Below are 288,358 nucleotides of genomic sequence, written 5' to 3' on the forward strand. Positions count from 1 at the left end.
AACAAATGGAGATTAAGAAGTGACATGGCTGATGTGTTTAAAATTACAAAGGGAATTAGTAAAGTGGATCCCAATAAGGTCTTCAACGAGAGTATGGGACTTGATTGTCAGATTTTGCACAAATGTTAGAAAGTTTGTCTTCAAATAAAAAAACAGACACATGGAATAAATTATAAAGAAGTGTTGTAGAGAACAGACGTTAAGAACTTTTAAATCTCAACCCGTTATTATTTCAGGTGAATACAATCAATGAGCTTGTTAGGCTGAATGACATGTTCTCATTGTAATTGCTCAAGTTAAAAAAAATTCAATCATAAAAGGAGGTTACCTTAAAATATGGCATTCATTAAGAACAAGATGGCATGGATGGAATCCTAAAGTAAATTCTGTACACATTTGCCAAATTAAGTACAAGGAACAAGTCACCTAGTCATGTAATCAAAAGTATAACCATGGAAACATTCAGATTTTTTTTTTACGTATCAGTTGAACAGGGATTGAATATCCTGTCCTTATCTAAGCCTTTTCTTGTGCTTTTATATAGTAAACCAGTACAAACTTCACGGTCAATCGTTTTTAATTTTAAATTGTTTACCATTTTAAATTTTGACCCCAACTACCTTTGTCAACCAGAAGTACCAGGACTTAAAAGCTGTGCATACTACACCATTTGACAACAAGTGATTGTCAAGCTTTAATTATTTTTTGTGTTCCAATACTGTATGGATCCTTCTGTTTGTACTTTGTTAATGCTGCATTTTTTTCTCTGCCTTTCTGTTTGAAGAAGAGATACTTTCTATTTTCTTCATTCTACTGTATGTTCTTCTTCTTCTTGTTATAAAAAAACATGTATTTTTTTACATGTCCAACAAAGAAAGATTTAAATAGTGTTTCTAACTGCAGTATGCTTTTAAGTTTATTACATGTATGTGGCCATAATGCACTCACACAATTCTTTGAGCTATTTAACTAAAAGCCAATAATCCTTTCAAGATCATTGTGCTTTTAAATAACTTAATCTGGTTTCTTATTCAATACAATGCACATTATGCCTTATACAATACTCTTTCTAAAATCTGCTTCTGACCCTATTCTGTGCCCTAAGTAAATGCTGAAATGCAGCTATTAAAAAAAAACTAATTATGAAACTGAATTACATACAAACTTATTGAGATCCCAAGTCTAACGTGGGCACAAACAATGCACATTATAAACAGTTTTATACCAAATCAAAAGAAGACACTCTGCTATAGTTCTATTTCAACAAATTTAACATATAATAAAGAGTACATTTTAATATGTGAAAATAAAAATGAAGTTTTTAAATATACAATTTAATTGAACCTTTAAATGATTCCATAAAAAATGCTCAGTGTTTAAGTAAACCAAAGCCAAACTCACCTTTAATAAAAACAGATTAGTTCATGAAGAAATAAAGATAAGTAGAGACTGTAGGCAAAAACCTGCTGTAAAAATCTGGCGGCAATTTCCGCATGTACAGGATATGAAAGATCATACAGATATAAGTTACAGATAGACACCTTATAAATGGAAAGCATTTTAAGGAGAGAAAAAATATAAAATACTGTATACTGCATTCAACACATGCCTATTTTAATACTTAAAGTTTTCAAAATCTTTTCTTATTACTGAATGCGAGTTCCCTTTAAAATCCTGATAATTTTGGCTAATTTATGCCTTCATCTTAAAAAATCCAAGCAAGGACTAGGCACACTGCACACCACGTACAGCAATTTGGACAAAATACAGTAGTATGTCAAGAGGATGCAAATGTTCCATTTTTAAGAATATTCTTTCATCAGCAAAGGTCTCTATTGTTTTTGAAAAAATACTTTGCTTCATATTAATAACATCACTAGTTAGATAACTCTTTGGAACTTTGTCAATAAAGGCATTAACATACTTACTGATAAGAGGCAAAATATGAGCTAAAGGCATGTGAATTACATGCTTGACAGGTCTGTGTCAATACGGCGTACTTTTGTTTTTCCATAGGATTATATAATTTTACAATAGAAGAAATACTGCACATATAAACATATATGCTGCATGTATTAGGTTGTTTAAAAACATACCCTCTTATTAGGAGAGTAACGGTTGGATATAACTATATTTCAATTAAAATATTACACTACAGATATAACTGCCATTTTCAAAAGAGAAAAACTGTAAAGACACCTGACAAACATGTATCCAAATAACATGAAGCTCTTGATCCTTCAGAAATTGGCAATTTGCAAAAATCACACATTAAAGAATTGCCTCTGGATTGCTTTAATTTGGAAATGAAACCATTTTTGGTTTAACTTTTAATTGGGTTTTGCTCTGCTCATATCAACAAAGCTCATCCTCTCTGCCAGAACTAATTTTTTTTTATTTCAGCAATACAGAATTTTCAAAATGTTAACTAAAAAAATAAAAAAAACAGTATTTGACTTTAACTAAACAAAAGCCAAATCCAAAGATGAATGTTAGCGTCACATAACTCAAATGGAATGATCATTTAGAATTAAAGGACAACATGGTACAAGTAATTACAAAAATAATTCATTCTTCAGTTATGTTTTCTCTAGTCTCAAAATACAAGAATTCCTCTAAAATGCTTGACTTTGAAACCACATGTTAAGAAACACATCTTTCAAGTTGCTGGGAGAGTATTTTCTCATACAAAGAGAATAATTTATTAGTATTATACATTTGCCACTTTGTAAACATTTTGTGAAGTCTCTCGATGTCTTGAAACTTCGTCGTATCCACTGGCCACAGAGTTCTTGGACAAATCGTCCATTTGTGCAGTTGTCCTGATCAAACCTTTCTCAAGAGTTCCGTTTTTAACTATTTGTATTGTAGGAATTAATTTCTCATTTCTATCATCTAGAATTTCTGAAACTGAATAGGGTAAATCCTGAAAAGAAAGAAAAAAACCCCAGAGTATTATTGAACAGTTTTGTATATAAACAAAAACCATTTAAACAATGGAAAATCTAAGTAACTATCTGTGTAAATATGTTGCCATAATACTTCCCACTCCAAATACGTATTTCAAGATTACGAGGCAAATGCATTTTTAAGCTTTCCACTGTCTTATTTTGTAATTGATGGCAACATTGAAAATGAGCAAATACTCTTTTGAGGGAAAGTATTTTTTTTTCCAAACTACCAAAAAAGTAAACTCTCTTTATTTTATTATTTATATATGTAGATACTTGTAAACATACAAATTGTAACAAATGTTAAATTAAGGCTGAATATAACTGAATTATTCTTTAATATTGTGATATGACAAATTCCAGCTTGGATCTTGAAAGAGCATTGTGCAATGTGAAGTTAATGTCTACTATGGGAAGTTTCCAAATGGATTACAACTTAGCTGGTTGTATTAGACAGTCTGCAAGAAAGTAGGCAACAAGGCTGACTTCTTGGAATATAATGAGGAAGCTAGCTGTTTAAATTAAAAGTCTATTTTCTTGTTTTATGTAAACATCACATATAGGAGCTACTGGAGAAGGCACACTTTTTAACTATTGCTGATAAACTGCTTTATGCTTTTATTTTTTCTGTACATTACCTTATATAATAAATTAAATTATAGGCATGTGAAGGTAATAGTGCTAATGAACTTATCTTTATTGTATTGCACATTGCATTCGAAAACTATTCTGCCCCTTTCACTTTTTTCACATTTTCTTATGTTGCAGCCTTTACAAGAATTATTTCACTTTTTCAGGGCTAATTATATTTTTCCCAGTTTTGGCCCAAGGCTTAATATTTTTTCAAAAATGTCAGTTTTCTGAAAAGTACACAAAGTAATGGTTTCACACATAAACCAACACGAAATATTTATTTATGACAAATGTCCCTGTGTTTTATGTTCCATGAGCCTCTACACTATGTGAAGTCACACGACTCTTACACGGCATAGCCCTGCAAAGGTATGGAAAAGTTAAAAGCAGCTAATGGTGTGCACTGCCACATTACACTGCTTGCAGCATGTGTTACACTGGTGCAGCTGTTTCAGGCACCTGTTCTTGTATACTGTAACTGCTGTGGCAGCTGGCAGCTAGGTGAAGGCTGCCAGTGGCCATCTTCGATCAGCTGTCTTTAGGCAGCTGCTGGTAGCCATCTTTGTGCCGCCAGCGGTAACAGAATGCAGCAACAGACCTCTGGAACAGCAGCACCATTGTAACACATAATGCAAGCAACATACTGCTAGAAAACAGAGCAAAACTATAACTTAACAGGTGGTTTTGTCGACGTGTACAGTTGATTACCACCATCTACCCTTGGATGTCGATTAATTTCAACATCTGCCTCAACCCTGTCGACATCTCTCCGAAAGAGTTAATCTTTTCTCATATTAAGTAACACTCAGTATACCAGAATCACAAAGCAAAAACAGGATTTTAGAATTTTTAGCAAATTTAATAAAAAACAAAAAACTGAAATATCACACTGACACATGTATTCAGACAGGTATGACACTAGAAATTTGATTCAGGTGTATCCTATTCTATTGATCATTTTTAAGATGTTTTTACACCTTGTTTATAGTTCACATGTGGTAAATTCAATTGATTAGGCAAGACACACCTGCCTATATAAGGTCAACTGACAATGTGTATCAGAGCATAAACCAAGCCATGGGGTAGAAGGAATTGCCTGAAGAGCTTAGAGACACAACTGTGTCAAGGCACCAATCTGAAAAAGGCTACAAACATTCCTGCAGCATTGAAGGTTCGCAAGAGCACAGTTGCCTTCATACTATAATTCTTAAATGGAAGAAGTAAGGAACAACCATGAGATCTTACTAGAGCCGCCCAGCAAAACTGAGCACAGGGGAGAAGGGCATAAAATTCCCTGGTCTGATGAAACAAAGATAAAACTGTTTGGCATTAATTCTATTTTAAGCATCAGGTCTGAAGGAAACCAGGCATCACTCATTACCTGCAATATAACATTCAAACGGTGAAGAATGGTGGTGGCAACATCATGCTGTGGGGTTGTTTTTCAGTGGCAGGGACTGGATACAGAAAAGGGTTAATCACATTCAGCGATGCTGGTAATTATTTAATACAATTAACAAAGCAATGTAGGCCAAGTGAGGGATCTCTGTTTCATTTTCTGGCCAAGACAACAGAAGTACTATTCCATGATCCTTTAATAATGTAAGAATAATACAAGATTGTTATATGCAAGTCTCTCATTCTATATGCAATCTGAAGCTTGTAACCTATTAGTTATTCCCTGTTGTGTTGTGAAATTTTGCATATAAGTTGATACATATTTTGTATTATTTTATTTCTAACTTTTAACACTAATGTCTATCATTGATAAGAACAGCAATGGTTTGATAGCTAAGAACCATTCCTTTGTAATTTTACAACAGGGTTGGGGGAAGTGCCTAAAATAAGTTTGGCAAGTGATTCTCTGCAGGACTCTCACAGTCAACACCCACAGGAAACCCAGACTGCCTGGCTGGCAAGCTTCACCTTAACACATGGTTTTGGGGGCAGGTGTGAAGGTATTCTCTGCCCCATTGGTCTGAAGTATGGGTGTTTGGAATTGGCTTGTATCAGAAGCCTTTAAGTACCATGAATACCTATTGGCTGTAGGGTGTGGACAGAGAATCTATAAATTTGCTTGCTTTACCCCTCCCTAGCTCTCTCTTACAAACATCTAATGAAGAGCATCTGACGCACCATGAACTGAAAAGGACAACACAATGAAGAGCACAGCTCAGCAGCCATATTGAGACAGGCACGAGACCTGTTCTAAAGAAAGCTGACCAAAAATTAGGACTTAACTAGAGACAGTTTAAGTAACTAACAAGTCTGTGTGCCGCCTGAAACTACACATCAGCATTTATCAGGTTGTATGGTTGGCAATATTCAAATGAGCTTTGCTTATTGTTATTATTTGTGAATATTATCAATAATACATTATTTAAAGTGTAATTTAACTCCTGCTTGTCTTTTACTACACCTAATTGCCTTATGTTATTAATGTAGAAGAGAATTTGGGGAGAAGTTATATAGTACAGTACCTTATAAACAGTGGTTAAGTCTGTGAGATTTGAGGCATTCTGACAAAGACTACATATCAATAATACGAAAGAGGAAAGTACAGTAATATATTGCTCTACCAAGACAAAACATTCCCTGAAGAAGGTCGATTTGTAATATACTGGTATTTCCTTTTTTTAGTTTTTGCTAACCTAAACTTTAAATTTAAACTTCAGGCAGTTTACTGCTTATCTTTTTACCATTTTAGGTCTTTCTTTAATTGTATTTCCACTAATTAAATTCAAAGAAAAACTGGAAAAACTGAGGTGTTCTAAAATGTTTTCACTGGTAGTGTACGTGTGTGTATATACATCTCTTATTTTAGGAGCTTGCCTCATTCTTTGCCTTGGTTGCATCTGGAGGTACTGCATTTTCTTTGTAAGGTTCAAACACACTGTGTTGGTCCTCTTGTTGCTAGCAAAATCATGTCTTTAGGGTAACTGGTAATCAGTTAATTGCTATTTTCAGTAAGACGGACATGTGACCTTTCTCAGTCTGACTGTGCACTTGCTATTCTTCAGCAAGTTTTGGACTAATAACAGCACTGTCTAACTCCAATACAAACAAGTTCTCCACCCTTCCAATCAAGCCTAGTTGCCCTTTGGATTGCTTCAAACTCTGCTATAGCCACACCCTATAAGCTATGGGTTATGGAGAGCCAAAGTTACGGCCAAGTTGAGAACTGTAAAGCTTGATTGGAAGAAAGGTTCTAGGTCTTACAAGGGTTTTTAGAGAACACAATATAGGTCAGTTTCTCGTGTGCATGTAAGACCATCCTTTTGGCTGACCTCTGGTGCAAGTTCTGTTCATCATACAGTCCTTTGTTCAAACCTTGCTGGTCTGCTGTTACTTCCAAGTGATGTCCTTGTGATATTGCTTCTTGTGATATTGATGATCTTATTAGATAATGTGCAAAAGTCTGTATTCCGACGAGGGTCCTCACCACTGACACTGAGACTTTTTAGCTGGCAATAGCACTGTCTGGCAGCAGCTTTTTGAGCCAGGTCCTTGTGTACTAGGTGAAGCAAAAATTGATAATGTCAGTTTGCCCTGCATGGGAAACTAGTCAGGGTTGAGAGGAAGCTGAAAAGAGAAAAGATCATAGATATCCTCAATGAAAACCTGCTCCAGGGCACTCTTAACTGAAGACTGTGCCAAAAGTTCACCTTCCAACAGGATAATGAACCTAAGCACAAAACAAAGGCAACGCAAGAGAGGCTTAGGGTTAACTATAGGAATATTCTTGAGTGGCCCACCCAGAGGCCAAACTTGAATCCATTTCAGTATCTCTAAAAAGACCTAAAAATAGCTCTCCACTGACAATCTCCATCTAACTTAACAGAGCTTGAGAGGATCTGCTGAGAAGAATGACAGAAAATCTACAAATCCTGATGTGAGAAGCTTGTTGTATCATGCACAAGAAGACTAATTTCTGCCAAAGGTGCTTAAACTAAGTACAGAGGAAATGGCTTGAACTTATGTGAATGAGGTGTTTTGATTTGTATTTTTAATAAATCTGCATAAATAACTAAAATCATTCTGCCGGTGCTTGAGTGTTGCTTGATGTGGAAAAAATTATTTAAAATGATTTTAGCATAAGGCTGCAACAAAACAAAATGTGAAAATTTGATAGGAGTCTGTATGCAAGAATGTGCACAGGTAACTACTGTTACTAACTGGTAAAGTATTTTTGCTTGTAGATGATAGAGATATTCAATTAATATACTGTATATATCGCAAAAGCTGTAAAACAAGTCATGCAAGCAAACATGTCAATATTTTGCTTCTTTTTGTTGAAAACACAGGTTCATTATTATATTCAAGTTTACATTATTCTCATAACTACAATTCTTACAAAAAGTGACTAAATTTTTAATAACTAAATTAATTTGTGTATTTGTTCACATTTAAAAAAAGGTTATCAAGACAAACCTTGCAGTTCTTGATCTGTAAATAGATAGATTCAGCTTTACAAAGTACCTCTTCAACTTCTAGCTTCATTGAAAGTTCATTGATGTGCTACATGTAAGACACAGAGAGTTTAATCAAATCAGTATCCATGGTGACTTGTTGTCCTATTATAAGATAATCACAAAATAAAACACAATCTTATTAGTGAGGTCTCAAACATCCATTGGATAGGAATAATACTTAATGTTAGTATTTTGGGACCTGATACCCCTATTCCTCTAACTTAGTCTAATTTTCCTACTATAATATTATCATTTCTGTAATATTACCAGATTAAAAAAAAATCTAAACAGTCTAATTCCACGATCCTCCATTACTCCTTTACTTACAGTACATCCAGGTCACTTTTAATAAAATGAATGTGGCTCCCAGATTTAATTTTAATTCAAGGATTACTTTTTCCTCATTAGCCTTGCAGTGTATTGCAGCTAGTTTCATGATTTTGAAATGCATTTTGAAATGCTAAATATACCTCTCTTAATATTATATACATTATTGACATCATAGGACTATGTTGTTTTATCTCCTTCTGAACTGGAATATTATCATTAGACTTTTTTCTCAATTCTATTTGTTCCTGGCTTTTCCTGTCACCCTTAACCTTATGGCTTCCCATTCAATACCCTATTCCGAATGTCATTAATGAGATTTTCTTCTCAAACATTATTATCCAGTCCTGCAGACTACACATGATAGATTATATTATGTGATTCAAATGTGGAATCTTATCAAAGAATGACTTGGCTGTGCGTTAAAAAGGGATCTCTTAAATGTTACAAAATGCTGTCAGATAGAAGAGGAAGCAAATTTGCTTCTTCGTTATGAGCTCACTAGATGCATGTATGTACAGGTTTCTCTGTTTAACATTGTTAGAATTACAATCATTTTTAAAATACCACTGAGTCCTTTCCAACTCTATTTTTCATTTTTCTCAAATTCTTCCCCATTCTCTAAAGGTTTGTGTACTTCTCCTAAAGATACCTTCTATAATGTCTCATTTAACTGCTTAAGTCAGAAAAACTGACACTTGACCATTAACTTCACAACATTACCCCTTGTTGGATTTATTTGACATTTGCATGTGCCAAAAATCCCTATCAATTTATCTTGCTTTTGTATTGACTTTGAATTCAGCAGACTACAGAATTAAATATTATAAAATTTACTTGATGCTTTATGCCACCTATAACCGCTCTGCCTACTTGACACCACTCAGTTATAGAATGAGTTATAGACGGCTCTACTGGCAATTCCTATAATATGTTTATGGACACATAATTTCTTGAAATAATTTTACTGTATTGGACTTGCATCCTAAAATACAAAAAAATGTTAGGAAACCAAAAATAATATCTGAATAAACAACATATTTTTCTTACTGTAAGATACTTCAGTAAGATTGTATGCATGAGCGATGACAATTCTTTAATAAACAGAACCTCTGTTAGATTTACTTTCAGGGCTATGCTGGCAGAAAAATTAAGTCAAAAAAATGAAGAAAAAAATGAACAACAACAAGACCAAAACAGAAGTACTCTCCCCCTCTTTATTCAGGAGTTAATGTTTATGAGAAGGTGTGTCTTCTTTGAGTATGTATATTAAGCCTAAGAATTTCAGCCAACTTTACAACTAGCTATTTAATTAGATGACACATGCCATGGAAACTTTTAATTCAGCAAACTTAATATTCAATAAAGCCTGATGCTATTCTCTGATTCAAAGCTCAATTAAATGTACAACCTAACAGTGTGACAGTTACACCATACTGTACATTTTCTTTTCAGAAGGTTCAAAAGAATAGAGTTGCTTTCCTGTACCAACAAATGTGTACTACGCATCTCAAAAACAGCCTTTCATGCTTTCTTAGATACCCATTTTGTTTTACAGACTTGTCAGCAATATTAGTCTGATCACTTGGCTATCACACAGGTTCCAAACTCTGCTGAACACAACTGGTACATAACAACACATCTGCAGCTGCATGTGGATGCCTGCCTGTTTAGTATTCATTTGCTCAGAGGTTGATGCGCTTTAAAATCCTGGACAGACAAACGGATAGCCACGGTACCGTTTTTTAATAAATAAATGAATGAAGACCTTCTGTAAATATGCAAATTATACCCTGGACAAAGAAAGAAAGAAAGAAAGAAAGAAAGAAAGAAAGAAAGAAAGAAAGAAAGAAAGAAAGAAAGAAAGAAAGAAAGAAAGAAAGAAAGAAAGAAAGAAAAGGCTAGGTAGGTTGGTCAGTTTGTTCATTAGTTCATTAGATCATCTGTTTATTTTTCTCTGCTCTACTCTACCACCAATACCCTGTATTGCTGACATAAGGAAAAACAGACTTATGGACCCAAGTTCAATCTCAGATTTATAGTGGCATAAATGTTATGCCAGATTCTGAACCTACCATTGCGAATCATCAAACCAGCCTTTTGTTTTTTACCTAATCTTCAATTGGCCAGCTTTCTGTAGCCTCATCTTCCTGCTCTTGGTCAAAAGAAAAGGAACCCAGCACAGACTTCTGTTGCATCTATGAACAGACTCACCCATTCCGCATACCTCTGTTACAAAAAGCTGTTATTTGAGTATTTATGTTTTTTTTTCTTAGCTTGATAGCTTGAGTAAATTCTCATTTGACCTTTAATTAAAAGGGTATTTTTGCTCACAGACCTACCACTCACCAGATGCTTTTTAGTTATCTTGTAAACTCTATATATAGTAGGGCATAAAAATCCCAGAGGGTAGCTGTTTCCGACATGCTGAAATTACCACATCTAGCTTGCACAATCATGTCACAGTAAAAGCTAATTAGATTCCACATTATGTGCTTCCTTATATTTGATCGAACAACAAAAAATCCTTCACTGCAGCTGTAATGGTTAATCACATTCTATAAGTCCTTCTTAATATGTTCAGGTTTTTCATTTATCAGACACTTCTAATACCTATTTTACCCAAATCAGGACAAAATCAAAACATCTAGGTAGAAGATCTATGAATATGTGAGATTATATCACTTCAACATCTCATTTATATTTCCATCTTGAGTTGTCCAAAGATAAAATGAACTAAGGTCTTTCTAACAAATTTGACAGACTTAATAAATTTTCTTCAAAACTAAAATAAGGATAAAGACTGGACAATACATTTTGTGTTACGTACGATTACAATAATGCTGTTACGTACTAGAAATTGTATCTTCCTTTCTCTAATATTCTCTTTGGTCTCCTTTTAACTTTTCCCTGTGACCTTGTGGGTCCCAGACTTTAAGTGGCTGTAATAGCACTACATTAATTTGTTTTCTTATTCGAGTGGTTCACATCATTTTAGCAAGGGAATGGGCAGAGATTGCTCCTTTCTCTCTATTTACAGTAGTGTGTTTACTTATAGTTATACTTTCTTACACACAAAAAAACAGTTCACCAATATACTGTATTGCAAACATATTTTAGATTTGATGATCTTTAGAAATAAAATTAGTTTGTTAGTTCAAAAATGGCCACCTGAGCATACTTTGGTAAATGAACAAAAAATGCTAGGGTTATTACAAGATTTCAGGTGAACAGACGTAATGTGATAAGATGTTTAGGTGTAAATGGTTCAAAAGCATGAAAGTAAACATTCCAAAATATAACACACAGTAAATGTGATATAGCTAGATAGTCACCACTACCAAAAGCTGAGATTAAAAAAAAAAGCAGCAGCAGAAGAAGATATAAAATATTTTATAATATATATTGGTCATCCCCATGGCAACAGTCTGCTCTGAATATACAGCCTCACAAGTTCTGCTACATCTCTGGGTTCAGTGCTTTAGGAGAGAGCACTGTTGTAACTGACTTAGACGCTACTACCCAGAGGGCTCTGAAATAAGAAAATATTGGGAAATATTTTACACCTAAGGATTTCTCACATTGTACTTCTGTTTTTTCTTGGCTTCATGGGAATAAATTAGAACAAACAAGCAAGCTTCATCATTTTGGATGCCTTAGTCTGTAATTCTGTTTCTTCATAGCTTTAAAATGTAGGTCAATAGGGACCTAAGTATGCACTATGCCCGCACTAATCCATCTAAGTTCATCTGACCTAGAACCAGAAACTCAAGAGAATTTTCTCACCCTGCCTCCAATCAATCCAATTTAAGTCAAGTAATTGGAAAATACTTAATTTTACTACTTGCTAGAGAGAAAGGATGAAATCAATGCCTAATAAGCCTGCCTTAACTGAAGACTAAAAAATTTAATAAATTCCTAATGTATTCAAATCTTGATGCCTATTTTCAGAATGCAACAATCTGATCACAAAAAGATATGATAATAATGACTGTCTATTTTTATAGTTGTTTAAATGTTCCTTCGTTATCAGCATAAGAGATAAAGCTGAAAAAGTCAAGGTCAAGAGTTCAGTTTTCATCACTAACCCATTATTAATCATTATTCTAGAAAAACTAAAGTAAGTGAACAATGAATGGATTTTGTACACATGACAATTACAGGTTGTTTTTTAATCTTTTTTTTCCCTTTGGAGCATAAACTGACCATTGAAAGAGTTAACTTTTTGTTGTATCAATGAAGATACTAAAGGAAAAGAAGATAACTAAAAAAAATCCAATGCATATAGTCTACCTTGAGAATTTCATTAAATCCATAATGTTCATCCATTATTTTCTGCTTTTCTGAATCCAGTATGGCACAACATACTAGTAAATGAAAGTTTTTGCAAGGTAGCCCAGTCCACATAACCTTAAAAGAAAAGGTGTATGTTAAAAAATAAAGCAAGAGAAAAAAAATATTTTCATCATATGTATTAACACTAGAATTACCAGAGCCTACGAGAAAACTCGGAAATCCGGCCCACCTTAAATTCGTTCACACCTCTCCGTCAGCGTCTTTTGTCCTGTAAATGTGGCGATTAAGACAAGCAACAAGCAGCCTGCTATTCCATCTCCCACTGTCGCAGAACATTCACTAAGTGCTCCCAGCTCATGCCTTGTTTGATTATCTGGGAGAGAACAGCTGGAGTTTAAGAGTGGAAATAATAGATCATTATTTGGAACACGTGCATTTCATGTGTGTTCCGTTTCTACAGTAATCTGTGTAAACACATTGTTAAAACAGAAACTTTTTCATATTTTAGTAATAAATGTTACAAAATGTAGGCATAAACTATAGAATGTGTCAAGCCTGAAGTCCAAAGATCAAATACACACTCTCACAAAAAGTTCAAGGACGATACAACAGCTTCCATGGCGTAGCGGAAAGATCTGCTGACTTGTAGTCAAGGGGCCACCGGTTCGATCCCCATTGCCGCCTATATTTGCCATTTTCAGTAGTGAGCTGCTCTTATTGTTAATATTATACAGTACACACATACATTTGGTTTGTGTCTGTAACAGACCATGTACAATTATAGTACTGTACTTGTAAAAGTTACCTTTTTTTTCACTTTTATTCTCTCACTCATGATCACAATACATACTACCGCCCTAGGGATCTGAACTGGACATTCTCTGATCTGGAGGGATAAAAGCTGACACACAAATGCTGATGAATCTTCCTTCTTCTTATCTCACCGTCACTTTATTTTTTTTTATTCAGTTTTACTGAGTGTTCCTGCTCAAGCAGAATTAGTATGCACCTTATAGTGTCAAAAAAAACAACAAAAAAAAAACAAAACACAGACGTAGGTATATATAATATTTTGAAAAAATCATTTTATGACCTGAATAGTACTAATCAGAAAACAAACAAATGCAATATTATTTGAAAACGAACTGCGTCAGAGCGGGTGTGAATTTACGCTGGCGCTGTCACTTAGAGTCAGATCAGGACAGGCGGGAATAGGTGTTACAGCGTGATCGTGATTGAGAGAATAAAACTAAAGAAAGCTAACTTTTACAAGTACAGTGGTACCTCGAGTCAAAACCATAATTCGTTCCAAAACTCTGATCGTAACCCGATTTGGTCGTGACCAGAAGTAAATACAATTAATCCGTTCCAGACCGTACAAACTGTATGTAAATATATTTCCTTTAAAGATTTTTAAGCACAAAAATAGTTAACTCCAGCAGTTCACGCCCAGATAATCAAACAAAGCAAGTGCTAGAAGAAGTTCGTGAACGTTCTGCGACAGTGGGCGATGGAATAGCAGGCTGCTTACTGCTTGTCTTAATCACCACATTTACCGGACAAAAGACGCTGACGGAGAGGTGCGAGCGTTTTTAAGGTGGGCCGGATTTACGAGTTTTCTCGTAGGCTCTGGTAGTTCTAGTGTTAAAACCATTTTTATATTATTTGTATATTTTAGGATAACCAACCCTTCAAAAAAAAAAAAAAAAAATAATAAAATAAAAAAATAAAAAATGTTTCATTTACATTGCAATTAAAGCACCAATATATTGATGAGGCAATATAAATCTATGAATACAATAAACTAACAAATGGATAGTCAAGGAAAGCATTACCTCCCACAAGCGCATTGTATTAGGAAAACTGAATTCTCTCTTGAAGAGTATTAGTAACCATCGGAAACAAAAATACAGGTATCCTGAGTCCTGTGATTCTGAAAGTTAAATAGAAAGAAAACTTTATTTAAATATACTGTACATTATTGAAGAACACTTTTTACGCTTCATTCATAGAATGATATTTACACAGGCCCAAAGCACTGGAGTCACCCCAGACAAATCACAAAGCCTGCATGGGTTTCAGCTGTAGAAATAGGAAAACGAATGATACTGTACTAGTGTTAGGTTAAAGGCATCTAGCAAATAATTAAAATTTCTATTTCTGATGCTTTTCAAACTTCGAATCAATGCAAGTTGACAAACGTGGAAGTCAGCTATGCCAATTTCCACCTGTAATGTATGGAGATCATTTTAATTATTTTGTTTATTTTTTGACATGGGCTGTAAGAAACTGAAAAATTACAAAGAAAAACTAAGCATACCAATGCCCCCACACTGGTAAAGTAAGTCAAGTTCTCTTTCACTGAGTTTTTGTTTTTAAAAGTAGAGGTACACACCAGCCAGAAAACAACTCTGTGTTAATGCTTGTTCACTCATCAGGCACTATGGAAATGGCAGGGTGCTCCTGCATGGCTGACCAGATGAAGCCATGCAGTCACACCAAAGCAAAGAAAGATTTTACATCACTTGTCAGCATATTGTGTGGTCATTTACTGCTACACTGAGTGCAGCCTTTAAAACTGACTTGGCAAGAACAGCTTATGTGCAGCCACACTGAATTTCTTTATGACGAGTGTTTATGCTAATTGGCAAAACAGTGGAGTACCTCTTCTGTAAAAAATTAAACAATTCAGTCTGAGTCCCACCTCTAGAATCTTTAGGTGCTTGGTCTTTCTCATTTTGCATTTGATCGGAAGAAAAGGCCGCAATAAAGTTTTAAATATTGCATAGTTTGTGAGCCTGGTAGCCATCCACTGACATAGGGAATACATTGGCTTTTAACCACCCAATTTGATACAGCAGAGCTTTTAGCTATGACAGAACAACCACAATAACACATAATAAATATACTTGCAAATAACACACCCTATGATTCAAATACAACACTCTCAAGCAGTGTGGAGACAGCGCAACATGTTGTGCAGCCACCCTTTTGCTAGACTCCACAAAGTTGGCAAAGCATTAAACTATTTCTCTACACAGCTTTTCCTTTCAGCACTAAGATTCTCCAGTTCTTTAAAACAGAGACATAATACCTTCTGTGTAGATGGTTATGTGTCTTTCAGCATTTTCTTGCATAAAGAAGAATGCACACAAGTACGCGGTCTTAAGTGGATTTTTTAAATTATGTACCTTCACATAGAAAGAGTAGTGGCTTAACAGCAAAGTATGGTCAGTATCCACATTCAAATCAGAACTCTCTTGTACTCAAAGCATTCCTGGTTCAATATCTTATTTTTTTCATATTATTGTGGGAATCTCTAATGCAGCAAATAGTGAAGATTTTGTGTAGCTCATGACTACCGGAACTGTCCTCCTTTAACTGGGAAAGCTCTAGGCAGAAGTGTGTACAAAGTTTCCAAAAGAAAATGGCTGCACCTAATTTGCTTTCAAAAATAAGTCAGGTTTTGCAACTAACACAGACTAGAACTAAGATGGCAATTTATGATTAAATTAATATTTAGGTGAGGGTGGACTTTTCTGGGTTCCAGGGCCATGAGGTTGATCCATTACTGAAAAACACTTTTCCATAGACTATCTATAAATGGCCAAGAATTATTAGTAATTCAGTCAGTAAGTGAATCTTTGACACATAGCTTTATATATACAGTGCTGTGAAAAAGTATTTGCCCCCTTCCTGATTTCTTAATTTTTGCATGTTTGTCACACTTAAATGTTTCAGATCATCAAATAAATTTAGATATTAGACAAACATAACCCAAGAAAACACAAAATGCAGTTTTTAAGTGATGATTTTAATTTTTAAGGAAAAAAAAAACTATCCAAACCTACATGGCCTTATATGAAAATGTAATTGCCCCCCTTGTTAAATCATGAACTACATGTGGTTAATCACATTTTTTGGAAAGCTGAGTTCAATTTCACTAGCCACACTCAGGTCTGATTACTGCCAGACCTGTTGAATCAAAAGATCACTTATATAGAACCTGTCAAACAAAGTGAAGTAGGCCAAAATATTCCAAAAAGGAAGACATCATGCCGTGATGTAGAGAAATTCAGGAAAAAATGAGAAACAAAGTAATTCATGTCTATCAGTCTGGAAAAGGTTACAAAGTAATTTCTAAAGGTGACAGCCATTTTCCACAAATGGAGAAAACATGGAACAGTGGTGAACCTTCCCAGGAGGGGCCAGCCTACAAACATTTTCCCAAGAGTGCAACGATGACTCATCGAAGAGGTCACAAAAGAACCCAGAACAACATCTAAAGAACTGCAGGCCTCACTTGCCTTAGTTAAGGTCAGTGTTCATGACTCAACCATAAAAAAGAGACTGGCCAAAAATGGCATGCATGGCAGAGTTCCAAGACGAAAACCATTGCTGACCAAAATGAACATAAAGGCTTGTCTCACTTTTGTCAAAAAACATCTTGATGAATCCCAAGACTTTTGGGAAAATATTCTGTGGACTGACAAAACAAAAGTTGAACCTTTTTGAAGGTGTGTGTCCTGTTACATCTGGTGTAAGAGTAACACAGCATTTCAGAAAAAGAACATCACACCAACAGTCAAACATGGTGGTGGTAGTGTGATGGTCTGGGGCTGCTTTGCTGCTTCAGGACCTGGACAAGTTGCTGTGATTGATGGAACCATGAATTCTGCTCTCTACCAAAAAATCCTGAAGGAGAATGTCCGGCCATCAGTTTGTGACCTCAAACTGAAGCATACTTGGGTTCTGCACCAGGACAATGATCCAAAACACACCAGCACGTCCACCTCTGAATGAACACTTGCAAGATTGCATCGAAGTGCACTGTGCCAAAATTTTGAGTTAATAAAGCTTTTGTAATAATCATAACCTGCATGCCTTTTTCCATAAGAACAGCTGTAAACCTATTTTTGCCAACTCCTGATATATATATATATATATATATATATATATATATATATATATATATATATATATATATATATATATATATATACACATACACTCACATACTGTAAGGGCGTTAACGTGTGAATTCTTGTGAAGGATTGTGGGGTGCTTAGCCTATTCTGGCATAGCAGCTTTGCTGAGTCTGCCTTTAACCTTTAAGATTCCATCTTTCAGGACTGGGTCAAGTTTGTAGATTTTTCTACATTTCTTTACATGGAGATTTTAGTGCAAGGCTTTAATCTCTTCTGGATAAGCTTGTAATTGACTGAGGTGAGCAAGTTCCTTTTCTGCTTTATACAGGTCTTCCAAAGAAGTTGGCTTTAACTTCATTGTTGATTTGTAGTCCTTCAAATGTTCTGTGATTAGTATTTTTTGTCTTTCTGGGCTATGTCCAATTGGCTTACCATATGCCTTTCTTTCTTCTTTCAGATGCAATAGCGCTTCTTTGAATTTAAGGAATCATGCAACTGCTTTCTTTAAGCTTAACCATTCTGAGTAGTAATTCAAAAGTTCTTTTACTGTTTAAGTTTTCTCTTTGGCACTTATTGAGTTTACTACACAGCCTTTGATTTCTGGATCATTGTTAATATCAAGTCCCCTTCGCCTGGTCTCTTTGGCTATTCGTGTTCTGGCTATAGCAGGAAGTTCGGGCTTTGAATCCATGTTTTACTTTTGATGAAGCTTTCTATGGTAGACCCTCTTGATGCCTGGTCTGCTGGGTTTAAAGCAGATGTGACATATCTTCATTTTGAGGGCTGTGAGTGCTCCCTAACTCTGTTGACAAGAAAGGTTTTGTAGTGTGCACTTTCATTTGCAATGTACCTTAATAAAGTGGTGCTGTCCGTCCAAAAGGTTGACTCTTGCAGGTGAATTTGCAGTTCATGTTTTATCATCTTGTCTATTTTGACTGCTGCCACAGCTGCTGTTAAGTTTAAAATTGGTATGATGACAGGTTTCAGTGGTGCCACTGAATTGATTTCCGCATTAGAAATGAATAATGTCTGTTATCTTCTTTACTACTTCAGAAGCGTCTCCAAAATGGTGCATTTGTGCAGACAATATGTGACCAAATCCAATTGGTTTAATTGCAATCCATAAGTAGCTTCAAATAGTCCATCGATTTTTTCCATTGCTGGGTGCATTTAACTTCCACTTCTTCATCCTATACAAACTTCTCTTTACACAGTTCCCTTAAAATAAGTTTAGCAGGCAATATCACTAGTGCTAAAAATCCAAATGGATCATATATTGAACTGACCACTGACAGAATACCATGTCTTGTAGCAGGCATATCTTGCACCTTTACCTGGAACTTGAAACTGTTGGCTTGTGTGAATCACTGAACGCCTAAGGCTCTCTCAACTGGTAACAAATCAGGGATTATGTCTAAGTCCTTTTGATCAACAGCCCTGTCTTCTTCAGGTATGGACAATAAGACTGCTTGGCTATTACTCACCCATTTGGTAAGGTGAAATCCTCCCTTGAAACACAGGGCTTGAAGATCTTTGGCCAATTTTATGGCTTGCTCTTCTGTAGCAACTTACTTTAAACAGTCATCAACACAGAAATTGTGAAACTCAATGTTAATTACTTCTTTAGAAGCTGTGCCTCTGGCATCCTCAGCTGCTCATCTTAGAGCATATGAAGTACAATTGGGTAGCACCAAAAAGATGTACTGTCATTTTGTATTCCTCTAGTCCATCATTTAGATTACCTTTGGGCCACCATAGGAAACAAAGAAGATCAGTATCTTCATCTGGAATTTTCACTTGGTAGAACGCTGATTAATATCTGCCATTAGTGCAATTGGCTGCTCTCTGAATCTTGTAAGAACTCCAATGAGAGTGTTAGTTAGGTCAGGTCCTTTCAGCAACTATTCATTCAGTGAGTACCCTTGGTAAGTGGCCATACAGTCAAAAAAAATTCTCAATTTATTTTTCTTTGGATGATATACTCCGTGGTGTGAGATATACCACACTCTCTCTTTTCTGAGTGACAACTGTTCTGTGGGTACCTTAATAGCATATCCTTTCTCTAAAATGTCTTTCATGAAAATTTTGTAATCCTCATGAAACATTGGGTTCCTTTAATGTTTTCTCTTCAGGCCAATAGCACATTGCTCTTCAATGCAATGATTGTTTGGCATTTTAAGTGTCTCATCTTTAAAAGGCAGATTAATTCAATAGTGTCTGTCCAATAACTTTGCAGACTCTGAGATTATGCACATGAACTCAGTGTCCTCTTGTGACATATCCTCTTTCTCTTTGCAGCTGTGCTCTGGAATGTCTATTGTATTGCTGGAGTAACATCTGTTCTATTTCCATTATTGACACAAGATTGAGTGTATAACTTTGCAGTCTTTCACTATCTGTCCCCTTTATTAAGCCATTAACAATCTATCCAATAGTCCTCTTCACAGCATAAGGATCTTCACCTCTACTGTGCATGACTTGCCATGGCTCTAGGGATGTTTGTACCTAATAACAAGCCAACTTCTGCCTTTATCTATGGCAGATACGTCCTTGAGATAGGACCATCTTGTGATATCCTATAAGTTTGTGTGTAAACCTCTGGCAATTCGATAAAAATGTTTTCTTCTACTCAACAGACTTATAACTCCGATAAAACAGAACATTTTACTAGTTTCTATTTATTTACTTTGTCCCTGTTTACAGTGCTTACATGGTCTTAGGCCTTTCTTCCAGGAATATTTAACTGATCTTGCAAGCTTTCTGTGCAAAATGTAGTTGTACTGCCACAGTCTATTAGAGCATATGATTCTATACGTCTTTCACTCGTTTTTGACTTAACTTAAACTGGGACCACAGCTAGGACACTCTCTTTACCGGCCCCAGTGGCAATGCACATCTTTAATGGTTCCACAGAAACATATAAAGAAGAAACATTCTTCCTTTCTGACTCAGTGTGCTCTTTTTAGGAGGTGTGGCTTTATCATCGGTAACCATTTTCTTGTTAATATACAAAATGACTGGATGCAAATGGGAACATATATGGCACTTCATTTTTTCTAACCAGTATTTACTAAGATGTCCTTGAACTTAAAGCATAATCCTTTAGATTTCAAAAAGTCAATTCTACTTTCATATTTTAGTTTCTGGATTGCACTGCATTTGACAAGAGCATGACTGGCATTGAAAATAGACAGGGCTTACTACATGCAGAGCGACGGGCATTAAGCAAACTCCTGTCAATCATGAAGAATCCACTGCATCCACTGAACAGTGTCATTTCCAGGCAGAGGAGTAGCTTCAGTGACAGACTTTTGTCACTGTCTTGCTCCACTGACAGACTGAGGAGATTGTTCCTCCCCCACACTATGCGACTCTTCAATTCCACCCGGGGGAGTAAATGCTAACATTACTCAAAGTTATTGTCTGCTTTTACATGCAATTTTATTACTATTTAATTTAATATTTTTTTTTGTATCAGTATACTGCTGCTGGATTATGTGAATTTTCCCTTGGGATTAATAAAGTATGTATGTATGTATGTATCTATCTATCTATCTCTCTCCACCTTTTTGACTGAGATGTATGGGTTCTCCTTTTCAGCAGCAGCAGCAAAGCTTGTAGCAAAACTGCCTTTTCTCAAGCCAGTATTCATTGGAAACTTCCCTTGATCAGTCTTGTCCTTTTTCTTCTTAGAGGTAAGGCTTTGAGGTGCTGAGCTGTATGCAGGATTCAAGGCTATTGTAGCTTGTTCTTCCAGAAAGTCCACTAGGTTGAAGAGTCATGCATCTTCTCTACCTTCAATATTTCAAGCTACACGTTGCCACTGTCCTTGCAGTTCTTGTGGAAGCATTAAGATTATGGTATGAATGTTTTTGCTGCTTTCAAATTCATATCTGTCCTTCACACTGGACATAACGCTCATACAGCTGCCAAGAAAGACAGCATAATTCCATAGACCTGCTCCATTGTCCGACTTTATTTGCTTTATGTATGCATCTGCTGTCTGTAGTTGGTTTCCATAAAAGCTTTCAAGCTTCTTCCTGGCCTTTTTGTAACCTTACGCTGGTGGCAGGTATCTATAGCCTTTTAACAATTTCATGCGGTTAGCCTTTGGTAAATTGTGCTAAGAAGTCTAATTTATCTTGGGGGTTCTCCATCACCTCATCAGTAGCACGATCAAATGCTATAATAAAGTCCACATAGTCCATTGGGTCACCATCAAATACTGGGACCTTCCTTTACAGTACATAAGGTACTGGAACCGCCTTTTGCTGTTCATAATGTTCTTGGTGAGGCTCATATTTACTTTCATTAGTATATAAAGGACTAAAAATACTTGCACCATATGACTCTTCATTCATGTCATTTGGTTTTTCAAGAACATTATAGGGATTTGGATTACTTGGAATGTGACTGCTGCGGTGGGCTGGCGCCCTGCTCGGGGTTTGTTTCCTGCCTTGCACCCTGTGTTGGGGGAGATTGGCTCCAGCAGACCCCCGTGACCCTGTAGTGAGGATATAGCAGGTTGGATAATGGATGGATGGAATGTGACTGTGTCCATTAAGTGCACTCAGTCTTACATTGAATTCTGTAATTGCTGCTTCTAGCACCATTTGATCTCTTTTAGCCTTTAGCTGTGCCTCTTCCAAATCAAGAACCTGTTGCCATTTTGCAGCTTTTAACGCGAGCAAGCAGTACTGCGTCTGTCGCTTCTTGTGCCCTGATGACACTAACAGAGGTAGCTGCTGAACTTTAAGTTTTTGCAGATACTTGAGAGACACTGTCAGCAGGAATGACATCGTCAATAAATCTGTACCCTTTGAAATGGTTTGCAGAATCGGGAGGCGACTTGTGAAGGCTTTTATTTTGAGGAGTTTCCATAATCCAGCCCACCGTCTTTCCAAGAAACGCATGTAAAGTCTTCACTTTAGCATCAGAACCTTTATGTAGTCTTTTTCATTCATCTTTGTCGCTTTGCATGGAGAGAAATTAATCATTTAGCTTTTTATATTCTGTTCTCAAGGCATAGAAATCTGTCTCAATAATATTGCTTATTTTTTCACAGTTATATTCATTTTTCCTTAGAGTCTTTACATACTCTATCAAGCTGAGTAGCTGTACATATTTTTCATCTACTTCCGACTGAAGATCAACACATGGTTCTAAAGGGTTGGCCAGTAACATACATCTGGAGATTAACCTGGGCTGTGCTGGTTTGTTGAGCTTCTTGCTGTCATCATAAACATTATCCCCCACTATTGTCAGGATGACCACTCTGGCTTGTGCATGGAGATGTCAAGTCGATCATGCACCAGGACAGGATCACTTTAAGGTATTTAAGTTATTTTATCTTAGTTTATACAGTCACACAAGGAGCGCTTGCAATTCTTTCAAATGTTCAATACTGATCAATGTGCCAAAGCATGTAAAGGTTAAGGTACCTTTCGAAATGTCGTTTTCTTCCATTACAAACCGATGTCAGGCTTAAACAGGCTGGTTTCAAACTTTTCTTGTACACTTCAGTTGTTCTCTATACTAGAAGAGGTTTTACTTCATATTCCGTAAGTTCTTAATGTACGCCACTGCACATTCAATACAGCAAGTTGTGTTACATATTATTGGGCATGTTAAGGCAATACCAGTTCAATTCTGCTTATGGGGTTTATAAGAACCTCTCTTAGACTATGCACTTTTTTATAGGCAAACATTTAACTAAACAAATACTTCTACCTACTTGACATAACCTAAATTACTAGCAAATGGCTCTTACAGTACATTTTTTATCACAGCATATTATAATGAGACCATTTTGGACACTTGCATGGCAATTTGTGAAATTATGTCTCATAATATTTATTTTCAACCCGAAGTGTCACAAACTGAATGCAAGTCATTAGGGTTATGTAATGTGTATTATGTTTAACCTAATACAGGTAATTCAGGTCTTATTCCTAGATTTAGCTTTCTTAGGGCTTGTTTATACTTCACGCTCAGAACGCGCATGCATACACATCATGGCTGCCACGTGTTTCCAGCGTTCATTTGACGCGCCCTCTGAGCAGGTCCTCAGAAATTAACGCGACGCGTCCTCTGAGCAGGTCCTCAGAAACTAATGCGACGTGCGCAAGTTGCAATACCAGCAAAAAGTCGGGGGACGCAGTGTGATTAAAGTTGGAATGTGACGTCAGAGTCTCTGTTTACTATCTACATGTGACAGAAAGTCGCTATGCGGATCCTACGAGATTGATGTGAGCACTTCGATGCTTGATGAATGGTTCGATGTGGTGAAGCAAAATGGCGACATACAGATGCATTTGTGGTGTTTTTATGTTTAAGCATCGCATATTCCCCATCGTAATGACACAATACATTTTAAAAGTCTCACATACCATCTTTTTTTTTTGCAACTTCACAACAGCAACATAATGTACAGCCATAGAGAAAAAAAATTAAGGACATCGTGAAAAGGTGTATTTTGTGATTAAAGTGGAAATTTCAGCTTTAATCTCAACATGTCCACTTTAACCTCGTATTTACTTTATTATTAAAGCAGACTGTCGTAAACGTCATCCCAGTTTTTAATCACTACGAGCTTCTGGGACTTCCTCCTGACCTGACAGCAGTGGCAAGCAGCAATAGATCACCACACAGAACACATTAAATGCATGATATTCCAACTCTCTGCACATTTAGAATCCTTAGATTAATACTTGATATCCCTTTCATGATGAAATGCATTAAAATATGTATGCTACATTTTACAGATAAATCGTTAATTTCATTTAAATAATGAATACTGTTAATAATTACAGACATGGGGGTGACACAGTGGCGTAGCGGTAGCAATGGTGTCTCGCAGGGAGTCATGTTGCTGGTATTCCTTGCTTGGAATTTACATGTTTTCCTGCTGGGTTACCACAGTGTGCTCCAGTTTCCTTCCAAAGATATGCAGATTTGGTGACACTAAAATTAATTTAAAGGGTGTTCCAGGCAAATCACAACACAGAGAAGCTGAACCTGTTCTCACCGTGATAATATGTCGCACTTCCACCTGGTGGATTCTTACAGATTCATGTAAAGTACATGTGCAAGTATAAACAGTAAAACACTTGCGTAGCAAAAGTGTCCTCTGCAGCATACGTCGCGTGAAGTATAAACCTGGCCTTACTGTTCTTGATCAGCCCAAGTAAATTGGTATCTTATGTAAACATGATGACTAGCACTACTGTATACTGGACTGTGTGAAAAGCAAGAACAATGTGGCACCAGCAGTTTTCAGACTAAATAACTGTTAGGAAGTTTCTTACAGAATAAGTCCAAATTTGTTGGATAAATTGTATTAAATACAAAGCTGCTATTAAAAATGGCATCATAAAAGAGTGTCCTGTTTGTCAAAGTGTTAATGGGTTATTTATATTCCCAAGAGACAGCATCATTCAAAGATCTGTTAATGTGATTACAAATTGGCATGGGTCCATGATGCCTGGAACAGGGCCATTCATTAAAATCACTGTCAGCACTTATAAGAGCTTTACGGCACCAGATGTGTGCGTTAAGGTTTATATAAATATGCTCGTAATTATACATAAATGTGTGCATAAATAAAATTTAGGGATGTAAGGCAGCAACAAAAAGTGGAATATCTTAAAAATAAAAATATCAAAAATGAGTACCTAGATAATTCCAGAAATTGAGGTCTAACAAACGTAGTAAAGTGCTGAGCTGAACAAGCTGGGACTTCATACCCTGCATTTGCTCTTCAAAGTTATGATGCTGTAAATAAACAATTCACAAAGTAACTATTATTTTAATTTGCTAGTTAAGGTAACCAAACATATATATACATACAGTACAGGCCAAACGTTTGGACATTGAATGTGTTTTCTTTTTTTTCATGACCATTTACAGCACTCCATCACTCTCCTTCTTGGTCAAATAGCCCTTACACAGCCTGGAGGTCTGTTTGGGGTCATTGTCCTGTTGAAAAATAAATGATCGTCCAACTAACCTGACTTCTGCACAACACAACTGCTGGTCCCAACCCCATTGATAAAGCAAGAAATTCCACTAAATAACCCTGAGAAGGCACACCTGTGAAGTGAGAACCATTTCAGGTGACTACCTGTTGAAGCTCATCGAGAGAATGCCAAGAGTGTGCAAAGCAGTAATCAGAGCAAAGGGTGGCTATTTTGAAGAAACTAGAATATAAAACATGTTTTCAGTTATTTCACCTTTTTTGGTTAAGTACATAACTCCACATGTATTCATTTATAGTTTTGATGCCTTCAGTGAGAATCTACCAATGTAAATGGTCATGAAAATAAAGAAAACACATTGAATGAGGAGGTTTGTCCAAACTTTTGGCCTGTACTGTACTGTATATATATATGTATATATATATATATATATATATATATATATATATATATATATATATATATATATAAATATGCAGACATAATTCCATCATTTACCATTTTACATATATATTGGGGAAAAACAAAGACACATAATTGCCATAGCTACTCATTTGAAAACTGACAATTAATTAAAAACATGCATTTATAAATCTATCAGCATTCTAGCAGCTAAATGGCTTTACTATGTGTGCAATGAGAAAGTTTCAGTTTAGTGATTTTCAAGCTCAACATCAACAGAATCATAATGCTTTCTGTTGTCTTTATGAGCTTTAATCAGAGGATAACAAATTTTGCCATGACTAACATTTTACTTAAATGGCTTCGTTCCTTTTTGTATCCCTTCTGAAGGATCAAAATCATCACATAAATTCGTAAATTAAACTACACTTTGCACTTATGGTTTGGTGTAAAAAAAAAAAAAAAGAAATCTAAATGTCTCTTATAATAATTACGCACTTTTAAAAATAACATTTAAAGTATGTTCATCTAGGCCACTAAACTTTTCAGTTATTTATACTATACTACCATTACACTTCAGCCCTTAAATGTAAAATGTTTTAAAACTGGAATATTTACCAATTATTTTAAAATAATAGGTCCCTGTTTGTCCCTGAAGTGATGATGTATTCTATAAATGGTGGTACATAATATAACTATTATGTAATTATGTAAAAAATTACTTAATATTCTATTTTACTGTCTACATCTATAACTATAAATGTACTTTCTGCCTGCTTTATTTGGCAATCAAATAGCTACAGTGTGCAAAGGCTTTATTATAATATGCATACTCTGATAATAATATTGCATGTTCTTTGAAAATTCAGTCAGTTTTAAAAATTTATTAAGTAAATTTATTTTAGAACTTGTTTTCTGTACTGTCAAGACAACAAAATGTGAAATTTATTATTCTAAAGCATAAAAAGGCCCATTACCACTTGATCCATAAATGAAACAAAGCACCAGAAGGCATCCACTTCATTTTCCATTACATAGAGAATAGGTGAAAGTAAATCACTCATTCCTTGCACATATCCTAATGGAAAAAAAAAAAACAACTAATGTTAAACTGCAAATGATAAAAAGGTCTTTGAGTAGAAAAATGGCTAGTTCTGAAATAATTCTTATAGCTGTATTAAATTTGGAACAGGGAAACCAATAAAAAAAAATTAATATGTTTTCTCATTTTATTTTCTCTCAATTAAATTATATGTAACCTAAAAAATATTCAGACTTTTGTATTTTACATTGACAGGCTTAGAATGCTACACACCAAGGTTATTATAGATTTTCCTTTTTATATTAGTTTTTAGTTCTATATTTTTTCTGACCTTACTTAACTATTCAGTTTAGTTTTAGTTTTCCTTCATTATATATTTTTAGTTTTAATGTAGTTTTTATTTCACAGAGACATTTCTAATTTATTTTTATATCTATTACTTTACGTTTTACTTTTAGTAATTATGGCATGTTTAAAGAGCTACTATGGAGTTTAGTTTTGTGTCGCAATCAGAAAGAACTTAACACTTAAAGGTTTTGGATATAGTATTAGTGGAATGTTAGTGGAAGTTTATTATACCACATGGTTTACTATCTGGTTTTGTTTTTGTCTGATAAAAACAAGAATAATCAAAACCAGATACTGAACATGAACAATTTTATAATTTTAAAAATATTTTCTATGTCATTTGTACTGAACAAATGTACGCTGACCATTGGCACTTTTCACCTTTTCCTTTTATTGCCCAGAATGGTCCAATCTGTAATGAAATGTAGGTGAATTTTAAGGTTTGAGGGGTTTTAACTCTAAATGTCTACAGCACACAACATATTCTGCTCCAAGACAATGTGCTTATGAATGCCTTCAAAATTGCATTCAAAAATCTCCCATACTGGACTTTGATATTTTCTACCAGCCACATTGACCTCTGATTTCATCTCAGGCACATGCAATTTATAGACAGAATTATGCCACCTGCAGGCCTGAAAAGATCAAAAATCATAAAATTCATTCTCCTGTGTTCTGACAAGTGTGATCCTGAAAATCATGGGGGTGTGCAGACCCCACTAAACTCTATTGAGGGAAACAAAGAAAAAGCAAGCATGTAGTGTGAAGGTTAGAGGGTAATGAAGCTTAAATAGGCCATGCACAAGAACAGTAAACCCTTAATGAGCAGAGCAAGAGCAGGTAATAGGAGAATGGACGGGCACAAAACGGCAGAAACAGAATCTGGGCTATGGAACAATATATGCATTTTCTAAATCCGCTTATCCAGAGCAGGATCGCAGGAAACCTGGAGCCTACCCCAGCAGGTTTGGATGGAAGGCTGGAAAAATCCCTGGTATGCAATACGTATGATATGGCTGATGTCAAGAAAAAAAGAGGATATGATATTTCAACTAGCTATTTTGAGAGAGATGGAAAAAACTGAAAAAAGGGGTACTGATATTTTAAAACATAATTCTGCCACCAGATTATTTTCACAATATCAGGTAATTTGAATTGTGAATGTAAACTAAAAAAAGATAAACTAATAAATATAGAATAAATACAAAAATAAATTAGTATGTTTAGTTTTTCACTAGTTGGCAGATCCTCTCCGCCTACCGACGAGAAGTTCAGTGGAGACATTGCCAACTCAGGAATTTTACAAGGTTTGCATCATTTTGTTGTTAAACAATTTTTTTAAAGCAGAAGTGATTGGTCAGTAACAATATACTGATCTTGTACTGTCAGTCTCTCGATCAGTGTCGTTTTATTTTCAAAAAAGATTTCCCCTGTGCAAAGTGGCAGGCGAGTAATTGTCAACAAAACGTAGACACCTGAGAAATAAACTGACACGTTACTCACTCGTGATTTTTCTGTCCATATGGTAAAGGTTTCGTTGACCAGCACATTCCTATTTCAGGGGTTTGAATTACATGTTGATATACAAGAAATGCAAAGAAAGGCGGCACAGTAAATCGATTTCTATTTGACACGCTTTACGCGCCCGTATTCAGCTTGCTCTGTCACCGCAAATGCTGTGTGAACACCCGCCCTCCGTCACCAGCCACTGTTCATTGGATGAATATATGCGGGTGGCTCGTGGTCGATTAGTTTCTGTTTTAGAGTTAAAAGTTACAAGGGTTAAAGACTAATGGCAAGAATATTCATTCAAAAATAAAAACTAAAAATATTTTTAGTAAATAATTATTTTATTTCAGTTAGTCTTTCCAGCTACTTTAATAGTTTCATTTAGTTTCAGTTTTTAATTTTGGTTTATTAAGTATAGTATTTCAGTTTACGAAAATGTTTTTGTAATAATAGTTTCAGTTTTGATTTTAGTTTTTACTATAATTACCTTGCTACACACATTATCAAATACAGATTAAATACTAAACAAAGACAAAAATTAAAAAAAAAAGTGCAATCAAACTTAGTGCACATGCAGGCACAATGATGCTTTTTTTTATTAATAACTCAATAAGCGCTTAATATTTGTCAGTTGAACTTACCAAGATCAAAATCATACATGCAGTATGTCATCAGAATATCATGAAGTAAAAGCAGTCCTGGATTATCTGTACCTTCATAAAATGTGTTGGTCCGATCAGTTCTGTTGACATCTTTCTCTGTCAATTTAAAAACAATGGTTAAAAACATCTTGTTAACAGAAAAGCAGTATTAACTTGAAAAGCAGAAATACATCACCATATTATAGAACACATAACCAGCCACAGTTTTGATTAACATTATCACAGCACACCAGGTTTAACAGGTGCTTCCCACAATTTCCTTTCTAAAATTCAATCTTCTGACATCAATTGCCTAAACTTCTATTCACATCTACTTTAGTCTCTTTATAATGTCATTTCTGCCACCTCCATAATTGGACACATCTTTTTTCACTCTTCACTGAGCTGTTCACATGTCCAAACCACTTAAACATGTTTCTTCTCAACAACTGATGTATCTATCACATCTACACTAGTCTTTTCACTCAACTCTGCATTCTGTATTTCTCAGAGAAAAATCTGTGCATGAATTCAATCATTCTTATTTCAGTCTTTTTTATTTGTACATTCTACCTTAATTAACCATGTCTTTTTCCTATAAAACATAACGTGAATAAACTATTTTCCTAATGCCAATGACGTTGCCTTAGAAAAGATAAAAGGAGCCACCCCTGAAACATCCATTATGTCATCCTTGCTGCCATTGGTAAGTCAGCATCTGCAATGATGTTCTACATATTACTTTACTAGTAGGGATTTGGTACTCAAATTCTTGGCTTATAATGAAAACTGATAATGCCAGTATGATACTATTTTAGCCAGTCCCGATATATGTATTTATACATTTTGTTTATGCGCAAACTGCAACCATTTTTCTGTACAAACTGATGTTTTAAATGAGCATAGATAAAGTAAATTATGTGATTTTTTCCTTAGAAGTTTTTTTCCAGATATCTTACTTTCATAAACAAATCTAAGAAAACTAAAGTACACTCAACTATTTTATAACTGTGTCAAATGGCAGCATGGTGTATTGTACCTGTGAAGGTCAGAAGACTGGAATTTGCTTTTAGGTAGTCTAGATTCCATGTCTCAACCTTCTCAAATGACTGTTAAACTGACAACTGATTGCCATAAATTCAATTGTTTTCACTTTTAGTTTTAATGTGGGCAGTGAAGCCCATTAAGACAACTTATTGGACTCATATTATAATACGTATTATAAAGTGACCTATTAAACAAATGTAATTTCTATCCTTTCAGACATTCTGTGCAGTACGTGACATTTAAATTGTCATGTCAACAGAAAGGTACTATTTTCTGTTTCACCAATACTGAGGTCAATGTCCTCAAAGCTGCAGGTCATTTCAATGTCATGCTTACTATATGTGAGAAACCTGGGAGGCATGAAGGGGCTGGAATGAAATAGGGTGCATCAGGAACAAACTGAAATCATGAAGTTGACCTAACAGTAAATTGTAATGGAAGAAATTTACACCAAAAAAAAAAAAAACACAACATCATCCACAAGAATTTAGGTTCAAATGTATTATTTATGTCAGATATAAAGCAGTATTATTAGTATAGTACAAGGAATTTCTTATTTGCAAGTCTTAAAACAATGAAAACAGTATAAAAACAACATAAGACACAAATACACTGCTTCACTAAACTATTAATGTGTGTGGTTAAAATGTAAAAGAGCTTTCGTTTTATTAAAGATTAGCAAAATACCCACGCTTCGCAGCGGAGAAGTAGTGTGTTAAAGAAGTCATGAAAAAGAAAAGGAAACATTTTGAAAATAACATAACATGATTGTCAATGTAGTCGTTTTGTCACTGTTGTGAGTGATGAGTGTTGCTGTCATATATATATATATACATACACACACACACACACACACACAAATAAACATATATATATATATATACATATCCATACATATACACATATATATACACACACACACACACATATATATATACATATCTACATATACATATATATCTACATATATACATATACACACACACATATATATTATAATTATATATTATATTATATTATATTATATTAAATGTATCCATCCATCCATCCTCTTCCGCTTAAGCAGAGAGGCCCAGACTTCCCTCTCCCCAGCCACTTCTTCCAGCTCTTCCGGGAGAATCCCAAGGCGTTCCCAGGCCAGCCGGGAGACATAGTCCCTCCAAAGTGTCCTGGGTCTTTCCCGGTATATATTATATATATATATATATATATATATATTTATATTTATATATATATATATATATATATATATATATATATATATATATATATATATATATATATATATATATATATACACACATACACTCTTTGGGGTGCGAGCAACTGTTGCTGGGGGTGCCAGAATCCATCAAGGAAGAAAAATTAAAAACATTATTTGTACAAAATCTTAATTTATTTAAACATTCCTAAATATTTTAATTGGGCAGGCTATTTCGTATCAGTGCAATACGCTGTTTGTTAAAACGGATGACTCCCGCTCTTACGTGCAAGTCTGCGTGGATATTATGAACTATCGTTATCTGTTCAAGTTCTATTTCAATTTTAAATAGAAGGAATTTTTATTTAGTTGACAGAAATATCTTTGGTAGGAATGTAAGTTAAATGTAGGCATCATTGCATAAATTTTTCTTCACCATACAAATGTAAAGAGTAAATTCACCTTACATTCCAACCAAAGGTATCTGTGTCGACTAAATAGAACCTGAAAAGATATATTTTTTCGAATGTGATCGTGCAATTCAGATCGAGTTGACGCGCACTACATTGAGCCGGCGTGCTATTGTGGTTTCGCCTGCGTGCCTCAATAAGTCACCCTCCCCTCGCTCTTACTTTTTTACCGTTCATCTAATGAATACACTGAGTATGGCTTTACCAAAACAATCATTGATGGCGAATAAAGTATCCATTATTCATAAAGTTTCAATTGGTGATCTGTCTTTCTGCGTTAACCACATATTTTTTCATACGTCTCAAACCAAGGGGATGCGAGGGTAAAATGAATCGGGAAGCGCTCGTACATACTCAGTGCACCCCCTCTCGGTAATCGAACCTCGGACGTCGGCGCTAGAGGCGAAGCCTCTACCATTGCGCCACAGCGTGTGGTTTGTCTATTTGAGAGTATGTAAATCAGGGTATATATACACATACATACATATATATATATATATATATATATATATATATATATATACGCAGCTTCGCAGCGGAGAAGTAGTGTGTTAAAGAAGTTATGAAAAAGAAAAGGGAACACTTTAAAAATAACGTAACATGATTGTCAATATACAGTAATTGTTTTGTGAGTGTTATGAGTGTTGCTGTCATCAAGGATTTGATTATCATTATTTCTTTCAATCAGGTTCGTATTTGTAGGATTTGTTGTGTTCAAGTTACATTCCGTGTTTGTCAATCGTTGTAAAGATAACAGGTTTCATTCATCGATTCGTTTCTTACTGCAACAATAAACAGCTCGTCTTCCTCTTTATCTGAGATGTGACACACTGCATGCACAGGTTTTTTTTTACACTGTCTTCCTTTAGCGGGACATTGACTTTTTCCACAGTGTGCTTTGTTTCCGCAGTAGCTGCACTTATGAATATGCTTGTATGTATCACACGCTTCATATTTTTTTGCTGCCTTCTCAATTGTGTAATTCAGTTTTTGTTCAGCACTCTTTGGAACTGTTGCTTTTTGTCTGTGCACTGCGTCATTTCATGTGAGCCGCTTGGTGTACATGCATCGAAGGTTCCCAGCAGTGCTGGTGCCATCTCGTGTGATGTCCATGGCTGTATTTAATGTTAGCTAAGACCCGGCTCTTAAAAGTTTCTCTTGCAGTTTCGCTGAGTATGTGCCAAACACCACCCTGACCATCTGATCTTCCTCTGCATAAGCACAGTCCTTCACCCGTGAATATTTAGCAGCAGTGTTTCTATTGGATTGCCGCTGACAAGACAGCCTTATATGGGCAGGCACTAAATTACGTGGGAGGCGTAACTCTGCCTCCCACGGGCATCGAGCAGAAGTCTATTATAGTATAAGGACGAAAAAATAGGTTCCAGTTATGACCATTACGCGTAGAATTTCGAAATGAAACCTGACTTACTTTTGTAAGTAAGCTGTAAGGAATGAGCCTGCCAAATTTCAGCCTTCTACCTACACGGGAAGTTGGAGAATTAGTGATGAGTCAGTGAGTAAGTGAGTGAGTCAGTGAGGGCTTTGCCTTTTATTAGTATAGATGAAAACTATTTTTTTTTTTAATTTATAGAATTTACTGCATTCAAGATAACAAAGCCAAGTAACTGATAAACTTAAAAATGATTGAAAAACTATAGGTAAACAATTGTAATAATTTTCAAAATGTAAGTGCTTCTTTTGAAATAAGCAACTACACAGCCATGCAAAGCAATACAGCAGCTAACTCAAAAAAAAAGTTAAGTAGATATGCCTCTACGCAAAACAAAATGAAGAACAATACTAGACTACTATTTTCAGTGGCACTTTCTTAAAGTTATTAATTCAGAAGATGTAAAGAACAAAATTGTTTAGTGTTAGACACTGATTAAAATGCCCATGAGCTACTGCCATCATTATATCAATCAGGTGACATTTGAAAAACACAGCAGCAGTAAAGCTAGCTGTATACAATTCTAAATGCCAGAATAAATCTTCTCTTTGAATGATTATCACAAAAAGACACAAAGCATAAAAACGAAATATTTCCGGGAAGCATCATATTCTTTAACAAGGTAATCATGAGACTATAACAGAATTGTTACCTTGTAGAAAAGTTTGAAATACAATCCAACTGGAAGATGTAAATTAAAATTACTTATCAAAAATGTATTTCAAAGAATCAGATAAGTACTACAACATTCTTAAAAATCTAGTTAAATTTTTTGCTGTGCACTTCAAAAAATAAAAGCAGACATCAATTATCCACAAAAGTTCACCCATTTCTATACATCTACTGAGAAGCAGTTCTTCAGTTAAGCATCTACAGAAAATGATTTATTTTGACTTTGGAAATGTACTGTTATAGCTTAAGAGTTCACATTAAAATACTGACTGGATAAATATGTGCACAAATTTTTTGGCAAGCAGAAAATGATAACTTTCAAGGGGATTGGATACTTTTGTACACCACTGTTTATTGCATTTGTGTAGTCAGCTGCTAACATTCTTGTACACCTTTTTGCACAATGCTGCATATTTATTGTATGTTTACTGTTACATTTCCTAGCATACTGTAGATACTGTCTTAAATAATGTTCTTGTACTTGTACACAGAACAGCTTTACATAAACCATACTCTTATGAGTGCTGCTACTGTAGACTTAAAACAATCATATGAATGCTGTGTATTTACTTTTATATTTTTCCTTGCATACACATTGCCTAATCTAGATGTTCTTGTAAATCACACTTTGTCTCTGTTACATGGCCCTTTGTATCTTGCACCATGGCCCTGACTCAATGTAATTTAATCTCTATATATAAACCAGTATATGGTTGAGATGGTAATAAATAACACTTCAATAACTGTCCCTGTCACACATACAATGTTGCAAAATTCTCATGTTAACCATACTAGGAATTTACTGAGATTCACTTATTCATTGAAACCACAGTGACCCAGCAACTTCTCAGGCCAAGTGATTTCACACATGAAATTTTCATCTAAGAAAAGAAGTTGTGGATTATGAAGAGTGTTCAAAATGACTGAAATTTACGTTCTTTTTATGCTTTTGTGAGCATCAATTGTTGAGTGATATGCTTGTTCGATTAGTATGTTATAATTACTGTACTATACTGTACCTGAATCACAAAGATGAAGTTGACAGAGGGTCAAAAATGCTATAAAGATTCAAACATGAATGTTAGGTTATTTTTACTGTTTCAGAAATCTGCATTAACCTTAGTTCCACATGCTCCATTTGCTAATGGGAAATAGCCGCTGTAAAGAGCAAGCAGTCACAACTGCATCTGCAACTGGGCTCAATAGTTTCCTTGTTGGTTTAGATAGAAATGAATTTTAAATAATGCACCTTCTTCCCATTTACAAACACTTTTCAAACATCTAACCTTAGAAAATAACTAAACTTTTGTGAAATGATTGAGCAATATACTAAGACATACTGTATAAGATTGTTTTACTTGAATAAATATTAGCCTACATATGTGAGGACACACTGTGATGTTCTTTGTGCTTTACCGAGCAATTGTCTTCCTTTGTTCATGCACAAAAGCCCCTTCCAATCACCAGTCCATCTGATGACAGGAAGAGAGAAATAGGAGTAAGTACTAGGCCAGGCAGAGAAGCAATTGTAAAGTGATCAATGTAGACAGGCCCAGGCAGACATAATTCTTTGTTATTCTAACTGTATTATTATGTGTCTTGTGGCTCCTTATCCCTGTGCCTGTTTCTTAAATTTTTTAATAAAATCCTTTTTTTATACTTTACCATCTGTTGCTTGTTTTTAAGAGTGATTGGCGGGTTGCTAGCTGTCTGCTCAAGAGCTGTCCCTACAGGCTACAAAATCAAAGAGCAACACAAAGCCGACTATAAAATTCATACCTACATAACACCATTATAGGTTTAGTATCCGTTTAAGTATTCAACTACACAGACAACATATTGCAGTGGCTTGCAAATAATAAGCAACAAACATTTATCCTGTGAAAGAAAATTTAAATGCTTGCAAGCTACTAAGGGTTAAAAACTGTTTTATTATAACGGCAGGTTATTCATACAGGTGTCTGTCATAAGTCATAAGACAGGCTGCAGTAAAGTGACCTAGGATAACTTCCTTCTTTAGGAATGCGTCTGTTAGACACAGGAAAGATGACCTTTCCTTCTTTGGGGCACCTCTTGATACGTACACAAAAAAGAAATGGTTGGCCGATTTGCGTTATATAAGATGAAATGCTTAGATGCTGTTTCATAAGTAAGGGGGAGGGAGGAAAATTAATATTAAAACCCAATTGAAAAAAGGGGACTTTGCTCTTCTGCTTTGCAAAGCATGAATCCATGTACTCATCTATGACTGAATAAAGACTGATTGATTGAACTATTCCGGTCTTCCTCGGGGGTTACTACCACAATCCTAAGTGCCAAATTTTGCATTTTTAAATCGGTCCCTTCCTAAAAGAACAACAACATGAAAAGTAACATAAATTATAATCACATGAAGACCTATGCTGCACTAACTCGAATATAGTATTGCCAGAAAAGCTCCTACTTTAAAGACAATGGAATTCATACAAGGTTAGATGACTAGTCTGCTATAATATCAAAATGCAGATGAAATAAATCTCAAATTACTCCAAAGCCTAATGTCAGTTATTCTGGTCATATGTGCACAACATACCAAATTAACCATTTCTGGAAAGATGTTTTGTAAACAACAGTGAAGTGTGCTTAATTGGGACTACACTTTTTAATTGAAGTCTTACCCCCAAAACACCCTTAATTAGTGGCCATAAGTCCTATCTTTAATTCAGAATTGCATTCTCATTTAAAAACACTTCAGCAATATGCACCAAAAATCTTTCTAGAAATACTTTATTTTAGCAACATTAAAAAAATGATTTTTCTATCAACCGCAAAGCTTTATGAGAGATCAACCCATTCTTTTCCTCTTATATAGAAATACAGGCAAACTGCAATCAGAATAAGTCTATTCTTAGAAAATTGCATGAAATGAATGAATACATATACACAAAAAAGCAAATAAAAAAAAATTTACAATCCTAATATGGCAGTCCTATTTTATTGTACTACTGAATCACAGTAACTTTAATAAAGTTGTCAAACCAGTTCTTGTTACTATAGCAGGTCTTTAAATTAGTAATTGAAAAATAAATAAAATCTTAAATCAAGCTTTTTGGCCAGAGTACTAAATGAAAGGAAATAAGTGAATACAATCTTAAATATGGAAATCTTTCTTTTAAACCAAAATTTTTGGAAGCATTATTTAATGTTTTTTTTCTGCTAATATTTTTACATTTTTATAGTATGTAACATAAATGGGAGTTACATATGAAAGGCAAGTGAGGATATGAGATGGGAATGCAGAGGCCTCACATTGATTATTGCAGTTACCTCTGCCATTTGTTCTAACACCACATTGTGCTATATTAAGTGTGTCATATTTGAAGGGATTGTGCATGGAGTGAAAATCTACCCAAAGGCCCCAATAATTCTTTTTCCAGGATCCACATATGAGGAAAAAAGTGAGAATGTCCATCTAAATCCTTTTCAGTGACATTCTAAGCTGGGTTTGATTTTTGCATTATCTGTAGGAGACATTGCATAGTAATGCCAATCACTAAAGTGAAGGATATAATGAATAAACTAGTTTAATTAACAACATGAAATCAGAGCATGATTTATTTTTTCTTTTTCAAAAAATTTTATAGGGCTGGAACAGACACATTATTCCCCATAACTGCCTGGAGCACAGTATATGCCTGAAAAACCAAGAATTTCACTAGATATACACTGTAATATGTCTGTCTGGGAGATTGCCAACCGGGATCCCGAGCAGTTTCATTGTGTGGTGGGTGCAGAAATGCGATGTACCAGTGCATGCTCCCAAAACTGACCTGACACTGTAATTATTGTATTATACAGTACTTTAAACCTTGACACAACTTTGTAAACAGAGATATGATGTCATTAAAGTATGATAGGCACACCAAGACAAACTAAAGAAATGCAATTGAAATTACTATCATGTTTGTTAAAGAAAGGAATCGCTTATAACTAGTTTGACTAAGATTACATACTCGCATTGTGTCATCTAGAATAGGATTGTGACACTGGTTACATATTTCATTAATCCTATGACATCATTTTCTATATGGCATTACAGCTGCAAATAGATCTAAGGGCCTGTTTATACTTCACGCTCAGAATGTGTATGCGCATGCATCATGGCTGCCACTCGTTCCCACAGTTCATTTGACGCATCATTTGAGCACTTCCTCAGAAATTAACGCTATGCATTCGCAATTTGCAGTACAAGCAAAAACGGGCACAGCATAATCAAGTCAAATGGGAACATCAGAGTTTGTTTACTTGTTTACATGTGACAGCAAGCCACTTTGCATATCCTACAGGATCGATGTGTGTGCTTCAATGTTTGATGAACGGTTCGATGTGGTGATGCCGACACACAAATGCTTTTGTGGTGTTTTTATATTCAAGCTTTGCATATTCCCCAATGTAATGACACAATACATTTTAAAGGTCTCACATACCATCTTTTGTGATTTTTTTTTTGTTCCTTCAAAACAGCATCAGAATGTATAGCAGTGTATTTGACTCACAGAGAAAAAAAAAGAGAAACAGTGAAAAGATTTATTTTGTGATTAAAGTGGAAATTTCAGCTTTAATCTCGAAATTTCCACCTTGTAATTTGCAATCTTGTAATTTATTTTATCATCAAAGTAGACCGTCATAAACGTCATCTTAAAACTGACCCAACATGCTTCTGGGGCTTCCTCCTGAACTGACAGCAGCGGCAGGGAGCAATCGCCACACAGAACACATTAAATTTATGATACCCCAGTCCTCCACACATTTAGAATCCTTAGATTTATTCTTGATATCACTTTCATGATGAAATGTGTTAAAAGTAGGTATGTTATATTTTACAGATAATTTGTTAACTTCACTTAAATAATGAATACTGTTAATAATTACATATATGGGGGCAGCATGGTTTGCTTGCAGGAAGTAATATCTCTGGTGTTCCCTGTCTGGAGTTTGCATGTTTTCATAGTGGATTTCCAGTGTATTCCGTTTTCCTTCCAAAGACATGAAGGTTTGGGGATATGGTGATGCTAAAATGACGCTAGTGTACGTGCGTGCTGCTATGCACTTTTTTGATGAGCTGATGCCCCGTCCAGCTTGCTGGAATGGACGTATCCTTGGAACATCCATCCTTTTCATAGATATTGTGACAAGTTTTCCTCGCAATTTAATGGATGTTTCAGGTAATTCACAACACAGTGAAATGTTTTCTCATCGTGATGATACCTTGCAGTGCCTCCTGGTGGAATATTCCAGACTCACGTAAAGTACGTGTGCAAGTACAAACAGTACAAAGCTTGCGTAGCAGAAGCGTCCGTAGGAGCACGCGTTGCGTGAAGTGTAAACTTGGCCTTAGGCTGTTGATTAAGTAAGCACTTTTGAAGCACTTTTGTCCTGGAGATGCATTTATCCACAGATCACAAGATGAAATCTGGCACTAGTTAATGGCATCACTTCTACTGTCATGTATGCATATACCTTCAAACAGAACATAGCATCCACTGAAAAAGTTTTCAAGGAATCACACTAACTAGAACTAAGGCATAAAACTTTCTTATTGGACATGAGCAGTTTACCAGTCAAGAATGGCATATTTTTATTGAGTAAAACCTGAAGCAAACTGACATGTCAAAAGAATATAAAAAAAACCAAAAGTGACTTCTTTGTGTGGGCAGACAATAATGTACAACTGCTTTTGAATGTTACAAATGCACTGTGAATGCTGCCAAAATAAATACACCAAAATATTTGAGTATATCAAGGAACAATACCTGACAGTAGATGAAGAGAAGTTATAAAAGGACTATCCCACACTAAAGATAAGATCATAGGAGACAAAACTGAAAACAGCACCTGACAATCATACTTCAGCATTTTCAAAAAGCAAAGTTTTCCTTGTCCTCACTGGCATTTGAGATCAAAGTTTAAGGGCTAAATAGTTTAAATCTTAAGAACATAAATTTGCCAAATGAGAGAAGACCATTCAGTTCATCAAGAATGTCTGTTTAGCTAATAGCTAAGCTGTCATAGTATCTTATCAAGATTTTTCTTAAAGGTTGTTAAAGTTTCTGCTTCAACTCCATGTCTCAGTAGTTTATTCCAGAGTCTCACAACTCTTTGCATTAAAAAAATCGTCCTTGCTTCAGTTTTAAATTTACCTCCCCTTAATTTCCACTGATGTCCTCTAGTACATGATTGACCCTTAAGCCAAAAGAATGTTACTGGATCTAATAAGAAATGGTGAGCAACTTCCCTGAAACAACTAATGGAAGAGCTAGGGACTGAACCCAAGACCTCAAACATGGAAAGCATGTACTCTGCCACTGAACTGTTTCCCCTGCTTATAATGTTTGTTTGGCCAATTTTTGATGACCCTCAATTTCATAATTATTTATTAAAATGCATTTAAATTGCAAAAACTGAAATGTATTTTCACAACCTTTAATTCTTAAATACACTTTTAACTTAATGAATAAGGAATTTTAAAGAATATTGTCTATTAAAAAAACAAGAACAAAAAGAAATATTTCACACTAAGACAAAAAATGTGAATGCTTAAGTGTGTTATTTTTCAGTCTACACTATAATTTGAAATTACCTATTAAGTTTTTGTAGTCTCTCAATCTTGAATTTCTTTTTTCTTGTTCTTCACTTATAGATTTCCACTGCAACTTCATTCTGAAATACTCATCACTAAAAAATTATACAGACTGAATCACATTTTATTTTTAAGAACACACATTTTTAAATCCATTCAGCATCAGATATAAAGGGAATTATTAAATAATTTTAATATCTATTCATCTCGTTTTTACACTTTACTGACAATTGAACAATAAAACATTAGAAACGCTTTCCTGTCGCCTCATATCACTATTGTGAAATAATCTAATGCAACTGTAATTCATTGGCTCTATGGCTCTTTCCTCACAAAAGACAATGAGCACATAAGTTAAATTAAAATTAAAAATACAAAAAATGTATAAATAACTGAAAGCAGTGACTGTGTAACTGCAGAAACTGAAATAATAACTATGCAAAGCTGAAAAACAATTTCCAAACATAAAAAAAAGTAAAAAAATACTCACGTTTTTCTCTTTTGCAGATCCTTTCTGTATTCTTTAGTGCTATCCCAAGGATAATAACCCAATAAAAACTTCCAGGCTTCCTTTCTTGCGACATGACAAAGTCCCTAAGAAAGTCAGCTCTTTTAATTAATAATGTAGCAAATGAAAATCAGGATGTTTTAATTCTATTGTCATTAAATTTTTGATGATATTTTACAAATGGAAATATATCTAGCAAAATGAATGCAACTTTTTAGCATACATTAACTATTTTTATGCAAGTTGTATGCTATATCGTTAATACAGGTGAAAGTGAAAGTTGATCAGATAACAATTCTGACTGTAAGAGGACTCTTTGGATTGTAAAGTGTCTGCCCCAGTATACTGTAACAAGAGGTCTTCTTGACTAACTTATAATTCCAGTTTACAATAGGAATGAAAATCTAATTGCAAAATGTACTGTACACAACATTTTTTTTTGAAGAAAAAAACCTGTAACACATTTGCATTTAATACTCCTAGCATGGAATTAATTTACATTATAATTTCTATGGTATGTGATTAAAGAAATATTTACTTCTTACTCCAACCCCGAGTCTAATCCTTAACCCATGAACTTTAAAGTAAAACCATGTCACTAAATTAGATGCAACAGCACACACTTTTATTAACACAGTGCAAATTATTTCAAAAATTGTATAGTATCCTATACAATATCCAGTAGAACTTTTATTGCAAGATGATTTGTGTTTTATTTTCAGTATACAGCACTTGAAAATAGAGAAGTCACATAAACTGATATTTTTGTACTAATTAGCTAACAAAGTTTCAAAAACATAAGTGCCAACTTGTTTACATTGAATATCTATTAACATAAAATGTCCAATACAAGCATTAAATCTGTATCAATATTACCCTATGAAAGGAGAAATGTAACTGAAATAAGTTCTCCATCGAGCTATCAATATTAGTAAAAACACAGTGATTTGTTAAAATTATATAAATAAGTAAAAACTTGGAAAAGAAAAGAACTTATTTATTGTATAATGGGAATATGAACGGTACACGATGGGCAAGAAGATCAGGGGCTTGCTGTGCATGTTCAATATCTGGGACTAAAAGATTGGAGCTAGGTGCAAGAGAGGGTCTTAAACCACAGAAGCCTGCCACCTCCCAGCGCCACTGTCAATTTCTAAAGCCACCACATGTTTACATCAGTGAGGGCAACTTTCCTATGTTATTAATTAGCTCAAATGCTGTGTTACAATAATAATCTGCAGATAATATTGTTTAATCAGTTTAATCTTATGTATGATTACATAACTGCTTTCCCCAAAACTGACTTTTGTTGTGCTCTATTAGTTAACTTATCTAAAGTAGCAGGTGAAGGGCACCGCAGAGACCTCACATGCATCCACAGTTACACATATTGGAGTGTTAGATGTGGGAAAACTGGCAACTTAACAGTTGTAGGAAGTAAATATTGAGGTAAAATTCAAATTAAGTGGCTATTTGACTTTTCTATACTGGCTATGACATAATCAGCTGCATATGTTAATACCAAAATAAAATTAATTTAGTGTTTATATGCTTCGAAGGATAAGTTACATCTCCCAATTAATACAACATGCACTGTGTTAACAGAGTCATGTAATCAGTGAAACATGCTGTTAGCAGAATAAGCAAAAGAGCATACTTCATGGCTGAATTATTGAGTATAGGTAGCGACAGGCAAAGTCATTTTCTAATTCTGGATTTGAACGCAGGCATAAACACATGCACATGCTAATATAAATCAGGTAGATCAGGACAATATTACTCTTTATAAACCCTATGCTAAAATCCCCTCAATATTATATTTCCCTTTGTTGTTACACTAGGGGGAATCCCCATTACTGCAATTGTATTAAAGTTCAAGCCTTGCACTGCATTTTAATATTTACGAATGTCAATACTAGTTTACTTAAATTATAGTTGGATAACCTCTTAATGGATTCAGTATATCGTTATTTTAAAGATTTTGTTACGATTAGTATTTATATATTTGCAATATTTAAATACAGAAAAATACACAATATTGCTCACTTCAATAATGGATTAACTTTAATACAAAGCCATCAAACAGAATATCTATTATTGCTGTGGTTTCAAAGGATTCAGCATTGTAAAATTTCACTGGTACTGGTATCAAATACAGAGAATCTTGTATTGACACATCCCAACAGGTTGCAGTGGAGCAGTAATAAGTGCTGCTTTTCTAATAGTTTCAGAATCATCAGCTCAAATTACTATATCTACACAGTCTCTGAGGGGATTGCACATGATCACTGTGGATTTTCTCCTGGCACTCCATCTACCCTCCACATCCCAACAGCATGCACATTACATTGATTGGTGAGTTTGGCTGGGTGTGGGAGTTGTTATGACTTTTAATAACATCCCAGCAAATACTGATTACTGCCTTGCATGGAACACTTTTGAAATTCAACTATGCAGCTCTATATTTGGATATGCCAAGTTTACAAAATGAATGAGGTAATGAGTATTTGCATATGTCTAAAGTATGAAAGAATTGATGAAATACTTAGATGCTGTTTCATAAGTAAGGGGAGGGAGAAAAATGAATGTTAAAGCCGATTGAAACCGGAAAACTTTTGCTCTTCTGCTTTGCAAAGATTGAATCCATGTAGTCATCTATGACTGAATAAAGACTGATTGATTGAACTATTCCTGTCTTCCTCTGGGGTTACTTCCACAACAGCATTATGTGTTTGGCCAATGGAAAATATGTTATACAAAAACAAATGAAATTCAATGGAATATTGTTACTTTAGTGGAGACTGCAGTGTTCTCCTTTGCCGGAAACAACAACAGTAAGGATTTTTTAATTTAAGAAGAGACTATCTCTTATAATAGTTCATTTAAATCAACATTAAAGCACAAATAAATACAGTACATCTATCCATCTATCCTCTTCTGCTTATCCGAGGTCGGGTCGCGGGGGGAGCAGCTTGAGCAGAGATGCCAAGACTTCCCTCTCCCTGGCCACTTCTTCTAGCTCTTCCGGGAGAATCCTGAGGCATTCCCAGGCCAGCCGGGAAACATAGCCCAGTCCCTCCAGTGTGTCCTGGGTCTCCCCCGGTTGGACATGCCTAGAACACCTCACCAGGAAGGCGTCCAAGAGGCATCCTGATCAGATGCTCGAGCCACCTCATCTGACTCCTCTCGATGCAGAGGAGCAGCGGCTCTACTCTAAGCCCCATCCGGATGACTGAGCTTCTCAGCCTGTCTTTAAGGGAAAGCCCAGACACCGTGCGGAGGAAACTCATTTCAGACGCTTGTATTCGCAATCTCGTTCTTTCGGTCACTACCCACAGCTCATGACCATAGGTGAGGATAGAAAGGTAGATCGAGTGGTAAATTGAGAGAAACTTTGCCTTACGGCTCAGCTCCTTTTTCACCATGACAGACTGATGCAGAGCCCGCATCACTGTGGTCGCCGCACCGATCCGCCTGTCGATCTCACGCTCCATTGTTCCCTCACTCGTGAACAAGACCGCGAGATACTTGAACTCCTCCACTTGGGGCAGGATCTTGCTCCCAACCCTGAGAGGGCACTCCACCCTTTTCCGGCTGAGGACCATGGTCTCGGATTTAGAGGAACCGATTCCCATCCCAGCCGCTTCACACTCAGCTGCGAACCGATTCAAAGAGAGCTGAAGATCACGGCCTGATGAAGCAAATAGGACAACATCATCTGCAAAAAGCAGTGACCCAATCCTGAGTCCACCAAACCGGACCCCCTCAACACCCTGGCTGCGCCTAGAAATTCTGTCCATAAAAGTTATGAACAGAATCGTTGACAAAGGGCAGCCCTGGCGGAGTCCAACTCTCACCTGAAACGGGTTCGACTTATTGCCGGCAATGCAGACCAAGCTCTGACACCGGTTGTACAGGGACCGAACAGCCCTTATCAGAGGGTCCGGTACCCCATACTCCCGGAGCACCGCCCACAGGATTCCCCAAGGGACACGGTCGAACGCTTTTTCCAAGTCCACAAAACACACGTAGACTGGTTGGGCAAACTCCCATGCACCCTCCAGGACCCTGCTAAGGGTGTAGAGCTGGTCCACTTCTTAAAGAGGGGGACCACCACCCCGGTCTGCCAATCCAGAGGCACTGTCCCCGATGTCCATGTGATGTTGCAGTACATATTGTAATAAAAATACAGTACATAATGGACTAAAATCAAAACAAAAAGTAAAAGGTCTAGAAACAAATTAACATACCCCTTTGAAAATACTGTGCTTTATGTAATTAACGTTTTGCATTTTTCCCTCATTGTCCATATTTGCATTCCAGTCCTCAAGAGTCACAGGCTCTTTCCTCTGGACGTCTGGCCTTGAACCTAAGTCAACCTGCAAAGAAAAAAAAAATATATATATATATTTCTTGGTCTCCATAACTATAAGTCAGTCTGGAAAAACAATCCTATTAACAAAAGCATTATATGGAAGCTATGAATTTGAATGAAACATATTTGATCCAGATATGAATTGTCATTATGTCTTGTGTCAGTTGCCATTCGCAAACAATAAGGATGCTGTTTTGTAATTTGTACATATTAACAAATCATTTGTAGGAAAAGTTTTTATTACATTTGTGGAAAGAGCTCAATCAGATGGAGTATCAGATTTCACACAAAGAAGATAATACAGGCAGTCCCCGGGTTACGTACGAGATAGGGACTGTAGTTTTGTTCTTAAGTTGAATTTGTATGTAAGTTGGAACAGGTAAATTATTTTAATAAATGCTATTGTTGACCGACTGTAACCAAGTGTGATGCCACTGAATGCTGGAGTTTCACCTCTCTCTGAACTTTTTATTATTTCTACTTTATTTTCCATGGTGATGGTTTTTCTCTTCTTTATTGTATCACCAGCACTTTTATCAGATTTGTGTTTCAGAGACATTGTTGAAGGATGAAGACAAAATGTTAAGATCAGCTCTTCTGCACAGCACTGTACACACTATCACAGCAGGAAGGCACCCCTTGTCAACATGTCTGGTGTACTGACGACAGACAACTTCCTGCTACGTACGTAACAGTACAAGCAGGCTTGCTACTGAGAATGAATGGGGGTGGTGTGGGGCGATTCACCATTCGCCCACCACACAGTCACCTCCACTTGCATACAGTATGCTGCCTGTAGCGTCTGCCAACTGAGAAAGAACAGGGTGCGGCCAAAGGCAGGTAGTGAATCGCCCACCACCACCCCCATTCGACAAGCAGCCACCCGAGGCACACTAAACAATGCTGCCCCCCGCCGACCCATTCACCCTCAATGGCCTCCATTCAGCCACAACCGGGTCAACACTTGCAACATCACTAGCCGCCCACCGAGAACGAACGGGGCAGTCAGGGGCAGTCAGGAGCAGTAGCTGCGGTGGCGTGGTGGGTGGGCAGCGAACCGCCCCATTAAGCCTCCATCCTGCACATGAGCGGTAGCTGTGGCCCCCAGGTCACCGCTTGCCGCACACCCAGCCGCCCACTGAGAATGAATGGGGTGTGGCTCCCACCGCCCCATTCACCAACCGGAGCCGCTCGAGTGACATTACCCTGCGCAAGCAGCAAAATCGCCCCCAGGCCAAAGATGATGGAGCAGCAGTTACTGAGGAGCCTGTGTCGTGTCCCCCAGACAAATGATGGAGCAGCTGCAGCCCCGTTTGTAAGTCGTTTGCCGAATGTCCGTAACTTGGGGACTACCTGTACATACATGCATTTTAAAACTTTCTTAATTCAATTAATGATTGAAATCACCAGAGCCTAACCTAGCAGAGCTGGATGCAAGGCAGGAAATAACCAAGCACAGGTTGCCCATCCATAAGATCACACACACATACACCCACACTAACAATACAGACAGTTTAGAGTGTCTATTTAACACAACCTGCATGTCTCTGTGGATGCGAGAGGAAATTAGAGTACCCCGAGGCTAATCCATAAAGATATAAGAAGAATATACAAGGAATCTTAGTGGTCATATCGCTGTTCTCAAGCAGACAACACAAATAAAGCAGCTGAAAAGACAAGCATCACTGCTCAAAAAAAAAATGACAGAAACATTTAATCATCACAGCCCAACATCAAGTCAGTTAAGCTTTAGTGATATCAATTTGTCCAGTTAGGAAGCATAAGCAACTTGCTTTGGTGCAAATGAAAGTGACAACAGGTACACTGTAGAAACAACAGCGAGACAACCCCCAAAAAGGGAATGGTTTTGCAGGAGGTGGCCAAAGACAATTGCTCTCTCCTAATTGATTCTTATCTAGTTCTGCTATTGTCCTTGTCACTACTGGCAGCATGAGGCAGTACCTGTAGCAGATTCAGATTGCACAGGTAATCCAGCTCCACCAGGATGGCACATTCATATGTGTCTTCACAAGAAGGTTTGTTGTGTCTTACAGCACAGTCTCAAGAGTATGGAGGAGATGGGCCATTAAACATGTATAGCTGGACAGTGCTGTAGGGCATCAGCAGGATGGTTATCTGCTCCTTTCTGCGAGGATGACCAGGAGAAACACTGCTAGAGCCCTACAAATTGAACTCCATCTAGGAACTGATGTGCATGTTTCTAATCAAACTGTCAGAAACAGACTCCATGAGGGTGGCATTAAGGTCCAACATCCTCCAGTGGAACCCGTGCCCACAGCCAATCACTGTGCAACTCGATTGGTATTTGCCATAGAATACCATAAACGGAAGCTCCACTATTGGCGTCCAATTCTCTTCACAGATAACAACAGGTTCACACTGAGCATATGTGACAGACCCGAAAGAGTCTTTGGATACTATGGTGAATGTTATGCAGTCTGCAACATCATAAAGCATGACCAGTTTGGAGGTGGGGCAGTGATGTTCAGGAGAGGCATATCCTTAGAGAATCGCATAGACCTTCACATGCTGGGCAACAGTGCCCTGATTGCTCTTAGATACCGGGATGAAATCCTCAGAGCCACTGTCAGACTTTAAGCTGGGAGGAGATCATAGGACACCATCAGCTGTCTCATCAGGAGCATGCCCAGACATTTTCAGGCACAGGTATACAGGCACACGGGGGCCATATACACTACTGAATCACACTATGAGTTGCCATGATAAAATTCATACAATTTAGATCAGCCTGTGATTTCAAGTTTTGACTTTAATCTTCGGTGTAATGTTGCATCCAGCCCCCAATGGGTTGGTGATTTTGTTTTCCACTGACAACTGTTGCATCTTTTTGTTCTCAACAAATTAGAAAGCATTACTCAGCAAAGAATTCCCCTTGAATATTTCATTAATCGAGATATGACTTAAGTGTTCCCTTAATATTACTGAGCAGCACATACTCCAATATGCAAGAACAGATCCAAAAGGCTATTATTTAAGCAATTCCTGAAAATGAGTGTAAATAATGACAATAAACTTGAAATTCAATGATATGCTGCTTACTTACCTGAGAGTTAAGGAGCCAGTGGAAGAACTAAGAACAAGGTTTGAAGCAACCATGTGCAGGGCATATTGGAAATGATATGCATATCTTACTGTATCTACTTTATTTATCTATTGTAGAATGAGGTGCATGGTTTTCATCTGTATAAAGAGGACAAGAGCTGTAAACATTTTCCAAAATAGAACACTAAGTTAGCAGGAAAAACAAGGGATACAAAGATGTTTTAAGGTAAACCAATAAGTAGTCCTTCCTCCCATGCTAATACTTTTAACTGCTTTCAAAAATTTATCCTATAATAACATTGAAATTTACAGAAAATTGGATAAGTGGGACATTGGCCACATGGAACATTCCAACACACTGAGCTTGAATAAAAGTAAAAATTTTATTTGTGCTGAATCTGCATGTAAGCCCAATGTCTATGTCAGTTTCCTCTGGTTTGAATCTAAACTGACCTACATAAATGACCAGTGTTAGGAACTTGACATAGGGCTCCATTCAGATATGTTTTCTGCTTTGTTTTACCTCTTACCCATAGATGCAGACACAAATATCCTTGTTAACTGTAATTCTCTGTATATTTTCAGTTACACTAGTTTTATTGTTGAGGGTCAAAGACAGCCCAAACCTATTTTGGTATGTATGGATATAATATACAAGGAACTCTTATATTCAAGGGGTTTTACTTGATAAGTTTCATAATGCACTCAAATCTCATTGTGCTTGTTACACAAACGTCATCATTTAACATACATAGGTTCTGAGTTGTCAGTTCTAGCAGTGTGTGGAACCTCTTTTGGCCTTCAGAATAGCATGAACTCGTCTGGGAATGGACTCTTAGAAGCTAGATGTGTCATTCAGGAATGTTGTACCATGCAGAAATTATTTCAGTTGCACAAACTTACTGCAAAGAGACCTTTCCGCCTCATTCTATATGTGCCTTGTGATATGGTGCATTATCATACAAGAAATATTCATCTTAGTGTAAATAACCTTTAGTCAGAAAATGGATGAACACTGTCAGAAACCAGGTTTGGTTACACTTTGCCATTCAGGCATTCTTCAAGTGGATATCAGAGCCTCTACTGAGTTTTCAGAATATATTCTGCACACCATCATCACACTTACAACACTGGCCTGTAGTGTTGAAATGGCTTGTGCCCAATTCTGGTTCTGCAATCAGCATTATGCAAAAGGAATCTTTTGTCCACTCCTCAACAGACCAGTTTTGATGCTTCTGTGTCCACTGAAGACACACTTCCTTGTTTTTCGCAGATCACATCAGCAATGGACATGGTCATTGTAGCCCATTCAAGACAAATTCCAGTAAGCAGTGCTTTCTGAAATAACATTCTGCACACACATGTTAAATCTGGATGAGATATGCCTGGTGGTGGCCCATTTGTTTACTTGTATAATTATCACCATTCTCATTTCTTACATAATCCACAAGCCATTTTCATTCATGATATTTTCTATCACTGCAACTTTTTTGACTTTCACACCATTCTTGGAAAACCCTTGAAATGGCTGTACCTGAAAAGTCCATGACAGCAGCCAGCTGGAAGGAATAACCAACATGCCCAGTGCTAATAGACATTCCACTTTCAAAGTCACTAAAGGTTACTCATTTTCCCTAATCCAACATTTAAGTGAATACTAACTGAAGGCATAAAAATTGGTCTTCATGATTTATATTACATGCTGCCATTGTGATGCATGACATGTTAGAATATAGAATTTATATGATGGTGGGGGATGTGACTAAAAATCTGGCAGCTCAGTGTCTATATAAAAAAAATAGTAAATGAATAATCTCTTTAAAAAGTAAAAACAGAACTATGTTAACTGTCCCAATCTCCACATTCATTACATTAGCAAACTTCCATTTCTGTGTGTGACAATTGTTTCCTTTAACCACCGTTCTTTTATTATGTACTTGTATGTAACTTTTTTTGCACAAACCAGTTTGCTGCTACGCATTGTACCCTGCATACAGACAGCCCTAGCCAACAAAACAGTCAGAAGTAGTGAGTGAACAGTTTAAGACTGAAGTAGAACAAACTTAACCATAGCTGAATACATTGTCAGTTTGGGAACTCTGTGATTTTCTTGTTAACTACAACAATAATGGAAAAAGATATTTCAAAAATGTATTGTATTGTGAACCAAAAATTAAGATACATATAGGCATGTGCGATATACATCGTTTACGATTATATCTTAATTGCTGTTTAAACGATGTGTGAGATTAAATTATCGAGTATGTAACTGGCTTTGCAAAAAAAAGAAACATAGTTCATTCACTAATGTAACAGTATAGACCACTGAGCATGCACAAAGCAAGTTGCGTAGGCGTGCACATCCAGCAAGCCGCAAGTTAGCATTGCTCCCTGCCTCAAAATGAGTGAACAAACAGCGACAGATGATAAAACAACCTTGCCATCTACATCGTCAGAGTTAATTGCCAGACGTGGTTCATTCTCGCTCGCATGGCAGTGGTTTGGTTTTGAAAAGACGGCAATCTGCAAACTATGTGGTAAATCAGTTGCCGTTAAAGACAGCTCAACAACTAACTTGTTTCACCATTTGCGAACTGCGTACAGAATACAAAAAGCTTAAGGAGTCAACTGTCCAGCACAAGTCTAAAGTAACCAAGGTACAAGCACAAAAACACACTCAGCAAACTTTAGCAGACTCATTCTGCAAAAAAAGTGCTTTACAACAAGAAAAGCAACAGATGGCATGACATAACAAACGTGGTCACCAATTACATCGCAAAAGATATGGTGCCAATTCAAGTAGTTGAGAGAGATGGTTTTAAACATTTTTAAACTTTTGAATACTTTAGACCCAAGGTACACACTGCCTGGCCGAAAATATTTCAGTCAAACAGCTCTGCCTAAGTTGTATGATTCGTGTTGCCAAACTCTGACGCATAAACTGCAAAAGGTTTCACATTTTGCCACAACAACGAATTTATGGTCAAGCTGAACATCCGAGCCATACCCTTCCCTGACGGTGCATTTCATTGAAGAAAACTTGCAACTGCAAAGCTTCTGTTTGCAAACATTATACTCCCCACAAGATCACACTGGCGACATCACTGCACAAGGTCTGAAAGATGTGCTGGCATCATGGTCACTGCGAGAAGACCGCATGGTTTGCATGACAACAGACAGCAGTGCTAATGGTGTCAGTGCACTACGGATTAATAACTGGAAGAGGCTACCTTGTTTTGGGCATAGGCTTCATATTGTGATTGGTGAGTAATTTGGGGTTCCTCTATAAAATGCAGTTTAGGTTAAATTGATCTTATTTATTATGACGTTTAAAAATACAAAAAGACCTGATAAGTAAAGCTATAGATGACAAAAATATAATTGAATATAATTTCAAATAATACATTATCTTGGAATTATCGTTATCGTCAAAGTCCCAGAAAATATCAAGATATTTTTTTTCCAATATAGAAGAGCTGTTGATCTGAAGTTGGAGCATTGTGTTACAAAAATAAAGTCATCACTGCACATGTAGTGATCAAAATTTTTATGAAGTTAAAAAGGGTTGTTTATATACTGTACATATTTAGATTAATAGAAATAGGCATGGAGATTACACAGAGCAACTTAAAAACAAAACTACGAGTACGGAGACTTACTCGAGTAATAACCTCAAATCCTGGCTCTTCCTGGTGGTTAATTTCAAGTCCAGGTATTGCTTCATTCAGTAAGTCTGCCATTTCTGTTGGTGGTCGTTCTTGATGTACTTGATCAGATCCTTGAAATGCATCAATTAGGTACTTTGTAACTTTAGAGAAACTACCCATTGTTGTTGTATAAGGATCTTTCTTAAATTTCTAGAAAAAAAATGTCAAACATTAAATTAATTTGAGATTAGAAAAAAATAAAAGAAACAAGCAATTCATCTAATTTAAAAGAATAACATTATCAAAACATTTCAGGTAATTTAAGCCAAGATGTTTGCTGTCTTCTACAGTAACATCATGAGATATATTAAGTTAGGAGCTGAGCTGCTCGAAAAAGGCTAGAATCAGTGGAAGCGACATGGAGAAGAAATCCATACCAGATATAGACAGCAAGAGAGGCAGAAAGAGATAGAGAAATAGATCAGCAAAGGAAAGAATGATCCCTGAAACATTTTTTTAAGTAGCAGAGTACTGCAAGAAGTAACACTCTTCGTTGGTATGCTCCAAGTCATGAAAGTAGGATATCCGTTAATAATAATAATAATTATACATTAATAATAATAACATAATATAAAATTTTATGTATATAACATCTTTCCCTAATTCAAAATGATTCACAGAAATTCAGAAATAACAGTGTAGGAACAACACTAGATACATACAATATAATGTCCGTAATATAACACTAAATAAAGATAAATACAGGATATACTAAACTTTTAAAGAAACATTAAGACACAATAAACAAGAGTAAAATACAAAAATACAAATAGTATGAGAAAATCATGAACAAATAATATAATTTGCGGAATAAACACAAGTCATCCTGAGCATCTTGGGTAAGTTAAATGCCTTTCTGAATAAATGTGTTTTAAGTTGTTTTTTAAAAAGAATATGTTGAGTCTGTTATCTCATATATTAGGGTAGGTCACGTCAAACTCTGGGTTGAATAGAGATGAAGGCTCTGTCACCTATAGAGCACAGGCTAATTTGGGGCACTCAAAATTAATGGACCTTAGTGGGTGAACAGGAACGGAGTGATGGAGGAAGTTACTGATGTAGTCTGGTGCTACACCTTTTACAGTTTAATAAGTTATTAACAGAATGTATTCTTCAGTCATGTAAGATACAGGAAGCCAGTGAAGGAAGAGCAGGGTTTCTGTTATGTGCTCGCTTTTGCGGGTCTGTGTAAAGAATCTAGTAGAGAGTCTTAAACCAACTTAAGCTGTAATAACAGATAAGAAGGGGCACATGTGAGATTTAATAAAAGCATAAGCAAGATTCTTAGCATTGGAAAAGGAGAGGAATGAGCCAACATGGGATATGTTACGGGGGTGGAAAAAAGAAAGTTTCTTATTGTGATTTATGTGGGTAAAATAAAAAAGATAAGAATCAAAAATGAATGTCTAGCACATCATCACCAAGGGTGACTGTAAAGGAGCAAACGTTAGTAAGCAGAGAATTAGTGCAAATTAGCATGACTTCAGTTTTGCTGCAGTTTTAAATTTTAAAGTTATATTCCATACAGTTTTAAATTTCACTGAGGCACTGGCTCTATCTCACTCCTGCATGTCTTCTTCTTTTCTTTAACCTCCATACTCTTTCTCTTTTCCCCTAACACTCGCACTTCCCTTTTTAAAGTGGGGTGAGGTACAGCTGCAATAATCACAGCTCCAGTGCTAATGAGGGACACAGGCGAACCTGCACGTGTGCATGAAGTGCTGGGCAATCTGTTCCCACATCTCACTGCTCAGACCACACTACCATGCCCCACCCGAAGACGCAATTGTCAATTATTATTTACTTATTTAAAACCTGCCAATCAGCCATGGACTGCCAATCAGCGGCAGACCTCACTTTACCACAGCCCCCCTCATCTTGTCTTGAGCTATGAGCTGTTGTAATGTAAATGTAACTTGGATGTAGTCACCTCAATTAGAGATGCAAACACATTCGATTTTTGCCAAGTTCCAGTTAAACCTAGCATATCAGGGTTGCAGTCTGTAATGAGTTCTGACAGTACTATTTGCTTTGACAATGACAAATTTTGTGTTAAACAAAGCACTGTTAGCAGCTAAGAGTTCTTTGTACACACATCCACATCCAGACTTTATTTCAATGTAGCACAGATGTGGCACACTGACACCCTTATTCCCAAAACCCTCTTTATGATATATTCCAGAACAAGTGCTGCCGGTGAACTTCACAGTTGTATCCCGATAATGGCACCGGCCCAATTCTCAGTACAAAAATTTGGGGTGCTGCACAATACCAATGTCTTTTAGGACATTTCAGTCTGACCATTTGCTCTGGACAAATTGTTTAATATGCAGAAGTTTATTGTGAGAGTATTTCAGCATAGTGGAAAGCCAGTACTTATCTGAGAATGGCAAGCCAACTAAAAGACAAATTAGCAAAGCAGGGAAGGTGAGAGGCAACCACAAATCAGGAAGAAACCCACAGAAGCACAATGATGCCACTGGAGGTTTGATCCATCACAAATGTAGGAAATAATATAAGATACATGTAAACATAATTACCACAGCTCAGTGGTTACTGCACAAAACAGTGGACAATCATCAGATGTGATCACCCTAGAACTGCAAGCCCCCAAGAAAAGCTGATGGCAAAGGGACAATGATCCACACAAATGTCATGAAACAGAGCGTGAAATACATAAAACTGCAATCAAAGGACCGATCAGGTAGACACCGCTCCCCATAGTAGTCCCCATGGTAGAAATCCAAATATGCTCCCTGAAGTGAAGTAATTTTAAAGAAAGTAGCTCAGAGATGAACATTAGGAACTTTTAAAATGTTTGTTTCCTGCCAGTGTTAGTTGAATTTGGAAGAAAAAGACAATAATTTTATAATACTTTAATAGCAGAGCGGAAAAAAGAAGGCAGGTAAGCAAGAAAATAATAAACAGTTGTTTAGGAAGGGTAATCAAACAGGAGTCCCATGGGAAAAACAGGCCAGCTAGTCTCTAAATGTTATAGAAATCCTGATACCAATTAAGACAGGTGTTTGGTTCTAGGTGTTTTATTTGCTTACTGTGAGTTTATGTTTCTATTATATTTCTTTGCTATTTTTCCAAAATGTTTTCAGCCAACAATTATATTCAAGTCTGTAAGCCATTTTGCATTCAGGGGATAAAACTAAACAAGTCCTTGTGATAACTATTTAACATAAACAAAATGACTCCTCATTTTAAAAATTTGATTTCGTGTTTTTTCTTGCATGTGTCCTCTGTGCAGCAATTCACTATTCCTGTATAAATACCTGTATAAGGCCAAATGTGGTGTCATCAAGTAGATTCTCAAAGGATTGTGAGAGACCTTTGCTGTTGTTGTTGGCAACCAAAACGTCCTTCTCAGGAGACCTAAAAAATGAATAGGAACACTGTTATTTGTCCCATTGTATAAAGCATCATGAAGTAATATAATTACCAAACTTTGCATATAATCATTCCTAGGTGTATTACACCACACAATAGAATTAACTTCAGTTAATGTGTGCCTATTGAAATATATTGTTGGATATATCACCTTAATTGTTTTTCATCTTTCTATGTTGATATTTAATAAGAAAAATTCAGCAGCTTTGATTGTATGAATAAAAAAGGTTTAAAATAACAAACATGCTGAATCAATTTACATCTGCTTTCTTTTTCAATAATGTTTACATGAATGGTAAGTTGCCTGTGAATGGCGTTCAGAAAATGTACTACCTACCTACCTACATAATGTTCGGGACAAAGACACATTTATCCTTGTTTACCCCTCTTCTTCACAGTTAAAATTACAAGTCAAACAATTCAGACATGATTAAAGTGTACATTGTAGACTCTAATTTAATTGTATTTGCATACATTTCCTTCACACCATGTAAAAATTACATTTTTTATACACTTCTGTTCTTCCATTTCAGGACACTATCATGTTTGGGACAATTGGCATCATAGGTGTTTGTAATTTATCAAGCATGTTTCATTGCCACATCAGTGCAGGCATATGATATCTAGGCTTGATTCTACCTACAGACTACCTCTGTAGTTGTCATTGTTCAAAATGAGGACAAAACCTTTGCCTATGTAAATCAAAGAAGACATTATGAAGCTGAAAAACAAGAATGGAGCCATTAGAGACATTGGTAAAACCTTATGATTACCTAAATCAACTCTCTGAAATATCATTAAGAAGAAAGAATGCACTGGTGTGGTCAGTAATCACAAAGAGACTGGTAGGCCAAGGTAGACCTCCACTTCTGATGACTTGGGGCCTCATGCATAACGCCGTGCAAAGAATTCAAACTATAACATGGCATACGGACAAAAGCAGAAATGTGTGTATGCACAAAAAACTCCAGATGCATAAACCTGTGCGAACACCAACTTCTTCCGGTACATAAATCAGACATAAAATCTGTAAGCTTAAAATGCCGATTTTTCAAAACTTTTAAGGAACATTGAAATATCTTCGTAGTACATGTTTAATTCGTGCAAGCAAAGAAGTAGGTCCAGATGGAGTATCGCCATGACTGTTGAAGGCCTGTGCGTTGGAGCTGGGGAGTCCTCTATAGCGCATCTTCAACCTGAGCTTGGAACTGTGGAAAGTCCTGAGGTTTTAGAAAACATCTTGCATCACCCCAGTCCCAAAAGTATCACGTGCTGGTGAGCTGAATGACTTCAGGCCTGTCACCCTGACATCACATGTGATGAAGACCATGCAGCGGCTGCTGCTTCACCACCTGAGGCCAGAGGTCTGCCAAGCCTTCGACCCTCTGCAGTTCACATACCAGGAGAAGGTGGGAGAGGGGGATGCCATCCTCTACATGCTACACCGATCCTTCTCTCACTTGGACAGAGGCAGTGGTACAGTAAGAATTATGTTTCCGGACTTGTTCAGTGCCTTCAACACCATCCAGCCTCTGCTCCTTAGGGACAAGCTGACAGAGATGGGAGTAGATTCATACCTGGTGGCATGGATCATGAACTATCTTACAGAAAGACCTCAGTATGTGCGTTCTGGGAACTGCAGGTCTGACATTGCGGTCAGCAGCACAGGAGCACCGCATGGGACTGTGCTCTCTCCGGTCCAGTTCAGCCCATATACATCGGACTACAAATTCAACTCGGAGTCCTGCCCTGTGCAAAAGTTCGCTGATGACACTGCTATTGTAATAATAATAAATTGGACTGGACTGCCAATACTGATGATCTGTGCAAGGGAGGACAGAACTGACTATACTTCCTTAGAAGGCTGGCGTCCTTCAACATCTGCAATAAGATGTTGCAAATGTTCTATCAGACGGTTGTGGTGAGCGCCCTCTTCTATACGGTGGTGTGCTGGGGAGGCAGCATAAAGAAGAGGGATGCCTCATGACTGGACAAACTGGTGAGACGGGCAGGCTCTATTGTAGACATGGAGCTGGACAGTTTGACATCTGTGGCAGAGCAACGGGCGCTAAGCAGGCTCCTGTCAATCATGGAGAATCCACTGCATCCACTGAACAGAATCATCTCCAGACAGAGGAGCAGCTTCAGCAACAGACTGCTTTCACTGTCTTGCTCCACTGACAGACTGAGGAGATCGTTCCTCCCCCACACATGCGATTCTTCAGTTCCACCCAGGGGGGGTAAACGTTAACATTATACAATGTTATTGTATGTTATACCTGCCTTGCACTCTTCACCTTGCATTTTTCAACTTGCACTGCATTTTTATTACTATTTAATTAATATTGTTTTTATCAGTATGCTGCTGTTGGAGTATGTGAATTTCCCTTTGGGGATTAATAAAGTATCTAACTATCTAATTATTCCATCCATCTATCCTTCCCTTGTTGCGCCAGCCCCAGCAAGAATACAGCACAAGGCAGGAACAATCCGTAAAGAGGGTGCCAGCTCCTCACTAGTGCTGCGGCACCGTGTCCTCACATGTTTAATTATTAACAACATAGATTATTTAAATGAAGTTAAAGTTTTATCTGTATAATATAATAAACATATTTTGCTGCATTTCATCTTAAAAATGATATTGTCATCATATGTAAATACGCGCTTTATAAAGTGGCTCAAGTTGTGCAATATTATAACAATATCGTAAACTTACAGTGAAGTAAGTGTACTTATAAGTACAAAGCGTTCTACAAGGAGTAATTATTGGACTAACTGAGTGCATTTATAGTTCTTGGGATGAAACTGTTTCTGAACCGCAAGGAAAGGCTCTGAAGCGTTTGCCATATGAGAGCAGTTCAACAGGTAGCATTGCTGAGGCAGCATGTGCTAGATGCTGTATACCGATAATTCTCTTTCCAGTCAGCTGCTGTAGAGCTGTGATTCCCCACTCAGATACAGTGATAAAAATACTCCGAGCGGTGCAGTGAGAGTATTATGGAAAAAGATGATCCGCTGTGGCAACCCCTAACGGGAGCAGCTGAAAGAAGAAGAAGAAAAAGGTGCAGTGAGAGTAACAATGCTAAAGCAGCTATGGTATTTAGAATAGTTTGACCATTCTGTGGACCATTATATTGTTACAGGTTAATTACAATCCATCCATCCATCCATACATTTTCTAACCCGCTGAATCCGAGCACAGGGTCACGGGGGTCTGCTGGAGCCAATCCCAGCCAACACAGGGCACAAGGCAAGAACCAATCCTGGGCAGGGTGCTAACCCACCGCAGGACACACACAAACACACCCACACACTAGGGCCAATTTAGAATTACCAATCCACCTAACCTGCATGTCTTTTGCTTGTGGGAAATGCAATAAACTAATAAACAGTATGCTGTTAATTTCAGTGTATTTATAAAACCGCATCAGGGATGTGGATCTAAAAAAGAAAGGGAAACCACGCTGGATCAGTAGCACTGCTTTGACGCTAGGTGCCACCAGTTTGCAAAGCCGAGCGGAGAACTTGCGTATGCCAGGGTTGGAGCTACTGTGAAAATGTGCGTGACCTTATGCCAAGTTTAGGTTTTATACATCACGATTTGAACGTGGAAACGTTTGTACGCAACACTTTTGTGTGTATGCACCGTTTATACGAGGCCCCTGATGACAGAAGAATCCTCACTGTGGTAAAGAAAAATCCCCAAATGCGTGTCTGACAGGACTGAAACAGCCTTCAGGAGGTAGATGTGTGTGGCAGAGATGACTTCATGAATAGAAATACAGAGGCCACCCTGCAAATATGTAATTCACTAGTTAGCTTCAAAAACAGGATGGCCAAATTACATTTTGAGAAAAAGTACTTAAAAAAACCTGCAGAATTCTGGCAAAGGTCTTTTGGATAGACAAGACAAAGATTAACCTGTAACAGAGTAATGGCAAGAGCAAAGTGTCCAAGATCCAAAGCATACTTGCTCATCTGTTGCCAAACTATATTTAAATTAAGTTGAGCATGTCTTCCACATGCTGATAACAAAACTTAAAGGGATCAAGATGGCTACATTAGAGGCATGACAGAGCATCAACAGAGAAGATACTCAGCGCCTAATAAGTCTATGAATTGCAGACTTCAAGCAAACAATGAATGCAAGGAATATGCAACAAAGTACTAAATATGACTGCTTTAATATACCGACCACTGCTATGTCCCAAACATTATGGTGCCCTGAAATGAGGGGGGAACCCTGTATGAAAGTGTTGTTATTTCAACATGGTGTGACAAAAATGTATGTAAATGTCCCTAAATGCAAGTCTGCAATGTGCACTTTAATCACATCTAAATTTTTTGATTTGTAATTGTAAACCGTGGAGCAGAGGGGTAAATCAAGAATAAATGTGTTGTTGTCTTAAACATTATGGAGTGCACTGTATATGCCAATGTATTATTTTACATTTTTGTGATACCACTTTAACAAAATGTGCTCTCTTTTTATTATTTTAAATATTATTTATTGGCTTCACTGGAATGTTGAAATTCTGTATTTGGCTTCATTACTATTAAAACTAGTTTAAAGCATACTGGATTAGAAGTCACAAATGAATGCCTAAATACAGTAAAACATGGACAAACAACTCATAAGCATATATTTCAATAAGGAGAATTACATCTCATACAGAGTGAATTTTATAATCGCATTTAGTATAAAACACTAGGAAAATACACAATCCTAAACTGCTAAATGACAACACTAAAGTGTAGGAGTACCAGCACAAAAGTCAAACTGTCTTTCAACCCAGTACCATCCAAGAGTTTAAGAAATAAGAAGAACAAAGTTAAGCAGGTGTGACTGCAGTTTCAGAGAGGTGAAATAGTGCATTTCTGTTTTATTCTTTGGGGAAATTTATTTGAAAGGAGAAAAAAAAAACAGGAAAGTAAGTGATCTTACAGAGTCATCTTATTTCAAATCCGTCTGCCATTCAGGGTGACATAATTTCTCCAGTTTGCCTATAAAGCAAATGACTGTTTTTTTTTGCTGATATACAAACAAACACAAGTTAGACAGATATCAATATAAGCATCCAAAAATATCCCCGAAATTATGGTTCTCACATCATTTTAAAGTAAGTAAAAACTGAAGTGTCAGTTTCAGAGGCAGCTACCCTGTTTCAATAATAAATGCCTCCAGCTGTCCACTCCTAAGTGTGAATACTGTTAAACTAGCTTATAGTATACTGCAGCTGGTAAGTAAATGCTTGGTAGTCACATTTGTGTAAAGTTGGTTCCTAGCCTGATTTAGTAATTTGCATTAAAAATATATGGATCAAAGTAAACATATTATAAACTGATACGTAACAGTAACCATACTGGTCATTATTTCTTTCTGCAAAAATCTGTGAATGCAACTATATTAAATATTTATTAATTGATCCAAATCTACCAAAACCTGCTTCATCTGATGATCCCACTAATACACTTTTAAAGAGTTAACAAAAGTCCTTAAGACAAATTTTACTGAAAGTTCTTGTTTTTACAACAATTTGACAATGGAACTCAAAAACCTGTTCAGAAAAGTGTGAAGACTGGATCACACAACACAATTGGACTATCAGAATAAATATGATATACCTGCATAATGTCCCTATGTGGAAGAGGACGATCACCTGGATTGCGGCAACTACCGGGTGACAATACTGCTCTCGGTGCCGGGTAAGGTCTTTGCTAGGGTCATCCTCAATAGGATCCATGATCACTTGCTCACCTACCAGCGAACGGAGCAGTCTGGTTTTGTCGATTTTTGAGGCATTCGACTCAGTTGACTGAGCTGCCCTGTGGGACATCATGAGACTTTGCAGGATCCCTTCAGGGTTGCTGGATATCATGGCCGGCATGTACACATCTGTGTTTTTCCCAGTTGATACCGGGGCTTGTCAGAGGTGTGTTGTGTCACTGCTGAGGACCCAAGTGGCTGGACCAGGACAAGGGGATACCCACATAACACCTGGCTGTGGCAGATAGAGGGTGGGACTAAACTGCGTGTCTGCCTGGGGGGTTGCCAACCAGGATCCCAAGCTGTTTCATCATGTGGTGGGTGTGGCAATGTGCTGTACCAGTGCATGCTTCCCAACCTGACCTGACCTGCATAATCTAATCTTAACCACAGAATCTGGGGAAAACATTTTAGAAAGTAATAAACACTGCCTTTAATTCCCTCCAGTAACTCAAATATTTTTATGTTATTTCTTTTGCATCAATTTTCCATATCCAGTAGTTATTTTTTTTTTACAATCACTGGTTCTGTTGTAGCATAGTCTTTATCTGCACAAGAAACATTCTTTGCAGTTTACTTAGTTCAATCTTAATATTCAATATTTCAACATTAATTCTGCTAGCCAAGGTTTATGTTAATGTTGCTTCAAAATTAGTGATAAAAAATTTCTACTAGATTGCCATCTAACCTGCCATTCATAACCTCAGGCCTCCGCAACTTGTTTAAAGGCAAAATGCCAGTATGATAATCAGGATATACAAAATTAAGTGTTGAAAGCCTTACAATGGAATGAAAGTACTGTAGATTGAAGTCAGCTGAAGCAACCAACATGTGCAGTAACCCTGTCCAAAGTATTACCTAACTCTCCTGTCAAGTAACAAAGTCAATGCTTTTACAACTTTGTGGTCACCTTTATTTATTTTCTTCTTAACTACCAAAATGTAGTCACAAAATAAATTTCACTGCAGTGGCACAGCTTAAAACAGTAAGCTGTTGTCAATAGTTTAAAATACATGTCTCGCAGAATAAAGATTATTTAATAAAGATATAAAAATAAGCACAATGACCATATTCTAGAGTTCCCAAATAGCCAAACGTATCAAATAAATAGTACCATGTGCACAACACACAGAACCACCACAGGGGCACTCTAGCCAGCCCAACCTTGACACAGAGAGATGCTAGGCATAAGTGCACCACATGTTTTATTTACAAGTGGAGAAGTACTTTCTCCTCAATCCCCACACCAGCACAATATGAAACACCAATATACAGTTCCAAAGCCCTTTCTTTCCTTCTCTTTCTCGTCCTCATTCCACTCCTCCACGCATAAGCTTCGTCCCTCTTCTCCCCAAGTGAAGTGAGCAGGCTCCTTTTATGCTGCTCCTGGGAGTGCTGCAAGTGGCTTGTTAGTCAGATCTGGAATCACTTCCAGGTGTGCTGGAAGCCCAATGTAGGACTCTGCAGCTCATCCTGGTGGCCTACAAGGAAACCAACAGGGTTGTCCAGAACTCTAAATCCCATAAGGCCCTAAAGAAATCCATGGAGCCACAGCAATGTTTGTACTGTAAACCAATATTAAAAAAAAAACAAAAAACTAAACTTCTTTTATTGAACTCTATTGAATTCTTTTTTAAAATAAGTAATTTTCAATGTTATCCTTTTTATTACACATCAGTCTTTACATTATGAAAATAAAATGGCTCAAGATCAGGTCTACTTTTAGGTTTATACAATGTTTTATATACTGTAGTTGCAGAAAGGCTATTACATGTCAAATCCTGTTATAGTGAATACCAAATATTTATTCAACCAGAAAGGGCCACTGAAGATAATAATGTGATGCAAAAGATACTTAATGCCATGCCTATACTTTCACCAAGTCTTTGGAACATGGCGACAGTCTCTTTCTTATGTATGGGGAAATATACATTACCCAGACAGGAGACCAGAATGATGAAAGCATATTGGCCAGCGGGCCACAAAAATATCTTTGTGTGTAGCCGGCAGGAAATAATTGTCAGACCAGCAATAGCTGGGAACTGTGAGTTATTCTATTCCCAGTATGCTAGGTGGCAGTGATCTTCATATAGAAGCCTAGTCAGGACACCCGCAGTTGATGCTTGGGAATTGAAGTGTGGAAGTGCAGCCTTGTTGGGATCCCTACATACTGATAGACAGTGCTGTCGGGGCAGGACTTCCCTATATTTCTTATGGCCCAGAACTGTTTCCCAGAGGATATGACATAGCACCGGAAACACCGGAAACACTCCCAGACCGGCCTAAAAGGAAGCCAGCTGCCACACATGGACGAGTCAGAGTTGTGAAGCAGCAGACAACACTCGGTGGAAGATAGGAGGAGGACTCATTTTTTAAATTATGTATTTTCATTGTGCTTGCGCAACTGGTCGAAGAGGTGATTTGGAAAGGTGTTTGTGAGGAGAATAAAAAACCTTTATTTTATCCTACAAATGTATGGTGCTTTACTGTGTCTGTGTTTTGGGACTCTCTGGTGCCCCCTTGTGGTCACATTTGTTAGACCAAAAGAAAGTGATAGTCTGTTGCTAAATTTCCGGTCTCAGGCAGTCCTATCGAGGTTCAGTGATAGAGTAGGTGCGACATCATACAGGTAGAGCTGAATTCGGAGTCTGTGCTCCACCGAGCATCCACATGGGTAGTTGTGTCATGTGCGGATACTGTACTATTTGAGTTTCATAGTTTCTTCTCAAAGTTTTCTCTGCAATGAACAAAAAAAACTGAGAAACAGCTTCAGTTTATGCTGGAAAAAAGTTACATCTAATGTCTCATTTTCAAATAACATTTTTTTGCAGTTTAAGAAGTGATGTTTTTTTATATACAGGTATTGTCAAGCTTGGTTACAGAATTGCATGACAGACAGGAAGGCAAATTCAGGTTTCCATTGAAATTACAGGTACTTACTGAATTACTGAACAGAGAAGGCAGGTACAGTCTCAGGACTTTGTTCAAAATAGGAGCTGTTACTTTAGTACTCTACAGTAGTACACAAGACAGGAACCATGACATAGGGGCAATCATCCTACTTTAGCTCCCATCTTCAGATTATAAGAACACCAGCAGCTCGGAATCACCACTGTGGCAGACCAGGAAGAGTGGGAGGAAGAGCAGGTCAAAGCCCAGTGTTAAATGTTCTAAACATTGTGCAACAAGTATGTTACATGGCCAGCCTAATCCTGCAAAGGACAACCAATTGCTTTACCCCTGGTTTACTGCTTATCAGATGAAGCAGAGCAGCCATGTAGCTGTTCTTGCACTGCTGCCATTACAGATGGCGAATTGCCGGCGACCCTAGTCACAATAGTGTATATATTTTCCCCATATTTGTTATAACGAAATTTCTCTTAAAATATTTTTATGGTCCCCTGAATTTCTTTACAATGGGATTTCACCTGTATTATTCCACTATACCACTATTAATATAATCATTTTGTATTACATTTAAAAATAATCCTATTTAGGTACATTTTTGTTTACATTAAAAATCATAAAGAAACATTTTTTTAAACTTATTTGATGATAAAACAAAATTACACTGATCCTCAGAAAACTACACTGGAGAGTGAAAGCAGAAGACTACTATTTCTTCATTTTGCCCACTTCTATGTGGAATTAATGTGCTTGATTAACCTTCCCCATACAGCTCAGTCCATCCCTAGTCAAACATCTTCCATTACATCTTTTTTAACCTTCTCCGTTCACCTCCACTTTGGCGTCTCTTGCATTCTACTTCTGCTTTCTTCAGTTTCAGCAATTACAGTGTTGTTTAGTTCACATATAACAAAAGCACAATAAAACATCACATCACACAACCCATATTAGTGCTGCTATTATAATTTATTTTTTCAACACTCTCACAGCAAGAACTGGATGTACACAAAAATATACACATAATTTCTTAACTTGGTTGTACTTGCAACTGAATAGGGATGCAAGCTCCACTGTAAATAAAGTGGTCAGCATTCTATTTTGTTTTATGTTCTCCCATTTTAACTGCTTAGTTATGTTTATATCCTCATAAAATAACTCATTGTCTTTCAATTAAAATATCCACAACAGACATTTAACTATGATAGCCATCAGTTACATAAATAACACTGACATTCATCAGTGGCTATATGCCTCACTCATAAAAGCGGAGTGATCAGACATACCTCAGCCACTAAGTCAGAAAACTAATAAGCAGATTGTTTTTGAATATGATGTACATGTACAACCATAATTTCAGAAAGTTGGAACACTACAGACAATACTAATGAAAACAAAAAAAGAGTGATTTGTAAATTAAATTCACCCAGTATTATATTGAAAACACTACAACAACATGTTATTTGATGTTTTACCTTGTGAATTTGTCTTGTGAAAATATATACTCATGTTAAATCTGAGCACTGCATCATGCTCAAGAAAAGTTAGGACAGTCAAGTTATATTACCATTTCTTTTAATAACAGTAAACACATGAGCACTGAAAATATGTCTGTTAGTTAAGTAAATACAATTTTCCCTAATTTATCCATTATGCAGGTCTTCAGTTGCACATTGGATTTTAGACCTGACACTAAATGTAGGGGTGTACTTATGTTTATTTAAATTATAAAATGGACTACAAAAAGTAAATTTGACATGATGTTTGTTACATCACCATTATCTACTGAATATACAATGTTCAAACAAAAATCAAATCTTGGTATGTCAACAAATGCTAAAGAAGGAAAAACATTTCAAGGGGTACTTTTTCAAATGACTGCATATCTACAGCATTTTTTGGCATTAGCATATTGTTAGTAGGGATGTCATAATACCAGAATGTTGGTATTTGACACCAGTACCAGTGAAAATGTATAATTCTCTATACCTTTCGATGGCACTGCAAAAACAGAAATCCCACTCAATGACTTTTTATCTCCATTTATTGAAATGAAGAGTGCCTTTTTCTGTAATACAATATAAACTATATAAATATTAACTGTAACAAAAGATTTAAAACATTGGCATACCCATGATCCAAGAATCATTTAAGTAAAATAGTATTGGCATGCATAAAAATCAAAATACAATTCAGAGCTTGAATTTTGATGTGTGGGAGAGATGGTAATAGGATTTCAACACAGGGTTTATAAAGCATGATAAATCATGAACTACGTGATTTATCGTAGCATGTGCACATTCTAAACTTATTCTCTTGACATTATCTGGCCATAACTTAAAACAACTGCTTAAGATGTATAGTAAATATAAAAACTTAAATATTATTATATATGTACTGTTGAATTCATAGATTACAAGATAATTCAGGATATTCTATTTAATCCATCTTTTTAAAGCTGTTTTTGTAACAGATTCAGGGTACATATCCAATGGTTCAAACCTCTCTAAACGTTACCAATATTATCCTATTGTACTTTTTATTAAGAGATTTGCAAAAGGTTCGTCAATAAAATAAAAGTCAAATGCCATAAAATACAAATTATGTACTATGTAAATACACCTTTGAAGCAGAAGTCCCCATTTCCTGAATACCCAAAATTGAATTCCGAGCTACGGCCACACTTTGCTTGAGTGTTTAGCTTAACACTCATTTTCAGCAGCCGGGGTGGAAGCGTCCACAAGATAAACTTTCTGAGGCAAACGCGCAGACAATAGCATTATTTCTATTCCCGGCTGAAGAAGACCTAAGAAATACTATATAACAGCCAAAGAAACCTTGTATTATTATTATTTTATTAAATTTAACAGCTAGCTATTTATATTCAAGTCAAACAGAAATTAAACTAACATTGATTTATCCCTCCAAATCCTTATCCTAACACTTTCATTATTAAAAACACTGATAAGAACTTTAATAAATGCTATCTGTTTTTAGCTTTAAAATGATAGTGAAGCAAGTGCATGCAAGTGATGAGACAACTGGCATGACATTTTCTCCAAAGATCAGGCAGAAAAAAAACATACAGCTCTTGAGGGGAGGTAGTAGGTTATGAACGTATGCATCCTATTTCACAAAAGCCAGGGTTAGTGACAAAGTGCAAGTCATTCATTTTTGTGCCCTAGATGTGAAAAAGCATATAAGGCAAAGAAATTATTTTATAAAAGGGCACTTTTTTGCATGAGCTCTAGAATAGAAAAATGTATTAGTATGTTATTCCCCTTTATATCTTTTTTTAACTGGGTGAGGTGTTGAAAATTTCCTAAATGTACTCATAATAAAAAGTATAAACAATTCTGCCAATGAAATGAATGTATTAATGCAGCTATCTGCCATTCTTTCAAACACATTTAAAAATAAATAGGAATCTCTTCACAAGATATGAAGCTGTATTATTAAGCATATGCTCAGCTTTGGTCCTGCTTCTTTGTATCTCACCTGGTTTCTCATACATCACTAATGACTCATAAAATAAATAATTTTCTCATCACTTCCAGTATTCACTTAGTTATAATTTATAAGTTGGCTGAAGGCAGCATAACTGCTTCAAATAACTTCATTACTAGGTAGTCAACTATAACATTCTTGCCTACATTATCTTCTAACATTAACTTTTTTGGTTTAACAATAACATCCAAATGCATGAAGATGTCTTTGCTTAAAGGATTCTGAATTTGAAGTTTCAACCTAGAGCTGTGAGTAAAAACTGTTAAAAAACATTTAGCCCATTTGATGATGAAATCCATTTAGGAGAAGAAAAAAAAAACACTTAGCACCTAAGGGCCATTTGTAAGTCTGCCACTTCCTTGAACAAGTCATTTACTTCTTGGCATTTACTATAATGCAAGATGAACGTACACACTTGTAAACTAAGAACTATCATACTCTGCATTGTATAAGTAGATCTTGTCTACCTGAATACAGATGACAAGTTCACAAACATTTTAGAGGAACAGTGCAATCCTTGTGACCTTCCAGTGCTCAGCAGAGTGCTCTAAAAATAAGCTAAGAATTAAACCTCCCAATTCTGAGGTACTGTAATTCAACATTAAGTTCGTAATTGTGTGTAAAAGTATGCACGTTTGTAATTGTTTATTAAAAACTTTTACCAAATTTCATGGATTTTAACATCCCCAATTATTTAAAATTGTATTGATTTTATTAAAATCAAATAACATTCCATATACAAGTTTTACCAAAAAAAAGAAAAAAGAAAAAAAAAAGGTTAGAAACAAATCAACCCCCACCTCTGAGAAAGAGAGCTAGGCCAGCAGTGTAAAACTTTATGCTAGTAAAGATAAGGATAGATAAATTAATAGAGGAATAAAGATAAATGGAGTAAAAGAGGGGAGAGGACCTTCTTCCTCTATATACCTGTAAATGCTTATTCTAAAATGTTATTGATTAGATTCTGCCAGGTTTTGAAAAAGTTTTGTACAGGTCCTCTAAGTGCGAATTTGATTTTTTCCAGTTTCAAATAGTATATAACATCAGTTGCCCACTGACTTAGAATAGGTGAGTTAGGATTCTTCCAGTTGAGCAAGATACGTCTATGTGCCAGTAGTGTAGTAAAGGTAATTACAGTTTGTTTGTCCTTCTCCACTTTAAGACCATCTGGAAGTACCCCAAACACAGCTGTTAGGGGATTAGGAGGGATTGTGACACGAAGGGTGCTCTGAAAAGTATTTAAAGATTTTGGTCCAAAATGATTTTAATTTGGTGCAGGCCCAAAACAAACTGTAGCGTTCGCAGGTTGGATCTTGCCCTGGAAACATTTTGGACAATTTTAAACGAGAAAGTTGTGCTCGATATATAATTTTGAATTGAATAATTGTATGCTTTGTGCATATGGAGCTCAAGTGAATTCTGTGCATTGCTACTTTCCACTCCTTTTCTGAAATGTTAAATAAGAGATAATTTTTTCACTCTTCTCTTGGACCTTTGAAAGAGAGGGACTGTAAAATAGTTTTATATATTACAGAAATGCTGTCCGAGTCCTGGAGACTGAGCAATATTTTTTTTCCGGTATAGAGATAGGTGGGAGGGGAGGAAAATTGGGAAGAATCTGTTTAACAAAGGTTCAAATTTGAAGGTAGTGAAAGAAGTGTATTGCTGGAAAGGTACATTTAGAGCGTAATTGTTTGTAGGATACAAAGCCGTTACCTATGTACAGATCTCTAAGTGATTTAATCCTGAATGTTTTCCAGGCATTAAAAACTGTATATGTTTGAGAGGGTGGAAAAAGGTGGTTCTCGTGCAGACGTGCCACAGATAAAATCTTCTCTATCTTAAAATACTTTCTACATTGGTTCCATATTCTGATTGAGTGAAGCACATTTGGGTTGTTAGTATATTGGCGATATCTTGTATTTATTGGGGTGCAAAGCAAGGAATATACAGAAGTACTGCAGGATTTTATTTCTATTGCAGACCAAGCCTATGCATGTTCATCTATTTGTGTCCATGTCCATGTTTTATAGTTTGTGTGTTTGCTGCCCAATAATAAAATTGAAAGTTAGGTAGAGCCAAGCCACCTTTCACCTTAGGTCTTTGTAGGGTCGCCCTTTGGATATGTGGATGTTTTGAATTCCAAATAAATGAGGTTATGGTTGAATCTAATTTCTTAAAAAATGATCTATTGATGTATATTGGAATGTTTTGAAATAAAAAGAGAAGCTTAGGAAGGAATCTGAGACCAGAAATCTTTTGAAATTCTGTTAATGCTGTTAGGACTGCAGGCACAGTACTTTGTGGGTCTGATATATACAGCACCATATCATCTACATATAGAGAAACTTTCTGTTCCAGTCCTTCTCTGATAATCCACTTTATCTCAATAGCATTTCGACAGTGAATTGCCAGTGGCTCAATCGCGATTGCAAAACGCAGTGGTGAAAAGGGGCATCCTTGTCTGGTACCACGTATTAGTTTAAAGTAGTGTGGACTAATGTTGTTAATACAAACTGAAGCTTCTGGATTGGTATACAGTGATTTGATCCATGCACAAATGTTCGGGCCAAACCCAAATTTCTCTAATGCTGTAAAAAGGTAGCTTCATTCAACCTTGTCAAATGCCTTTTCTGCATCCAACGATATCATCATCTCCGGGGTGTTTGACTTTGTTGGTGAATATATTACATTAAACAGGTGACGAAGATTGGAAGCTAAGTGTCTGCCTTTAAAAATCCAGTTTGGTCTTGTGATATTACTGAAGGCAGCACTTTCTCTATCCTTCTAGCTAGGACTTTGGAGAGTATCTTAACATCATTATTCAGAAGTGAAATTGGTCTGGTCTGTACGAAGCACATTTTAATAAGTCCTTATTTTATTTAGGAAAGACGGTAATTCATGCTTGGCGAAATGTTTGAGGTAGAATTTTTTTTTCCTCTATCTTCTGTAAATGTTGCTAATTGAAGGGAAGCTAGCTGAGTTGAGAATTTCTTATAAAATTTGGCAGGGTAGCCATCAGGGCCTGCTGCTTTCCCACTTTACAGTGAGTTTACAGCATCTAGTAATTCTGATAGTGCCAGATGTTTATCCAATTCCTCTGCACTAAGAATATCTATTTTTGGTATCTGCAACCCATCCAAAAATGCATTAGATTGTGTCTTGTCTTCTTTAATCTCAGTAAAAAATAAGGATTTATAATAGTCTCTAAATGTGTGCATTATATTTTATGGTCAATCATTTTGTCTCTCGGGTGGCATGGTGGTAGTGTTGCTGCATTGCAGTAAGGTGACCTGGGTTCGCTTCCCGGGTCCTCCATGCGTGGAGCTTGCATGTTTTCCCCGTGTCTGCTGGGGTTTCCTCCAGGTCCTCCGGTTTCCTTGCACAGTCCAAAGACATGCAGGTTAGGTGCATTGGCGATCCTAAATTGTCCCTAGTGTGTGTGTGTGTGTGTGTCCTGTGGTGGGCTGGCGCCCTGCCCTGGATTTGTTCCTGCCTTACGCCCTGTGCTGGCTGAGATTGGCTCCAGCAGACCCCCGTGAACCTGTGTTAGGATATAACGGGTTGGATAATGGATGATTTTGTCTCTGTTTGTGTTGGTGATTGCTGATATTGTATTGTGAACTTCTTACTTGTGGATTTGTTGAGCTAAGATCTTATTAGCATTCTTTCCATGTTCGTAATAATGATGTCTTGATTTAACTATGAGTTGTTCAGTTTCTTTAGTTGTTAAGAGGTTGGACACCTGGCATGTTCTTGATCTATTCTAGCAATTTTGTTGATTAACTCTGATACCTTATGGTTTCCAATTTATTTCTGTGGGAAAGATATAAGATAATCTATCCTCTTAAGAAGATTGTCAGGGTTTCCCAGAGTGTTCCTGCAGAAACCTCTCAGGATGTATTTGTCTCTAAAAGAAATTGATTCGCTTGGATATAAATTCTGCACAGTGGTCATCTGCTAATAAAAGTGGATTAAGACGCCATCTGCGAGATGAGTATAACAATAATGTCGTACTTACAAGATTTAATCATCGGCAAGAAGTTGTTATCTACAAAGAAATAATCAATTCTTGAGTAGCAATGATGCACTGGTGAATAGAAGGAATATTCTCTTGAGTTTGGGTTTAGCAATCTCCAAGAGTCTGGAAATGGATGCAAATACATTTTGCATGAATTCCCTATCATTGACATTGGTTGCATAAATACTTATCAAAATCAATTTACAGTTAAATAAATTACCTATGACAATCACATATCTCCCTTCCAGATCAGATATTACATCTGATACTACAAATGAGACTTCTATGTATAAGAATTCCCACACCTCAAGTTTTCTTTGTAAAGCTGGAATGGAATATTTGGCCTGTCCAGTCTCTGTGCAGCCGAAACTGATCCTTGCTTAATAAATGGGTGTCCTGTAAAAATACTATTTTAGCGTTCAGACCTGTTAAGTTAGAGAATACTTTAATCTTTAACTCTTTAATTCATGATTCAGGCCTTTAACATTCCAGCTCACAAAGCTAACTCTCCAGTCTTGGAGACATTGCTTCTGAACTTTTCTTGTCATGTTTTAGTCTTAACTGAAAATAAGACAGCTTTGACCTTAATTTCTAATTTTCCCAGGAGTTATTGCCATGAAGCCTATTTTTACGTTGGGACTTATAAGGATTAAAAGGATAGATTAGAGATAGCTTGCTCTCCTTTCTCTCTGCCCCAGTCCCCCTACCCCACCATTCAGCCTCCCCATGTGAGGCTGAACCCCAATTCCCAAAGTCACAGTCCTCTGACATACCTAGAAACAGAGCATGTCCAAAACAAAACAAGCTCCACAGCAGTGGCATATGAGGAATAAAATTGAGATACCTATTGCCAATACAGTCCAACTGCTATAAGCATAAAATGTAATCTTCAGCAATCTTGAGATAGTAAAAAAGTAAACCCAGGGAATGGTGTTAAAAAAAGTGGCCCTGGATAAGCATAGTAAACCCTAATAATACAATAATAACAATAACAATAAACCAAGGGTGTGATGTTAAACAGTCTCCTTTAGAAGAGTAAAAAAAGAAGGAAAAAAAGGAATTATTGAGTTCTTCCACACATACATACATATATGCTGTGGCAGACAACCAGGGATCTTGCCCCACCGGGATGCCTGGAAGGTCAGACCACGAGAGGGACACTGTTTTTCCCTGGGCGTAACAGGGCAGCCCCCCTGGATTCTATCAGGGCCACAGAGAACGAGCTGGGGAGCTCAACCCTATCAGGACTCATGGCCACCACCAGGGGGTGCCTGGACAGTTCTGAAGCCCTGGAGGACAGCACTCCTGCCACACCAGGAAGTGCTGTCAAACCAAGAAACAGGTAAACCCGGAGTGCTTCCAGGTGCCCCTGCACAACACCAGGAGGTACCGCAGGGAGATCATCGGGAGTACCTGAAGCACATCCGGGTGCGTTATAAAAGGGGCCACCTCACTCCATTCGGGGAGCCAGAGTCAGGTGGAATAGGACGGAGCTTGCAAGAGAGGAGTGGAGGCGACTGAAGGAAAGGACTGAGTACTGTGTGTCAGTTAGCAGAACTGGATTGTTCACTGTAAATATTGTAAATAAACCGTGTGTGTTGTGGACATCTGGTGTCGTGTCTGTCTGTGTCCGGGCTATCTTTTACAACGTATATAATTGTAATTAAAGCATAAAGAAAAAGTGGCCGAGAAGGGAAGAGGATGTATAATTACAGTACCAGTATCCATGCCATGGCAGGATGCAACTCACGATTGCATTTCAAAAAAGTGTTGGGATCAGTTTTCTTAACTCTTTTTCTGCTTCCTCCATATTGGTAAAGATGTAATGTTTGTCTGGAATATCCATTTTCAGCTTGGCAGGGTACAAGAGGCTGTATCTGATCTCAGCTTTCCGTAAGCGCTGTTTAATGTTGTAAAAAGCTGCACGTTTAGCAGCTGTTAAGGGTGAGAAATCCGGGAAAATGCAAATGTGGTTATTTTCAAATATTATCTCTTGTTTCTGTCTGAGAAGTGACATTACATGTAATTTAAATTGCCATTTTTTGAAGCACACGATAAAACTCCTAGGTTTAGAGGTATTTGATCCCCCCTAAGCTGCTGCTATTTCGGTGTCTGATTTACACTCCTCTCCAATTATTTTGAAGAATAGCCCAGTTACGAATTTCACTGGGTTTGGACTTTCACAATTCTCTGGGAGACCATCGATTCTAATAGTATTCTTTCTGCATCCATCTTCCAGTGTGGCAAGTCCGTCTCTGAGCTTTTTGCATTCGGAAGTTGCAGCCGTTGCTTTCCCATCAGCCGTAGATGCCAGATGTTTGGCTGTTTCAATTCAAGTTGTGAATGTTTGCTTAACATCCCCTATTCCAAACTCTCTTTTCCGTTTATTTTTTATCGGTTTATCTTTTTCTTTAAAACATATGGGTTATCATTTGATTTAAAACTGCCTGATTTATTTAACATTTCCATTCTTTAGCAAAGGCTTGACTGTTTACTTACACTGCATTGTTCTTTTACAAACAACATATGACTTCCTTGATTGCAGTTGGATCTATTAGTATATATAACAGTCCCCCAAAACCATTAATTTGGGTTAAGAAGTTATCAGAATGTTTTTTTTTTTATTATTTCAGTGTCATGGCTACAAGAAAAAGCACTTACAGACTGGTCAGTGCAGCAGGCTGGCAGAGTAAGCACTTATTGACCAGGAGGGGCCAGATACAGAGAATGAATGTGCAAGAAAGAAATGCAAAGCCTTTCCACAGCCTTCTGGAAGACTTTGTTCAGTCCTGCTTGTGGGTTTAAACTGGACTGCTGTGATTTCTGGTAGGCATCTCACAGTCCAGCACTATCAGCAGGTAACGAGAGCCTGTGTATGGATGAGGTTAAACAAAGATAGGCAAAGCTAGGGGAGCTAATACATGAATATTAAATTAAGAATAATCTGCACAGAGTGACCTAGGAGAGTTTGCATGATACATAGAGTTTGTGGACATGCCAAGAGGAGCAATGAAAAACCACTTGCTGGAAAAATTACAGGGAATCAGAAATACATCTGCAAGTGTATGAAGTGTAGTGAAACAGTTCTACATTTACATGGAGGGGATAATTCGAGGTTCAGCTCCAGCATCCAGGTGTGTATTTCTTGTTTTGAAGGTGTTCCCCTTGGATCCCCACGGTAAGGAAATTTGCTTAGCCACTCTTCAGTTAACAGATTGCCTGTGTTTATCAAAACCATATGTTCACATAAGTACATGCCACTCTTTCTGTGTGACATCTCATTCTGTTCCGCCTTTTGCCAATACTTGTTACATCATGTTAGCATATATTTAAATATTTCCAGGTTGCTATAGAAACAAATCCAATATGTAAACAACATGACTTGACACCTAATAATTGTCAAAAGATGTGACTGATTTCTCACAAACTCTGCAACTATGCCCTATTAAGACAGGAAAACTTTTTCATGCAAACCTTATGTTAATGTGCTCTTGTTGATTTATGCTCATCTGATGTAACTTATTTTTCCCTCTTTTCTAGCTGATAAAGCCATATTTATTATATTCCAATGAACTTTATATTGTTGTGTTGAGTATTTGTGTATGCTTCTGAAATAAAAACCTCAATGATCTATTCTGTGGAAAATGTTAAATATAGTAAACACACACGATTGGATTTTCTGTCTCATATATTTTTTGACTTTGGGATATTAAACCTCTCCTTTAACTCCTAACAGGAAAATCATTTTATGTCTCCCTGAGCCATAATTATCTTCTTGTCAGTTTTCTTCTTACTTATTTACTGTTTTGGCTTGGTTTTAGAGAGGTTGGAGAAACTGAAAACTGCAAAGTGTTACAAAACACATCATTGCTAATTTTCAATCTAAAAGTTTTCAAACCATATTTTTTACATGTATGTTTGCTTTCATTTTCTCTGCTTATTCTAATTAGATTTTAATGTTTAATTTAAATTCATTTTTAATTAGAAGACTTAATTAGGAAGAAACAAGGCATCACTAATTAAATAGGGGGAGTTGCATATTGTTTTCTCAATTTTCGATGCAAGCAAAACAATTTTAATCTTTTTCTACAGAAATGATAGAAAACGATTATGACAGCTGTTTCATAGGAAAAATTCACATCACATCAATCAGAGGCAGAAATTTAAACACTTGAGATTTAGAAAATACATTGACAGCACACAAATAACCAACACAAAAACCTAAAATGAAATGGAAGACCAATATTTACTTTAGAAGGCAGAGTTGTTAAAATTAAATGTTAACCACTTATTTAAACGTGAAAATTAAGTACATTTAAAGCATTTACAGATACCGGGCATTTAAAATCTAAACGAGATTTAGTGAATATTAGGCAACTATATAAAAGAGGTGACTGGCTTGTGCCAATTAACCATATGTCAGTAAGCTTAACATGACTCACTGGTAGATTAATGGAAGCAATTATTAACAAAAGATCGAGCATTATATGTCAAGAACATATGGGTTGGCAAACTGTATATTTTTCACTAAGATGATGGAATTGTATAAGAATGCAACAAAAGCATATGATCAGAGTAATGCATATAACATTATTTATCTTGATTTTGAGTAAAGCTGTTGGTAAGGTACCACATGAAAGTTAAATTGGGAATTCAAAATGCAGTAAGTTGATGAATGCAAATGAATGCAAAATTGGCTTAAATAATGGAAACAAGAGATTATTTCAAAATCTTTTAGAACTGTTTCACAATTGACTAAAGTTAAATGTGATGTCCCACAGGATTTAGCATTGGGGATATTGCTGTTTTTTAATATGTATACAGTATAAATTATCTTGATAAGAATACAAATAACAAGGTGGTTAAATTTGCAGATGATTGCGGCACAGTGGCACTCCTGCCTCGCAGTAAGGAGACCTGGGTTCACTTCCCGGGTCCTCCCTGTGTGGAGTCTGCATGTTCTCCCTGTGTCTACGTGGGTTTCCTCCGGGTGCTCCGGTTTCCTCCCACAGTCCAAAGACTCCAGAATTCTGGCTCAGAATTTCAAGCTGATGTCTCTGTGGGGTTTGCATGTTCTTTCTGGGTATAAATGGGATTTAATGAACATTCTGATTTATCACCTCAACCGAAATCAATTAATGTGTATAAACAAGTCAGTGAGTGTTAAGTGTGTGTCCTGTAAAGGTCTGAAAACCTCTCCAGTGCTGGATCCTAAACATAAAGATTTTGATACTATAACAACCAAATATAAGATAAAATAAAGAAGGGGATGGGGAATTTCAAAATTATATGCATCAAATCAAAAAAAAAACAAATGCAAAAAAGAATAACATAAATTAGCAAAAGAGAATAAACCACTAGGGTTATTGCATTAGTAAAAGTAGATAAATAAAACCAAGTGATAAAAAATATAACTGCCAAATCAAATAATCAAAGACCTAATCAACTGTCTGAGAGACATCTACTAGTCCAAGTTAAAATGTATTATTGTGTATAAGGTACAATGATGTTTTTACTAGCATGTTTTACGATACCAAAATAGACAATGGATACAAACACAGACAGTGGACACAACAGCATAGATTAAAAGCAAAATAAGCAGCTGCTGAGAAGTCTTTAATTAGTTTTTTTGGATAAAAACTTTTCATGAACCCAGGGGTGCAACTAACTGCTAATGTTCTTGTAATGTGATGGTGCAAGATTGCTAATGTTAATAATTCTACTTGTCATTGTAAGGAAATGGATATGACTGGTGTCCTGAAGTGGAAGGTGCAGTGTGCCAGTAATAGCCTGTGCTTTGTTATCATGAGCTGAACAGGTGACATACCAGGATGCCATGCTGTCATTGATGTCTAAGTCTAGCATGCACTTTTAGAAGGTGAACAGAATAGATAGAGAAATCTGGGCTTTCCTTGGACATCTGAAGAAATAAAGCTACTGGCACCACAGTGTAAGAAGGTGAATCTCTTCTCTGTAAACTGTGTCATCACTGTTGGTAAAGCATACTTATAATTGGGGTGGGGGGTTGGGGGCCATCCAAAACTTTGGAAGTTATGTCTGGCCACACAGTCATAGGTGAATGAGGACTAGAGATGAGAGTCCAGCCCAACACATATATAGATAACACAAACAGTCAAAAACAAGATAGTGTAATATACCAAGTAACAATCTAGAGATCTCAGATGGCCTTAGGAATGGTGTTCTAAGTACTCTCAGTCTAAAGAGAATGAGAACAAAAGAATGAAATCTTTTACTAATTCTCAGCTTACTGTAAGACACAGCATTTACAAAAAAGGGATTTGTTAAGTATATATGGACGTGCTTTAAAAACCCAGCCACAGGGGATGCACAAACCAGTGTGTTTCTTCATGCCAGTCCCAAGCCTGGATAAATGGGGACAGTTACGCCAGGAAGGGTATCCAGTATAAAATTTTGCCAGATCAAAATGCAGACAACAATACAGATTTCCATACCGGATCTCTTAAAGGCCTGAGTTAATAACAGCCATCACCAGTACTGTTAGCCAACAGGGTGCTGGTAGAAATTGGCCTACTGTTGGCCAAATAAAGAGAATAAGAGGGGGAGGTCATGTCCAGAGTCAGGAGGAGAGGAGGAAGGTAAAGAGAGTGGACATAAAGGTAGGAACTTTGAATATTGGCAGTATGACTGGTAAGGGGAGAGAGTTAGCTGATGTGATAGAGAGAAGGAAGGCTGATATATTGTGTGTGCAAGAGACTAAATAGAAGGGAAGTAAGGCCAGGTGGATTGGAGATGGGTTCAAATTGTTCTATCATGGTGTGGATGGGAGGAAAAATTGGGTAGAAGTTATTCTGAAGGAACAGTATGTCGAGAGTGTTTTGGAGGTGAAAAGAGTGTCACACAGAGTGATGATTATGAAGCTGGAAATTGAAGGGTGTGATGATGAATGCTGTTAGTGCATATGCACCGCAAGTTGTATGTGTGATGGATGAGAAACAAGATGTCTGGAGTGAGTTAGAGAAAGTGGTGGAGTATTCAAGTGACAGACAGTGGTGATTGGAGTGGATTTCATTGGACATGTTGGTGAAGGGAACAGAGGAGACAAGGAGGTGATGGGTAGGCATGGTGTCAAGGAGAGGAATGCAGAAGGTCAGATGGTAATGGATTTTAAGAAAAAGATGGGCATGGATGTGGTGAATATGTCTTTTAAGATGAGGGAGGAACATAGGGTGATCTACAAGAGTGTAGGAAGATGCACACAGGTAGATTATATCCTATGCAGGAGGGTCAGTCTAAATGATATTGTAGATGGTATAGTGGTGGCAGGGGAAAGCTTTGTTAGGCAGCATAGGATGATGGTCTGTAGGATCCACTGTTGTATGAGAAGTTGGACACTAAAGAGGGAGAAAGGGACCTGTACTGATTGGCTAGACAAAGGAATCCAGCTGGGAAAGACGTGCACCAGGTTAGTGTGATAAAGGATAAAGATGGAAACGTACTCACAAGAAAGGAGAGTGTGTTGAGCAGATGGAAAGAGTACTTTGAGATGCTGATGAATGAAGAGAACGAGAAAGAGAGAAGGTTGGATGATATGGAGATAGTGAATCAGGAAGTACAACAGATTAGCAAGGAGGAAGTAAGGACAGCTATGAAGAGGATAAAGAATGGAAAGGCCGTTGTTCCAGATGATGCACCTGTGGAAGCATGGAGGTGTTTAGGAGAGATGGCAGTGGAGTTTTTAACTTGATTGTTTGATGTGAGAGGATGCCTGAGGAATGGAGAAGATGTGTACTGGTACTGATTTTTAAGAATAAGGGGGATGTGCAGTGCTGTAGTAACTACAGGGGGATAAAACTGATGAGTCACAGAATGAAGTTATGGGAAAGAGTAATGGAAACTAGGTTAAAAAGCAGTATAGTTTCATGCCAGAAAAGAGCACAACAGATGCAATGTTTGCTCTGAGGGTGTTGATGGAGAAGTATAGAGCGATCAGAAGGAGTGGTATTGCGTCTTTGTGGACCTGGAGAAAGCACATGACAGGATGCCTTTAACAGGAGTTGTGGTATTGTATTAGGAAGTCAGGAGTGGCAGAGAAGTATGTAAGAGTTGTACAGGATATGTACGAGGGAAGTGTGACAGTGATAAGGACTGCTGCAGGAGTGACAGATGCATTCAAGGTGGATTTGAGATTACATAAGGGATCGACTCTGTGCCCTTTCTTATTTGTAATGGTGATGGACAAGTTGACAGACGAGATTAATCAGGAATCCCTGTGAACTATGATGTTTGCTGATGACATTGTCATCTGTAGTGAGAACAGGGAGCATATTGTGTAGACCCTGGAGAGGTGGAGATATGCTCTAGACAGGAGAGGAATTAAGTTCAGTAGGAACAAGACAGAATACATGTGTGTAAATAAGAGGGAGGTCAGTGAAGTGGTGAGGTTGCAGGGAGTAGAGTTGGCGAAGGTGGATGAGTTTAAATACCTGGAATAAACACTAGAGAATAAGGGGAAGTGTGAAAGAGAGGTGAAAAAGAGAATTCAGGCAATGTGGAGTGGGTGGAGAAGAGTGTCAGGAGTGATTTGTGACAAGACGGTTATCAGGAAGAGTGAAACAGCAGGAGGTGGCAGAGTTAAATATTAAAGGATGGATAGGATTAGAAATGAATACATCTAATAAATACATTAGAGCAGGGGTCCTCAATCCCAGTCCTGGAGGGCCGGAGTGGCTGCAGGTTTTTGTTTTCACCCAGTTGCTTAATTAGACAGCAATTCTTGCCAACAATTTAATTTCATGGCTTGTTAGTGCTTTAACTCTGCTATGTCAGGTAATTCTCATATCCCAGATTTTCTTCCCCTTTCTAAGGATATCATCCAAATGATTTGAAGGCTAAAATGGATGAGGAATTCTCAGTCTCAGTTTTTCTCTTCACTTTCCTTCCAAATATTTAATTAAACCCAATAGTGCACAATAAATACACACAGGTGTCAATGGTAACAAGCTAAATGGAAAAATGCTAGTCTCTTTTGTCATGTGCATGTTATTGCTAATTAGGAGCAATAGAAAACCAAGAATACAGCTGTTTAAGACTAAAATAAGCAATAAGGGTTCAAAATCTTAATGAGCAAGACAACCAAAGTGAAGCAGAAGTGTTACTTGAGCAATAAGTGATTCTTATTAAGCAATTGAGTTGGAGCAAAAACCTGCAGCCACTACGGCCCTCCAGGACCGTGATTGAGGACCCCTGCATTAGAGAGTCAGCTCAGGTTTTTTGAGACAAAGTCTGAGAGGCGAGATGACACTGGTTTGGACATAAGCAAAGGAGAGCTGCTAGATATACCGGGAAAAGGATGATAAGGATGGAACTGCCAGGTAAAAGGAAAAGAAGAAGGCCTACAAGGAGGTGTATGGATGTGGTGAGAGCGGATATGAAGGTGGTGAGGATATGGAAAAAGATGATCCACTGTGGTGACCCCTAATCAGAGCAGCCAAAAGAAGAAGAAGATGATATGGAGGTACTTTAAAATTATCCCACAGAGAAACAAGTAAATTCATATTTTACATGGTATCCACAAAGAATCCTATGATACGATCTAGGGATGGTCCGATCAGGTTTTTTAAGGCTGATTCTGATCACCGATTTCATTCTAGTTGATCGTCCAATTCTGATATTGATTCTGATTTTTTTTCCTTTATACCTTCTACACTAGCATCTTGCATAACCAGACAAATAGAAGTTTTATTTCCTATATTAAAGTGTATTTTTATAATTAAACTATAGATCACAGGTATTAACTGTTCATTTTTTATTAACAAAATTAAATTCTGTAAGCTTACTGTTCCGTGAAAATAAAATACTAAAATAAATAAATTTTTCTTAAAATACATACTTTAAATAATAAAATATGTACAAAAATATTCAAATGTATAATACATTTGACATAAAACAAAATAAAATGCTGCTCATAATAAAATGTTAAATTGCTGAGTTTTTTCAAGTAATGTACCTATCTGAAACACGTTTTAATTAAAAACAGCAATTTTCACCATTTCTCTAACAACAAAAAACAAGATATTCTCACACAATCAATTCATTGATATTGGCAATTAAACACTGCTTAAATGTAAATATATATGCACTTGTACATCTTAATCATTTTAAATAATTAATTGCACTACAGCTTTATGTTGTTAAAATATACATTTACTATATTCATACAGGTGTTTTTTTCTTCAGTGTATAAACTAGACATTCGTAAGGTGTAATTATAAAATATGAATTTTACCATTTTAATTATTTAGTACTTGTTTTTTACCAAACTGTATACTGCATGACACACAGCAACAAATAAAACAGTACAAATCTTTAAAAAAAATCCTATTGTTTACTAATCTGGATTTTCAACTTTGTCTTTATCTTTTTTTATTCTAATTAAAAGTGTAAGCTGCTGCATTTTAAACAAGCATGCTGTACAGACTCAAGCAGTGCCCATTTTAATTTAAAGGACAAAATAAAGGTCTGAATTCCTTAAAGTAGCTAGTTGCACAGGACGACTTCAAAGATATTTTGTTTCAGTTTATTACGCCACTTTCTTTAACGTAAAGACTAATATACCATTCACCTCTCGTTCACTGATAAAATAAGCTTCCATTCACTGCTCTTTATTTACACTGCAGGAAGTTTGCTGCTGCAAAAAAAAAAACCTGGCTCAACTTCTGTAATACCTTGTGAAAAGGAGCACTATGACTAAATAATATAGTCAAGAGCAGGGATTGAAAATATTGCTTTTTGTGATTGGCTTTTTTACTGATCATGACAGGGTCTTTTTTTTTATGTCAATTGGCCAATTTCGATCAGTGGCCAATCAATTATAGCATCCGTAATTAAATCAAAGGATCCACTGTGTGCTAGTGATGTATTCTATTGAACTCGAACAAAATGAACAATCAGCAAAGCAAAGGCATTCACATGTAGGTAAGAACACTTTTACACAGTTGAAATGGTAATTTACTACTAGAAAGATAAGAGTTGGAACAAATTTATAAAAACAGTACATCTTGCCTGAAGAAGCCTGAGTTGCCTCGAAAGCTTGCATATTGTAATTTTCTTAGTTAGCCAATAAAAGGTGTCATTTTGCTTGACTTTTCACTGAAAACAATAGAAATGTTAAATAAACTTTATTTATGAAAAATGAAATGTGGTGTGGCGGCTGTACAAAGAAAAAAAGAGATTTTTCTTTTTTATTTGAAATTGGAAGTATAAGCTTTCAAAAGCACACATTAAGCAAGATTTGACTTTAAATCATGTTTTGCTTAGTGGGAGGACTACAGTTAGTACAACACCTGTCATAATGTACTGAGTAAGCTTCAGAAAGTGGGCAACATAATATTTGTTTCTTTAATTTCACATAATGTCAAAGATGCACTGCAGGACCTCCCTTATCCAGGTGAGTTGGACTTTGGAGGGTGTGAAGCAACACTCGGATGGTGGGGGGGAATTGGATGGGGGCAGTGTGGTGGTAGTGAAAGAAAAGTATCGTGGAGAGAGAAAACTTTGTGGAAGAAGTGGAGTAATAAACCTTCTATTATTTGAACCCGGGACTCTGTGCGTTCGTGTTTGGGGTTTTGGGGCTTGCTGATGTTCCTGATTCCATTACAAGTGTAAAACAAAACCTGAATTAGGTTTATATGAAGTCAGTGAGTCTATAAAAGGATGGACGGGGAAAAGGTTCATTACGGTAGAAAAAGATCAAGTTTGAGGGAGGATGGGAAGGAGAGAGAGTGAGAGAGGGGGAGGGAGGGAGAGAGAGAGAGAAGGGGGTTTCTGACTTTTAATAGTAGAAACGTAGAATTTCTACTTATTGCAAAGCCTTTGATACAAACAAAGAAGAGTTATCATCTGCCCCCTTTTTTTATTTTTTAACACCTTGAAATTCTGTATTAGTGTTCACCCATAGGCAGAGTGGATGAAAAGCAATAGAAGAGATATAGAACAGGTGTTAAGGATATCGTTTTTTGTAACAGTGCTTTTGTAACAATGTTTTTTTGCATTAACATTGGCTTCAAGAGTGCAACAGTTTTTACCATGTTACAGTTTTTGATGAAATTCAAACCTATGGAATGTGGTGAATAAGTAGTCCCATTCAATTTTATCAAAGTCTTTTTAGAAATGAAATTCCACTGGGTGTTCAGATAATGATAAAATTATATTAAACAGATAAGAAGATTAAAGAAAAATTGCCTGCCCTTAATAAATTCTTTCTGGTTCTGTGAAAGAACAAGAGCTTTTATCAGAGCCATGGGTCAAAATTAATCTATATGACTCACATTTTAGATTTTCAGTTTTTTGTTTTAACACAAAAAGATAAAAGAAACCTACAGCAATATTTTTGGTAGTACCTCACTTCTTAACACAATGTTATTAGAAGTCAGAGTTAAAGTGACATCCTTCCAGAGGCCCCTCTGCAAACATATTAAATCAGAAGGTACAAAATGGACTCAGGCAAGGACAAACAACTTTAATCAAAGGAATGACATCTAGGATGGACAGAATAACTTGCCTATGAGCAGGCATTGATTTTGTAATTTGAAGTGACTTTAATCCAATGACAAGAGGTCAGAATTCTTTCTTAAAAACTAGCTGCACCCATTCTCTGGAAACACAGTTACAGATTCTTTAGGGATTCACTCAAGCTCATTCTCAAAACTGACCTCTCTCAGAAACTAAAAAGCAAATGAGTCTCTCTCTCTCTCTCTCTCTCTCTCTCTCTCTCTCTCTCTCTCTCTCTCTCTCTCTCTCTCTCTCTCTCTCTCTCTCTCTCTCTCTCTCTCTCTCTCTCTCTCTCTCTCTCTCTCTCTCTCTCTCTCTCTCTCTCTCTCTCTCTCTCAAACTTGCAATACCTTCTCTTTGTTGATCAGAAATCTGAGATCCAGCTTGACATGCCAAAGCTGTGTTCCGGTAGGCTGGAAACACTGAGAAGAAGCTATCACTTCAAGAAGGAAATTTCAACATCTAAATTCTTGTGCCAGAAACAATATCCGTATTTTTCCCTATGAAGATGCAGATGCCACAGCATAAGGACAAACAGCAGAAGGCAAGTTGAGAAAGCGGCATCACAGAACACCACAAACAAAGGATCATGCAGCAATGAGAAGAAGTGCACTCCAACGCAACAATCTACACTTGTGAACAGAACACCGTGTTCCCGTTTAATAACATGCTTTAACTCCTATCATCATGAAAAAGATATCATGCATACATCTCAATATTTTAATTATTCAAAGAGCTGTAATATCAGGAATGTAATGGATTCTGTGTTCTGTCGGAGAAAGAACAGAAGCACGTAGTGATTCACATACATAGAGCACGTTGAAGATCAAATACAAAACAAAGCATTTAACAGGCTACTTTAGTTACAATGGGATTTGAGAAACTAGTAAATTAAACGATTTTAATTTGAAATTTATGTTCTATTTTAATGACAAAATAAACTATGTGATTAAAGTGGATATTTCCACTAGAAGTTAACATTTCGTGCTTTTTTCCTACTCTGTGCCATTTTTTTATCACTGTACCCTAATAAGCTTCCATATGACACTCAGACACTGGGCTATGTCTCTCCTTTTCATGGCGACTTTGATATGTGATAACTTCTTTTTTTATGTCAGGCACTGTGCGACTTTGTGAACTTGAGCTTGTTTCTCCAACACGCTATGTCACTCGATCAACTTCCTTTTGTTGATTATACCACTGTATAAACCAACAAATAGTATGTTTTTCTTTGCCTCCACTTGGTATTTGCTGAAATTCTTATATTTTCCCTCTTGCTTTTGCCATTGCCTTTTCACAGAACGCTGAGCTTAAGGTCAATTTATATTGATTTGCATATTGAAAGAGGCGTAATTCTGGGAGGAGATGGGGCGGGACAGAAGGCGCGTGCACATGCATTAGTTTTCACACTGATCGGGATTTATGGAGTGGAAGAACGCGGAAGTTGGAGTACGCACGGATTCCTGCATCTGGAATTTTCTGTGCGTAAGCACATTTCAGCTTTTGTGCTTTCGTCATGTTATAGTGTGAATTCTACGCACGGCGTTATGCATGAGGCCCCTCGACGTCCACAGAAGACAACATTGGTGGATGATTGCAGAATCATTTCCATGGTGAAGAGAAACTCCTTCACAACAGCCAACCAAGTGAACAACACTCTCTATGGGGTAGGCGTATCGATATCCAAGTCTACCATAAAGAGAGGTCTGCATGAAAGTAAATACAGAGAGTGCACTGCAAGGTGCAAGCCACTCATAAACCTTCAGAATTGAAAGGCTAGATTGGACTTTGCTAAAGAACATCTAAAAAAGCCAGCACAGTTCTGGAAAAACATTCTTTGGACAGATGAAACCAAGATCAACCTCTACCAGAATGATGGCATGAAAAAAGTATGGAGAAGGTGTGTAACAGCTCATTATCCAAAGCATACCACATCATCTATAAAACACGGTGGAGGCAGTTTGATGGCTTGGGCGTGCATGGCTGCCAGGGGCACTGGCACACTAGTGTTTATTATAATGTGACACAGGACAGAAGCAGCTGAATAAATTCTGAGGTGTTCAGAGACATACTGTCTGCTCGAATCCAGCTAAATGCAGTCAAATTGATTGCGTAGCATTCATGATACAGATGGACCCAACACATACAGCCAAACCAACCCAGGAGTTTATTAAAGCAAAGAAGTGGAAAATTCTTGAATGGCCAAGTTAGTCACCTGATCTTAACACAATTGAGCTTGCATTTCACTTGTTGAAGACTAAACTTTGGACAGAAAGGCCCACAAACAAACAACAACTGAAAACCACTGCAGTAAAGGCTTGGCAGAGCATTAAAAAGGAGGAAACCCAGCATCTGCTGATGTCCATGAGTTCAAGACTTCAGACTGTCATTGCCAGCAAAGGGTTTTCAACCAAGTATTAGAAATGAACATTTTATTTTCAGTTATTTAATTTGTCCAATTACTTTTGAGCCCCAGAAATGAAGGGATTGTGTTAAAAAATGCTTTAGTTGCCTCGCATTTTTATGCAATCGTTTTATTCACCCCACTGAATTAAAGCTGAAAGTCTGCACTTCAACTGAATCTGAGTTGTTTCATTTAAAATTCATTGTGGTAATGTACAGAACCAAAATTAGAAAAAGTTGTCTCTGTCCAAATATTTATGGACCTAACTGTATGCTTAACTGTCTAGTCTGTCTGTATCCACTCCCTATTTTTTATATATATATATATATACACATACAGTGCATCCGGAAAGTAATCAATGCACATCACTTTTTCCACATTTTATGTTACAGCCTTATTCCAAAATGGATTAAATTCATTTTTTTCCTCAGAATTCTACACACAACACTCCATAATGACAACGTGAAAAAAGTTTACTTGAGATTTTTGCAAATTTATTAAAAATAAAAAAATTGAGAAAGCACATGTACATAAGTATTCGCAGCCTTTGCCATGAAACATCCTGTTTCCCCTCATCATCCTTGAGATGTTTCTGCAGCTTAATTGGAGTCCACCGGTAGTAAATTCAGTTGATTGCACATGAGCACAAACCAAGCATGAAGTCAAAGGAACTGTCTGTACCCTCTGAGACAGGATTGTCTCAAGGCACAAATCTGGGGAAGGTTACAGAAAAATTTCTGCTGCTTTGAAGGTCCCAATGAGCACAGTGGCCTCCATCATCCATAAGTGGAAGAAGTTCGAAACAACCAGGACTCTTCCTAGAGCTGGCCGGCCATCTAAACTGAGAGATCAGGGGATAAGGGCTTTAGTCAGGGAGGTGACGAGAACCCGATGGTCACTCTGTCAGAGCTCCAGAGGTTCTCTGTGAAGAGAGGAGAACCTTCCAGAAGGACAACCATCTCTGCAGCAATCCACCAATCAGGCCTGTATGGTGGAGTGGCCAGACAGAAGCCTCTTCTTAGTAAAAGGCACATGGCAGTCTGCCTGGAGTTTGCCAAAAGGCACCTGAAAGACTAAATTTTCTGGTCTGATGAGACAAAGATTGAACTCTTTGGTGTGAATGCCAGGCATCACGTTTGGAGGAATCCAGGCACTGCTGATCACCAGACCAATACCATCCCTACAGTGAAGCATGGTGTTGGCAGCATCATGCTGTGGGGATGTTTTTCAGCGGCAGGAACTGGGAGACTAGTCAGGATAAAGGGAAAGATGACTGCAGCAATGTACAGAGACATCCCGGATAAAAACCTGCTCCACAGCACTCTTGACCTCAGATGGGGCGACGGTTCATCTTTCAGCAGGACAACGACCCTAAGCACACAGCCAAGATATCAAAGGAGTGGCTTCAGGACACCTCTGTGAATGTCCTTGAGTGGCCCAGCCAGAACCCAGACTTGAATCCAATTGAACATCTCTGGAGAGATCTTAAAATGGCTGTGCACCAACGTTTCCCATCCAACCTAATAGAGCTTGAGAGGTGCTGCAAAGAGGAATAGGCAAAACTGGCCAAGGATATTTGTGCCAAGCTTGTGGCATCATATTCAAAAAGACTTGAGGCTGTAATTGCTGCCAACAGTGCATCAACAAAGTATTGAGCAAAGGCTGTGAATACTTATGTACATGTGATTTCTCAGTTTTTTTATTTTTAATAAATTAGCAAAAACCTCAAAGTAAACTTTTTTCACGTTGTCATTATGGGGTGTTGTGTGTAGAATTCTGAGGAAAAAAATGAATTTAATCCATTTTGGAATAAGGCTGTAACATAACAAAATGTGGAAAAAGTGATGCGCTGTGAATACTTTCCGGATGCACTGTACACACACATTATATATATACTGTATATATATATATATATATATATATATATATATATAGTATATAGTTATCATATTTCTATAATTCTTGTGTGTATCAATAAATTTTATTAATTTGTTTGTTAAAAAGATGAAGACCCACCTTCTACAACAGAAAAACGGAAGGTAAATAAAGTAGGAGCCTTACCAAATTAATTGCGGGCATTGCCAGAGGCAAAACAGATAATTAATCAAGTTAAATCTCTCCTGCTTTTCTACACTCCACAGGCATTTATTTCTAGCATTAACAACTTTAGGCACACTTACTGGTTATTCCAGTGGAGTACTCACCTAGTCTGTTAAGGAAACTATCAGGGACCAATTATTTATAGATTCCGATTGTATAATGTTGCATAACAATTTTAATTATGCTATTTATTTTACACTATTTAACAGATATGGATTGATAAGAGGTATATATTTTGGTTATAAGGATAGTAAAACCCCCTCTTGGTGTATTAAAATCTAATTTATATTGTCCTCATATCCTTTTTTTTTTTTTCGGACTCTGATCATCTTGAGGAGGGCTTTGGTGACTAGAATGCTCAATTGGACATACTTTCACCAGTTCCTCCTAGAATTCGAAGATATCCCAAGTCCAGCCAAGAGATGTAATCCATCCAGCATGTTCTAGTTATGCCCCTGGTCTTCTTCCAGTAGGCTAGGCCTGGTACTCCTCTGAAGGGATGTGCCCAGTAAGTATTCTATTATTATTTGAATTTCCCCTTGGGATTAATAAAGTATCTATCTTCTTATCTTCTTCTAACTATTGTACATATCCAAATCCACCTTATCTGTCACCTCTCAATCAGAAGTAGTGTACCTACTTCCAAGATCCACCCACATGTACTCAGCATTTCTATTTGTAATCTCAAATGTTCAGTTACGTTTGCATAATATCCATTGTACAAATGGTTCAGTGATTATTATTTATGTCTTATATATTTAGAAGGTGTCTTTACCTAATTACTTATAAGATGAGAATTAATTAGAATTGTCAACATTTACTTAGGATGGCATTACCTAAATATAAAATTGTCTTTATGTGCAAATTCATATCCTGTTAAAAAATGTAAGGCTTGAAATTGATGGTATAAGTTACTACTTAAGTTTGTTTTCCTGCTTACTGAATTGTTTTAAATTCCAGCTGATAAAACTGAGTGGATGAACATACCAATGATGTCAATACTAATGAAAATTTAAAAATTAATTCTGATAATGTATTTTATCACCTTAGTAAAATAACAAAATATCAACAAGATGTTAAATCCATTAAAATTAAAATGCAACAAGGTATTGCAGTAATATATTTTTCTAATCCAACAACAGAGTAACAAGGAGCCACTATGTGAAAAGCAAGAGCCATCCTGGTTGGGGGTGCAAATCTGTCAACGATATATTCATATAGTGCTGGGTGGTATACCGGTTCATACCGAAAACCGTTTTTTATTTTTGTTATGATATGGATTTTTCTTATATCGCAACACCGGTTTAAATTGCCTAAACAACGTTCGGAACATGGCGCAGCAAACTGTTCAAGTGGGGACCTTTTTTCACTGCTACACCGCTAATCACAGAGTTGTTGCCGGGGACTCTTTTTCACTGCTACACCGCTAAATAGGTAGTGGTAGTGTAGGTATTGAATGGTGAAAATATACAGAGAACATTCTGAAATTGAGGCTGCAGCTGACACTAAAGTTGAACATGATGACACATAAGAACTTTTGCTGAAAAAAAAGGAGTCAAGTCCTTTGCCTGGAAATACTTTGGTTTTAAAAGGTCGGATGTGGACCATTATGTTCAAATGTGTAAATACTGTTCCTATACTACTGGATAATACTGCAAACCAAGTTGTACTTGTTTTATTTGTTTTCAATACAGTGTAATGTACCTGGGTACTGTGTAATAGTGTAACGACATGTTGACTTTATTCTCGACGCTTATGACAAGATTAAAGTCGACATGTTGACTTTATTTTCATAATTTGTCATTAAAGTAGAACATCGTAAACTAAACTTGATCGTAAAATTAATAATTAATTTACTAGATTTTCTCAAACCCCGTCATAAGTTATACAGCACATTAAATGCTCAATGTGAAATGTTTCCCAAGCCATGTTAAATCTATACGTGCTTCTTAAACTGACTTCTTCTTGTACTAAGGAGCCGCCGGCAGCGATCGCCACACAGAATACATTCACTTCATGATATTCCTGCTCCCTGAAAATTTAGAATGCTAAGATAAATACTTGATATCATTTTCATGATAAAATGCATTAAAGCATGTATTAATCAAGTGGGGGCACAGCGGCATGGAGGTTGCACTGCTGCCACGCAGCAAGGGTGTCTCGGGTGTTCCCTGCCTTGAATTTGCATGTTTTTCTGGTGGGTTTACTCTGCGTGCTTCAGTTTCTTTTCAACGTCATGTAGGATGTGGAGTTTTGTTATGCTATATTAACTATGCTAGTGTATGTTTTGCTCGTATTCACCCTGCGATGTGCTGGCGCAACGTTCAGGATTTCCTCCTGCCTTGCACACAGTGCTTGCTAGGATGGGCACAACCTTGAATGGATGGCATAATTAAACATGTATAACGAAGATTTTTTAAAGTTCTGAACACTCCATGGGCTTAGTTTATAACAAGTTTTAAATTCACAAAGAAGCTTATCATGTGGTGATTGGTTATTTGGAGAAACAAAAAGGAAGGATAGGAACTGGGGTGTTGGTACATCAGACAGACAGCACATGTGCAATAAAGAAAGCCCGCTCAGAACAACATCCATTGAATTCTGTGTTTGTGTCTCCAACCACCAGATCACAAACCCAACATTTACACAATATTTAACTTAAACCTTTGCGATACCCATTCATACATCCAGTTTTCTGAAGCCTCGTCAGACCTGCCATAAAGTTCTCTACACTGAATGTATACCTGGGGATCCCTTACTGCGAGGGAGCAACACTACCACCTCACTGCTGTGCATGTTTAATACCTGCTTTAATGCATTTCATCATGAAAATTATATCAAGTATTTATCTTAGCATTCTAAATTTTCAGAGAGCAGGATTATCATGAAGTGAATGGATTCTGCGATGTGATCGCTGCGAAGAAAGTCAGTTTAAGAAGCGTAGTGATTAACAACTGGGTCAGGAAACACAAGACAAAGCATTTAACGTGCTGCATTAACTTATGACGAGGTTTGAGAAAATCTAGTAAATTAAACATTGATTTTAGGATGAAGTTTAGTTTACTACAGTTTACTCGACATATAGTGTGTTTTTTTCTTCCCTGTGTCATATTTTTTTTCTTCACTGTGGCCCTAATACGATTCCGTAGGGCTATACAACAAATAGCATTATAAATGCAAGTTGCAGTTTTATTATTTATGTATATCGCTTAGCTTGAAGCAACGTCCATATTAATGCAGTTTGCCTTAATGATGGTTCAGTTGGTAAAGATGTCTCACTAAGTTGCACTTGTTTTATTTTATTTTAATTTGGTGAATACTGTGTAATGCAGTCTTGAAGTAATAGTGCAACTATCAGTAATAATACTATTATTTATTTTATTGTTATTAAGTAAGTTACTTAAGTAAGTTTAAATATTATGCAGTTTAATGATGGTAAAGTTGTTTAAAAAGTCACTTTAATGTGTCAGTGGACAGAGATTGTTAACATTAACAGAAAGTGTTGTTGGTTTGCAAAAAATATTTACTATTTATTCCTTTTCCAAGACATGTTCAGTGCAATACAACTTTTGACAAGCACCTCTGGATATTTTAAGTGTAAATGCCTCTTTGGATGGTTGAAAATATGTTGTCAAAAATTATAGTTTAAGTTGTTTGCAAAATTTGTTCAATAAAAAGGTCCTATATTTTGACTGAAACTGTCATGCAATGTGATTTATTGTCTTCATTAGTGTCACCCTCTTGAAAGTTATCACTTTATGGGGCCATGCAAACCTGTATTAATACTTGTGTGCAGATTAAAATGGTTTTTTGTACAATGTACAATACTTATAACAGTGGAATAGGTTATTCTTAGCCAGTCTACTCCAGTAATTGCAGTGGAAAATGTGGTTAACATCCACTCACGCATAGGAAAAATACCATTGAATACCGTGAAACCGGCATAACTTAGAAAAATACCGTGATATAGAATTTTGGTCATATCGCCCACCCCTATATTCATATATGAATTCCTATTCTTTAGAATAGAAAGGTGCACTATCTTCCGGCAAAAAGTTATTGAATGAATCAGTTCCCTCTCTTTCTTCCCCTGGGGTAAAGGCTGTTATGATTAATCATTTTATTCTGCAAGCTCACTCATGAAAAAAAATTACAATACGATTATTGTAAAATTCATAAACAATAATATAAAAAAGCGTTTTCCTTTTTTTTGTAAAATAGAATGTGTACAGTTTCCCATTAAAAAAATCACATCATTAAATTTTTACATCTTCTAGATGACATAGGTGATATGTCTTTTGACTGCCAGTGTGCATGGTGCTACATGGTGCACAGAAAGGTGAAGGAGTAGTTATCATTTATCATAAATAATTTAATCCATGTTTAAGCAGCAAAATATGTAATAAAGCTTTTTAACCAAAAGTAAAAAATACAGATTTGCAAAAGTATTATACTACACTGTGTGCACAATTATTAGACAAGTTGTATTTTTGAGGATTAATTTTAATATGGAACAAACACAGTGCTATCAGTCAATCCAAAATGTTAATAAACCTGAAACCTGAATGTTTCACAACGGAAATGTGAGTGTGAACATCATCAGGGGAATACATATGTGCGCACAATTATTAGGCAACTATTAGTGTGCAGATTTATTATGCAACTAAAGGAAAAATGAAAATTTTCCCATCTCACTTGTTTATTTTCATCTGTTATAGTGAGAATAATAAACAAACACCTCAAAATTTACAAATAAACATCTCTGACATTTCAAAAAAAATAAATCAATCAATCAATGACCAATATAGCCACCCTTCTTTCCAATAACAGTCATAAGCCTTTCCATTCATGGAGTCTGTCAGTTTCTTGATCTGTTGACGATCAGCTTTTTGTGGAGCAGTGACTACAGCCTCCCAGACACTCTTCAGAGAGGTGTATTGTTTTTCTCCCCGTAAATCTAGCGTTTAAGAAGTGCCCACAAGTTCTCGATAGGGTTTAGGTCAGATGAGGAAGGGGGGCCATGTCATTATTCCTTCATCTTTAAGGCCTTTACTGGCTGGCCACGCAGTGGAGAACTTCGATGCAAGTGATGGAGCATTGGCCTGCATAAAAATCATGGTCTTTTTCCTGTATCACTGTTTGAAGAAAGTGTCTTCGAAAAACTGGCAGTAGGTTTGGGAGTTGATTTTGAGTTCATCTTCAATGCAAAAGGTCCAACTAGCTCATCTTTAAAAATACCAGCTCATACCAGTACCCCACCTCCACGTTGGAGTGGAGCTCTGTGCCCATTACTGATCCACAGGTCCATCCATCTGGTCCATCAAGAGTCACTCTCATCTCATCGGTCCAAAAACCCTTTGAAAAAAAATCTGTCTTCAGATATTTCTTGGCCCAGTTTTGACGTTTCAACTTATGTTTCTTGTTCAGTGGTGGTTGGGTTTCAGCCCTCCTTACCTTGGCCATGTCTTTGAGCACTGAACACCTTGTACTTCTGGGCACTCCAGGTAGGTTGCAGCTCTGGAATATGAAAGTACTGGAGGATAATGGGTTCCTGGTAGCTTCACGTTTGATTCTTCTCAAATCTTTGGCAGCTAAATTGCGTCTTTTGTTCTCAACACGTTTCTTGCGACCCTGTTGACTATTTGCAACAAAATGTTTGATGGTTCTGTGATCACACACCAATATCTCTTAAATCTCTTTTTTGGCCCATTTTGCCTGAGGAAAACTAGCTGCCTAATAATTCTGCACACCTTGATATAGGGTGTTGATCTCCTTAGGCCACACCCTCCCTCATTACACAAATACACATCACCTGACGTGCTTAAATCCAATAAGCATTCAAGTTAATACAGCTTGGAGTTGGAATATACGCATTAAAAATGATGATATGGTCAAAATACTCACTTGCCTAATAATTGTGCACACAGTGTATATATACTTTCTGGACCAGCTGCTATTCTTACTATCCGCTTTAATGTAAAACAACTGTTGAAGGACAAAAATGATTGCTATGTCAGTCAAGAAAATATACTTGGTTTGAGTATTCCACAAGTCACTCAAACGGCTCTGGACTATCGACCCTGGGCAGCATGCCATCCATCACAGGGCACGATGAGTTCATTTCAAATAATAGATTAAACTAATCCACACAGACATGGGAAGAATGTGCAAATTCCACTAAGACAATGACTGGTGCAAGAGCTAAATCTATTATTGGATCCTATTTATTACTGTATATCATGCAATTATTTGGAATTAAAATTGCCGAGAAGCTAGGCTTTCATGAGCAATGCCTTGAATGTGTCAGAGGTTATACCATCAGAATGTGTGTGATGTGGGGCAGCATTACATTATACTGATGAACTCTACTCTCTACATAAGTTGTAATCATTCAGTTTAAAGTGAAATAACAAAATCGGAAATTGCTTCCATATATTAATATTTAAAATGCAAGTTTTTGTGTTAGTAGGATGCTGCATTTCTAGCTGCCACTGACATAGCCCTTCACTGCAAATGAGAACCAAGTGTTGACAACGGAACCAAATCTGTTTTTAAAAACTAATGTTGAATTATATTCCGTATAATGCATTGATCCTCTTTTTTATCCCAAGTTTGAAGTCACAATGCATGGAACACATAATGTTAGCCATTTAATGCAGACTTTTAGTCTCCATCTGATAGCAAAAAGACTTTTACAATAAGGAAATGAAGGGGTGAAATTCAATCTAATAGGTAATTATGGTTTGGTAATGGATTTTTCCACAGAGATGTAAATTAAATTAAGTCATACTAATATCTATGCAAGTAGTCTTCAAAAATTGCCTACATTTAAAAATTTTACATCCTTAGTATTTAATTCTATAAACATTAAAAAAAGGTATTGCTTCTGGATGAACCCATAAGATTTAATCTTACTGTATGAAAACACTAAATGCAATTTCTTGGAAAGCAACTATAAACTCCGGTGTTGCTAGATTTTAATTAGCCTATATATTACAAAGAATTTCAGCACTACATGTCTAGTTCATGAAGTTTTCCATACTTTTGTTTTAACTGTTGATTAGTGAGAAAAATCTGCATTTTAGTTTCTAAAGATACTTTTTTATGTATTTGTGAAACACTGAGCAACATATTTTGTTCTTCATAAAAAATATAGATATAACCATAGCACACACAAAATAACTACGCGCTCACATATGATAACTTTGTATTCTACATTATACACAGAATCAATGATAAACAATTACTATTATGTGTAACAAAGCAGCAGTGACGGCTAAAGATTAATACTTGAATTTGTGCTTTGGGCTATAGCATGTTCTATGGAGACTCTTCATTACAAAGAAGATTCATTCTCAGAAGCTTTGTTAACTTAAGTATTAATTACAAAATTACAGCCCAGGGTCAAGATACCCCCCTCTCCCATGAAAAAAGCTGATCCATATAATGAAACCAACATTTTACTTGTCATATGCAGTAGATATCATTGTTTGTCACTCCAACTGGCATATATAAGAAATATCTTAATAAAAGGTCATAATCATACTTAACAAAATTGTCCAAAAAAATTAAATCACAGTTTTATTTATAATCCAGTCTGGTGCACAGTGGTTAGCACTGTCATTTTCTACAGTTGGCAAAAACTCCCAAACCTGACCTGCACCAAAGTGCTTTTCCAATTCTGTACAGTTAGTACAGTAAGTATGCTGGTGACCCTTAGTGAAGTTTGTTTTGTTTTTTTTTAAATGGTTCATTCAGAGTGTGGTTTAAATGGTAAAACCATTTGATATTATTGGTCAATTTATTAAACGTATTATTCACATATTGGACATTTCTTGGCAGGGAAATTTATTTAAATAATTTTATTTATTGTAATTTTATTGATTTATTTTTTCACCAAAATATTTTTGGATTTCTGTTTGGCTATAGGCACGATGTTTTGTGATTTCATGTTCTACTAGTTTCTTCTCTAAGATTAGATTTTTTTATTGTTCTCTGATTTTTATTATTCTATTATAAAAACAGTTGTAATAGTTCTATAAGTGTTTCTTAAATAAACAGCAACTGCATCCTTTCATCTGATTCTTTTCATTGATCATGGGAACAAATACATTTGAAACAGAAAATAATCACAGTTTAAATCACAATTACAACATTGGTCAAAAATACTGCAATTCAATCTACTTTTCTAAAATAGTACAGCCCAAAGAATATGAAGATCCTCAGACCGACAGCTTTAGTCTTCTGTATCAATGTCTTGAGGGATTTTTTTCTTTGCATATTAAGCATACTCAAGTCGGGAAGCGGGAAAATGCTGGATCCCTCATAGTAATCAGGACCCCTCCAGTAAGCATCTAGCAACTTTGCCTATTTGTAAAGTAGAGAAACTGGAGAATAAAGGGAAAGGGAGTCAGAGGATCTTAAGTCACTTTTCGTATAACTTTCAGCAAGATTTCAGTGAAGGAAACATTTTTTTAAGCTTAGGTAAAAAAAAAAAATAATAACTCTAAGACCCATCATTTAGTTCTATCTTCCTTGTTTCCATTTTTTAATTTGAAGTCTGAAACACCCAAACTTAAGAATATATTATTCTCTACAATATGATGAAGATTTCTTTGACCGGATTAGCCTGTTCATAGTTCATCAAATGTGTATCTGTTATAATTTCAGTAATTAGGGTTTGCATGACGTTACACAGAACAGGCATCTGTTGCAGCAAAAAACTACTCAGCTCAATCTTATCATGCTCATCGATGGAGACCATACCTGGTGTGGATGAGAGTGCCTAATTATTTGCATACACTGAATAAAACCAACAGATTCCATTTAATGAAATTTTAAATGCAGGAGTATGAAAGACAAAGGTTAAAGTCAACAATGGAGGACAGACAGCACAAGTTAAGGGGTCATATTCTACGAGATGTTACATGAAACCTCCCAAATGGACAGAATTCTATCATTGCCACAAATGCAGGACTGTCACAAGAAAGTGTGCTCTCTCTCTAGTACATTTTAACGAAGTCGAAAGATACGTTTATCGTCATGCACATACAGCTTAGTTAGATTCTAAGATTCATAAACATATTGTTTTACCAGTCAAACGCACAGAATGCAGAGTAATTAAATTTGTCAAAGGGGCAATACTAACCCATCTCCATTAAATAAATGATAACTCTGTGAACATCAACGAAGAGGAAATAAGGATATTTAACAGTTAACAGTTGGGCTCCATAAAATCCACAGATCTTGTATGCAAAGACCTATTAAAATGGTTGTAAATTCTTAGATGGAAAAACAAACTACTATACATATACCTCAGTCTGAGTTACAAACTTTCCAAAGACCCTTCATGCTCTCTGTATAATTAACATGTACTCATGCATGATTTCAAACAGAGCAAAGAACTATTCTATCTCAATGAGCACATTTTTACACTGTAATAGGAAGACAATCATGTAAGGGCTTTTTGCCTTTTTTATGGCTTTGGAAACATTCAACTAAAAAATAAATACATTAGGCCAGTAATGAAGATTATGATTTTAGTATGATTAGTATGTGTCCATGCAACTATTGAAATTTACTTCAGAATGGGCTATATTTTTATTGTTCAGAGGAAATTCGAGTTAGGGTAATAAAAGAATCATTTAATCAGCCGTAAAGAATTGGTTTATACTCACTCATTTAGTGACACATATTTCTTAAGGCAGTCTACAAATGCTTCGCTCCCTCCTTGATGAAAATGGAGATCAGGTAACGAAGTGTCATCTTTGAGGTAGATGGTTAAATGTGACCAGCCCTCCTTCTTTACTTGCACTGCTTTAAGGTCACACACATTAAAGAAAAAGGCCCATTTGCTTCTTTCATGGGCATGATTTGATGCACCTGGAAAACATCCAAAATTATACTTTAATACAAATGGAAATAATGTTCACTGGCATTTTGAGTAGTCAAAAAATTCCGATGTTTACAAAAACAACACTGTACTGTACATTAAGGCAAAAGACATGCAAGGCAGCACAGTAAGTTACTCATTTCTAAACAGAAGTAATATCAGGAACAGTAACAAATAAATAAATGCCCAAAGGCAAGCATAAAATATAGTTCTAATAAACACAATGTCAAAGATATTTTTTTTAACTTGAGAACCTAATTGCTGTCTTTTTAAAGCCAGGAAAAACCATGACCCAATGTAAATGACTTCATTTCATAATACTGTATATCAGAGGCTTAGGAGCGATACTTTAAAATACGCGAACATAGACCTGACAAGTTGAACACTATTACAGCAAGTGTTACTGTCACCCAAAATCTCAAACAAACAAAGTTAATTTTCTATTCTATTTTGATGAATAGGTATTTCTATGTAACAGCAAATGGACCAAATATTTCTTATGATCAACTTGCATTTGTGGGCGGCACGGTGGCGCTGTGGTAGCGCTGCTGCCTTGCAGTTAGGAGACCCGGGTTCGCTTCCCAGGTCCTCCCTGCGTAGAGTTTGCATGTTCTCCCGTGTTCTGCGTGGGTTTCCTCCGGGCACTCCGGTTTCCTCCCACAATCCAAAGACATGCAGGATAGGTGGATTGGCATTACTAAATTGGCCCTAGTGTGTGCTTGGTGTGTGGGTGTGTTTGTGTGTGTCCTGCAGTGGGTTGGCACCCTGCCCAGGATTGGTTCCTGCCTTGTGCCCTGTGTTGGCTGGGATTGGCTCCAGCAGACCCCCGTGACCCTGTATTCGGATTCAGCGGGTTAGAAAATGGATGGATGGATGGAACTTGCATTTGTCTAGCCATTGACTAAGTGAGATGTTTAAACTGCAGGTCAGTTATATATTTGCACATTCTCTCTTAAGTGTTCCTGCCTGTAATGCTACCCAGCTGGTGGTGAATCTCTCCTACAAATTGCTTGTTTCAGCTAATTAAACAGATGCACAAATGCAGTGAGTTCTGTTACTTGGGGATTTCACTGTATTAAAGCAAATTCACTGTCACATTCCATAAAAATTCAATATTTTTGAAAGATGACATTTTACCAGTACAGCTCCATTTACAATTTTTTCCAGGGTTTTTAGAAATTAGAAGGCTGTGAAATGAGGGTGATGGTATAAAGTAAGAGGTTTTACTACCTGCGATACTTACAACTGATCCTCAATGCAAACACAAATATACTATTGCTTTTTTTTTCCGCAACAAGGTAAGAGATATTGACTTTAGATGGTGGTATTTCCTGCATGACCCAAAAGAGAACTATAAAATACAGTGTCTACTATAGCTAACTATAGAAATAGACAGGGGCTAAGGGAAAATGGCCCTCTTTGTAATTTAATATCTGCATTTTTTCACAATGTTATCCTTTTTTCCAAGACTATGCTAGTGTGGAAAAGACACTACATTTAAAAAAAAAAATCAAAAAAGTAATCTCTCCAAAGATACTGTACTAGAGCGGTCAGATTGAATCGCTAGTACAATAAAAATTTTCTGGTTCAATGTTGTATTATGCAAAGACTTTCTCATTAATGCAAATTTAAAATAACTGCCAAAATCCTGATTTTTCTTTAAGTATTATCATATTTTAATCCTCAAATTTAAAAGTGTTTTTAGTGACAGCCATGCACAATTAGCTACCTTAGCCAACTCGCAGCGTCACACAATTAGTCTCAGTCTTGGTTAGCTGCTGGCTTGATACATAATGACTAAAACAGGCATAATTAACAAATATTCAGGCCACTTTATTTCCATTTTGTGTTGTACAGGAGAAACATAAAAGGCTCCGTTTAGTTTAATCCATTCTATTAATTTTTGATAGCTAGCCCCGGCCAACAGCATTCAACATGCATTCCGTGCTACAAACTCAAGTCAGGTCTATACACTCTGGATTAATACAAACTTAGAAGAATCAATCTGAAAACCACACTTTCAATTTCAAAGTTATTCATGCACAGTAGTATTTTCAGATTGTCTTATAAAAGTTTATAATACACTGAAATGGTAAAAATCGCAAAAAATCTTTATCATTGGGGTGGCAGTGGCTAGTCATCCAAGAATGCTATTTAATTATGGAGCAAACCAGAAGTAAATCGAAATGCCAAAAGAATATGTGAAGAATGGCCTTTTCTCATCTAATTCCTTCTAATGTTCTAATTTGACCTTATGTTTTCTGGCCTCATAGTTCAAAAAAGCTGCCTAGCTGGGGAAAAATAAAATAACAACCATGCAAACTCTGCTTAAGCAATCATGGGCAATTTACTCTAGCCCAACTTTGTACACACAGAGAATCAATTTTTTGCTTGTGGTTTGCTAAACTGAAACTTTCTGATATTCACCTAATAGAATTTGATTAATTTGATTTGACTCACTCTTTCATTCTGCTTCACTTCAATGTAATTAATCTGTACACATTTTTGGAGTAAAAACTGGAGGAAGGAACTGAATGCCTACAACACTGTTGGTTAAGGCACAATGCCTTTACCACATCATTGCATTTCCTTTCCAGTCATGTGCATTCCACTAATTATGTCCCATCCCAGAATTACAGTTTATCACTTTACTCAGGCATATTTATTTCACCTCTCATATGCTCACTTCACAGTATATTACCATTTCACAAGTGGACAACAGTTAATAATGCATTACTGGACAGAATATTTATATATTGTATTCTTATAGACTACTTCTACTAATGTATTATTATGTTGGGCAGCTGTGTTTGAACCACCACCAAAAAGTGTAGGCGCTTCATTACCTTTAGTGAACATCTGTCTGTATCATACTTCCTATTGTAGTGCGCAAATACTACAAAACAATACTATTTAAAATTATAGTCAAAAAGTAATGTTCACCTTAGATCCAAATATGAAAAAAAATATCTAAGAAATACTTCATTTGTCAGTACATTTCATTCAAACACAAACCAATGCAAGATTGTAACTGCAGGCCACACTCACAAATACAACTTTAACTTTTGGTTTTGAATTTTATTTTATACGTACAATTTCAAGCTTACTTTGTCCTTCAGTTTTATTACTAATTTCTAGATTTGTATATCAACTCCAGCCTTGTCCTGAAAAATATTTTTATCTTGCTCAAAAAACTACATCTCATTCTAATAACATATTAAGACCTATATAGACTATTTTATTAACAGCTGCAACAGTGATGGTCTTTTCTTGCCAAGATCAAATGTTAATGATCTTAATGAATGCCACTACTATCTAGCAGAATGTAAGAATGAAAGGGGAACAACTTTTTGGACTGAAAATTAGGTTCTCTCCAAATACTAATCATTCAATGCAACATCAAGATCCACAATCACATCAGAATGAACATACTCACGGACCTCGAGAGACACTATAGTGTTAGTGATGGGGTATGAGTAAAGACAAACAATAGCTTCCAATTCTTATGAAAATCAACAAAAACCTGGCACAGACTCACAACCTTGGCAGTAACACTGAAAAGGACAAAGGAACACTTCCACATTATGACTGTTGAATTACTGTTGTAGCGACTTACTTATGGGCGGCACGGTGGTGCAGTGGTAGCGCTGCTGCCTTGCAGTTAGGAGACCCAGGTTTGCTTCCCAGGTCCTCCCTGTGTGGAGTTTGCATGTTCACCCCGTGTCTGCATGGGTTTCCTCCAGGTATTCCGGTTTCCTTCCACAGTCCAAAGACATGCAGGTTAGGTGCATTGGCGATTCTAAACTGTCCCTAGTGTGTGGGTGTGTGCGCGCACTGCCCTGGGTTTATTTCCTGCCTTGTGCTGTGCTGGCTGGGATTGGCTCCAGCAGACCCCCGTGTAGTTAGGACATAGCGGGTTGGATAACGGAAGGATGGTGACTTACTTATACTTGTTATATAAGGCAAAATCTTACCCTTAAAATCTAATTAAGTTTTATTTTGCCTTCCTGGTGCAAGGAATAAATTTTAGGAGGCCCCAGGCCCCTCATGGACCCCGTGATCATCAGAGGTGACTGTGTGCAGAAGGTGCAGACCTATGAATACCTGGGAGTGCAGCAGGATGATAATTTGGACTGGAATGACAATGCTGATGTTCTGTGTATGAAAGGACAGAGCCGACTATACTTCCTTAGAAGGCTGGCGTCTTTCAACATCTGCAATAAGATGCTGCAGATGTTCTATCAGACGGTTGTGGCGAGCGCCCTCTTCAACGCGGTATAAAGAAGAGGGATGCCTTACGCCTGGCAAACTGGTGAGGAAGGCAGGCTTTATTGTACGCACGGAGCTGGACAGTTTGACATCCGTAGCAGAGCGACGAGCACTGAGCAAGCTCCTGTCAATAATGGAAAATCCACTGCATCCACTGAATAGGATCATCTCCAGACAGAAGAGCAGCTTCAGCGACAGACTTCTGTCACTGTCCTGCTACACTGACAGACTGAGGAGATCGTTCTCCCCCACACTATGCAACTCCTCAATTCCACCCGGGGTTTTAAACGTTAATATTATACAAAATTATTGTCTGTCTGTTATACCTTCATTGTTATCACTCTTTAATTTAATATTGTTCTTTATCAGTATGCTGCTGCTGGAGTATGTGAATTTCCCCTTGGGATTAATAAAGTATCTATCTATCTATCTAAAAAAGCTTGTAATAATATATTAGGTAGACTCAATTTTACTGCTGATATATTTTTGAAAAGCATTATTAGTAATAAATAAATAAATGGATGAATCAATAAATGTATACAAACCGTCAACATTTGAAGGTTTCTTTTTGAAGGAGACTGTATTTAGCATGTCCCACTCAGCCTCATAGCTGAGTTGATTGTCAAGATTCTTATGAGACATTTCCTTGGGACTTTGTGTCCACTGCACAACTGAACTAGAATCCTATATTTGAGAGAAAACAGTGAAACATTCAATTAGTTTGAAATGATGCAAATAATGATGACAAAACATAATCAGTTCTTTCTTCAGACCATTCAGAAAATTGCAAGACACTAGCATTGATCAGAGAAATATTGTAAAGGGTTTTTCTCAGTGAATATGCTCTGTTTGCCAGTGACATTGTTCGCTGAAACATTTCTAACAAATTCACTGTGTGGCCGGCATAGACAATTTATTTTGTTCCAGCGACAACCCCCTACCCCACACCCCACCCCCCTTGATGTTTTGCAAGGCCACTGTCACATCACACAGGGGTAGCTGTCATGTTGGATAGGAATGTCACTATTGAATTGTGCATGCACAAAACTTTGATGTATGATGCATACTCCATCTTTTACTTTACAGTGAAGACCGTGATGGCACTACCTGATCTGTATGTGATTAAAAAAAATATAATAACTTGCAATATTATCATTTGAGGGGTACATTACCCAACAATAATGAGAAATTAAAGAAAACACTTATTTGTGCTGCATGGTTTCATTGCAAGTGGTGTCTTCATTGCTAAATTAAGCTTGCTATGCTCCTCACTATATAGGACGGGACCGATAGTGACAGCCACTGTGTGGCACAGCCACTCAGTGCCCCGAGGACTGTAATTCTGTGGGTGCACAGGGATCACCGTTATTTATTTGGCTGTAGTGATTGATTTTCACAGGTACGTTCCAGCAGGGTGAGCAAATGGCGATACAATGCTGATCCTTACACCTCAAAGATCCGCATGTCAGACTTGTGTTCATGGAGTTCCAGTTTTTGGGACAGTGATTGGCTGTGCCACACAGTAGTTTTTGAAGTTGCGCAGTGGTTAACACTGCTGACTCACATTACAGATCACATTTTTGAACTACCCGACACCTCCACAATTTCAATAAACTTACTAATCAGCCTAATGTACACGTCTTTGGAAACACGTCTGCATAGTAACCTGCACCCTGAAGCTCTGAAACAGGAGTATCAACTATTGCTTATCATAATTCAGTCTTGGTAAAAGTCTTCCCTCTTGAAAATGAAAAGTTAAGAGGAATTATTCTATTCCTTTATTGCTTGTTTATTTCTGGTTGCAATCACAGGTACCTATCAAGTTAACAACCTCTAACAACCGCAAAAGGATTTTGGTGTTTATGTTGATATAAAATTTCCATCATTTCAGTAGTATGCAAAAACAAAAGTGTGCAATTCTTGTCATTATGCTAGAAAAGACATAGCACAAGTAGAAGCTACACACTAAAATTGCATCCCTGGATTAAAGGGAATATTGTTTTAACAAGCTAAGTGAATTAAAGCTCCTTGCAACGGAACATTATCACCAAGTATTCAAAAATGCATCAATTCCTGAAAAATGTGTTAAATAGTGAATCCCATTTTCAAAGAAACCAATGAAAAATTATGGGAAGTTTATTTAACAAATTCTTTCTTTACTTAAGAAACCATGAAAACAAAGCATAACATAAGAGAAAACAACAAAGCAAGTATAACAGCATGTTCCAAAGGCACGCCATGAAAATCAGCAGTAGACCCATACCTAACAAATGTATCTGAGAAAGACACTGGGATAACTCGGCCACATTTTAACTGACCAAACTTACAATGATACTACACAAAATAGTTATTACCCGAGTGGGACACAACTGGGAAGGAATTAGTATAAATCGTGAAATATGTTTTCCTAAATCAAGACTCGTCCTTAGAAATGTTGTGCTTGCTGCTAACTGATTATGTTTACCATAAAGGAAGCAATAAACTATGTAACCACTCCTACTGATCAGTCAGAGAAACCTCTTACATTTTTATTTTTATTAGTAAGGCATCAAGCCCGCAGCATAATAGAAAAGATGGAATTGAAATCACCAAGTGCTATTATGGAGGTCAACTGCTGGCATAAAATGTTATGCAGAAGAACTTTGCATTTATGAGTAATGTGGATAAAAATATTGAATATTCTTGGAATTCTAAAGCCACACAATGAAAACATTGCAAGATGTTGCAGTATAATGCTGATGAAGTATAAAATACAAATTATATTGCTGTGCAATATAAGGAACAGGATGTTAAGTAGAACCATAAGCAAAATAAAACATATCTTTTCTTTTTCAGTCATCAAAAGAAGGAATAACAGTTGTAACCCAGCAAATGTTTGTTTCAGGCTTTTTTATCCTCTTTTTTATTTTTTTCTTCTAATCCTAATATGAGCTTTTGTTTATCTTCATTCTCAACAATATTTCATAATGTGCTACATGTTTCTTGGTTGATAATTTAAACCTTACTACTTTATCAAGTAAGCAGCAGAAAATGTTTATTTTTTATGTTGTTCAGGATACACAACCCAGCCACAGGGGATGCACATACCAGTGTGTTTCTTCATGTCGGTCCCAAACCCTATATAAATGGGGAGGGTTACGTCAGGAAGGGTATCCAGTGTAAAATTTTGCCAGATCAATATGTGGACAACAATATGGATTTCCATACCAGATCGGTCGAGGCCTGGGTTAACAACAGCCACCACCAGTACTGTTATCTAAAATTGGGCTACTGTTTTCCAAAGAAGGAGAAGAAGAGGAGGGATACATGTTTGGAGGCAGGAGGAGAGGAGGAAGGTAAAGAGAGTGAGGAACTTTGAATGTTGGCAGTATGACTGGTAAGGAGAGAGAGATAGTTGATGTGATGGAGAGAAAGAAGGTTGATATATTGTGCGTGCAAGAGAGTAAATGGAATGGAAGTAAGGCCAGGTGGATTGGAGGTGGATTCAAATTGTTCTATCATGGTGTGGATGGGAGGAGAAATTGAGTAGGAGTTATTCTGAAGGAACAGTATGTTGAGAGTGTTTTGGAGGTGAAAAGTGTGTCAAGCTGGAAATTGAAGGGTGTGATGATAAATGCTGTTAGTGCATATGCACCGCAAGTTGTGTGTGTAATGGATGAGAAACAAGATGTCTGGAGTGAGTTAGAGAAAGTGGTGGAGTATCCAAGTGAGAGACAGTGGTGATTAGAGTGGATTTCAATGGACATATTGGTGAAGGGAACAGAGGGGATGAGGAAGTGATGGGTAGGTACGATGACAAGGTGAGGAATGAAGAAGACCAGATGATAGTGAATTTTACGAAAAGGATGGACATGACCGTGGTGAACATATATTTTAAGAAGGAGGAATACAGGCTGAAGTACAATAGTGGAGGAAGATGCAAACACGTAGATTATACCCTATGCAGGAGAGTCAATCTGAAAGAGATTGAAGACTGCAAAGTGGTGGCAGGGGAAAGTGTAGTTAGGCAGCATAGGATGGTGGTCTGTAAGATGACGATGGAGATCAAGAAGAGAAGAAGAGGGAGGGCAGAACCAAGGATCAAATGGTGGAAGTTGAAAAAGGAAGACTGCAAGGTTGAGTTCAGGGAGGAGGTAAGACAGGCACTGGGTGACACTGAAGAGTTGTCAGATAGCAGGGCAACTAGATAGATAGATATAACTACAGCAGAAGTAGTAAAGGTGACAGCAAGAAGGGTGCTTGGCATGACATCTGGACAGAGTTAGAAGGAAAGGAAACCTGGTGGTGGAATGGGAAAGTACAGGAGATTATACAGAGGAAGAGGTTGGCGAAGAAAAAGTGGGATAATCAGAGAGATGCAGAAAGTAGACAAGAGTAGATGGAGATAAGGTATAAGGTGAAGGGAGAGGTGGCAAAGGCTAAAGAAAAGGTGTATAATGAGTTGTGTGAGAGGTTGGACACTAAGGAGAGAGAAAAGGAACTATACTGATTGGCTAAACAGAGGGACCAAGCTGGGAAAGATGTGCAGCAGATTAGGGTGATAAAGGATAAAGAAGGTAACATACTCACAAGCGAGGAGGGTGTGTTAAGCAGATGGAAAGAGTACTTTGAGAGGCTGATGAATGAAAAGAGAGAGAGAGAGAGAGAGAGAGAAGGTTGGATGATTCTGTGATAGTGAATCAGGAAGTGCAATGGATTAGCAAGGAGGAAGTAGACAGCTATGAAGAAAATGAAGAATGGAAAGGGCGTTGGTCCAGAAGACATACTTGTGGAAGAATGAAAGTGTTTAGGAGAGATGTCAGTTTTTATCCAGGTTGTTTAATGGAATTTTGGAAAGTGAGGTGTTGAGATGAAGTGTACTAATACCAATTTTTAAGAATAAGGGGGATGTGCACAGCTATACTAACTAAGGGGGATAAAATTCATGAGTCACAGCATAAAGTTATGGGAAAGAGTAGTGAAAGATAGGTTAAGAAGGGAGATGATGATTAGTGAGCAGCAGCATGATTTCAAGCCAGGAGCGTATGAGGGAAGTGTGACAGTGGCGAGATCTGCAGTGGGAGTGACAGATACATTCAAGGTGGAGGTGGGATTACATCAGGGATCAGCTCTGATCTCTTTCTTATTTGCAATGGTGATTGACAGGTTGATATGCTATATTAAACAGGATTCCCCATGGACTATGATGTTTGCTGATGACATTGTGATCTGCAGAGAGAGTAGGGAGTAGATTGAGGAGACCCCGGAGAGGTGGAGATATGTTCTACAGAAGAGAGGAATGAAGGTCAGTAGAAACAAGACAGAATACATGTGTGTAAGAGCTGAATTCTTAAACCAACATACTGGTGATCCCTATTATGTCTCCAGGACCAGGCCAAGCAGACTTCTTGCTGTCAGCATTAAGAAAAATTCCTCCTTCGCCTCCATACCTGCTATCTATACTAAATCTGGCTTGATTTTTAATGATCCCCAGATAATAAATAATAAGTTCTTAGATTACTACTCTATACTATATACGGATAACTCTGATACCACTCGCTCAGATATTAAATCATTCCTTAAAACCCTTTTATTCCCGTCTCACTAAGGAAGACGCTTCTCTTCTAAATGCTCCCATCTCTTTGTCTGAACTTAAAGAGGCATTAGACTCAATGAGTACAAACAAGGCCCTTCTCCTTTTTGAGATAATCTGTGCAACCAACTCCCCTGGCCATTTGAACCCTAGTACTAAAATTACAGTTATTGCTCTCATTTTGAAACAAGGTAAAGACCCTACTCTGTGTCAAACTTACAGATCCCTCCCTTCATTAATACAGATACAAAACTGCTAGCTAAAGTCATGGCCCGCCACTCACAGACCAGTCTTTTATACATCCATGGTTAGCCTTGGATAACAGGAGAAGATTTCTGCATGTCATTAATTCAGCTCCCTCCCTTCCTAACCCTGCTGCAATCCTTTCCCTGGATGCCAAAATGTGTTTTGATCGCATGAACTGGCAATTTTTATGGCAAGTCACGTACAGAATGGGCTTTGGACCAAGTTTTATAAATCAGGTGAAAACTCTTTACTCCTCTCCAGTTCTCTTGTCTAATTCCAATATCTTTTGTCCCTTGTCCATTAGTAGGGGAACTAAGCAAGCCTGTCCATTGTCTTGTTTACTCTTCAACCTATCTTTCAACCGCTCACAATTGTCATTCATAATTCCCATATTGTAACTGCTATTAAAATTTCAAATTCTAGACATATAATATCTTTATATGCTGACAACATCCTTCTCTACTTAGGTAATGCTCTGAATGATAAGCCTTATACGCTAGAACTGTTCAGGTGTTTTGAAGCCCTGTCCGGTTACAAAATTAATTGGTCTAAATTATCTCTTTTGCCGCTTAATGATATATGCTGTCAATTCTCCCTACCATCTATCATCCCTATATTTAGCAGTATAAGATATTTGGGAGTTGATACTACTGCCTCAGTCTCAGACATATCATCTAATAACTATCACCACACCTTCACTGATCCGAAAGCCTCCATAAACACCTGCTCCAAAATCACCCTGCCTTTCAATCTCATTTGGCCATTATAAAAATTAATAATGTACCCTGTTTAAACTTCATTAACTCCATGTAGCCTCTTCCACCTCCTACTAAATATTGGTCCGAAGTTAGGTCACTGATCTCAAGGTTCCTCTGGAATGGGAAGAGACTAAACCTTATCTAGGTGTAGTACTGCGTGACCTAGAACTATACCACTGGGCTTTACCTCTTCAACCTATTTGACACGGCTGTGACCTCCCCCTTATCCACTTCTGAGGCTCGCTATAGAATCCTCCCTTGCTTTCCTACTTTCTCTTCAGGGTGCTTAGTTTACCTCCTTGAAGTCTAAAGCCACCAAACGTCTCTTGGGACCTATTTTGCTGTATGCTATCAACATCTGGCATTGTATGGAAAAGTTATTTGCACCCACTGGAAAATGACAGTCTCTCACACCCATATTTCACAACCCTCTCTTAACTCTCTTAATAGGTGGCTGGTCCTGTGTAGTATCTCCCTGGCAGCATGCTGGAATTACTGTGCTGGAGGATTTGTTTAATAGTCTGGCGCTTAAAATGTTTCACTCTTTAAAAACATATTTTAATATCCCTGGTTCTGGTTTCTTTCTCTACCATCAACTCCCATCAGTTCTCTGAACATGTGAGATTTCCCTGTCTACCCCACAACCAAATCACTCATCGTACTCCCTGTTTTGTTCTTTCCCAAGAAAAATACCTGTCACTACCCTCTGCTCTTTACTTTGCAAACATACTATAAACGTCTGCCCTTGATTTCTGTTTGGTCCAGGGAACTTTCTCCTCTTCCTTCACTCCTTTCATGGGAGACCGTTCTCTCCAATATAAGGTTTTGTTCTAGAAACCCAAACTACCAGCACAACCAGTTTAAAATTCTAAATACTCTAACCTACCCCTGCTGCAAGCAGTTTCTGGTGGGCCTCAATGATGACCCAATTATGTTCCCTTGGTTTACCTGGCACTTTTCTCCACATGTTGTGGCACTGTCCCCCGCTGTCTTTTCCTTTTGGACACAAGAATGTTACCTACTGTTTTCCTTTCTATCCTGCAGTATTCCTCTGTTACCTCAAATCTTTCTTCTTTTAGACCTTTGCAGGCTTCTGCTCAAACTCTCTGAAGTCAAGTTATTCTGTCTGGGTATCTTGGAGGCCAAACTAATTATTGCCTCCCACTGGAAGACTTCTGAATGTATCACTGTCAATAACTGGCAGTCCTCCTTCTACAACATTCAGAGTTGTCTACAGCATGGATTAATGATGCTTCCATTAGGGTAATTATAGCTTGTAACTCCTTTTTTTTTTTTTTTTTTTAAATCCCTTGACTTGTGCTGGGTGGGAGAGAGTGAAAGAAGGTGAAAGAGGGTAGGAGTGGGTGGGTTGAATTATTTTGTATGCTATTTCCATTTGTTGATACAGCATATCTTGTGAATTTGTCTTAACACTAGAATTACCAGAGCCAATGAAAAAACTTGTAAATCCAGCCCACCTTGATTCCCTCCGTACCTATCCATTAACCCTTTTTTGTCTTCTAAATGTGTCGATAAGCCCAAGCAGCCTGCTATATCATCCTTCCACCGCCTCAGAACGGGCAAGAAATTCTACCTGTTCCTGCCTTGTAGCACTGGGCGGTATGACCATAATTCTATATCACGGTATTTTTCAAAATTATACCGGTTTCACGTTATTCTATGGTATTTTTTTCCCATGCATGAGTGGATACTAACCACATTTTCCACTGCAATTACTGCAGTAGACTGGCTAAGAATAATCTATTCCACTGTCAACACAGAAAAACATTTTAATGTGCACACAAGTATTAACACAGCCCAATAAAATGATAGTTTTCAAGGGGGAGGCACCAATGAAGAGAAAGAATCAGCTGCAGTCAAAATATAGAACCTTTTTATTGAACAAATTATGCAAACCACTTAAACTAAAATTGACAACATATTTTCAACCATCCAAAGAGGAATTCAGACTTAGTAAAATATCCAGAGGTGCTTGTCAAAAGTTGTATTGCACTGAACATGTCTTAGAAAATGAATAAATAGTAATTTTTTGTAAACCAACTACACTTTCTATTAATGTTAACAATCTTCGTCCACTGACACATTAAAGCGACTTTTTAAGCACCTTTACCATCATTAAACTGCATAATATTTAAACTAATAAATAATAAAATGAATAATAGTGCAACTTCCAGTAATAATACTATTACTTCAAGACTTCAAGCCCAGGTGCATTACACAGTATTCACCAAATAAAAATTAAATAAAACAAGTGTAACTTTGTGATGACATCTTTACCAAAAGAACCATCGATAAGGCAAATTGCATTAATATGGACCTTGCTTCAAGCTAAGCTACAGTATATACATAAATAATAAAACTGCAAGTTGCATTTATAATGCTATTTGTGGTACAGCCGTACGGAAGCGTATTAGGGCCAAGGTGAAGAAAAAAAAAATACGGACACAGTGAAGAAAAAAATACTATATGCCAAGAATAAAGTCGACATGTTGACTTTATTCTCGACATTTCCACTTTACTCTCATAGTTTATTTTGTCATTAAAGTAGAATGTCGTAAACTAAACTTCATCCTAAAATCAATGTTTAATTTACTAGATTTTCTCAAACCCTGTCATAAGTTAATGTAGCACATTAAATGCTTTGTGTTAAGTGCTCCCTGACCCAGTTGTTAATTGCTACGGGCTTCTTAAGCTGACTTCCTCTGCACTAAGCGGAGGCGCAGGCATCGATCGCCACACAGAATACATTCACTTCATGATATTTCATCTCTCTGAAAATTTAGAATGCTAAGATAAATACTTGATATTATTTTCCTGATGAAATGCATTAACACTAGAATTACCAGAGCCTACGAAAAAACTCGCAGATCCGTCCTACCTTAAAACGCTTCGCACCTCTCCATCAGCGTCATTTGTCCTCTAAATGTGTGGATAAGCAGCAAACATCCTACTATCATATCCCCCGACCCCGCACAGTTGTGTCAGCTCAAGTCTGTTTACCTGCATGTCAGTTGCTTAGAGTTGTATAGAGTGAGAAGTCAAGCAAAATGACACCTTTTATAAATACTATATCGTCATTTGGAACACTTGCATTTCATGTGTGTTCCGTGTCTACAAGGATCTATGTAAACACATCATTAAAACAGAAACATTTTTCATCTTTTGGTAATAATTGACAAAATGTAAACATGAAGTGTATAATGTGTGAAGCCTGAATTCCAAATATCAAAGAAACACTTTCACAAAAGGTACAAATATAACAGAACAAACGCGCTTTATATATGCAGAAAAACAACCGCGTTAGAGTGAGATATTGAAACGCATTTGCTACAAGTGCATTGGTGGCACAACGATATCAGCTGTTGACTGGTAATCTAAACTTCACGGGTTCGATCCTGGAAGAGTCCATTTTGAGAAGTGAGCTGCACATATTCTTACTATTTTAGAATAAAAACATACATTTGATTCCAGTCTGTAACAGCCGGTGTACTTTATGATACTTGTAAAGTTTAGCTTTGTTTTTTTTTTTTATTCAGTTTCATTCTCTCAGTCGCATTCACAATCCCAACTCCTCCAACCCCCCACGCCTGCATTTGACACTGCTGTTTTCAATATAGACACACTATAACAGAGGTAAACTCAAATCATGACGACACTTCTACATCGGATCAAGAAGTCAATTTAAGAAGTATGTAGCGATTAACATGGCTCGGGGAACACTTAACACAAAGCATTTAATGTGCTTCATTAAGTTATGACAGGGTTTGAGAAAATCTAGTAAATTAAATAATCATTTTAAGATGAAGTTTAGTTTACGATGTTCTACTTTAATGACAAATTACGAGAATAAAGTCAACATGTCGACTTTATTCTTGTCATAAGCGTTGAGATTAAAATCAACATGTCATCACACTATTACACAGTACCTAGGTACACTACACAGTACTGAAAAAAAATATAAACAAGTACAACTTGGCTTGCAGTATTACCCAGTAGTATAGAAACAGTGGTCACACATTTAAACACAATGGTCCACAACCGACCTTTTTAACCAAAGTATCTGCAGATAAAAGAAACGGCTCCTTTTTTCAGCAGAAGTTCTTCTGTGTCATCATGTTCAACTTTACCGTCTGCCATAGCTTCAGTTTCGAAATGTTCTCTGTCTATTTTCACTGTTCAATACCTCCACTAAGACATGTTCTCCGTTGCATCCGTTTTTAGTGGTGGAGCAGTGAAAAAGGTTCCCCTTTAAACAATTTCCCACTGCGTTACGTTCATGAAAATTGGTTTAGGCTATTTAAACCGGTGTTGCTTTATAAGAAAAATCCATATCATAACAAAAATAAAAAACGTTTTTGGTATGAACCGGTATACCACCCAGCACTACTGCCTTGATTGATTATCCGTGAGTGAACTACCCAGAATTGTAAGGGGAAATAACTTGATGCGTGTTTTGTGTCTACAACAATATATGTAAACACATCGTTAAAACAGAAGCGTTTTTCATGTTTTAGTAATAAATGACAAAATTTAGATATGAACTATATAATGTGTGAAGGCTGATCGCCAAATATCAAATAAATACTTTCACAAAAGGTGCAAGTACCATATGCCAGCTTTCGTGGTGTAGTGGTTAGAGCTGCCGATTTATAATCCAGAGGTCTTGAGTTCAAAACCATCTCCCCTGCAAATTTACCGTTCTGTATAGTGAGATAGTGAGCTACTCTTATTGCTAATATTGTACAATAAAAATATACATTAGATTTGTGTCTGTAACAGCCAGTTTAAATTTATAGCACTTTAGTGCTTTTTTTTTGCACTTTTATTCTCTCAGTCACAATCACGATTTAACAGTCACCAAACCCCCCACCCCCCCCCACAGATCTGACGTGGTTATTTTTATCTGAAACTGGGAATAATTGTAGATGTGAGTGGTGTTTTGAGACTGGAACTGGACATCCTCAGATCTGGAGGGATAAAAGCGGACACACAAATGCGGTGACTCTGAGTTCTTCGTATCTCATTGTCACTTGAATTTTTTTAATTTAGTTTTACTGAGTGTTCCTGCTCACGCTGAATTCGTATGCTATGGTCCATGATGTTAAAGCCGCACTGACAAAAAATGAGAGAGCTAATGCTGTTCGTTATCAAATAATATTGCATTAGTGTGACAATGTTTTCTGATCGGTACAATTCAGGTCATAAAATGATTTCTTCAAAATGTCACATATATTTGTCTCTTTTTTTCTCTGTGCTGTGCTGACGTCATGCACCAGAAGGCGTGCGCTCATTCAGTGCGAGCAGTAGCACACAAGTGGCCAGTTGCTTGTACTATAACACGCTTGACTTGGCGGCGATCAACGCACATCTACTGTACAAGGCATGCATGGGCAGTCACTGAGAAAAGAAGAGTGTTCTTTGCTCACCTTGCAGAGGAACTTCGTTGTCGCTTTTTACAAGAAAAGCTGATGGATAAAGCAAAAGGGATGCAACAACGACAAGCTTCTGTTTCAAGAAAGCCGCTTTCCCCAGGAAAGAAAACTCAGTCAGTCAGTGTCAGGTGCCCCTTCAATGTAATAGGAACCACAGCATACAGAGAAGTGTGTGCATCGCAACAGGTACACATGTTGTAAATGTAGAAAGAACGGTCCTTGGGTGTGTGGGAACATTTGAATCTGATGATTGCATATAGCGCGGAACTGACCTCTCTGTACTATTCTTTCCTCTGCATGTCCTGGAGTACAAAATAAACAGCACCATGCACCCAAAAGTGGACAATTGCAAGATCGAAGAAAAAAAAACAAAACTTTGCCGCTGATTACAAGCGCAAGAAGGCGTGCGAATGAATATGAATAATATGAATAACGTTGCATCAGTGACACAAAATGAACTACTATCTGAAATGTACTATACAGGTCATAAAATGAGTTACTCCAAATATCATATATATCTCTATGTCTGTTTATTTGTCAGTGCAGCTTTGACATCATGGACCATAAGGTGCATATTAATTCAGCGTGAGCAGGAACACTCAATAAAACTGAATAAAAAGAAATTCAATAAACAGTGAGATACGATGAAGGCAGATTCACCAGCGTTTGTGTGTCGCTTTTTATTCCTACAGATCAGAGAATTTTCAGTTCCACTGTCTCAAAACATGACTCACATTTACAGTTATTCCCAGTTTCAGATAAAAAGTAACCGCGTCAGATCTAGGGTGGGGGTTGGGTGTTGTATCGTGATCAAAAAAAAAAACTCTAACTTTTACAAGTGCTATACATTTACACTGGCTGCTACAGACACAAATCAAATGTATGTTTTTACTGTATAATATTAACAATAAGAGTAGTTCACTACTCAGAACGGTAAATTTGTCGGGGATAAGGTATTGAACTCAAGACCTCTGGATTATAAATCAGCAGCTCTAACCGCTACACCAAGGAAGCTGGTGTATTATACTTATACCTTTTGTGAAAGTGTTTATTTGATATTTGGCCATCAGCCTTCACACACTAAACAGTTCATGTCTACATTCTGTCATTTATTACTAAAACATGAAAAACGTTTCTGTTTTAACGATGTGTTTACATATATTGTTGTAGACACAAAACACGCATCAAATTATTTCCCCTTAACAATTCTGGGTAGCTCACTCCCAGATAATCATTCAAGGCAGGAACTGTGAGAACTTCTTGCCTGTTCTGAGACGGTGGGGGGGATGGTATAGCAGGCAGCTTGCTGTTTGGGTTTATCGACACATTTAGAAAACAAAAGACGCTGACGGAGAGGTGCGAAGGAATTTAAAGTGGGCCGGATTTATGAGTTTTTTCGGTGGCTCTGGTAATTCTAGTGTTAATAAAAAGTTGATCACAAAAAAAATAATTACAAGATACTGCACTGAAAGACTGAATTTGATGTCATCTATACTAATAAAAGGCAAAGCCCTCACTCACTCACTCACTCACTCATCACTAATTCTCCAACTTCCCGTGTAGGTAGAAGGCTGAAATTTGGCAGGCTTATTCCTTACAGCTTACTTACAAAAGTTAAGCAGGTTTCATTTCGAAATTCTACACGTAATGGTCATAACGGTCGATAACGGTCGACAATGTCCGCCATGTTAAAATTTCTTATTTATGGCCCCATCTTCACGAAATTTGGTAGGCGGCTTCCCTGCGCTAACCGAAACCAATGTACGTACTTATTTCGATGGTATGGCGCCACTGTCGCCGCCATATTGAACTTTCCAACGTCACTAATTTTCCAACTTCCCATGTAGGTAGAAGGCTGACCCCATCTTCACGAAATTTGATAGGTGGCTTCCCTGCACTAACCAAAACCAATGTACATACTTATTTCGGTGGTATGATGCCACTGTCGGCCGCCATATTGAATTTTCCAAACGTCACTAATTCTCCAACTTCCCGTGTAGGTAGAAGGCTGAAATTTGGCAGGCTTATTCCTTACAGCTTACTTACAAAAGTTAAGCAGGTTTCATTTCGAAATTCTACACGTAATGGTCATAACGGTCGATAACGGTCAACAACGTCCGCCATGTTGAACTTTCTTATTCATGGCCCCATCTTCACGAAATTTGGTAGGCAGCTTCCCTGCGCTAACCGAAACCAATGTACATACTTATTTCGGTGGTATGACGCCACTGTCGGCCGCCATATTGAACTTTCCAATGTCACTAATTCTCCAACTTCCCGTGTAGGTAGAAGGCTGAAATTTGGCAGGCTTATTCCTTACAGCTTACTTACAAAAGTTAAGCAGGTTTCATTTTGAAATTCTACACATAACCGTCATAACGGTCGATAACGGTCGACAACGTCCGCCATGTTGAACTTTCTTATTTATGGCCCCATCTTCACAAAATTTGGTAGGCGGCTTCCCTGCGCTAACCGAAACCGATGTACGTACTTATTTCGATGGTATGATGCCACTGTCGGCCGCCATATTGAACTTTTCAACAGTCTTTGTTACTTATGGGCCCATCTTCAAGAAATTTGGTACGCGGGTTCCCAATGCTAACTGAATCCTACTTACGTACATATATATGTCCATAGCCTGCAGCTCAGTCACCGTGTGAGGTGGCATTGGGTCCCCCATCGCAACGCCTCCCACGTTGTTGGCTGCCTGCCTATATAAGGCCGTCCATCGCTCCGGTCTCTACATTCCCTTCCTTGCTTCGCCACGGGATTCACGTCTCCCTGCTGATAACTACAGCCTTTTTATTTAATCCACAGCTTCTTCGCTGTTTTATTGTTCATTTATTACGATTATAGTTATTGTGCAGGTATTTTAGACTTACTTTACATTGTTCAGGTACCCATTTCCTTTATCATTCCAACCTAACCCGCATTAACATGTCTATCGAGGTGATCACCATCGATCAAAGAACTGTCATTTACCGAGTAGTTTCCATGCCCGGAGATGGCACCTATCTTTTCCATTCTCTTTGTTACATATTGCACGGCCATATCAGGCTCACTCTTGATATCTGGAGGAACATTGTGTCTTATGTATTGAATGACTGGGACAGGTTCAAGGTGTGGACTGATGACGGTACAGGAGATAATTATACTACACAGGAGCACTAGAAGAGTGAAATGCTTAAGCCCTTCACCTACGCATCTGCATGTGAGTTGATGGCTGCCGCTGAATTGTTCGGTTGTCGCTTTCAAGTGGACCGAAATGGCCAAATATTTTACACCTTTGGACAACCGCCAATGCCTCTTAAAACATCTTAGATTGACAGGTGACGATTTCAGTAGTGGATACTTTGATGTTTATGAATGTTTAAACTCTCAAAAGCTGGATTTGAAGTTATCGATGAAACTGGTTGTATACTTACAACGCTTCACAGATGCTGAATGTCACTTCAACACAAGCCCTACAAATACTGTCGTAATTGAAACAAACCATGAAACTCAAAACCGATTATGACAGCAGCAATCCAAGCTATGAGATTTGAAACAAGATTACTGTTCACATGGCCAACTGTACTTGCATGCTTAAGAGTAAGCTCAGCGCACAGCTCGGTCATATTACAACCGGAGGGCCGAACTTACAATGTGCTATACAAAGAGATCCTTAACAAATAATTATTGGCATATTTTCCCTCAGTTTAAAAAGGTTTAATTTTCTTCTTAATAAAACTTTTAAGGCAGTACTTACGCTAAGTATGGTTATTTTGCTATATACATATATAGATATGATATAGATATAATGTGTGTGTGTATGTGGTATATATATATATATATATATATATATATATATATATATATATATATATATATATATATAGAGATATATATAGATATATAGATATATAGATATACAGATAGATAGATATAGATACATATATATATATATAATGTGTGTGTGTATGTATGTACAGTATGTGTGTGTATATATATATATATATATATATATATATATATATATATATATATATATATGACAGCAACACTCATAACAGTGACAAAACAATTACATTGACGATCATGTTACGTTATTTTTAAGATGTTTCCTTTTCTTTATTATTACTTCTTTAACACACTACTTCTCCGCTGCGAAGCGCGGGTATTTTGCTAGTTAAATATACTTACAATACAGTAAAACAACTCAAGATTTGTATATATTACTGAGCCTTTTTTCTAAGATTTTAAAATATTAAAATACTGTTTGTATAATCAATTCAGAGCTTGTATATGGGGCTGTGAGATCACTCGTACGTTGGGTACAGCATTTCTAAGTGTTGGTAACAATGAATAAAGACGTGAAGAGCGTCTTTCTGCCTTTTATTGCACTTCTTAACTCTAACTGTTCTTGTCTAAGGAGATTACAATAGTTCACTCATATTGTATGAGCACAATATGTTATTGATGGTGATTGTTAATCTAATTGTCAGTACCAAAATCTAAAGCTCCTAAATCACTATGTGCTTATCTTCAAAATAAAAAAGATTTTTTTTTAAATACACATATTTTAACTGTTCATGTGCTTGTTAATACTTCTGTTTCTATCTCAGCATCTGATAATTTGTGGTTAATTTTCACGTGGGGGCACAAATACAACTAACACCATTTTCTCCTGAAAATCACTTATTTCATTACCATTCATACAGCCACCACTTTTCTACAAACTTTTTTAAATGTCTCCAGGAAGATCAGAGAATAAAACTATAACCACAAATGTTTAACATTTTACACCTATAGAAGTGAACTGGTTTAACTTCACACCTATAAATTAAAATGTAAAGTAATGATAAGTACTACTTTTACATGTTTATTTAGAATGCAAAGGTGGAGTAAAGCAGCATGGAAAAAAGAAGTTTAAAGTTTTAATTAAAGAAGCTGTACAATTACAATGCCTTCATCTAGAAGACTGGTTGCAATAAAAACCTGCAGGCACTATATAAATGCCACCAATGAAGCATCTTCCTTAAAAACACACTGTGAGTTTGACTTATCTTGTACAAAATTACAAAATAAAATGTAAGTATATACCTTTCCAGCACAAAGCATGCTTGATGAATCAACAGAATCTTCTAGTTGTTTATATTCAACTATCACTTCACAATCCTTAAAAAAAAGAAAAATCCAATTTACCAATCTCATAATAACAATGGCATATACACTAGCATTAAAAAATTAACAATCTGCAAACAGTGTTTATGTAATTACACTCACAACAGTTTGGCATTACCATGAGAACAGCAATAAAGATTTTTATTACTGACTTACAACAATTATTTGCAGTGGTGTTTTTAAATACTTAATAGTTTAAAGATCTGGCTAATTAAAATAAAAAAAACATAGCAACATTTCAGGACAGAACAAATGCTGAATACAAGTAACCAAAAGGCACAAAAAAAATCACAAGTCAAGAAGATCTTAAAAAATGTAAAGTATTGTAGAATATTGAATATACATTTTATTAAAAATCTATTTGTTTTCTCAATGTCCTATTGGTTTGGAGAAAAGAATATTTATGATGTGCACGCCCAAAATAGCATGCTAAAAAATGAAGTAGGGGTGATTACTAGGTTCACAGGGTACAGTTAGCAAGGAACTGAGCACTCATTCCAAGAAAAGCACTTAAGTAAAAATTGGATCAAACTTGTTTGAGAATGCTTCTTTTAAATATGTGAAAGATGAGAGACAAAAATTTAAACAGTGAAGTACATTTACCCTTAGTATGCCATGAAGGTGGCCAACCATACCTCTATGTCCCAAGTAGACTAACAAAATTAGTAACAGCATGGTATGTTTGTGTTATCGATCAAAAACATGACTGGCTCTAAAAAAAAAAAAGGTTATGGGAAAATCCATTTTAAGGTGCTTTCTGTGAAAATCCGTAAATAAGGAATGATGGTAAATGTGGGTTCAAAGGACTATGGGAACAACACAGCTAAATATGACACTCACTGCTAATGTTACAGAATATTGTATGTCACTTTCATAACTAGGAGTTTTCTGGGGGGGAATGGACAATGCTTGTAATGCTTTTCCCCTTCCCCTTTGATTAATAAATTCCTGACCTTTACAAGTAATTTGTGTTTATATTTTTACTTTAACTTTTTTTTCTTTTAACTTTTTTCTTTTTCTCCTCTAGTTGATTAATTTATACAGTAATAATAACAAATCTTCAAAGCTATACTACTTAAAGACCTAAGTAATGTGCAAAAAGTAATAAATTATGCTGAAAGACTGAATATCACTTTCAAAAATTTATTTGAACCTATATGAAAAAAATATTTTATTCTAAGGCAAACCCTGTCGATGAATTGTAAAAGAATGATCCTTTTATATCTCACACTTCAGCATCGTATTACTCCAGACACATTATGTTGTAATACTTCTATATTTTCCATTTGTTTTGCACATCCCTTCCACAATCATCAATTTTATAATTTTTAGGTGTTAGTTTTATAAAGTCATTCATAAAATATACTTTTCTACTAAAGTACTTTGCTTTTTAATTAAACACTTTGCAGCATCCTAAAAGTATTGATTTGCTCCTATTCGTTTTCTGTTGAGTTGTACTGTTTATACTTGCGTGCATACTTTACGTAAATCTGGAAGATTCCACCAGGTAGCAGTGCAAGATATTATCATAGTGAGAAAACATTCGGCTTCACTGTGTTGTGAATTGCCTGAAACATCCACTAAATTCCGAGTACACCTTGCCACAACATCTCTGAAAAGGATGGATGTTTAATGATTACATCCATCAATCCAGGGAATGCAGCTATTCCAGCATTCTTCGGGCGTGAGACAGAAACAAAATCCCTGGATCAGCCATCAGATCATCGCAAGGTGAACACAAGCAAGCACACACTAGTGTCATTTTAGCATCACCAAATCCCCAAACCTTCATGTCTTTGAAAGGAAACTGGAGTACACTTTGGAAACCCACCAGGAAAGCATGCCAACTCCAGGCAGGAAACAACAGGGACGTGACTTCCTGTGTGGCAGCAGCACTACCGCTCTGCCACTGTGCCGCCCAAACATGTGTAACTATTAACAGTATTCATTATTTAAATTAACGACTTATCCGTAAAATGTAACATACATACTTTAATGTATTTCATCAAAAGAATGATATTAAGTATAAATTTAAGGATTCTACAAGAGCAGAGAGCTGGAATATCATACATTTAATGTGTTCTGTGTGGCAATTGCTGCTTGCCGCTGCTTACAGTTCAGGAGGAAGCCCCAGAAGCACGTAGCGATTAACAACTGGGTCTGTTTTAAGATGCCATTTACCACTGTCTTGTTTAACAATAAAATAAATTACAAAGTTAAAGCTGAAATTTCCACTTTAATCACAAACTAAACCTTTTCACTGTGTCCTTAATTATTTTATCTGTGGCTCATACTCTACTGTACATTCTGATGCTGTTGTGAAGTTTGCACATTCCGTAGGATCCACAAAGTAGCTTTCTGTCACATGTACATAGTAAAAAGAGACTCTGACATCACGTTCCAACTTGATCACACTGTGCCCCTAGACTTTTTGCTGGTATTGCAACTCAAACACATCGCGTTAATTTAATTTCCGAGAATGTGCCCTGAGGATGCATAAAATAAATGCAGGGAACGTGTGGCAGCCATGATGCGTGCACGTATGCGTTCTTAGCCTATAGTATAATTTGTCCTTAAGCATTCATCGCAGCAAACATAAGCTGGTCTTCTTTCTTATTAAACATAACGGTAAATAACTGACATATGTCTGATTTTCCTTTATTTGTTATAATAACTTTCTGAATTGAAGAACCGCCTCTCCCCCCTAAATCATTGGTCATGAGTCCTGTCTTTAATTCAAAACGTTCTTCTCATGAAGAATTGGGCTTCCTGTTTATATGCATACTGATAACTTCAAAAGTAACGATGTAACAATATTTTAGCAAAAAAGCATGCCTTTTGCACATTTTGAGACTATATCTGGACAACTGACATTGGGATTACAGTGGGTATGGAAAGTATTCAGACCCCCTTCAATTTTTCACTCTGTAATATTGCAGCCATATCTTGGTCTCATCAGACCAGAGAATCTTATTTCTCACCATCTCAGAGTCCTTCAGGTGTCTTTTAGCAAACTCCGATATAACTTTTTGGCCTTAATTCTAAGCGGTATGTTTGGAGACAACCAGGCACTGCTCATCACTTGTCCAATACAGTCCCCACAGTGAAGCATGGTGGTGGCAGCATCATGCTGTGGGGGTGTTTTTCAGCTGCAGGGACAGGACGACTGGTTGCAATCGAGGGAAAGATGAATGCGGCCAAGTACAGGGATATCCTGGACAAAAACCTTCTCCAGAGTGCTAAGAACCTCAGACTGGGCCGAAGGTTTACCTTCCAACAAGACAATGACCCTAAGCACACACCTAAAATAACGAAGGAGTGGCTTCACAACAACTCTGTGACTGTTCTTGAATGGCCCAGCCAGAACCCTGACTTAAACCCAATTGAGCATCTCTGGAGAGATCTAAAAATGGCTGTCCTCCAATGTTTACCATCCAACCTGACAGAACTGGAGAGGATCTGCAAGGAGGAATGGCAGAGGATCCCCAAATCCAGGTGTGAAAAACTTGTTGCATCTTTCCCAAGAAGACTCATGACTCTATTAGCTCAAAAGGGGGCTTCTACTAAATATTGAGCAAAGGGTCTGAATACTTAGGACCATATGATATTTCAGTTTTTCTTTTTTAATAAATCTGCAACAATTTCAAAAATTATTTTTTTTGTCTGTCAATATGGGGTGCTGTGTGTACATTAATGAGGAAAAAATTAATTTAAATGATTTTAGCAAATGGCTGCAATATAACAAAGAGTGAAAAATTGAAGGGGGTCAGAATACTTTCCGTACTAACTGTATATAACCTGAGTTTAACTTCCATGGGCATTTTTCACATTGTTTGTTATTGTATAGCATTGCATGTAATTGGCTTCTATTTGTCTTAAGTGGAGGATTCCTTTAAAATGCATTGCCTTCGCACTGGTTACTAGGAAAATAACAAAGCTCAATGTTCATTCACCATTCCTCATTTTTGATGATGTCATGCTTAGGGATGTTACAAGAACTGAAGCTAGAGCAACGGGTTGATAACAAAATTGAAAAAGGGTAAAGAAAGTAGTGTTTTTATAGTTTCGGTAGTACAGAGTGAAAGTTAATACCAATACTCATGTGAACTGCAAATAGAAGAATTACTTAGGAATGCTCAATAATATGTGAGGAGTTGTGATGCTATAGCACCACAGGTTAAAGGCAAAAAACACAATGCTTTGTATTAGAAGGAGCAGTATTTCACAGTACGATTTTGAGAATTGTGCTTATAATTTAAAAAAAACCATACACACACACACACATACATACAAAGGCTTTTATTTTTGACGCTTTGATCGCATTATGGAGTTGTGATTTGTTCGTGCTTTGGATGCACAATGATATGACCAATCAGATGCAGTGTAACGTATTTGAATGAGGGAGATGAAATGAGGATGAGATTAATCACTTTTTAACAGTACCATATACAGTCTCAGGAATGGAAGCTTTGTATTCATTCTATCATTTTACTAAACATCAAACCCATCCACATTTATGCAGTAATAAGTAATTTAAGAGTCATTAGGTAATCTAACCAGCATGTCTTTGGGAATGGGATGAAACTACACAGTGGCAGTGCCAACAACAGTTCTAGCAAATAAAAATCGAGCCAAGCTTCAAACAAAGTGTCTGTCTCCCTGTCTTGGGCTTGGTCTATGCAGACAATGAAATGAGCTGCTCCATTTGTTAACACCAAAATACAATTTATTTTGTAGTTCATTGCTTTAAAGCAAAAGGCACATAAACCTAAGAATACGATCACAGAGACTGTCAAAACAGCATACTTCATTGTTGAATTAGAAGGAATGTGCAAACACTAAATATGTGTCATTCATTTGGTTTCTAGAACCTAACTAATGTTCTTAAGTATAACAGCTAAAATGTGACGAAAACTGATAAAGCACATGTTATATATTTGAATGGTACGTTGCTGGATGGGATACAGTCTTTCACTTTTGATTAATTAACTATATGTAAAGTCAGCCTAGTTAATTCATTTTATAATTCTGGATTAGTACACAGGCATAAACAACAATAATGTCTGATTACTTGAGTAAGTATCCATTAAAACAGAATAGCAAAGGCTGAGTTCTGAAAACACAAATTAAATTAAAACTGACAATCAAACTCAGTTTGATTTCACACTGGAAGCCAAAAAGTTGGGAGAAACGTAAACAATGAAGGAGACATTTGGAAAATTAAAAGTACTAAGAGTTTGTAACTTTTTAAAAATGTATTTAAATTGACTCATCTTTTAAATATTACTCTTTAGAAAGATGTTTGTCCAGCTTATAATGCAAACAAAGTCTTATTACAGAAAATATTGCAAATCTAACACATGGATTCTCTGACAAACGAGATTTTAAAAGCATGTTAAAATAAAAAGAAAAACCTTGAAGAGTTTAAATGAAAGTAAATTCAGTTATGTTGGCGCAAACTAATTTAAAAGTACTGATATAATAACGTTTGAATCAAGATTGATTTTAAGCATTATTTTTCAGTTACTAGAGAAAAAATGTTAGTGAATAAATTTAGTACATGCACAGGATAAGATAAATCCAGTAGTCCATGATATTATTCTTTATAAACACTATGCTGAAATTCGCCAAGATTACAACACACATACACATTCCATATATGTTGTTACAATGAGTGAATCCCCATGTTGTTTCCTTTAGAAGCAAAATTTCCCTAATTGGAATAAGTTCTTTTAAATTGCGGCATTTTAAGTAACTGAAAAATATACAGATATGATACTAAAAGGCGATATCCCTCCCATAGTGATATGGCGGTAAACAAATCACATAAGAGAAAATAAACTTAGCTTTCTTTACTGATGATTCATGCGGCATTACAAACGAAGGAAGCTATAGCAGACAATAAATAAAGTCGGATCTTCATGTATACGGTCTGCCATTTTCCATTGCTGCGCTGAAACGATTTTCGGGACGGATGACGATAACATCATCCGGCCATCAGCTTCAAAGGGTTTGGCTGTAATCCAAGCCTTTTTATACTGGTTCTTCCACTCGCAGGTCCTCTCTTGTCTCCAAACAAGGAAAGACAAGACTCAACCCCACCTCCAAAAATACAAGAATAGCACAATGCCTACACTGCAGATGTCCCCTTCAAAACTGCTAAACTAGTGGTTTCTAAATGCAGGTAGACTAGCCCCTGGGTGCCAAACTTGGCCTGCTCATGTGAATGAATCAATAAAACAATTTCTTGCACAGAGCACTGACATTAAACTTACAGTCATGTTACACATGTCTATTACAAATTAAATTCAAGCCCCGCATTTAACTTTGATATTTATGAATATCAATAGTATTTTACTACATTGAAGCTGCTGATAGTAAGTAATTATATATTTGATATTGTATTACAGAAAAATGCACAATAATGTTTATCTGAATGATGGAGGTACTTTTAATAAAACAAATGGGATTCTGTTTTTGAGTGGTATCAAATAGGTATCAGGTATTATAGAATCTTACTGATATTGGCAGTGACTACAAAAAATCTGGCATTGTGAAATCTCTAGTCAGGATGCACCTCACAGAAACAACTGATATTCAGTTTAGTGATTTACTACTGCCTGTGGACAGCATCACCAAACTATATAAAAAAGCTTTGGACTCATACAACCTAATGATATCAATGAGGCAATTCTTTATGTAAACATCCATCCATCCATCCATCCATCCATTATCCAACCCGCTATATCCTAACTACAAGGTCAAGGGGGTCTGCTGGAGCCAATCTCAGCCAACACAAGGCGCAAGGCAGGAAACAAACCCTGTTTATGTAAACAAAGTTGGATATTTGAACATTTTTGGACAGTTGAACATTTTTCTCCTTTTGACTGTCTACATGTTATTTATCTTATTCTCTTATAAGATCTACAAGGCAACAATCAATAAAGCTAAAACCAGATTAGCAACAGACTTAGAAAAAAGTTCAATCACAGAAAACTTTTTCAGCACCAACATTAATGAATGTTTCCTCATAATGGCAGTATGCTTAAACTAGAGCTGTAATTAATCCTAACTCTATAAAGTTTTTTTTTTATTTGACTGGGAGAGCCCTAGTTAATAGTGTCTGAAATTAAAATAAAAGCTCATAAATAACTACAAAACATAAGCAAGTTCTGACAATTTTAAACACCATAAACAATATACTGTATTTAATTTGTATATGAAAAGGAACACTGGTGTTGTATCTTCCAAGACAATTATAAGGATACCACAGTTTACCTTTAAAAATTTAAATTAAATAAATAGTACCTTTTCAATAAGTCGTAGCACACCTGAAACCAGGGACTCTTGATCACCACTTCGGTCTTCATGTGAATGTATAAAAATGGAGTCTTGTTCATATATCACCTGTAAGCATCATCGAATAAATCAAAAGGACTATTAGGCATTAGATGTTAAAGATGCACATTAATACCTAAGTTACTATACACTATTTATATAAAATTAAATCTTTTTAAATTAAATTATAAAAAGTAATAATACTACTATCACTGCCATAATAACAATACCATTCTTTGAAGTTTCAAAAAATTTGAAATACTGTTCCTTAATTTGTTTTTGTTTTATTTTTTACAGTATGTCTAGAATGTTTTGGGTTTTTTTCTGATTAATAGTGAGATTTTTTGGCGGTTTATTAGCTTTGGTCTTGCCTTGCCGCAGTGCTAATAAAAGTAATCTGAATACTAATAAAAATCAAAATTAAACCTTAACATTGTCTTTGCAAAGGAATCATTTAATGAATTACAGAAGAAGATTCTTTAGATGTTTTTATAGGGGCTTCTATGCACAAGGCAATGTTGTGTATCAGGTGTCTGAATGGTAAAGAAAATGATATTAAAAAAAATAAATAACAAAAGAATAACCTTTTCAGACATATTGTAACACTGAACAAATTGAATGTCTATATTTGTGGTAAAATGAACCTTATCTATAATCTTAAATACTAAGGTGTTGTACTGTGTTAGCCATTATGGATGTAGTGAGAAGTCGAGCAAAATGACACCTTTTACTGGCTAACTAAAAATCTTAATCACATCTTGCCTGTAGAAGGGGCCTGCATTGCCTCGAAAGCTTGCATATTGTAATTTTTTAGTTAGCCAATAAAAGGGGTAATTCTGCTTGACTTATCGTTATAATCTTAAAGAAACAGGAAACACGTTACATTTGAGTGTCATTAAAATTTACTAAACAGGCTCACATATGAACGGCATCTGCTCAGCATTAGATCACTGAACACTACAGAGGATGATGAAATAGGAAGGAATATTACTGGCACACAGATTCCATCCAGATCATACGTAATATATTCTGCCTTAAAAAGACAAACAGTATTCTTAAAGAACCCAGCCATTTAGTATAGAGACTTCTTTACCTTCCTCCATTCTGGTAAAACACTACAGGATTATTAGCACTACCACCAGCAGATTTAGAAAGAAACTTAAGTCACAGATCATAAGTGTACTCAACTGCCATTCATATTGACAACCTCATGATTATTTCTTGCACATGTATATACATTTCATATATATATTGCATCCAGCATATGACATATCTTATTCTTTGGGTGTTTTTTTTTTATAAAATCTGTTTTGGGTATTAATGAACATGAAGCTAAGAATTTTATTGTACTCTATACCAGTGACACTATTACTAATATCTCTTTCAACATTCCACTGGGGACAAGCAAATATGAATTTAATTTTACACATCAATAAAATTGAATTGTACTTGTCATTATGGCTTCATGCTTCACTCAAAGGTTAATGTAAGCTACTCTATATCAAAATAATTCTTAAATACACATAAGCTGAAGGCAAGTTAACTGCCAACACTAATGAAATCAAATACAGAATGAATGCAGACCTATGAAGGTTTACAACACAAATGTCCTCCAACACTGAACCCTATCAAAAAAAGTAATCACTGTGATGAGCAGATTCTTCTCTACTATACAGGGCCAGAGGGTTATTGCTTGTATGATTTTTGGACAGGTGGGATGGCGATAGGCTGCTTGGCTTATAATGAGTCATACGTGTAATTTCATTTTTGTAACTGCTATTTACTCTTATAATGCCAGTAACACAACAGAACCCCATATCTTTTACCTAAGTTAAAGTTGGCAACACGTGACAATTGCAGAGAAGTAGATTGAGATACTATGCACAACGGATACAGGCCACTGACCACACACTTGAAACCAAAAAAAGATACAAATTGTAGTGAGAAACACTTTAAAAAGTTTTAAATGTGTTTTCTTAGATGAAGATGCTGGATTATACATTCTCTGTGTGAAGAGCACAGTTTTATGCATGTTATGTTGTATGATCATTTCTTTGTCGGGTGACTATTTTTCACTTCCAAACTGGCTTTGTACTGTACATTAACATAGGCAAAACTCAGCACAGCACACCTGAATGGTCAGATCTTGTGATTGTTTGGAAAAAACAGATGGTGAATAAACAGTGCACTGATGTAAAGCTTGTACAAATTAAAAGATTTTTTTTAATAAACTGGAAAACCTAAACAGGGACTGATAGAGTTGTGCCTATAGGTTTATATGCAGAATTTTTCAAATGTGCACCATTTTTTAAGAAAACATGAGTGATTAGACAAACCATAGCAACTAAGAAAATAATTAGAAGGTCCTGTTCAAAAGTTGGCATACCCTTAGTTTTTAATATCGGGTACTTCTCCCTTTAGAATTAATAACAGCATGCAGTCTTTTCTGATAGCTGTAAATTAGGTCCTTTATTTTCTCAGCTGGTAAAGCTACCTTTGATTCTTCTTGGCAAAAAAAAAACTCCAGATACTGTCAATTCTTTGATTCTCTTGCTTGAACTCATGTCTGAAATCTCTCCGAAGTGTCTCAATGATGTTGAGGTCAGTGACTGTGACAGCTATTCTAAAATGTTCACTTTTTTTTCGCTGCACCCACTGAAGAATTGATTTGGCCTTATGTTTCAGATCAGTCACATTGGAAAGTCAAAGTGCATCCTACCCCAAGCTTCTGGGTAAATGAATGAAACATTTTCTGTGATATTTTCTGATAACATGCTTTCATCTTGCCATCAACTTAAAATAAATTCCCTGTGCCGCTGTAGCTCACACACCACCAAAACAGGCTTCATGGCAGAAATGGCGTACTTCTCTTCATAGGCTTGTTAATTCCCCTCCAAATGTAGGATTTATGGTTGTGGCCATACAGTTCAGCTTTGGTCACATCACTCCAAATGACTTTGTTCAAGGCATTTTGAGGCTTCGCTAGGTGCTACTTGGCATACTGTAAGTGTACTGTGGCAGCAATAGTTTTCTTCTGGCTACTTTCTCCTGCAATCCACTATTTATTTCAAGTATCTCTTTATTGTGCATGCTGAAACAGCCATTCAACTTTGTTTACGAAAAGCCAGCACTTAAGAAAAAGTTCCTTCAGAATTTTTCTTTCTATCCCGAATAATTTTAGTGACAGTTGTGTAGAAAATCTTTCCTGGTACTAACAAAACCTCTAACTTTCCACTTTTTAATCAGAGTTTGTACACTACTGATGGGCATTTTCAAATCTTTGGATGTCTTTTTAGATACTTCTTCCAATTTATAAATTTGAACTACTTTTTCAAAGCATCCTTTGACAGTTTGTTTGCCTTAACCATGTTTCATTAACCCTCAAAGTCTGTGCAGCCTTGGATGAAACGTGAAAAGATTTCTCAAAAGTTAAGTCACCACTTGGCAGCTTATTTATGGTTCTCTGTGTAAAGAAAACCTTCCTAATGTAATGTTTGTGTGAAATTTACCCTTAACAAGTTTCTACCTGTGTCCCCATGCTCTTGATGAACTCATTTTAAAGTAACAGTCTTAATCCAATAGGCTAATTCCCTTGAAAGTTTTTAAACATTTCAGTCATGTCATCACTTAATCCTCTTTTGCTTAAACTGAAAACTTTCCTCATAATTCGTCCATTGTAACCCTGGAATCAATCTAGTCACTCTTCTCTGGACTTTTTCCAGAGCCTGCTATGTACGTTTTGTAGCCTGGAGACCAAAACTGTACACAGTATTCCAGATGTGGCCTCACTATTGCGTTACAAAGCCTGAGCATAACGTCTTTGGACTTGTACTCTACACATCGTGCTATATAACCTAAACGTATGTTATACTTTTTAATGGTTCCTGAACACTGCCTGGCAGCTTACAGTGTTGAGTCCACTACAACTACCTAAATCCCTTTCATAAGGAGTACTTTTGATTTTCAAAACTTCCATTGTGTACTCAAACCTTTTTACTTCCTATGTGTAATACTTTACATTTGATTACACTAAATTGTACCTGCTACAAATCTGCCCAAGCCTGAATGGTGTCAAAGTCCCTCTGTAATGATTCAACACATTCTAAATTATATGCTAATTCATTTAGCTTGGTATCATCTGCAAATTTAACTAGCTTCTTAAGTACACGTATATTCCTATCCAAATTATTTATATATATTAAAAAAAATTGACAAAAGCACTGATCAAGCAAGCACTGCTTGAATATTGCTCCCAGTCCATCCATCCATTATCCAACCCGCTATGGATTTTTCATTACCTCCTTATCTGATTTCCTCTCACATTGTCAAAGATGTACTTGTATGATTAACTTGATCACTCCATATCGGGCAAATAAACTATACATGCTAAGGTGGTTGTTAAATCGGCCCTGCAATGGACTGTAATCTGCCTCTGGCCTCCCAGGCTTCTGAATCAGTAATGTTATGATATAATGTAATTTATAATCGCAAATACGGGGAGAACATGTCAACTCCGTGACCAGGCCAGGATTCTAACCCAACGTTCTAATTCTAGGAGGCTGTAGCCAACTGTGTGATTACGTTAACTGTTGTACTGTCAATTATTTTAAACTGTTACCTATGGTTACTTTCTACTCGTGGTGAATTGGCATTAGGAAGTGCAAAGGGAACGAGCAAACCGGCAACATTCTATTCTTTACAGGACACGCCCCTTAATGACACTACTGTAATGATGTTCACAATTATAAAAAAAAAAAAAAAACATTTTAAAGTATTAGAGACGGGAAGGTGGAAAACAACTGAATATACGCATGTGCGTTTTATTTTCCTGGACCATACTACAGGTATTGGCGACAAACCCTGAATATATACATTTGTTTAAATTTCAAACAAGAACTCACTTCATTTAACTCATAGAAAGACTACAATACAAAAAAAGATGGTTCTGTTTTCATTTCAGAAACCACGCCACAGTCTTTTGACAGATTTTTACACTGAAAACATGATCTGCAAGTATTCGCTTCTAATACTTATTACCTCTTTGTAAAGTAACAAGACAATAGACCAGTTTGTGATATACAACAATATACGGATAATGTGTTCATGGAGTTCTTCACCCATTCTTTCTACCGAGTTGCTTTATTTCACTGTATCTCTGAGTAAGATTAATTTTCAGTACCTTTCCAGTCGCAGCAACCGCCATGTCGCCAGTCGATGTTTACGATGACGTTGCACAGCTCACGTGCCTGTCAGGCTCCCATAACAACACGGGCAAGCCGCCTTCCGCATTCAGCGCGCAGTCAACTGCAAGGATCGCTTCCGGGGTCACTTCCGGTTGTCTCCGAGCACAAGTAACGGTAGGTCGTGGAATTAGTGCTGGGTAGGTTTTAGAAAGCGGTTTGAAATTATAGGGGATACGAGACAATTCGAACGTTTACGCCCTTAACATCGACTGGTAAGGGAGTATAACATTTCATTGGTATTTTGGTGGGTACGCTAAAATGATGCGCAATTGTACATCAATTTGCTTCTATACGGTAGTAATGTACGCAAGGTAGCGCAGTACTGCTGCTTCACAACGTAAAGAACCGGTCCGGTCGCGTCGCACTGCTGGACTGATATGTAATGAGTGCACGCTGGTACTCATGGTTACTACCACATTTAACAGTTGACTATCGTTGAGTCATCTTGCTCACCGACTGATTGACTTTATGTCCAGGTTGCTCCTGCCTTACGAGCCATCCCAGAAAATCAGTGGGTATATACTAATGCCCCCATGTAATTAATTTCAGTTATTTTGTAGCATGTTTTGAGTACTTAAAGCATTTGGTAATTTAATAATACATTTTATCCATAAGAATTACTTCTGAATGTTTTGAAATCACTTAAGTGTTTAATTTTTGTCCAACGACCCCTGGCTTACTGATACAAGAAAAACCCCACATGTGATCAGTGTGTATGGGGTTTGGTTGTTGGGGCTGATCTACAGTAATTTTTAGGGGCAATACTTACACAGAATGCTATGAGTGCTACACCCATCATCTTCACGGTCTCAAAGCCACAGAGAATAAAGTAAATGATGACTACTACCTTTAAAGTGAATGGCAAAAATCTAAAGAACAGAAAAAAAACAATAGGCTTAATCTTCAAAATTATGAGAGCTGATGTATGCTGTATCAAAGCTTGTATCTTTAATTAGCCATTCATGCACTGATGACAATTAACCATCACAAACCAAGGTTTGAAAATTTAACTATGGAGCCCTATTGCAAATGCCTACAAAAGCAGGAATATCATATGTTGCTCAGCCCATTCTGTAAATCAACATAGATATCACAGTCAGATGATTCTGTCATTTATGTTTCTATTCTTAACTAGCCTGAGCTTGCATAAAGATCGCTCACCACTTGCAATTGTGACAAGCAATGTCAGGTAAAGCCTGAAAGCAGTGCCTACATTTGGGAAGATGTCCTGCAAGTTTTTTGGGGTTTTTTTTTTTTGTATGTTTTATTCTTTCTCTTAAGATACTGTAAAAGCTAGAGGAGTTAAATGCCTTTCATGCTTATGAATTCTATGAACTGGACAATCTGCAAACCACTGCTCCACCATATCTCAAAAAATAAAAGACACGGATGGAACAATAAGCACAAACAAAATACAACCCCACAAACGAGCAGTTAGTGAAAACATGTATATTTATATATGCAGTCATGGCCAAAAGTTTTGAGAATTATGCAAGTACTGGTTTTCACAAAGTTGGCTGCTTTGGCGTTTTTAGATCTTTTTGTCAGATGTTTCTATGGCATACTGAAGTATAATTATAAGCACGTCATAAGTTTCAAAGGCTTTCATTGACAATTCCATTAAGTTTATGCGCAGAGTCAGTATTTGCAGTGTTGGCCCTTCTTTATTTTTCAAGACCTATGCAGTTCACCCTGGCATGCTGTCAATCAACTTCTGGGCCAAATCCTGACTAATGGCAGCCCATTCTTGCATAATCAATGCTTGGAGCTTGTTAGAATTTGTGTTTTTTTTGTTTACCTACCTGCCTCTTGAGGATTAACCACAAGTTCTCAATGGGGAGTTTCCTCGCCATGGATCCAAAAATTTGATCTTTTGTTCCCTGAGCCACTTAGTTATCACTTTTGCCTTATGGCTCGGTGCTCCATCATGCTGGAAAAGGCATTGTCCATCCATCTATTATCCAACCCGCTATATCCTAACACAGGGTCACAGGGGTCTGCTGGAGCCAATCCCAGGGTGCAAGGCAGGAACATAACCCTGGGCAGGGCGCCAGCCCACTGCAGGGCACAAACGCACACCAAGCATGCACTAGGGACAATTTAGGATCACCAGTGCACCTAACCTGCATGTCTTTGGACTGTGGAAGAGAAAACAGAAGCACCCAGAGGAAATCCACGCAGACGCGTGGAGAACATGCAATCTCCACGCAGGGAGGACCCGGGAAGCGAACCTTACTGTGAGGCAGCAGCGCTACCACTGTGCCACCGTGCCGCCCTAAAAAAGGCATTGTTTGTCACCAAACTGTTCTTGGATGGTTGGGAGAGGTTGCCATCGGAGGATGTTTTGGTGAAAGGACTTGAGATTGTATATGCCACATCAACCAACTTAAGGGGTTCACCCCCAATAGGAAAAGAGGGATCAAAGTCACTCCCTTTTACAAAACTTTTAATAAAACTGGGATCGGTTATATAATCATGTGGAGTGTCATTTTATGCTATTTCAAGGTTGCTGATCATGAATATGATAATATTTTTAATATTTGATTCTTTACTAGTGGTCCAAGCCTTCTAAGAGCCACTCCCAGAAGGTTAAAAATGCCAAATTTCAAACATAAGCATGTGGGGTATCGTTTTAGACTATTTCAAGGTCATTGATAACAAAAATGATGTTATGTTTGATTTTTTCCATTAGAATTGGGGAAATTTAGCATTTAAACATTTAAATAGTACATCATTTAATATTTCAAATATATACCACAACCATTCTTGTTTATGTTTTCTTGTGTAATCATGACTAAATAAAGAAACCTTTAAACCTTTTTATTTATGCCTCATTAAGTAAATCATGTTTCTTATGAAACACCTTGAAATGGGGTGGCTTATGCTAATTTATATTTTTTCCTTTTTTATTTAAGCTCTTAACATTTCTCCTTCACTGATTCTGTGCCCTTTTCATTGTGTGTATATATTGCACCCCCTCTCTTTATTTAGTTAAATATGGTTTAGTATGATTTTATGTTTTCCACTTCTGTCCTAGAGGCGTGACTATTTTCTGGAGCAGAGACCTTATTGGCCTAGATTGCAAATGTGCCTTAACACTGACTGGAAGATGAAGATGATAATAATAATTATAATTCTTTAATTTATATAGTGCTTTTCTCACTACTCGGAGTGCTTTTTATAAGCAGTGGGGAGCCACTTCAACTACCACTAATGTGTAGCATCCACCTGGATGATGCGACGGCAACCATTTTTGCACCAGTATGCTCATCACACATGAGCTACCTGTATTAGGTGGTGAAGTGGTGAGAGAGACAGCCAATTAGAGACAGAGGATGATTTGGGTCTAGAATGACTAGGCTGAGGTAGGCAGGTTAGCCTGGACATCAGGATACAACGTGCACTTCACGAAGGATGCCCAGGAGTCTTTTTTGACCAGAGAGAGTCAGGACCTTTGTTTTAGGTCTCATCCAAAGGCTGGCACCATTTTTACAGCACAGTTTCCCCATCAATTCACTGAGGCATTGGGATCCACATTCAAATCACAGGATAAGTGCCTCCTGCTGGCCTTAACAATGCCTTCCAGTACCAACCCCAGCTTTTCCTATATTCTCTTCCATCCAAGTACTGGCTGGGCCCGAAGCTTCAGGTGGATGACCTTTTCTGAAGTCCATGTGATATGGCTGAACGTGAGTGATGGTAATGCTGGCCAGCAGTACAACACAGATGATAGCTCTGCCCAGTGAGGAAACACTTACTTTGTCAGAACATGACGTAAGGAGAGCTTTCAGTAAAGTGAACACCAGGAGGACATCAGGTCCAAATGGCATTCCAGGACCTATTTTTAGGATCACTGCCTATCATCTTGCAACAGTTTTCTAGGTAATATTTAATCTCTCTTTAACACAGTTTGTCATAGCAATATTCTTTAAAATAGCCACCATTTACCCTGTACCTAAAAAATCACGTCACCTGCCCAAGTAGTTTCCGTCCCGTTGCCCACCTATAGCAAGATGCTAGTCAAAAATTACATATTCTATTCATTGCCCAAGGAAGTACCCTAGATGAATTATAGTTTGCATATTACTCTAATAGGTCCACAGATGATGCCATCACCTTAATCCTACATGAAGTACTGGTCCATCTGGAGAACAAATTCTATTTATAGTGTCACGCTTGGGTCACAAAGTTGCACGGGTTCATTCAGGTTTTTCAAGTAACAGAAGCTTTATTTGAATACAGCATAATAAAGCAGAGGATGTCTGGAGAAAGAGATACATGGCTGTGAGACTCTAGGACAGCCGCAGTGCGGTCTTTTAAATGTTTGAAACCGCGCGCAACAAGAAGAACATGCAGCAGGCTAGCAGCTGATCTGCAAAGAGTAGATGAAAAGCTGTGTTTGTTTCCCACTGTATCACTGTTTAAGAGGGGGTTTCGGATGAACGGCCACATCCTCTTGGGGCCACGTTTACCATGTTCACAGTAGGCAATAGCTAATTATTTAACACAATAAACCTCTCCGAGATTGTCACCAAGTTAAGAGATCTGTGTATGAGCAATTCACTGTGCAGTTGGGTTTTTAAATTCTTGGCAGGGAAAACCCAAGTAGTTCACATGGATGGCTACAATTTTGTCATTCCTCGATTTGAACAAGGACTCTACAGGGCTGTGTTTTGAGTCCTCTATTGTACTCTAACATTATTTTCCCATTTGCTGATGACACAGCTGTGGTAGGTCTGATCTCTAACAACAATAAGCAGGCTTACCTGGCTGAAGTGGAGAGTCTGTCACACTGTAGTCAGGACAACAGTCTTCTACTGAATGTCAGCAAGATAAAGGTGTTGATTGTGGACTTGGGAGAAAACAACAGAGGCATCACCACCAACTCAGTATTCATAGCACTCAGGTGGAAATATTCAAATGCCTTGGTGTGTCCACATCAAAGAGGATCTGACCTGGTCCAAGCTGAAGCTTGTCTCAGTAGGCTCAGACAAAAGGCAAGAATCAAATCTGGGTATGGCAGCAGTCCATGATAGGGCACACAGTTTGGGCCTCCTGTTAACCTAGCACACACTTCTGTGGTAGGTGTGAGGAAAACTGGTGTTTTCAAATAAGAGGTCAAAAACACACAGGGAGGACTTGCAAATTCAACACTTATAGGAAGATGCATGCTTTTCACTGTGAAGTTCTGTTAGTGCTCTCATCTACAGTGTAAAGAGTAACCTTTAAGACTGTTCTATAGTATTTCTGCTATTTTTTAATTTATTTCAATCATTTTTGTTTAGATATTTTCCTTTAACAGATCTATTAAAAATAAAAATGACACACTGATTGTGAAATTAATTAAATTAGTAAAACCTGCAACCAAAGGTTTCCCCTTTAGAACTAAACTTGATACCACTGAAGTACAAGATATTGAACTTGTTTAAGGGAGCCTACACATTGTTGAGAAAATGCAGAATGCATAAGAGGATACATATGAATTTGCATAACGACATTCTACATTTTTGGGAAATTTTTATTCATTTGAAATGCATCCACACAACACACACAAGCCATTCAGAAATGTATGATTCTGGCAAACCTACAGCATCCAACTATTCCAAACAAAGCCTTTCATGAAGCAGGTCTCACATTACTGGGTTTTGAGTTTTTTGTTGGTTTTGTATATTGCCTGTCAGATAGCACATTACAAATTAAAATTACTGCATTAGTCCTTTGTGTTTATTTCCTTTTTTCTTTTACTGGTAGAACAAATGCAAATGAATAAAGGAAATGCATTGGTTACATAAAAGCAGCATTGTTCCTTCACATTTCCAGAGTTGTGGGTTTGAAACCTGAGCTTTTCATATTCTGTCCATGTCTGCATGAGTTTTCCCTTTCACATTCCAAAGAGACCATTAAGTCTCATCCTTGTTTTGTTAGCTGATGGCTAATTTATCCTAGAATCTCATCCAAACATTTTCTAACCCATGTATTTCATGAAGGATTTGCCTATACACCTTAGACTATAAAAATAATACCAGGTCATGTCACATTCAGAAATTCTCTGATGATTCTGCACTAATGGGGTGTATTGACAAGAGGGATGAGATACAGTATAGGAGTCAGGTGAAGAACTTTGCTTCCTGGTGCAGAAAGAATTGTCTACAACTTAAAATGAGTAAAACCAAGTAAGTACTTATTAATTTTTGCTGCACAAAAGCTTCTGCACCCAGTCACTATTCAGAAAGTGGATGTGAAGTGGATATTTATAAACGGCTTTCAAAAAAATAAAGGAATACTTTGAAAACACATCAGAACTCAATAGGAAAAAAATCTTGCTGGCCATCTCTACTGATATGGACTGATATAATAAAAGGATACCACATCGGTTAATGGAAATGAAAATTATCAACCTACAGAGGGCTGAATTCAAAGACACCCTGAAAATCAAAGTGAAAAAAAAATGATGTGGCAAGTGAGTCCATTTTTCAGCAACTCCAAATCGTACTCAGTAGTTTGTATGGCCCCCACGTGCTTGTATGCATGCCTGAAATGTTGGGGCATGCTCCTGATGAGACGATGGATGGTGTCCTGGGGGATCTCCTCCCAGATCTAGATCAGGGCATCACTGAGCTCCAGGTGCAGCCTGGCAGCTTCAGATGGACTGAAACATAATGTGACACCCGGAGGTGTTCAATTGGATTGCGGTCAGGTGAGTGAGCATTGGAGCCAGTCAATGGTATCATTTCCTTCATCCTCCAGAAACTGCATGCATACTCTCGCCACATGAGGCCGGGCATTGTCGTGCACCAGGAGGAACCCAGGACCCACTGCACCAGCATAGGGTCTGACGATGGGTCCAAGGATTTCACTCCGATACCTAATGGCAGTCAAGGTGCCGTTATCTAGCCTGTAGAGGTCTGTGCGTCCCTCTATGGATATGCCTCCCCAGACCATCACTGACCCACCACCAAACCGGTCATGCTGAACGATGTTACAGGCAGCATAACGTTCTCCATGGCTTCTCCAGACCCATTCACGTTTGTCACATGTGCTTTTGTGAACCTGCTCTCATCTGTGAAAAGCACAGGGCGCCAGTGGTGGACCTGCCAATTCTGGTATTCTATGGCAAATGCCAATAGAGCGCCACAGTGCCGGGCAGTGAGCACAGAGTCCACTGGAGGACGTTGGGCTCTCAGGCCACCCTCATGAAGTCTGTTTCTGATTGGTCAGAGGCATTCACACCAGTGGCCGGCCTGCTGGAGGTCATTTTGTAGGCTCTGGCAATGCTCATCCTGTTCCTCCTTGCTCAAAGGAGCAGATACCGCTCGATCCTGCTGATGGGTTAAGGACCTTCTATGAGGGGCCCTGTCCAGCTCTCCTAGAGTAACTGCCTGTCTCCTGGAATCTCATCCATGCCCTTGAGACTGTGCTGGGAGATACAGCAAACCAAATATTGATGTGCCTGCCATTCTGGAGAAGTTGGACTACCTGTGCAACCTCTGTAGGGTCCAGTTATCGCTTCATGCTACTAGTAGTGACGCTGACCGTAGCCAAATGCAAAATAGTTGACAAAACAGATGAGAAGGGAAAAATGTCAGTGGCCTCCACCTGTTAAACCATTCATTCCTGTTTTGGGGGTCGTCTCATTGTTGCCCCTCTAGTGCACCAAAGCAGCTGAAACTGATTAACAACCCCCTCTGCTACTTAACTGACCAGATCAATAGCCCGCAAGTTTCATTGACTTGAAGCTATACTTGGATTAAAAGTGTTCCTTTAATTGTTTTGAGCAATATATATACAAATATGCCCAAATATTTGTAGACAAATTTTAATCTCATGAATGTAATAGTAAAGGGTAATATGAAAGTATATAAACTTGGCTTAAATGATAAAACAAGACTACAGTCTTTTCAGAATCAAGATATTATGGGCTACAAGCAAATTTTTTTACCCCCATCAACTCTTGTTTCCCCTACACTATCTTCCAGCAATGTATGAACATTTTTTTTTTAAAGGTAGGGTGGCTTAGTGATAAAAAAGTAGTCAATGGTAAATTATCAGTAGTTAGAGATGAACACTCTGAACCCCACTATGTGCTCACCATATTAAGTCCCCAGCAGTCCACCATTTATTTGGAATTGAGTCTCTGTTTAGAACTTACTACTACTGCACATTCAAGTAAACAGAAGATAAACAGTATAACCAGTATACTGGTTAAGTGACTGGGCACTGATCCGGGTTCACTTCCCACCTCTGCCCTACTGCCTGTCTCTCGGCAAGTAATATGACCTGCCTATCATCCAGATATTTTAAAAATGGAAACATTTGCACAGTGTATGTATGTAAAATGCCTGGTGAATATGTTGCTTTTGGTTTTTGATGCTAAACTTGTTTTGTAGTTAAGATAAGGTTAATTGTGTCATGTGCTTTAATTGTTCTAATGGTTCCTTACTTTTAAGGTCCACAGCATTTTACTTATTTTGGTCTGTTTTGTGAGACTTGTTTTGAAACCATCTAATGTTGATTTAATTATGTTGACCTCATTTATTTAAGCTGCTTTGGATAAAAGCTGAATTGATAAATTGAAAAGTGAATATGTTTACTGTTAAAAAGGTTGGTTGCTTAATTAAAGCAACATATCCCTATTTCATGTCAATTCAGATCATACCTTAAATTGCTCTGCTTTACAAAATGTCACTAGATCAGGGGTGTTAAAGCAGCCTGCTTCGTCAGTATTGAAAACATGTTACGTACAAGCTGTGATGACCGTTCGTTTTCACAAAGATCCCCTTTATAGTGCATTTCACAAATAGATCATATCTGTATATAATTTACATCTAGACCTGGTATTAAAATGCATCTCCAGTGTCCACTTGCATTTATTGGCGCAGTGCAGCACATTGTAGCTACTAACCTGTAGACAGAATGGAAACAGCTGCTTATAATGACCCCGCACAAAAAGGTGAGAAGAAGGTGTCCTGCCTTACTGCTATAAAGATGTTTTAGCACAGGGGTCGCCAACTCCAGTCCTGGAAGACCACTGTGACTGCAGGTTTTCATTCTAATCCTTTTTTTTTAATGAGCACCCGGTTTGTGCTGCTAATTAACTTTAAATTTTAATTGAATTGCTTTTTAAGATTTGTTCTCATCGTTCCTCTGAATTGCTTCGTTTCTTTCCTTTAGTTGGCACCCAAACAGAAATGAAATGTGAAGTGAGTGAGTCAACAAAAGACCAACTAAGTCAGGGCCTCAAACTCCAACCAATTTCATTCTAACCAGTTGTTTAATGAGGTGCCCATTCCTGTCATTAATTAAACCTGTTCTTTAATTCTGTGGCCTGTTGCTCCTCTCTTAGTGCATTAGCAGACATTTCTGAAATTGTTGATTGTCTCTTTCTAAGAGCACTATTAAAATGTTTTGGGGACCTGAGCAGACCAGCATTCCTGAGACCTTCATCTTTCTTTATTTTTAGATGGACACCAATTGTTTGGACTCATTTTGTATCTCATTATTGTTTGGCTGCTAATTAAGGAAAAAGACACAATTAAGGGGTGTGAGCCTTCAGGAGCAAGTCAATCAAAATGAATTCAAAAGAAGTTAATTAGCAGCAAAAACAGGTCAGTCATTAAGAAAAGGGTTAGGGTACCAGCAAAAAGTCAGGGGGCGCAGTGTGATAAAAATTGGAATGTGACGTCAGAGTCTCTGTTTACTATCTACATATGACAGAAAGCCGTTTTGCGGATCCTACGAGATCGATGTGCCTGCTTCGATTTATGATAAATGGTTCGATGTGTTGAAGCAAAATGCTGACATACAAATGCATTCGTGGTGCTTTTATATTCAAGCGTCGCATATTCCTAATCGTAATGACACGATACATTTTAAAAGTCTCGCATACTCTCTTCTGTGCCGTCTTTTTTTACTATGGCTTCCTCCGGTCCTGACAGCAGCGGCAAGCAGCAATAGATTGCCATACTAAGCACATTAAATGTATGATATTCCAACTCTCTGCACATTTAGAATCCTTAGATTTATACTTGATATCACTTTCATGATGAAATGCATTAAAGTATGTATGTTACATTTTACAGATAAATCGGTAATTTGCCAATGCTAGGTGAAATGGACAAATCCCTGGATTGATGGATTTAATCATGAAACATCCTTTTCAGAAATATTGCAGTAAGGTGTCATTGGAATTTAATGGGTGTTCCAGGCAATTCACAACACAGCGAAGCCGAACCAGTTCTCTCCGTGATAATATCTCGCACTGCCACCTGGTGGATTCCTCCAGATTTACATAAAGTACACGCGCAAGTATAAACAGTACAACACTTGTGTAGCAGGAGCGTCCGCTGCAGCATGCATCGCGTCGCGTGAAGTGTAAACCCAGCCTAAGAATGAAAACCTGCAGCCACGGTGAGGACCGGAGTTGTTCTAGCATGTTGCCAAGGATGTCGCAGTCTCCTGAAGGACATGGTAGCTTAGCTTCCCACCCTCTTGCACTGCCAGTCCACTCAATTCTTAAAGCTGCACGGGGGTCAGGGCTGGCCACCCTTCCATGACTTGTTTAGCTTGATTGTTGTATGTGGGTAAAAATTGTATTTGCATTTCAACTCAAGTTAAACGTGATCGCTATCCTTTTCTGACCATCTCCGATTATGGTCTGTGTGATCCAGCAGCAGCACGATTTACCCCACATTTTTAATGTGGTCAAGTGCCATGCTGTTGTATTAATGGAAGTGTAAATAAATGGGCTTTGCTTTAGTCATAAATTCTTGCATGATGTGCATTATAATGCTAATGTTCGTCTTTTGGCTGCTGATAGCTTCCCTAACCCGCTGCAATGCACAGCAGAAACTAATAAACACGAAAGGAGATTTCAAGAAAGACATGAGTTAGAGTTTATGATTGTAATAATGAACAGAGTGTGTCTTGTTTATAAAAAAAATGTGACAGTAGTTGTTTGTTGATATATGCTGGCTTGTGATCGATATTTAAAGTGTTATTTTTGACCCTCAATAATAATGAGTTTGAAACCCTATTTTGGTACTGTGTGTAAAAGTAAGTAAAGTAAAACAAAACTAGCTATGTGCGCCCAACTACATTGCGCGTGTTAAAGTTGTCTGTGAAGGGCTCCCTGTTTAAACGCGGCTGCCAGTCGTGAACTGGGCCCTTCGTCGCACAGCATTATGATTTTTTATAAGGGAAACAAAATTAAAAAAGAAAACCCTTGGATATTGATTCGATAGGAACGGCCTACTCAGAATCACTGTCCGAATCATAATTATGTGGTGGTGTAGGAGCATTTCTGTTTCTGTCCGTTCACAGTCCGTCTCGTTTTCACAACGCTGTCGTTTCCTCTCACGATCTCTTCTTAACCTTTCTCCAATCTCGCAGGTTGCTTTGTGGCAATCCAAAAGAGTAAGGCAATATACACGGAGCAATGGTTATAAAAGGGGGACACAAAGGTATCCAGGCTCTTTAAAGAATAAATAGAGATCACTTCAATGACGTGTGAGAAAGCCACGGTACAACTGTGAGACGCGCAGCACTCGTCGGCTACAATGTAACAATAATAATTTCCGGAACGTGCTGTTGCGTTGTCATTCATTTTACCCACTGTCTTTCTTTCATTTATATGTTACGTAGGCACGTACCTCTTATCTTCGGCAATCTCATTCTCTAACCAGGCCTCAGGAGCTAACCAGCGTCACACTGTCCACCACCCCTTTCGTTATTCCGGCACATTGTTGACATCCGTGAGTAACAACAATGTACTAAACTGGAAGGTGGTCTACACATGCATGGAATTCGCGGACAAACAAAGATCAAGAACTAAATGAAGATCTCTTTAGTTAATTTAAAGCACAACAATTTGTTTAGTTTGAATGTCTGTGTTTTGAGGTGTGACTGGAGTACTACAGCATTCAGTAGTATAAGCCTGGAGGAGATTCTTAATGCAATGCCTATGTTTTAGCTGTCTCTCTACTGCCATCTAGTGCTTCTTCTAATTCATTCGCGGACAAACAAAGATCAAGACCCAAATGAAGATTATATATAGAGGTAAAGATTGATAGGTTTGAATCCACTCTCTCTATATAAAAAGATTCGCGAAATCATGCAACCTTTTTTACATGTGATGTTACTCTCATGTCAATGCCATCAATTTAATGCAAGCAAAATACCCTATATACATCCGCTCCTAAGAACAGTAGTAGCTCAGTTGTGTGTTAACAGTCGACAAATAAAGCATACTGTGGCAGACGGCCGGGGCACCTTGAAAGTGGAAGGATCTGGGGAGAGAGCTTGTTCAGGACATTATCTCCCCTGGAACGCTAGAGGGCAGCCCCCTTGGCTTGCACCACCACCAGGGGCCACCTGGACGTTTACCACACCTGGAAGTGCTGCCAAAATAAGTTTGTTGGACACCTGGAGTTTTTGCCGGTGTACCATAAAAGGGACCAGCTGCCACTACTCGGAGAGCCAGAGCTTCTGAGGAGGACTGGAGCGAAAGGACTGTTTTGCTTTTTTGTATTGTGCTGTTGTGTGGAATGAAGAAAAGCACTTCCCCACGGAAATAAAAACGTGTACTGTCCAACATGTGTCTCTGCCTGTCTGTGTCGGGTTAAAGCAGCTGTACTCGCCCGGTGGTCCACAATATGTAATGGCCCATGCTTATAAACTGTAAAAATGCATGAACATTCAATTGCCAACAAAATCATGGCTGCTGATCATGCAGAAATTGTATTCCTTTTGCGTATTACGTTATATACTGTTGATATTTTAGCAAGTAGATAAACATTCATCTTGCATAGACAGCAATTTTCAATAGTTTTTACAATTGCTATAACTATAAATAAATCTCAGTTTTGACCATGTTGGAATATACCTGTGGACCGATAGCAAGCAAGCAAGCAAAATGAGCTATCAAGGAGGATTCGGCTGTCATAGGTGGCTTGGGGGCAACCCCTCCATTCCCAGTAAGGCTATAAAATGTAGTCCAGAATCCCCACTCTCCATTAATAGATTGCATCCAGCTGCTTTCAATAGTGTATATAGCATATAGATTGCATCCAGCTGCTTTCAATAGTGTATATAGCATATAGCCAGATTTCCGGCATAATCGATTTTCCAGTCTGTTGTGACAACACTTTCAACATGCTGAAAACACTTTATTTTGTAATGGTGGGAGCAGGGTTACTGCTAGGATCCCAAAATTAACAGAACACAATTTTTCTAAGTATCTTCATGCTTGCGCGGGCGGCACAATGGCGCAGTGGTAGCGCTGCTGCCTCACAGTAAGGAGACCTGGGTTCGCTTCCTGGGTCCTCCCTGCGTGGAGTTTGCATGTTCTCCCTGTGTCTGCGTGGGTTTCCTTCCACAGTCCAAAGACATGCAGCTTAGGTGCATTGATGATCCTAAATTGTCCCTAGTGTGTGCTTGGTGTGTGGGTGTCCTGGGGTGGGCTGGCGCCCTGCCCGGGATTTGTTTCCTGCCTTGTGCCCTGTGTTGGCTGGGATTGGTTCCAGCAGACCCCTGTGACCCTGTAGTTAGGATATAGCGGGTTGGATAATGGATGGATGGATGAATGCTTGCCATAAAAAAGTATTTTCTATCATTTTTAAAGCCTCACTGTATGTTTCATATTTCAGTGGCAAATAACGATGATTTGCCAAGAAGAAGTAGTGCACAATCTAACATTCTTCAGATTTTTGGATTTTGTTTTACTTTCCATTGCTTTGTCTCCTGATAAAAGAAAACAGCCAACCCACATTTGAAAGGTTCCATTATCGCTTCCTTTCAATGTTTCTTTAAGGCTGCAGAGATATATACGTCCTTCTTTATAATTCCGGTTGCTCTGTTCAGTGGATTAATCTTCAGTGGAGCAGAGTGCTGGAGGTGAAGTCTAACTTAAAGACGTATTGCTTAAGTATGGCTCCTTTTATCGTTTCGACTCTCTTGACCTAGATCCTGCATGTGCAGTAAATCTTAGTCATATTTCCTCAAAGACAGTCTTATAAAACTATAAAGATCTTAGTTTTGTTTTCACATTTTATTTCTGACTCTTTTAGTTACAAGTATTAAAGGTATCAGAAAGGAAGGAAAGAATGGGGTGATAAGGTAAAGGATAGACAAACAGACAAAAACCTGCATCTCTTGTACAAAGAATGAAAGAAAAATACCACATTAGAGTTGAAATTAAGTTATGCTGAAATTGTTTAGAAATAAAAAGCTGAATGTGTCTGATCTTAGCATTATCAAGGACTTATGATGCAAAAAAATTTAGGAGCGGTTAAGCAAATCTCTCTATGATGAGCAGAAATGTCTGAGGATGATATTTTAGTTTTTTTTTTTTTCCGAATGGCAAAGACTAAAACACACCTAGCAGAAACTACAACCTTGGAGTTTAATCTGTCAGGCAACCCTCTCTATTATAAAAAAAAATCTTGCGACGATACAAGACTTTTTTCCTGCAATGAAATGTGATCTTTGGAAGCGAGACAGAGAGACACTTTCACGTCCCACGAGACGAACAAGTCACGTCATACTTACAACCTTTGGAAGCAAGTCCCATGATACACATGCAGAGCAGGTTAGAGATAATTGGAAGTAGGAAAATTCGAAAGTCTTAAAAAAATGAGAGTAAAGATCGTGTTTGCGCAAACAAACGGAAAATAGTACTTGGTGAAATAATGGAACAGCGAAAAGAGTTTTCATAGTGTTTGAGGATGTCTGGGAGATTAAATGTTCAAAGCACCGAATGAGATGCAAATCACGCAGCGCAGCAGCAGCAATCCAGCAGCTGATCGAGCAAAGAGGAGGTAAAAAAATTATTTGATACCCATTGTATCACCGTTTAAGAGGGGTTTCGGAGGAGTGACTGCATGTCCTTGGAGTGCGTTCAGCCCACCTCTTCACAATGGCGCGTAGTGCTGGTGGGGGTGCATTGGGGGGAGGGGTTGGTGAATGAAGCAAGCAGGGGGCGAAGACCCCTAGTTTTCATAAGAAAAACTCTTAAGCTGATGGCACATTACGCAACTTCTAGTTATGGGGTATGTCAGACTTGCCAACTAAAGTTGCAGATCTTGTTGCAGGACCACATCATTTTAAATGATTGAAACTCACTGGGCTTGTCTGAACAAACTGGTGAGTAAGGCAGGCTGTATTGTAATCACGGAGCTGGACAGTTTGACATCCGTGGCAGAGCGACGGGTGCTGAGCAGGCTTCTGTCAATCATGGAGAATCCACTGCATCCACTGAACAGGATCATCTCCAGTCGGAGGAGCAGCTTCAGCGACAGACTGCTGTCACCGTCCTGCTCCACTGACAGACTGAGGAGATCGTTACTCCCCCCACACTATGCGACTCTTCAATTCCATCCGGGGGAGTAAATGCTAACATTATTTAAAGTTATTGTCTGATTTAACATGCATTTTTATTACTATTTAATTTAATATTGTTTTTTTATCACTATGCTGCTGCTAGAGTATGTGAATTTCCACTTGGGATTAATTATCTATCTATCTATCTATCATGATAAGAATGAGCCTCCAGACATCATAAAGGTTTGGGGCAGCCACCCATATATTATTTCCCAGCTGCAAAAACTTTTTACATATTCAATAGAGATGTTCACAAGACTGAGTCCAAAACTGAACTGACCATTCGGAGGTAAGATCGTGGTTTTAAGGGCTTGGGAAGGAAACGATGTCATCTAGTCCGGAACCGGAAGTGACGTCATCAGAGGCGCCAGAGCCGGAAGTGATGTCTTCAGAGGCACCGGAATCTAGTGAGATTTCCTGGGAATGGTCTGCAAGAAACTGAGAGAGACAGTCAGCACACCCTGCCACCCCCTGGTCTGGTGTAGTATTACAGTTCCCCAGGCTCTTTAGCTGTCTCCTAAATACACGTGTGTGACACTATCTATCAATCTGTCTATCTATCTATCTATCTACTTTACCGACTATGTAACGACAATCCAGCACAGTTGAGCACGCCCCTATTTTTCTGACAGCCAATAGCATGCTGCCTGACAGAGCTGGTGCTGTATGAAGAATTAACAGTATTCTCCATTCTTTTCCAATTTGTCATGGTACACATAACATGAGGCATCAAGATGGGCCTCTCTTCTGTTTTAGAGGTCCAAAACAGCTGCATTCCTTATTTCTTGAGCAGATGAGCATTCATTAATTTTCATTTCTCATGCACACAGAGCCCACCCCTACAACTAAAGACATAAAGACAAAGTCAAACAGGTTTTGATTTTATCGGAGCATGTTGCAACATAGTTGGAGTGAGTTGCTCAGTGTGTCACATTAGGCAATTGATTTGCAAGGCTATGACTGAAAATCGCTGGAATGTCTAAGGTGATATGCTGCTGTGTTCTGTACCATGTTGGTACCCTGTTCCATATTTGGTAGCCTTCAATTGTTAATAGAACTAAATGTTTTAATTCTTCTTCTTGAAAATCTATTGTTTTAAGTAAACAACCTAAGATATTTATGGTCATCCTTTGGTGTTAAATATGAATATGTCTGATAGAGGCCTGTAGAGCTGCAAGAGGAAAGTATCTGTGGCTATAAAGCACGACATTAAACACTGAATGCTGTCATCAACAAGGACACTAAAAAGAACAAAACAATACATAAACTTATGTATCCTGCCCGAAATAACATAACAAATTCCTAACACTATTAAACAAACTGGACAAACATGTCATCTAAGCAGATTTCTGTACGTGTTGCCAACCGACAAAAGCTCACCTGATGCTCAGTGAAAGCTTGTTTCTGCCACACTGCCTGCAAGACGCTGCTTCCTTGTTATCTTCAGCTCCCTCCTTTTGCCCTACTTAAGTATATCATGATAGCTTCCCAAGCTGTCAAAATACCAAGGGAAGAGTAAGTACTAAATGAGCATCAAGCAAGTAAAGGAGCTCTGGGGGATTATATAAGATGAATGTGGATGACAACATCTGGGAGGAATCCTGTAATATTTCTCCTGGGCATAGAGTGTGCACATCTCAACTAATACTAAGGGTTCATGGCCCCTCTAACCATGAGAGGAAGGCTGTAGAAGGGCATCAGGATAGGATCCTTCATGGGACAAGCTGGAAGCTGTCTTAGAGGACCAGGTATTAAGGGCTTAGGGGCCATCAGGAACACTTTTATCTACCAACCTTATATCTAAAATGAAAATATGGAGTTTAGAGGAAAGTTCAGGCCATAGGTCCACAGTGAGAAGGATATGCCAGAGGTTATGGAACGTGCTTTTCAAAATTCGCAACCCTTATTTAGGCCCAGTAGAGATGTACTGCTTCCTTTACTGTTTATTTGGTACCATTTGTTCAATTTATTTAACTTTAATAATTTTATCATTTTAATCTTCTTTTCCCTTTAGCTGCAACTGTTTAAATCTAAATCTGATTTACCTCTTAGAAGCTTAAAAGGAAAACTTCTGAAAGGCAACTCAAGCAGAAATTGAAGTGTCTTTGAACAAAAGGTAATGAAATCAGTTTGATTTCATCTTGTGCAAATTACACTGATAAACACGAAATCCTCAATGTTTTAATTAAATATCTTTGTCTAGAAGTTTCTACTGCCAAGAACCTTTATGATTTTCAAAAAGTATAATTGAGTCTGTTTTTGTAATGGTATTATATCTTTTTTTTTTGCTACTATTGCTATGGTATGCTGTAATTATTAAATATCGCAATATGTTTCCAGATGAATGTGTGAGTCTGACTTACTTTAATGTTACTCTCTGGCCGCTTTCAGCTCCCATTAGATAATCTTACACAGTATTGGCTCATGCTAACACCTTACAATTTAAATATATTTATCTTTAGCCCCAGTTTATCTCTCTCTCTATATAAAATCCTCTGTCTGTCTGTCTGTATATCTGTCCAGATTTCATGAAAGAACTACTTAACGGATTTAGATCGCATTTTTTTCTATAATTTGCTTGAACATTCCAGTTGATTTTGCAACCCTGCTCATCACGCTAAGAATCATAGTTCACTCGTGGTACAGATTTATTTGCGTGAATCCGAGAGACATGCAATGAGCCAAGGGAAGGGGGGCAGGGCCCTCCTTACTCACGCACCAGCCTTGGGGCGCATCTTATCTCCGCTTAGCGTGCGAACGAATTAACTACTTAACAGATTTAGATTGGGTTTTTTTCTAGAATTTGCTTGAACATTCCAGTTGATTTTATGACTTCTGTCATCGCGCTAAATCATATTTCACTTGCAGTACCAATTTATTTGTGAGAATCCGAGAGACGAGCAGTGGGCCGAGGGAAGGGGGGCAAGGCCCTCCTTAATCACGCGCCAGCCTCGGGGTGTACCTTACCTCCGCTTAGCTAGAGAACGAGAAAACTACTTCACGGATTTACATCAGGTTTTTTTTATAATTTGCTTGAACATTTTGCGACTTCTCTCATCACGATAAGAATCATAGTGCGCTTGCAGGAGCAATATATTTGTGCTAATCCGAGAATGAGACTGCAAGCTAAGGGGAGGGGGGAGCGTGACGTCAGGTGTAGGGTCCTCCTCACTCACGCGCCAGCCTCCAATCAAGTCGCTCACCCTTTGTGTTTTGGAGTGTATCTTGCCTCCTCTTAGCTAGCGATATCTGTTTGTTTATTGATTTTTAAAGTTTGTCCTGTGTCACTACTACACGGGTGGAGACGCAGGGGACAGCTGGTATTGTATAAAATACAAATCTCATTCATTTTGCTTCTCACACTTTTCCTGTGTTACTGATGTGTGTGTCTGAGTTGACTGCAAGCTTATGGATTCCCTAGTTCATCTGTTATCATGTGTAGCCTAAAATACTAAACATGATTGACCAGAAGAGAGGAGGAGCTTCCAGCCCAGGGAATCCCACATCTCATAGGACACTACACTAGTCGTCAGTAAGGCTGACCAGTTATCCACATATGCCAGATTTAACTGATATTCTATTTGGAGTGCCTCACTAATGTTACCCACTGATAGCTCTAGTACACTCTTAAAAATCCGGGTTCTTCAATATTTGTCATTTTATGATTCTTTACTGGGTTGTGTGATTCTTTGCAGCTGTATTGCTTGAGAAGTGGTGAGGCAGCTTTCTGTTGTTAGGCACCTAAAATCTGGAATAGTTTACCTATGGAAATTCACCAGGCTGAGCACTTTAAAAAACTGCTAAAAACCCATTACTTTAACATGGCTCTCTCATAGCTTCATTTTAGTGTAACCCAGATATTCTGTACATGCATTGAAATTTTTTTTTCATGGCTCCAAAATCCGTACTAACTCCTACTTTCTCTGATGTCCTTTTTCTGGTTTTCTGTGGTGATAATCTGTGCCACCACCACCTAATCAAAGCACCATGATGTCCCTACATTGATGGATTAAAGGCCAGAAGTCCACATGACCATCATCATCAAGTTCTTTCATGTGAAGTCTGAAAACCGTGAGGACTTATTGAGGTCATTTATTGTGAGGTAGAATGCCTAGTGGGGGCTGGGTGGTCTCATGGCCTTGGAACCCCTGCAGATTTTGTTTTTTTTCTCTAGCCGTCTGGAGTTTTTTTTTGTTTGTTTTTTCTGTCTTCCCTGGCCATCAGACCTTATTTTATTCTTTGTTAATTAGTATTGCCTAATCTTATTTTTATATTTTTCTTTCTTCATCTTGTGAAGCACTTTGAGCTACATCATTTTTATGGAAACATGCTATACAAATAAATGTTGTTGTTCTTGTTCTTGTTGACAAAGCCCGATTTCATTCTCAGAACGGTTCTTTACACATGAAGTTAGTTCTTTGTGCTTTGAAAAACATCATAACATGTAGGAAAAAAATGAAATCTTTAATATTTGGTAAGCTACCTAGCAGGATAATAACAGATTATATGGTAGAAATCAAACATCTTAATTAAAGAAAGACTCTTATCCTCTAACAGGGCGAGTCTGATAAAACCTTTTTGAGTCAGTAATCAGGCAGGAGAAAGCTTGTCCATCTGCCTCATTTGTGCACCTTTGCAGCACCGCGCTGAAGGGGGAGCACCCATCACAGCAGTCTGTTACAGCATGAGGAGAATGGTCAAAATCTTAAGGGTGTAGGTCTATTTTATAAGCTACTGAATTTACGTAACAGTGTCAATCATTACATACATTTATTCTGATTGGTTCATTGGTTTATACCCACATAATCTACAGTATATAAAACTAAAGTCTATTTTATTATATTGCCACCCTTGATCTTTCTGTGTATGTAACAATAGTCCATTCTGGTTGTTCACAGGATGTCCACTGACTTCTTAGTCATCTTTCAGTACATTTTGTGTATTACATCAAAACTTTCATTCTGGTACATTCTCTGTTTACTTGACCATCTCAGTACTTTTCCAAAACCAATTCTTATATTTTGCAATGCACACTGCAAGCCAAAATACTTAACTTATTATTACCTCTAAATTATTATCACAAAAGGACTTAGCCTGTGTTATTGTATGCAGCAAGAATCCTTTTTAAACCATGAATCATTAGTATTTCACAAATCTGTTACCACCAATCTGTAAATCTGTAGATCTGTAAATCTATTCATGGTTATTTGCTGTGCGGAACTTGTTACAGATCTAAATACATAACGTTTTTTTCTGGAACCTCAATGTGGATGGGTTTTTTGGAACCAAAATGGATCCCCTATGGCATCACTCAGAAGAACCACACTGGTGCCTTTAGTTTTAAGAGTGTAGGGGCAGATTGAGAAAAAAAGATGTCTTCCAAGCTTTAAGAAATTTACAGGCCTAGGCTGATTTGGAAGTGATTATCCTAAGAGAAAACAGCTTTTCTTGTACAACATATAAATGAGAGAGAAGGAGGGGTGAAGTTAAGCAACACAAAGCTGTTGGGTTGTAAGAGTATCCATCCATCCATTTTCTAACCCGCTGAATCCGAATACAGGGTCACGGGGGTCTGCTGGACCCACACACCAAGCACACACTAGGGCCAATTTAGAATCGCCAATCCACCTAACCTGCATGTCTTTGGATTGTGGGAGGAAACCGGAGCTCCCGGAGGAAACCCACGCAGACACGGGGAGAACATGCAAACTCCACGCAGGGAGGACCCGGGAAGCGAACCCGGGTCTCCGATCTGTGAGGCAGCAGCACTACCACTGCGCCACCGTGCCGCCGTTGTAAGAGTATGTCAATAGAAAAAAAAACAAGATGTCCTGTGCTTTGTTTTTGTCGGCTACTCCAGTAGGCTACTCAAAAAGGTCTAACAGATTGGTTTGGCAGGACCTTCCTCTCATTAACCCACACTGACAGTTATTTAGTACACTGTGTTCATCAGGGTAGTCCTCTAAGGGTGACATTAAGGGTGAAAAAGTGAAGATCCTAAAGGTTACTTCTGGTACTCTAAGCAAAGAGTCTTGGTAGTGATGGCCAGGTCCTGGAAGGGCCCATAGCTGAAGTTCCCCATCTTTGAAGGGGAAAACTTTAAGCAGTAATGTAAGTTAAATCCAGGAATTTGAGAAGACATATGGTTTCCTGTGTTTTTTGTACACCAACACACTCCAGCTGTCTCGCACACACTATGTGATGCCCAGGACTTCCTCTCCAGTCTCTCAGTGAAGGTCACCCCAGTGTACCTGTTCTGATAACAGAAAGAGAAATTAGCTCTGATGTGGTTTTTCTTCTTAATGGACTGAACCCCGTTATTTATCACTTTGTGTGTATAGAAGTGAGTGCAAGCAAAGGGCTCTAAATGGACACAATGAATTGCTAAGTGTGCCATAAATTATGAGATCCTTTGTGAACACTGAATACGATATAAAAAAATAATGAAATATTAATGCAACCATTTACAAAGTTAATATGTATTATATACTGAGAGCAAAACAAAAATACTGCGATCATGAAAGTGCAATAACTCTTTTCAGTACTTATGCATTATTCAGAGCAAGTAAGGAAAAAAAATGACACGTAGCATATGTGTGGGCCCTACTATATACTGTACACTGTGTGGTAATGTGTGTAGGCCTTTGGCGAGCAGCGGCTCAAAAAGGGAGTACGGGCACTTTATGAGAGCGGAATATTGCTTATTTCTGTCAATTCTACTTTCATGGGAAATCTGGAAGTAACTTCAGGAATATAAAATTCACAACCTTGGCAAACAATTGTTGCTGATTATGTTAGATTAATCAGAAAAGATACTAAGTGAACATTTACTTTTTTACCCAAAGATGAAAGAGCAAATAAAGGAAGTCTACATCTACTTGTAGTTACATGTAGTTACTTTCCATTTTAACTGCAAGACTTCACATCACAGCACATCAAGTCGAAGATTTTTTTCCTCTATAAAGCAGCTGTTATGTGTTGTGAAGCCTAACAACTGATCATTGGGTCCCGTACAACATTGTTAGTTTTTGGGCATTAGACTTTCAGCAAGGAAAAGTTACAAGTTTTATGACACAGAACCCTGAAGTACAAAATAAAATGATTTTATATATACTAAAATATGCATTAAGATTTCTCAGTAACAGAAACAAAACAGAAATAACACTTATTAAATTTCCTTTGCTATCTAGGTGTTGTCAGCTTTTGTATTTTATAGCAAAATCTTCCTTTTTTCATCCCTTGCTTTGATAGATTTTAATGACTTTATCTCTTGCCAATAGTGAAATCGTTCTCCATTGTCAGAAGTAGAAGGTCAGAAAGCCATTCTTGTCCACATAGACTGGACATAAATGAACTGTGCTTGGAAAAATTAAATTCAGCAATTGCCATTGATATGAAGAATAAACTCAGTTAGTAGCCAACCTGACTGAACTCAAATACTGTAGAACTGCCAAGTTGTCCTAAATCAGAGTCAGGAACATGGCAAAAGTGGAGTTTAGGCCTCCAAAAGCTGTGCATATCAGAGATATCACAAGGTGAGCATAAAGGATCTAATGGTGACCTACGCCATGTGAGAATACGTGGGAATGTATGAGACTCTGAGGAATGTGAAATGGAATATTTTAAAGACTTCCATACTCATCTGGTAGAGCTGGCATCACTGCCTTCTAAGGAGCTCAGTTTTGGTCCAGCGAGTGCTTGAATGGCAGACCATCTAGGAAAGGCTTGGGTTGTGTTTTGTCTTGGTAAAGCAATATTTAACTCTACTTTCCCCTATTGTATTATTAATATGAAGCCTCAAATCTCACAGACTTACCACTGTTTATAAGGTATTATATAGTATATAACTTCTCCCCACCTTCCATCCTACATCTACAGTGCATCCAGAAAGTATTCACAGCGCTTCACTTTTTCCACATTTTGTTATGTTACAGCCTTATTCCAAAATGGATTAAATTCATTTTTTTCCTCAGAATTCTACACACAACACCCCAAAATGACAATGTGAAAAAAGTTTACTTGAGGTTTTTGCAAATTTATTAAAAATAAAAAAACTGAGAAATCACATGTACAGTACATAAGTATCCACATCCTTTGCTCAATACTTTGTCGATGCAACTTTGGCAGCAATTACAGCCTCAAGTCTTTTTTAATATGATGCCACAAGCTTGGCACACCTATCCTTGGCCAGTTTTGCCCATTCCTCTTTGCAGCACCTCTCAAGCTCCATCAGGTTGGATGGGAAGCGTCGGTGCACAGCCATTTTAAGATCTCTCCAGAGATGTTCAATCGGACTCAAGTCTGATCTCTGGCTGGGCCACTCAAGGACATTCACAGAGTTGTCCTGAAGCCACTCCTTTGATATCTTGGCTGTGTGCTTAGGGTCATTGTCCTGCTGAAAGATGAACCGTCGTCCCAGTCTGAGGTCAAGAGCGCTCTGGAGCAGGTTTTCATCCAGGATGTCTCTGTACATTGCTGCAGTCATCTTTCCCTTTATCCTGACTAGTCTCCCAGTTCCTGCCGCTGAAAAACATCCCCACAGCATGATGCTGCCACCACCATGCTTCACTGTAGGGATGGTATTGGCCTGGTGATGAGCGGTGCCTGGTTTCTTACAAATGTGACGGCTGGCATTCACATCAAGGGTTCAATCTTTGTCTCATCAGACCAGAGAATTTTGTTTCTCATGGTCTGAGAGTCCTTCAGGTGCCTTTTGGCAAACTCCAGGTGGGCTGCCATTTACCTTTTACTAAGGAGTGGCTTCCATCTGGCCACTCTACCATACATGCCTGATTGGTGGATTGCTGCAGAGATGGTTGTCCTTCTGGAAGGTTCTTCTCTCTCCACAGAGGACCTCCTGGAGCTCTGACACAGTGACCATCGGGTTCTCGGTCACCTCCCTGACTAAGGCCCTTCTCCCCCGATCGCTCAGTTTAGATGGCCGGCCAGCTCTAGGAAGAGTCCTGGTGGTTTTGAACTTCTTCCACTTACGGACGATGGAGGCCACTGTGCTCATTGGGACCTTCAAAGCAGCAGAAATTTTTCTGTAACCTTCCCCAGATTTGTGCCTCGAGACCATCCTGTCTCGGAGGTCTACAGACAATTCCTTTGACTTCATACTTGGTTTGTGCTCTGACATGAACTGTCAACTGTGGGACCTTATATAGACAGGTGTGTGCCTTTCCAAATCATGTCCAATCAACTGAATTTACCACAGGTGGACTCCAGTTAAGCTGCAGAAACATCTCAAAGATGATCAGGGGAAACAGGATGCACCTGAGCTCAATTTTGAGCTTCATGGCAAAGGCTGTGAATACTTATGTACATGTGCTTTCTCAATTTTTTTATTTTTAATAAATTTGCAAAACTCTCCAGTAAACTTTTTTTACGTTGTCATTATGGGGTGTTATGTGTAGAATTCTGAGGAAAGAAATTCATTTAATCTACTTTGGAATAAGGCTGTAACATAACAAAATGTGGAAATAGTGATGTGCTGTGAATAATGCACTGTAGGTGTAGTAAAAGACAAGAAGGAGTTAAGTTACAATTTAAACAATATTTTGATAATATTCATAAATAATAACAATATGCAAAGTACATTTGAATATTGGCAACCATACATCCTGATTAAATGGTGATGTGTAGTTTCAGGCGGCACACAGACTTGTTAGTTACTTAAAATGTCTCTAGTTAAGGTGTCATTTGTGGTCGACTCTCTTCAGAATAGGCTGCATGCCTGTCTCAATATGGCTGCCGAGCTGTGCTCTTCATCGTGTTGTCCTTTTCAGTTCATGGTGGGTGAGATGGTCATTCATCAGTTTGGTAAGAGAGAGAGAGTGAGGGGGTGAACAATTGTATCGGTTTTCTGTCCACCCCCTAGAGCCAATAGGACATCATGGTACTAAAAGGCTTCTGATACAAGCCAATTCCAAACAGCCATAATTCAGACCGATGGGGGATAGAACACCTTTACACCTGCCCTCCAAACCATAAGTTAAGGTAAAGTTTGGCAGCCTGGCATTCCTGTGGGGGTTGAGAGAGAGACTTTAGCAGAGAAACATTTACCAAATGTATTTGAGGCACTTTACACCACCAAAATGCTGTCGTAAAATTACAAAGAGACTCAGTTCTAAATACGGGAAGGGGTTCTTAAACCATCCAACCATTGTTGTTATTATCAATAATGTAATACTAATATTACATTGCTTTGCATAAGTTACAAATAACTTACAAATACAAATACAAATAAAGACATACAAAATATTTATCAACTTGTATGCAAAATTTCACATCACAACAGGTTGCTGCTGGAAAAGGTGTTGGTGAGGCCAGCAGTAAGCACTTACCATGTTGTCTGAAAGTGGATCCCAATACTCCAGTGCAGTGACGGGGACACTGTGCTGCAAAAATGGTGCCGTCCGTCAGATGAAACGTAAAACCAAGTTCCTGACTCTCTGTGGTCATAAAAGATCCGTGGGCATCCTTCATGAAGTGCAGGCTGTATCCCAATGTCCAGGCTGAACTGCCCACCTCAGCCTTATTATTCTGCCCTCCTAATCACCCCCTGTCTCTAATTGGCTATCTCTGTGACCACATCACCATCTCACAGCTAATGTGTGGTCAGCGTACTAGTGCAAAAATGGCTGTTGTCCCATCATCCAGGTAGGTGCTACACATTGGTGATGGCTGAGGTGGCTCCTCTCCCACTATGTAAAATGCTTTGAATAGTGAGGAAAGAGCTCTATGCATGGAAGAATTATTATTATGATTATTAATATTATTACAAACGCTGGCCAGGATATTCAATAACCAGCCTGAATTAGCCTCACCAAAGCAGGCAGCCACAACTACTACTGGTAGGCTTTGGCCTTACTGGGTCCCAAACTGGGGAGACTGGTTATATAGTTCAAAATATACTTAATGTTCCAGAAGAGAAAACTGAGCAAAATTGTGGCTTTTGACTGTAAAGCAGCAAGAATTCTTTATATAAATTAGTAAAAAAAAAAGTTCAAACAGAAAAAGAATAATAAAAGGTGCTCAACAGAGCAGAAAGTAGTTCTCTGAAAAAAGTAACCTTAAAGCAAACAAGCCAGAATGCATGAAGCAGAGCAAAAATTAAAACGTGTCACAAGTTGGTGCTTATCAAACAAGACAAAGAGAAATGAAAAAAAAAAAACCCCACAAAATATATCTCAAACCATTCTCCACTACTGCTCATGTAGCTTAAGACGTAAAGCCTAAGCTCTTGATGTCCTTCTTCATTATTCACAGAAATTTAAAACATGGCAGCTACAAGAAGGTGGGCAGTTGGCACTACTGTCGCATGGCTCCAAGGATCTGGGCACGTTTAACACATCCATCTTCATTTCTATATTGGTTTATGAGATTTTCATTGGAATCAACTCAAATTTTACTTGTCACCAACAGTTATACACTATGACAGATAGGGGGCGCTGTCGTCCCCTTGAACCCTCAGACCAGACACCAGATAAAAGTCCAATAAATTATTTTATTCGAACAATAATGTGCACCAAGCACCCTCCACTCCACAATACTCATTAATATTAAATCAATAATCAGACACAATACAATAATCCTCCACTCCCAGACACGTTGTCACCCTTCCTTCCAACTCAGCTTAACACTCTGGGGTTTCCCACAATCCTTTATAGTCCTTGACCCGGAAGTGCTTCTGATCCCTCAGTCCATGTGATTACCCAGCATTTCCGGGTCAGGTGAAAACTCCTCTTTTTTCTTCAGCCCGGAAGTACTTTATTTCTTCCATCCTCGAGACAGGGAAGTACTTCCGGGCTATACGGAGAATCTAAGTCCTTGAGCCTCTCTGCAGTGTCTTCTGGTGGCCCCCATGATATCCAGGAGGGCTGGGAAGGAAAAATCCAAGGTCCACGATGCCCTGCTGGAATTCGGGGCATCTCCACACTGCAGGAAGTGCTCCACCTGGCAGCTTGGGGGTATTGGCCGGGATAAGCTGCTGGCCATAGTCCACAACACATAGTGCAAAAAGTAGTGAAACATTCATTTACAGAAGCTCAAGAAAAATATTAAAACCATAATAAACAAGAGCCCCTCAAACACACAGAAGTACTCCTAACTTTGGTAATAAGAGAGCTGCTGCCATCTGATAACAGGCTTGTGGGTGGCAGTAAGATGGTCAGCCCTCTCCAGATGTGTCACAGGTTTCCATCTAATGTTGACCCTGCTCAGGATAAAGTGGGTTTAGAAAATAGATGGATAGCATTGAAATTTAAACTGAGCAACACACATACGTTTCCAGGCAACACACCATGTGGTAGCCTTTATAGAAGTTCAAACTATTCTTGTTGTTTTATTTTTAACAATTATTAATGTTTTTAATGTTTGTATGGATTTTTAAGTTAAATTGAAGAGATGATGTTGTCAATGCAGATCCGAGCTTTGGCCTGCCTTAACTGCCTTACGGAAAAGCTGTGAACTTGAGAGATATCACATGATGAGTGTAAATGACCTGATGGCTACCTACGTCTATATAAGAGAATGTAAGAAACACTGCGGAACGTAAAGTGGGATATATTAAATATTCCCGTACTCAGCTGGTAGAACTGTGATCACTGCCTCCAAAGAAGCTCCGTTACATTATATCGCAGGAGCTGCTACTCTGAAGATGGAATGGTTGAAGATCCAGAGTGTGGATAAAAGTTCCAAGCTCATCTGAGGATAGAAGAGGCCAAGATCTGGATTAAGGATAAAAGTCAGGAGTAAAAGATTCAGACCAGGCCTGACTCTATATAATGAGAAATGTTTGGTTGTTTTTATATAAGTTGTGTGAACTGTTCCATTTTATGGCGAGTTACGGCAAGTTCAGATACTGTGACATTTTGGGTACTGTGGAGAAGTGGTTTGTACCTCCTGTTTCAGACTCTTTTTTAGTGTTGGATGGGTGTCATCAGATGGAGTGCAAAAATCAAGAGGGGGAGTGGAGATTTATGTGAATGAGCAATGGTGAAAAGTGGAGTGCATACATTTAAAACTAAATGTGTGATTCATACATCGAAATTGGGGGAGTGAATTCGTTCACACTACTGCCCAGGGAAATACGATACATCATCCCACCTACAACCCTGTTAGCATCAGCTCTCTAATATCCAAGTCAGACTTTCTTACGCTGGACATATTATATATCACAGCTGGCCTGGGACCACCTTGGTATCCCCTTGGAACAGTTGGAAGAGATGGCAGAGAAGAGGGATGCCCGAGTATCATTGTTTAGACTGCTGCCCTGATCCCCCCAAGACCCGGATCTTGATAAGAAGTAGAACATATATAAATGGATAAATGGACCTGGGGGCTTTGAATAAATTACGTTGTAAATGTATAATCAAATAGTTCATACATACTGTATATACTCACATTTAAGTTCTGATGGAATAAGTCGGGGCTTGATTTTACCATATAATTTCTGGTATTTTATAATGTCGGTTGTATAAGTCGAATGTGGAAAACTCACGCTATTGGTCCAGGAGATTACAATATGCTAACACCCACTGAGAGAGTAACCGCGGAGCACACAGGCCTTTATTTCTATGTGGGTGTGGCAATGCGCTGTATCAGCACGTGCGCCTAACCTCTCTCTCTCTCTCTATCTCTCGATTGTGCCTACATGACCACACGGTAATAACCAAACTATTCCGAAGCGATGTTTGCACGGATTTCTGTTTTTTTTATCTCACGCCCTCATACACCTTTATCGTAAGAGCAACCCTTATCTACGATGGAGCGTTCGATCAGAAGAAAATATGAAGCTGGTTTTAAATTAAAAGTCGTTGAAATGGCGAAAGAAATCGCTAACTGCTCTGCTGCAACAAAATTCGATGTGTCTCAGAAACTGGTGTGAGATTGGAGGAGGCAAGAAGATGTAAAAAACAAAAATAACAATTAAGTATCGCATTTTTGAACTGGCGTACAAGCCGGGGTCTGATTTTATGATCGATTTTTCAGGTTTCAAGAGACGACTTATATGTGATGTGAGATATGGCCGGCCAATACCCCCAGGCCGCTAGATGGAGCCCTCCTTGCAGCATGGAGGTGTCCCGAATGCCAGCAGGGAATTACGGACAACAAAGTTTTTATGCACAGCCCTGCTGGCTACCATCGAGACCACCAGGAGTCGCTGCAGGGAGGCACAAGGACATCTATTTTTCCCTACACCCCGGAAGTATGTCCCTTTCACATGGACAGAAGAAATGACGTGCTTCCGGAATGAAAAAGAAGAGTTTTGATCTGACCCGGAGGTGCTAAGAAGTCACATGGATTGAGGATTCAGAAGCACTTCCGGGTCAGACTCTGGGAAATCCCAGACAAACGAGCTGAGCTGGGTGGAAGGGTGGCAACACGTCTGGGAGTGTGGAGGATTGTTTATTGATTAAGAATTGTATTGTTTATGAGTATTGTGGAGAGGAGGGTGCTTTGTGCACATTATTATTATAATTAATTCATAATTTGGACTTTTATCTGGTGTCTGACGTATAGTCTGAGGGTTCAAGGGGACGACAAAGCCCTAATCTGTCACAGTGAGTATATACAGTAATTAAATAAAAATTGCACATTTGTCGTATAAATGCAATATATTTTTAGTTATCAGTTGATCAAGTAATTTAATATCTTCATAATTCTTTCATTTACATAAATTCAGGAGTACCCATTATGCTGAAAAGAAAGTGCAAGTTCATAGACTACTTGAACAACAAATATCCTTGTTTTATCAGATTTATCAAATGATCATATTATATCAGATTTACTGAGAAAAGTAGCTTAAGTGGGAAAATATAAAATAATGTAGATAAATGCAAGTAAACTAAATAGAAAAGAGCAAAATTATTTTTATTTTACTACAAGTGAATTTACCATGTGTATTATTTTTTACAGGTTTATGACAGTTAAGCTATCCCAGCAAGAATGGAAGGAATCAAATGTTAATTTAAGAGGTTTGTCATATTCAAAATATTTAATGGCTTATTAGTTTGCCAGTGACTGTGATTGTGGCCATCAGATCAAATTTAAAAACCATAAGACAGTATAAAGGCATATTAAGGCATCATAGGGAAAGGCATCCTCAAAAGTTCTCATTTTTTGACCCAAATGTCCTCATTTCAACAGAAAGAGAGTTGAAAGCCTTGGGTGGGTGTGAGGAGGGCTCAGCCATTCCTCATGATCCCCCTGGCGTTAGGTTCTGCTTCCATGCTCCAAACCCGTGGCACCAAAAGAAGCCATGGGGACTGCCCTCTGTCATCCTGGCCGGGCAAGAACTCCAGCCTTCCGTCACAAGCGTTGTATTGACAACATAAATGGCGTACCCATCTAAATACAAATTTCAACTGAACGACAACTGACAAAATACTGCAAAAGTTGTTCTGGTTATTTCCTGGTAACTTCTGCTCACGTGTTTAAGGGTGTGGGGCACAATCAGAAGAATTTTACTGTCGCTTGTTCATCGGTGTTCTGCTTTGCTAGTTAACTGTGGGTTAAGTTTTTAAAATTTGCTTCTGTACTTTATTCTGAGGGTAAAGAATCCAAACCCCTCTGTGACCCTGCACAGGGTGAAGCAGGTTAGAAAATGGATAAATGGCGTGCCGTGCCGACTGTACAAGATTAATTACAACATGATTCAGAAGTCTTCGGTCTGCTAATGCACTTTATTTGTAAAACTGTTAGCTTTTCTCTCCTCTCCACGGAGGTGGCTGCTCTCTCCAGTGATATTTTAGAATGATAACCACAGACTGCATTGTCAGCTGATATTTAGAGATGATTTGCTTACCCTGCATTCATAGATATGACGTTACTTTATTTGACATCTTTTAATATTTTAAAATATCCAGGTAGCTTTATTGATGTGAACTATTAGTGTAATATGAGTGTGGTTGGCAGCTTTTTAATCACAACCTAAATAATATAGCAGCCATATTATTGAGTTTAAAATCTATCTAGTGCACGTTGTCACAAAAGCCACAATGAGACAAAGCAAGGTTTGGGGCAGCCACCCGTATAATTTGATTTCCTGGCTGCAAATTGTTCTTTTCAAATGATAGCACTGCTGTGCACAAAACCGAGTCCAGTACAGAACTGAGGGCATAGGGAAAAGGAGGAGGTTTTTAAAGGGGAGACAGGAAGTGAGATCATAGGGAGTCGGGCTTATTGAGGTCATTCAGCCATTGGTTCGAGCCCGGACGTGACATCACAGGGGCCGGAGCCAGCAAGGTCTCCTTCAATAGGCTCGGTCCTGGAAGTGACGTCAGGAGAGCCAGGCGGAATCTCCCGGGAATGGCCTGCAGGCAAGGAAGAAAAAGAGTCAGTGCACTCTGCCACATCCTGGTATGTCTCAGAACTGTCCTTACCCGAGCCCTTTAGCTGCTTCCCATGCGCACGTGTGTGACAACGTCTAGTAATAATAATATGTTGACTGGTTAAATCTAAATCTCATTCGCGGTGTAGGGAGCGTATGAGGCACTTTGCAGATGAGAATTACAGCTAACGGCCATTGTGGATGCTGCATTCTTGGTTCGGCATTTGAGTTGAAAGTAAAAATGTTTTCATACGTTGAAGTCCAGTGGAGACTCCCACAGAGATCACAGTGGATCCTTCTGTCGTATTTGTTTTATGTTTGGAAAGTGCCAATTAATCCGTCGCATTTTTAACATTTAATAGAAAAACGGGCAGTTGCGGTTTTGCATGATTTTCTACTGAGTTTCTGCACACGCCAATACTTTTTTTTACAACATCTATAAAAAATATAACATAGCAGGCTTTTTGAATTCATATTTTAATGATTGCTATGTACTTCTGGAAATACAAACTATGTGGTCTACTTCTGTAACTTTAAATCTCATTCCAGTGTGGTATAATGTGCTTTGATGCTGAGGTTGGGCCTCTTTTCATAGAAGTGTACAATAAGAATGACAAGTTGAAATCAAGAAGGCAGCTCTGTGCTTTGTTTAGACTTTTACTTTTTCATACTTCAAAGATATGCACAGAGTAAATTTATTTGCAATTTAAGTGACTTATAAAGAATAGCACACAGTTTCTGCTCAAAAAAATAATATATATTGTGAACACTAGGGGGTGCCAGTGAACCCCCACACCCCAAACATGAACGCACCAACACAGTCCCGAGTTCAAATAATGGGTGTCTATTACAAATACCTTGTATACCCAAGCACAAAAACATCTTTCTCCTCCTTTCTCTACTTCCAGTTGAGTGTTGCCTTCCTTCCTCCCCACTCCGACTCATCTGGACAAGGCAGTGCGATCCGTTTTATTGAGGACCCGCACAAGTGCTTCTGGTGCTAGAGCTGTGGCCCACTGGAAGAACTTCTGGGTCATAAGGAAGTCCCGAATATCAGGGAGTGTATCTCAGTGCAGCACCCTTATGAGGCACCGACAGACCCCAGTGGGGCCGTGCTTCTGCACTACAATTCCCAGCATTCCCTGCCAGTTTCCAACTGGGCACTGAAAACTACGGCCACTGCCCTCTAGCATCCGGGTGGAATAAACATCTCCCAGAGACATCTCCTTTCCCTGTCCTTCATGTCCATCCGTCCATCGACCAGGGGAGTCTTGTTCGGGTTAGGAGCCTTCCTCTCTTTTGGCCAGAATGTCTGTGTGTCCACATGGGGCCTCCTGTCTGATAAGGAACCTTCCCCTCTCTTGGTATGGATGCCCGTCCATGCCCTGTGATATATATATATATATATATATATATATATATATATATATATATATATATATATATATACACACACACATACATACATATATATATACAAAGTAATATATTTTGGCTGAAGAAGGGGCCTGAGTTGCCTTAAAAGCTTGCATATTGTAATCTGTTCAGTTATCCAATAAAAGCGGTCATTTTGCTTGACTTCTTAATGCATCTGCATGTGTACAGAACTCTTTAAGTCTGACTGTTACAAAAGGTGGTAGAAGAGAACTATTGAGTCTGTCTAATTATTGCTTTTTGTGTCACATTGTACTGCCAGAGTAGAAAGGAGAAGAATTTTAAATTAAGGACTGGGGAGACAAGTCTTTCATGAGGTAAATGTCTAACATGGGGAAATAAATAATTCAAACACCTAAACCCAATACTTTAGATTAAGTTTTTGGTCAAATGGAAGGTGAACTCAGATAGCAAAACAAAATCAAAGAGAAACAGTCAAAAACAGGATGAGAGCGGCGTCTTTGGAATTCAGAATCTCAATCGAGGAGGCCTGGCACACCAGCATCTTAAATACCGGTGACCTGCTGATGCCATGCAATAACGCGCCTTCTGGTGGATGTGTGCTGGCAAAACAAAAACGGGGAAGCAAAAAGTAAACGAAATAATGATATAAAATATTAACAAACAGAAACCATTTAAAAACTAAAAAAAATGTAGATCAAGGCTCTGCTAAGCGTCCTAATTTCTAAACACATGTACAGTACAACACCCAAGAATTGGGAAATGTGCTATATGAGAATACTAGCAAAATACCCGCGCTTCGCAGCGGAGAAGTAGTGTGTTAAAGAAGCAATGAAAAAGAAAAGGAAACATTTTGAAAAAACCATAACATGATTGTCAATGTAATTGTTTTGTCACTGTTGTGAGTGATGAGTGTTGTTGTCATATATATATATATTTACACACACACACATAAACATATATATATACATATCTATACATATACACATATATACATACATATATATATCTACATATATACACATACATACATACACACATACATACATACACACACATATATACACACAAATACATATATATATATACATACACACACACACATATATAAACATATATATACATATACATACATATCTACATATATACACACACAGATATTTTGTATCAGTACAATACGCTGCTTGTTAAAACGGGTGACACCCGCTCTTACGTGCAAGTCTGCGTGGATATTATGAACTATCGTATTTGTTCAAGTTCTATTTAAATTTTAAATAGAAGGAATTTTTATTTAGCCGACAGAAATATCTTTGGTAGGAATGGTAAAAACAGACAGGAATATTATTCCTGAATAAATCAACTCAAACCTTAAACAACTTATAATATTTTGCTCTCCATAAAAATATATCCTGTCTAAATTATACAAGTTAGAAATAAAGTAAACATTAAAAGAACATTCAAATTTCTTTACTGTTATGTAATTTTATATAAAAAATAAACTTAGATTTTTTTTTTGAAAACATCACGTTAAAACGACAAATAGTATCACGTTAAAACGTGATACTATTTCACGTAATTACGTGATAAAGTGTCATGTTATAACGTGAAACTTTTTTGATTATCCAGTGAGGAGTGCACGTCTGCAAATGAAACGGCTCATTTACACGACTTGATCAAATTCTACTTTATGCTTGGGGTCAGACATGGAGAGATTCTGCTCCTGCTGACTAAGGTGGATGGTTTTGTAATAAGTAAAAAGACATGGGGCTTTACAGAAGAAAGAATCAGTCCGACATTTTGGAGGTAGCATCATTTCTCATTGACCAGCTGGAAGGGCACGGAAGGCTCCATGGATACAAGCTACACCATCTCAGCTGCATTCAAGCTGGGCATGTTGTGACCCAAACCACGGTGAGGGATTTAATAAAGTTTCTAGACCCCCGTGGTGTTGAGCAAAGACGGAGGAATCGACTGATGCGACGCGTGTACATTAATCCTGGACCTAATTTTATGTGGCATGTTGACTCTTATGACAAACTAAAGCCGTTTGGAATATGTATAAATGGAGCGATTGATGGTTTTTCAAGGCTCATGATATGGCTTCATGCTTATTCAACAAACAGCGATTTTACGTTTTAACGTGATACTATTTGTCGTTTTAACGTGATGTTTTCACGTTATAATCTTATATTTTCACGTTATCACATGATACGATTTCGTTTTAACGTGATGTTTTCACGTTCTAATGTAATATTTTCACGTTATAACGTGATAGTGAGCATATTTTTTTTATTATGTCGTGGCAGTAATACGCTTCCGTACTTCTGCATTGCATTCAGGTTACCCTGATGTTTTGTCTCATAGTGCCGTCTTAGATTAAATTCTGTAATTACAGCCACATTAGCTCCACAAATGAGACACACGGGTTCAGTAAACATATACTCAGCCTCCCATCGCTTTTTAAAGGCTCTATTTTCAGAATGAACTTTTCTCTCCAGCATCGCGTGAGCTAGCTTCGCAATAACTTGCAGCATCATAAGCTAGACTTGATTAACGCGGTAAGCGTTCGGCAAGGCAGATGAAGCGCTGCATTATGGGATCTGTAGTTTATTGTGTTACCAGCGCTTCATATACCTGGGCCATTAATAACAATAATACAGTATATAAAATGATCTTGCGGGCCGGATATAATTACACGCCGGGCCGGATGTGGCCCGTGGCCCTTGAGTTTGACAAATATGGACTAAATAGAACTTGAAAAGATATATTTTTTAAAATGTGATCGCGCAATTCAGATAGAGTTGACGCGCACTACAGCCTGCATCCTCCCCTCGCTCTTACTTTTTTACCGTTCATCTAATGAATACACTGAGTATGGCTTTACCAAAACAATCATTGATGGCGAATAAAGTATCCATTATTCGAGTATGTAGATCGGGATATATATATACATATATATATACCCGCGTATCGCAGAGGAGAAGTAGTGTGTTAAAAAAGCTAGAAAAAGAAAAGGGAACATTTTAAAAATAGCGTAACATGACTGTCAATATACAGTATTTGTTTTGTGAGTGTTACTGAGTGTTGCTGTCATCAAGGATTTGATTATCATTATTTCTTTCAATCAGGTTCGTATTTGTAGGATGTGTTGTGTTTAAGTTACATTCCGTGTTTGTCAATCGTTGTAAAGATGACAGGTTTCATTCATCAATTCGTTTCTTACTGCATCAATAAACAGCTCGTCTTCTTCTTTATCTGAGACCTGACACACTGCATGCACAGGTTTTTTTACACTGTCTTCCTTTAGCGGGACATTGACTTTTTCCACCGTGTGCTTTGTTTCCGCAGTAGCTGGATTTATGAATATGCTTATCAGGCGCTTCATATTTTTGCTGCCTTTTCAATTGTGTAATTCGGTTTTTGTTCAGCGCTCTTTGGAACTGTTGCCTTTTATCTCTGCACTGCGTCAGTTCACATGAGCCTCGGTGTACATGCATCGAAGGTTCCCAGCTGTGCTGGTGCCATCTCGTGCTATGTCCATAGCTTTATTTAATGTTACCTTAGTCCTGGCACTTAAAACTTTCTCTCGCAGTTTCGCTGAGTTTGTGTCAAACACAACCCTGACCATCTCATCTTCCTCTCCATAAGCACAGTCCTTCACCCGTGAATATTTAGTGGGAGTTTGCTATTGGATTGCCGCTGACGGACGGCCTTATATGGGCAGGCACTAAATTACAAACGCCAGCGCAGCCTGTCTATGAACTTAATTTAAAGTGTAGGTTTACATCGTGCTTTGTTTCCGAAGTAGCAGAACTCATGAATATGGTTGTATATGTCACTTTCGCTTCGCTTTTATTGTTTCGCTACCTTCTCAATTATATAATGCATGTTTTCTTCAGCGCTTTTTGGAGGTCTTCCTGGTTTTCTATGTACTGCGTGATTACGTGGGAGGCGTGATGATGTCACACGAAACTCCGCCCCCATGACGTTCAAGCTCATCTCCATTACAGTAAATGGAGAAAAACAGCTTCCAGTTATGACCATTACGCGTAGAATTTCGATATAAAACCTGCCCAACTTTTGTAAGTAAGCTGTAAAGAATGAACCTGCCAAATTTCAGCCTTCTACCTACACGGGAAGTTGGAGAATTAGTGATGAGTGAGTGAGTGAGTGAGTCAGTGAGTGAGTGAGTGAGTGAGTGAGGGCTTTGCCTTTTATTAGTATAGATATAAAATCAAATATAGTGAAATGTTCATATTATGGTTCTTTGTGTAATTTAATTGAAATTATTTTTGCCCTGATTTGTCCAGATCTTAAATGATATATACACACATTTTCTATATGCACTCAAAAAAAATACGCTGTTGGATCTACTTAATAAAATTATGACACCCACTGTATTTCCATTTAACTAAAGATCTAATATAGCAAATGTGCAGATCTAGCATTCTCATCTGTTGCTGTTACAACAAACGTTTACCGAAAAAAGTTGCTGGATTACCATTTTTACCCTAATTTTTACAAAGAAAATCACACAAATCGTTTTGCCCCGTGTACGACGCACGTTGTTATTGTATAGGAAGCGTTAAGAGTGAGGGAGCGCGAGCGAGAGAGACAGCGAGCGAGCCCAAGCAGAAGAAGTAAACATTACAGAATTCCCTTTCCTCATTTATGACGCACACCTGCTTTTTTAATGCTAATTTTCAGGAAAAATGCGCGCGTGGTACACGCGTAAATACGGTATTATTATTTAATCAAACTACATTGCCCTAATTTAAGCTGAATGTGTAGATCTAATGTACAACTTTCTTTGTGCATTCACTGATCGTAAAATAAAGCCCACCCAATCACATAATCTTAGGTTGTAGGTCTGCGTCAATTCATATAACGGTCCTCTCCAATCCACAGAGGCGAGATATCTCATCTACCAATCCCAGAGCACCAATTTAATACTGCATAACCTCCCATCATCCCATGCAGAATACATGCAGGTTCTTGAAATGTGTGCTGTGTAATTGGTTTCCCAGATTATTAAAAACACAATACCCCTGAAGCCACTTTCATAACTGTAAAAATATATACCAATTAAAAATGTATCTTTGAATGACAAAAATGAATGAGATCCCCAAACCTCTTTGCAATGTTCTCTCTATTATATAAAAAAATCTTGGAACGAGACAAGACTTTTTTAAAGAGATGAGACGAGACATTTTCAGAGAGATAATTTCAAGTCCTGCGAGACGAGACTTTGTGCCAAGAGATGAACTGAAAACCTAACAGGTCTAAGCGGGGGCAGAAATAAAAGACAAACCGTAGAAGACAAAGTAGTATGTCGTAAAGAGGTTCAAAAACGTTGACACGATACACATGGAGAGCAGGTTAGAGATTATGAAAGTACTAAAATCCGAAAGTCTCAAAAAACTGATATTAATGATTGCATTAGTGCTAACAAACAGAAATTATTACTCGGTGAAATAACAGAACAGCGATAAGAGGTGACAGGTGATACCACAGAAGTTTGTTGATATTGGTCAGCTTTAAAGTTTAAATCGGAGACTTGTAGATCGTCTGATTTGTGTTGCCATCAGGGAAAAGTAGCGTTTCTTCACAATGAAGAGCCGTATCCACGAGAAATGAAAGATTTGTTATTTGGTGAAAGTGAAATCCACAAGCACTACAGGCAAAATATCCGAATCTACAATAATCTGTTCGCGTTCGCATCACTCACTGCTCAAAACGTAGATTTACACGATTCTGGACCATAAGTTAATAGAATCTGTGGTCCTGCAACAATTAAAGCTACAACAAGTTTAATTTCGAAGAAACCTCAATTCGGTCAGGTTTATATTTATGATCACGGAGAAGTGATGCAACATAGAATCAAAAGGGTTAAACGATCAGACTTATTAGAAATTCTACAGCCAATAATGGATACAAATCCATACGTTCAAAAGTATCGCACTTTACACAAAATTTATCTGAAAAACACAGACAAAGAAGTTTTCCTTCTTGGATTTCTATATGAATCCGAAAGATCATGATCGCATTTATAATAAACCAACATGTGACGAACTGTCCGCGATAATAGTTTTGAAAGACAGAGATATCAAAGACAGAGTTGAAATTCGTGTTTATTCAAAAGCACAGCACAATTCATCGAAAGAGGCAGTTCCGGGAAATGACTAGCATGTAGGGGTTTTCACGGGGGTTGGCAAATGAAGCGAGCAGAGGGCAGAGCCCCCTAGTCTACATAAAAAAAAGTTGTCCCTCATGTAAATTAACTACCTTTATGCAAAATAGTCATTTGTTTGCCAAGGCAAATCACTAAAAAAACTGCACAATATTGAAAAATAATTTTTTAAAAAATCACCTGATTTACGGAACATGTCCCGTTGGCAACACGACTGCATGAAGTGCAATGTGAATGATGATTCTATGGCTAACGCTTGGTTTCAGTTATTGTGACATTTGACAAAATCATATCAATTGTATTAGAATTGGAGGCACTGAGCCTACAAATGTGTGCATTTTCATTTGAACCATCTTATAATCACTGTGTATAAGCATATGTTTTCTAAAAATCATTTTTTATAAAGTTTAAAATATGTTAATTGTGAGTAAACATAAGGCCATTGAGTTATGGCAATATGGTCTAGAAAAGATTTATGTGAATGGTACTGCTGGTTAAAGCAATGAAATCCATTTACATTGTTTACACATAAGTGAGACTTTTAAATGTTACACCCAAAAATTATAATGCAGTCCTAGTAGAAAAGGATATGTAAAAGCTTAAAACATGCTAATTTTAAATTAACTAATTTGATTAACTTTAAATTAACAGTGAAATACCCCATGAATCATGATATTGTTTTTTTCCTGTTTGGAAATTTAGAAGACATTCAGATGTGATATGATTAAACAGAAATAGACTCAGTATGGGAAATAAAAACACATTTTCATATAGAGACTCGTTCACATAAGTGGTCGTCTGCTTGCTCGAGTGAGGTCTCAGGAAAGCTTGATTAAATTCATTCCATCTTTTTTCTCTTTCTCTTTATAACTTGAATCATGCCGACTACTCCAGTGCACTGCAGCGGACGGTATGTAGACTCATCACGGGCAGATGTTACATTTCATCCATCCATCCATTGTCTAACCCGCTGAATCCGAATAGGGTCACAGGGGTCTGCTGGAGCCAATCCCAGCCAACACAGGGCACAAGGCAGGAACCAATCCTGGGCAGGGTGCCAACCCACCGCAGTGTTACATTTCAATTAATGTTAATACTATACGGTGTCATCCCTGTTATGATTATATATAGTGCTGGAAATATGCCAGATATAAACATCCAACCATCCATTATCCAACCCGCTATATCCTAACTACAGGGTCACGGGGGTCTGCTGGAGCCAATCCCAGCCAACACAGAACGCAAGGCAGGAAACAAACCCCGGGCAAGGTGCCAGCCCACCGCTGGGCGCACACACACACACACCCACCCGCATACCAAGCACACACACTAGGGACAATTTAGGATCGCCAATGCACCTAACCTGCATGTCTTTGGACTGTCGGAGGAAACCCACGCAGACACGGGGAGAACATGCAAACTCCACGCAGGGAGGACCCAGGAAGCGAACCTCCAGGTCTCCTTACTGCGAGGCAGCAGCGCTACCCACTGCACCACTGTGCCACCAAGATATAAACATATGAAATTAAAAAGATTGTTGTTAATATGGTTCTTTCTGTTTAATAATAACAATAAATAGAGCTGGGTAATGGGATATAAATGGAATCAACAAAATGCAAATGTTTGTTTTTTTGCTGCTACTATTTTTATATTATTATTTTTTTATATTATTATTTAAAACATTTTCATGCCACTTAGCCTAAATATCAGGGAACGCACTATATAATAATATACTGAATTAAGAATATTCACGTCTTCATATTATTTTTATTTGTGTTTTTATGATTACTAATATTAGTACCATATATGGGTAACTCTCTGAGCCTAAGTAATGGGAAATGCATTATAAAAGAATAAATGAAATGAAAAATATTTGAGCTATTAATATTGAAATTAAATATAATTAAATACATCGTAATGAATCTGGCGAATGGGAGATGTGCTAACATAATAATAAATACATCCATCCATCCATTTTCCAACCCGCTGAATCTGAACACAGGGTCACGGGGGTCTGCTGGAGCCAGTCCCAGCCAACACAGGGCGCAAGGCAGGAACCAATCCTGGGCAGGGTGCCAACCCACCGTAGGACAATAATAAATACAGTAGTATTAAAAAATATTGAATTCTTTGTATTGCCGTGTGTTATTATTCCTCTTACTATTAAATGTGTACAGCACTGAGTCTGATTAATGGACAATGTGCTTGTTGTGGCGTGACATTTTTTATATCAGTTGATAGTATTAGTTAGTAATTATGAATGTATTGAGAAGTCAAGTAAAATGACACCTTTTATTGGCTAACTAAAAAGATTACAATATGCAAGCTTTTGAGGCAACTCAGGCCCCTTCTTCAGGCATCTTGCATCTTGCCATCTTTTTAGTACTTCTCACTACGTATATACATTGATAGATATGTTGTATGTCTTTATTCATAAGTCAGACAAAGCAAATGTAATATTGGTGTTTTATTTCATTGATGAGAACAGCAATGCTTTCATGTCTAACCATACCCCCCATAAACCAGTCTTTAGGACTGACTCAGGATGTGGAATTGATTGCAGGGTTGGAGGAGGCGCCTCAAACCGGTTTGCTGCGCAGGACGTACTCTCTCAACCAACCTCCACAGGAGGAGCCAAACTACCTCGCTGGCAATCTTCAGCTCAACAAATGGTCTCAGGGGCCGGTTTGAAAAAGGTAGGGTGGGGGATGCAGCATCAGACCAGACTGGCAAGAGTGAGTGTGTGTGTGGACTGAGACCCTAAAAGCCAACCACACAGCCATAAAAAAAAAAGCAACTTGGGGATGATTTCTGCTGGAATTGTATTGATTTGCAGGATGGCAGTTTTAGATTGGTTTTGAATGCGAGGCCATTCTGTATCACAATGTCCTATGGGTATAAGGATTTGGACAGAGAATTTATAAATTTTGTTGCTTTACCCATCCCTCTCTCTCTCTCACACACACACACACACACACACACACACACACACACACACCATGGCCATAAAAAGAACACACTGAGGAGCACAGCTCAGCAGCCATATTGAGACAGGTATGTGGCCTGTCCTGAAGAAAGTTGACCAGAAATGATGACTTGACAAGAGACGTTTAAGTAGCAGCAAGTCTGGGTGCCGCCTGAAACTACACATCTAGAATTTATCAGGTTGTATGGTTGCCAATATTCACATGTACTCTGTTTCCTTATTATTATTAGTATTCATCCATCCATCCATTATCCAACCCGCTATATCCTAACTACAGGGTCACGGGGATCTGCTGGAGCCAATCTCAGCCAACACAGGGCGCAAGGCAGGAAACAAACCCCGGGCAGGGTGCCAGCCCACCACAGTATTATTATTATTATTATTTTATGGATATTATCGATAATACATTGTTTAAAGTTGTAATTTAACTCCTGCTTGTCTTTTACTCTCTATAATTGCCTGAGGTTTTAGAAAGCAAGGTGGAGAGAAGTTATAAAGTACAATTCTTTATAGACAGTGCTAAGTCTATGGGATTTGAGGCATTCTGAAAAAGTCCACACAAGAAAGAATACAAAAGGGGAATGTAGAATAATATACAACTCTAAAAAGACAAGACAGTGCTACGTAGCAACTTCTGTTCCATACAAAGCTCTTTCTGTTGCCGTTATTTGCTGCTATTATTCATGGTGGTGGTTGTTGTTGTTGTTAATATTGTTCTAGTTGCTCTAGTTTTACTTGACGACGTTAGTTATTCTAATATGCTTTCCCTTTTCATTACCTTTCTTATCTCCACATTTCACACAAGCATGGCCCATACACAGTGAAGGGCCGCAGTGCCGTCCGTCTTGTATAAAGCCCAGGAAATTAACTTTGTGTTCTCCCAGATCCCGCCGCAGATACCTGCCTCGAGGCTACAGGGCTTCTTGTCTCACAATGAATTTCGCCAACGGTTCTTCTCATTTGTTCCTTTGCAACAATCTCGCTCTGTCATCAGGTGCAGAGCAGGCACATCCTCGCTTTTAGTCTTTGTGAATTTGTTCATGTGCAATAAAGCCAGCGCTGGTCTTTGATTTAAGGGATAAAAACTGACAACAGGATTACTGTTGTTTTTTTTCCTTTTCTCCACTCTGATGAACACCCTACCTTAAATCAATAAATGTTCTTTCGCTTTTTGCCTTTGTATGGCCGTTTCGTTTGAGCAACATCAGAGCGCCCCCTACTCTCTGAACTGAAATAAAGCAGAACTGGCGGAGCAGCCATGTAAGTTGTAAGGCACTTAAAATGTACTGAATGTTCATTTAAATATAAAGGGAACTGACACACAGTATGCTGCTCTTAGTCTCTGGAGCACACGATTGCCCATTCAGTTTAATCCACTGACCTCCGTCTTGAGATGAATTAACTAGGCTGTGTGCGCATTGCCCTGTAAAGCATCAAAAGAAGTGTAGTGCCTTGTAAATGGTTCTACCTTAGAAAGGTGCTTACTAAGAAGACAACATGCTGCTGACAACATATACATGTCATTACCCTGAGAGTTGTCATAAAAACAAGCCAGAGACATCAAAAAGAGTTTGGGACAGCCACCCGTATATTGGGTACCTGGCTGCAAATGGGTAAATGGTTGAGTTGCTCACTAAACTGGGTCCAAAACACACCTGATTTTAGGATGAGAATATGGCGGCTTTAAAGGCCGAGACTGGAAGTGACGTCATCGGGACCGGAACTGGAATTGATGACGTTGGGATTGGAAGCGACGTCATCAACGGCTCTGGAACTGGAAGTGATGTAGCCGGGACTGGAAGGGACGTCGTCATAGGTGCCCGGAAGCAAGCAGGATTTCCCGTGGATGGTCTACAGAGGATTAACTGAGAAAGTCAGTGCAGCTCGCCACCCCCTTGTCTGGAGTGGTACTACTATTATTCAGGCCCTTTTGCTGCTTCCCAATCGCACATCATGAACGAGTACAAAGTTGATCCCCACAAGTGAAGAGCTCAGAAAATACACTTCCCAGAAAATAAAAATCTAACAGCTAATATCAGCTAGACAGAAATTCACCAAATAAGAGAGTCTGCTAACACTTCTGAAACACATTGAGGGAATCAACTACTCAGACAGAGGCAAGCAGCTTATCCCACCAGCTAGAGGCTACACAACAAAAGAGTCTGGACTGAGATTTGATACCAAGCAGACGTGGCATTACCAGACGCATTTCATCTGCAGAACTCGGTGGTCGAGAAGAAGCTCAGGAGCTCACAAGTGTTTCCATTGTCACATACTTGACCACAAGTCATAGCAAGGTTTGGGGCAACCACCCGTATAAGGCCGAGTTTATACTTCATGCGACGCATGCTGCAGCGAACGCTTATACTGTTTATACTTGCGTGCGTACTTTATGTAAATCTGGAGGAATCTACCAGGTGGCAGTGCAAGATATTATCATGGTGAGTACATGTTTGGCTTTTCTGTGTTGTGAATTGCCTAGAACACCCATTAAATTCTGAGGACACCTTACCACAATATCTCTGAAAATGATGTTTATTGATTAAATCCATCAATCCAGGGATGTGTCAATTTCAGCAAGCATTGGGCACGAGTGGGAAACAATCCCTGGACAAGGCCTCAGCTCATCACAAGGTGAAAACAAGCGCACACATACAATAGCGTCATTTTAGCGGCACCAAATCCCCAAATTTGCATATCTTTGGAAGGAAACTGGAGCACAGTGTGAAATGCTAGCAGGGAATACCAGTGATATGACTCTCTGTGAGACAGCAGTGCTACCGCTCCGTCACCGTGTCACCCCCATGTGTGTAATTATAAATGGTATTCATTATTTAAATGAAATTAATGATTTATTGGTAAAATATAACTAAGACACTTTAATGAATTTCATCATGAAAGTGATATCAAGTATAAAGCTAAAGATTCTAAATGTGCAGAGAGTTGGAATAGCATACATTTAACGTGTTCTGTGTGGTGATCTATTGCTGCTTGCCTTAGTGATTAAAAACTGGGATGAGGTTTACGATGGCCTGCTTTAATGATAAAGTAAACTACAAGGTTAAAGTGGACATTTCGAGATTAAAGCCAAAATTTCCACTTTAATCACAAAATACACGTTTTCACCATGTCCTTAATTTTTTTTCTCAGTGGCTCAAATACAGCGCTGTACATTATGTTGCTGTTTTGAAGTTCAAAAAAAAAATACGGCACAGAAGACGGTATGTGAGACTTGTAAAATGTATTGTGTCATTACGATCGGGAATATGCGACACTTGAATATAAAAGCACCACGAATGCATCTGTAGGTCGGCATTTTGCTTCACCACATCGAACCATTCATGAAACATCGAAGCACGCACATCGATCTCGTAGGATCCGCAAAGCGGCTTTCTGTCACATGTAGATAATAAACAGAGCCTCTGACGTCAGGTTCCAACTTTTCGCACACTGAGCCCCCCAACTTTTTGCTGGTCCTGCAACTCGCGCACGCATCACGTTAATTTCTGAGGAACTGCTCAGAGGACGCATCAAATGAATGCTTAGAACACGTGGCAGCCATGATGCGGGCGCATACGCGTTCTGAGAGTGAAGTATAAATGAGCCCTAATTGGTATCCTGGCTGCAAAGTCATAAATATGTTACACCGCACTGATGTGCACAAAACCGAGTCCAAAACAGAACTGAGGGAATAAGGAAAAGGTGGAGGCTTTTAAAGGGGAAGACAGGAAGTGAGGTCAAATGGGTCTGGCTCATAAGAGTCTTCAACTATAGACTCGAGCCCGGATGTGACATCACAGGGGCCGGAGCTGGCAACGTCTTCTTCCATAGGCTCGGACCTGGAAGTGACGAAAAGAGGGCCAGGTGTAATCTCCCGTGAATGGTCTGCAGGAAAGGGAGAAAAAGAGTCAGTGCACTCTGCCACATCCCAGTATTATTCAGAACTGCCCTTACTCAAGCCCTTTAGCTACCTCCCATGCGCATGTGTGTGACACCATACATGTGGGCGCTGACCCATTGACTACTCTGTAGGCAAGCAACAAAGATTTGAACGTAATACGTACCACTGAGTACCGCCATCTTATATAGGTGGTTACTAATGAGAAAATAGATCACATGAGCTTCTCTTTCACATAACCAGTAATCAGCATGGGAGTAGTAGATAATATGGCCACATCCACTAAAGACGAGCACAAAATGCAGGATAAACAATAATGTTGGTGTTGAAATGACATCACAAATCCAAAATAATTTGCAAGGGATTGAGAAACCAGCATTCATCATATGGTTGTCACTTGGAAAAATGTTCAAGTCTGATGTGTGCCCAGAGTGACCGTCATATCAGCACAGAACCCGCCGAGCTCCTTTGCATTCTGCATCCTACCCACCCCTTTCTGAAAAGGTCAGCACGTTCGTTGTTTGGCTCAAATTCAAAGGGCAATTGATTGCAAATGTCACCCAATTATAAATCGTCTTGCTACTGGCTAGCCCTCTTTATTTAAATATGCATTTATTCTAAATAAAAACATGTCTGTTCTCCCCTGTGCCGTGGTGATTGCCAGTTTGCTGATAGTCTGGGTGTTTAGTCAGTGGAGCGCGGTTGTTTTAATTTCTCAAATATCAATTGCAAAGAGAAAAATGACTTTAAAAAAACGAATACATGCGCTTCCAGAGTTTGACTTGTCTATCAACCTGAGGAAATAAATGGATTAAAAATGTGGGTTGAGGACGTTTATTTATGATAAAGGGGAAAATCATTTGAAGGGAGATTAACATTCGTCCTGGTTTAGAAGAAAAAATTACTGAAACCTTTCCCCTGGTCGGTAGCGAGCAGAATTTAATTAATTTTTCTGTTGCTCCATTGACTTCTGCATTGAAACAAAACAATGTTAAGCGGCTCATTTGAGGAGATGGTAATGGGAGTTTAAAACCAGTTTGACTTTGTTCTTTATGCTAGACTTTGTATTCAAGAGTATTGCATTTGTTACTGGATGGAGTTCCGCTTGAAAGGTGCTACAGTGGTGTGAAAAACTATTTGCCCCCTTCCTGATTTCTTATTCTTTTGCATGTTTGTCACACAAAATGTTTCTGATCATCAAACACATTTAACCATTAGTCAAATATAACACAAGTAAACACAAAATGCAGTTTTAAATGATGGTTTTATTATTTAGGGAGAAAAAATCCAAATCTACATGGCCCTGTGTGAAAAAGTAATTGCCCCCTTGTTGAAAAATAACCTAACTGTGGTGTATCACACCTGAGTTCAATTTCCGTAGCCACCCCCAGGCCTGATTACTGCCACACCTGTTTCAATCAAGAAATCACTTAAATAGGAGCTGCCTGACACAGAGAAGTAGACCAAAAGCACCTCAAAAGCTAGACATCATGCCAAGATCCAAAGAAATTCAGGAACAAATGAGAACAGAAGTAATTGAGATCTATCAGTCTGGTAAAGGTTATAAAGCCATTTCTAGAGCTTTGGGACTCCAGCGAACCACAGTGAGAGCCATTATCCACAAATGGCAAAAACATGGAACAGTGGTGAACCTTCCCAGGAGTGGCCGGCCGACCAAAATTACCCCAAGAGCGCAGAGACGACTCATCCGAGAGGTCACAAAAGACCCCAGGACAATGTCTAAAGAACTGCAGGCCTCACTTGCCTCAATTAAGGTCAGTGTTCACGACTCCACCATAAGAAAGAGACTGGACAAAAACGGCCTGCATGGCAGATTTCCAAGACGCAAACCACTGTTAAGCAAAAGAACATTAGGGCTCGTCTCAATTTTGCTAAGAAACATCTCAATGATTGCCAAGACTTTTGGGAAAATACCTTGTGGACTGATGAGACAAAAGTTGAACTTTTTGGAAGGCAAATGTCCCGTTACATCTGGCGTAAAAGGAACACAGCATTTCAGTAAAAGAACATCATACCAACAGTAAAATATGGTGGTGGTAGTGTGATGGTCTGGGGTTGTTTTGCTGCTTCAGGACCTGGAAGGCTTGCTGTGATAGATGGAACCATGAATTCTACTGTCTACCAAAAATCCTGAAGGAGAATGTCCGGCCATCTGTTCGTCAACTCAAGCTGAAGCGATCTTGGGTGCTGCAACAGGAAAATGACCCAAAACACATCAGCAAATCCACCTCTGAATGGCTGAAGAAAAACAAAATGAAGACTTTGGAGTGGCCTAGTCAAAGTCCTGACCTGAATCCAATTGAGATGCTATGGCATGACCTTAAAAAGGCGGTTCATGCTAGAAAACCCTCAAATAAAGCTGAATTACAACAATTCTGCAAAGATGAGTGGGCCAAAATTCCTCCAGAGCGCTGTAAAAGACTCATTGCAAGTTATCGCAAACGCTTGATTGCAGTTATTGCTGCTAAGGGTGGCCCAACCAGTTATTAGGTTCAGGGGACAATTACTTTTTCACACAGGGCCATGTAGGTTTGGATTTTTTTTTCTCCCTAAATAATAAAAACCATCATTTAAAAACTGCATTTTGTGTTTAGTTGTGTTATATTTGACTAATGGTTAAATGTGTTTGATGATCAGAAACATTTTGTGTGACAAACATGCAAAAGAATAAGAAATCAGGAAGGGGGCAAATAGTTTTTCACATCACTGTGTATAACATAAACATTGGCTCATTGACTTTTTTTGTGACCAGTGGACAGAATAGTATGCGCCGTTTCTAATTGTTGGGGCACCAATTGGGTGTCTCGTTTAATAAACTAAGCAAACAAAAATTGTGCACAATGGCACCAGTGAAAAAGACGGCACGTGAGCGCAGCAAACAAAAGGCTTCCTACATTTGGGAAGTGTAGGTAACTCGAAGGAGTTTACTGAATGTCGGATTCCAGGTCCAAAATCAGACATAATCCTGTAGAGACTATCAGGTCTTATAGAGTCCCCATCAAAAGGGTGTGGGACCAGCTCTGGGCGCTGCAGCCGGGCTAGTTGCTCCAACTCGGTGGCTTCCAAAAGCAGTACATGCATGGAAAATTACAGACAGATAGCATGAGTGCCAACTCTCATCCCAGTGTGGCACCGCTTACCTTAGCAGAGCCAGGAAGGTGATCCCCAGGTGCACAATCCATCTATCCATCATGAACCAGGCAGAAATGGCATATATTTGCATTTGGAGGTTACTATTTTATATAACGCCTTTAAGTTTCTATTGCGGAATTCATTCAGGGTGAATCCCTCTTCTTAGCATCAACACTCTGCTGCTCATCCTTCTGAGACAGCAGAAATGAGATTCAAATTTGAGGTTCTTGGAGTACATAAGAATGTAGCGAGAGCTTTGTTAAGGCCATGTTTTATTAAATGACTTTTCAAGCAATTTTCAGTCCTAAACTTTATTTACTTAATCTTGCCGAGTTGGAGGCAGTTGTTGGAGTGCTAATGTGAAGGCCTGCCAATCTAGGGGTGACATCTCCAGTGACTCCCTCCAACTAGACTGCAACTCACTCCAGTAACATCAAACAGGTTTGATTTTCTCTTTTGTTGTAGGGCTGGGCAGTGTGTGCATGAGAGCTGACAACCATCCATCCATTATTCAACCCACTATATCCTAACTTCAGGGCCAATCCTAGGCCAACCAACACAGCAGGGCGCGAGGCAGGAAACAAACCCCGGGCAGGGCGCGCACACACAGACACACACACACCAGGGACAATTTAGGATCATCAATGCACCTAACCTGCATGTCTTTGGACTGTGGGAGGAAACCCACGCAGACACGGGAAGAACATGCAAACTCCAGGCAGGGAGGACCTGGGAAGCGAACCCGGGTCTCCTAACTGCGAGGCCGCCATGCTAACCACCGCACCGCCCAGCTGACAAGCAATGAAAGTTAATTTAGAAGTACAATTCACATAATACAGTGGTGAACAATAAGGAAATATTAAAATATTAAAGAAATGTGTCATCTTTAACTTTATGCCTTTGAGTGATCGGTTCATCTTCTGTTCACTTAACTTTTTACAGTAGCAGACATTTTAAGCAAGGGTGCCCAAACGTTTGCATGCCATTGTCATTTTGGACTTCACTGTCAGGTTTCAGCCTGCATTTTTCCTCTGCCCAGTGTTCATAGTGTTCATGTCTGTATTATTTAATTTTGTATTATTTATTTGTATTAATGTTTCTTTTGTTTATAATGTACCTTTTTCTGTGGGTGTGTTGGAAAAGGGGTGTGGCCTAGGCAATGTGTTTTGTGGGTGGCTCCCAAAAGGGCGGGGCCACCTGCCAATCACCACCTGGAACGGCCCTCCTCCCTGTTTAAGGGAGGGCCTCCCATAATTCTTGGCGAGTCATTGAACGCGCTTGGTGTGGAGTGTCATTGTGCTTTTTAATTTTGCTATTGTTTTGTGATTTCCCCAGATTTTAGATACAGTAATCCCTCCTCGATCACGGGGGTTGCATTCCACAACCCCCCGCGATAGGTTAAAATCTGCGAAGTAGAAACATATGTTTTTATGGTTATTTTTATATATTTTAAGCCCTTATAAACTCTCCCACACTGTTTATAAATATTCCCCGCACAGTTATACAGCATAAACCCTTTGTATTCTCTTAGATATTAGGTAAGATTCATTGAAATTATGTATATAAACGCACTGTTCATATAAAGTAAAACCTAAATATTATTTTAAAGATATCGGGTGTCTCCGATATCACATATGTTACAGCCATTACGATAGACAGGCCACCAGCAATAAATACGTGCAATGCAAGAAAAATAGTATACAGTAAATTTGTGTACAGTGACACTAAACGTACATACATGTACTAAGTACTGTAAGTAGAAAATTAATTATGGTTACTCACCAACAATGACACAATGACTTGTCTGATAATGATGAGTTTAATTCTACTGCCCAACAAAGGAGAGCGTTACAGCTCTTCTAAAGGAGCCACTTCAGGCGACTGTGTAGCACCACCGTTGTTCTTCTTCCAGCAGACTTCAATCCAAATCCCTAAAGCAGATTCCATTCAGACTACTGCCTTATTACATCCACTTACAACTCATTTTGTGCCCTGGTTAAAAGGACACTGCGGCTGTAGATCTTATATTCTTTTCCTCCTTTTTAAATATTTTTTGCCGTAACGGCGTCCTACAGCGGTGTAGCTTTTCTCTTCCTTCAACATATCCAAAACTTTTACCTTTTTGGCAATTGTTAGCATCTTCCACTGGTACTTGGGCACGGCCCCTGAAGCAGTAGCAGGAGCAGATTGTTTTGGAGCCATAACGAAGGGCTTGACTATGCACAAATATAAACACAAAAGAGCGCAAAAGTTAACTCTTTACACAGCGAAATACGTTGATGCTGAATGAGCGAGACGAGACTTCCTGGTTAACGCAGCGGAATCGAATTCTGCGCTCCGTCACTGAGCCATTCAGCACACAGGAACTTAACTGCGTGCTCTGATTGGGTAGCTTCTCAGCCATTCGCAAATAGCGTCCCTTGTATGAAATCAACTGGGCAAACCAATTGAGGGAGCATGTACCAGAAGTAAAAAGACCCATTGTCCACAGAAACCCGCGAAGTAGCGAAAAATCTGCGTTATATAGTTAGATATGCTTACATATAAAATCTGCGTAAGTCGAAGCGTGATACAGCGAGGGATTACTGTACTGTGCTTTGTTTTTGACTTCATCTTTGGATTTCACATTGGTCCTGTGTTTGTTGATATTTTTGAATCTCTGCTCTGTTTTCGACTATGAATTTTGGATTCTGTATTGGCCTTAGTGCGCATCTTAGTGCTCCTTGGAGCTTTGGGGCTTGCAGCGCCTTTTTGCTAAAATAAATCTTTTACTTAATAAGGATTTCTCTTGGCCCTTTTGGTTTCTAGTTGAGTTTTCTGCCACACTAGTGGGCAACTTTTAAATTATTTTGGTACCTGTGCTTTTGGATCTCCTCAGATCGCAACACTCACAAACAGAAGAAAGGATTGTCTATCTGATGTCTCATGTTTTACAAAATGGAAAACAGCAAAAAAAAAAAAAAAGGCAGCTATTGGCTGTCAGAAAAAGGGGAGAGCACAACTATCTTTAAGGCTGAGCCCAGAGCTCATTTCAGCCACTTTTTTCCATAGTCTAATTCTTTAAGTCCCTACCCAAAGCTTGTGGCCACAGGTGAGGGAAAATTCAGGTCCATCAGTATTGGCCTTCTTTCACCTGTATTTACAGTAGTCAGCATTTATTTTCCTTTCATCATTTAATGTGGCACCAGTACCATCATCACAACATGATTGTCCATTGCAATAGGTGTGGCTTTGGTGTCACATGACAATCATGACCGTATATCTATCTGTTATTGATCTTTACCTACTGCTTTTAACTGCTACTTTTGCTTTGATTGCCACTCCTAATGTTTTTCAGATTTTAACCCTTGCATGTTTTTTGACCATTTTTTTCTCTCCTGGTCCTCCTTTGTTTCTCTTCATCTTAGTGGCCTGTCATTTACCTGCAGTTGTGGGATAACAGCCACAAGACAAAAACAATTTAGAGATGCCAGTGAAGTAATCACATCTTTGGAATAAAGGAGGAACCGAGGTACGCAGGAAACACTCCTCATAGACAAAAAAAGAACAGGCAACTGGACCCTCCAGTCTACAACTGTTAATCAACAATGCTAATCACGGAGTCATCAAATAGATTTCCTGTTATCCTTCATAAAGATGAGCAATACTTTTAGAAACAAAAGTGCAGGACAACCTGGGCTGAACCAGGCGTACATGAATACAAGTCTGTAAAAGCACTTGTGGACAATACGATTCTGCATTACTCACCCCAAATTATGACAGTGAGACAAGATCTGGGCTTGAAACCTGCAAAATGAAGGATAAATATTGGGAGTGACACCAGTGAACCAGGTCAGGTCAGGTTGGGGAGCATGCACTGGTGCAGCACATTGCTGCACCCACCACACGACAAAACACCTTGGGATCCCGATTGGCAACCCCCCAGGCAGACGCGCGGTCTAGTAAAAATGACCATCTATCTGCCACAGCCAAGTGTTACGTGGGTGATCCCTTGGCCTGGTCCAGCCACTTGCGTCCTCAACAATGAGGATCCTGAGAGCCGGATCACTCCCAGAGAATAGCGACACATGGCCATAGTGCCGTAACTGATACTTCCTCATAATGCAGGTAATGTGCCTCATTCAGGACTCCATGAGCAAACTCTCATTCGACACAAAGTCAAACCAATGGTACCCAAGGATTCTCTGAAGAGATACAGTTCACTGGATAGCGTCCATGTCTCATAACCATATAGTAAGGCAGGAAACACCAGGGGCCTCATGTATAAACGGTGCGTACGCACAGAAATGTTGCGTAAGAACTTTTCCACGTTCAAATCGCGATGTATAAAACCTACACTTGGCGTAAAGCCACGCACTTTTCCACAGTACCTCATACCTTGTCGTACACAAGTTCTCCGCTCGGTTTTGCAAACTGGCGTCACCCAGCGTCAAAGCAATGCTACTGTTCCTGTGTGATTACTCATTATTTTCATGATGCGGCTTTATAAATACACAGAAACTAACCGCATATTGTTTATTAGTGTAATGCATCTGATTGTAATTAACTCGTAACAATATAATGGTCCAGGGAATAGCCATAGTATTCCAAATACCATAACTGCTTTAGCGTTGTTACTCTCACTGCACCTTCTTCTTCTTTCAGCTCCTCCCGTTAGGAGTTGCCACAGCGGATCATCTTTTTCCATATTACTCTCACTGCACCACTCGGAGTATTTATATCACTGTATCTGAGTGTGAATCACAGCAGCAGCTGATCGGAAAGAGAATTATCGGTATACAGCTTTAAAGACACGCTGTCTCAGCCACGGCAAAACGTTTTAAAGCCTTTCCTGTACGGACCTCACGGTTCAGAAACAGTTTAATCCCAAGAACTTTAAATGCACTCAATCAATTGCTCCTTGTAGAACTGTTTGTACTTATAAGTACAATCACCCCACTGTAAACTTGCACTACAGTTATAATATCTCACAACCTGGGCCACTTTATAAAGCGCGTATTTACATATGATGACGATATCATTTTTAAGGTGAAATGCAGCAAAATATGTTTGTTAAATTATACACATAAAACTTTAACTTCATTTAAATAATCTATATTCTTCACTGGGAGTGACGTGAAGGATAGAATAATTAAACATGTACTACGAAGATATTTCAATGTTCTTTAAACATTTTGAAGAATCGGCGCTAAGCTTACAGATGGCTTAACTTCTATTACAGAGCTGATTGTATGGCGATCGGTTACTTGGGGAAAGAAAAGCACTGACTGCAGTGACGGCTACGCCAATATATATTAAATATAAAACAGAAAGAGAAAATAACAACACAGCTAAAAGCAGCGACAAATTTCGACAATAAATTATTTCATGAAGTGAAACACATGTTTAATAACGTGCTTTAACTCCTATCATCATGAAAATGACATCACGTATACATCTCAGTATTTTAGTTATTCAGAGAGCTGTAATATCACGAATGTAATGGACTCTGTGTCCAGTTGGAGGAAGAGAGCCAGTTTAAAAAGCAAGTAGTGATTCACACACATAGATCACATACGAGTAGAAGATCAAATACAAAACAAAGCATTTAACGTGCTACTTTAATTACGATGTGATTTGAGAAACTGGTTAATTAAACGATTTTAAGATGAAGTTTATAATGTTCTACTAAATGACAAAATAAACTACGTGATTAAAGTGGAAATGTCGAGATTGAAGTTGACATTTCGTGCTTTTTCCCCACCGTGTGCCTTTTTTCTCTGTACCCTAATTAACTTTCATATGACACTCAGACAGTGGGCTTACAACTTTTCTTTTCACGGCAACTTTGATATGTGATTTCTTTTTTATTTCCGGCACTGTGCGATTTTGTGAATGTGAGCTTTCAAGTTTCTCCAACACGCTATGTCACTCGATCAACTTCCTTTTGTTGATTATACCACGGTTTATTTGAACAAATAGTATGTTTTTCCTTTGCCTCCACTTGGTATTCGCTGAAATTCTTATATTTTCCCCGTGCTTTTCCCATTGTCTTTTCACAGAAGGCTGCGCTTAAGGGCGATTTATATTGATTTGCATATTCAAATAGGCGTAATTCTGGGAGGATTTGGGGCGTTACATAATGCGCGTGCACGAGCGTTAGTTTTCACGCTGATCAGGATTTACGTAACGGAAGAACGTGGAAGTTGGACTACGCACAGATTCCTGCATCTGGATTTTTCTGTGCGTAAGCACATTTCGGCTTTTGTGCTTACGCCACGTTATAGTGCGAGTTATACGCACGCCGTTATACCTGAGGCCCCAGGACTCTAAAGACTTGGACCTTCATCCTTCTGCATAGATATCAGGAGCACCACCCACCCCTTTCCAGCGACCTAATGGCCCCCCCATGCTTTCCCAGTCCGTCTACTGACTTCACAGGAAGAGTCACTAGAGACATGAAAGTCACTGCTGAGGTAAGTAAACCTCTCTGAGGTCGACGCTTTCTCCGCAGACAGACACACTGCTGATGGCTGTGCCCAAGAGGTCATTAAAGGCCTGAATCTTGTTTTTTATCAGGACACTCGCAAGCTTAGACACTCAGACTCCTCACTGAGTCTCTCGAGCTTCTCGATCAGAGCCTCCATTGACTCTGTGAAGATCACACCATCATCAGCAAAGTCAAGATCAGTGAATGTTTCTTCACCAACAGATGCCCCAACAGCCGCTGGACCCCACGGCCTTGCCCAACACCCAGTCCATACAAGTATTGAATAGAGTAAGAGAAAGAACACACTGCTGACAAGCTCCAGAATCAACTGGGAAAAACACAGAGGTTTGGCCTCCACTCTGCACAGCAGTCACAGTACCAGTGTACAGGCCGGCCATGATATTCAGACACTTTGAGGGGATACCGCAAAGTCTCAGGATGTCCCACAGGGCAGCTCGATCAACTGAGTTGAACGCTTTACGAAAATCAAAAGGTGATTGTCTGGATTGCAGCAACTACAGGGGGATAACACTGTCCTCGGTGCCAGAAGAGGTCCTTGCTAGGGTCATCCTCAATAGGATCTGTGATCACTTGCTCACCTACCTGTAACCAGAGCCATCTGGTTTTATGCCTAAAAAGTTTACAATTGATCGTATCCTGGCACTGAGGGTTTTCATGGAGTGCAAACCAGTAAGCGAAAAGAATGAAATGGTTTCATAAAGACTTGATCTTCATCGTGTGGAAGGTGAACAGTCGCTGGTGTTGGTGGGGGGAAGCCCAGACAAAAGCAAAGCATTGGCCAGACAGACATTAGTTCAGAAACATCAGGGCTTCATCTTTGTCTCCTACTCGGATGTTTTCTGGAAAGAGACTTTCTGATTGGATTCTGAGTGGTTGGACCAAAACATTCATTTAAATTTGTATGTATGTCCTGTACAAACTGTATTGATTATGGGTATGGGGCCCAAAAGTGTACTTTTTCATGAGCACCTGGATGCCAATGACAACCATGGAGTGTTGTGTTGCTCTTGAACTTTAGTGCAAATTAAGTAGGCCAACATTTGTGTTTGGTATCAGAGCACCTTGGGCTGAAGGTAAGTAGTTAGCTTGTGTGCCGTTCTTATAGGCATAAGTGTAGTACACTCAGGAGAAGAGCAGAGCAGAGCTATCAGGTGCTCACCACGTGGTAGGTGTTTGTAGGATCTACTAAATTGAGGTAGGGGCTGGATAAACATGAAACAATGGTAGATCTTGTGAAGTAGCTTAGGGGTAGTAGCTCTACAGCAGACATTAAAGTAAAGGAATAATGGATAGCATTGGCAAAGGAGGCATTCAACTTTACAAGCACTGCTCTCTGGTGTATTGTTGGATTTGGTAAAGGGGTTTAAGATCTACGGCAGCCTTTTCGTTTAAGCACTAGTGGATAGGAGTGACTTGGAAGGCACTTAGGTCAAAGTGAAGAACCTTGCAAGCATTGGTCACTGGTATATCCTTGAAGATGGTGGAGGAAAGAGACGAGGACAGGAGTGACAAAGTAGGCATACAGGTCAATGACAACAGCCGTATAAACACTACTCTCTGGTAGATCAGTGGATTTGGTAGAGAAGCACCAGCTCTACAGCAGCCATGTAATTCAAGCACTTAGGGAAGAGGAGTGTTGTGGGATGCATTAAGGTCCAAGATGAGAGCCTTGTAAGCACAGCTCGCTGGTAGATCTTTTGATTAGGTAGATTCATACGAATTCTACAGCAACAATTAAAGTTAAGGATCTGTGGATAGCAGAAGAAATGTAGGTGTACAAGTCAAATATGATAGCCTTATAAGCACTGCTTGCTGGTAGATCGGTGGATTTGGTAGAGACGTACCTGCTCTAAAGCAGTCATTTAATTCACACTGGTGGATAGGTCTGTCGCAGGAGGAATTCAGGTCAAAGAGGAGAGCCTTGTAAGGAAAGCTCATTAGTAGATCTTCAGATTTGTATTAACTGGACAGCACCCATGGAGTTAAAGGAATTAAATGTGATTAGCAGAAGTAAGATTGGTGTTCAAGTCAAATAGGACAATTGTTGGGCTGGGTAGAGACATCCTAATTCTAAATAGATAGACTTCATTTATCTCTGAGGGGAAAGTAAAACTTTACAGAAGCACAAGGAAAAAAACATATATATTATACATTTTTATAAACAGAATATACGGAGGTACTTGAACACATATAAGAGGTTTTCAGAGAGGCTATGAGGAAGAAAAAAGATTCACTCAAAGAAGAATTGGAAAACCATTCAATGGGAGTTGTGGAAGGTCACTGGTTCTGCTTTTAAAAATGACCCCAGATGAATACTTTGACAGGATGGTGTATGATGGCTGGAGGATGGGTGGACAGACAGACAGACAGATAGATAAGGCACTATATGATAGATAGATAAGAAAGGAACTATAAGATAGATAGATAGATAGATAGATAGAAAAGGCACTATAAGATAGATAAGAAAGGAACTATATCTATCTTATAGTTCCTTTCTTATCTATCTATCTATCTATCAATCATATAGTGCCTTTTCTATCTATTGTCACGCACGCGCGAGTAGGAGGCTGCGGATGGACCTTAAACCACATCGAAAGACGTTCACCGGCAGGGAGTGGCGGGGTACTAACCTTTCTCCTTTGTTTTCCAGAACTAAAGATGCTCCGCCATAAGGAACTTTCCCGCAGTACGTCCACTTCCGCCCTTCCTCTGCCATCTTCCCTGACGTCAGCAGTCCAGTCATCCCTCACCCTTCCTTCCCAGCATTCCTCCACTTCCGGCTCCTCCTTTATAAAATGGCCGCCGACGCCTAGTATGGCGTCGTGCAGATGAATGTGTTTTTGTTTTCGCTGTTTGACCTGAATTACTTTTTCGAATTGTGGATTGTCGACAATATATGGGGCTGGAAAACCCCAAACCTTTTTGCTGTCTAGTTCTGAGTCTTTTACATTATCTATCTATCTATCTTATAGTTTCTTTCTTATCTAAGATAGATAGATAAGAAAGGAACTATAAGATAGATAGATAGAAAAGGAACTATAAGATAGATAGATAGATAGATAGATAGATAGAGAGATAGAGTGGCCATATCCTTCTGTCACAAGGTCATGAGACCATACAGATAGGTGATCTAACCAGCAAGTTGTTGAGAATATAATGAAGGTTGTGTTTAAAAACACTCCTCTATCTAATACAGATATCAGTGATAATTGCTGGACTAACAGAAAGAAGTGGCGTGTTTCATCAAGATGGCTATGGCAATATTCCGTCTCCATGGTATTAAGACAAGCCCCCCGTCCTGAAGAAATGCAGATTGTGTTGTTGCTACCAATCAGTGGACCAGCTCAGCAACTTTGCTCAGACTTTGAAGGATTACTATGAGAGTCAGACATCCTACGATCACAAGAGTATGGGGATGAACGTCATCACTACGTCTGTAAAAGGGAGGCTGTGTTTATCTTTAGCTTTAAGTCTGGTTCGTAATTTGATTCAAACATGAATTACTATTATGATGTCCACCCCCATTTCAAGATTTTGAGAGAATCCAGTTTCTGTGGCATTCCTGCAGTCTGGAGGTGACATCCTTCTCTCCAAAGATGCACTTGGAATGAGGTCAGAATGATGGTGACCCTTTTAATCCCAGAAGTGAGAGGTTTGCTGTCTCGTAGGGAGAGGGGAAACATAACATAATAAACAAAACGATGAGGCAGTCGGAGAGAGAATGTGAACAACATGGCCAAGTAACTAAATCATTAGGCTTGAATATCCATTCCAATAATTATCTCCACAAGAAGTATTCTTCGTGTTTTTCGCTTTCTGTCCAGATATTTTAAATAAATCAGACATTTCACAATGAGTGCGTGCGCACAGGTGGAAATGGCAGATGGGGAACTGTTGGTTCCTGTTGGGAACTGATTTTATTGCTAAAAAGGAGCAATTTTAAAAAGTTCAGGCAGCTGTTTAAGACTTAAATGACTCGTAAATTAAAGGTGGGTAATTTTCCTAAAGTGAGACAACAAAAATGAAGCATAAAAATGTTGCGTGAACAATAAGTGCTCCAACAGCAGGAATTCACGTTGCATTATGAAACTGGATTGGAGAAAACATGCAGCCACTACAGATCTCCAGGACTAACTTTTGCAGACCTCTGGCTTTGATGATGTGTTATCGGTCATATGAGCTACAAAGCAAACTTGAATGAATTATGTGGGCAGTCAGCCATGATGATTACACCTTGTATGGGTTCAATAGGGAGCATTGATGGACCAGATTTAATAGCTGCAAGTGCACTGTGGAAAAGTCATCCATCTTACAGTCCCCCACACTCAAAGCAGAACAGCAACAAAACAAACCAGTCCTGGCACAAATAAATAATTTAAACGTATTAAAGAATAATGCAGTGTACAATCCATGGCAGGCTCTGCCCAGACATCACCAATGAATACTGGTAGGATTGATGTGGCTGTACTGGTCAGGACACTCACTCATTCTCTTCCTCGTTTAGCTGAGGTGTTCTTGGTGCTCCAGCTGTTATCGTCTTCAAGTGAGTCATAGTGTGGAGTCCTTTGTTGGGTGAAACTTTGAGGATGGCCAAAATCAGAAGTCTCAGGGTTTTGAGTAATTCAGCCATTGTGGTGGTCCAGAGTGTCTGAGGTCCAGCATCTGTGGAGTCTCAAATGCTAGGGTCTGGTAACATGTTTTCTAACCTGAATACAATATTTGTTTGACATGATAAACCGTTCTTTGGTTAGACATTTCTTGAAATAATTCATTTGCTCAGTGTTCCTCCTGACAGAGCTAAAGAAATACTCTCGTAAACTGATATTCTGTTGAAAGCAAAAAAGCAGAATGTCTAACAAAAAGGAAATGCAAGCAATTTAATCTACAGTATTAAGCAGAAATAAAATATATATACTTGAAAGAATATTTCATAAGCAAGTAATGTGTATGAGTGTAAAGCTAATTAAAGTTAGGTCTGTAGGTATTTGAACAATGACATCATTTTTATAATTTTGGCTCTACATGCCCCCACAATGGATTTGAAATGAAGAATTAATTACATGACCGAAGTGTAGACTTTCAGCAGTAATTCAAAGGGTTTAACAGAAATGGTGTATGAGCCATTTAGGAAAGACAGCCATTTTCATTCATGGTCTCCCATTTCCAGGGGCTCCAAAGTATTTGGACAATTGACTGACAGGCTGTCCCATAGCCAGGTGTCCACAGGTCCCTTATTATTTCATTTACTATTAAGCAGGTAGAAAGTCTGCAGTTGATTCCAAGTGTGGAATTTGCATTTGGAGGCTATCACTGTGAACTCTCAATATAAGATCCAAAAAGCTGACCATGCAAATAAAAACAGGCTATCATAAGGCAGAGAAAATAAAACAAACCCTTTAGAGAGACAGCAGAAACACCAGGGGCCTCAAGCATAACACCGTGTGTAGAATTTGCACTATAAAATGGTATACGGACAAAAGCGGAAATGTGCGTATGCACAAAAAAATCCAGATGCATTAATCTGTGCGAACGGCAACTTCCATGTCCTTCCGCTCCATAAATCCCGATAAATAAAAATAAATCCACGCGCCTGCTCTCCCACCCCAACTCCTCCCAGAACTACGCCTCTTTGAATATGAAAATCAATATAAATAGCCCTTAAGCTCAGCCTCCTCTGAAAAGACAATGGGGGAAAATATAAAAATTTCAGTGAATACCAAGCGGAGGCAAGGAAAAACATACTATTTGTTGGTTTAAACAGTGATACAAACAACAAAAGGAAGTCGATCGAGTGACATTGCGAGTCGGAGAAACGTGAAAGCTCAAGTTCAGAAAGTCGCACAGTGCCCTAAATAAAAAAGAACTTGTCAGATATCAAAGTCGCAGTGAAAAGGGAGTCCGTAGCCCACTGTCTGAGTGTCATATGAAAGCTTATTAGGGTACAGAGAAATAAAAGGCACACAGTGGGGAAAAAGCACGAAATGTCAACTTCAATCTCAACATTTCCACTTTAATCACGTAGTTTTTTTTGTCATTAAAGTAGAACATCATAAACTTCATCTTAAAATCGTTTAATTTACTAGTTTCTCAAATCCCATTGTAACTTTGTATTTGTTCTTCTTTGTGCTCTGTGTGTGTGAATCACTACATGTTTCTTAAACGGGCTTTCTCTTCCGTCGACAAGACACAGAATGCATTACATTCGTGATATTACAGCTCTCTGAATAATTAAAAATCTGAGATGTATACTTGATATACTTTTCACGATAGGAGTTAAATCATGTTATTAAACATGGGAACACGGTGGCGCAGTAATAGTGACGAGCGGACGCCTCGTCCAGTGATTGTTCCTGCCTCACGCAAGATTCTTGCTGCACCGTGCGCGACCTTCGACCTTTGTTTTGTATTTGATCTTCAATGTGCACTGTGTGTGTGAATCACTACGTGCTTCCATTCTTTCTCTTTCTCTGACAGGACACAATCCATTACATTTGTGATATTACAGCTCTCTGAATAATTAAAATACTGAGATGTATAAGTGATATCATTTTCATGATGATTGGAATGAAAGCATGTTATTACACATGGGAACATGGTGGCACAGTGATTGTTCATGCCTCACGCAAGATGTTTGCTGCGCCATGCATGACCTTCGATGTAATAATTTATTGCAGCAGTACTGACTCTTTCAAATGTACTAACCCCCAATTCCTGTCCTTCCTTTTCTTTCTCGAAACACCCAATCGCCACACAATCTGCTCTGTAATAGACGTTAACCCTTCTGTAAGCTTAGAACGTCGATTCTTCAAAACTTTTTAGGAACACTGAAATATCTTCATAGTACATATTTAATTATTCTATCCATCTATCCTTCCCTTCTCGCGCCAGCACCAGCAAGAATACAGCACGAGGCAGGAACAATCTGTGAACAGAGCGCCAGCTCCTCACTAGCGCTGCGGCCCGTGTCCTCACATGTTTAATTATTAACAATATAGATTATTTAAATCAAGTTAAAGTTTTATCTGTATAATATAATAAACAAATTTTGCTGCATTTCATCTTAAACATGATATGGTCATCATATGTAAATACGCGCTTTATAAAATGGTGCAGGTTGTGCAAAATTATAACTGTAGTGCAAGTTTATAGTGAGGTAATTGTACTTAAAAGTACAAACAGTTCTACAAGGAGCACTTGATGGACTGATTGAGTGCGTTCAGAGTTCTTGGGATGAAACCGTTTCTGAACTGTGAGATCAGTACAGGAAAGGCTCTGAAGCGTTTTCTGTATGACAGCAGTTCAATAGACAGCATGGCTGAGGCAGCGTGTACTTGATGCTGTATACCGATAATTCTCTTTCCGATCAGCTGCTGCTATGATTCACACTCTGATACAGTGATATAAATACTCCGAGTGGTGCAGTGAGAGTAATAAGGAAAAAGATGATCCGCTGTGGCAAACGGGAGCAGCTGAAAGAAGAAGAAAAAAAGGTGCAGCAAGAGTAACAACGCTAAAGCAGCTATTATATTTAGAATAGGTTGACCATTCTGTGGACCATTATTATTGTTACAGGTTAATTACAATCAGATGCATTAAACTAATAAACAATATGCAGTTAATTTCAGTGTATATGATAAAGCCACGTCAGGGATGTGGATCTTCAAAAGAAAGGGAAACCACACTGGATCAATAACACTGCTTTGACGCTGGGTGCCGCCAGTTTGCAAAACCAAGCGAAGAACTTGCATACGCTAGGGTTGGAGCTACCGTGAATATGTGCATGGCTTTACGGCAAATGTAGGTATTATACATCGCGGTTTGAACGTGGAAACGTTCGTACGCAACATTTTTGTGCATACGCACCATTTATACATGAGGCCCCAGGAGAGGTCAAATCAACCATTTGGTACATTCTTAAAAAGAAGGGACACACTGGTGAGCTCAGCAACACCAGAAGGTCTGGACAACCACAGAAGACAACTGTGCTGGATGATCACAGGATTCTGTCCTTAGTGAAGAAGAACCAATTCACAACATTTAGCCAAACCAAGACCACTCTTCAGGAGGTAGGGCTATCACTGCCAAAGTCTACAATCAAGACAAGACTTCAGGAAAGTAAAAAAAGAGAGTTTACCACAAGGTGCAAACCACTGGTGAGCCTCAAGCACAGGAAGGACACATTACACTTTGCCAGAAAATATTGTCCAGGTTTGGAACAGTTTTCTTTGGACAAATGAAACAAAGATCAATATGTGCCAGAATGATGGAGAGAGAAGATTACAGAGAAAGAAAAAATTGGCACATGATCTGTAGCATACCACATCATCTATGAAACATGGTGTAGGCCGTGTTGTGCCTGATCATGCATGGCTGCCAATGAAAGTCACTCACTGGTGTTTATTGATGATGTGACTGCTGACAGAAGTAGCAGGATGAGCTCGGAAGTGTACAGGGTGCTGTACTGTCTGCTCAGATTCAGATAAATGCTGCAAAACTAATAGGATGACTCTTCACAGTACAGATGGACAAACATAAAGAAGTGGAATATTCAATTGACCTTAACCCAAGTAGACATGCAGTTCACTTGATGAAGACAAAACTGAAGGAAGAAAGTCCAATGAACAAGCAGCACCTGAAGACAGCAGCAGCATCACTAGGGTGGGAACCCAGCACTTGGAGAAGGCCAGGAGTTCAGAGTTCAGTAGGTCATTGACAAGAAAGGATTATCAACCACATACTGAAAATGAGTGTTATATTTATGATGTTAGTTTGTACAAATACTTTTGAGCCCCTGAAAATTGTGATTTCGGGGAACCATAAATCATGTATAAAAATGGCTGTCTTTTCTAAATGACTTACAATGTTTCTGTTAAACTCTTTTAATTAAAACTGTAAATCTACACTTCAATCACATCTCGTTTCCTTCATTTCAAATCCACTGTGGTGGTGTACAGAGCCAAAATTCTGAAATTGTGTCACTGTCCAAATTCTCAAGGATCCGACAGTAAATACAGAGTCCTCCAGGGGCCTCATGTATAAATGGTGCGTACGCACAGAAATTTTGCATAAGAACTTTTCCACGTTCAAATCACAATGTATAAAACCTACACTTGGCGTAAAGCCACGCACATTTCCACGGTACCTCATACCTTGTTGTATGCAAGTTCTGCGCTCAGTTTTGCAGACTGGCGGCACCCAGCGTCAAAGCAATGCTACTGTTCCTGTGTGGTTACTCTTTATTTTCCTGACACGGCTTTATAAATACACTGAAACTAACAGCATATTGTTTATTAGTGTAATGCATCTGATTGTAATTAACTTGTAACAATATAATGGTCCAAATACCATAACTGCTTTAGCGTTGTTACTCTCACTTCTCCTTCTCCTTCTCCTTCTTCTTTCAGCTGCTCCCGTTAGGAGTTGCCACAGCAGATCATCTTTTTCCATATTACTCTCACTGCACCACTCGGAGTATTTATATCACTGTATCTGAGTGTGAATCACAGCAGCAGCTGATCGGAAAGAGAATTATCGGTATTACAGCATCAGGCACACGCTACCTCAGCCACGGCAAAACGTTTCAAAGCCTTTCCTGTACGGACCTCGCGGTTCAGAAACAGTTTCATCCCAAGAGTTCTAAATGCACTTAATCAAGTGCTCCTTGTAGAACTGTTTGTACTTATAAGTACAATCACCGCACTGTAAACTTGCACTACAGTTATAATATCGCACAACCTGGGCCACTTTATAAAGCGCGTATTTACATATGATGACGATATCATTTTTAAGGTGAAATGTTGATTATATTATACAGATAAAACTTAACTTCATGTAAATAATCTGTATTGTTAATAATTAAACATGTGATGACACGGTGCTGCAGCGCTTGCAAGTTCACGTATTGTTCCTGCTTTGTGCTGTATATTTGCTGAGACTGGCATGACACTGGAAGGATAGACGGAGAGAATAATTAAACACGTACTATGAAGATATTTCAATGTTCCTTAAAAGTTTTGAAGAGTCGTCGTTGTAAGCTTACAGATGGCTTAACGTCTATTACAGAGCTGATTGTGTGGCGATTGGGTATTTGGGGAAAGAAAAGTAAGGACAGGAATTGGAGGTTAGTACGTTTGAAAGAGACAGTACTGCTACAATAAAGTATTTCATCGAAGGTTAAGCAGGGCCCAGCAGCATCTTGTGTGAGACATGAACAATCACTGCGCCATTGTGTTCTTAATAACACGCTTTCATTCCAAGCATCATGAAAATGATATTACGTATACATCTCAGTATTTTAATTATTCAGAGAGCTGTAATATCACGAATGTAATGGATTCTGTGTCCTGTCAGAGAAAGAGAAAGAACGGAAGCACGTAGTGATTCACACACATAGAGCACAAAGAAGATCAAATACAAAACAAAGCATTTAACGTGCTACTTTAGTTACGATGGGATTTGAGAAACTGGTTAATTAAACGATTTTAAGATGAAGTTTATGATGTTCTACTTTAATTACAAAATAAAAAGTACGTGATTAAAATGGAAATTTCGAGATTAAAGTTGACATTTCGGGCTTTTTTCCCTCTATGTGCCTATATTTTTGTCTGTACCCTAATAAGCTCAGAGTGGGCAGCAACTCGTCTTTTCACGGTGACTTTGATATGAGACTTCTTTTTTATTTTGGCACTGAGCGACTTTGTGAACTTGAGCTTTCAAGACACTCTGTCACTCGATCAGCTTCCTTTTGTTGTTTATACCACTGTTTAAATCAACAAATAGTACATTTTTACTTTGCCTCCACTTGGTATTCGCTGAAATTCTTATATTTTCCCCTGTGCTTTTCCCATTGTCTTTTCACAGAAGGCTGAGTTTAAGGGCGATTTATATTGATTTGCATATTCAAAGAGGTGTAATTCTGGGAAGAACTGAAGTGGGACAGCAGGCGCGTGCACGAGCGTTAGTTTTCACCCTGATCAGAATTTATGTAGTGGAACAACGTGGAAGTTGGAGTACGCACAGATTCCAGCATCTGGATTTTTCTGTGCGTAAGCACATTTCGGCTTTTGTGCTTACGTCATGTTATAGTGCGAGTTCTACGCACGCCGTTATACATGAGGCCCCAGGTGTTTAAAAGGTTAAGGGACAACATGGGTAACAAAGTTCATAAAAAAAAAGCTCTTACACTCTTAAAAAGATCTGAAAAGCCTAGAAAACTGTGTGACATAAGATGTGGCACCTTACATGGATCAACAAGTAAAAGTGGAAAGCTTGTTGGAGAGGGACTACTTTAATGGGGTGTGTCACCAATAAATATCTACCACTGACTGGACTGATTTGGCTTGAGCACACTGGACTTCCATTGTCTGGCGTATTAGGGATTAAAATGAATCGACTTGAAGGACTAAACAGAAATACATCCATTTTCCCCGCCATTGCTTTGTTGATGTTCTTTTGTTTGCTGCTACAACCCTGAGCAGGATCAGCGGTCGAGAAGATGATATGAGACAATATTCTTTTGCTGTTGTTCCACTTTGCTGTGTATTTGTAATTTCTAGCATTATGAGAACTGTACATTATAATGCAATTTAAGGATTTAATTGTTTATTTATGGAAGGAGGCATCTTTCTGAAAGTAAGCCATTATAATTTCCTCCTCCCACAGTTTCAGAATGTGATCAGTGTGAGGAAGGGCATCATCTATGGCAGGGAGGGGCAGAACTAACCAGAGAGAGCCAGCGTTTTACGACTTAATTACCTGTATACTCTAATCTTTACTTCTTGTTTGTCTGAAGAAAATGTTGACAGGCACAAATCAGATGAACTGCAGATGAACATGAATTATGACTAAATGGAACTGGTCACTGCATCAGAAGTCACTCCACACCATGATGCACTACTGGTCCACGAGGTGTGACAGGAAACCAAAGGACTGGCAGAAATTTGATCTCGCTCTCTCTGTGCCATTTTCCTTCCTGAGAAGGCCTCCCTACGTCTCGGTGGCCATATCCACACAGGCCGTACTGCCCATATCTGAAAAACCATTTAAAGGGAATGCAGGAGCAAAGACCAAACTAGACCAGAGACTAATCATCATAATAAGACAGACAGCCAACACATAGTTAAAATAATACAATCTGTTAATAGGACTAACACTTATTGTACTCTACCATTTTGAGCATATTAACTATACTGCATAAATAAACTAATTGTCTGGAGTTACTGATTTAAAAGAAGAGGAAGTACTGAACAGCAGCAGCAGTCATTCCCGACAGTGTGGGGAGAGTATGGGATTTAAGGTCAATGTAGCCAAGAGTACAAAGGGGAATATAATCAACCCAAGGATGACAAAAACATTAGGGAGTTGGGTCAGAGTGAACAAGGAGTCTGTGCTTATTGATCTCCATTTCCTGACAACAGTGATGCTAACTGCACTGGCTCTGTGATTTCTCCATTGGCAAGTTGGTCAGGTTGCTTGTGTGCTTTTTGGTAGAGTTGTAGGCACATAGGTCCAGCAGTGGAGTGTGTTGGGGTGAACCCCATTCCTTTTCCAACAGAAGTGGTACTTTTGCTTACAGACTGCAATCACAAGCCAACCAACTTCATCATACAGTAATGGAGAAGAGCCATGATGTCCACCAAGTAGGAATAGGCTGGGCTGGGCAGTGGGACTCAGTAAGTTAACTCTGCCTTTTCATCATAGCTAGACTGGAGATAGACTTTGATCTTTGACTGCACTAAGAAACTGGCAACATTTTCAGTAAAAACAGTTCAGGGCCATGCCCTTCACGCACCTTTCAGTATGACATGGTGCTGAACTACGGACCAATACTTTGCCTGCTCGTACTGCGACTGAAACAAAATGGATCTCTAAACAGTTCTGACAGATATCCTGATCTGGTCAATCAACTTGGCCACATATAAAATACTTTACAACATGTAGAGCGAGTGTAAAACAAAACTAACCACAGGAAAGAAAAAGAAAAAAAAAGAGTGGATGCACGTGGTACTCACCATCCCCAGATTGCTTACGAATTCTGCCATGTTATAACTAAAGAGGACAACACATTTAATTTGCATTTTTAGATATTTACGAAATAATTCTCCACATTCTGAAGAGCCCTACTCAATTTTAGTGAGATATAAAAATGAATGAAAATGACAGAATGTAATAAAATCCTTTAATATTTGGCGGTTGTCCCAGTAGCTTTTCCAGTCTCATCCTCCTGTTGTATACTTCACTGCTTAGAGTCTCTGCTTCTTAAATGTGCCTGGCTGTCTGTCTTTACAGCATACAAAGCCACATGAGCACAACAGAAGTGAGGAACAGACAGACATAAATCTGGTCAGAACTTAAAAAAAAGAAGTTACAGGCACAGATATCAGGAAATGGAGCTCACAGAAAAGTGCAAGAATCTTCAAAGAACAAAACTAGACTGGAATGAATAAAACTGTCCAGAGGAGCAAACATAGCTCTGAAAATCCAACAGCAATGTCACAACTTAGATGGGAGTCAGATGACAATTATCAGGTACTCCACCAGTACAGGTTGTATAGCAGAGGGGCAAGGAGGAAGCCATAAAATAAAAAGGCATCGAGGAACTTTGGAAAGAATGAGGAAATAGAGATCTGTAGTCTAGAAAAACAGAGTTAGATGGCCTTAATGCCAACTACTTACAGAATGCCGTCGCGGTGGCAGCACTGTGTGGTGGCAATGGACTGGCAGGTCAGTCAAAACAGAGTGTGACATGAAAGAAGCAAAATGGAGATACAGTGCCTGTAAAAAGTATTCACCCCTTTGGATGTTTTCACAATTTATTGCTATACAACACTGAATCACGGTAGATTTAATATGGCTCTTTTGACATTGATCAGCTGAAAACTCCCTAATGTCAAAATGAAAATGCATTTCTGTTAAGTGATCTAAATAAATTGCAAATTTAAAAGCACAAACTAATTGATGTCATAAGTATTCACCTCAGTATTCAGTAGGTGCACCTCTGTCAGCCATGACAGCTTCGAGTCTGTGTGTACAGGTCTTTCTCGATCAGCTTTGCACATTGACATTGCGATTTCTCTCCACTGTTCGTCATAAAACTGCTTACGTTCCGACAGGTGGCCTACGGATTATGAGTGAACAGCCTTTGTCAAGTCCAGACGCAAATTCTCAGTTGGATTAAGATCCAAACTCTTGACTTGATCACTCCAGGATATTAACATTGTTGGAGCTTTGGCTTAATTCTTGAGATCATCGTCATAACAGGAAAACAAATTTCCTCCTAGGTTTCTTGCAGACTTGAAAAGGTTTTTCTCCAGGATTTCACATGATTTTGCTGCATTCACATTCATGTTTTCTGCTATTTAGTGTAATGACCAAAAAGCTCAACTTTGGTTTCATCAGACCACAGAACAGTCTTCCAGCTGACCTCAGAGTCTCCCATGCATCTTCTGGCCAAATCAAATAAATGATAATAAGCACATAACAGCTTTGTTAATTCATTTATTTTTTAAATGCTGCCTTTCTCTTTACCACTCTCCCAGAAAGCTACAAGTGTTTTTTATCTTAATTCTGGAATCAACTTTTTCCAAGGATTGTTCATTTTTCTTTCAGTGTAAACTGACACGGGTTCTCACTTTTGTTTTTGTTCATCATAAAGAAAACTTTGAGAAGTGTGATGACACTCGATCAGTACTGTACCCGCACACAACTACTCACATGGGCGCTCAGTGGAGCACGGACTAAGAATCTGGCAATTCCCATATGATGTCTCACCTACACTCTCACCAAGCCTGCCCGGGACCGGGTTGGATAATGGATGGAAATCCATTAAACATAATATAGTATGAACTTTTGTCTGGGCCAACTAAAAGTATTCATTACTCTGAAGATTTTGTTACTTTGGTATTTGCTATAACGGGATTTCACCAGTATGTATGTGTAGAGTATAATTATAAAGTCGTTGATGGGCGATGAACAATTAAGAATGGCATTTGCGAAGTTGTAACGCAAGCATTAATGTATGCCCATTTACGAGATGTTTATCAGTTATCAGCAGCACATTCATAGTCATTTCGATCGTTTAATTTTATTTTGATGTGTCTATGTCATATGCCGTACCAATTTGAGAATTAATGCCTTGTTTTCTTATTACCTTCTCTTCAACTTGTCTTTTAGGAAGGCATTCAAATTCAGGTTGTACTTGCCCAAGTAGTATGTTGTTAAAAGGTCACTTGTCAGGTCATTGTTTAAGTTGAAACTATGCCATTATTTTTTTTTAAATTCCTTTGTGTTCACTTTATATTACTTTGGTGATTCAGTGTATACTAGTTAATTATTTATGTATTTATTTTACGATTGATTGCATGCTTTCATGTTTGATGTGATTAATCACAATTCCATACAATTATGCAATTAATTAGTTTTTTTTTTAATCAATTTCGATCCCTAATATATACAAAGAGGGGGCCAAAAAACATACAGACTTCAACAAAAGAAAAACCTGTTAGAAAGTTGTGATATTAAATTTATACAGATAACAAGGGATGAGTTTAAGTCACTTTTGACTTCTACATTCACTACAGGTGCTCACAATTTGTTACCAACTCCGAGTGGCGAGCGTGTAAACTGTTCTATCACCATAGCCGAGTTAGACGGACTTGTTGCTGTATGAGGCCACCTGGATCTTTCCTTGGGCACATCACGCACGGAACCACGGGTTTCAAACTTATCACAAATACGTGCCATTATCAGGCGTGTTGGTGGCCCTGCTGCAAACTCACATCCCCATTGTTGTTGTACCTCAAGAACATTCTCAAATTTAAACCACAACTTTAAAAAGGTCTTGCGCTCCTCAAATGATAACTGTACCCCTGCCATTTCGTTTGAGGGTCCTTCCTGCTACGTGGTGATGCTAGCATTCATGTGAGTAATGACATCATCTTCTGAGAGAACGTCATACTACACATCCTTACCGTAACTCAATTCAACTTCAGAAAAGTCCAGAGATGATAACTATTAAAGTGTGTATATACTTGTTTGGCCTCCTCAGTGTATGTTTTACATATACACACACACACACACACAGGAATGCAAGTACAGATACTGGGCCTAAATATAAATAACAAAATTGTATATATAAAATAAAATCATAAATAAAGTACACACACACACACACACATATATATAAATACAGACAGACAGACACAAACACATACATACAGTTAATGTTAACTTTACCTTCCTGTTCCATCTTCTTTATCAAAACCCCCCGTTCTGTTACTCGAGTCTCAATAAGATAGACTATAAGCAATCACATAAACAAAATAAAATCTGGAGAAAGTCATAAACCCACTGTTGGACATAACAATTATACATTATCACAAATCTCTCTGTTTGAAAAGCAAATATAAATCTTTATAAATCTATATAAATATTCTTTATGCAGTTAATAAAAACTCAAGAAGGTGTGCACTTTACTGATTAATTATGCACACCGGCACATAGTTCCTAATATTAGGTTAAACCTTGCCAAACAATATTTAAAAATAAATGCAGAGGTTTCAAAAAGGCAGATGGCTGTGGATTTCCATACCACCTGAACTTATGCCACAGCCACCATGAAAATGTGCCACTAGGTGTCAGTAGTGGCCTGAAAATGTAAAACATTTTTGACGTACTGTAACATTCTCAAACCCACTTAATCAGTCGTTACAGTGTTGCGGAGGGCCAGGGCCTATCCTGGAGGCACTGATATCTGGTCAGAATCAACCCCATAGGGGGCACCAGTCCACTGCAGAGACCACTTATGCGATTGACTCTGATGGGGGTTGGTATAGAGTCGGATAATTTAGACTCCCCAATTAACCTGACAGCGACATCTTTCAGAGTGGAGACCATAACCCCATTCACGCACAGGGAGAAAATGCCAACTCCACACTGACACGAGGACCACTGGTATGAGATTCAATCCCCAGAGAACGTTTGAGTGAGAGAGCAAAGCTAACATGCAGCTCTCATTTGGAACGGTAATCATAAAAAAAAAATCTCTTTTCAGAAGAATTCCTGGTATGATAAGCCGTTTAATATTTTATACAAAGCTTCAAACCAAGGCACTGAAAAGAATTCAATTTGAACATCAAAAATTTTCTGTGGAAAAATCTAGCCAGTGCATTATTACATATTAGCGCTTTGAAGCTCCTCATCCTTAGCCTCCTCCTCCTCCTCTTCTCCTTCTTCCATCTGCCTTCAGAACACTGGATGGCATCCATGCCATTTATTCATTATGTTGAGACAGCCAGCTTAATCAGCTGCTGCCTGGATGCCAACGAGGTTACCTAAGTAAATGTTTAATAAGGACAATGTAGGACACCTAAGAATTGCAAATTATTATAATTGAATCTAATACAAAACACTTAATATGGCATTTCAAAGTAAGTAGTTAAAAAAAATACAATTCAAAAAAAAAAATAATAATAATAATGTGTGCTTTCACGGACATTGTTATTTCCATTTTACAATCATTAACAAGACTAATGTACACATTTCTACACCTGCATATTTTCCCAAAGCTTGTAAAAGCAGATAAAATATTAAATATGTATTGTAATATATATTTTAATATTTATATCAACTCAGCAAACAGAGTGAAGTACAGTTCAACTAAGCATTGATAATGATGGCCAGTGCAAAAATCTGAGAAAATTCACCAAATTAAAAGAAGGGCAGGGGAAAAAAAAAAGAAAAAAAGTCAAAACATCCGATGGGACCTCACCACAAAAATATGTAGGGTAGGAAAATTTATACATTTTTAAAGAACATGTACATAAGTTATTAAATAATAAAGATCTCATTTAAAAGAAAAAAGATGATTTTACATGAGTCAAATCTACGTGCACAATATCCATGTCATGAATTAATAAAAATGATGGTGGGCCCCCGCGGTAATTGCTCGTTCGCTTTAATTGTTATGTAGGAGAGTAAATACCAGCTGTCTGCTCACACACTCCACTAGTTTAGCGTTGTTTTGCTCAGGTCTTTTCAGTGTTATAAATGGGATTATTAGAAAATACTGTTAATCGGATTATTTCCAAGAGCAGGAATGGGGGGAAAAGAAAAAAAAAAAAAAAAAAAAACCCAAAGGACCATACGATGGCATATATGGCAGTCTTCATGGAACCAGGAGGCAAGTGTGAAAGCTCCTGAAGCATTAGCCCGATGAGCAGCATCCTCCACCGGCCGCAGCAGCATTCTGGGGTTCATCGTCCACAATCTGTACGCCTCGTCGCGCTGTGCCGGCCTGATTTGAACCGTTGCCTTTTGCCCGCTCATCTGCTTGTGCTGTTTCAATCATTCCTGTTCAGAAGTGAATTCACAAATACAATCAGTGCAGTTTGCAGCACCTCGGAGAATAGCTGCTCTTTTTACTGCTTACATCTTGATAAATACCCTAAAAAGTGCCACCTCCCTAAAGCAGTTACCTGGCATATTTAATGTATGCTTTACATTCTGAAATATTTTACAATTAGAGACCCAATAGGCCAGTACAGCTGAACACTTTGAAACCTGCTAAAAACCAACCTCTTTAACTTGGCTTTTTCTTAATTTAATTTTCTTCTTCTACCTTACGTGTGGTGATTGGCTTTTATAATAAAACCTGATTACTGACCAGTCTAGATAATATCAGCTACTTTTGTGTGTTTTCATTTTCTGGTATTCAGGGGTGTGCTCTGTGCCACCATCACCAGTCTAAAGCACATTGTTGCCAGCTGTGATGCTGGAGAGTATGAAGAAAGTGACACAAAACCAAGGGTTTGAAATCAAGGTCAGTACTAGGACCCACCATGGCTGCAGGTTTTCATTAAATCGCTCTTAAAATTTGTCAAACTACTTTCTAATATTACTTCAGAAATTACAAAATGGTTATACTAAATAATTATGTATGTGTAATGCATAGGGATGAAATCTTTTTTTTTTTTTAAATTGTAAATCTCACACTAATGCGCTTTTCTGAATTCAAAATAAGAGAAGCACAAAAGTTCAGCTAATTAAACAATCAGACAGCTTAATGGGAAAAATGACTTGCTTATTGAGAGGTGGAACAAAATACCTGCAGCCACAATGGAGGCCCAGGACTGAACCTGAAAACCCCATACATAAGACTATCCTGTTATTAATGTAATCCACATATATAGCTTTTTGTGGTTCTGCTCTTAATGTGGCATCATTGGCTTGTTATCCAAATCATCACAACTGTGGACTAGTTGGGTTTCATATTAATGTTGAGTTAATGTATAACTTGTTCAAACACTAGGTGGCAACATAATTCAGATGCCAGGGTGGCTCATTTATTCCTTCTTCCATAAAGCTTTTAAATCTGCTTAAAGGAATATTCCACCCGGAATTACATTTTTTTTTGGTGTGTTTACATATAACTTGCAAAGCACCTATTGCGATAGTCACGTCTTTTCGTCCGCAAAAAGAACTTGGTCCCTTGTTGACCGATTTCCTTCAAATGTGGCAGTTATTTTTCTAAGAAATTAGTCCACACAATTAGATTTTTACTGAAATATCTCCAACAGATTGTGCTGTACACATTTTGATATTTCAACAACTTCCACTTTGCATTGGCGAACCTGTGCCTGTATCTTAAAAGGGAGAAACATTCTGCTTGACTTCATCTATATTTAAATTTTACCAGGAGAGCAGTTGCTTGAACTTATGTATTTTGTGCATTTCCTTCTTTCACTCATGGGACAGCCACTCGGACTTCCAAATACAAGTGAATCAGACACATGGCAGAACACACATGTGCATACAATTCAAAAGCAGTGCTGTTCTGACCCTTTAGGTAAGTTAACTAACAGAGCACAAAAAAAGCCACTTCTCTGGAAGTAAATGGGAAAGGAAAGCAATTAAGTAAGCATATACTGTATGAGACTGAACTCGTTGAACATTAATCGGCAGATTATTATTGTAAACATCTGATGTTCTCAATCTGCAGCTAAAAGGTGTTTGAAATAATGAATTGCATGGGAAAGCCGCAGCTGCCCTTAATGATATAAACACAGGATGGGTTTAAAAATGGACAGTGGCATTGAGAGGTGGGACTCCTTCAGGAGCTCTGGCACCCAACTCCTGATCTTTCAGTTCCAGATATACAAAAACAATTGTGGCAAATTCAAAACTGCCCCTGATCAATGATAAAAATTTTATTCAAAATACACACATGACATACATGCATGCCTTGTGTGAGACCTTGTTTTACAGATTTTTATCTTGTGTGTAACAGCGCACGGCAATCATAAAGGGGGCTAAGACCTTAATTAGTGCAAATCCTACAGAAGCCCCTGGAAATGGAATTGCAGTTGATCTTTGTGCAGAACACTCAGCCATGCTGGGTGCTAATAGTGAGGATGGAGCAGGATTACACTTTGGTTGGTGTGGATTTCTTAGTGGTACAGTATAACACACAACAGACTGAGCACGCGTTGTGGTTTATCTATACCTGAACTGTTGCTTTTCCTTCCATTTACCTTCAAACTGCGATTCTTACTTTTCATATTCCTGATATGCAATAAATCAGTTCCTTTCCAAGTTCTTATTTATACAAACTAAAAAAAAATACCATGTTTTAAATAAATATTAATAGGTAGATGAGGAACTTATTCAGTTAATTTTCTTCTTTCATATAGCAATATTGATAGCGATTTTACACTAGTATTGGTCATTTTGTATTTTATTTTTCAATTGTTGATGCTACTCTTTTCAAAAATGTTATGTTTAAGTAAATTGAACAACCATTAGTCAAAGACCCTCCACTAGAAACACACATTAACTTATGCCACTTTCACGTCACTTGATTTTCAACTTGTTTTGTGTGAAAGCCACGGAGCCACTAGAAGCTTCTTTATGCTCTCTTTTTAACTTCATTGTAAAGTGCTATTAAAAAGCATTCATTTATTGTAGTCTATTAACAAATGTAACTATTACTTTTGAATATGACTGATTTTTACAAAACTATTTTAAAAACAAAAATGTAACAACTGATTTTTGGATAAAGTAAATTAAAAAAGAGAAATGTTCCAACTTTCATATCAGTCTAATTAGTGGCTGAATACTACTGGCCTTGTCTAACATGTTTAATGTGTTACTTACCTCCTCTTTGTGTTTTTCAGTGACTAAATGAGAAAGATTCTCCATCTTATGTTTTCACGGAAAATGGAGATAAAGTTATAATAGAAAAGGTGACTCCTTTGATAAACATTGTCAACAAAAACACTTATATTCACAACATGCAAAACACATGCATCGTTGTTAACTTATTACTAAACACACACTACCGGGAAAATAAATAAATAAATAAAATCAGAGCAGAGCATAAACAGGAAAGGCATTCATATTTTAAATGTAAAACGCGTTCCATCACAAAATACTGTGTATGCAAAAGGAAAACAGGAAATGTGATTTTCTGTCTCTGGTATCTAAACGGTAATGTCTTGTGTGTGAACTGCTTGTAATGACTGAATATTAAGAATATAGTAATTTAAGAATATTAGGCAGAGTAAGCAACATACAAATAAGGATAACAAAGATTAGAGATCAAGGGCTTAAGTAATATTAGCCCTTTAAGAATATTAGCCAGAATAAGGTGTAGTTCATACTGATTGCTGAGAAGATGCAAACAGGAGGCAAGGACAGGAAAAGGCCATGCCCTGTACTGTTTTGCCTGCAGCGTCATGTCTGAGAAGTAAGCCATACTTTTTTAATTGGTTCAACAGAGCTGAATACCTGCTTTCAAATCCATTTGAGCAGCAGAGTGCTGGCAAGCATTTCATTGGATAAGGAGTGTGTCTTTGTGCACAAATAGTCCTTATAAAATATGCTTTATTCTGAAAAAAATTGCTCAAATACCATACATTACAGGAGTATCTACCAAAACTAACTATTTTTAATTACATGGTGATATGGCCATTTAGCCCAATAGTACTCCATACGAATGCAAGCTTTTGATCTCACGAGTTGAATTTTCAACAAAAACACTGGCTGGGTTAAGGATTCTAACATTGTGTTTGTCTGTCCTGTGAGGTTTTGCTTTACTGTTTAAATATTAAAGTGGTTTGCTTTGCAATGATTCATTCCAGTAAACACATTTGTCTCTTAAATAGGTGGGCAGTACAGTATAGTGGCTAAAGCACTGGAATAGAAACCCCACGGTTGTTGGGGCAGTTCCCACGGTGGGACATTAAGCATGTCAATCAGCCTGTGCTCTGAACATGAGAAAGGTACTATATACTACTATTATCATTACTGCTCCAACTCAAAAAAAAAAAAAAAGATGCATCAATAGTACCTTGGATAAAAAGGCATCAGATAAATATAACAGTAATAAGAAAATGAAATAACAAAACACCGCTCGGGTTCAGATCGGGGGGGGCCATTCCTCCCAATCACGCCCTTCCAGGTCTCACTGTCATTGCCCACGTGGGCACTGAAGTCTCCCAGCAAAACGAGGGAATCCCCAGAAGGTATGCCCTCTAGCACCCCCTCCAGAGACTCCAAAAAGGGTGGATACTCCAAACTGCTGTTTGGCGCATACGCACAAACAACAGTCAGGACCCTTCCCCCCACCCGAAGGCAGAGGGAAGCCACCCTCTCGTCCACCGGGGTAAACCCCAACGCACAGGCTCCAAGTCGGGGGGCAATAAGTATGCCCACACCTGCTCGGCGCCTCTCACCGGGGGCAACTCCAGAGTGGTAGAGAGTCCAGCCCCTCTCAAGGAGATTGGTTCCAGAGTCCAAGTTGTGCGTCTAGCCGGAACCTCTCAACCTCGCGCACTAGCTCAGACTCCTTCCCCTTCAGAGAGGTGACATTCCACGTCCCAAGAGCCAGTTTCTGTAGCCGAGGATCAGACCGCCAAGGTCCCCGCCTCCGGCCACCACCCAACTCGCACTGCACCCGACCTCCTTGGCCCCTCCCATAGGTGGTGAGCCCATGGGAAGGAGGACCCACGTTACCTCTTCGGGCTGTGCTGTGTTATTGGACTTCTGTGCTCGTTATGGATTGTCCATAACGAACACCATGTTCAAGCATAAGGGTGTTCATATGTGCACTTGGCACCAGGACACCCTAGGCCTCAGTTCGATAAACGACTTTGTGGTTGTGTCGTCGGACTTGCGGCCATATGTCTTGGACACTCGGGTGAAGAGAGGGGCGGAGCTGTCAACTGATCACCACCTGGTGGTGAGTTGGCCGATGGTGGGGAAGATGCGGTCAGACCTGGTAGGCCCAAGCGTGTTGTGAGGGTCTGCTGGGAGCGGCTGGCAGAGTCCCCTGTCAGAAGTAGCTTCAACTCCCACCTCCGGCAGAACTTCAACCACGCCCCGAGGGAGGTGGGGACATTGAGTCGAATGGGCCATGTTCCGTGCCTCTATTGTTGAGGCGGCTGACCGGAGCTGTGGCCGTAAGGTGGTCGGTGCCTGTCGCGGCAATCCCCAAACCCGTTGGTGGACACCGGCGGTGAGGGATGCCGTCAAGCTGAAGAAGGAGTCCTATAGGACCTTTTTGTCCTGTGGGTCTCTGGAGGCAGCTGATAGGTACCGGCAGGCCAAGCGGAATGCGGCTTCGGTTGTTGCTGAGGCAAAAACTCGGGCATGGGAGGAGTTTGGAGAGGCCATGGAGAGCGACTTTGGACGGCTTCGAGGAGATTCTGGTCCATCGTCCGGCGTCTCAGGAAGGGGAAGCAGTGCAGTGTCAACACTGTATATGGTGGGGATGGTGTGCTGCTGACCTCGACTTCGACGTTGTGGGTCGGTGGGGGAGTACTTCGAAGACCTCCTCAATCCCACTAACATGCCTTCCAATGAGGAAGCAGAGCCTGGGGACTCTGAGGTGGGCTCTCCCATCTCTGGGACTGAAGTCACCGAGGTGGTCAAAAAACTCCTTGGTGGCAGGGCCCTGGGGGTGGATGAGATACCGGAGTTCCTTAAGGCTCTGGATGTTGTAGGACTGTCTTGGTTGACACGCCTCTGCAACATCGCATGGACATCGGGACAGTGCCTCTGGATTGGCAGACGGGGTGGTGATCCCCTCTTTAAAAGGGGACGGAGGGTGTGTTCCAACTATAGAGGGATCACACTCCTCAGCCTCCCTGGAAAAGTCTATTCGGGGGTTCTGGAGAGGAGGGTCCGTCGGATAGTCGAACCTCAGGTTCAGGAGGAACAGTGTGGTTTTCGTCCTGGTCGCGGAACAGTGGACCAGCTCTACACCCTTAGCAGGATCCTGGAGGGTGCATGGGAGTTTGCCCAACCAGTCTACATGTGCTTTGTGGACTTGGAAAAGGCGTTCGACAGTGTCCCTCGGGAATCCTGTGGGGTGCTCGGGAGTATGGGGTACCGGACCCCTGATAAGAGCTGTTCGGTCCCTGTACAACCGTGTCAGAGCTTGGTCCGCATTGCCGGCAGTAAGTCGAGCCCGTTTCCAGTGAGAGTTGGACTCCACCAGGGCTGCCCTTTGTCACCGATTCTGTTCATAACCTTTATGGACAGAATTTCTAGCGCAACCAGGGTGTTGAAGGGGTCCGTTTGGTGGACTCAGGATTGGGTCACTGCTTTTTGCAGATGATGTTGTCCTGTTTGCTTCATCAGGCCGTGATCTTCAGCTCTCTCTGGAGCGGTTCGCAGCTGAGTGTGAAGCGGCTGGGATGAGAATCAGCACCTCCAAATCCGAGACCATGGTCCTCAGCCGGAAAAGGGTGGAGTGCCCTCTCAGGGTTGGGGGGGAGATCCTGCCCCAAGTGGAGGAGTTTAAGTATCTCGGGTCTTGTTCACGAGTGAGGGAAGAATGGATCGTGAGATTGACAGGCAGATCGGTCCGGCATCCGCAGTGATGCGGGCTCTGCATCGGTCTGTCGTGGTGAAAAAAGAGCTGAGCCGTAAGGCAAAGCTCTCAATTTACCAGTCGATCTACGCTCCTACCCTCACCTATGGTCATGAGCTATGGGTAGTGACCGAAAGAACGAGATCGCGAATACAAGCGGCTGAAATGAGTTTCCTTCGCAGGGTGTCTGGGCTTTTCCTTAAGGATAGGGTGAGGAGCTCAGTCATCCGGGAGGGGCTCAGAGTAGAGCCGCTGCTCCTCCGCATCGAGAGGAGTCAGATGAGGTGGCTCGGGCATCTGATCAGGATGCCTCCTGGATGCCTCCCTGGTGAGGTGTTCCGGGCACGTCCAACCGGGAGGAGGCCCCGGGGAAGACCCAGGACACGCTGGAGGGACTATGTCTCCCGGCTGGCCTGGGAATGCCTTGGGATTCTCCCGGAAGAGCTGGAAGAAGTGGCCGGGGAGAGGGAAGTCTGGGCTTCTCTGCTTAAGCTGCTAAACCCCGCGACCCGACCTTGGATAAGCGGAAGAGGATGGATGGATGGAAGAAAATGAAACTGTTTTATTTACCTAATTACATAAGGAGTCACCCTCAATTGAACTGTTTAAACCAGATTGAAGATACATTTCTCTAGCTTTCTGTGACCGTCAGTGATACTCATGGCGTCCCTCCTCTTACTCGTTTGTTTCAATTTACTGCTGGTTTGTATTGTTTTATTGTATTGTATTTTATTTATGTTTATTGTATATTTTATTGTAAAGCACTTTTCCTACAGCATTACTGGTGTTGTTTGAAGTGTGCTCTATAACTAATTTATAAATAAATTGACACATTAAACCTTCAAATGTCTGTGTACATCACTAAAGAAATAAAAAAAATATTACATAATGCTTACTTTTACAGAGATCCAGGAAAAGTTCCTCTATTCCTTTATTCAGTTTTGCTGAAGTATGATAGTGTTTTGCTCCAACAGATTCTGCGTACCTTCATGTGAAAATAAAACAAGTGAGTTGCATTAAGTCCCAAAAAGTTATCTGTGGGGTGCATGAGGAGCCTGGCACAAATAAATACAATTGACATAAGAATACGTTAAAAAAAGCAGCAAACCTTCACCCTGCCCTATTACGTCTTTACAGCACTCAAAGATGACCCCATTTTGCTTTGCCTCCTTTATCTATGAATCATCATCTGGCAATTATACATAAAGTGATACATGGGAGATATGAGGATGCAAAGCTTTGTATTTAAAACAAAACAAACAGTGACTGCACTGTCGCTTCCTACAAAAGTGGGGAAATGACCCAGAAAACGTCAAAAAACTCTTTAGTTTCTTTAATGGCATATAACAAATAAAGTAGATGTTGTATAGCCATGATGAGGCCAAATCAGATAAGATGTTCACGTTCAAACAGTGACATACATTTGTAGATCCTCTGAACTGTCCACCTCCGTTCAGATTTTTTTAATCTAGTAGATTTCATGTAGCATCACAAATAACTGCAGTACTGCACTGTGCTCCTCTTTGTATATCTTTCATATCGTTTATTAATTTGGTACTTTACTGATAAATATTTTAAACTCATTTTATGCATACCTTTTTTGTGAAATGCTTCCATTGTAATTTAAATAATGCCATCTGTCGAATAACAAGGAGGAAACACTTACTGTTCCCCCAAAGTACAATATTTAATGCACAGAGTTGTTTAATTTTTGAAACACATGAACAGTCAAAGTGGTTAAGTTAAAAAATAAAAAAAGAGAGAGAGAGATACAGAGACGTATTGTACATATCTTCTGGTGTCCGGCAGCACAGAATGCACTTCTGGGAGAAAAACACAAGCAAGAAAATGTATGCGTGATGTGACAATAATGTGTGCTCTAGGACTTAGTCAACTATTTTGAAAGTTAGAGTATTTGTCATTTTTGTGTATTAATTTCATCCAAGAGCCATATAGCCCATTTTGGCTTATTAAATATTGTTGTAACTATTCAAAAATAACTACAACAACAGAATAGAATGACATTTTTTAGAGTACACAAAGCACAGGGTTTTAAAAAGAATTTTAATTCTTTCAGGGCTGATGTAGACTTTTGTCAACATTCAGGGGAAGAGGATGGTAATTGGCTATAAACTGAGAACAAAACTCACCCTTATGTTTTAGTTCAACTCTTTTTGCTTGAAGGAAAGTTACATAGCTTTGTTGATTTGACCTCAGTTCCCTGCATATGCACAAGTAGTGAAGACCAAACAGCCTCTAAAATGGCACATACATCTGGCAAGACTAAAGTAAAAGTGCAAAGCAAAATTCTCCATGGCCGTTTTACGCATTACCGCTGAATTGGACTCTGACTTTTTGGACTCAGAGTTTGATGCAAGTGATCTGGAGATGGATATCGAAAATGAAAGTGAGGTACCAGCATTAGCCGATCGGTACCCAGCCGATTGTGGTGCTGAACACATTCATGTAGCTGATACGCCTACAGCAGCATTCACCTAGGAGGAAAACCACTTATGATGATAAGAGGTACAAACCATATTTAGTCACAGCCCGACTGCTGTGTGAAGACAGAGAGGCAGCCGGCCCCACCGAGCCAACCCTGCTGCCGGAGATGCCAAACAGGCGCCAACAGCAGCCACAGCATGTAGCAAAAGATGTTTTATATTGATTTATGTGTGGAACCATGAATTCTGTGCTTTTCAGAAAACTGAGTTTTTTGGAAAAAATATTCAGCCCCTCAAAGAGTTAAAATAATATTACCCAGTTGAAAAAACAAACAAACAAAAAAAAACCATTCCCCTGCAATGAACCAGCACCCTGTCCAGGATTTGTTTCTGCATTGCTAGTTGGGATAGGCCCCAGCACCCCCTGTGACCCTGTTCAGGACTATGCAGGTTAGATGATGACTGACTGACTGACTCCACATTCCACCTCATGTGATGTGAAAATTGTGTCAACCGATTAATGTCTTGTTGTTAGTTGGGGACTGTGGAGAGTTTCTGACTAATTGTAGTTTGTATTTCTTAAAGGTAACAGATTTTAAAATATGTACCCCCTTAAAGTCTGTAAGGAAGTGACTGATGTGATGGAGCATTCCCAGCAATGTGCAAGAGTCTGGTGCCATTTCAATAATGTATATTTAGTTTGACATTTAAAAGAGGAAAGTAGTCAAATTAAAATATTCTTTTCAATCAGAGTTCTTGAAATTTCAAAAATATACCTCACTAAAATTGCAACTTTACCAACAATATTCCTTAATAAATAAATGTATCAAATTTCAACGAAATAGTCTGTAGGGAGCCGAGTTGTTTCATGTGGAACGACATAGACAGAAGAACAAGAGGTGATTTAACAATTTAGGTGACTGCACCTAGCAAAGGATTCATGACTGAATTTATCACATTTGAGTAATCACAAGGGATCTGTGTTTCATATGAGCATCACTCGCAACAATAAGCCCTGCTTGATTTCCCTTTTGATGAAATCACTTTGAGAATACAGAGAATCAGAGATGTGCTTTTGCAACATTGTTTCAAACATCATGATTGTTTAAAAGCAGCGGCCTTCAAATGCACCATTTAAACATCTTTTAGTCTGTAATTGCATTTACTTGGGAGCTTGTTGCATCGCTCCAAGCATGTACTCAGAGAATAGCACTATCCAACAATGAAGTAAAGTGAACAGCAAAGTGTTGGTCAAAAGTGCTCCATGCTTTATTAACATTCTGCAAACAAAACAAAAGGTGTATATAGTACCCTCCATAATGATGGGGACAAAGTCACATTTTCCATTGATTTACCCCTCTGCTCCACAGTTTAAAATTACAAATTAAACATTTCGGATATAATTTCAGACTTTCATTTCTGAAAATTTGCATACATGTCAGTCACATCATGTAGAAATTACACCACTTTTCTTACCTGTCCCCCATTTCAGGGCACCATAATGTTTGGGACAGAGCAATGGAAGGTCTAATAAAGCAGCCATATTTAGTCACAAACCCCTAGCATGCAATGACTGCTTGAAGTTGGAGATTCAAAGACATCACCAGGTGCGAAGGATCTTCTCTGCTGATGCTCTGCCAAGCCTCTACTGCAGCCATCTTCAGCTCCTTCTTGTTTCAGGGGCAGGCCCCCTTAGGTTTTCTGTTCAGTATATGGAAGGCATGCTCATTTGAATTTAAATCAGGTGACTGGGTTGGCCATTCATAAATGTTCTAATTTTTAGCTCTAAAAAAACTCCTGCATTGCCTTAGCAGTGTGTCTGGGGGCATTATCTTGTTGTAGGATGAAACACAGTCCAGTGAGTTTGGAGACATTTACTGGATCTTGAGCAGGTCAGATATTTCCATACACCTCAGAATTCATTGTGTGACTGGTGTTAGTATTGCCATCATCAGAGTAGCAGCCATTCATGTTCAAGCTATAACACCCCCAGCATCATGATTAACAGATGAGATGGTGTCCTTTGGATCTTGGGCAATTCCTGTTCATCTCCACACTTTGCTCTTGCCATTGTTTTGATGCAGGTTCATCTTTCTCTTATCTGTTCACAAAAACATTTTCTAGAATTCTGCAGACTCTTATCTACTTTTCCACAAACAGTAATCTGGTCATCCTATTTTTGTGACAATTTAGTGGTTTACATCTTTCATTGTGGGCTCTTGATTTCTATTCATGAATTCTTCTGCAGATAGTCATTTTTGACACATCCACATCTGCCTATTGAATGACATTCCAGACAGTTGATTTAGGTAGTCCTATAAGGTTTAACCAATGTCTCTAATGGCTTTACTTGTTTTTCAGACTCATGATGGCTTCTTTGACTTTCATTGGCCCAGCCCTTGTTTTCACGTTGAACAACATCAACTACTGACTCCAAAGGACAGAAGCAAGCCGAGGTATCTTATGGTTGCTCTAATGAAGCAATCAAACACACCTGAGGAATCATAAACACCAATTATCCCAAACATTCTGTGCCCTGAAATGGGGATTGGGTTTTGGGGGAAATGGGGGAACCATGTAGAAAAAGTACAGTCATTTCAACGTGGTGTGCCCAAAATGTATGCAAACACCCTTAAATGAAAGTCTATAATGTGCACTTTAATCACGTCTGATTTGTTTGATTTGTAATTGTAATCTGTGGAAAGAAGGGGTGAATCAAGGAAATGTGCATCTTTGTCCCAAACGTTAGCGAGGACACTATATATATCCTCACACACCCCATGTTAGGTTATTCCTTGCATTTCAATAGATTAAATTTGAAGAAAAACTGATCGGTACAGTGTGTGTGTCTGTGTGTATTTTATATAAAATATACACACACATACAGTGCATCCAGAAAGTATTCACAGCGCATCACTTTTTCCACATTTTGTTATGTTACAGCCTTATTCCAAAATGGATTAAATTCATTTTTTCCCTCAGAATTCTACACACAATACCCCATAATGACAACGTGAAAAAAATTTACTTGAGGTTTTGGCAAATTTATTAAAAATAAAAAACTGAGAAATTCATATTCACAGCCTTTGCTCAATACTTTGTCGATGCACCTTTGGTAGCAATTACAGCCTCAAGTCTTTTTGAATATGATGTCACAAGCTTGGCACACCTATCCTTGGCCAGTTTCGCCCATTCCTCTTTGCAGCACCTCTCAAGCTCCATCAGGTTGAATGGGAAGCGTCGGTGCACAGCCATTTTAAGATCTCTCCAGAGATGTTCAATCGGATTCAAGTCTGGGCTCTGGCTGGGCCACTCAAGGACATTCACAGAGTTGTCCTGAAGCCACTCCTTTGATATCTTGGCTGTGTGCTTAGGGTCGTTTCCCTGCTGAAAGATGAACCGTCGCCCCAGTCTGAGGTCAAGTGCGCTCTGGAGCAGGTTTTCATCCAGGATGTCTCTGTATATTGCTGCAGTCATCTTTCCCTTTATCCTGACTAGTCTCCCAGTTCCTGCCACTGAAAAACATCCCCACAGCATGATGCTGCCACCACCGTGCTTCACTGTAGGGATGGTATTGGCCTGGTGATGAGTGGTGCCTGGTTTCCTCTAAACGTGACGCCTGGCATTCACACCAAAGAGTTCAATCTTTGCCTCATCAGACCAGAGAATTTTGTCTCTCATGGTCTGAGAGTCCTTCAGGTGCCTTTTGGCAAACTCCAGGAGGGCTGCCATGTGCCTTTTACTAAGGAGTGGCTTCCGTCTGGCCACTCTACCATACAGGCCTGATTGGTGGATTGCTGCAGAGATGGGTGTCCTTCTGGAAGGTTCTCCTCTCTCCACAGAGGACCTCTGGAGCTCTAACAGAGTGACCATTGGGTTCTTGGTCACCTCCCTGACTAAGGCCCTTCTCCCCCGATCGCTCAGTTTAGATGGCTGGCCAGCTCTAGGAAGAGTCCTGTTGGTTTCGAACTTCTTCCACTTACGGATGATGGAGGCCACTGTGCTCATTGGGACCTTCAAAGCAGCAGAAATATTTCTGTAACCTTCCCCAGATTTGTGCCTCGAGACAATCCTGTCTCGGAGGTCTACAGACAATTCCTTTGACTTCATGCTTGGTTTGTGCTCTGACATGAACTGTCAACTGTGGGACCTGATATAGACAGGTGTGTCCCTTTCCAAATTACGTCCAACCAACTGATTTTACCACAGGTGGACTTCAATTAAGCTGCAGAAGCATCTCAAGGATGATCAGGGGAAACAGGATGCACCGGAGCTCAATTTTGTGCTTCATGGCAAAGGCTGTAAATACTTATGTACATGTGCTTTCTCAAGTTTTTTATTTTTAATAAATTTGCAAAAATCTCAAGTAAACTTTTATCATGTTGTCATTATGTGGTGTTGTGTGTAGAATTCTGAGTAAAAAAATGAATTTGATCCATTTTGGAATAAGGCTGTAACATAACAAAATGTGGAAAAAGTGATGTGCTGTGAATACTTTCTGGATGCACTGTATATACTAAAAGGTACAAAAGATGCCTCCACGAAACTTAATAATAATAAGGGGGTTGGAAGGATAGGGACCAGATTGCCCATTTTAAAGAGCAGGTGGCTGGAGTGCTTGGTTTACACTTGATGTCCTTTCAAAGGTGCAGCAATTCCAGAGGACAGTATAGAAAACTGTAGTCTCTGTATCAAAAATAGGGCCACTGTTGATCCCAGCAGGGACTCTGGGGCTTGGCTGGAGTTAACCTTGAGACAATGGTTACAACTACCTTGAGCCAGACGACCTTTCGGATGTAGAGTCAGAAGGCAGGCCTTAGCAAAGGCTTACTGATGAGAAGAGGACAAAATCCAGTGAGCGAGAGTGAGAAAGACATACTGCAAGTGGAAGATGTGTGTGCCCCATTGTGCTTTACAGGAGGGCAAAAGGGGGAGTCACTCCTCCACTTAACTAGTATGGATGGTAATAGAACTCCACTGCCAGCGTTATACATTATCATTTTATCTACTTATTGCTATTTATTTTTCTACCCAAGTGTCCCATGTGTTTGTTTATTTAGCAAGCTGGGCTATATTTGTATATTATGACATTATTCATGAATAGTATGAATACCACCTAGGCAGCATAAAGTAACCCTTAAAATGCATTGTATAAGGAGTGTCCTACTCATTGAGCAAAACTAAATGGCGTTAACCACCAATAGTAGACACTAACAGTAGACAGCATGTATCAAGAAAAAAGGAATAAGGAAGAAAGACCAGCCACAGCTACAATGCATAATTGCTCCTCAGTATATATCATCAAACTGTTATTCATTTTCAAATTATTTTAAGCAGGTCATGCATATCATATGACAGCAATTAGAATAATCAGTTTATAATTCATGCTGCTTTTTTGTGATGAAAGCAGCACTATTGCATTTAAAGTTTATGTAGCAGGATGGATCGCACTGTGCGGTTATGTCCTGATTAGTTGGCTGGAGGATTACATAACTTGATCTTAAGTAACATCATCTCCTTTTTACACTTTTCTTAGCACAACACACTTACATTTCAAGTTACCACTGCTTAAGCATTAAAATGTATGTTTGTCATGCATAGCTTTTTTAAGTCACAACAGTGAAAAAAATTGCTCTATTGCGGTGTTCTTGTAATAATACCAACAGTATGTGATTTATAACCTTAATACCAAAAGCAGAGAAAAAAGCTAATGGAAAAGGAAACTTTCAATAAAAATTACAGAAAAGGTGTGCAATTCAGGCATTCATAAAAACATTCTAGTTCAGCATGCATAGTGTATAATTGAACTAAAAATTCATTTGCATTCATCTCAATTAAAACTGTCTAAAATGTACCTAGGGTGAGATTCAAACTATGAGCAACGTCATCCGGAGCCAGCTTCACAGGTCAAATGCTCTGGTAATGTCCTACCACTTAAACCAAAAATGTTTGTTTCTTTCTACGACAGCATTGGACCTAAACTCACTGCTGTTCAAGTATTACAGGAGTATTTGAAGTAAGACCAGACAGGATAGACATGTACTATGAAGGGAAGAAAAGAAAATCACACTACATGAAAGAAGACTGATTCGGCTCAACTGGAGAATAACTATCTTCTTTATGTCACTGGGAAAGCAATGTTCAATATTACATCAAACTGGACAAACACTAATGGTTGTTGTGAGAATCTGTTCAGAATTCGACCATCACTTCATTATTGTAATTGTAATGCAAGCACAGGATTTATTTTATGCAAAATTGTATATAAAACCATATTCTGCTTTAGATGGAGCTCTTGCCATGAAGCCAAGTTGTAGAGGGGCCAAATACTGAGTTTGATGGATTTTCTCTGAAATATATTATTGTATCAGGTAGGTTTTGTTCTGATTATTTTTAGATATTAGATAAAAAAAGAGGAAAAAAAGAAAATAGGATGTTTGCTTACCCCTCTGCTTCTTGAATTGCTACGTGCCTTTCTTTGTCAAGGTCTATTTTATTACCTGAAAAGAAACAGCTTTTTTAAATTAATAAAGAACTTAACTGTGAACACAACTTGCTAATTAAACAAAACAGAGTCAACTTACCTACTATACATAAACAAATTTCATTACCCAACATTTTTCTTAATTCTTTTACCCAGTTTTTCACCTAAAAGACAAAAGTAAACAAACATTAACTAAGATGAGTACTGAACAATCCTTCAGCCTATGAAAAGTATACACTAGGCCAACTTTTGATAATGTAGCAGTTAGAAGATTACATTTTACTGTTCTTTGGAAAGCGAAAACAAACAAAAAAAGAAAATCCTAGCACACGGGGAAAAAAAAAAAAAAAAACACACTATCCAACACGGAGCAAATGTGAAAACTCCAAACATCACCAGCTGCACTATAATAGCACTTACTATTAAATTATAGATGTCAAAATATTCTTGATAAAAACAGCAATATACATCATCCTAGTTTGCCAACCCAATCCAATAACATATGGGATGCAATAAATTAATCAGCACTCAAATCATATGCTTCAAGGCACTAAAAATAAAGCAATGCATTTTTGCAACAGTCACAATACTCCTTGTGATAGTGATTTTTCTTCTACTAACCAAAAATGTGCTTGTCAGGTTAACCAACTACTATAAACATTCCCAGTATGAGTGTGGTGGATATCCAAGCACATCCTGTGTTGGATTGATATTCCAAGCAGAGCTGGTCCCCTGCATCTGGTCAAGCCGGCATAAGGTTTCAATATGCTGCAGATTTGAATTGACCGTGGACAGTCGCAATATTATCCTCAGTTCTGGTTCAATTTTTATAAAATATATCTATGATTATCTATAAGCATGATGAAGCATAAATGTCAAGTAGAAGGACATCAATCATACATACGGGTGAGGTCTGCTGAATTTAAAAAAAGCGTTTTTGATAAATCCTATATCAGAAATCTGGGAAAGAAATCAAAATCTGGTCATGAAATAAGCACCCAAAGGAGAGTTAAAATGTGTTGAAATCTCAAGCTCCATTGCTTTGCTTTATTTTTAGTGCCTTGAAATGTCAGTGCTTTTTGAAAGGGAGTGTTTGAAATTTTTAAAAATGTATACAACAGGCTTTTTTGAGATAACTCAACTAAAATAAACTTTCCAGAAAAAGTAGTGCAGTGGTAGCCCAACCGTTTCATATGGATCGACAGACATGATGTCAACAGAAGGCGCTTTCCGCAGTGTATGTGCACAAACCTACAAAAGGCTTTTTCACCAGTGTATAAACAACTTTCAAGAAGCACAAAATTTTATTTTTTTTTTGCAAAATACTTTCTTTTAAAAAAGAGCCTAGACATTAAAATTAAGAAGAAGAGGAAAAAAAAAAGGTTTAAATTAAACTAATGGCTACAACTCCTATCCTTTGGCAGCACACTTACTTCTACCTACAATGTAACACACAGTTCTCATGGCTTTGCCGAGTTAGCTTTTCTGCAGTTAATTTTAGAAGCATGTACTCAACAGTTTTCACATTCTGGGTTTAAGAGTGTGTTGGAAGTGTAGCTGATGTGTCTTATCAACTCAGGATGTCTCCACTCCTACAGTTCTGGTGACCTTAAAGGGGAAGTTCACCTTTGAGGGGCTCACTTGAATGCTTACCAGCAGAGGTGCTATTTCTCCAAACTAAGGAAGGAGCAGGCTTGTTTCTAAGATGTATTTGAAATAGGTTTTGACCTTGAATTTTTTTTTTTTTTCTTAAGCTTATTAAAGCGGAACTGACATTTTTAGCAGTCTTTTATAAAAGTAAAAAGTAATGTTTAATGTGTGACAGCTTTGATAAAAGAGAAAAAATAGCATGAAACAAATCAGAAATTTCTGCATAAAACAAGAGCATACTGGTTAAGTCACAAGCTTTTGGAAGATCTCACATCCCAAAAATCAACAGGGAAGCATGAAATATGATGTGCATGGCCAGCCTATCCCCTCAGCCTCCCCTTCAAATTACTGTTAAGTGTGACATTTGTGCAAACAGCAGGCTTCTATGGTATAGTTGTAGTGCATTTCTTGAAAACAAGTACAACATAATAATTATGTTTCAAGACTTTTTACAGGCAGTAGAAGACTTGTTTGATACCAGAATAAAATAATATAGGAGTGTGAGCATCTCAGCTTTCACACTCAATGTTTTGGCGTGAAACGCAATTTTCAATTTTTTTTATTTTATTTATTTATTTTTATTTTTAAGAACAGCTCGCTACACAAAATGTTTATTTTAGGAAGCGACAAGGCTTGAACCCACAATCTCTTGATTACGAGTCAGTAGTTCTACAGCTGTACTACCAACGCAGTTGTGACAACGCAGTACACTACCCAGATTTCTTTTTCTCCAGTTATAGTCTTGAATAAAAGTGCATTTGTTTTCTTATATTTGTACCTTTTGTGAAAGTGCTTTTTATATATATCTAGACTTCAGTCTTCATACATATACTTCATGTCAAAATTTTGTCGTTAATACTAAAACATGAAAAAGTTTGTGTTTTAGGTATGTGTTCATCATTTCTTGCATTTCCTGTCATCTTACACTTATGTAGACACAGAACACACATGAAATGCATGTGTTTCAAATAGCAATTGTGATAAAGGCGCTATGTTGCGCCTGACCCGGCACAGACTCACCCAAAGGCATGTGTACAAATAACAACACAGACTTTATTTTCTTCAGCTGGAGGGCACGTCTTCCCCATAATCCCTCCAGCCACAACACAGTTCCAAAAGCACGTGAAATAAAGCACAACCAATCACCACAAATACACCCTTCTAGCGGCACCACTCCTCCCAGGCAATCTTATCCTCTTCCGATTCTGGCTCCTAAGTAGTGGCTGTAGGCTCTTTCTGTAGCCCTCCCAGAAGTGCTCCAGGTGGTAACTGGCCCAATTAGGCTGCACTTCCGGGTGTAGTTTCATTCCAGCCCACAGAGGCTCGTTAAGCCATGCAGCTCCTCTGGGTGGTGGCAATGGAGCCCAACAGGTCCGAGTCCTGAAGTCCCACACCTGTGGCCCTGATATAACCCAGCAGGGCTGCCACCAAGCGTTGCTGGGGACGTAGAGTGCATCCCATGGCTGCTCCCGGGGCGTCCCGGCCAGGCATGGGACCCGGCCGCCCATCACACAATATATTATTTATCCTATACAGCTCCAGGTACCTCACTTCGAGATAATCAAGGCTTGAGCTGGTAGAACTTTTTGCACATTCTGTGGCGGCGGGGGGTTGGATGGATGGGGGTGATTATCAGGCTGCTTGCTGCTTGTGCTTATCGACACATTTACAAAAGGAAAAGACACTGAAGACACTGGCCAGGATTACAAGTTTTTTCGTAGGCTTCAGGAATTCTAGAGTTAAAAACAAAATTTTGAATGTCGTGTTTGTTTCCATTATAATATCAGAAGCTGATGGCACACTTTAAACTGCTTCAGAGTGTTCTTTTGTGTATCCTGCATTTCCTCAGATGCTTTACAAAGGAAGCTATCTTGTGGTCATTTGCTGTGATAAGCTTTATTTAAATAAATAAATACATCATTACATTAAACTGAGAGTTTATCCACCATACTTTTCAAAAGTAACAACTCAACCACCCTATTCATGTGCATTTACACTGTTACGAGTGTGTCAGAAGACAGGCTATTTTTAAAAGACATTTTAGCTGCATAGCTTCCCAGGATGTCTGGCATGAAAGAAGGCACTCACAGGGACTGAATGTACTTTACTTCAGCAAAGTAAGATCCTTTAAAACCAGTTCAGACATGGCCTTTTGCCATATGAGTATGCGTTATGCCAAGTTTATGTAAGTGGTAAGTGTTCCCTATTTTCAATTCTCTTTCTTTGATCACATGATGTTTATTTCATTTTTTTCAAAACAGATTCTTGGTTTGCATGAAATTGGAAAATGCTCCTCCTTAAGTATCACCTTCAAAGTTTATTGTTGGTCACTACTAATGCATTGCAATTACTAATTGTCAAAAGAAATAAGCCCAACACGCAGATGAACGAGATTGATAGAGATAAATTCAAAAATGAAGCCAGGTCATTACTAGTTCTTCCAATGGCTATTATGGTATATTCACATTAACAGGCTGAAATAACTCAAATCCAATTTTTTGCCTTAATATGACACAAATTTGATGTTTTCAGGCTGTGTGAACACAGAGATTTGATATTTTCAAATTAGATTTGAGTCACTTTAATATGTGGTACCTGATTGTATACATATCTAATTCATGGCCAAGAATGAAAATGGTCATGTCGGAATTCATGTGTTTGTTGTCTGTACAAATAGGCCGAGTGCTGTCATCATCAGCTAGCATTGGCAGCACAGCAAAACAACAGTGGAAGAGAGACACAGTACAAACAAACACATCTCTCTGTACAGCAGTGACAGAAATACCTGTGCAAACAGCAAAAGCTAGCCGTCTGCCCTTTTTCTCGTCTTCTCGACCTAATCATCTACAACTGACAAGCCGTTTGCTGTCCTTCAGAGCAAAATGCAATGCGTATATTATCTACTAGCACTTTTATTTTGTCAGTTTTAAAAGCACAAGTCATCTCATAGGTTTTTGATTTTTGTTAGTGATGTGCACAAATGTATCAAAGTTCACATGCATGCCATTTTTTGTTTCACATTACAGTTAGATACAGGTCACTTGTACTTATGAATTTGAATTGTCTAGACAGGCAAATCTGATCCGAGTAAAAAATCAGAATTGAGCAATGAGGCTTGTAACGTGAATGTAGCCTTACTACTTGAAATGACCGACTTTTGCTTTGCACCCTCCCTCACCATAACCTATCATCTATGGGGAAGGAGCGAAAGCTTTAGATTCGTCAAAAATTTCGATCTCCGGTTTTTGATGGATCTTGATGTTTTATGGTCCCCGGATACGGAAAATGTTGATATCTCGATGATGGGTTTGTGTCTGTCTGTGCGTGTGTTTCTTGAGGATGGTCTAGAGCAAGAGTTCCTAAAGTGGTTGATATCGACCCCCTGGGGTCGATTTAAACTTTCTAGGGGTCGATAGCTTCAATAAAAAAATTTGGGGGTCGACAACAGCAAAAATAGATCCCCTTACTACTGCTATTCATTTGTTATTTCAAAATATCTATGATTCCAATAGGTACCTAATTAAGAAGTAAAATAATAAAAAAAAAACACTTGTTTGATAAAAACACATTACATACCAAACTTGTGAATGAAAAGGTAAAATGTGTCATTAAAAGAGTCACATGTAAGAATGCATGAAAATACACGTAGCACAAACATGTCTTATCGAACGTATCAAAGCAAGTGCGGACATGAAAAACCGTTGCATGTCCGCACTTGCTCACGGTGGGGCGAGATGACAGATATTCGATATTAGCAGAATCTATCATCCTTGTACAGTCATAGTTTTAATAAAATACTATAAATTAATTTGTTTGATGTGACATGTACTTCTTTGTGATTTGAACTTTGAATATAATTATTTATTGAGAAGCAGTACTACAAAAAAGAAAATCAGATGACACAGTTTATTTATTCGAGTTAGAACAAAAATCTTCTGTTTCAAGTAAGTACATACTTTATTTAATCACAGGGGCTGTCAAAATTGCTAATAAAAGTTTATTTCTTCAGATAATATGACTGAATCAAAAAAAAAATGCAGACAGTACAGCTTGGACTATTTGTACTCATTTTGAATTTACATATTTATTTCATAAATGTCAAAAATGTAAAAAAAACTCTGGTTGTATTTTTTTGCATTAATTTTTGTTAGTGCTGGTTTCGATATTAAATGCTGCACAAGATAATGCCATATTACGTAGTCCTTTTATCTTTTTCAATCATTAATTACAAGTGATTAAAATGAAAAGTTTGATATCTAGTGAAATATTTAATAGAGTACTGTACAAATTTATTAATTTGAGTAAGTAAAGTAAATGAATAGGGGGTCAAAGTTTTTGGTAAAGGGGTCTGCGGCCGAAAAAAGTTTGGGAACTCTTGGTCTAGAGCTAAAACAGATGGATGGAAAAATACCAAACTCTAAACTTAAGCCTGTTATGAGATGATGATGTGCAAATTAGTTTTTGAGCCAAATCGTAATGACCGATTTTATGATCAGAAAGATCAGCAACAGAGCAATAAATAATAACTGAAATGTTATAGAATAGTCTGGGTAACATGGTTCCTAGGGCGCAAAGCCTACTGACGCTCACACCCAAATTTTTATTTATTACTCACATACAACTACAAAGCCCTACTTTCAGTAGCCATTCCTTCAGTATTCTAATAGTCAAGTCCATTAGATTAAAGTGTTAGGTAATGAAATATCGTGATTTGAAATACATTTCATGTGTGTTCCGGGTCTACAACGATCTGCGTAAATATACAATGACAGAGGAAATGCGAGGCAAGAAATGCTGAACACATGGCTAAAAAAGAAAACGTTTTCATATGTTATAGTAATAATGACATTTATTTGACGTGAAGCGTAGGATGTGTGAAGAATGAAGCACACATACCAAAGAAACAGGTATAAGAAAACAGGTATGCTTTCATTCAGGAATAAAACCGAAGAAAAAGAAATTGCTCAACTGACATGTTGCTGATGCCCAACTATCAGTCGGTACAAAGTAAAAGACGCTCGTATACGTCTGTGTTTGTGCATTTCATTTTCAACCAGATGGCATATTGGTAATGTTGCTCCACCTCAGATCTATGCAGATAGCGCAGTGGACATGCTACCATTTAGCAATGGTAAGGTTCTATTCATTTAACACTTTGAGTAGTAAGCTGCTATTATTACTACTATTACATAATAAAAACATACACCAAATGTGAGTTCACAACACCCTGTGTAAATTTATGGTACTTGTAAAAGATGTTACTTTTCCTCGCACACGGACATTCATATCGACATGTCATTTGATGATTTTTTTTATTCAGTATTATTCTATAATAAAATTTAATTTGAACATTTTTTTTATTCAGTTTTATTCTTGGATTCTTGAGTAAAAAAAAATTATTCAAATTGTCTCTATTTGTGTGTCTGCTTTTAACCCTTCAGTTCTAACTTTTACAAGTACCATAAATGTACACCGGCTGTTACAGACTCAAATCAAATGTATGTTTTTATTTTATAATTGTAACAATAATAGTTCACTATTCAATATGGTAAATGCAAGAATTCGGGATTAAACCCACAACCTCTTGATTATGAGATAGCAGTCCATTACTAAACAAGCAGATGCGCCTATTTCATAACGATTGATAGTTGGACTTCAGTTTTTCCACATTGCCAGTAACATGTAAATTGAACTAATTTTGTTTTCCTCAGTTATATTCTCAAAAAAAAATGCACATGTTTTGTTATACCTTTTGTGGAAGTATTTATTTGATATATGGACTTCAGTCTTCACACAGTATGCACTTCATGTCAACATTTTGTCAATTATAACATGAAAAAAGGTTCTGTTTTAGTTATGTGTTCAACATTTCTTGCCTCACATTTCCTGTCATACTACATTTACACAAAGCATTGTAGACAAAGAACACACATGAAATGTATGTATTGCAAATAACAATACATTATCTATACAAATAAAAGGCAAAGCCCTCACTTATTGACTCACTGACTCATCGCTAATTCTCCAACTTCCCGTATAGGTAGAAGGCTGAAATTTGGCAGGCTCATTCCTTACAGCTTCCTTACAAAAGCTGGGCAGGTTTAATTTCGAAATTCTACGCATAATGGTCATAACTGGAAGCTATTTTTCTGCATATACTGTAATGGAGTTGAGCCGTGGGGGGCGGAGTTTCATGTGACATCATCACGCCTCCCACGTAATCACACAGTACGTAGAAAACCAGGAAGAGCTCCAAAAACCGCTGAAGAAAACATACATTATATATTTAAGAAGGCAGCGAAACATTTAGAAGCGAGCGAGTGATATGTGAAACCATATTCAGCTGCTCACGTGAACTGACGCAGTGTGCAGACAAAAAGCAACAGTTCCAAAGAGTGCTGAACAAATACTGAATTACACTGCTACGCTCAAATAGACAAACCACATGCCGTGGCGCAATAGTAGAGGCTTCGCCTCTAGCGCCGCGTCCAAGGTTCGATTCCGAGAGGGATGCACCGAGTATGTACGCGCTTCACGATTCATTTTAGCCTCGCATCCCCTTGGTTTGAGACGTATGAAAAAATATGCGGTTAACGCAGAAAGACAGATCACCAATTGAAGCTTTATGAATAATGGATACTTTATTCGCGATCAATGATTGTTTTGGTAAAGCTATACTCAGTGTATTCATTAGATAAATGGTAAAAAAGTAAGAGCGAGGGGAGGGTAACTTATTGACGCACACAGGCAAAACCACAATAGCACGCAGGCTCGATGTACTGTAGTGCGCTCAACTCGATTTGAATTGCGATCACATTTGAAAAATATATCTTTTCAAGTTCTATTTAGTCCATATGTGTCAAACTCAAGGCCCAGGCCACATCCGCCCAGCGTGTAATTATATCCGCCCGAGATCATTTTATATATTATTGTTATTAATGGCCCGGGGATATGAAGCGCTGGTAACACAATAAACTACAGATCCCATAATGCAGCACTTCAGCTGCCTTGCCGAACACTTACCGCGTTAATCAAGTCTAGCTTATGATGCTGCAAGTTATTGTGAAGCTAGCCCACACGATGCCAAAGAGAAAAGGTGATTCTGAACATAGAGCCTTTAAAAACCGATGGGAGGCTGAGTATATGTTTACTGACATTGCCGGTAAACCCGTGTGTCTCATTTGTGGAGCTAATGTGGCTGTAATTACAGAATTTAATCTAAGATGGCACTATGAGACAAAACATCAAGATAACCTGAAAGACCTGAATGCAATGCACAAGATACAGAAAGCAGAAGAGTTAAAGAAGAATCTGACACTTCAGCAGACGTTTTTACCCGTGCAAAATCACAAAGTGATTTCAAGTGAAGCTACTTTTATGGGAGACACAAATGCACCAGTGCAACTTGCCCCACTTTCCCTGTTGCCAAGTAATGTTGAACCAAGTCGGCACTACGGTGTTCCCAAATACGCACTTTGCTGATAAACTGAGCGCACTGAGTTCGCACGGCACTTTGGTGACTTTGAAGAACAAAAAAAGAATTTTGAGTTGTTTCGCAACCCATTTGCCGTCGATGTGGAAACTGCACCTGTGCAGATTCAGATGGAGGTGATTGAGCTGCAGTGTAATGGCACACTGAAGGCAAAGTACGATACTGCAGGCCCGCACAGTTTATTCACTCCATTCCCGCAGAAATGCTCCAGCTCCGTCTACATGCGGCTCGAACCTTGTGCATGTTTGGTACCACATATCTGTGTGAGAAGCTCTTCTCAGTCATGAAGACTAACAAAACAGCACACAGGAGTCGCCTCACTGATGAGCACCTGCAGTCCATCCTGAGAATCTCCACAACACAGAACCTCACACCAAACATAAATGAACTTGTTGCCAAAAAAAGATGCCAGGCGTCCAGCTCTGATAAAATGACATATGAGCAAAGACAACTGAATGATTTGATTTGTTATTGCTGAAAAGAACAAATTTTATTTATATTTCCAGGTTTTGTTATGCACCATGTTCATATTTGAATTTGTATAATTTTGACAGGATATATTTTTATGGAGAGCAAAATCTTTTGGGATATTTAAAATTTAAGTTTATTTTTATATAAAATTACATAAGAGTAAAGAAATTTGAATGTTTGTTCTTTTAACGCTTACTTTATTTCTAACTTGTATAATTTAGACAGGATATATTTTTATGGAGAGCAAAATATTCTAAGTTATTTAAGGTTTGAGTTGATTTATTCCGGAATAATATTCTGTCGACTAAATAAAAATTCCTTCTATTTAAAATTTAAATAGAGCTTGAACAGATACAATAGTTCATAATATCCAGTTAGACTTGCACGTAAGAGCAGGAGTCATCCGTTTTAACAAACAGCGTATTGCACTGATACGAAATAGCCTGCCCATTTAATTATTTAGGAATGGATAAATAAAGATTTTGTACAAATAATGTTTTTCATTTTTCTTCCTTCATGGATTCTGGCACCCCCAGCAACAGTTGCTCGACCCCAAAGACTGTATGTGTGTGTGTGTGTATATATATATATATATATATATATATATATATATATATATATATATATGAATGACAGTAACACCCATCACTCACAACAGTGACAAAACAATTACATTGACAATCATGTTACGTTATTTTCAAAATGTTTCCTTTTCTTCTTCATTGCTTCTTTAACACACTACTTCTCCGCTGCGAAGCGCAGGTATTTTGCTAGTACCCAATACAATTCCAGACACCTAACTCCCAGATAAAGCGAATTCAGCTCTGATAATTTTGCGTCTGACTTGACTTCAGTTGCCTCGGTGGGGGATGGGATAACAGGCTGCTTGTGCTGATCGACACATTTGCAAAACAAAGACACTAATGAGGAGGTCTGAGGGAATTTAAGGTGGCTCGACATATGAATATTTTCATAGGCTTCAAAGATTCTAGTGTTAAATGTCAATTGGTTAATGGAGAAATTTTTACAAGTGCATTACCACCTCTGAAACCTGTTATTCTGTTCAAGAAAGCAAGTAAACTGTCCTTCCATGGGTTGCATGGCGAATGGCCAAAATAAAATGGCATTCTCAAGAAACCATAATAAGTGTTTCTAAGTCCTCTTCCAGGCAATGTCTGTGTTCTTTTGCCCATTTTAACCTTTTCTTTTTTATTTGTTAGTTTCAGCTATGGGTTTTTCTTTGAAACTCTGCCTCTAAGGCTAGTGTCCCACAATCATCTTTTCTCTATTGCAGATGACACTGGTATTGAGCAACTAAAGACCTGTAAGGCAATCGTATTGAGCATTAACACCCAGATGGGTTGCTAGTCCATCGCAGAATCTCTTAAAAAATTTAAAAAGTGCATCTTTCTTGTGAAAAAATGCACCTACATATGATTCATACGTTGAGGCAGTAGGCTCACAGGACCCATGGCTTGGCATGATGTATCAAATTTTAATGAAGCAGGTAGGATCAGTCATTTTGGCTTCTGTTGATTATCTGCGCAAGTAGGAAGGAGTAAGATGAAACCTTTAGAAAGAAGGCAGGATGGAAAAAGTCCCCTGCAGCCTTAAATATTTCTGATTTCAATCCAACAACTTATTGAAGTGTTCAGAACAGTGCATCAATAAATCCAAGGCAGCTGAATGGATTTTGTCAGAAAGAATGGGCAAAAATTCCTCCCAACAAATAAGAGACACCAATTAGCAAAAAGAGGAAATGCTTACCTGCTATAATAGCTGCTAAAGGAGGTATGGCCACTTTGGAAATTCAAAAGGTTTTTTTTTTGGCATGAGAACTTAATCCATAAATGATAAACATACATCTTTAGCCAAATTATTATTTTTTTTTAATTCTGTGTGCATGTGGGGGTTGTTGTTTGATATAACATTTCTTGATTTTCTGTTAAAACCTAACACCCCCACACCCCTCTCCCCCCATAGAAACAACTAAATACTCAAAATCTTAAAACTGCTTCGACTGAAATTTGGGGATGTAATAGAAAAATTATCTGACCTGTGTTTTTTGTATTTGTTGGTAATAATGTTGTAACAAGCAGGCTATTCTAAGGCAGTGGGTCCTTTGTTCAGCTCAGTGCTTTGACCACGCAAAGGTATATAGGTTCTTAGCGCAAGCAAATTAAAACTGCCACAGAAGTGATGGGGAAGTACCCAAAGAGTGGCACAGGGGGTGACAGAGAAATACAGCAGGAAGAGGTTTCTTCACGTCAGTTTAAACATTACCACAGTGTATGCAGTGTTGCCAAATCCTAGAGCAATCTTCCTTTCTTTCTAGATGTTCTGTTTTTACCACGTTATGCTGTTGCATAATTGCACATGAAATGTAATATATTTGAAAGGAAACTCAGTTGTTTTGCTTATCATTACTACAGTAGATCTTATATTTGACATAATCTATGAAGTGTGATGGTGGTGGTGTGATGCACTTGGCCAAATGTGCACTTCATTTTGCATACATCACATGTGGTAATAAACCTGAAATGAAATAATTACACTACATTTTGTTTTTTTAATCAGTGGTTGTATTTCTGAAATGGGCAACACTGTTGTCCACCTGCATATCGTCATTTAGTTTGCAGCATAAATCAATAAAAAAAAAAAAAAAATTGAAATTAACTGATGAAGCCAAGCCAAGACTGAACAGAACGAAGCCAAGGTCAGTCACTAAGAAAAGCACAAATTGGTCTCCAGCAGGAATGAATGATTTACTCATGGACAATTGTATGTAGCAAGTTCAATTAAGTAAGGGAGTTCCAGAAAACTAATAATATTAGCACCCATTAAACAAAATCTACAAATACTGAATGCAGAAAAGAGAGTTTAGTTAGTCGCATAGTACTTCTGACACATCTGATTAGCTGATGGCACAACAACCAAGGGCCACTGTCTTAGGAAACCTCCTGGGTGAAGCTGGGTAACACAGCTAGTGTATATATACAGTACAGATGCACACATGTAAAAATATATTTTAGGTTATCATCATTAAACTTTACATTTTTTCCTTATATACCTATGAAATGAAAAAAGAGGGGTTCACACTAAACACACCACTGTAGTTCTGAAGCAGACACACACTCTCATTTTATAAAAGGCCTAGGAGTTTGTCATAAATATATTATGTTTTTGGGAATATCTACCTTTGTATAATTGTTATTATTTTTTGGGTTTTGTGTCTCATCCCGTACATTTTGTAATAGTGGTGGCCAAAGATTTGAAGGCTGTCAGACTGCCATCACAGGTACTGTTGCTGTGATTGTGACATCACAAACTCATGGCTATAAAAAAAAAAAAATGGTGTGAGCCATCAGGTATCCTGTCATTGGATTATCCAAAACATCCGTAGGCCTTCTTCAAAACAAATATCTGTTAGGGGGCCTTCTGGTTCAGATTTCGAGGACTCTGACTTTTTAAAAAATCATTTTGCTTTGACATTCGGCATTCTGACTCACAGTTCTGACCTGTGCCTGCCTTCAGACTATGATTATGTCTTGCCTTTTAAACATTTACTTCCTGGTCCTAATGGTCCCAATTCATCTTTTTCAGTGGACATGCCACGTGTTTCACTATAGATTTATCCTAACGCATCATCTTGGTGGCATTTCTTGTTTGCAATGACAGAGACAAGCAAGGCAGACTGAGGTATTTATTATTGGTACTTCAAGTATTTTAGGGTATAAACACAGGCCTGGCCTTTTGGAAAGTACTGATTAACGACAGGACTGTCAAGCTTGAGAATTCTACCTAAAATATTACAATAGTCAAGCAGTAAATGCTTTTATCATAAGGACAAACAGCTAGTGTAACATTTTATTACCAGTAATGTTTATATAACAATCCAAGCAAAATCTATTACAATGTCAGGTTCATCCAATCCAACTCTCATCTTTTGTAAATTAAAAACCAGTTAGGAGTTTTCCCTTGATGTTACAAAAGACAAGAAATTCAACAGATAAATCAGAATTAACATCTAGATTTATCATGAATCTCAAATTCAATATGGCTGCAATTCTCAATATGTGAACATAAAAGATTAGATATTTAAAAGATGATGTTTGCCTTTAATGATACAATGATGGATAAGGTATTACAAATGCAGGTCATAAAAACAGGATATGCTGCAGTGGACACTCCTGCTATGCAAGCATTTAATGGTTAAAATTGAGCGCGTATTTTACGGAAATCTGGAGGAATCCACTAGGTGGCAGTGCGAGATATCATCACGGTGAGAACAGGTTTGGCTTCGCTGTGTTGTGAATTGCCTGGAACACCCATTAAATTCCGATGACACCTTACCAGAATATCTCTGAAAAGGATGTTTAATGATTAAATCCATCAATCCAGGGTTTTGTCCATTCCAGCAAGCATTGGGCACGAGGCTGAAATAATACCTAGATGGGCATCTTTGAAAGAAAACCGGAGCACACTGTGGAAACTCAGCAGGAAAATATGCAAACTCCAGGCAAAGAATACCAACGACGTGACTCCCTGCGAGACAGCAGTGCTATTGTTCTGCCACCGTGTCACCCGCATGAGTGTAATTATTAACAGTATTCATTATTCAAATTAAATTAACGATTTATCTGTAATATGTAACATACATACTTGCTTATAATGCATTTCATCATGAAAGTGATATCAAGTATAAATCTTAGGATTTTAAATGTGCAGAGAGTTGGAATATCATACATTTAATGTGTTCTGTGTGGCAATCTATTGCTGTTTGCCGCTGCTGTCAGGTCCATAGGAAGCCCTAGAAAAAAAAGATGGCACAGAAGATGGTGTGCGAGACTTTTAAAATGTATCAGGTCATTACGATCGGGAATAAGTTACGCTTGAATATAAAAGCACCACAAATGCATTTGTATGTCGGTATTTTGCTTCACCACATCGAAACGTGCACATCAATCTCTAAGGATCCGCATAGCGACTTTCTGTCACATATAGATAGTAACCAGAGACACGGATGCCACATTCAAAATTTTAGCACACTGTACCCCCCGATTTTCTGCTGGTACTGCAACTCACGCATGTGTCGCGTTAATTTCTGAGGAGGATTCAGAGGATGTGTCAAAAGAATGCTGGGAATGCAAGGCAGCCATGATGCGGGGACATACACATTCTAAGCGTGAAGTATAAACAAGCCCTAAATTGGCCTACTGTGCAAGAAATGTGTGTCCTCCAACGCTGCCAGGACTGGCTTTGATTCCCTGCATCCCCGAACTGTATTAGCAAGTACAAAACAGATTAACTATACGGGGTGCGGACTGTGTTCTTTAAAATGTTACGCACTGAAGTGTTTATATGTGTTCTTACCTTTTGAAATGAGTCCTCATCTGTGATGTCATATACTAATATCGCTCCATTGGAGTCTCTATAATAAATGGGACCAAGAGCATGGAACCTTTCCTGACCTGCAGTATCCTGTAAGTATCAAGAGAGGAAAAAAACAACACATTAACAGAATACACCCTTTCAGGGTCAACAAAAGCTTTTTATTTACATTCTGGTTTAATTCTTAATAGGTCTTGTTTGTTCTTGGAGACATTTTATTAAATGTTTTTGAGCACCACAAAAAATTTTTCAAAACTTCACTGTGGTCACCACCTTATTTCTGCCCACAGTACTTACATAACATCACTTGCTTATTGGGCCAGTGATGTGACAGACCACTAATTAAAACATAACAGAAAACCCACATACCCCTTCATTTTTGTTTCAATTTAAAAGAAACTGCAAGCAACCTCACTTTAAAACATCACGGGCTAATCCAGTATATAAAACGCATACAGCTCTGCCTTTATAATGGGTTCAGGTGCTTCTACAGCCACTAAAACTAACTCCAGATACAGCAATCATGTCTCCCGCCTTCTTTTAGGGTTACCACTCAGAAGTGGATTCCAAATCTTTGTGAAGTATCATGAAATACTAAAGACATATGAGGTAAACACAATCATGAACAAAACAACAGAAAACTAGCACAAAGAAAAAGAATAAAGATATCATGTGTTAACTAAAAATAAATTATCAGATAAAGAGTTTTTAAATTGAAGGAATGGCAAACTTAAGGAAATTCTAGAATATCAAAAAGACAAGTGAAAAAATCTTAAGTTGTTTTTGAAAATGTCTTTTTCTGGTGAAAAGAAGAATATGAAACTAAAGGGCAGAATGCTGGCTTTTATTTCTGGGCAATGTTTTACATATGCAAACAATATTTAAAAAAAAAAAAAAAAAAAGGTGTTTAGTCCCCTAATTCCAGCTATGCAGAAGAACTGGGACAAATGAAATCTGAAGCCAAATAAAGTTAGTTAGTTAAAGTTGGTATTTGGTTGCATACCCCTTACAGGCAATAACTGCGTCAAGTCTGTGACCGGTCGATATCCCTAGACTCTTGTGAACTTCATTTGGCTTGCTCTGTAAAGCTTTAAGGACAGCCAGCCTCTTTAAGTTGGGGCTTTTCTGAGTTCAGTTTCTTCTTCAGTAGATGAGATGCATTCTCAATGGAGTGTGAATCAGGAGATTTACTCGTCCAGGTCATATCTTTTCACTCTCTTTCTGATGAACTTCTTGGTTAGGCGGGAAGTATGTTTTTGGCCATTGTCTTGCTGCAATTTGAACCTCCAACTAGTAAGCTTGGAAGAATTTATTTGGAAGATTATCAGTACACTTCAGCATTCATACAGCTGCTACACCATCAGTTAAAAAAACAGTGAGACAGTTCCGGAAGCTTCTGTGCATGCCAAAGCCATGATTGATGCCTCCTCCTCCTTCATGCTTCACAGACGAACGTGTGTGCTTAGGATCATTTGCAGGCCCTCTCTTTCTCCACACATTTCCCTTCCCAGCTTTACCTCATCTGTCCATAAAACTTTGTTCAAGAGCCCTCCTAGCTCATCTTTCTACTTCTTTGCAGATTCCAGCCTATTCTTTCTGTTCTTGGTGCTGACGACAGGTTTGTAGGTCTTGTAGTGTAGCCATCTACTTCAAGTCATCTGAATTCTGACACTTTCAGCCCTGCACCCTGTAAACTGTCTTTTATATCTTTGAATGTTATTTTAGGGCTTTTCTTCTTACCTCTGACAATACTCCTGTCATCAGCTGCTGTGGTCTTCCCTAGAAGGCCTGCTCATTGAAAATTGCTTACTCCTCTAATGGTTTAATTCTTTCTCAAAATATTCCATACAGTGGACATGGGAATGCAGTTTCTCACCAATAATTAATGATCTGTATTTGCTTTAATCTGATTTTTAAAAATTCTTGTTTTTCAATCATAAACAGTTCTGTAGTTAATTTTGTACCCATATCACCTCAATGACCAAATATTTTTGCTTCTCACTGTGTAATTATATTCAAAAGCAAGCAATTTTAAAATGCATATTTAATACACCACATTTTGCAGTATTTATGTATCTTATTTGAATTCCAGAAATAGACTTAAATAAAAGAAACACCAAAGACAGTTCTGTTTCAGTGCAGTTCTCAGTTCAAATTCCAGTTCATCTTATCACTTATTGCTGAATTTACTGAATGCTTGTCAGAGTAGGTTAGATATAATGAACTTTACCCAGAAAAAGGTCATTGTTTTAAATGCAGAAGCATTTAAAAATGCAAGATATAATAAAAGTTAATGAATGGCAGCAGTGCTTTAGGGAAAACAGGGGGGTGCTTTTTATAAAAGTGTTTTCTATGTTAAAGAATGTACAGCAAAAGTCAATTTTAACTGAAAAGATAAACAGAAGGGAACAGTACTACAGAAAGTAAATGGATAATAGCTACACATTACATTACATTCATTCAGTAGCAAAAGAAAAGGCAAATGGGATCACATGGATCACTGAGCTTCTACAATCAGATTCTGAGATGGGTTTGCCTTAGCAGTGCAAAGTGCTGTCCTTTACTGTCAAAGTGCTCAATGAAATTCTGGCCTATTCAGCACTACCTGCTATGCCATAAAAATAACTGCCACACACTAACTTACTAAAACTGTTAAAGCTCTGCATGATAAATGTATACATATACATATGCCCCTGATCCCTGATGGCAGTGGCCTCTTTCAAGCAGGATAATGCACCCTGCCATACTACACAAATTACTCAGGAATGGTTTGAGGGTCACGACTAAGAATTCAGGTTGTTGAGTTGCCTCCAAATTTCCCAGATTTCAATCCACTCGAGCATCTTCGGGATGTGCCGGAATAAACAATGTGATCTATGGAGGCCCCACCTAGTACCTTACAGGATCTGCTGTAAATGTCTTTCTTCCAGATAACATAGGACACCTTCAGAGATCTTGTGGAGTCTATGCCTCGACAGGTTAGAGCTGTTTTGGCAGCATGAGCCAAACTTAAACAATATTAGGCCAGTGGTTTTAATGTTGAGGGTTATTGGTGTGTGTAAAGCTTTAAATGGCCTTGGCCCTACATACTGTATCTGAACATTACAAGCAAGCTAGAGCATATATTACAATCTCAAAAGATGCTGGTCCATGAAAGATTCCAGGTGTCAATAAAACAACAGTTATCAAGTTTTTGGCCTTAAAAGCCATGGAAAAATCTGACTATTTGTACAAAAGATGGTATTTTGGTCTCTGCTTTTAAATCCAGGCTGAATACGCCCCAATTTTAGTCCCACATACCCTGACAAGAGCTGCTGAACATTCGTGTACATTACCATTTTGTTACTTGGCTGCACAACAGTACTAGTGTGACAATAATTCTGAACTATTTCCGAACTGCCACATTTATATTTTTCAATTTGATATCCTGCTGTGGTGTCGTGTCACTGCTATATTTTCTTTTTCACAGAAGCAACTACAAATATACTTGGGTTTTATGACCCAGGCCATCAGTACTGGGGCTACGTCGGAATTTACATTCTACAACCATGGACCTCCAGGGCTTTAGATTTTCCAGTGATGTTGTTTATTGGAGTTTTTGTGTTTTTCTCCTCTCCTGTCAGTTTGCTGTTTATCAGGTATAATGTTAATGGACTTGCATTGTCATGATTTGCTTAATACTAAGCAAATATGAAATTGCTCTGGTAAACCATATGTCATTTACATATACAAGCAAAAATGTGGGGTTAAACTATTTTTGCTATTGCATTACGGCTCTAAGGTTTTGCAAAATCACTAAGTCTGTACTCTTTGAAGAACAAACAACAAAAATAAACTGCAAATGAAGGTGAAATAAAACAACTTACCCATATTGCAAGATTTACTCGCTTCCCGCCAATGTTCAATTTCTTTGTTAAGAACGATGCCTGCAGAAGAAAGAAACCCTGTTATTTTTCTATTTCCTATGTACCAATCATTATGACCAAATCACATAAAACATACCATACTGTATACCTTCCTCAACACACATTTCCAATAGAGGTTTGCAATTATGAAATTGTAAAATTATAATCCTGCCCCTGAACCACTGCTATAAAAAGTGTCATGCCATAAAATTTCAAAGTTATGTGAAAAACATAATTACATAATAGAAGTTTCCAAATCCCCTAACTGTTCCCTCCTCCCCAGGGCTGAGGAGTCAGAGTCATGGAGTTGGAAGCAATTACTGAGTTACTGGAGACTCCAACTCTGACAAAATGTAAATTGTAATATAATGTGTTAAATTTTTCAATTTCACATATGGTGATTCAATAAAAATACTTATTTCTTCTACAATTTGATAAAATATAGCTTCTTTTTCAGTTTTATCAGTTTATCTTTATGTTTATTGTTACTCAGGGTTTGTAAGCAAAGGCAACATTCCTACAATGTTTAAACCCAAACTGTAAAAGGTTGTGGGGTTTAAAATAGCCCAATTATTCACACTGGTAGTGATGAGGTGCTTTGTGTCTTGTATGCTGTGTGCTTTCAATCAATATAGTATATATCTATACTAATAAAAGGCAAAGGACTGACTGACTGACTGACTCACTCACTGACTCACTCACTGACTCATTCACTCACTCACTCACTCTCCAACTTCCCGTGTGGGTAGAAGGCTGAAATTTGGCAGGCTCATTCCTTACAGCTTTCTTACAAAAGTTGGGCAGGTTTCATTTCGAAATTCTACGCCTAATGGTCATAACTGGAAGGTATTTTCTCCATTAACTGTAATGGAGTTGAGTTGGAAAGACGTGGGGCGAAGTTTCGTGTGACATCATCACGCCTCCCACGTAATCACGTGAACTGACTGTCAACGCAGTGCATAGAAAACCAGGAAGACCTCCAAAAAGCGCTTAAGAAAACATGCATTATATAATTGAGAAGGCAGCGAAACAATAAGAAGCGAGCGAGTGACATATACTACCATATTCATGAGTGATGCTACCTCGGAAAGAAAGCAAGGTGTAAACCTAAACTTTAAATTAAGTTCATAGACAGGCTACCGCTGCGTTTCACATGCCCACAGGTAATGCGGGATACAAGTTTAATGAGAGGACGCAGGATATAAACGAGAGTTTTGATCACTTTGTAACTAAGTTAAAATTGTAGGTGAAGGGGTGTGCTTATGCAAATTCCGAGAGACTGTGTTTGTGGGGATTGACGGTTAAGGGGTGGGGAGTCACGCCATCATCTCCCTCCCATTCATCTCATTTCGCTCTGAGCTGAGCTCACGGCTAACGCCGTCTTCCGAAGCAACTTCGTCAGACTGCCACCAAATACTCACAGAAAAATCCACAAGTTAATACACACGCTGTCTAGAGTTTCTCCACACTGAATCCTCCAGGCACTACTTACAAAAGGTCACATTGACAATCGTGTTACGTTATTTTTAAAATCTTTTCTTTTCTTAGCACAAGCACAGCTGAGAAGCTTCGATGCTCCATAACGCGTTGAAAAATAATGCATTTAATCACACTTTGCATTACAAGCAAAGGGAGCTTTTGTCAATGCATGATTTCCTGGTACACCGATTACATTGATCAGCGCATCCCGATTCATTTTACCCTCGCACCACCTTAGTTTGAGATGAAGTATGAAAAAATATGAGGTTAACACAGAAAAACAGATCACCAATTCAAGCTTTATGAATAATCGATTCGCCATCAATAATTGTTTTGGTAAAGCCATCCTCCTTCCATTTTATAATTTTTCCGCCACTAGCTATGATTAAATGGACGGTAAAAAAGTAAGAGCAAAGCGAGGGTGACTTATTTAGGCAGGCATATATATGACAGCAACACTCATGACAATGTCAATCATGTTACGTTATTATTAAAATGTTTCCTTTTCTTTTCATTACTTCTTTACACACTACTTCTCCAAGTAGGGTATTTTGCTATATATATATATATATATATATATATATATATATATATATATATATATATATATATATATATATATATATATATATATATATATATATATATATATATATATATATATATATATATATATATATATATATATATATATATATATATATATATGACCTCCTAAAGAGCGCTGAGACTTTTGATATCATGAACGTGTGTACAAAAGGGGTCTCCTGCCCAGCAAAAGTCGAGCTGCCGGCGCGCATGCATAGCTGTGCAGGCCTTTGAGACGCTGACTGCGCTTCTGCCTTAAGTCAAAGTGAGCACTTTTAATTTTTTTCATCCTCCCTCTGCGCTATAGTCCAGACAAATGCAAACACGGGACCCCTTTTCTACACCACGGCAAAATAATATTAAGGCGATTCACACTTTCTTTGCACGTATACGATTATGAGGTCCTCACCTGGATTATGAAGACACGCACGCGAGTGGAGGACTGACAGTGCCATCACAGCTGATTAATGGCAGGGACGCCTCACCAGTCTACACAAGACCCACCGCGACTGTCCCCAAAAAGGCTTATCATAACGTCAGCGAACACATCTCTCTATACTATATAAAAGAAAAAGGCAACTTTCCTTTCTTTACACCTTTTTTCCTTTAATCCCAAACCAAAGCCTTTCCCTCTTAACACTGCAGAGGACACAAAACTAATTTTCTTTAAATGCCGGTAAGGCACATTACCAGAGGCAATAAATTTGAACGCTCACATAGAAAAATGTAATTTCAATGTACCTGTACTTTTAAAACGTTAATGTTTTACTGTTTAATAACTTATAGACTATAATTTATTATTTTTCCCTTGCACTCAGTGACCAAACCTATACACACATATATACACATACAAACATACACACAAGTATATGTATGTGTATATACACACACACACACACACACATATATATATAATTTGTGTGTGTGTACATATATATGTATGTATGTATGTATGTATGTATATGACAGCAGCAATCCAAGCTGTGAGAAAACAGTAAAAAGGAGGCGTATCAGACGTCGTGGTACATTTTCTGATGCAGCTACCGAAAACAACTTTGTGACGCTGCCGCCAAATACACAAAACAATTACTTTGATAATCATGTTACATTATTTTAAAATGTTTCCTTTTCTTTTCATAACTTCTTTAACACATGACATTGCTGCGAAGCTGGTATTTTGCTATATATATATATATATATATATATATATATATATATATATATAATAAAAGGCAAAGCCCTCACTCACTCACTCACTCATCACTAATTCTCCAACTTCCCGTGTAGGTAGAAGGCTGAAATTTGGCAGGCTTATTCCTTACAGCTTACTTACAAAAGTTGGGCAGGTTTCATTTCGAAATTCTAGGTCATAACTGGAAGCTATTTTTCCCCATATAATGTAATGGAGTCTTGAGTTGGAGATGGCCGTGGGGGGAGTTTCGTGACATCATCACACCTCCTACGTAAGTACGAGAGAACAAGGAAGAACTCCAAACAGCGATGAGCACAAAACGCCATTTCACAATTGAGAAGGCAGAAAAACATTATGAAGCAAATGATGCATACAAGCATATTCATAAGTACAGCTACTGCGAAACAAAGCACGGCGTGAACCGTAAGTTTATATTAAATTAAGTTCATAGACAGGCTGCCACTAGCGCTTGTAATTTAGTGCCTGCCCATATAAGGCCGCCCATCAGCGCAATCCAGTACAAACACTGCCGGTAAATATTCACGGGTGAAGGACTGTGCTTATGCAGAGGAAGATGAGATGGTCAGGGTGGTGTTTGGCACAAACTCATTGAAACTGCGAGAGAAACTTTTAAGTGCCGGGTCTTAGCTGACATTACACGAGATGGCACCAGTACAGCTGGGAACCTTCGATGCAAGAACACCAAGCTGCTCACGGAACTGACGCAATGCACAGACAAAAGCAACAGTTCCAAAGAGTGCTGAACAAAACCGAATTACACAATTGAGAAGGCAGCAAAAAATATGAAGCGCCTTATACATACAATCATATTCATAAGTGCAGCTACTGCGAAACAAAGCACACGGTGGAAAAAGTGAATGTCCTGCTAAAGGAAGACAGTGAAAAAAACCGTGCATGCAGTTTGTCACATCACAGATAAAAGGAAGACGAGCTGTTTATTGATGCAGTAAGGAACTAATCGATGAATGAAACCTCTTATCTTTACAACGATTGACAAACACGGAATGTAACTTGAACACATCCTACAAATACGAGCCTGATTGAAAGAAATAATGATAATCAAATCCTTGATGACAGCAACATTCAATAACACTCACAAAACAATTACTGTATATTGACAATCATGTTACGCTATTTTTAAAATGTTCCCTTTTCTTTTCATAACTTCTACTTCTCCACTGTACACGGGTATATATATATAAATGTATATATATACCCGATCTACAATACATACTTTAGCATAGACAAGCCACACGCTGTGGCAATTGTAGAGTCTTCGCTCTAACGCCGACATTCGAGGTTCGATTCCCGAGAGGGGTGTACTGACTATGTACGCTGCTACCCGATTCATTTTACCTTCGATCTCCTTGGTTTGGGACGATGAAAAATATTAGGTTAACGCAGAATCATGTTACGCTATTTTTAAAATTTTCCCTTTCTTAGCACAAGCACAGCTGAGAAGCTTCGATGCATGTACTCCATAACGCGCTAAAAATAACGATTTAATCACACTTTCAATTCCAAGCAAACGGAACTTTTGTCAATGCATGATTTCCTGGTACATCCATTACACTGATGCACACATCACAGCTACAAAAATGTTAGAGTCGGAATAAAGCGCGCTCCTACGACTGATCATTTCGACTACCCGAGCTAAGCCTTGATAAAAGCATGGTTTTGTGCACACTGAAAAGCAAGCAAAATTAGATGCATTACAGAAAGCGGACTTTGTGGCTCTTACTGGGGATCATTGGACTTCCGTGACCGTTAGTAATTCTAAATACATCTAATTACAAAATGTTCAATGATCACACTGTTTTAGCCTAATGTACAAAATAATTTTGGCTAATGTTACTCAGAGTTTAAAGAGTAAGCTGGTCAAATTACCTTTTATGTTTCTGACTTATTTTTTAAGAAGAAAACTGCACTTTATGTTGAAATTTTGGTTATTATTATTTAAAGACAATACTATTCTGAAAATGTACTTAAAGTACTTAAACTACCACTTTATTTTTAAGTCTGCCCAATTTTAACCAGGGATGATATTTTTGTTTCTGTTTTGAATTCAAATGCAGTTTAAAGCTTTTTTTCAGAAATTAAAACAGCTTCAGTTTACAATATTCATGTCCATGTCTATTATTTGATTCTGTCGCCACTAAAACCGCTTTTAAATTAAAAAAAAAACATTTGCATTTGGGGCAAATTTACATGTGTGATTACATATGATTAATCAAGATTAATTCTTACACAGCCTCTAATTAATTTTTTTAATCGAGTCCCCCTATATATATATATATATATATATATATATATATATATATATATATATATATATATATATATATATATATATATATATATATATATATATATATATATGTGTATATATATATATGTGTGTGTGTATATATGTGAATATGCCAGCAACACTCATGACAATGACAAAACAATTACATTGTCAATCATGTTACGCTATTATTAAAATGTTTTCTTTTTACTTCTCGCTGCCAATCGCAGGTATTTTATATATATATATATATATATATATATATATATATATATATATATATATATATATATATATATATATATATATATATATATATATATATATATATATATATATATATATGACAACAACACTCATATCAATGACAAAACAATTACATTAACAATCATCTTACTGCTTATTTTTAAAATGTTTCCTTTTCTTTTTCGTACCTTCTTTAACACACTACTTCTCCGCTGCCAAGCGCGGGTAATCTGCTAGTCTATACTAATAAAAGGCAAGGGACTGACTGACTCACTCACTCACTCACTGACTCATCATTAATTCTCCAACTTCCCGTGTAGGTAGAAGGCTGAAATTTGGCAGGCTCATTCCTTACAGCTTACTTAAAAAAGTTAGGCAGGTTTCATTTCGAAATTCTACGCGTAATGGTCATAACTAGAACCTACTTATGTACATATATACCGGCCATAGCCTGCTGCTCAGTCGCCGTGTGAGGCGGAGTTGCGTCCCTCATCGTCACGCCTCCCACGTAATTGAGTGTCTGCCTGTATAAGGCCGTCCCGTCAGCGGCAATCCAATAGAAACACTCTGCTGCTAAATATTCGCGGGTGAAGGACTGTGCTTATGCAAACGAAGATGAGATGGTCAGGGTGGTGTTTGGCACAAACTCAGCGAGACTGCGAGAGAAACTTTTAAGTATCTTTACAACGGTTGACAAACACGGAATGTAACTTGAGCACAACACATCCTCCAAAAACGAACCTGATTGAAAGAAATAATGATAATCAAATCCTTGTTATATATAACAAATCGTGAATAAAAACTGAATGCAATGATGTGGAAGTGCCAACTTCTAATATTTTATTCAGAATAGAACATAAATCACGGAACAAAAGTTTAAACTGAGAAAATGTATCATTTTAAGGGAAAAATAGGTTGATTCAGAATTTCATGGTGTCAACAAATCCCAAAAAAGTTGGGACAAGGCCATTTTCACCACTGTGTGGCATCTCCCCTTCTTATTACAACACTCAACAGACGTCTGGGGACCGAGGAGACCAGTTTCTCAAGTTTAGAAATAGGAATGCTCTCTCATTCTTGTTTAAGACAGGCCTCTAACTGTTCAATCGTCTTGGGCCTTCTTTGTCGCACCTTCCTCTTTATGATGCGCCAAATGTTCTCTATAGGTGAAAGATCTGGACTGCAGACTGGCCATTTCAGTACCCGGATCCTTCTCCTACGCAGCCATGATGTTGTGATTGATGAAGAATGTGGTCTGGCATTATCTTGTTGAAAAATGCAGGGTCTTCCCTGAAAGAGATGACGTCTGGGTGGGAGCATATGTTGTTCTAGAACCTGAATATATTTTTCTGCATTGATGGTGCCTTTCCAGACATGCAAGCTGCCCATGCCACACACACTCATGCAACCCCATACCATCAGAGATGCAGGCTTCTGAACTGAGCGTTGATAACAACTTGGGTTGTCCTTGTCCTCTTTGGTCCGGATGACATGGCGCCCCAGATTTCCAAAAAGAACTTGAATCGTGACTGCCTGACCACAGAACAGTCTTCCATTTTGCCACACTCCATTTTAAATGATCCCTGGCCCAGTGACAACACCTGAGCTTGTGGATCTTGCTTAGAAATGGCTTCTTCTTTGCACTGTAGAGTTTCAGCTGGCAACGGCGGATGGCACGGTGGATTGTGTTCACTGACAATGGTTTCTGGAAGTATTCCTGAGCCCATTCTGTGATTTCCTTTACAGTAGCATTCCTGTTTGTGGTGCAGTGTCGTTTAAGGGCCCGGAGATCACGGGCATCCAGTATGGTTTTACGCCTTGACCCTTACGCGACAGAGATTGTTCCAGATTCTCTGAATCTTCGGATGATGTTATGCACAGTTGATGATGATAGATGCAAAGTCTTTGCAATTTTTCGCTGGGTAACACCTTTCTGATATTGCTCCACTATCTTTCTGCGCAACATTGTGGGAATTGGTGATCCTCTACCCATCTTGGCTTCTGAGAGACACTGCCACTCTGAGAAGCTCTTTTTATACCCAATCATGTTGCCAATTGACCTAATTAGTGTTAATTGGTCTTCCAGCTCTTTGTTATGCTCAAATTTACTTTTTCCAGCCTCTTATTGCTACTTGTCCCAACTTTTTTGGGATTTGTTGACACCGTGAAATTTTGAATCCACATATTTTTCCTTTAAAATGACACATTAACTCGGATTAAACGTTTGATCTGTCATCTACGTTCTATTACAAATAAAATATTGACATTTGCCATCTCCACATCATTGCATTCAGTTTTTATTCACAATTTGTTTAGTGTCCCAACTTTTTTGGAATCCGGTTGTGTGTGTGTGTGTGTGTGTGTGTGTGTGTGTGTGCGTGTATATATACCCACTGTATTTACTCGTGTACCACGCGCACCCTAATTTTTACAAAGAAAATCGCGAATATCGTTTGCCCCATGTACGACACGTGTTGTGATTGTATAGGAAGCGTTTAGAGGGAGACAGAGCGCGAGTGAGAGAGCGCGCAAGTGCGCGAGCAAGCGAGAGAGAGAGAGAGAGAGCGCGCAAGTGCGCGAGCAAGTGAGAGAGAGAGAGCGCGAGAGAGAGAGCATGCAAGTGCGCGAGCAAGCGAGAGAAAGAGAGAGAGAGAGAGAGCGCGAGTGCACAAGCAAGTGAGAGAGCACTACAGAATTACATTTCCTCGTGTATGACACACACCTGATTTTCTAATGCTGATTTTTGTAAAAAAATGTGCGTGTGGTACACACGTAAATACGGTATATTAGTCTAATTACAAAAAGAAGAGTTGGAGGTACCGGACACTGGAGAGTCTCAGAGTCAAATGTTTTATGTACTGACTCCATAACCTGTCACTCCCTACCAAACACTGGAACACTGTGTACCAACATCCCATCCAAACTAATGGTGGAGCTGCTTTTGGCACTATTTTAAAATAATGGCAAGTTTTACTTATTCACCGTGGCACCTACAAAACTCTCTCTCAAGTTTAGGATTAAAGCAATCATGAAGTGTATGAATCCTGTGGCAGAACATGAACATCCCCTACTCGGACAGTGACACTTAGCAATCATTATGTTGCAAAACGCAGTACAAAGTTGTGTAAATGACTGGATTTTCAAGAACAGCAATAATGTTAGTCATATGTTCTTGGAAAATATTAACTAATCAATTTGTATTCTGCCAATTTTCTTTAAATGAGTTATTAATTAGACCCTCACAAATTCATAAAAATGTAAAATCTTTGTTAGTATTATATTATCACCAACTGTTTTCAGACACAAGTACAGTGGCTTTTTTGACACTGATCAGCAGAAAAAGATTATTCAATGTCAATATGAAAACAGATCTCTGCAAAGTGATCTAAATTAATTACAAACACAAAATAAAGCCTGTGTGCCTGCACGGGTTTTCATGTATTCTGTGTGTGTGTGTGTGTGTGTGTGTGTGTGTGTGTTAGGGTAACTGGCAGCTAAACTGGTTGTGAGTGAACGAGCATCAGTTTCCCACAGCTCTCAAATGGATGAAACGTTACACTGACACAACAGTCATTTATAAAAGGAATTGTAAAACTCAAAGTCGTAGTTGCAACACTGGCAGAGTGAAAGCTGCACATTTGCAAGACAAATGACAGGGTGAGGGGATTGCAGCTACCACAGAAGTGTGGGTGATTAAGAAAGAGTAAGATTACAAACTGCTTTTCACAATTATAAGAAGCACTTCCTTTACAGTTGCCATCACTACTCTGGTTTAGAAAAGTTGGACAGGCTTTAATTTCTGCTAAAAAAGCCCCACACACACAGTTTAAAGCACACTCAAGATTAGCACAATTTAAAGCTTTAAGTGATCCTTGCTTCTCATAAAATATTAAGCCACTGCATCAAAAATGAAAAAGAAAACACAATGCAAAAAAATCCAGTAGAAATCCAGTAGGGCAGACCAGTGTAGTCCTCTGCTGGCTATAGTACTGGAGTGCAGAATTACAGGTTTACACAAACTAGTAGGCAAACAAACTCTTGATTTTTACCTTGCATACCTAAACCAAGTGTTGCAAACAAAATCATGCAAGGAGCAAATAAACATAAATGTTAAAACTAGCAGAAGCTACGCGACTAAAGCAAGTCATTTGACATCCTTAGAACAGTGTCTGTCAATTCAGATTATCTTTTAATGGGAGAAGACCATTCCAAAGCTTAGGTAACATAGACTAAAAAAATGCACAGTTAGTCAGTCACCCTTTATTTTAAACCTAGTTGACACTAATGCATTTCTTTCTTTCTTTTTTTTTCTTTTATTTTGGCCTTCCATCCATACTGAAACATATTTTTTGAGCACTTAAAGTAAATATTTTCCAAAACATTCTCGTAAACGATTAAATCTGTAAATACATCTCCTCAAATAGCAGTGTGGATAGGGAGAACAGAGTTTTTCCAAAATGCCAATGAATGATTGCTATGACATCAAGCAGCAGCTGAAACACTGCGACAATAATGTCCTTTAATTTCCACCTAGGGACAAATAAAGTTTTAGCTATGATCTTGTCTTTACTGGCAGATCAGTCCTCTCCTGACTTCATAGAACTAGTTGACCTTTATTACACCATGATACATTTTAATATTTTGCTATATTTCAAATTTGACAGGACTCCCAGTCCAGATTTTTGTGACACTGGCTACCTTAAACTTGCATGTAATCTTTAAAAGCTGTTGTACAGAGGCCGCTTAGTGACTAGATGAACAAGCAAACTCGATGGACTGATTGATTTCCTCTCATCTATCAAATTTCTTATGTTATGCCTTTCAAAACAAAGTACAGTAGTCTCCTGTTTAGCATTTTCTTCAGACACTCTGTTTTTTCTATGTTTTTAGTATTTCAATTTACTTTACATCTGCTCTATAAACAGTACTTTTGGCTATCAAATGCACATGGCCAATATGAAATATTTACTCATTTTGGCTGTTTCAGTATTGATGACAAACTTTCAGTAATTGATCTGAAAACATTAATATGGATAGAAAACTTTTGAAACAAAAACTATGTTGTTGTAGTAAATTAACCTGCATTAGTGTGGACTAACTAGAATCTCACTGGTAACCAGTATAGAGATGTTAGCACTGGAGTAACATGCTCACTACACTTAAGGCATGTTCACACTCCTAATCCGTTTGCTTTGTTCTAAACCAGTGGTGTTTCATTATTTTATTTCAATTTCCAGTTAGCTCACTTGTGGTTCAAACTGTGAACTTTCAAACGAGCTAAACATATCAGTAAACATCCTATTGGCGTGACATGGCCTTCTTTCATTGGGCAGAAATATTTCCCCTCCCAGGAAAAAAATATCCCTGCTGCATTTTCTATAAGACTGGTTATGCACTACTAAAGTTTATGTGCTGAAGGACACATTTCAAACAGCTGACTGTACAACACAAGACCTGCTGATGACATACACTGATGGGCTTCAGTTTTGTTAAAATCTATATATATAATTCACTAAGGCAAGACACCCATGGAAAACACACCGGAAGGGGCGTGGATTCACTAAGCCGCCAACAAGCAAGACACCTATGGTGCACGCAGGGAGGAGCCACGCCCACCAACTCCAAGACTACTGGATACGACGACAACTCACAGAGCCACGCCCACCAATTCATTTTTTATTCGTCTGTCGTAGAGGCCTCATGTACCTCCGAGCCACCTTGACTGTTCATAGAGGCATGTTTCTCGCGGAGATGAGTCACCATATGCAGCGTGTAAAACGGTTTGCAAGGGGTATCCCATGGGATCCTTAAAACAATCCTTTACAACTGAGGTTAAAGCACAATGAAGTAAGCAGTCTTTAAAGCAGTCTTTTCAGTTACGACGCACGACCTCGTGCACCATAGCAAACTGTTTTACACGCTACATACAGCAATCAAACATGCATCTTCTTCACTCAGACAATTATAAGTTGCTCTCTCCAGAGTTCCATCTTTTCATTCACTTTCTGTTGTATCCTCAAACCCTCCCTTTTTAGACAACTGTGTCTTTCCAGAAGTGTTCAACCATCAATAAATAATTATGCGGCGTTTGTTAAGCCGCAAGTTCACTATTTTGTTAATGAAGTAAGCAGTCTTTAAAAAATTTTCGATTACGACGTACGACCACGTACACCATAGCAAACTGTTTTACACGCTACATAAAGCTATTCGCATCCGCGACAAACATGCGTCTTCTTAGATGCTCCTGCAGGAACATGGAAGACGTTTTCCTGCCCACCAACACTCCTTTTTCACTGGCCGGCGTCTACCCTCGCCTCTAGGCATTCACACTGCCTGCCCATTTGCCCGGACGCATAAACTCACCGACCACCCAGTTAGTCCCTTTCGTCTGTTGTAAGAGTCCACATGCATGTCTGAGCCATGCGGCGTTTGTTATGCTGTGGGTTCACTACTGTGTTGTATTTTGCTCTCTCCAGAGGTCCATCTTTTCATTCACTTACTGTTGTATTCTCACACCAACTCGTTTTAGACAACCGTGTCTTTCCATTGAGCGTGTGTCTACCCGGCGCAGAGAGGCGTGGGTAAGCCCTTGAACCCCATTCAGGCTGCAAACCATGGAATTCCCACTAAGTGCGACTCATACGCTCCCACTGGTTACGTCCCTACCCTTCGTACATACCCCACCTCGCTAGTACAGTGGCCAGGTGTCTTGGTGGATTATATATAGAAAAGCAGCCAAAACCGCACAGAGCAATGAAAAGTCTACGTGAGTCACAGGTGCATCTGGACTATGTAAAGACGACAACGACTCAAGTGACGAGTTGGAGGTGGGCACATGAGCGGGCAGTGCATACTGAACAAGAAATCAGCAGACTAGCATGACGGAGAGAGCTGAATGGACATCCTTCTCCTCTCCTCCCGTACCACACCCCGCGTCTGGGCGCCGTGCACCCCCATCCCCTCTGTCTGGCAGGAGAAGGCGCGATGGAGATCCGCCAGTTTTCAGTCACGGACGATTGTGTGTTGCTTCGTTCCGTGCATTGTTACAATGTTGTTTTTCTTGCTGATTTATTACATTACCGATTTTTCAAATGTTAATTTTTCTCCCTGTGCTTAAAAATCATTAAAAAAAAACGGCCTGATTATGCGGCGTATGGTACACAGCAGGTTGGCTAGTTATGTAAATTATTCATCTACTGTATTAACTCATACATATTTGTTATTAATGGTTTTTTTGACATGCCTGATTAGAACCGACTATCATGTCAAAGATAGTGTGTGCACTGAGTGTATGCTACACGTATGTGTGTGGGGTATTCATGTGTGACGTTTGATCGGTGGTCTCACAGGGCACTGATGTTCATTTCTTGCCACCTCTGTATGTGTTCTGATTGACATGATCACAAGTAAATTTACACCATATTTAAAAAAAAAAAAAAAAAAGGTCAACTGTTGTTCAATCGCACGCATGAGAGTCTCTATTACTCAGAGCCGACTATACTTCCTTACAAGACTGGCGTCCTTCAACATCTGCAATAAGATGCTGCAGATGTTCTATCAGATGGTTGTGGCGAGTGCCCTCTTCTATGTGGTGGTGTGCTGGGGAGGCAGCATAAAGAAAAAGGACACCTCACGCCTGGACAAACTGGTGAGGAAGGCAGGCTCGATTGTAAACATGGAGCTGGACAGTTTGACATCCGTGGCAGAGCGACGGGTGCTGAGCAGGCTCCTGTCAATCATGGAGAATCCACTGCCTCCACTGAACAGTGTCATCTCCAGGCAGAGGAGTAGCTTCATTGATAGACTGCTGTCACTGTCTTGCTCCACTGATAGACTGAGGAGATCATTCCTCCCCTACACTATGCGACTCTTCAATTCCACCGGGGGGTAAATGTTAACATTATACAAAGTTATTGTCTGTTTTACCTGCATTTTTATCACTCTTTAATTCAATATTGTTTTTTATCAGTATGCTGCTGCTGGAGTATGTGAATTTCCCCTTGGGATTAATAAAGTATCTATCTATCTCTGAGGCAATATCAGGTGCTGCTCAGATTAAGCGAGTAATTGTGCAAGTTGTTTAATGCAAATTGTGTTATATTTGTACCAGTGTGTGCATTAATATACATTTTTAACCTTTGAAAAAAACTGGTCCAAATGAACTAGGTGTGAAAACTATTATGACTCCGTAAAAACATGAGCAGTAACATTTTGGATCAACTAAAGACTTGCCACAGGTCCTTGGTGTAGCAAATAGCATTATAATAGTCCAGACACGATGACAAAGAAACAATGAATAATTTTTCTCACTGTTCTGAAAAGACAGGACTCTTCTAATTTTAGAAGTACTTCTTGGTATTAAATGAAAAATAAAAAAAAAAGACCAAAGTTTCTAGCAAAGTGTTTGAAATAAGTTGATAAAAGGTTAAAGAATGACAATTGCCTAGAATTGTATGGTCCAATAAGAAAAAAAACTTGTGTTTATCTTCATATAGTCTTAAAATTTGTGCGACATTTCAGTTCATAACAGCTGCCAGACAATTAGAAGGTTTGTTACTGTTATTCAAGGACAATGTAACTGTATATTTGTTGCATTAAAATAAAACGGAGCCTTAAAATGTTGCATCAGTTGACCTAGAAGTAGTAAACAAAGCACCCCACATGCACCACACTCACACACCATGTTATCATGAAGGAGCCAGCAGCCATTGCTCACACTGTAAAAATATAACAGCCTTGTGTGACCTGCTAGTGGCTACAGTACAGGACTGTTAAACTACGGGCAGTCCCCGGGTTACATACGAGATAGGGACTGTAGGTTTGTACTTAAGTTGAATTTGTATGCAAGTCAGAAAAGGTACATTATTTTAATGAATGCTATTGTTGACCGACTGTAACCAAGTGCTCTGCCAATGAATGATGAAGTTTCACCCCTCTCTGACCTTTTTATTATTTCTACTTTATTTTCAAAGGTGATGGTTTTTCTCTTCTTTACTATATAACCAGCACTTGAATCAGATTTGTCTTTCACATTCTTGAAGGGTGAAAACAAAAGGTTAAGATGAGCTGTTTTGTACACTCCACGCTATCACAGCAGGAAGGCACCCGTCAACACGTCTGATGTACTGACAAGAGACAACTTCCTGTTATGTGCGTAACAGTACAAGCAGGCTTGCTATTGAGAATGACTGGGGGCGGCGAGGGGGGGGTTCATCACTCGCCCACCACACAGTCACCTCCACTACAATATGCTGCCTGCAGTGTCCGACCACCGAGAACGAACACTGTGCGGCCGAAGGCAGGTAGTGAATCGCCCAACCCCAATTCAACAGGCAGCCATCTGAGGCACACTACACTGCTAACCCGCCGTCCCATTCACCCTCAATGGCCTCCGTTCAGCCACAACTGGGTCACTGCTTGCAGTATTACCAGCCATGTGTGCTGGGCTGGCAAAGAAATGCCCCCCTCCGCTCCATCCAGCCTGCATCCAGTCAGGAGCAGTAGCTGCTGTGGCGGCATAATGGGCGGGCAGCGAACCATCGTTCTGCACACGATCGATAGCTGTGCCTCCAGTGACTATGGACCACAGGTCATGGCTTGCCGGCAGGAGTCACCCGAGGGACACTACACTGCGCGAGCAGCAAAATCGTCCCCCTCCAGCAACTGCTTGCAGCATCCCTAGGCCGAAGGTGACGGAGCGGCAGTTACTGAGGCACATGCGTCGCAGCTGCGTCCTCGTTCGTAAATCATAGGCCGGATGTCCGTAACCTGGGGACTACCTGTATATAGTTCTCTTTCTATCATCGACTCCCACACAACTCTGACAGAGCTATGTGACCTGCCATTATTTACATTTTGAAAATACAGAATTAAAGTCCAGTGTAGCCCCTTAGGTGTTAAGTGTGCTGCACTGTAAACAATGGCTCCCTCCATGCGACCAAATACAGGATGAGCCAATATCAATTATTTCCACTTCAAATTAGAAAAAGATTAGAAAAATAAACTTGATGTAATAACTTTTGAAATATGCTGCCTTGGTGGGTTCCACCAGGCTATAGATTTGACAGACACCATAACTCTCTCAACAGCAAAACATTAAGACACCATCTGCACATTGTGCCCTTGGTAACACACTGCCTTTCTAATTATTAACAGACAGCTGGTGTGCTGCCAAGTTGGTCACCACCTGTCAAGACAGATTTACAGTGAAATCTTGAAGGAGAGACATTCTGATTAAAGATTTAGTGTTGGTGAACAACATCAAAATTAAGTCAGCTTGTCAAAGCTTTTGTTAAGAATATCCGTACTTGTCACCCTGAGTGAATCACTTCACTTGCTGCCACTCCCAGTGTCGAGGTAAGTAAGGAGGTGTGGTGTGTCCTCCTGATGCCTAAAGATTGGGGGATTGTGAATTAAACAAAAGGCTACAAGGGGTGTTCAGGGGGGCAGTTACTTTATTGCTGCTCTTTCCATGGCAAGAAATGAGAAACTTCAAGAAGCACCAAAGCACACCATAGTGCTAAATGGTGCCAGGTTCTCCTGAATCAAGTTAATAATATGGATTTGGTACTTCTCAAGAAGGAGATACAGCCCAGTCAGATAAATAAAAGCAAGAGCCACTTTGCACGGGTACTCATCTATTTAAAGGGTGTTTTGGAAACAGTCACATGCTCCTGAAATTGCTAGCCAGGAAATATCATGCAGCTATGTTGTGAAGATTTTTTTATAATTTAGATTTTCACCACAGTTGTTCTATATCCAAAAATGTGAAATGTTTAATAAGATGGATGAACATTTACATTTCATGGAGAGTCATGAGGAGTTCAGGTACTGTGGCATTTGCTTGTTGCAGAAATCCAGACATACATTTAGTTTAGATACTCACCGATACGATCAGATGGAGTGGAAAAGGCAGGAGGGGGGCAGGAAATGTGTGAAATCAGCAATGGTGAAAAAGTGAGCACAATACAATTAAAACTAAAACATGTTGTTTAGTCTCTAAAATACAGACTGAATTTGTCCATATTACTATCTAGGGAGATAATAAAAATTAATCAGGATGATGTGACTTAACTCAACAGAAATTATTCACTTTCATATTAATATTCTAATTACCTACTCACTTTTTCTCTAGAATGCTGTTGGACTTAACTAGGGGGACATCAGAATCAATAAACTTCAATTAGAATGTTGGATTTGTGGATGAAACAAACTGAATTTGTTATATTGGAAGTCTTAAAATGAAAACTTGCAGTACAACTGAGCAGATCTGACCACATCTTACACCCATCCATGCGACTGACAGCTCCAGCAACTCTTATTAAAGCTAGATTGTTCTTATGTATAATTAGGGGGTTTGGGATGGGGGATTGTTTGTTTGTTTTATATATTCACAGATAAATGATTTTATTACACTTTGGGGAACAAATAAAGTACAGTGGAACCTCGGTTTGTGAGCATAATTCGTTCCGGAAATGTGCTCGCAGTCCAAAGCACTCGTATATCAAAGTGAATTTCCCCATAAGAAATAATGGAAACTCAGATGATTCGTTCCACAACCCAAAACTATTCATATAAAAATGATTAATACAAAATATAAAGTAAAAATACATAAAACAAATTAACCTGCACTTTACCTTTAAAAAGAATCATGGCTGGTGTGAGTGAGTTTCTAATCTCTTGTGGGATTCCACCCAACGGGACGACATGCGGAAGAGTGTCCCAAAGCAATCGCAGTGCAGGTGTTGTTAAAGTACCGAGACTCAGCTTTGTGTTTTGGGGCGCTAGACGGGGGCTCGCACTTCACAGCACACACACAGTCACAATGCTGTAGTAAACAGTATACGCTCGTACGGATGTTGACTATATGAGTGAGGCATGCCGACTCAGACGGAGAATAGGAGACAATTGCCCTCAAGAGAAGAGAAGAGAGAGAGAGACGCACGCTACGAGAGATGGGGGAGAGAGAGAGAGACGCGCGTGAGCGAGAGATAAGGAGAGAGAGAGACACGCACGAGCAAGAGAGATAAGGAGAGAAACAGAGACGTGCGGCAAGCGAGAAAAATAAAGGACAGAGAGAGAGAGAGACGCGCGCCGCGAGCGAGAGAGATAAGGAGAGAGAGACGTGCGAGAAAGAAGAGCCATCAGCTCAGTTGTGATCACATGACGCTCAGCAGACAAAGTGTATCCATACTACTTGTATTGCAAGACATTGCTTGTTTATCAAGTTAAAATTTATTAAAAAAATTTAGCTCGTCTTGCAAAACACTCGTATATCAAGTTACTCGCAAACCGAGGTTCCACTGTATATCTGTGTCTGCATAAGGTATGTGTGATTTTCTAAATAATGATGTTAGCTTTGATGAGAAAATTTCTTCCCCAGGATTTGTGTGTGTGCGTATAAGTGAGAGAGACCAAGCTATTATCTGCCTTTACATGGAGTCCCCGTTTCATTGCCGGTGCCTGATCCATCTCGATTTGCATCAAATTACTGCGATTACCTCTCGCACTGTCATTTGCCAAAATACAGCAACACAGATTTAAACACATCAAAAATTACAAGTCTCACAACCACCCACTGACCTCAAAATATACTTGCAGTGATCTGGCCAAACTGAAACAGCAGTATCTCCAATTTAAGATCACACAGCATTTAAAGTTAGATATGACAACCTATTACAATACAGAAAGAACATATGAACATGATGTGAACAAAGGACTCTGAATGTGTTCTGGACCAACACTAGTAGCTGGGTACTTGGTGGACCACATGTCTCTCTTTATACCTATTCTTTCCCACAATAGTATGTGGCGTTTCCTTATACCATTGTTTCCACATAGGCCTTCTGTTTGCTTTGCTGGAGCATAAGTTGCAAATTTAGCAACTTCAGCTAGAGACACAGACCATCTGCATATATTGACATTTTTACAACATCATTCCAAGAACTGGCCCTTTAGCCCAACACACCTCACCAATCCTATTCACCTAACATCTCCAAAAGCACATCATATTTTTAAAGTCTGTAAGATCCTGCTGTTCACCACATTACTTGGTAATTTATTCCATGCGTCTATGGTTCTTTGCATGAATAAAAACATTAGAATATTTGTATGAAATCTATCTTTAACAAGTTTCCAACCATGTCCCCATGTTCTTGTTGCAGAATTTATTTTAAAGTAACAGCTGGGATCTACTACACTAACTCCCTTCATAACTTTGAACATTTCAATCATGTAATCTCTTCATCTTTGTTTGCTAAAACCGAAAAGGTTCATCTTCTTCAAAGTTTCTTTACAACTCGTATCCCTTGGCCCTGAATTAATCTAGTTGCTCTTCTTTGGACTTTCTGTAGTGCACCTATGTTTAACGAGACATTATATGCCAGTCTGTTACAACATTCCCTCATCTTTATTAATTATTGAAAAATATGCAGCAAGAATTTATATATGCACTCACTAACCTCCGTAAGAATTCTAGGATAAATGTTATCTAGTCCTAGTGACTTGCTAGATCCCAATCCTTCCAATCCAGTAGCACTTCTCTCTCTAAAATTTCCAAATCACTAATTGCCTCCTTATAATCCCCGATACTGCTGGGAAGTTACCAACTTCTTCATAAATTAAAATTTCAGCAAAATAAGAATTTAGAGCACTTGCCATTTCACTGTCTGTATATAAATCACCCTTAGTGTTCCTAATACACTTTACCTCATTCTTGACCATTCTTTTACTGCTAAAATAGTGAAAGAATCTCTGTGGGCCATCCTTTGCTTTTCTGAAAAAATTCTCATTAAAGAAAAACTCCAGCAAAAAATTAGATTTTTTTTTTTTTTAAAAATCAGTTACTTATTACTGTAATGTCCAAGAATTTTTTATCTTATGTTTTCATGAAGAATGTCTCTAATACAATAGGTTTGAGTGGGGCCCAGACAGTGAACAGCAGCAAACAATGTCAAAATGTCCATTAAAAAATAAAAAAAAAATCTCAAGTTACTAGTGTTGTGTAATTGTGTCTGGTATTCTTCTGTATGCTTGCAACATTTCAAGACATGTGTTAAACTACCATATTGTTAAATAAACCACTTCCAGAAAATTCTCTTGTGAGCAGCCTTTTTATTCCTCGCTCTACGGTTGGTGTTACAGTTGTCACGTACACTTTACACAGCTGTTTCTTTCCCTTGCAACATGTTTTTGCACACCTTATTTAACCAGTATGGAGTTCTCTTTAATTTCTTACTTTTTCTAATTTATGGTATGAACTTCTTCCAGACTGTACATATGATTTTAAAACCTGCTTCTTCACTGTTGTCACACATAAGTTTGTTGGACTTTAACTGTTTTAGACCTTGCTGCATATTCTCAACATCTGCTCTACCAACACTACATTTAATAATTGTACTTTTTGAACAGGTGCTTTGTCATGGAGCACTTTTTGATCATTACCCCTTTAGATTGCGCATAATGTGTTGTGCACTCTTGAGAAAATGTCCACCACCATATTTCAATGTATAGGGCCAGCTTTAAATAGCACAAATGGTATTAATTTATTACATTTATTAAGTAAAACAACTGCAGTGGATGGATGGTGGGATTGATGACAGTTTGTCCAGTATCCCCCAGCAACTTTTCTATGACTGCTAATTACTTCATTGGCCAGCCATTTAGAACAACATATGCTCAATTGCACTCTCCATAGGGGCAACCATCATCAAGCACATTATTGGGAAAGACATTATTTAAAAGTCTAAGATTATATTACTGTTTAGAACGACAAAATACCATTTCACACTGCTAAACAACATTTATTTCTAGGTCTCAAAAGATATAGTTACAAGCTAAGAAAAACAACTTAAAGTTAGATAAGAAAAATGATTAACTAGTATACAAAACATAAAGAATGCACACTTAAGATAGATATCTAACCAAGAGAAGTAGAACAATGCTTCATTTTCAAAAAAAAAAAAAAAGATCACACATCCATCCGTCCTTCAAAACTGCTTATTCTAGACATAAAAGAACTTGGATTTTCAGTAAGGAGTAGCCCCTGGTGAGATTTAGAATTAGAGATCCCACTTCTACTGAGAGAGGTGTTTTGTTATTTTATTCATCAAGTCGGACTGTGGTTACAAGCCTAAAATGAATGACAGTTTGAGGATTTTTTTAATCTGAAGGAGCCTTGGTAGACATGTCAGCTCATCCTTGATGTATACCTTTATAATCACTTGAAATACAGAGCTGACAAAATTAAGGTAAGATTGTATTTAAAGCAAAGAAGAGAGAAGTTTAAAAGAAAGATATTTAAACTCACCAGCCATGATGACTTGTTGCTTAGGACACACACACACACACACACACACACACACACACACACAAGGCAACTACACATAAAATAATCATAAAAAAATTTAGAACAGTGCCAAGCCTGGAAGTACACCCAAGTCACGGGGATGGAAGAACAGAAGTACTTCCGGGCTGAAGAAAAATATAACTCTTTATCTGGCCCGGAAGTGCTATAGAATCACATGGATAGAAGTACGAGATGCGCTGAGAGTTGACTTCAAAGACGGCGAGTATAAAACCGGATAGGAAGTGAGAAAGTAACCTCAAAAATAATGACAAAGACAAATGTCTGTGAAGCAGGCTTCATGGGAATGTGCTCGAGGGACAAAGTGGCAGTGAAGATGTTAATGAAGGTATAATACACATGCCGATACAGTCATCTTCAAAGACTGAAGGGATAAAACCAGACAGAAGAGAAGGATGCCTCAAAAATAAGGAGTCCGAGGAGCAGGCTTTATGGGAATTTGTGTGTGCTGGTGAAGAGACATTCACACACACAAACACACACAGAGGAAAAGTTGCCAGTAGTAAATAAATCTTCCTTTTTTGCTCATCTCAAACCTCTAAATTAATGTTTTAATACAAATTGGTACTTTTTATCATGGTACCATTAAACTGATTTAAAAAATAGCAAAGACATTCCTAAAGTTTGATATGGCTATTACAGTTAGAATTGACAGAGTTTTACAGGATTATTCATATATGATTGCAAAGCCCTATTTCTTGAACCATAACTCCAATATTCTAATGGTAAACTCTCTAAGCTCATCCTTAATTAATCATTAATTAATAATAAATGTGTTAGCACAGCTAAAACCTTTTATTCTATTCAATAAATGGTCTGTCTTTGGGTTGGAAGGTTATGACATTACCCATGTTTAATTCTGGGTTTTTAAAACAGCCAAAACAAAACTACTTTCTCAGAAACATGACAGTCTATTGCTGTTTTGTGAAATTAATGTTTTTCCATGTGGCAGACAGTCAAGAAAATGGCAATTTTATACAAAAGGAGTCCACTTCTTTTCTGTCCTGGTTAGGAAAGAAGACAGAAGTGGAAGGTCCATATGCACAACTACATAAGAGAATAAGGACATTGGAGTCAAACACCTTACAAGTCCCCCAAAAGCTGCATCTATAAATAGTACATGCCAAATAGCAGTGTCATCTGCAACATTTAAAATGACAACTCCAGGGTGTTCACCTTAAGAACTTTAAATAAAAAAGCCACATCTAAAACTGACAATTAAAAAAGATAATGTTAAAATGGACAAAAGATTTTAAATTAACCAAAAATCCAATCCAATTAAACTTTTTGAGTGATTCCAAATTTTTGTGCATAACTGTACAGTATACAGAATCATCCTTCAATCCCTCAGTTTAGTACTGCTTTATTTATTACTGATAATAAAAATAAAATCTTGCTTATGTTATGTTATGGCTTTTTCTGCAAGGTTTAAATCTTTAATGGTGTGAGGCTGCTCTAAATTTAGCCCAATAACAACTGGGCATTGTGACGTAAAATGCTTTATATTCTCCCCACATGGATATCTTGACAAAATCTCACACATCCACACAGCAGAACTGATTCCCTGGTGACTGTTTTAACACCTTTGTGGGACTGAGTCAAGTGCCTTTGGGCATATCGAGCAGAAAGTCTGCAGGTCTCACAGAAAGGAAAGTGCAGCATTTCACAGAGACTTGCTCCTTAAGCATGGACATTCTTGCCACCTCAGCAATGTTGCACATTTTAGCTTTTGTGAAATTTACCACATATTGAATGGAAACTGTAATTTACTTTTTTTTTTTTTTTTTACAGTGGAACATAACTCCATCTGTATTGTAAAGCACTTTAGAGTCTCATGTTCAGAACTTTAAGCACTCACTGTCCATACAGTGATGTGCCAGCCTGCCAGGTTTAGAGTTTCTGCATCACAACACAGTGTCTTTTCATTCCCCAGAGTATCCTTAAATGATGTAGGATGATCAAAGCAGCTTAGTGTGAAGCTCCTAAATTAGAAGCAAACTATGAGCTTGCAGGCTCCGTCCCTACCACTGACTGTGTGTATAATCCTGACCAAGCTATTTAACCTGCCTGAGCTCCAATTGTGAAAAATATTTCAAAATAATCAGCTTTCACTGTAGAAATATGCTAGATAATGCTAACACCCGATCCTCATTGCTGCCATTCCAAGTACATCTTTGAAGAAGAGAGTGTAGCTGGAAGTTGGGGATGCGCATATATCTAACCGAGTTAATCTGGTGACTCATTATAGGAGTTCTAGTCAGGCAGATTGCCAAACTTAACGACTGCAGTTGCTGTGGTATCTCTGAAGGATATCAAATTACATAATTAAGAATCGACTCCAACTTTCCATCACAGTTTCACATTCTCAAGCTCCACACATTCAATCAATTAATATTGTGCAAACTGAAATTGTCAGTGCCTGTACGAATGTCCAGCTACATTCTCCCATTTTCTTAGTTTCCTTTTTCCAATGCAGCTGAAATTGAACTAACAGACACACCTCTCTTCTGCTTGCACAGTCCAGAACACCCGTGTTCCTTCTTTTCCTGCAGCCGCATTCTATGCACTCTACTTCTTCAGGAATGCTCATTGGTTACAGTCTCTTGTGCACAAAGAGCCCATCCCTGTTACTTAACGACAGAATTGGTTGAGTCATAGACTGGCCTGACTGAGTTGTGGAAGATGTCAAACTAAATTTACAACAGTCACAGTAGCGTGCTTCAGCTGTCCCAGATTTGCTAAAATTATATACAGTGGGTACGGAAAGTATTCAGACCCCCTTCAATTTTTCACTCTTTGTTATATTGCAGCCATTTGCTAAAATCATTTAAATTAAATTTTTCCCTCATTAATGTACACACAGCACCCCATATTGCCAGACAAAAAAAATTATTTTTGAAATTGTTGCAGATTTATTAAAAAAGAAAAACTGAAATATCACATGGTCCTAAGTATTCAGACCCTTTGCTCAGTATTTAGTAGAAGCACCCTTTTGAGCTAATACAGCCATGAGTCTTCTTGGGAAAGATGCAACAAGTTTTTCACACCTGGATTTGGGGATCCTCTGCCATTCCTCCTTGCAGATCCTCTCCAGTTCTGTCAGGTTGGATGGTAAACGTTGGTGGACAGCCATTTTAGGTCTCTCCAGAGATGCTCAATTGGGTTTAAGTCAGGGCTCTGGCTGGGCCATTCAAGAACAGTCACAGAGTTGTTGTGAAGCCACTCCTTCGTTATTTTAGCTGTGTGCTTAGGGTCATTGTCTTGTTGGAAGGTAAACCTTTGGCCCAGTCTGAGGTCCTTAGCACTCTGGAGAAGGTTTTTGTCCAGGATATCCCTGTACTTGGCCGCATTCATCTTTCTCTCGATTGCAACCAGTCGTCCTGTCCCTGCAGCTGAAAAACACCCCCACAGCATGATGCTGCCACCACCATGCTTCACTGTGGGGACTGTATTGGACAAGTGATGAGCAGTGCCTGGTTGTCTCCACACATACCGCTTAGAATTAAGGCCAAAAAGTCCTATCTTGGTCTCATCAGACCAGAGAATCTTATTTCTCACCATCTCAGAGTCCTTCAGGTGTCTTTTAGCAAACTCCATGCGGGCTGTCATGTGTCTTGCACTGAGGAGAGGCTTCCGACAGGCCACTCTGCCATAAAGCCCTGACTGGTGGAGGGCTGCAGTGATGGTTGACTTTCTACAACATTTCTCCCATCTCCTGACTGCATCTCTGGAGCTCAGCCAAATTGATCTTTGGGTTCTTCTTTACCTCTCTCACCAAGGCTAGCTCAGCTTGGCCGGACGGCCAGCTCTAGGAAGGGTTCTGGTCGTCCCAAACGTCTTCCATTTAAGGATTATGGTGGCCACTGTGCTCTTGGGAACCTTAAGTGCAGCAGAAATTTTTTTGTAACCTTGGCCAGATCTGTCTCTGAGCTCTTCAGGCAGTTCCTTTGACCTCATGATTCTCATTTGCTCTGACATGCATTGTGAGCTGTAAGGTCTTATATAGACAGGTGTGTGGCTTTCCTAATCAAGTCCAATCAGTATAATCAAACACAGCTGGACTCAAATGAAGGTGATCTCAAGGATGATCAGAAGAAATGGAAGCACCTGAGTTAAATATATGAGTGTCACAGCAAAGGGTCTGAATACTTAGGACCATGTGATATTTCAGTTTTTCTTTTTTAATAAATCTGCAACAATTTCAAAAATTCTTTTTTTGTCTGTCAATATGGGGTGCTGTGTGTACATTAATGAGGAAAAAAATGAATTTAAATGATTTTAACAAATGGCTGCAATATAAAAAAGAGGGAAAATTGAAGGGGTTCTGAATACTTTCCGTACTCACTGTAAATGAAGTCTGTGACTGAAAATTGACAGAAGAATCATGTTGTGCGATGACGGCTGACGAGGAAAATGAGGTGTACTTGAGTGTTCACATCGTGTAGTTCAATCTATTAGTCACACGTGTTGCTCACAAGTCTTTTTCCATTATTCTCAGCATTACTGTTTCAGAAAAGATTGTGAAAGTGTTAGAAAAGCAAATGAAAAATAAAATGGTCATTACATCGAATGTGAAACTTAAAAGTGACAAAGCATAAGTAAACAGCTTTAATGAAGAACGTTGTCTAATTTTGGTTTACTGTGATTATTAATGTTACTATTAAAAACATTCCGCCAAAAATTATTTAAATGAATGGTAATTTTGTGTTTGTGTTATGAAAATTCATTTTACATAGGAGTTTCTAGGGACGAATTAACCCCACAAAGCTCAGGAAGCCTGCAAATGTCTTGCTTAGTGTTGTGACAGTTGAATCACGTTGTTACTACGTTTTACTCAGTCCACAAATACATTCAAAATATATTTAAGTGGTCAATGAAAGATGTTGCATAACTGACTGCCTGCTCTACTCATTTTCACAATGACTTTTTCACATTTGCCTGTGATGTAATGAAAACACTCAATACAATGCACTTCTGCATTCATGAGAGAGCAAGGCACTTCCTTACAGCCTCTATACAACAGGAAACTGAACAAGCAATGTCAGGCATTATGTGTAACTAAGCAAAGACTGCCATGACAGTTTTATACATGTAGGAACAAGCATGATTATACTTTTCTAAAAAGCTTTTAACCCACTAACCACTGCTGCTCCATAGTAAAGTTATTACTGCAAATAGGCAAGACTCAATCTCAGGCGAGATCAATTGATTGATCGATAAGTATATTCTCAAGGCACTATATAAGACAGATAGATTTGAAAGGCACTATATAAAATATTAGACAGATGGATAGAACCCCCAATTACACAGACAAACGTCTCGTGAGTTTTCCATCTGACTTCTGGGATCACTCCAGTGCAAAAACTGGCAGCTTACGAGGAGACTTGTCATGTTACAATTGTAATCATGGTGTTTCCAATCCAGAAAAGCCCCTCAGACAAGCCCCAACTATTGAAAGTTCCTGCATGGTACAACCTCTCTCCCCACTTTACAACACTCAGGCAAATGTAGGTCATTTAAACTCTTAACTTCCTGATCAATATGTAATAATGCAGATGACTTAAAATATGAAACTACCTACCTTACGGCCAGGACAGTGGTTCTCTATGGGCCCAACTGGGATGCCACACAAAAACAAGAGGGGCCACTGTATGTATCTGCCTAGTCACCCTCTTGTTTATTACATGTACTCTATATATAATTCTTGTCTTTGTATTGTTTGATGTACTGGATATGTGTAAATCTGCTGCTCACTGTTCTTCATTTTGATGTTATGAATAGATTGGGCTTACCTAATTTAACATTTCAAACTGTAAAGTGCAAAGTTTTAATAAAAGACAAAAAACAGAAATGCAATTTTCTTGGACAGAAAAATAAACAGAGTAGAACCTCTGTAAATTCCTAGGCATTAAGTACAGTGGAAATTCTCACAGTGAAATGCTCCAAGCAAACTGGGCTTTGTCCATGCCCATTAAATGAATACTTTTTAAACAAATGAAAACCAATATCTTTAAAAAAATCTAAATACTAACATACACTAAGGTGGGTGACTCAGACTTGGAGCAGCAGGCTACTGCAGAGACAGGTTCACAACTTCGTACAAGTCCATAACATTAAGAGTTAGGTACGAATTATTGTTTCCTAAAAAGATCACAGTTAGTAATGCATGTCTAACCAAGGTAACTGAAAATTAAATGTGAGAGACAAGAGTGTAGAAGAGAGCATTTCGCTTGTTCTTTTTCAACTCATAACAAAGGTCATCTATATATATATATATATATAATTCACTAAGGCAAGACAACCATGGAAAGCACGCCGGAAGGGGCGTGGATTCACTAAGCCGCCGACAAGTGAGAGAACTATGGCGCACGCAGGAAAGAGCCACGCCCACCAACTCCAAGACCATTGGATACGACGACAACTCGCAGGGCCACGTCCACCAACTTCGGACGACGACACAGAAAAATGGCGTCATTTATATTCGTCTGTCGTAGAGGCCACATGCAGTGCAGGTCAGGTTAATGTCATGTGCATGTCATGCACCTCCGAGCTACGTTAACTGTTCATAGAGGCATGTTTCTCGCGGAGGTGAATCGCCATATGCAGCGTGTGAAACGGTTTGCGAGGGGTATCCCATGGGATCCTTAAAACAATCCTTTACAACTGAGGTTAAAGCACAATGAAGTAAGCAGTCTTTAAAAAATTTTCGATTACGACGTACGACCACGTACACCATAGCAAACTGTTTTACACGCTACATAAAGCTATTCGCATCCGCGACAAACATGCGTCTTCTTAGATGCTCCTGCAGGAACATGGAAGACGTTTTCCTGCCCACCAACACTCCTTTTTCACTGGCCGGCGTCTACCCTCGCTCTCTAGGCATTCACACTGCCTGCCCATTTGCCCGGACGCATAAACTCACCGACCACCCAGTTAGTCCCTTTCGTCTGTTGTAAGAGTCCACATGCATGTCTGAGCCATGCGGCGTTTGTTATGCTGCGGGTTCACTACTGTGTTGTATTTTGCTCTCTCCAGAGTTCCATCTTTTCATTCACTTACTGTTGTATTCTCACACCAACCCGTTTTAGCGGGCGGTGCATACTGAACGAGAAATCAGCAGACTAGCATGACGGACGGAGCTGAATGGACGTCCTTCTCCTCTCCTCCCGTTCCACACTCCACGCTATGCACCCCCATCCCTCCGTCTGGCAGGAGAAGACGCGAGGGCGGTCCGCCAGTTTTCAGTCACGGACGATTGTGTGTTGGTTCGTTCCGTGCATTGTTACAATGTTGCTTTTCTTGCTGATTTATTACATTACCGATTTTTCAAATGTTAATTTTCTCCCTGAGCTTAAAAATCATTAAAAAACCGGCCTGATTATGTGGCGTATGGTACGCTGCGGGTTGGCTAGTATTTTATATTTAGTCTGCTGCTCTGGCATTGTACCCAGCAGACGTCTCTCTATTCAATTACCTTTTTCAGGAAATAAAATTGGTTATGATTGATAAAAGCCTACCTCTTAACAAATCAAAGGTTCAGTATGTTATTACATTTTGTAATGTTAAAGCATGTAGATTGTGAGAATTGTATTAGTTTACTTAACCTACAACTAGTTTTTCCTCTTACTGCCACTACATCAGAATGAATAGATCATTATAATGATGTTCTGCTTTCAATTCGTTGGCTCCCTCAAAAATATGGACTGTTTCATTTACTCCCTGCTCCCTGGTTTAGCTCTGAACCCCAACAGCTCAAAACTATGAGCATGGTTAAGAAAACTGATCTTGATGTACATAGGGAAATATACTTAGATCATATGTTGCACTACAAAAATACTCTTTCTGCTGCAAAAACTGTATTAGTACAGGAAGGAATAATACTAGAGCTCTTTTTCTACAGTGAATAGGCTAATTGTACTACCAGAAAATGTTGTCCACTATAACTTCACTGCTGAACATTGCTGTGACTTGTTGGACTTATTCAATTGTAGGATTAGGGAGATTCACAAGTAACTTGCATCTCCTATTCTTGCAGAAAATGACATGCTTTCCACTATTACTCATATTTTCTTACCAAATACCTTATTCTCAAAATTTAGTCTACCAACTGAAAATGATACTTCTGAGCTTATAACAAAATCCAATTTCTCCATTTGTCAGTTGGATCCAATACCTACTAGTCTTAAGTTCTGCTTGCCATATATTTCTTTTTTGATACTAGGGTGTTGTACTGTGTTAGCCATTATGAATGTAGTGAGAGGTCAAGCAAAATGACACAGTTAGCCAATAAAAGGTGTCATTTTGCTTGACTTCTCACTACCTTTCCTCTTTGATAATTTCTATAATTAACTCTTCCCTTCCCATTGGCATGGTTCCTCTTTCATTAAAAATAGGTTTGAATTATACCAATTTTGAAAAAACCTGGTTTAGACCCTAAATTACCAGGTTATAGGTTGTAATTACCAACCTATTTCTAATTTTCCATTTATAACAAAAATTCTTGAAAAGATAGTTGCTTCTCAACTTCAGTCCCATCTTTCAAAACCCTTTTACTTCCGGATCTCAGTTCTGTATGATACCATATCCCATCAGATATTTTTGGAACGTTTATCTATTTTTGGAGTTCTTGGCCTTGTATATCAATGTTTTTTCTGTAATCTTTCTAATAGAATACAGTTTGTTCAGATGAAGGGCTTTTGGTTGGACAGTACAGTGGTTACACAAGGAGTACTACAGGGCTCGGGGCTGGAGCCACTTTTCTTCCTTATTTGTATTTTTCCTATAGGTAATATATTTTGGCTTTATTTATCCACCAATTCTACCTCTGTTTTTCCTCCCAATATTCTTACTGCTTGTCTACATAAGTTATGGATGACGCAGAATTTTCTTCGGTTAAACAGTAATAAAATAGAAATACTCCTACTTGTTGCTAAATCTATCCTTGCTAAGGTTATCAACTCACCAAGTTTGATAAACAATATATACAAATATCTCCTCCCAGATCAAGAGTCTGGGGGTCATTCTGGATGGTACCCGCTCTTTTTCATCTCATATAAAAACGTTTCTAGGATTGCCTTTTTTCATCTTTGAAATATGTCGAGACTTCGCCCAGTTTTGACAAAACAGAGAACTGAAGTTTTGGCCAATGCCTTAGTTACCTCACGTATAGACTACTGTAATGCCATTCAACACCATCCAACCTCTGCTCCTTAGGGACAAGCTGACAGAGATGGGAGTAGATTCATACCTGGTGGCATGGATCGTGGACTATCTTACAGACAGACCTCAGTATGTGCATCTTGGTAACTGCAGGTCTGACATTGTGGTCAGCAACACAGGAGCGCCGCAGGGGACTGTACTTTCTCCGGTCCTGTTCAATCTATATACATCAGACTTCCAATATGACTCGGAGTCCTGCCACGTGCAAAAGTTCGCTGATGACACTGCTATTGTGGGCTGCATCAGGAGTGGGCAGCTAATCAAAGACCTTGTCAAATGGTGTGACTCAAACCACTTACACCTGAACACCAGCAAGACCTAGGAACTGGTGGTGGAGTTTAGGAGGCCCAGACCCCTCATGGACCCCATGATCAGAGGAAACTGTGTGCAGAGGATACAGACCTATAAATAACTGGGAGTGCAGCTGGATGATAAATTGGACTGGACTGCCAATACTGATGCTCTGTGCAAGAAAGGTCAGAGCCGACTATACTTCCTTAGAAGGCTGGCGTCCTTCAACATCTGTAATAAGATGCTGCAGATGTTCTACCAGACCGTTGTGGTGAGTGCCCTCTTCTACGCGGTGGCGTGCTGGGGAGGCAGCATAAAGAAGAAGGCCTCACACCTGGACAAACTTGTGAGGAAGGCAGGCTCTGTTGTAGGAATGAAGTTGGACAGTTTAACATCTGTGGCAGAGTGACGGGCACTAAGCAAACTCCTGTCAATCAAGAAGAATCCACTGCATCCACTTAACTGTGTCATCTCCAGGCAGAGGAGTAGCTTCAGTGACAGACTTTTGTCACTGTCTTGCTCCACTGACAGTCTGAGGAGATCGTTCCTCCCCCACACTATGCGACTCTTCAATTACACCGGGGGGGTTTTGGGGGGTAAATGTTAACATTATTCAAAGTTATTGTCTGTTTTTACCTGCATTTTTATTACTCTTTAATTTATTATTGTTTTTTTTTTGTATCCGTATGCTGATGCTGGATTATGTGAATTTCCCCTTGGGGATTAATAAAGTATCTATCTATGTAGTGCGACACCATCTAAAATGTTCCTTGTACCACGGTGCGTAATGATGAGCATGAAAAATGGCAGTTGTGCATCTTAAACTCTTCTCACGCCACTGCACACTGAAAAAATGTAAAACGGTAAAAGAGTTTAATATTTTTAGGAGTGATTGACCAGGAATGTTGATGTCAGTAATCATCACAGCCATGAAAACCAGACGTCAAAAGACAGCAGTGAAAGCCCAACATGAAACAATGGGCGCAATGACATTAACATAATGATACAAATACAGAATGGCCATAAAAATTCAAAATTGTGCAAAAATGTGAAAACCTTATTCAGCGGCTATCAAGAAACAAACATCATTACACCATACATCCCAGCAAAAAAAAGAGTATCAGTTGTGCATCTTCTTTCAAAATTACAGCAGCATAAAGTAACGCTAGATAGCATGAAAGTATGAGAGACCCCATTGTGTCACAGCACACTTTTTAACTTTTGCATTCTTTCCCTTCTTTTCAAATGCTGCTTAAGTGTGTAAGTTCAGGTTCTACTGCAAACCACTAAGTGGACAACTGTCCCTTAACCTACTCATAATTTGCATCACCAGTATGCCAATCCAGGTGTCAGAATCTAGAAAAATTGTACAATTGTGCAAAGGGTTTAGTTTAACATAATGCTGAGATATTTGGTCATTTTAAATTCAGCAGGACTTTGAGAGCCTTTCTGAAAAAAACACTGCTGATGCCCATGTGATTGCAGGTTCTCTTGAAGAAACTGAAAAATTATTTAAATAAATACTTCCAACACTGCTGCATTCAGATCTCAATCAGGGTGGTTTGCTGTGTGGAGGACGCAGCGATGTGCTGTGATCAGCGCATGCTCCCAACCCAACCGCACAGTACAAAGGAACACCTAGAAGTGGGTGATACACCATCTGATTATACATGTCAGATTAATTTCTTCATTCAGCATGCACTTTGAAAAACAAACTTAAAGTACACTAAAATTAAATGGAAAACTTGCAAGCCCATTTAAAACATACAACATGGTTCATCACAAAACATGCAAGGTAAAAGGAAACAAGAAATGCAAGTGCATTAGTGTCTTCAAAGGTAATGTCTTTGTGTATGACATTTGTATGTGAACTGTGTGTAAAAAGTGACCCCACCACTTTAAGAATAGCCCAGGGGCCTCATGTATAATACCTTGCATAGAATTCACACTAAAACATGGTGTATGGACAAAACTACAAATGTGTGCAGGCACAAAACACACAGATGCATAAAACTGTGCATAACCTAAATTCTATACATTTTCTACATTTCTACTACCTTTATAAATCTCAATCAAAGTAAATTTTAACATACATGCATGTCCTACAGCCCCACTCCAACTCCTTTCAGAATTTTGTCTATTTGAATATGCAAATCAATATAAATAGCAAATTAGAAATGAAGGTCCTGCTCAGTGAAGCGAAGGCAAGGAAAAACTTACTATATGGTGGCTTAAGCAGTAGTATAAGCAACAAAAGAATATTGAAAGGAGTGCACAGTGTGGCAGAGGCACTCAAAAGTTCAAGTTCAGAAAATCACAAGTCCCAGAAATAAAAAAAGAAGTGTTCAGATATTAAAGTCAACATGAAAAAACAAGTCGCAGCCAATCAACTGAGTGTCAAAAGGGACTGGGACTCTCGCTGTTTTAGCAGTGAGCTGCTAAAATTATTATTGGCGAGCCAATTATATATCTCATCACAACATTAATTAGACACATTTTCACATCACAGATCATTTGCACATTGATACAGTGGAAACGCTTTCTATTTGCATAAGCAAATTCATTCTCTGACTGCCGTTACAGAAATGTGTGCGCAGTCGACCGCTCCAATTACTTTTAGTAAACTAGACATTGTTGCGAATTGCTAATTGATGTTTGCCCATTCAACCACAGTGTAAGGAAATCCTATTTAACTGGATGACAAGCAAATAATGCCATCCCACACCGCTGGCAGGCGCAACTCAGTAATGACTGAGAAATACTCAATCAGTCAACCAGTTCACATTAAAAGCTCCTGTGGCTAAAAACCCAAAAGGTGGACAGAACTTGCAAAGGAGCAGGTAGAGCAAAATTCCTCAAACTCTAGAGCTGGACAGCAATACCAGAAGTAACCCACTTACTCTTATTTAGCTTTTCAACAGTTGTTCTTTTAGTGTTGTAAAGCTGGCTAACTTGAAAAATTCAGGCTAGTGACTAGCATTGGGACAAAAGTTTGTCCTTTCTTCAGAAAGGACAGATAAACTTTCAGCTAAATGCACTCATCAGTTGCCACTATTACTTGTGAGAGCACTTAAGCAAAACAATTTCTCAGTAAACAGGCTAGTTAAATACGATGGACTAGTCTGTTAAATGCACTTTGATAGCTTTATTTTGGGCAGAGCTGAATTTTCATCCTTTGCTCATTTATATATGCAACTTGTAACTCTTTAATGGTTTATCTCATGCATCCGAAAGAAAACTGCTTCTCAGCATCTAGAGATAAGCTGCCAGGCTCCCTCACCTTTCCGTTGGTATTTATACATTACAAACATTATTAAGCTGCTTTGTGCCAAATATGCCCAGTACCTACATTATACTCATGATGTCTATGAATAGCATCTATCTCAACTTATGAGGCATTGTTTTTTTGGTTTTTTTTTTTTTTAATACTGCACCTTTGAAATAAGTCAGAATGGATTCCAAGTAACAATGAAGTTTAACAAAAAAAACAAAAAGTCTAATTAGCTGATCGACTGCTGACACCAAGTTATGTTATTAAGGCTAGTATTAATCAAACATATTTCTTTTTTACTTTTAGGCTTTTTTGACTTAAAATATTTTATTAATAGCAGTGTTTCTGTTCATGTTGCAGTAAATATTTAAATACAGTTGGGACAAAATGAGTTGTTAGATTAATCGATAAAATGTACGACAGTTTGTCTGTAAAATAATTGTTAGTGGTGGCCCTAATACATTTGTCATTAAAATACATTATGAGTCTCTAACGCATATACAAAATTCTGGTATAAAATGTACCTAATGAAACTTGCAGAATTTTTAATTATACAGTGATATGGATTTTTGCTTACATTGCCCACTTCCGGGATCACAGACAAATGCAGAAAATAAAAGATATTAGCATATGCACATTTGAGGTATCTCATACTACAATTATATTTGTTTGGATATGCATACCTTGGGGAGGGTCCTATAAAAAGATGTCTTCTACGTGAAAGGTCGATACGAAAAACAATGTGAAAGATAAAGACGGAAAACATAAAAGAACAACTGTCCTGCAAACCTCAGATTTACAGTGAGAACAAGCCCAAGATGCACTTACTGTCCTAACAGTTACTAGCATTATGGTTTGGGGTTGCTTTACTGCTTCACGGCCCTGGGAGCCTTGTGTAATCAATAGTAAAACTATAAGGGCCAACTAGAAAAAGGTTAAAATTGAAATTAAAAAAACCTGTGTGTGTGTCGCGCTCTCTCTCTTGCTCGCTGCACAGGGAGAGACTGAACATGTACAAACCTAAAGAGAAACTGGCTTGTTCGTATACCGAGTGTGTGGTCATGAACCGAGGCAAAAGTTTGGCGAACTTTTTGGTTGTAAACCGATTTGTATGTGTACCGAGACGTTCGCGAACTGAGGTTCCACTGTATATATATGACTTCTGAATCACACTGATATGGCGTTGTAAATGGAACTTTTCAACAAAAAAAAAATGTCAAAGATAAACAGTTCTTATATTTATACACAAGAGTCTGAACATTCTTTATGAAAGATACACTCAGTCAGTGCTTTACTAGGTCCACAAACAGCTTGCTCCTCAAAATAGCCAATCGTGTCTACAACTCCATATTTGCAGACTGCAGTCTTGGTCAAAAGACTTAGTGGTCGTGCAACCAAACCTTAGAAAGTGCAAGACGAGTGATTAAATGACTATGTCTGTTGCATGACTGTTGGTGCCGTGCCTGGTGGCTCCAGAAGCTCACATGAAATTTTACTCCAGTCTACAAATTTTACAGAAATGTATGTGGTAAACACAAAAAAACACATTAAGAGTTCCAGCCCTGTGGCAGAACAAACTCATCAGTGACAGAAGTCTGAGGAAAATGGCCAGACTCATTCAATAAAGGTCTGAACTACTCAAAAGCAGAACAGTATCCTTGAATTGACAAGACTTTCAAACTTCTTCAGTGCTTTCTAGATCTTGCCCACTCTAGTGCTTTAGAATGGGGCAAGGAGGAAACTACCAAGAAATGTAGATAAAGCAGAAGGGTCCTTCCAAGTCAAATCAACCAATTTTCCAGGAATCACAAGCAAGTTTGCAAGTTTTTCTCCACTGCTACAATGTAGTGCCAGTGTGGACAAGATTAAATGTATAGAAAGCACTTAACTTTGGAGCACAATTTTGTGTGGTAAATGCATAAATAGCATGTTCATGGAGAAATAACTTTTAATTGAAAAATATCACACTTATCCTTTAACCATTGTTGCTGAATGGCCACAGTCCACCCTCTTTCAAAGTGATGTCATCCAGCAGGATACCATACTATTCACAAATCAGTCCTCATCTCCACCTGTCCTATGAAAATCAGTGACTTTAGATTATTTCACTTGTCTTTAGATAACCTCTTTGAAATAACTGATGATGAATTGAGTCAGCATGAAGCAAAATCCCTAAGCAGTATCACCTTACTGAACCTTAGCCTCACAAAATTCAGGCTGCTCTGGAGACAAGAGAGGGTCCTACCAGGTACTAAATAGATAGATCTAATTAAGTGGATACAGAGGATATAATCAAAATATAATAATAATAGCATTATAAAATAACTAGAAACTGCTGACATACTTCAATACAAACATGTATAGGATACATGGGGACTCTAAACCGTGCAGGCATTTGTCCTGTCTAAGGCTGGTTCTCACTTTTAATACAGCGTTGCTGGGATAAAGTCCACCTTTACAAAACTCTTAACTGGATATACAACAAAATATTTTATATATTTATTAACAAGTTTCTTAGCTAGCTACCATGAATGGCAACAGTTCTTTGACAGCTGTAATCAAACAGCCATAACTTGACATTAAACAGTGAGACCTTTAAGTAGAATTTGATCCTCTATTCATTAGGACACAACACACTACTTCTGCAGTAGCTAGCATGCATTCTTTTCACAAAAGTTATTGCTTTTATTATGCTTTATGTTCTACTGCATAGTTTACACTTTTATCACAGCTATGCAATCTTTTGTAAAGCTAAGCCAGATTATCTTTCAGGAAATCTTGGCAACCTTTTCTACACACACTGCATTTTTTTGCTGCTATGCACTTGTCGACCTTTAATGTAAGGAGGGGTTTTAAAACTCCCATCAAATTATTTCTGACTTTACAATAGCGCAACATTATTTTCTAAAAATAGTTTGTTTCTAACATGTATATGGCATTTTCATTAAATGTAAGGATATCACTGTAGCACCAAGGTCTTTATTTCATTATTACTTCACTTTGACCTGCCACCGGGCATAACAGTTTCAGTGTTTGTTGACCAACTACTGCAGTCCATTGCACAATACAGCCTGCCCTTCTGAAAGCACAAAAGATAAAGCATTAAAAGGAAAGAAAAATCATAGCAATGCTCCTCCCCTTTTCCCCAGCACTCAATCAGGATGTTTAGTTCCACCGCCTCCATCTCCACCACACATCCACTATAACTGCAAACTGACTTTCTAAGCTAGGCATCAAAAAATATATATGTATCAGTTAAAAATATCTGTACATGATTAAATTCAGATTAAAAAGTGACCAGCTGAATGATTTCCACAACCATATCAACACAATATTCCCTGCAATCGAGTTTACTATTCAAAGAGAAATAACAATGCCATCCTGATTATAGGTGTTTATTGTAGGAAATGTTATGCAGACTAAATATTACACTTTGCTAGCAATCACCCCTCATTACATCAAGAGAGCTGTGTTTAGACACTATTCAGAAGCGTTCACATCAATTTTAATACAAAGGAGACTAAAAAGAATGAAAGGGGGCATCTTTTCCAACTGTTCACATCAAACGGCTACCCAAAAACATTCATTGGTACATACTTCCTTATAGGCAGTTGAACTGACTTGTTCAAAGTCACACAGTGTCAGTAGCAGGATCTGAACCCACATCCTCAGGGTTTGAAGTGTGAAGCCTTAACCACTACGCCACACTGCCTGCCTGCTCTGATAGGGTTCCTTGTACGATAGTGTTCTGCAGTTTTGCACCCATCTAAACACTATAACCTGAACTCCAACTTCTTTTAGTTTGATGCCCAACCTGTTGCTCAATCTTACTCTTAATAATCCCTTCCATTAAATTATCCTTTTTATGCATGTTAAACTTACTGGATTTTAGTTACTTAAATCTGCCTGGAAACCCTTTTCATATAAAGCAGGGGTGCCCACACTTTTTTGGCTTGCGAGCTACTTTTAAAATGACCAGGTCAAAATGATCTACCTACATTACATTTTTATTTATTTTATATATCTATATCTATCTATATCTCTATATATATCTATATATATCTATCTATCTATATCTATATCTATATATATATATCTCTATATCTATATCTATATCTATATATATATATATATATATCTATATATCTCTATATCTATATATATATATCTATATATATATATATATATATCTCTATATCTCTATATCTCTATAGATATATATCTATATATATATATATATATATATATATATATATATACACATACACATACATACACACACACAGAGTATACTTTATACATAAAATATATGTTGTTGTACCTTGCATAACCTTTATGGCACAATAACAATTCAATTCAGTACATTTACGGTCACTACAGTATTTGGATTTAATATTCATGTGGGAAAAGGCTGACTCGCATAAATAAGTAGAGCCGAATAATGCAGTCTAGGAGCTTTTGAATTCAGCCGAGTGAAAAATGACGGCTGTCCAATTAACTGCGATTTTAGCTCCCTCCACTTTCTCTTTCTCAGATCACTTTTCGGAAGGAAGTCAGTTTCGTAGTTTTTATGAATAGTTCGAAAGTGCCTGTCCACATTTTCCTTCTTTGGAACAGCAATGATAGATTGACAGATCAGACAAACGCATTTTGATTGTGACATTATGAGAAAAAAAAAAATAAAAAATACTCTTCCAGACCCAAATCCAGCCCATACCCTCCCCAAACAATGTTTTTTAAATCCCTTTTTTAGTCAATATAAATTGGAAAGCTAACTAGAACACAGCCGGAGTTTTGCAGTATCTCGCTCGTTTGATCGTGACTGCAGAATGACCAGTGTGTTAGAAGAGAAGAGATCTCAGACTGGCCGCCCTGTATGTCAATCAAGTGGCAAATGCCACAGGGAGGATATGATAGACCAACGTTTAAAAAAAAATTTTTTGAATGCAACGTGATCAACCTGCACTACCTTTGCGATCTACCGGTCAATCGCGATCAACGCATTGGGCACCACTGATATAACTGTTAATATTTGTCATTTTCCAGTCCTTCAAAATTTCCCCAGTACACAGTGATGTCCTAAAAATATGTGACAAAGGTTTAAATATGTACTTGTTAACCTCCTTAAGAATTTGAGGATAAATATTATTTAGTGCTGGTTTGATTTCAGCCTATTTAATCTAAGTAGCACTTCTCTCCCTCTACAATTTCTAAATCACTCAGTACCTCGTTAGTAGTCGCTTTTACTGCTCAGAAGTTAACTACTTCCTCACATGTAACAATTCCTCAAATAAAGATTGTAACTAATCCTGATGTGCAGTGTTGCTTCCATATTTATATATACTTTTTTTTTAATCGTGCAGTTTGTACGTTTCATTTTGTATTCTTTCCTCTGTAAAACATATTGTAATAAATAAAGAAGGAACGACAGATGCACCAAATGTTGGAACAGCAAATGGTTTTCCTCATTTAAACTAAATTTAATTTACATTTAATGATTGGTAATGAGAAATATACTACTGATACCAACAGCTAAAAACTTTCTGAGAAACAAATACTTCCAAAAAATAATCAGACAACCAGTAGGTTAATTTGACAACTTATCTGGTTTTTTTTTTTGTTTTGTTTTGTTTTTTTATTGTAGTTACCTTTCTTGTCCTGCTCAGTTAAGCACTTAAAAATGCTTCCTTTCTTGTTTTCATATCAGATGCTTTTCAGCATGTTACTTTTTGAAATGAACAATGCTTAATTAAAAACAAAAATGCTGTCCTCTTTGACAAGCTTGGTCAAGTATTGCTTGCATTATCCGTTTGGGTTGGTCTCTCAAATTTCAACAACATGGATTTCCATATGTGCCAACAATTTTAAAATGCCCCGAAAACTCTCACTGTTTTGCTGTCTTTGAAATCTTTGTCCCAGATGCCACTGGAAAACTGAAATTGAAAATTTTAGGGGTTGGAATTGTCCAAATGCCCACAAGGCAATATTGCACCAATGTTTTTGTCATGAAACTAAAATGTCATTTTTTAGTTTTCAGTCGAACGCACCGAAATTAAATTCTGCAATGCCCTTTTATTAATTACTAGACATGGTACCCATCGAACATCAAATAGAATAATGTGAAAATATTTGCTATCCCTCTTGTTGTACCTTCAGTGCCTTTTTTCTGTATTTGCATGTGTGTGAACATCTCCTCACCAGCAGCTCACTCTCTCGTATTCCCGTAAAGTCTCCAATTTACAGGGAAAACTTGGGGCCTGGTTGCAGGATTGGCACTCTAGCCACCATAAAAAAATCCAGACACTATTCCAGTGTGGTGCTGAGGAGTCACCTGTAGTATTCTGGTCCCAATCCAGGTGGTTCATCGTATGGTGGGCATGCTCCCAACCTGCTTTTCAGACTGTCATTATTTTACGGTTTTATACTTTCAGACTTTAAAGGCAACTCTGTCAGGGGGCATCTTAAGCCTTTACTAACACGTCTTCCCTTTCTCAAGCACATTCCCGTAAAGCCCACTTCTCAATCTCGGTCATTATTTTCGAGGAGCCTCTCACCTCCTTTCCAGTTTTATATTTTCCATATCTGAAGGAGACTCCCTCAGCATGTTCCTTTACTCCTCCATGTGCACCTTACATTCACACTTCCCCTTTCATCGCATCAAAGCCAGACTGCTCCTTGGGACTGGGACTTGGTAAAGGACACACTAACCTGACTGTTGCATTACATAGTACATTACTTAACAGAAGTTACAATTAAATGTCATATGCTTAATAGGTAAACATTTGTTTATCTATTAAACTTAATAAAGAACAACTCTGATGCAATCCACTCTACTAAAACCTTTTCTATAGATCATAGAAATGGTTTTATGGTAGCTTAGCTAACTTAGCAGTCTCAATAGCAAGACTGACAAAGCTCTGTTAAATTACAGAACACCCAATTGTTCACAATCAAACTTCAGCTCTGGTTGAACCTTTGGAGTGATTTGGTTTGGCTGTCAACCAGTAAATCACATTAGACACTCCCTTGTCAAAAACATTCTTTAACTATACACAAATGTATCTTTCAAAATTCTTGCGGCTACCTAAATGTCATGAGATACAAGTAGACCATTAATGTGCTATTTTCAGAATACAAGTTTCAACTGTTATGCACAAAAACAAAAGCTACTGAAGTCAAATATGGAACATTTTCATGGTAGTTAACCACGGAGGCAAATAATAAAAAATAAAAAAAAAGAAGAAATGCTTTGATGTGTCTTATCGACTTTTTATTTTTTTGTAAAGGAATATTTGTTTTTGTTTTTTTTTTGTGGCCAACAGAGCCACGTCACACATAATATTAAAACACTGGAATATTAGACAAATTGTGAGAACAGGCCACTCAGCCCAAAAAGCTCCTCCATCTTATTCACCTACGTGCTGTCCAAAATAACATCAAATCGAAATCTGATGATCCCCAAATCATACTCTCCATCACGCCACTTGGTAAAATGGCAGATTTAAACTCGATTGGCCATCTAGGAAAGAAACATCTAAATCTACAGGAGTTTGTGAAGACTACAGCCCAAATGGGATGGAGGACTTCAGTTGAGTTTTTAGCATTCCCCATTGTTTGATTGGATCAGTTAGTGTGCATGGAGAACTCTAAATAATGAAAGAAAAACCTTCAAGAGCTCCTGTCAGGTGAAGCCCTATTATTGGTGTGCCAGAGTACTTGTTCCTGCCATAATTGTCATATTGAAACAACTAATCAATGTCACTGACAACAATCTGTGTTAAAAACAGTTATGAACAAATTTAGTTATAAATTAGGTGCCATGTTACATATTATGTACATCTTTTCATTGAGGAGGGTGACATGGAGGCACAATGGTAGTGCTGCTGCCTCTCAGCAAGGAGACCTGGGTTCACATCCCGGGTCTCCCTGCATGCAGTATGCATGTTCTTCAGGTGCAGATTTCCTCCCACAATCCAAAAGCATACAAGTTAGGTGGATTGGCAGCATTAAATTAGCCTTAGTGTGTGTGTGTGTGTGTGTGTGTGTGTGTGTGTGTGTGTGTGTGTGTGTGTGTGTGTGTATGTGTGTGTTCGCCCTGCGATGAACTGATGCCCCATCCAAGGTTTGTTCCTGCCTTGCGCCCTATGCCAGCTGGGAGAGACTCTGGCACCCACAGCCACCTTGTTCAGGACAAAGTGGGTTAGAAAAGGGCTGAATGACTTCACACTGACCAAGAGTAACATTAATCACATATATTCTGAAATATATTTGAGCATGTAAATATGGTGAAAGGTCAAGGACCAAATATTTTAGAATTCTATTTCATGCCATGATTCTTTCAAGATCTCCAAAAAATTAGTTAACTTGGCACGGAAGCACAACCGCTGCGTGGGGGAAAGAAGAAAACGCATTGTAAAGGTTCTCTCTGTCACCCACACTTAGGCATAATCTAGAAGCAAGCACTCTCAATTAGCACATTTACATGTGCATCAATAACCTGATTATTCACAGAAACCTAAAATGTATATGTAAAGCATTATTTTGATTAGAGAAACTGAGCAATTGGCCTCTGAGAAACCTGATTAACAGAGGTAGATTTCTTACAAATAATCCAATTATGCAGCCATGTAAACCTGTAACTGGGTTACAGTCAAGAATTCTGTAATCTGTGCATGTCAGTCACACTCTGTCTGTCTGCGAAAGTATTTGCATTGCACAAGGTGTCAGCAGTACTGTAATGGGAGGAAGCTTCCACAAAATAAAATTCCAGGGGCAAATATAATCGCCTGAACATTATCCCTTCACCTGGCCGAAATAATCTGCCTTAATATTTCACAACTTGCTAAATTTACAGTATATTGTTGATCTGAATGTACAGTTGTAAACTCACTGACACAATCTCAAGAGCAGTAGGCTAGCACATTAATAGTAATGTGCATTGTACAGTCAGATTATGTTTAAAAGTAACAAGTAAACTAACATTTTACTGATGTAAAAATGCCTTTGTTACTATTACTGCAGCAGCACAGGGTGTAAAGCAGGAAGCACACGTACCACCTGTCCTTTGGAGGGCTCAATCACAAAGTCAGGCAGAAAAGAGTGTGCTACATGCTATAAGGTAACAAAAACGTATAAATAAAGCATCAATTTAATTCGACATACATAAAATTAACATGAGAACACTATCACAGATGTCACTCTTATTTTCTGATCCACAGTGTCAGATGATCACTTTCAACTCTTTTTTTGCACAATTTAATGATATTGGAGCATTCTGACATATGAGAACTCCAGAAGATTACTCGCCCATGTAAACGCAGATTATTAAGAAACCAAGTTTCTGCCTTAACTGGGTTATTCACCTTAACCCGGTTAAGTGTGTACATGTAAACGCACTCAATGTCACTTCCTTCCATTTCTTTTTTTCTTCTATGACAAGGTGAAATCTGACTCAAACAAAAGGAAAGGTTATGTCTACAAAGTATTTTTTTCATTGATAGTGACAGCCAGTATTTAATGCTGGAAAATGAATGCTTGAAATGTGCAGCACTCAGTCCATGTCCCTGAGCTTTGCTGCCTTTTACCAGATGAAAAATCAAACACTACAGTCTAGGTAACTTTTGTCAATGCTTAAGAATGGCTTCAGCCTTCCATCTTTGATGTCAACAACAGCCTTGAAAGTGCTAAGTTTTACGTAATGGCTAACAGTTACACGACTGATATCGACGCACCTTTTTGTCAAATGGAATTTTAGAGCACACTTGAACTATTATTATTATTAAGGACAACATTGTTCAAGCAGTAACACTTTAATTTTTAATAAAATACTTTCATGTTTGCAGTTTTACAAACCACCACTTAATTGCTTCAACCAACTAATCAATTAATAAAATGGTAGCAAATTGGAGGTCTTTCTCTGCTGTAACATTAGGAAAACCAAAACATAAAAGTTCAGCATAAATGTGGACAAAACACTTGGTACAGGAATGTCTGTAGAAGTGCTGATGTTCTCACTGCACCATTCATCTTGGGCAAAACTAAAAAAAAATACTTGCCCTCAGTATAATTAAAATGATGTTTCATCACAAAACATATCTAGAATATTGATCTCCCAACCTCTAGTTGTTGCATTATCTATGCTATAACCAAACAGGATTACAACAGGGAAATGACAGACTTAATATATCAAATTATATATGCAGCACATTCTGCCATTATGTTTGTGGCAAACCCAATCATCTCAGGGTGTCAGTAGCCATACTCTGGTTACACACTCGGCCTAACACAACTACTTCTTTCATAAACTTAATTCCAGGCAAAGGAGAGTGTTCCTTCCAACATCTTTGCTGCCAATGCTAAGCACCTTGAGCATGAGAAAGGCACTATATAAATAAAATGTATTATTATTATTATTACAGAGTTGTGCACAAATGTTTTCTGATCTGCCAGTCTTTAACTTTTAAGCTTTATCTGCTCTTAATCTGCTCTCCATTCTCCTTTAAGCCCTTTGCTTCCATAATGGCTTCCCATTTCAGTATCTTGCCTTTCAGTTCTGCTTCCACTTTTTTTTTTGTTTTTTAATAGCAGTAAATGACAGGCACACAAACAGGCCTACAAATACCTCTCTGATCACTGAAGCCAGCATTAACACAAATAGTAACAGACTTAAAACAGATTCCTGTTAACACCTCACCACTAAATTAAAGCTCAAATATTCTTTCTCATTACCCATCTCCAGACCATCGCTCCCACTTCCACATGAAATCATATCTCTGAAGCACTAAACTTTCTTTCTCAATATCTACTGTACTTTACTCCTCTAACAGCACCATGACAGATTTATCTTACAGACCTACAAAGGCAAAATCCAGCATCTTTCACTTCTGATGCATTTCCATTACAAGGATTGAACATTTTCTTTGCCTAGGCAAGAAACCAAACGGTACCAAAAGACTCATAATTTTTATCTTGAGCACATTCAGAACTGAACATTGCTTAATGCAGGTTTTCTAGGTCATTAGTGTCATCTGTGCAATATACCATCACCATGCAACATGTTGCCACTGTCCTTACCTTGAAAGTTCTGCCTTCTTTACCTGAACAATCCTACACAAAATAACTCACTAGATGTACTCATAAGAAAATGGCACCAATTACCAGCAGCATCTCTCCCAAACGGTGATGGACAATCTATTTTTCATGTGTTATTTTGTATTATTTTTTTATTTTTGTGTTTTAGACAACAAATACCCCAAGCACCCGCTACAAATGCACAAGCTGAGTATTCAGGAGCACATATGGAGAACAACAAAGTAGTCCTGCAAACCACTTGTACCTCTGCCTTTTTCTACTTTTCTTTAAGTTAGTCTGGACCATAATTTTAATGCTAAACTAGCCACCTTGTCGACTTAATGCCTCAACTAAAGTTAGGTAGATAGTGTATATAGACAGATAGACAGAGAAATAGAACTCTAGGTGGGAAGTACACATTTTCTCAGTGAGGCACCAATATGACGTCATTGGCATGAATTAAAAGAAGTGCGAGTCTCTCTTCTGTCACAATAAGAGATCAACACATCTGCTGCCACTCAACTGTCTCGAGTATTTCCGACACCACTCAGATGATCAATTTAATCATCTTCAATCCAGTGTTGCACTGCTCAATTCTCACCAAAAAATAGTCAATCATTCTCTTTCTGGACCATTTTCAAAAAGCCTCTTTCCAATGCATCATCAAACTCCATAATCCTCTGACACTCAAAATATCAAAGCCAAAAAAGCCTTATAATCTTTAACACGGGCAGGCAGGGATCCATCAAAGTTGCCATCCCGTGCAATAATGATCCTCAATAACCCTGGTATGAATTTACCCCTCAACCAGCACCACCTCTGGGAACATTCCAAGTGCAGATCAATAATATTACTTTTTTTTTTTTTTTTTTTAAAACAGCTGGGGCAGAGGGAAATAGAATGATTTGCACTTGGCTCACAAAGTGACACAAAGGCAGGGACTGAGCCGGAAACCAACCTTGTGGTTAAAGGCAAATGCTTTAGTCACTTAGCCAACTGCCTGCCAATAGACTACAGAAAATTAAAAACTTCAAAAAAGAAAAATGAGTGCATTTCAGGTATGTGTGTATTAGGCCTGTCAAAGTAAAGCATCAATAATTTTGAAATTGATCGCACTCATTAACAAGTTCATTTTCCTTAATCACATTTAGGGCAGGTGTTGTTTCACAACCTTTACTATTTCAGCCAGTCTATTAACGATGGCCTTGAAAAAACATTTATGATGGAAGCTTTCAATTTAAGGCTCTACCATACAGTTTAAAGGACAAAAATGTATAGCTTTGTATACTTAGTACTGGCAACTTTAAATATCACAGAAGTAAAATGTATCTAGAGTATCTAGTAGGAGTAAAACATGCTAATGTTAAAAGCGAAGGTTAAATCAGACTAAAATCCATTAATGCCCAAGTTGATGGCTGAAAATCTACTCGCTATTGAAAAACAGACAGCATCAAACTACAGAGCTCAAAATATAGCTGAACATAAAGGGTGGAGAGACCTTTTATTCCTAGGCAATGTTTTACATAGAATACAGTGTAAACAATACATAAAAAAAATTACATTTCTTAGGT

The 288,358-nt window shown here is 38.3% G+C and overlaps 2 protein-coding genes across 2 annotated transcripts in view; both read right to left on the bottom strand.

Annotated features, from left to right (window-relative positions):
- Positions 1-1,375: 1,375 nt before the first annotated feature.
- tbc1d15 (TBC1 domain family, member 15) lies at positions 1,376-133,230 on the bottom strand. Its single transcript, XM_039761918.1, has 17 exons — positions 133,162-133,230; positions 127,953-128,051; positions 120,564-120,638; positions 103,998-104,136; positions 98,969-99,173; positions 55,943-56,042; positions 52,614-52,811; positions 45,746-45,874; positions 41,478-41,581; positions 40,988-41,082; positions 29,526-29,642; positions 26,963-27,063; positions 25,281-25,380; positions 14,515-14,612; positions 12,677-12,793; positions 8,016-8,102; positions 1,376-2,926 (listed from the first exon to the last, which is right to left on the bottom strand). The coding sequence occupies exons 1-17, from the start codon at positions 133,183-133,185 to the stop codon at positions 2,711-2,713; spliced, it is 2,004 nt and encodes a 667-aa protein (XP_039617852.1). The 5' UTR covers positions 133,186-133,230; the 3' UTR covers positions 1,376-2,710.
- Positions 133,231-206,103: 72,873 nt separating this feature from the next.
- The window catches only part of rab21 (RAB21, member RAS oncogene family), an 86,041-nt gene continuing 3,786 nt past the window's right edge, over positions 206,104-288,358 (bottom strand). Inside the window, exons 2-7 of the mRNA XM_039761919.1 lie at positions 241,718-241,777; positions 237,834-237,941; positions 222,948-223,011; positions 222,809-222,863; positions 214,816-214,904; positions 206,104-207,396 (exon numbers count right to left, since the gene is read on the bottom strand). Of these exons, the coding sequence (XP_039617853.1) occupies positions 207,251-207,396; positions 214,816-214,904; positions 222,809-222,863; positions 222,948-223,011; positions 237,834-237,941; positions 241,718-241,777 (522 nt within the window). The 3' untranslated portion in view covers positions 206,104-207,250. The remainder of the gene's footprint in view (positions 207,397-214,815; positions 214,905-222,808; positions 222,864-222,947; positions 223,012-237,833; positions 237,942-241,717; positions 241,778-288,358) is intronic.

Source organism: Polypterus senegalus, chromosome 8, assembly GCF_016835505.1.
Source record: "Polypterus senegalus isolate Bchr_013 chromosome 8, ASM1683550v1, whole genome shotgun sequence".
NCBI lineage: Eukaryota > Metazoa > Chordata > Cladistia > Polypteriformes > Polypteridae > Polypterus > Polypterus senegalus.

Bases quoted from the DNA above. Each gene is read 5' to 3' on its own strand.
- tbc1d15 (XM_039761918.1), bottom strand. From the start codon at position 133,185: ATGGCGGTTGCTGCGACTGGAAAG. The intron at 45,875-52,613 runs GTAAGTCTCCGT...TTTTCTTTGCAG, and splicing joins GATTTGAGGTTATTACTCGA to GTTGACTTAGGTTCAAGGCC. The intron at 29,643-40,987 runs GTAATTTCAAAT...TTAAATTGACAG, and splicing joins AGACTACAAAAACTTAATAG to AGAAAGATGTCAACAGAACT.